The following is a 242,414-nucleotide window of genomic DNA, read 5'->3' as shown; positions in this document are numbered from 1 at the left end:
ACTCAAGAGGTGTGTGGATAACACTGGCAAAATATGGAGTCATTACAAATGGAGGTTGGAGATGTTCCAGAGAATAAAGCAGCTATATGACTCAGTCAAGGTCACTTAAATGAACACAGTGACTTGACTGGAAAACATTAAAATAGTGTAATAGAAATCTAAAAGGGTTAGCATGGTTATAATGGGAGATTTTTGCTAATCAGACATAGATTGGAGTCATTAGAGGGTAAAAAAAAAGGTACATGTATGTTTGCCAGGAACCTGGATGGCTCAAGGAGAAGGTAATGAGATTCTGAGTCTTTCACTTGTAGATGACTTGAATTGAGTCTAGGTTGGTTAGTGACTGAAAGTCAATACCATCTGAAAGCTCTTTGGTGGCCTATGTGAAATTGCTTGTCGGTTTTGTTTCCCAACTAATTAAAAGCCTGGCTCTGAAGAAACTGCAGGTTCTCAGTGCCTCTGAAGATAAGGTCTTAAGGGTCTCAAGTTGGGCACCCCCAAATCAGTGACTACTCTGGAAAAAATGGTCCAAACGTTCTATCTCTTTTAATTTGTGTTAATACACTTCAAAACATAAATCCATGTGGTTGAAAGGAACAAGTATTTGTGCTAGACTTCTACATTAGAAGGCTGTGGAGATACTTAAAAATTGCCCCCCTCCCTCCATATACAAACAATGTAAAATGACAAGTTATATTTGTTGTGTGTCTCAATATATTTATGATAACCCTCTACAAAATCAGTTGGCCAACATTGTACATAAAGGTGCAGTAATAGAGGAAAAGAATCTATTCTGTCTGAGGATCAAGGGTCATCCAAAACTGGCAACACCAGCTTTTAATGTGGACTCACAAATATTTGATAAACAGATTGATTTACAAGAGAAGAATGCACAGTGTTTGAGAGAAACAGTGACATAGACTGAATATAGTCTTAGGAAGATGAAAGAGGAAGGGTCAGCAAAAGGAAAACATTGTGGTGCTAGCGAGACAAGTGCTGAAAAGAGCTGCATTGTTTCACTTTTATTCACCTTGTATAGTACTGAACTTAAAGGGGGTTGTATCATTTCTAAGGCCTGGTCTACACTAACCCCCAAATTTGAACTAAGGTACGCAACTTCAGCTACGTGAATAACGTAGCTGAAGTCGACATACCTTAGTTTGAACTTACCGCGGTTCAGACGCGGTCCACACGCGGCAGGCAGGCTCCCCGTCGACTCCGCGGTACTCCTCTCGCCGAGCTGGAGTACCGCAGTCGACGGCGAGCGCTTCCGGGATCGATTTATCGCGTCCAGACCAGACGCGATAAATCGAACCCGGAAGTTCGATTGCCAGCTGTCGAACTACCGCGGTAGTGTAGACCTGGCCTAAGATAGCTAGCATGGCTGATGACGAAGTTTTGGCATTAAACTCTGCAGCAGAACACTGAAAACATTCAAATTTATATGCACAGATTGGGTTTATGGGCAGCTAGGTGACTCATGCAGTTCTTCCTAAAGAAGCATAAGGTAATGAATTTAAGGTAGAAAAATTAGAATAGAGACCTAGATTTTCTAAAGTGACTGGTGCTTTAGAGTGACTCCATTTGGCATGTCCAACTTGAGACAAAGTGCTGAGTATCCAGCATCCCAAAATCAGGCCCCAAATCAGTAGTCACTTTTGAAAATCTTGTTTAGAGGGACAAGCAACCTTCAAACTATAAATTAGATGTAGAAGCAGCCTGTGGAACTCTTCCTGGCTTTTTCAGCAAATGAGATACTAGGGGGCAAGGCTGAGGTGTTTGGAAGGGATGTTGTCCATTGTTTTATAATGTGGTCTGCAGAATACAAATGCTGAAGAAATTTTAAAAAATGGGAAAGGATTAGGTAGTAATTGTGTATGAAAACATAAATCAGGAATCATTACAGAACTGTTAGGGTTAGGGGCTGGGAGCCAGGAACTCTCAAATTCTCTATAAAATGCTTATCTCACTACCTCAAAGGGGTGGTAAAAATGTACAGTGATCTTGCCTTGAAATATATGTGGAATATTATATATAGCACTGTGCAAAATATTCACACAAAAACTCCAAACCACACAAAGTTCTAAACTTTTATTATGCTCACCAGAAGGTTAGCATCAGGGAAGATCTGGACTTGACCTGATGAGCAACACTGAAAGAGGAATCACACACAGGAAGTTTTCCTCTGGACTGACCTTTTAAAAGCATACTGTTTAGCAAAGAAAATAAATGTTCCCATTGTTGGACATTGAGGGAGGGCTAAATTCAACTCACAGGGCCTGATCCTTCCAAGTAAGGATTCCAGTGGGAATAGAGGGAGTTCAGCAGGATCTGGCCCGGAGATAATTCCAATGTAGCTGGCTGTAACCTAGAGCAGAATTTAGCTCCAATACTTTTCATATATTAAAAAGGCAAGATTTGTAACCATTTAGGATTTGAGCTAGTCAAAAATGGCACCTGTGGCTGCTTCTCCTCAGAAGCCCTGTGGGACTCCCTACTATATAGCCATGCGGAATACATTCTTCTGAGAGGTGGCACTTCCATTATGTGACTGTTCAAGCTTGTCTTCCCTAGGGGGATCCTGTGAATCACCCATCCCAAATGTCATAACATGGGATCACACCCAGAAAGAAAAGAAGACTATGGGACCTAATAACCCCTATATGAGCTCTGATAAGGAGCTCTGTCAGAGAGAAGAGAATGGTAAAATCTCATTGAGGTGAAGGTCCTCACTGTGAATCTTCAGAAAACACAGATCATTAGAGGGGAGGTGCGAATGGATGACAGGTTCCACCCCATCAACAATTGGGGTGGAAAGATTCTTCTCACTCTGACAATTAGATGTGGGCCATACAATGCTGGGTGAGGGCTCTCACCCCTCTCCAGAGACTCCACCAATTTCCCTAGGGTTGGAAGCGGAAGCCACCCCACAGAACAATGCTTTTTTGTTGTCTGAACCTGTTTTTCTTCTGTTCTTGGAGCTGCATAGGGGGTAAGAACAGACACGGGTATATTTTGTTTTAGGATAGTAACTGGCTTATGCATTGTCAGCAGCAGGGAGAGGACATAGCCCAGGATAGGGAGTTGCATTGCTTGAGAGCCAGAGACCTCTCAACCACACTCCCCATCTTCCCAGTAGCCCCATTCTACATTCCAAGCAGCTCTATAACTGCCCAGCATGGAAGTGTCCTGTTCATATTTATCAGCTTTATATAGCACATCCACCTTTCTCCTAGATTGGTTGGCTTGCACTTGTGGCCTGGGACCTACATGGTATGGTAGTTGTGACCGGAGTCCTAGTGGGGAGCCAGCTGTGGTCATTCAATTAGAGTGAACTGCAAAGAATGGGGCAGACAATCCCCACAAACCTGGTGGATATTCCAATACTTCAAGCCAGCATATAAGAGCTTCTTTATTACCTTACTGGTTACTCAGAAGTCCAAACAACACAGTTCCCTTAAAGTGATCCAGCCTCAGGCCTCCATCCAGGTACCCACAACAAATATGAAAATTTCTGTAAATCTTATTTCATCATATAAAAGAAAAGGTTCTACCAATCCCAAAGGATCGGACACATTACCTCCCAGGTTAATGAATGTTTCAGATCTTACCCAAATACACGCTACAGCCAATTCTTATTAACTAAACTAAAATGTATTTAAAAACAAATGAGAGCGATTATGGTTAAAAGATCAATATACAGACAGACATGAGTTCAATGCATTGAGGTTAAGATTAACAGCAGAGATGGTGAGGTTTGTAGTTGCAAAGAGTTCCTTTAGAATTCAGTTCATAGATCATAGTCCAATGTCCAAATCTCATATTCAGGGCGTACCAGCCTAACTGGGACCTCAGTCTTGCGACTCAAACTTCCCCTGATGAAGTCTAAGCAGTTCTGAGATGTCAGAATCAGACCCAAGGATCTTTTATACAATTTCATGTCTTTTGACAAGTCAGAATTCCTCAGGGAACAAAAGGTAATTAGGATGACTTTGAAGGAGGTCCATCACCAGTACTTAGCTATACAAATTAACATAAGGCCATTTGCTTGTTCCTCCTCCATTCACAGTACATTTCAAAGAGAGATGAATACTAAGATATCCCGTGTTTACAATTCATTTACATGATAGGATGTTCTTTTGACCTCTGAATTATCAGAATACAGCATAGACAGGGACTGTTGATCACATTGTCCATGTATATGTAAATACACAAAAAAACATTATCTCCCCACATGTCTTCTGTGGGTTATTTATTTTGCAGAATGTTTAACCCTTTCTAGCCATGTATCACAAGTAGGCTACATGTTATTTTGTGTGGATAGATTCCTTAAGATCTAGTTTAACAGGAGTATCAGAATTATTTTCTCTTTATTACAGTGTATTACTGGCAGTGTGTCTTTGTAGAACAGATGCATAATAGGTGAAGACTGAGTAACTGAAAAGAGCTCAGGAGTCCTGACTCCCAGTCCCCTGATCTAACCACTATTCAATACATCCTCACTGGGAATAGTCTCAATATACACAAATGTATGTAACCTGAATTCACTTTACTTATTGTAGCAGAAGACACTTCATATTAAGAGTCACTTACTGTAACTGATCATAAAAGACTAGAACTCTAGCAACACTCTTGTGAACTGTCCTTTATGTGCCTTTTATTAAATACAGATGTAGATACCATTTACAATTCAAAATACATGCAATATAGATTCATGAATTGTAAAGGAAATGCTGCGGAGTAATGAGAGACATGGCATTGTTAGTTTCTGAGGTGGTAGCTGGAGCGGAATAATAACAGAGCTTTTATTTACTATCTCAGCAGCTGTACTCCTTCTAGGTAACAGCACGTCACTTTGCTTTACTCTGCAAATTGGAATAGAAACATTTCTTCATAAGAAGGAACATATTACAAAAATAGCGTGACTCAAGAGGGCATAGGACTGAAATTCAGGAGACCTGGGTTCTGTTCCTGGCTCTGCCTCTGGCTTTCTGGGTGACCTTGGGCTTCACCTCTCTGTGCCTCAGTTTCACCATCTGTAACATGTATAATGATACATCCTTTGTAAAGCACTTGGAGATCAGCAGATGTGAAACTCTATATAAGGGGTAAGTATGAATAAGTTTAGCCTTGTTCCAGGGTATACTGGTATTTTATGGCCGAAGGGGGAAATCTAAGGGGCTAACCTCCCTTAGTCAAGGAGTTTGGGGGCAGTCAGAGACCCAGAGAATGGACAGAGACTGAGTGATAGAGTGGTGATGTGGTAGCAGTTGGGGTGGGGGAAACAAACCAGACTACTGTTCCTTTTAGGGCTTTGGATCAGGAGCCTTGTAGTGGTGGGGCCAGGCTCCCCTCTCAGTGAACCAGGGCAGGTTCTGGAAGAAGGGCAACATGTGAGCTGCTTCCCGCTTTCCCTCCCCCACCTCAGAAGACGGCTACCTGGTCAAGGGGAATGAGGGGCTATGGGGTTTTGTTTTGTATTTCTTTTTTCTCCCCCACTCTACTTCCAAGCAGTGGATGAACACTGGAAAACTGCACCCCATCAGAGATGCCTGGGGGGAAAAGGTCACTTTGTTATGAAGGTTTTGTTTCAAGTTTTGTCCATATGGGTGGCAGTAATTTAAAGAGTCAGCCAGGAGAAAGCTGGCTCAGGGTCACATAACTTAACATTTGTTTGTAAGAATGTAACAATGTCTCTCTTGCTGACTGACTGGCTCAAGTATTAGGAATAGCTCAGGATTTTAAAAAAACAAACTCACCTTTCCTAGGAAACAGCACATACATGAAAAGCATGAGCTTTTTAACACCATTGTGCATATTAACTGAAGGGTTAGGGTAGACAAGCCCTTAGCCTCCCCACCCGCTATGTCTGCCGGCTTCAAATCTGGACCAATATCATTACTGTTTTTGATGGTTATTTCATGATGTATGTGAATAGCTCTTGGTCAGTCAAGTGTTTGTGAACAGCTGTCCACATCACAAAAAATACTATCATATTTTTGCACTGCTTGGTGCCCTTTGGGGCAACTTCAGCAGTGGCTAAAACTGAATTAGCATGGAAACAGTTCTGTCTCACCTTGAGTGAAATACACAGCTGTTGCATGGGCAGCCAGCACAAGGGTCCTGCTTTAGCCTCGAGTCCCACACATACAATGTGCTAAGCCAAGAATATTAGTGGAGCATTTTTTCTCTCAAATCATAATCTTTACATTAGATTACACATTTTTCATTGATACAGTAATATAGTCAATATAGCTCACAGTCTCACAGTCATTCTTATTGCTTAGTTGTCTCAATTTATAATCCTGGACATTAGAACTTTCTGCGATAAAGCAAATAGTCTTATATCAAATTAAAGTGATTTTAACTTTAAAAAAAAAACCCTTTGCTGCAAAGCATTGGCTCTTCAGGGCCAAATTTTCCAAAACATAGTGTCCACTTATTAACTTGCCCTTTGCATGTGGAATGTTCAGTACACAAATGATCAAACATACAGATTTTAAAACTTGGTCTTGCATGTTGACCATGTGTTCAAAGCTGTGTGCCACAAATAAAGGCTATCTAGAACCACTCCTGAAAATGTGGCCCTTAAAGCTATGAAAAAATTTGAACTTTAATTTTCCGGCAATGTAGCTCCACGTGGTTAGAATTAGTGACACCAGGGTAAAAATATCTTTGCCTTGTCTACACTACAGCTTTCACCATTGCTACCACCACTGGAGCTGTACTAGTGAATTACGAGTTCCAATGTTCCCAGTGCAGACACCATTAGTGACTAAGCGTGGTCATACATTTTATGGTAGCTCTGGCTTTTTCTTTTTACAGTGGAAAATCAATATAGCAGTAAATACATTTTGGGGGAGGGGATTTGGGTAGATGTTTAGTAACTCTGCCATAAGTCAAAGAATAAGGTAGCGGTTGTGCAATTTCCCACGCTCAGTTCTGGCAGCAGACACAAATACATGATTAATTATGATTATTATAGCTAGAGCATGTGACAATCTCAGTGCTAAAGGGTCATTCTCAAACTTTCATCCTCTGAGCTGAAATTATTCAAGTCTGTTGCCTGCTCAAGGGTGATCAGCCAGTTTTGAGTATGGAAGCAGTGACAATATCTACATTTTGATCATATGCACTCATGAAATTGAGTGGAAGTTTCCATTTTTGGGAGTGCATATGAAATGCTTCATTTACTATAACCTCAGTGAGATTCCATTGGATGTGTGAAGGTGCACGTGGATTGAGGCAGGCCTCCCACTGATCAGGCAGGTAATTTTGTTGTTAATTGGATTAATGACTTCTTGAAGGTCACAAAAAGACAAAAGAGCATACCATTCCTGAGCACTCCCAACGGTTTTACATGGCCTTGGCAGCAGGAAGAGGACCTGATTCTGGACAGGAAACTGCAGTGCATAAGAGGGAGGGAGAAGTGCTGTCAGAACCCAAGCAGAAGGTTCTAGAAGAGCCGGAAAAGGGGCTGCAACCTGGCATACTTGATGTCAATGTGTGCCAGGGCTCCTTTACATCGCAAAAAGGGGCAAGAGTCAGGGATGGGGGTGAACTGCACCAAACACACACCCATGCTCACAGTCCCGTGAAGGAGCGGCTGACTGATATCCCTGACGGGCCAAGGGACCAGGGTGGAATACAGCTACTGAGGCAGAACAAGTGGCCACCTTGGAGTCTTGTTGCCTGGAACACCACAATATTTTGGCTGGAGACAGCTCTTAGGAGATCAGTGAAATGCTGTATCAGAAATATTTCATTGTTTTGTACTGCAGTTTGTAAGTGAGCGTCTTGCAAAACAGGTGTATAATAAACAAAGGTTGGTAAAGAGAACAAAGAACCCATTCTCTTGCTATAGTCACTAGCCACTACTTTCTCACTAGGCACATATTAATATGCACAACTGTATGAGATCTGTATTGACCCATGTATTTATTGTGGCAGGACCCTCTTCCTGTTAAATGTCATTTCACTGTTACAATTAAAAACTACATCACCAACAGCATTGTTAACTGCACTCTATATGATTTTTATGTACATTAAGGGCACATCTGAACAATGAAACTGACTCCTCAGTTACAGAAATGGCTGACCAAGCTGCACCTTTGTTACAACCACACAATTGACTCTAAACCCTTGGGCAGGTAGTCCTGGCAGCTGAAAGAGTCAGGAGCCCTCAGTTGTTTGCTGCTTCTCCCTTTCTTTCACACAGATGTACCCATACAAGACATCCTGCATGGCTTCCCAACTGATCCACTGACTATTCATGCCCCAATGTCTATAAGCAGTTCTTTGCTACTGCCCCCAGCAATTGGTGCCAACAGTCCTTGTCCCTAAGTGGAAGAGATGGGATCATCCTGAAAACAAACCCTCATCAGCCAATATGAGGAATTGTTATTCTGTGTGAGGAAATGTGTCCCTGTCTAGCAACAGCTGCAGTGCCAGGAGACCTGGTAGACCTATAAGATGTTGATCCCCTTTTGCCAGCACCTACCTCCACAAGATGCTGCCAGTCGTCAGATTGTCTGGCATTCTCTATCAATTTATCTGCCAACCATCCATCCATTTGGGACCAGAGATCTAGTTTAAAGATGTTTGAGAGCTTGTCTACATGGGATATTAGTGCGCGGCAAGCCAGTGTGTGAATCTGCAGCATAGTAGCTTGCCGCATAGTAACAGCCCGTGTGGACACTGCTACAGTGCACAGAAAGTTCCATAGTGCACTTTGATGTACTTCCATTTTAAACAGCAGTATGTCAGAGTGCACTAAGTAACTTTTAATACACTGTAGCAGTGTCGACACAGGATGTTACCACACTGTCGATTCACATCCTGAGAGTCAGATAGTATCAGAGTTAAACAAATTCAGGGAAGTCAGAGACCTATGGCTAATGATCAGACCTCATGGAGGAAATGAAATCTCTTCATGGCTGACCCCTCTCTTGGTTCTGACCACTGCAGTGGCCACAGCAATATTTTTGACCAAGGAAGAATGAGCTGGAAACAGATTACTGTGTTTTTTTCAGGCTATGTCTACACTACAAATTAGTTCGGTATAACTTCCACATTTAAATAGGTGAAATCATAAACTTTACTATTTTAAAAATCCTATGACCGTGAAATTGACCAGAATGGACCGTGAATTTTGTAGGGCCCTACATACAAGTTATATTTACCTAAGCACCGGAGTGGACAGCCCTATATTGGTGGGAGAACATAGCTACCATCTCTCATGTAGCCAGGAGTTATTAAGCCAATGGCAGAACTCTTCACCAGAAGCACTACAGGAGCACAACTGCAACCATGCCGCTGTAGCTGCAGTAATGTAGACATAGCCTCGGTCTGGTTTTACGTATTTTAACAAGCACGCACTGGATCAGATGACCAGGTCATTGTCCTTAAAGTGGGTGAGAACAGCATCTGCTCTATTGTTCAGTTATTTTCAGGCTGTGTTTGTGAGTGTCTCTGGTCACACCCATGTGCTGTCATCCCCAAGTCATAGGGAAAGCCAAGATGGGATCTGTGAGGGCTCAGTGGATAATGCTGAGTCCAAGGATATAGACACTGATGAGTAGGATACCTGCTGTGTTTGTATTCAGACTGACAAGACCTATGAAAGAAACAGTACATTATAGAACCTAGGGGGGTAGACCTGGGAAAGGAGTGGGAGTGTCATTCAAAGCTGTTGGGGTTTGTATTTATATTTGTGTGTGGGAAGGAGAGGGGGTTGGAGGTAAGAAAACCATGGGGGCATACTTAAAAACTGAGGTGATCCAAAGTTCATTGGCCCAACGCTTGAACTCACTAATTAGAGAGACCATCCACAGCTGTTGCCACCTAAACCTGGAATGAGTATGAATCAAGTGCACATGTGGAAGGCCAAAACCTTCCAAAGGAATCCCACAGGAGAGTCACCTGGGTCAGAAAGGAATGAAAAGCTCCCGGGAGGTGCGATCTGTTTGTGGTGGAGTGTCAAGAGACTGGGAAGTATAGGTAGTTTCACAAGACTATGACGTGATAGTTCTGTTCCTTTCAAGCAGGTTGAAGGAACAGAAGCAACTTTACCCTGCTGGAGCATGGGGGCTGGGAGGAGGCGGAGAAGTAAAGCACCAGGGCTTTGGTCCTTTAGAGTAGACTAAGGAGAGGGTCAGGGTGGCAGTGGCTTCAAGCAGCAGATCGATCCAAGCAGTATGCCTGCTACACAGAGATTGAAATAGTTGTACTAGTTGTAAGGGGAAAAGGAGAATCCCCAGCACAGCTGACCTTAGGAAAGGCTAATTGTGAGGGCAGGAGCCAACAGCTGGGCTCCTCCTGACCAAAAGAGGATTGCCATTGGCTGATGGCTACCATTTGATGTGAGGAAGGCCAGGCGACACTTTTGCTGCTCTGCAATACAGCTACACTTCAGATGCAGGTACATGTAGGGTAGAGTCATTAATTATATATGGAATGATTAAGAATATGAGAGAGATGACATCTCTAGTCTCTCATATTGTATTCAGAGCTTAATGCATAATAATGCAGCTTCTATTTATTCACTCAAAGGCTGTGCTCCTTTTAGAGAATATCGACACTTAGCTTTTTGTCTTCAAATAGGAATAAAACAGAAAACGCTAAGAAACAAGCAGAGGTAGGTTTAGAAGGAACATTTTTGTTGATGTGATTAAAGCGGAAAACGTACTTCTAAGACCAACAACATAATAGTTGTGTGATAATTCAAGGGACTGGATAAATAACTTTCTTAATAAATTATATGATGCTTTGTTTTCAGATTACTATAGAAACTAATTAGACCGTGTAACACACCTTGAAGTTCAAGCCTGACACAAAATTGATATTCTAGGAGACTGTTTTATCACCTATGGGGGAAAAAGTTATGGGTTTCTGTGCAGTTCCTCCTGTATAGGTGTCTATGTCACTAACCCACCAATATAATTGTACATTTATACCTTATAATTGGTACCTGTTTGGAAGCTTCAGCAGAGGCTAAATATGGAATCAACATGGAGACTGAACTACCATCTCATTTTTAAAAGTATTCTGTCCAAGTCAGGGCTGAGGCATGATGGAGGAAGCTTACAATGTACCTGTTCTCTGTTTAAATGTTAAATTTCAGCATGCAGTGTTATCAGATCAAAACCACTCATGAGTATTGGATTACTAGATTCATTTAACAAGTTACCTGTGCATAACCATTTCTTTAAATTAAAATTCATAATTACTAAAATCTTTATAATAAACATATATATGTAATTGTGTGGTATCAGAAGCAACATTTCTTTACCATATGAAGAAGGGACATACAATTATCATTTGTGGGAGTGTATGAGAAATACACTAATAACTGGTCTTTAACAGTAGCCCCAGTAGTCAGTGGATTTTGAGGCCTGCCACGTGGCCCTGACCTGACTCTTGAGACTGGCACCAGGAGGTAAAGTGGAATCTCTTACCACCATATGTTTATTATAACATTTTGGTTCATAGCCTCTTCACATGGTTCAATTGCTTTCATATAGCTTCCTTTTGTTAACTAGGAAAAAATGTCCCATTTAGGAGCCAATTTCTGTGACCTGGGTATGAGTGAAGGTCACCAAAGATATTTCATATTGGAGGTCCACGTGATCATCTCTGGATCATGACATGATCACTGTGTGATTCCTCTGCAATTTATTTTGTTTTAATATGGCCATTGGACTCTAACCAAGGTCTCTTATCTCTTATTTGTAATACGTATTGAAGCAATAATAAAAAAAGAATCTGTCAAGGAAAATATTCCAGGTTATACTGTTATCAAAATGGACTCTGACTTATCAGTAGTAGTTTGCCTTTATGCTTTCACCTTTTAGGGAACATTAGGAATAATTATAATTAGCAAGCTGACGTATCTTCCCCTTTATTAAATCAGTGCAATGTCTAAAGTGAATATGAAACACATTTTTTTGTAATTATATTGAAAATTTGTATTATCCTATTACACTGGACACCTTTACCATGGATACAGTTTTCCTAGAAGCTTTAATACTCAAGATTTTCAATTTTTAGTAGAGAATTTTCTCTCAGGTAATTATTTCAAACTTCAACCAAAAACCAACAAACAAAAAACTCTCCACAGAAAAGTAAATATAGTTTTGCATGAAACATTATTCCCCCCCCCAAACTGAAGTTCTAAACATTTTTTGGACAAAGTGTATGCTTTACAGTTGATTAAACACTTTACTTCAGTAACTGTCATAGACATTAATCATGAAAAGTAACTTCAGTCTTCTTTTTTTTTGGTTTGTTTTTTGTCCTTTTTACTTGGTTGAAAATGAAGGCAACTTACAAGGCTTCTCCAGCCCTATAAGGGCAATTCCATTCCACCAGTGTTGAAAAGACACTCTGTTCCAGCAGGGCAGGTGACCATTTAAGGCTGATTTTTCTGAAAATCACCTCTGTTTATGTATGTGCAGCTTTGTGAGTGCAATGCTTTGTGCTGATACCTTTGGCTCCAAAGGTAATTTACGTGTATGATAAGGTAAATAAGCGTTTCAGAATCAAACCCACAATAAATACCATGGGGTAGATTTTATCACTGTATGAGGGCAGGGCACAAACTTCCACCCCTTGGTACAAGCCTCAGGGAAGAGCCAGCCACAGTACTTGTGGGAATGCAAGGCTGCATCCTGGATGCTTATCCTTAGGAACAGCTAATGAGTGGAGTTGGGCAGAAAGTAGGCAGAACCATAGCTCTGCCTTATCTCACCAGGCCTCATCCTGTATACCTGGCTGGCTACACAGAGGAAGCATGTTGCACCATTTGTAGGAGTGTAATAAATTACTCATTCCCTTCTTTACTCACAGTACTAATGGGATCTTGGGAGGAACTTCCCAGTGTCCCCTTGGGATGGCATATCGCCATAGAGTTCCTTATTGTGGACCATCAGGATAGGTGTGGTTGAATCTCAAGCTGAAAGAGAGAATGATGAATCCATCCATCTCTTCAGCATCCACTCCCAACTCAAATCCCAGCCAGAGTGTGCCCAGCTATAAGAGTGGAGTTTGACTCTTACTGCTGGGCATGCTCTGGATCTTGGGACAGACTAAGGTTGTCATGGTAAACATGGAATTCTGAGCTTATCTAGAACTATCATCATCTATGTGGATATTGAAGACACTAAGAACTATCAACGTTGGGGGCTCCAATGCAGAGCTGCTGGGTGATACTATGAGAAAATTCCTCAGTCAGTGTGCCTCGTATAAGTTACATCACACATCCACTCTGAAATCTCAATTGGACAACTGAAGAATACACAGGTGGAGTTGCAATGATTGGATGTGACATTGTTATAGATCTGGGAGTCTTTGGCCTATTGGACAATCCAACGATTGCCACCTCATAAAGAGCTTGATCTAAAGCCCATTGAAATAATTGAAAGATTCTCATTGACTTCAATAGACATTTCCCCTGAACTGACTTCACAGATTAAGACTTTTAAAACACAGATTAAAATATAGATTGAGACTAGTCTGAAACTTTATTTTCATGTATGACACAAATTAGAATTTGAATCCTGGTCTACATCATGTGCTGAAGCTATGCATTTCTAATTTGGCTATAGAGTGGTCCCTCTTCTTTCAGTATAACTATCCTACATTTATATTAAAAGTACCTAAAAGTCCTTTATTACATTCTTCAATCTAGGAGGATTGTGTAAATTATTTTCTAATTTTTTTACAGATGTCTTGCACTTCCTCAGTGATTAATGCACTACTTTCTTTCCCTATGGCACTTTTTATTTTCTGTGTAAAATCTTTCCTTTACACACACTCTAAGTGATTTTTTGACAGCTTATTTTGAGGACTTTTTGGTTTTGCAGTTTAATGAATGTGCTGAAATTCACTAAGTGTAATGACTGTGTGATCCAGGTTCACCAACAGTTGCATCTTCTTCAGAATGCTTACTGCTATGGTGCAGAAAAGGGCAAAATACAAGGGCAAACTTTTGCCTTCACACTTATAGGAAGTAAACCACTTCTAAATTAGATTCTCTTTATTGCAAAAGGATTGTTCAGGAAGCTAAACTAAACCAAATACAATCTCCGCTTCTCTTTACCTTCTGATCACCCCTGAAGACAGAGCTAAAACTAGAGGGGAAGAAATTGTTAATGCATCTACTGCAATTGCTAAAAAAGAGGAAATGAGTTGGCTAAACTGAGTGATGTGGTTAAGACCGCACAGGCTGCTAGAGAAAAATAGGATGAGTTGCTATAGCAGAATTTTCATTCAATGGGTTACGGTAGCTGCTTTTTACCCTCTATTTCTGCTAATAGCGTGATGTAGGTAGAGAAGCATTCCCTTTTTAATGAAAAAAACCAACCTCAGTTGTTGACGGGGTCATTTTTGGTCAGTGTAGATCACGTGGAATAAAGCAATGAGAAGTAATTGCAACCAGAATAGTCTGAGTATACTCATATTGAGCCAAATCATGCTCTCCTTACTTATGTGAGTAGTTCCATTGACATCAACAGGACTGCTTGGATGAATAAGTCAAGCAGGATTTGACCCAGAGCAGGCACCAGTAGGGAAGAGGATGAAAGGCAACAAGAATGATGTTATGGATTCAGACTATGAAGATAAAAGTCGTTAGTAGATGTGCATGTACAGAAGCAGCACAGAGGTACAAAAAGGAAATAAATGTCTTTTCAGTGAAGCATATTTGAAAGGGCTGATGTCCTCAATGTAAGCCTGATTATGAATCAGTGAGGAGCTAGTGCACTGATTATATGAAGGCTTAGTTCTTTCATATCCCATATGTGAAACACCTGCAAGTCAGTCCACGATTGAAACAAAATAGAGGAATCTTTTCTTATAGCTTTTCCATATCAGTTGCTATCCTTTCAAAATGAGTGTGATGCTGATGTTGTCTGGAGCCCATTTTCTCTCCCCGTAATGTCTGCTCTAATTCCTTTCATGGTTTTTAATTTAAAGTTTTGAAATTGAACAACTGAAGTGCTGCATTAAGGGCCTGATCCAAAGCCCCCCTGATGTGCCTATTTTTACTCGAAGTCAGTGGCAAAACTACCACTGACCAAAGTGGGAGGAGGATCAGGACCCAGAGGATTAAGTTTAACTCCTTATTTTTCACACTAATAAAACTACGTTTTCAGAACACTATTTTCATCTACTGTCCAGGTGCATGTGGAGATCAGTGATCATAAGTGTGACCTGATGAGTCTCTCATCTTGCTCTGAAGCAACATAGTAAACAATAGGTTCATCCCTCCTTTCCTTTCCAACTCTAGTGGAAAAAATGTGGATGGAATCAATTTTCTGTCTTTTGCGTTATTAAAGGGAATTACTTATAATTAAAGATGCATGCTTAGTTTGTCTTATTGTAGGGCCATGGTTTATTCCTTCTCACTGTCATAATTGCAGTCAATATTTTTGTTCCTAATTCTTAGCAGCCAAGTTTTCATTTATTTCCAGTTCTCCCTTCTGGAACCCATAATGAACACCCTGTGACCTGGTGTGGCTGGGGCAGCCCTTCCTGGAAATGCCTAGATCAGGGCAGGCTGCAAAAGGGAGAGCAGATACTCCAAAGACCGGTGGGTAACACTGAAGTTAACTCCCCAACCAGTCACAAACTGTGCTTCTGATCCTCCACACTGGTTAACAAGAAGCAAAAAAGAAATCACACAGCTCCCTTTATTGCATTCCAGTTCTCTGGCTCCCAGTTGGCACATGGATTCTGTACAGTGAGAAGTATTTTAAAAAAAACTGCTCACTATACAAAATGTTCTTCTGACCCCACGGGCTCAGCCACATTACCAGGTCAGTATAGGTTTGGATTTTACTCAAAATACCAAGCTGCCAGCCAATCCTTTTGTGTCTAAAACTAAAGGTTTATTATAAAGAAACAAGAAAAAAACAAGTAGAGAGATGTTAAATGGTAAAGCAGTCACATACATACAAAGATTCAAAGTCCATGAGGTTCCTAGCAGTATTGGTGAGTTTGTTGGCTTGAAAGTCCCTCTGGAACACATCCTCAGCTTGGATGGGTCATTCAGTCCTTTGCTCAGAGCTTTCAGTTTGTAGAAAGGTTACTCAAGAGGCAAGAAGCAGGAATGAAGACAAAATGGAGAAGATTCAGCTGCCTTTTATAGTCTTTTGCCATGATGCGGCTTGTGCTTCCTTTGTTCCAAACACAAGCTGCCCAGCACATGGCTTGGAAGCCTTAGAGTTCTGTCCATAGGCATGTCCCTGCATGCCTTGCTGAGTCATAAGTAAGGCTGCAAGTTTGTCACAGAGGTCACGGATTCCGTGACTTTCCGTGACCTTTGTGATGTCTGCAGTGGCCAGTGCGCCTGGCTCAGGGGCAGCTCAGGTCCACCCCCAGCAGCAGAGTTTGGGTGTGGGAGGGGGCAGAGGGTTGGGGCAAGGGATGGGGTGAGGTGGGCTCTGGGCAGTGCTTACCTGGGGGGCCTCCCGGAAGTGGTGACATCCCCCTCGCTCAGCTGCTAGGCGGAGGAGTAGGGAGCCTGCCGGACCTGCTAAACCCTCCGCCCCAGCACCAACGGGGTCCTGGACTGCGTGCTGCTGCCTGCCCTCCCCAAGCAGCCGAGCCACCCTCTCCCATCAGCCATGGGGCCCCCAGGCAGCCCCCCCCCCCCCGAATTTTTATTCACTGGTATTTTTAGTAAAAGTCATGGCCAGGTCACGGGGCATGAATTTTTGTTTACTGCCCGTGACCTGGCCATGACTTTTACTAAAAATACCCATTACTAAAACCTAGCCTTAGTCATAAGGTGTATCCCTTTCTTTATATTATTGACCCATTGAGAGAGTTGATGGTCCTTAATGGGCCATCAAGCAGGCTAGGCAGTGCTGATGCCAACTGTCTGGGGGTGTCACCCAGAAGCATAGCAAAAGTTTTGAAATACAGAAATACATAAGTATCTATAACCAAAATACAAAGGTGATACTAACACATAAATGAGATGATCATATCTGGCAAATTATAACATTTTTGCAGATATCTTACATGGCATATCTGGCATAACTCATTGCAATTTTACAATATTGGTATTCATAATATCCTAAAGTGTCCCCCTGATTCCATACAGCATCATACACCCCATTAACTGTTTTTAAGCAAAGGACGTATTTTGACTCTGGTATGTTTTTTTCCTAAATAAATATGCCTAATTTGAATTAATTAATTTAATATAACTATGGAAACTACATACTCTGCAGATGAACTTCCAAAGGCAGATGAAATATTGGATGGGCTGTCACTGTTAAAAGTTTGTGAATTGAACAGAGAAGCATTTTGGCAATGTTTGTTTTTGATAAAGCTATGAACAGTCTAATTTACATAGTGATTTGCCCATGTTTACTTGCCATGATTTTTATTTTTTAATGTTTACTTTTTATAATCATTATAACCTGAAGGGATGCAAAGATATTTCTTGACATTCTGTCGCAAACTGATAGCAGTTCAAAGAGAATATGAAAATATAGCCACATATTTCCTGAAATACTTCCCTCAAGGAATTTAGGAAGTATTCTAGCATCGCTCCACAGAAGTGTGTCTTCTCAGATTCTTGCATTTTATTTCACTGGGAACTCTGGGATAGATTTTGTGCAAAAACAACCTTTTATAACTATCCCCAAATCCTTCTAGTCGTTCAAAAATGTTGGAAAACATTTTCTTCACAATTATCATCCAATAATGACCCATCTGGTGGGGTGGGAGGGAGGGATATTTCTAATAAGAAAAAGTGTGCAAAAGTCCTCTGCCTTGTCCTCAGCATGATGCTGCTTTATAAATGCCATCCCCCCCACACTTACACACACACCGTGCATTACAATAATCTGATGGCTGCTCTAAATAACTCAGTCCCCTAATGTCCTCAACGGGTTGAAAATGCATTGTGAACCAGGATCCCCATGGTCTAACGGTGTACTAACCACATGTTCTCTACCATAGCCCTTTTCCCCCTACCCCCATGCTGATATGTGATGTGTGAGCCTCTGCATCAGCTTTAAATCTCTGGGCAGATATATCAGGATACCTTCCTCTTCTATCTCCACCAAGGTCTTACACAGGAGTTTACTAATGCCTTCGGCATGACATTGGCTGATATAGCAATAATCTCAATTGCCATACCCCAGTTTTAGGCAAAATCATACTGATAGGGCTATGTTTTAAAATCATATTTTTAGGCTGGGACATTGTGGAGATGGATTAGTGGGTGCAGTCATTTGACCATAATGATTTTGATGGTAATGATTTGGAAGAGAGCAAAGCAGGGATCAGGGAAGACGCCGAGGATGATTATGTGGTTAGTGGGTGACCAGGACCTAAACAGCTGTCTCAGTTGTAGGGAAAGAAAACCAGACTAACATTTGGCATGTTGAGAAGGAAGAATCAACAGGTTTTGGGCTTCAGGTGCATGGGGAGGAGGCATAGCCACAGAAGAACCTTAGTAGTGTTCTTTGTGGAGAAGAAGGGTTAAGCATTTCTCCTCTCTAATAACATTATATGAAGGTGTCAGGAGATCTTATTCCTTAATATCACTCTCATGAGCCCAAGTCCCCTGTGAAAAGGGAGCCCTTTGTAGGCAGGGCTGGCTTCAGGCACCAGCGAAGAAAGCAGGTGCCTGGGGCGGCCAATAGAAAGGGGAGGCACTCCATTCGTTATTGGGGCGGCACGTCCGTGTCTTCAGCGGCAGGTCCTTCAGTCCCTCTCTTCCTCTTTGGCAGCAACACAATCACTCCACTTCAATCTTCGGCGGCACTTCAGCGGCACGTCCTTCATTCCCTCTCTTCCTCTTCGGCAGCACTTTGGTGGCAGCTCAATCGGGTTTTTCTTTTTTTTTTCTTCGCTGCTTGGGGTGGCAAAAAAGCTGGAGCCGGCCCCGTTTGTAGGCTACAAGGGGACCTCTATTGGTTAAAGAGAAACTACCCTCTCATGACTCTATAGCAGTGGTTTTCAAAGTTTTTTTTCTGGCGACCCAGTTGAAGAAAATTGTTGATGCCTGTGACCCAGTGGAGCTGGGGATGAGGAGTTTAAGGTATGGGAGGGGGCTCAGGGTTCAGGAAGAGGGTTGGGATGTGGGGGTGAGGGCTGCAGGATGGCACTGGGAATGAGCGGTTCAGGGTGTGGGAGTGGGCTCTGGGCTGGGGCAGGGGTGCAGGAGGGGGTCAGGGCTCTGGGGTGGGGGTGCAGGCTCTGGGCTGGGGCTGGGGATGAGGGGCTTGGGGTGCAGGGGGGATCAGGGCTGGGGCAGGGGGTTGGGGTGCAGGAAGGGGCTCTGGGGTTGGGGGGGCTTGGGGCAGGGGATTGAGGTGCGGGGCTGGGGCGCGGGCTTACCTCCGGTGGCTCCTGGTAAGCAGCGCAGCCAGGGAGCAGTCAGGCTTCCCTCCTGTCGTGGCACCGCAGACCGCGCTGCGCCCCGGAAGTGGCCAGCAGGTCCGGATCCTAGGCGAGAACCGGCCAATGGGAGTGTGGAGCCGGTGCTCAAGGCAGGTAGGCCCCCCTGCCTACGAGCTGGACCTGCTGCTGGCCGCTTCCGGGTAGGGACTACTAGATTTACAACTAGTTGTTTTTGCTAGCCAGCTGCCAGGGTCCCTGGTTGCTGAGCAAGGCGATCCAGTGCCTTGCATTCCACGACCCAATACTGGGTCGCGACCCAAACTTTGAAAACCACTGCTCTATAACTGCTAAAAACAGGAAACTCCTAATGTGTCTCAGAAGCAACAGCCACAGAGATAAATTTGTGCAGTGTCAGGCCTCAGATATGTTGTATATGTCACAATGCTAAACTTCAGAAGAACCATATTAGTTCTGGATATATTGTCAGCCTTGGTTGTTAATCTTGAAATTCCTTGCTTTTATCAGCTGGGATAACAACCTTATTAACATACACCAGAATGTATTTGGAGGGATCATATTCTGCTACTTTCTTTCCTCATCAGACTGGGGAAAATGTTCTCTAAAATATTTGTCCTGGGGCAGTCTCATAAATATATTGACTTAATTACCCAGCTTTTTGTGCATTTTTAAATAATATCTTTATTTATAAATCAAGCAACATTCAAATGGTAGTGGCTCATTATGGTGGCTTTCTTTTTTCTTTGGTGTCAATTTGTTACATTTTCTATCTTCCAGTTACGTATCCCAATTTCTTACGGTTTCTGCTCCTTTTTCTTGTCCATTCTTTCTTTCTCCTTCTTTTGCAAATACATGTTTCAGAAAAGTATTAGAACTGATAGAAAAAATTTTAATGGAAAATTCATTTTTGACCAAAATGAAAATTTTTACCAACCCCCCCCCCCCCCCACACACACACACATTTTGGTCAATTTTTTTTTCATATTTTCAATGACAAGATTCTTTTTGTTTTTTGTTTTTTGTTTTTAAGAAATTTAGTTTTGATTGGGGAAAAATCAGTTTCTCTCACTTTTTACCTCCCACTCCATTTTTTTAATGGCGAAAAAAAATCTCTCACTTAAACAAGCCAGAATTACTTGAAATAGTTTGGAAAAAAAACTGTTTGTTTTGATCAAAAGAAATCATAGCGAATTTTGAACTGAACAAAATGTACAGTGACAGAAGAGATTTTCAGTGCAATATATTTAGCTTTTTTTCCCCTTCCCCCTGGCCAGTTCTACACATTTAAGTAAATGTACTTACCCTATTGAACATTTGACTTTAATCAAGCTCTCTCACTGTGGCCCTGACTGTAAGATCCACTATACTGTATGTAATCAGGGTCATAAATGCTGGTCCATTAAACAATGGTGATGAATGTGACTAAATTGGGGAAATATAGCGAGCACTGGATTGGGTTTCGTAGCAACATCTCTATATTTTCCCCGCTACCTGATCATGACATAGTAGATGATATCTCCTTATTGTCAGGTGCATGGTTTGAATGTAGTTTTAATGTTCTACATGAAGTTTCAAGTGCTTCAGAATAGAAATGCTACTCCATGATTCTAAGTAGAAGGAAAAAGTACCTAGGAAGTTATTTGGAAGTAGCCCCCTCATTCTCTATAGTCTGTATTTACTCCCCTGTTATATAAAAAGGTATTGCATACGTTTGGAAGGTTGAATTCATCTTCATGCCTCTTATTTAAAAAAAAAACATGTTTGATTTCTAGATGTATTTTTTTCAACAAAAACACCTTTCCATACTTATGCAGTTATTTGTTTCCATCTTCCATAGGCCACAACAGGCATCATTAGACTGCACAGATCATATACTAGATACGACAAGATATATCCGATTTTGCAAATTCAGCTCTTGATACCCCAGTTGAGTATGCTACATCTTTGACTTAAAGACTCCACTGTGCTTTTAAACATACTATATTCAGAACAGGGGGTTGGACTAGATGACCTCCTGAGGTCCCTTCCAACCCTGATATTCTATGATTCTATGAACAGTGTTCAAGCAAGAAAACCACAGAAGGAGCACAATGACAGCTGTTTGAGAAATGAGCCATCTCAAATTGGTCCAGGTCAATGAGCCTATGGAAAGACAACATAAATATACAGGGCCTTGTGCGGAAGGGGCGGGGCTGGGGGCAGTGTCCCCCCCCAGCCAGACCGCCTGCGCTGCCTGGGGCTCCAGTGGCGATTTAAAGGGCCCAGGGCTCCGGCCGTTGATACGGTAGCAGCAGCGGCCGGAGCCCTGGGCCCTTTTAAATCACCGGCCCCAGGGCAGCAGCTCCTTTTGCCCCCCCCAATTAGTGGGCCGTGGGGGGGCAAAAGGAGCAGGGACGTTAAAGCGCTGCAGCCACGCTTTAAGCAGGGTCCTTTAAAGCGCTGCCGCAGTAGCGCTTTAAAGTCAGCAGTATGGGCCGGTACAGGCGGCGACTTTTTACCAGTATGCCGTATTGGCCCATACCGCCTTACTTTCACCCCTGCATTTGTCACAACTGCATCCCTTTCAGTAGTAGTGTTTAATCTCAGATTGTTCATTATGATAAGCAGTATATTTCTGGATGCTCCTGCAAATCATCATGGTGGCGAGGTCCTGTTGTCCGAAGGATTTCGTCATAGTTAGGTAGTCAATGACCTGCTGTCAATATTACCACAAGATGTTACTCTTTAAGACTGTTAAGCACTTTTTAACTTACAACTCATAAGAATCACGAGATATGGTGACTGAATATATAGGGTGAAATCTCCAGTTGAGATTTTCATAACCAGCCGGGGAGCTTTCGCTATACAATCCTCATTTATTTCAATAGGAGTTGGGTAGCTAAATTCCATAGGTACTGATCAAAGTCCACTGAAGTCAGTCTTCTTTTGACTTCAGCATGGCCTGGATCAGGCCCATACTTGGCTTGGAAAATCTCAACCTCTAACTAGGAAAATGTGCAGTCAACATGTATATGTGGTCTGGCTGGCTTATACAGTTTCCAAATTAACATGAAGACTGCATAGTGTATATTGATACTGAGACCCCTGATTTGAATGTCTATGTTATTAGTTACAATGAATGATAGCAATCTTTAAATGAAGTACATGCTCTCTATGGTGGTGTATATTTTTTCTTCTGCATTCTTAAACAGGTTTATTCATAGAATCATAGAAGATTGGGATTGGAAGAGACTGCAGGAGGTCATCTAGTCCAACCCCCTGCTCAAAGCAGGACTAACGCCAACAAAAGCAAGCCGGGCCTTAAAAACCTCTAAGGATGGAGATTCCACCACCTCCCTAGGTGACCCATTCCAGTGCTTCACCACCTTCCTAGTGAAATAGTGTTTCTTAATATCCAGCCTAGACCTCCCCCACTGCAACTTCAGACCATTGCTCCTTGTTCTGTCATCTGCCACCACAGAGAACAGCTGAGCTCCATCCTCTTTGGAACCCCCCTTCAGGTAGTTGAAGGCTGCTATCAAATCCCCCCTCACTCTTCTCTTCTGCACACTAAACAAGCCCAGTTCCCTCAGCCTCTCCTCATAAGTCATGTGCCCCAGCCCCCTGATCTTTTTTGTTGCCCTCCACTGGACTCTCTCCAATTTCTCCACATCCTTTCTGTAGTGGGGGCCCCAAAACTGGACACAATATTCCAGATGTGGCCTCATCAGTGCCGAACAGAGGGGAATAATCACTTCCCTCGATTTGCTAACAATGCTCCTACTAATGCAGCCCAATATGCTGTTAGCCTTCTTGGCAACAAGGGCACACTGCTGACTCATATCCAGCTTCTCATCCACTGTAATGCCCAGGTCCTTTTCTGCAGGACTGCTGCTTATCCAATCGGTCCCCAGCCTGTAGTGGTGCATGGGATTCTTCCGTCCTAAGTGCAGGACTGCACTTGTCCTTGTTGAACCTCATCAGATTTCTTTTGGCCCAATCCTTGAATTTGTCTAGGTCACTCTGGACCCTATCCCTACCCTCCAGCGTATCTACCTCTCCCCCCAGCTTAGTGTCATCTGCGAACTTGCTGAGGTTGCAATCCATCCCATCATCCAGATCATTAATAAAGCTGTTGAACAAAACTGGCCCCAGGACCTACCCCTGGGGCACTCTGCTTGATACCGGCTGCCGACTAGACATCGAACTGTTTTCTTTATTTTTCTTTGTATTAAATAAAATTATAAATAAACAAATCTAAACATTCATAAAGGGCCTGATAAATTTCTTTAGGAAAGCCATAAAATTTCAAAATAAACACATCATTATTAATTCATAATTAGTATTGCTTAATTATAACTTATGCTAACTGCCATGATTATACCATATTGCTCTTACATCTGGTTTGGTTTAGATTCAAATCAATGATCTAGAGGAAAAATACTTTTTTGTTTGTTTGTTTTTTTGGCCTGTGCCTTAGGCTATGTCTACACTGGTGCTTTTGTTGCCGTAACTTATGTCGCTCAGGGGTGTGAATAAACCATCCCCTTGGGTGACATAAGTGCCAGTGTGGACAGCACTATGTCGGTGAGAGAGCTGCTACCGCCACACATGGAGGTGGTTTTATTATGCCGATGGGAGAGCTCTCTCCCATCGGCATAGGCAGACTTCACGATACACGCTAAAGCAGCGTCGTATGTGTAGACATGCCCTTAGTCTCCCTATCTCAAGACAGACATACATTTTTATTTGTTATAAATACACTAATCAAATATGCTCTTAGCTTTATGTAAGAGTACAGGGCTCCTTTCTGAAAGTTGCATTGCTGGTACACCTAGAAGAGAAAAGAGTGAACTGTTGGGCATTTTCCATGTGCAGGACACCCAAAGAGCTCCTCTTTGGTGAATATCTGAATTTGTGTGAAGTTTTTTTTATTACAAATGTTGTAAGCTCATCAATTTTGTTTGGTCTGACCTGGGTTATGTATGTGGCCATATGGTAGGATATGGCCCACAATTGTCACCCTAACTTGTGGAGGACGGCAAGAAGATGGAGTTTTTCAAGGGGGAAACACAAATCAAGTCTTTGATGTAAGATATAGTGCAATTGGCTGTATCTAACATGTAGCAACAGTAGCTGCCCCCCACTACAACAAGGACTGTATGATGAGGAGCTGGACTGGTTTAGATCAGAAGCTCATAACTACCTTGAAAGTGAGAGCCAGACCAAGTCAGACTTTTCTACAATAGAGGAGGCAGGTTCAGCCAGACCAACTGGATAATCATGAATTTGTGGAAAAGCCTTTCCAAAGGCCAAACCTCATGGCTATTTCTGTAAAGGAGAAGAGGAATCTTGGTTATATTACATGAACGACTGTAGTAGTGAACTGACTTTAACATTTGAAGCCTGCAGGGTTAAAGGTTTATTCTGGTCCCCATCCATAATAGATCCAGTACCAAGGTACTGAGAGAGTTTTGTGGGTTTATTTCCCAGAAAACTCTTGTTTCGTTCTGAGGGTATCCATGTGTTCCTGGAGTGGCTTTAGGTTAGTGGCCATTGCTTGGAATAAGGACCACCACTCCAGCATTCTTCATTACGTTTGTAATAGCTGTGGAACAGAAATCCTTTAAACTGAAGTTAAGGGGCAATTTTTCACAGGTGGCCTGTCCATCCCTTGTTCAGAGCCAGGATTTCTGAAATCACTGACACCACACTGTCCACTCTATAGGGTTAATAATAGATCAAATCACTTCATTCAGTAAATGTTTTTAATGAAACATTACAGACTCTAAAAATAAATACTTCCCAATTTACTAGGTCCCTAGGGACCTGTTACTGTAGTCAGTTTCATACTAATTTGAGGTATATGGGAACTTCCCCAAAAACAGGGTTGCCACTTGCATACAGGTGACCACAAAAAATACTTGCCACATTGCCTTAGGTCTGGGTTAGCCTCTCCATTCTCCCACTCCTGTTTGTTCTCCTCTTTGTAGGATGACTTTTATAATTGATCAAACCCTGGTTCCTCTTAATAGAGCTTCAGCTCAGCTCCTTATTTCCTATGTGTTAAGTAAGAGAATCCAGCACCAACCCACCATATGAACAACATGCCCCCTAGATACTTTATATTGGAAAGGCTCCAGTCTTGAGCTATACAAAATATGGTGTCTAGTTTGAGTAGCCACAAACTCCTCAAACATATACTCTAAGGGAACATTTTATTATTATTATAAATAACGAGTCCATGAAAACCCCAGCAACTGTTTCAATGCCATTCATTGACACATTAGTTAACATTTTGTTCAGGTTTTCCTATTCCTGATAGGTGGCATTAACAATTTCTTCCCTGGAGTCTCTTTAGGTGGGTCTTTATAACCCTTACCCAAACACACACACAAAAGGGAAGAATTATTGATTGTTCTTCCCTAGGATTACCCCCGATAAATGAGGCTAGCAATAGTGTATATGAGAGGGGTGTGGGCGTTGCTTTCAGAAAAGTGCAAATAAACTGTTAACACAACTTTTTTATTTTAAAGTCAGTGAATTCTACAGCTAAGACCAATAACTATTTTTGCTGGTCTATGTTTTTGTTATGCAGTTTGGTGTCAAGCACAGCAAACAACTTTTGTTGGAGATATATGAAAGCAAGCTGGCTTTTAAAAGACACCTTTCCCCTCCATTTAATGTATCATAAACTCCTCTTTTTGAGGAAAGAAAAATACTAGGACAAGGTAGAAAAATGTGAAGGAAAAAAATGAAAAAGACAGACTTGACTGATGAGCACTTTTAGATACCCTCCCGCCCCCCAAAAAATATATGTACTAGGTTTCATTCTGAATACCCTGTGACATAACTGAAAAACCCATTTTTTTCTTCAGCCCCCCCTTGCATCCATTTCTGAGATCTATGTCATTTCACCTATGTTTTAGTCTCTGTTTGTATGCTTGTGTGGCATTTTCAGGCACAGTTTATAGTTTGAACTTTCATTAGTCTGCTTTTCTGGTCTGAGTTTATTTCCCTTTTCATTCTTTATCCATCTGTGTGTTATCCGGATTTTTCTGCTTCTGTTTCTGGCCCACTGCTCCAGCTCTCCACAGCCTGTGACACTCTGATCAGAGACTCAGCTGGAGCATGAAGCCACATAAGTTGCAAGACCATTTAGCTGGCATGCTGGGTTCAGAGCCTCAGTCACCCAGCAAGCATTTGATGAAGAGAATATTGTTGGCTGGTAGCTGTTGCATATTGTCCTAGGCTGACAGTCAATAGAACATTTTCCCCTCCCCAATTTGCTCATTATAGTGGCTACTGTGAGAGTCTGGGGCATTTAATGTTAAAGAGAGTTGCTGTAGTTTGAATCCAAAGTACAGCAGCTCTGGATGAGGGAGAGGGGATTGTGACAGAGAGTCTGAAAATGAAAAAGTGGGCTGATACCTCCTATAGCAAATAATTCATATAAGACTATACTTGCACTGAGAGATTCATTATATGGAAAGTATAACGCTTGAACTGCTCAAGAATGAATAAGCCAGTCTTTAAGAAGGGGGTACAGCCAATTAGTTAATTTTATTATTCATTTATCTTAGTTATGTAAGTAAAACACGGCTGAAACACAAGGCCTACACAGGCTGAGACCGGTAAGATTTTGGCTTAGCCATACTAAGCCATAGGCTTAAGAATGCTGCACATGAGTGAGTGACCTAGGAATAAGGTCACAAAGTTACAGAAAAGTAGATCACAATAGACTGTAATATATTGTCCAAGACCAAGACATGCCTGATTGTAACATCTTTGAATGTCTGTCCTGACCACAGATTACATCATGTGCATAGATGCTAAGGAGAATAAGAAGAACTATAAACTATGAAAAAAGGGCATGCCAATATTCATGGGATGTGGAAGTTCAGGTAAGGAGAAGAAGGTTCATGCATATACATAAGGTGTTATGTGTAGTCAGAATTACAATATAAAGAGAGTTCCCTGGTTGGGTACAAAATGGGAAAACCCATGGGAAACCCCAACAGGAATCATCCGTCTACTGATGATTATCTGGTGAAAGATCCATCAGACCCTAGAATATCTTTGAAGATGTGAGTATGACTACAGTTATACCTCTTGCATGGTTTTTTTGTTTTTTGTTTTTTGTAGAATTTATATATGCATGGGTAATTGTAACTTTACTACAAATAACAATTTGTGCTTTTGAGCGTGTTTGTGGTCACTGTCCTTGGTCTTTGTGTTCCTAGAGTCTAAATTGGAGACAAGGACCAGTGGTGATTTTCACTCTGTTGAGCTTGAAACTGTAGCAATTAGTGGTATAATACAATATCACTAAATTCACTTTAAACAAAATAAAAGGCTACAGGGGTTAAAAAAACAAGCTTTGTTAAAGAGCACTGAAAATCTGAATTGCCCTTGATAGCAACAAAGGAATAGGCAAAGGGAAAGGGCCACAAGATATAAGAGTTTTCTACAGAAGGAGTAACACTTTGTTACTGGTTTCAGGTTTAGAAGAAATTGCTTGATGTATGATGGATTTGGATTGTCCTGTAATAATTTATTAGTACTGTATGTTGACTGGGTTATTGTAATGTTGGCTGGGTGCGTATATGGTGTTAATTCTATTGCAGGATTGTCAGGAGAAGCACCGAGGCAGAAAGGGGAGTACAATAGCCCTGCCTCTCAGCAAACACCCAGGACTCCTGACTTGAATATCACTCCTAAATCCTTCTGAGCTGCCTGAACTGGTTTAACCTGTCTCAGAAAGCACAGGAGAACCAGGGACTTTGGCTGGATTGAGAGGTATTTCCTGAAAGATAGGGGAGAGACACAAAAGGGAATTAAGTGGTTCAGACAGAGACCCAGACCCCCAGAGGATGGGGATCTGGGATAAGATAGGCCGATTTAGGACTATAGGTAGGGTAGACATGTGTAGATCTTTGATTGTTTTAATAACTTTTTTTCTTATGTTTGGTTCCTAAATTTTGTTTGAGAAGGCTGTTGTAGGTTACTGATTTCACTGCTGACCACAAGCTTCTGAAGAACTGTAAGTGCCCAAACCCAGCTGGACCTGTTGGGGTCAGCATGGTGGATCCACAAGGTACTGTAGGCCAGGACATGGTCTAAGAGTAGGAGAATCACAGGTTAAGGACTCTACCCTAAGGAGGTAAAGGAATGAGGCCTCATACCTGAGGGGATGGGCTAAGAGGTGCAGCTAGCCCTGTAACTGTGACTCTGTAGAAAGTGAACATTGATTCAAATCCAGGACAGTTCAGAAGTTGGTACAGCTTCCTAGTGTGTATGTAAGTGTGCTGTGAACATTCTAAGTGAGGTCCTCAGCTGGTGTAAATGGGTGCAGCTCCACTGAAGTGAATGGATTTATGTGGATTGATACCAGTTGAAGATCTGGCCCTTTTTGTGCCAGGGCATAGGCAAAAAACCTTTGCACCAATAGTTCTCAAAGTCCCTGTTTAGGCCATGATATGCTGATCTTACTCAGTAACATTTGCAGTGTTACCAGCTCTGATGTTTTATTTAAACTCCCAGCTCCTGGAGATAAATGATTACATGAGAATCTCAGTGTTCATTTAATAAATTTGTGACGTTGTGCAGTCTACATGTTTTTATAAAAACATGATAATAAGTGACTGTAATGCAAATGGGATATGCTTTGTGCAAAAGGTCTCTTGTAAGGTATCATTACAAAGCTCATAAGCTACTGAGTGTGATCATCCTATTTGTAGAAATGTACCACTCTTGTATCTAAAACTAGAAATATAAAATGTAACTCTGAGGGCCTATTGTAATTATGTAAAGTGTGGGCCATTAATGATGGTTTGGAATCTTGATGACTCCCATTGTCTGCAGATGGCTGTTTACCTGTGAGTCTCCCTGTATATGTGTGTGCTGGCAAGTGAGTAATGAAGTCTTGCAGTGACATGTGATCATGTCACCTGAACTGGAATCCATCTTTAACCTGGTGCTTTTCCAGTGAGGGGACAAAGGGTTCCCGCCTTATGCAAAAGATATATAAAGGGGTGGAAGAGAACTGAGAGGGGGAGAGGAGCCATCATGGAGAATCCCCTAGATAACACCTAAGCTGGAACAAAAGCTGTACCAGGGGAAAGAATTGTGCCCAGGCCTGGAAGGTGTCCAGTCTGAGAAAAACTTACTGAAGCATCTCTGAGGGTGAGATTATCTGTATTTAGTTTGATTAGGCATAGATTTGCGCATTTTATTTTATTTTGCTTGTGTCTTACTTTGTTCTGTCTGTTACTACTTTGAACCACTTAAATCCTACTGTCTGTATTTAATAAAATCACTTTTTATTTAGTAATTTACTCAGAGTATGTATTAATACCTGGGGGAGCAAACAACTGTGCATATCTCTCTATCAGTGTTATAAAGGGCGAACAATTTATGAGTTTGCCCTGCATAAACTTTATGCAGGGTAAAACGGATTTATCTGGGTTTAGACCCCATTGGGAGTTGGGCATCTGAGTGCTAAAGACAAGCACACTCCTGTGAGCTGGTTTTCAGGTAAACTTGCAGCTTTGGGACAAGTGATTCAGACCCTGAGTCTTTGTTAGAGCAGACCGGAGTGTCTGGCTCAGCAAGACAGGGTGCTGGAGTCCTGAGCTGGCAGGGAAAACAGAAGCAGGGGTAGTCTTTGCACATTGGGTGGCAGCTCCCAAGGGGGTTTCTGTGATCCAACCCGTCACAGAGAATCTCAGTGTTCATTTAATAAATTAATAAAACAAAAGTTTCTAGCCCTCATGCTTGCAGAGACAACCTTGAAAATGTAACCTGAATAGTACCTTAAAGGATCAAAAAACAGAAGGCAAATAAAAGCACCACCCTTGATTGGCTTAGAAATCTTCAGATCATTAAAATAATCTCATGATTTTTGAACATGTGGGGTGGGCAATAATTCATGTGTACAGTCTATGCTGAAGAGAGGAACCCTGGGAGAGGTAAGTGCTACGATAGCTGTTATGAGTATAGTGGTGACCATGTCAATTAGACTGTCACTATGCGAGTGACTAATATAGGTGGTGAGCCTTTGAACATGCCCAGTCTGAACTAGAGCAGAGGTTCTCAACCTTTTTCATTCTGAGACACCTCCCCTTCCCCCCCTACACATGCTATAAAAACTCCATGGCCCACCAGTGCCACAACAACTGGTTTTCTGTATATAAAACCCAGGACCAGTGTTATGGGGTAGCAAACAGGGCAATTGCTTGGGGCCTCACACCACAGGGGCCCCCATGAAGCTCAGGCTTCAGATTCAGACTGGGTGGCAGGGCTCGGGGGCCCGGGCTTCAGCCCCCTGCGGTGGGGCTTTGGCTTTCTGCCCTGCATGGCAGCCCCCCTGAAACTTGCTTGTGCCCCCCTCCCAGGGGACCCTGGACCCCTGGTTGAGAACGACTGAACTAGAGGTTTCCAGCAACTTGATCGGTCTGGGCTTGTCTATACTTAAGGGGGCTGCAGCGGCGCTGCTGTAGCACTTCAGTGAAGACATTACCTATGCTGATGGGGCGGCTTCTCCTGTTGGCATAGGTAATCCACCTCCCCGAGAGGCAGTAGCTATGTAGACGGGAGACGCTCTCCCGTTGACATAGCACCCAGGGGGCAGGTCGGTATAACTGCGTTGCTCAGGTATGGATTTTCCACGCCCCTGAGTGATGTAATTATACCGACATAAATTACTAATGTAGACCAAGCTTAAGTGTGAGCTGACTGCTCATGTAGTTAAAATCTTTGCTGTGCCTTTTCTCCTGACCATGCTGCCTCCTGGGTGCTTCCTAAATATTATAGAGACAGGAAAAAAGACCGAGTCCTGGCACTGATGCTTAATGTCTTTCAACTGCTGTGTATTAAAAATACCATTGTTCCACTGGCTTTCCAAACATTATTTTTCATCAAATATTTGTCACTCCTGAAGAATTTTAAAGTAATGAAAATTATTATTAATGCTACTACTAATAAAAAATGGCTGAGAATCAGTTAATAAGGGTTTTGTATCTGCTTTGTTTCCTGCTCAGTAGCAGCAAACACAGGCACTGCTGGAGGACCATCTGCAGCAAGGATGAGGAAAGTCAGAGAAAAAAGTAAGCTATGGAGCTTTGAGGAAAAAATGCAAAGGGTCAGAGCAGTGACTTCACCAAAAGGATTCAGTGAGAAACGTCTTTCCCTCACTCCAAAAGTGGGGGAGGGCCTGGGACACAGCTTGTTATTTCAGGTTTGGGACAATAGTCACCAGAAAAAATACAGTAGCCTGGGTAATTATGATTCACAAAGTTCCTTGAAATTAAGATTTAATAAGACATGTGCTATTTAAGCACCAATTTTTGTTAAATCAAAGTAAGTCCTGTTACAGTTGCCAACTCTTGTGAATTTTATCTCACAAAATTTGATGCTTTTCTTGAAGTCACATCTTCTGGATGCATCTGGTGAGGCGAGACTTAGCTTTTGTTATAAAAGAATAATTAAGTATCTAACCCTTATGGTGGGGGAGAAAAGGTTAAAAACGTTGACCCAATACATCCTAAATGCTTAAAACCATTCCCCACCCCCAGATACAGCAGGATTTTTAAGCCAATCTCAGTTTATGGGGCCTGATTCACAATTTATTAATGTTGGGGGTATTGTTGTTCTGGGGGTTGGGTGAAACCTTATTGAACCTGGTGGGTGTGACATTTACCCTGAATGAAAGCCAGCTGTAAGAGGCAATTAAGCTCCTTTGTGGAATAGATAGCTGAAACAATAGGTGCCAGCCAAAACATAGGCTACATGCAAGACTTCAGGAATCTGAGCTGTGGGCAGAAGGATTTGACTGGGGACTGAATGCAAACACAGGAGCTAGATAAAGTACTGGATCAAGCTCTGTGTGAGAAAGAAGCAGATAAAACACCACAGAAGTGTGGAGTATTGAAAATGGTGTTAAAATTAAAAGCTATCACTTAAACTTGTGATGGTTTTCTTGGTTCTGCTTGCAGGCTAGGCGGCTTTATCAGGAAGTGTGTGATCAGAGTCAGACTGTGGAGTCAGCCTAGAATAAGGTGGATTGAGTTGTACCTCTCTGTTTAGGGAACAGTCTGCTTTGTCTCTCTCTCTGTTTTAGGGTTAATATGTGTTGCTGAGTTCTAAGAAATAGCATACATTGCAACCTTCCACCAAAAGTATTATATGTTTTATCTAATTTCTCACTGTGTATGCCATGAACATAGCAAGGAACCCCAGAGAAGCATTTGTTGTATGACCCTGGGAGGGAGCTTTTGGGTAGAGTGCTGCTGGAAAGCGGCTTCAGACAGTGAGCAAAGAAACTGTTTCCTGATTGATTTCTATGGTGTTCTGGGGAAAAGGACTTTATACATTCTTTGTAAATAAATAGGATTGAATTAGAGAAATACCTGACTCCAGCATCAATTGCTCCTCCTAACGGAAGCAATCTTCAAGACCCCAAATTAATTTTTGACTAATCACTCAGGCCAAACAGTATTTATGTATCTATAATTCACAACAACCATCTGTATTCCTAATAATTGCTATAATCAGCCCAGCAGCTTTAACTAAAATGAATATATTATGTTACCTACAGGTTCAGGTTGTATAGTAGTTTAAATGAACAAAGATCTATACTAATTATATTGCCTTTTACAGTAGTTTGAGCACCATGTCATTTTTAATCACTACTGAGCTCTTTGTATCTTATCCTTTAGCTCAGTCACCTGACCAGGAAGGACAGAGCAAAATAACTCGTAGCCCTGTAACCCATATTCCTCCTCCATTGTGGGGTTGCCCCCAATAAGCACACAGATCAGTACTAATTATTTAATCAAAGGTCTGTACTGGCAGAGGGGCAGGACAAGATAATCTGGTTAGGTGGCTCTCATAAAACATAGATGTCTGCTCTAATTTATGCTGATTTCGAGCCCCTAGGATTGGAGGAGCACATGGTTGGTTTGGTCAGTTTTGCCCCTCTTCTCCTACCCTACTGATTGTATCTCAGCTATAGCTGAGGATCTAGCCCTGTGTCTTTACTTTCCTCCAATGTAGTTCCATGTCCTGGTCTCTTCCTCTTGGTCCTCTGCAGTTCTCGTGACTTGAAAATTCCCTCATCTTAGCACGTTTTCAGGATGGCTGAGAACTCTAAGAGTTGCTAGTATCTATTAAATCTTCACTCTACTTGGGTAAGTCCTCACAGTTTTCTTCTTGTCCCCAAGGGTTTTCCTTAACATTGTTTTTCAAACCTTGTCTAAACAGAGCAATTTACTGGCATGATAATTACCAGTATAATTCCTCCTGTGGACACTGTCATTTGGAATAAAAGTGGCCTATTTTTTGCTTTAGCTTAATTTACTTTGGAAGTTAATTAATGAAACTGACCAAAGGCTGCTCTTATTCCAAATGACAGTGTCCACAGTGGGAATTAAACCAGTGCAACTATAGTGGTATGAATCCACATCTAACCTTATACCGATATAACTTCCCATATAGACAAGTCCTCAGTCTCTTTCTTAGGCTCTGTCTATACTACGGACCTTACAGCAGCAGAGCTGTACTGCTGCAGCTGTGCCACTCTAAGGTCTCCTAGGTAGCTGCTGTATGCCGGTGGGAGAGAGCTCTGCTGACGGCATAATTAAAGCACCTCTACCAAGCGGTGGGCGGTAGGAGAGTGTCTCCCACCGACATAGCACTGTCCACACCATAGCTTTTGTCATTCAGGTGTTTTTTTCACAGCCCTGACCGACAAAAGTTTTACCAACAAAATTTCTACTGTAGACAAAGCCTTCAAGTCATTTTTGGTCCGTGCTGCAATTCAGTGGGCTCTTTACTGGGCATCAGGAGCAATTGTAAGTGTTGCAAAGCTAAGTGATGGTTTTTCTGTACCATAAACCCTTTGTCTGTCTTTGTCACTGTATCCTCTCAATCTTTCTCTGTCTCAGAGTTCACCCATTTTATTTTCCCCTCTGCCTCCTCTGCTTCTCACTGTTTCTATTATTTCTCCTTTCTCCTGCCTTCTCCCCTCACACATCCACACCCTTTTTTGCTAAAACAAAACAAAAGTTTGGGCATCTAGAAGGGAATGAAAGTGATAAGTAGCAATCAGAGTGTTTCGGATCTAATGGTTTTCAGTTCTCCAGTGACACATTGTTGCTTCTATTGGCCTAAAGCAAGAGGGCACCTAATTACAGCTCACCAAATAAGGCACAGTACTAGCTGCACATTTAAATGTCTCTGATGTGCTGCCAAGGTGCTAACAAGGGGATCCCATAAAGAAACACTTTCCTTTAGTTTAGACTATGGTAGACCTCATGTCCAGAGGCATGTGCTCACAGCAAAGGGTGTGTGATCACTGGGGAATCTATCCCTCCTCCCGCAGCAAACAAACTCTCATAACCACAACCAAAGAGGATAGCAGCACTCCCTTTCTGGACAAAGAAGTCACGCTGCATTTTGATACTTGATACTCTGTTTTAAACGCTCTCCTGAGTGTACAGTATGAGAGTGTGGGGGACATGTTTTGAAAATACCACCCCTTTGATGCAATCTACTCATTATGAAAGGGTCATATAAACTCTTTTGGGGAAGTTCTATGGCCTGTGTTATACCGGAGGTCAGATGATCACAAGGGTCCCTTTTGGCCTTGGAATCTATCAATTTGGACTTTCAGAAGTGTTTTTTTTTAATGAAACACAGGAATAAATCCTCTCTGACAGGGATGATTGAGCAGTGGAGAGAGAGAGAGAGAGAGAGTGAGTGAGTCCATCAGAAACAGCAACATCACCTTCTCTTCAATTTGATGGTGGAATTTTATCAAGAGGCTCCCAGGAGTCCTGAACCAGTTTTCATGCATCTTCCTCATTAATTTTCCAACTTGTCATTAAACTCTTTGGGCCAAATTCATGTTCAATATAAGTCATCCTGAAGGCGGTGGAGTTACAGCAGGGATGAATCTTGTCCATTGCCAATAATGTAGTCATTCATATAACCTACATGTTGAGGTTCCAATAGCAATGTTAATTAGACTCAGTTATCCACCTGGTACATTTAGCATATCTATTTTATGTCATGTAGAGTCATTTATTAAAGAATGCTATTGGGGTTACCGGGGCCTTCAAGGCTAAGGACTAAAGGAGCTCCCATAGACATGGCACCAAGGAAGTTGCAGAGCTTCCTGGAGTTCCAGAGAGGGCAGGGGAAATGTGGTTGCTGTGCTGTACTTCACTTTGGCTAAGTTCAACATGTCCTCCCTTCACACAGAGGACCAGCTCCTCTGCCAGGTGGGGAGAGGGGCATGACCCATTATCACCAAAGCAGTTGTTTGTGCTTAAAGTTAACATGCACAATTGTTTGCAAGCTTGGGGCCTTGGATTGTGTCTCTGTCTATAGTGCATGATAGGCTTTCAAACTTGATTATGGTTTTTGGGTGCTACTGCAATAATAATAATTAGAGCTGAGCCAATAATTGACTTTTTTTTGGTTCAAGCTGAAATGATAAATCATTCTGTTTTGGATCAAAGTTTGGTTTTGATTTATTTGCTTTTTTAAAATTTCATTATGTTGTCTGGTGGGTTTTTACTCTTTTGAATTTTATTTTTAAAGAAATCTAGCTAAATTTCTAAATGAAACATCTCAAAATGAAAAGTCAAAATGTTTAATTTAGAAAATGTTTCAACAAGCTATTTTGCCCCCCCTCCCCATTTTATTTGGCTGAAACTATATGCCAAAATTGGCCTGGATTCAGGAATGGTTTTGTTTAATCAAAAAAAAATTTTTTTTTTGGTGAATAAACAAATTGCCTAAATAAATAAAAATTCAACTAGCTCTTCCACTACCACTATGAATAGTAGTAATAGCTCAAAAGTGCCTGAAATTATTTTGCAAAAATTTTCTACATTTAGTTTTTTTTTAAAAATCACCTCTTGACAGACACCAGGCATGGAATATTTATTTGTGTGTGTGCGCGCGCGAGAGAGAGAATGTGTATATCGTTGCCCCATATGTCTTCATATAGGTAAACTGGCACAGAGAGGGAAGATGTTTCAGCTTAAGTTACATCACTAGTTAATGGCAGAGCTGGGACTAGAATTCAGGTGTCCCAACTCCCTGTCCCTTGCTCCAAACACACGTATAAAATGGGTAACTAGACAAAGAAAAATCTTCTACTGATTTTGAAATGACACAGAGGACCTGACTGGTGATGCAGAAAATGGGTGGGGACTAGATTCTGCTGTTGACAACAGAGTTAATCATCACATATGCAGAACCCAGACAAAGCTTTCTCCTCTTGCCTGTGCTCCTGGGATGGGGTCACTGAGCATGGGGTTCTTCAGGACTGACTGTAGGAAAGTGGTTCGCCATCTTCCTTTCTCATGAGTCTTGACAGCACATTAACTCTCTATCTGCTGAACCAAGCTCCCAAAGTTTGTTTCAGTGTTACAGCCATTGCTACAGTGAGTAAGTTGGCAGGCACAATGTACATTAAAGAATATCAGTCATATGTACCACATTATTGATCAAAGCGGCACTCCAGTAACCATTCATCTTCATCCAAAAGTGTTGCCACACCCAAGTAGTCGCTGTTGGAGGTACTTGAGTAAATGCAACCCTAGCGTGAACCATAGCCAGCTGACAGGTTTTTAAAGGTGTTAAAGTTGTCTACACTAGCTTTTAAAAATGTATTAGTTAAAGCATGCTAGCTAATACATTTTGAAACACAGCCTATTTTCCTACTCTAAATATACTCACAAAGTTCCAACAGTTCCAGTCACTGAATGATCAACTCTTAATTCCCTAAAACCAAATTAGGGCACAGCAGAGTCCATGTTGTTCCAGTTCTCAGCTTCATTTATTTCTCAGGGTTTTTTACTGTCTCAATCTATCTCTATCTGTAATCTTCCCATTCCTGCAGCTCAACAGTGCATCTCAACCTGAAATTCTGGCTGCTGTTATACTCTGTAGATTTATGGAAATATACTCTGATGGGGATTCTGATTGGTTAGCCCTCTTTCAAGTCCTCTTTTTCAGTTCCTGCTGTGTTGCTCATGCCCTCAAATGGCTTGGAAAATGTTCTCCAGGAAATTGATCCTGCAAGGTACTAGCATTCTGTTCCAAGTCAGGAAAGCACTTAGTCATAGGCTTAAATTGACTTCAGTGGGACCACTGACATCTTTAAAGTTAAGCACATACTTGTGTGCTTTGGTGGATTGGGGCCAGAGTTCTCAGAATCTTGCAGGATCAACCCACGTTCAGCTAAAATTAAGTTATATGTCCAAACAGATATAGAGAACAAAAATCCAACTGTTATGCCCCAAAGCAGAGCAAAAGTTTGCATTTTTACTAACCCAAACAAAACTACTTTGAAATGCCATATTGTGATGTTGTTGAGAGGTGCACATTAGAACCCCCTTCACTAAACTTGTACAACTAATACACAGGAAGTGTGTTAGAATAGTACACACAAAGAGAAAGGGCAAGACAGTTGAATGGATTAAAACAGGCTGCATTTCAAAAACAGTGAATCCGTGTGAGTGCTGACACTTTTAGATTGAGATGGATGACTACTGGAGCCACCACCATGCTGTACGTGTACGATTGATTCTCTTTTCTTTAATGCTGACTAGTGAAAAAGAGAAACGTTCCATTCGGGCTCTGTGGGAATGCTTCACTTTTCAGTGGTTGCCACTAGGAGGTGGAATGTTCAATAAACTGATAAAATAACACCTTGTAATTTGCAATGTGCACTGCATTCAGTATGCACTGTAAAGTACGTTTTAACAGAATAGAACAGGCGTCTGATTTCAAAGTGAGGCTTCTGTAGAGGGGGGAAAACAAAAAACCTTCACATGTCTTCCCAGTAAGAAAAACAGGTAAAACGGTGTCCCCTACAAACATTTTAGTGCTTCCCCCCGTAAGCTTTCATCTTTTTCTCACTCTTTGGATATATATTGTGTCTTATTACTGCTATAATATTAATAGTAATGTCAATAATTAATTTACAGATGATTCCTGCAAAAGTTTTAATGGTCAAAATCTTATTAGCTTTACAGTGTTGTATGCAGCGTTGTTTAGCCATGTTTGCCTAAGGATATCAGAGAGACAAGGTAGGTGAGGTCTTATCTTTTACCAGCTTCTGTTGGTGTGAGAGACAAGCTTTGGAGTTACACAAAGCTCTTCCTCAGGCCTGGGGAAAGGTACTCAGAGTGATGCGGCTAAATACAAGATCAAACAGATAGATTCGCATAAATAGGTTAGCCTGCAGGCTAACCCGCACAACACTTTCAAAAGACGAGCCTGGGAACTTAAATTCATAATTTTGCTTGACACTAAAAATCATGGTCTTAATAAAGACACAATCTGTAACCCATTAACCTCCCCCCCTTTTTTTGTCCTATGACTAACGGGGTGTTAACGTGCCACTTCCTCTTGAACAGTTCCTTAGAATATGTGCTAACTACTTATGCTAAACTATCTGTTTGATTTTGCATTTAGCTGTGAGTCCAGTACCATCCGTAGACATGAGGAAGAGCTCTGTGTAACTGGAAAGCTTGTCTCTCTCACCAAGTTGGTCCAATAAAAGGTATGACCTCACCCACTTTTACAGTGCGATTTTCAAATAGCTTTTTTCCAATTATGGAACACTAAGTCGTTTATAATGTAATGAAGGCAGAAATAACAGATAAGAAAAATGAAGTTTAGATGAAAACGAACGGAATGGATCAGCAAAAACTGCAGGCATGTCACCTGACAATAGGTGTTGTCATCAGGTTGTTGCTACTCTTCTACTTGTGTACAGTGATGTGAGTGATATCTCAGAGAAAATGATTATTAATTAACTAGCCATTCTCTGGCTGCAATATCCATGCAATATCCATGGCAACCATTTTCAGTGCAAAGAGATTTTACAATCTGCCTGTGAGTATGTATGTACCTTCCACTGATAGACTAGTTAACAAATAATGCAATAAACTGATAGGGCTCAATATAAAGCTGGAGTTTTCAAGTTGAACCTTCAGTGCCAGAGGACCGGAACAAGAGCAATGCACAGACGGTGAAACAAAGGGGTTTTGAGGTATGTGCTTTTATTCATGGTTTTCAAGTTTCAAGAGTATATATCACACGATAGGGTTTGTACCGTAAATCCTCATTTTCCACTTCTCCGTCCCTGAGAAGTGCAGAGCTGCAAGACCGTGTTTCATTCTGTGTTCTTTGACAAAACCTTTAACCATACGGTAGATCTCAAAATGCTGAATGTTGCCTTGCAAGGTTCCTGATTGACATATGTGTGGAAAGGGTTAATTGAGAACTTCAGTCAAGAATAGCTGGATTATAATTTCTTTATTGCATAGAACAATAGGGTTTTCAATTTAGTAAAAACAATTGCAGGCTGAAAATACAATATTCCCTGGGAAGCCAACAATGTTATGGTATGGAAAATGTCTGGGAAACCTTATATGAGTGTATTGTGCAGTTTATAAAAGTATCTTTGTTTGATTATATTCTGAAAATTATATATTGAATTTTATCCTAGCTTTCACTTTCCCTTGAAGACTGCTGCTGTTTTGAGACTGGTCTTTCTAAATATAAACTACCTCTTCATTCCTATGACTGTGAGGCTATTAAGTGAGTGGGGGAAGGGCAGGGCACGTTACATGGAGGCTGCAGGGGGAAGAGCATTAAGTTTAAACTGTTCTGATGTCAAAAAGCTTCCCCCCAGTATTGCTGATTATTGGAATACCTGTCTAAGTGTTTTAAAAGATCAGTGCGATGAACAGTACTATACTATTTGTTCTTATTTTAACTAAATAAAAGAAAGTTATTTCTCTGTATTTAAGCCAATTTTGTCAGGTAAAATGCTTTTAAGCAAATGAAAAATGCAGTTACTGTTGCTGGTATATTGATCTGGAGGTTGGAGATGTTTTAATGAGTTTTATTGCTGGCATACAGTTAAACATTAATCGTACCATGTCGTTCTTCACATGAGATGGAGCAGTGGACTGTGTAGTAGCCTGAATATTTCAACAGTAAGCCCTGGTCTACACTATAGAGTTAGGTCAAAGTAAGGCATCTTACATTGACCTAACTTTGTAAATGTCTAAACTTAAATGCAGCTTCCACTGATGTAACTCACCCACTACATTGACGAGTAGCGCTTAAGTCAATGTAGTTAGGTAGACTCGGTGTCAGTGTAGATGCTACATCGACTGTTGCTGCTTTTCAGAAGCCATCCCACAAATGCCCCACACTGACCATTAAATCAGTGCAAGTGCTTCTGGTGAGGATGTGCACCACCAATACAAGCAGCATAGTGTGGACATGCAAAAGCAGTTTAACTACTGTGGTAACTGTACATCAATGTAACTTAGGTCGACTTAATTTTGTAGTATTGACTTGCCCTAACTGTTTGTCAATGATAGCACTTTTCTAACTTTACTAAGTGGGCTGTTGCTCTGGGGATCTTGTCAGAACAGCTGGTACATTTACCCTTGCAAATCACATGCTAAAAGATCAGATATGCATACCAAAATATTAATACAAATTCTACAGATAATCATTTTGAATATTGCACACATCTGTGTCAATAGGCATGCCTTGCTCTGCTAGTGTGGACTGTAGTAAAGCAAAATTTGGATATAGAAACTGAGTCACACAAGGAAATGCATGAATTTTATACAGCAATTTTGCCTATAACCCCACCCACATTATCTGCTTTAGGTATTACAAGCTCATCTCTCTGTCCTTCTCAGTATGCTACACCAATTTAAAATGACAATAGTCACTTCTGCCTTCTCAGAATTATACCACTTAAGTAATTACACCAGCTTAATTCACAATAGTTTCCCCTGACTTACTGATATGTAGCTTACACCACCATTTATGTCACTATTGATCTGTAGTATAGTTATTATTTCCACTATACAAGGCAGTATATAATAGAGCTCTTCAACATTTTTTGTCAATTTTTTTGGCAAAATACATCCTGACAACTTTTAAAGAAATCTTCAAATTTTGTGGAAATATTGGGTGTTTTTGTCCCTCCCCCCACTCCCAAAACTGAAAACCAAAATTTGGGGTGTTTTGTTCGCTGAAAACTTTAACCAAAAAAAAGTTCCTGGAAAGTTCAAGGAAAAGCTGAAAAGTTTCATGGAAAAAATTGTATAAAATTATTTTTTGGGGTTTCCTAGAAATTTGTCACAGAAAATTAAATACATTTCCCGACCAGCTTTAGTAACTTACTCTGTTTAACGGATCTGAACATCAGAATATTAGTTTGTCTGTGAGGTGTGGTTGTATTTTAACTTCTTTGATCAAAGGACACATTCTTAAAGCAAATATTTGCTAGATATTTACTAAAAAGCACATTCCTGAAACTTTTTTTGTGTTTATTTTTTACAATGGTGTTTATCTGTGGCTAGATGGGAAAGAAGAAGTTCAGCGGATTAGAAATCTCCCTGATTGTCCTATTCTGTTTGGTGGTGATTGTAGCCTGCATTCTGGTTGCACTTTTAGCAACAGGACAATCTGGACTCCAAGGTAACAGTTGTTATTTAACATGATTATTGTAGAACTCAAAGGTCAAGCCAGGAATAGTCCCTGAATTTGAATTGCTCGAAGAGGGAATGGATTAGATTTGATTAACAAAACGAACCATGGTATTAACTCTTAGAGTCTAATCAATGCCCACTGAAGTCAGTATGAGTCTTTCCAGAGGACGATGGATCAGGCTTGTAGACAAAATTCAAGCATGAGCGCATGTAACGCTCCGTGTGTTTATATGGTGTCCTTCACAAAATCAGTGCTTTTGTGTATAGAATGTAAACTCTTTGAGATACAGACTGCATCTTCCTGTGTATTGGTAGTGTCTAGCACAATGGGGCCTTGATGCTGACAAAGCACAGTGGTTGCTCCCTTTTTACAGATAATGTTAATATTTATAATGAGTAAAAAAACTAGAAAGATTAAAAATTTAAAGCAGTTAAAAATAAATGCAACTCCTCTCCTCCCAACACCAGCACTGTGTATTTCTTCAAGTTACTTTTTTAATGAGGAAAGTGGATTTTCAATATTTTGAATAACAACCAATAGCTCTCCAAAAGCGAGAGAAAATTTAAGAGCTCTTCATATGTTATGTCAGAGAACAACTCTGGACTTGCTCCAGCCCATAACTCCATGAATATGTACTGTGTAGGAATGAAACATACTTAAAAGATTTTGACCCATTCGATAACTGTATTGATAAGATACATTAATATCTTATCAGATGATTAAATATAGTTTGGTCCTTTGATGTAAGTCTCCCCATGTTTTATACTTTGAATTAATTAGTTATACCATTTAGAATGTCTTGTAAACCCTAATTTGTAACTAAATCCAAACTGATTTATTTTTTCAGTGAGATTCTGTTGAGTGTGGAAGAAAATATCATAAAAGATAAGAGTTTTCTTTTAATGAATCAATAAATTAGAAGAAAATTTTGTTTAGAGGTAGGCTAGCATACAGAGCCAAATGTGCAAGGAGACTCAGTTTTGACATGGTCACATTCTGCATGCATCCTCACTTGCATGTGAAGACTGGGTAATCAAGCCCACAGTTTGTGCATGCAAATGGCAGTGTGTATAAAAAGAAGTGATAAATGCTAACACAAAGTGAATGTGCTCAGGTATTGCTGCTCACGGAGGCAGATATTTGCATTTATTTGTATCAGCTTTTGGACCTGAACATATCTACCTGGCCTAGACGTTAAAAAAAGAAACAAGCAAAACCCCACTATATAACGCTCAAGCTGGAGTAATATTTGTAGGCCTCAGTTTGGAACCTAATTAACTAACTAACTAAATTGAAAAAAGACCACAACTTCCGATGGGCACGTGCAACACCCCTTATGGTACTATCTGGCAGTGGAGGCTCTTGGACTCCTCAAGTTCACTAGAGCCCAGGGGTGAAAGTAAGTTAAAGGACTTACTGGTACGCGGAGTCCTGAGCAGGGGCGTGGCATCAACCAGAAGGGGTGGGGGGGGGGCTTTAAATCAAGATTTAAAGGCCCCGGGGATCCAGCTGCGGCTGGGAGCCCCAGGGCCTTTAAATCATCCCCGGAGCTACCAGCTGCAGAGGCAGCTGGGAGCCCCGAGGCTCAGGGGCGATTTAAAGGGCCAGGGGCTCTGGCCGCTGCGGGGAGCCCCGGGCCCTTTAAAGCACTGCCCGAGCCCCACTTCCAGAGCCCCAGGGTAGCGGTGGCAGGGCTCAGCCAGCGCTTTAAAGGGCTGGGGCTCCCCACAGCGGCAGGAGCTCTGGACCCTTTAAATCACTGCCGGAGCCCTGCCGCCGCTACCCAGGGCTCCAGCAGCAGGGCTCGGGAGGCAATTTAAAGGGCCCTGGGCTTCAGCTGCTGCAGGGAGCCCTGGGCCCTTTAAATCATCAGCCTGGGGAAGCTGGTCTGGTCCGGCACGCCATACCGGACCATACCGGCTTACTTTCACCTCTGCTAGAGCCCCACAAATTTAATTATAAAAATCTTCATGGAACATCTTCTTATCTCTGGAATATTCGTGTTTCTGAGGATGCCCAAACTCTGGATACTGTGGAAGGAGGCATACACAGGGTAGGAAGCACATATAAGAGCAGCAGAACAATATCATGAATATGGAGCAAAAGTCCCTCCATTTTTAATACTGGGTGAATTTTAAATGAAGCGATGTGTGATGAGAGTTACAGGACTTCTTTGAAACTTTATCACATTCTGCATCTTTATTTTCAGCCGTAACATTAAAAAAAGTTGGGCATACCTAGGAAGAATTCTGTGCTATCTTGCGCCTCGTGTAGTTATATATACCTGAGAGAAGTAGGTCCCAATATGATTACATCAGAATGGCAGTGTTTTATACCTATTTTGCTTAGAGGTACATGCCTGCACAAGTTTGACGGTAATGGGGAATCAGGCCTTTAGATTTAAATTATTTAAGTATGTAATTAAGCTATTTCTATCATTAATAATCCATTCATTTTTTTTAACAGACTTTTCTCCAGACTGTCCAGCAGTAAGCTTCTCAGAGAGAATTGACTGCATTCCAGATCGAGGGGCAACAAAGGTCTGAAACATACATGAGAGGTTAATTAGAAAATGGGCCATATACAATGAAACTTGAGATTTGACTACAAAAACAACCTTGTGTACACGAGGAAAACTAAAGCCTGTAATCTGGGAGCTGTAGGATGGGATTTTCAAAAGCTCTCAGTGCTGGCTTACCTCTGCTCCCATTGGAATCTGGGAGTTTTGCTACTGATGTCAGTGAGAGCAAAGGGTAGATCCACACTGGGTGCTTTGGAAAATCTCACCCGTAATATATAATACAACCTCGCTCTGCTGAAACCATTCCTTCCTTTGTTAGCTGACATTCACATATTAACATTTATAATGGCACAGTCCCCGGATAGGCTGCCCCACCTGAAACCCTCTTCCAGTCCCCCTCTCCCTGAGTGCAACCTTTTCAAGCGGCAGGCTTGTGCCTCCATTTCTCTTTGGGGTGGGATACCACAATCACACCACTCTCGAACAGGGTGTCCAGTTTACACCCCCTGTTTGCTAATTGTGATACCTAGAAAGCCCAGTGGACTTGGCACTAGCAAGAGTTCCCCTTCAGGAGCCTGTAATCAGTAGCGTTATGCAGCGGTACAGAAGCAGCTTCTCCAAAACAAAGCATGATTTATTTTGCCAGTGCTCAGACAAAGGGTGTTAAGATAACACAGACCTACGTGCATACTGTCTTACCTGCTCTTTAGAGACTAAGGCTAGGTCTACACTACAGCGGGGGTCCGACCTAAGATACGCAACTTCAGCTACGTGAATACCGTAGCTGAAGTTGCGTATTTTAGGTCGGCTTACCTGGCGGTGAGGACGCGGGAATGTCGACCGCTGCCGCGCTGCCGCCGACTCCGCTGCCGCCTCTTGCCGAGGTGGATTTCCGGAGTCGACGGCAGAGCGATCAGGGATCGATTTTATCGCGTCTTCACTAGACGCGGTAAGTCGATCCCCGATAGACCGATTGCTACCCGCCGGATCGGCGGGTAGTGAAGACAAAGCCTAACACATTTATTTGGGCATAAGCTTTCCTGGACTAAAGCCCACCTTAATTGATGAGTCTCGTTAGAGTTGGTATGGCAACACCCATTCTTTCATGTTCTTTATGTATATATATCTTCCTACAGTATTTTCCATTGCATGCATCCAATGAAGTGGGTTTTAGCCCACGAAAGCTTATGCCCAAATAAATTTGTTAGTCTCTAAGGTGCCTGTTCTTTTTGCTGATACAGACTAACACAGCTACCACTCTGAAACCTGTTACCTACTCTTGACATTCCTCTCCAGCCCCCAGCTAGACTTGATTTAGCCTTGGTATCTCTTGTTCTCTTGGGGGCCAAGTTACAGCCTGGTTGCTGCAGACCCTGGCGCTCAGTCAGTCTGAGTCAGCTTTTGTAACAGCTGACAACTTCCCCCCACTCCCTCTGTAAGGCAGATCTTTTCACAGATCAGGCTCTTTTGATCTTCTTCTCACCCTTAGCAAAACAACCCTGTCACCTAGTTGAAACTGAGGAGTTCAGGATGATATTTCAGGGCTATAAACCAGGTTAATGTGATTTGAGGGGAAGCTCCTTATCTAGGCCATTGTTTTACCCTTCCTGCCTATCTCTTTAACAACTTTGATCTAACTGTGCATTCAAGCAGGGTAGGATCACTCAGATACACTGAGGGGCATATGAAATTTATAAAAAGTAATGCAAATATTTCCCAGTGCTCCATGAGCTACATATGAGATTTCTGAATCTGAATCCTTCCCATGTCATCAGATAACACTCAGAGCATGAACAAGACTCCTCCCTCCCTGTTTATCATGCTGCTTGCCAAAATGGTTACCTTGCTGTGTTTCTATAACTTATCTTCTTTACAAGAATAGGTTGTTGGCCTGTCACTGAACCCCCAACCTGGAGGATCAATTGACTGCTTTTCATCTAGTACCTAACCTTTGCCCTATCTGGCTTGGGCGGTCCTCCCAAGATCTAAACCTCCCACCCACCTAGCTCAGTCATTGGAACATACCAGTCTTCCTACTGTGTCAAGGTGCAGTCCCCAGGAAAGAATATTATCTTGTGTACCTGCATCTTGCTTCCATATCAAGTTTTTAGTCTCAAATCTCTCTCTCTCATTTTCAGATGAGCACAGAGACCTTCCTAGTTAAGAATCTACTGTTTGATACTTTTCTTATGCAATGGAAATATTCTCGTTACAGTTTTTCTATCTTTGCCCTTAAACTCACTTTTATTCCTCTTTAAATTATATGTTCTCTTCTGATAGAAGCTGGTGATTTGTATATTCCTTCCCCTCTCTCCCCCACATCCAGTGGGATTATTTTTGTATGTGATGGTTAATTCCAGCCATTCAAAAAATAATCAAAATATCACTAACATGGGAGAATTCCCTGACGAGTCCCAAAGATCACAGTTGCTAATGCTCTTGTCATTCAATAGCTTGTATTATGTTATATGGTTCAATAATATCCTGCAGGTAAACATATTGTACTCCCCTGTTCTTTCAGTGGGAATAAATTGGTTTCCTATCTTGCTCAAGAAGTAGTGCACAATATAGGTGCAGTCATGCAAATCACTTGAATCTTTAATTGGTACCTTTGATCTAATCTTCCCATGTTAAATGGTGCACTCATCCTTCAGTAGGAGATGAATGCATGCATGCAGCACTTTGTTTACCGTGAGTCCCATGGTAAGTCTAGGGTTGTATTTTCCCCCCCACTGTGATTAGAAGGCTCTGTTTGAAAACTAAATAGAAAGGATTTGAAAGGTGAGAACCAATGCTGAGCCAAAGATTTGGATGATTGTTGTATATGTGATCCTTAGGCTTCGCTAAGGTACAGCAATTTTTTGATCTAATATCCTTTTAAATATCCCTAAAACTGGTAATAATAATATCAGAACAATTCATTTATTTTTCTATAGTACTGTAAAATGAAGTATCAGCAATAGCGTTGATCCCATTTTTTTATATGAGAAATGTTTTATTAGGAAAGTGGTCTTAAAAGAAGGGATGTGGATTAAAAAATTTTCAATCCGCATCCTTGAGCGATGTAGTTACACCGACCAAAGTCCCTGTGCAGACAGTGCTACATTGATGGGAAAGTTTCTTCTGTCGATATAGTTACAACTCTCAGGGAGGTGGAGTACCTATGTTGATAGGAGAAGCTCTCCAATTGGCGTAGGTAGCGTCTTCACTAAGCGCTCCAGTGGCACAGCTGCACCGGTGTAAGTATAGAGAAGTTCTTAGTCAATAACTGCACTTAAGTGAAGCAAGCACAGGGAGAGTTTGAAAACCAATAGAGCAATTTAGATTCAGAGGTGAATGGGAAGCCAGCAAAAGCAATCGAGCACTTGTTGATATAAACTCTGTTATATGGAATCAGGTCTATCTACAGGTCTGTCTAGCATAACGTTGCTGAGCTCTGCAGTGACAGTTGAAAAGTATTCTAAAGGGATTTGTTAGATCTGGCTGGAAAACAGAAAAACACTTTCATAAAATTGTTTCCATTTTATTTAATTCAAATGTAATTTTTGTCAACATTTTTTCACCAGCTTTAGGATCTGTTAGGGTAGATGGGCTGTCTAATTCTGCTACTAATTTCCACTGATATTAGTTTACAATATCACTAGTGCACTATGACGCAAGTGGTCAGTTATATCCGTAATGAGAGAAAATATGTAGACATCAGAAACAATATGAAGTTACCAAAAACTGCTTTTACTTACAAATGTATAGCGCTTGGCAGACAATCTGTAAAGAAATTAATTTCTAACAGAAAAGCTATAATATTCAAGCTAACATGCACCAGGGCCGGCTCTAGGCACCAGCAAAACAAGCTGGTGCTTGGGGCGGCACATTTTTAGGGGCGGCATGGCCAGCGCCAGAATGCCGCCCCTAAAAATGTGCCCCGGCTGCCCTAGCTCACCTCCGCTGCTGCTGCCGCTCGCGCGCCGCTACTCGCCCTCCCTCCCAGGCTCTCAAGCCTGGGAGGGAGGGGGAGCAGCGGCGCGCGAATCAGCTGTTTCGCGCGCCGCGGCCGGTCGGGGTCTCCCCCTCCCTCCCAGGCTCTCAAACCTGGGAAGGAGGGGGAGATCCCGAGCGGCTGTGGCGCGCGAAATTTCGCGCGCCGCTGCTCCCCCTCCCTCAGAGCCTGGGAGGGAGGGGGAGAAGCGGCGCCCGCACCGCGGCCACTCGGGATCTCCCCCTCCCTCCCAGGTTTGAGAGCCTGGGAGGGAGGGGGAGATCCCGAGCGGCGGCGCGCGAAACAGTTATTTCGCGCGCCGCTGCTCTCCCTCCCAGGGAGGAGGCAGGGCTGGGGATTTGGGGAAGGGGTGGAGTTGAGGCGGGGCCGGGGGTGGGGGTAATTAAAAAACGGGGTGGGGGGCGGCCAAAATTGTTTTTGCCTTGGGCGGCAAAAATCCTAGAGCCGGCCCTGCATGCACACAGAGCTAGAGTATCGTTTATGCCACTGTGTTTTATTTTTAGTCAAATGAAAACATTACTTCACTGAAAAACTTATTTGTTTTTGTTTTGGGTTAACCTGAAACATTTTTTTTTAAATTCAGCCACCAAAATGAAAAATTGGTTATTCACACAACTCTATTCATGATTCAGATAAAAGAAACAGAGTTACAGACTTATTAGTTCACAATTTACTATATGATGTGGGCTGATTGCTATCCACCCACATCTTATAGTAAATTAGGAACTAATACATCTGTTCTGTTTCTTGCTATGCGTTTGCGTGTGATTGGTCCATGAACAGATGAGAAAATTGCCAATTGCCTGAATTATTTGTACATTTTATTTTAATTTTGGAAAAGACCACTACATTAATGGAAGGCAGATGAACAGTGAATTATTGTGGAGTGAGTATTTCCTCATTTACGCTGATATCACTGTATTATTTAGCATAAATTTAACAACAGAAAGTGTTATGTTTATGTGAACTCTCCATTTAAAAAGTACAAGTCTTCCATATTAAACTATCAGTGGGGAAAGGTCAAGAAGATTTGGAGTTTACTTTTGGTCCAGAAGTGCACGCAGATGTTTTGATACTTATCTGAACCATGAGTGAAACTATTGGATCTTCCTAAATGGACTAGAAATCTGATTTTAAAAAAAAGAAAAAGTTTTCTTGAAGTATTTCAGTATGTCCACTTCTGGTCCTAGCTGAAATTTGGAAATAAATACAAAAAATCATTAAAAAAAAAAATCGTAACCAAATATTTCAGAACCTTAAAAAAGACTCCCTTGCAATGTGGTTTTCAGAATGGGTGAAAAGTCAGACTTCTTAGTTTTCCTGAACTAATTCACTCATTTCTACCTTGGATCTAGAAAAACCATTCTTTGCTTCTATCATGTTCTTATACAGTCAAAGAACTATTGATTTCTCCAAAGAGGAGTGCTTGTGAATGTTATAACAAAATTTGCTGGTATTTGAAATACACATGATGCATGATTTTCCATCTAGATTGTTATTTGGTGCTAATCAGTGCTGTTAATATAATCAAGTTCTTCTTTGCCTTGAAACAGAGCTTATGTACGCTGCGTGGCTGTTGCTGGAGTCCACAAAATGAAACAAGCATACCCTGGTGCTTCTTCTCCAAGAGTCATGGGTATAAAGTAGAAGGAGGTGTAAAGCAAACAAATACAGGTAAGCAGCAAGCTGTGCTCAAGCAGTAAAGTACATCCTTGGTGCCCATTCTGCTTGTCTGCATCAGTTACCTGCGTCATGCAGAGGTTAGAAGTACCCACCAAGGCAGAATCAAGCTGGTGAAGGATACTTCCCATCTACACAGAGCAGGTGGAACTATTAAGCAAATTGTGTCCTGTTCCTGGACCACTGCGATAACACATAGCCCTATACCCAGGGTTTGTGGCAAAGCCATAATTTAGCCCTGAGTAACTGCACGACATGGTGGAAACCCTTGTCCTTTCTTGCCCAATCCCCTTTACTTGTTACTCTCACTTGTTGCATCATGGGTAAAGTTAAATAGAAAGCTCCCTGGAGGAGGGGCCATCTCTTTGCATTTGTGCTGTAATGTTCCCTACACCGTTTTGAGGTCTGTATAAATTTTTTTATATATGAACCTACCATGTAGATCTTTATAGTACATGTAATGATTTTTATAGTAAGTCTTTTCAAAGGATGCACACCAAATGCATTAATCCTTAGGGATTCTATAGTAACTGTGAGGCGTAGATCTCGTTTATAATAAAAGGTTTCGAAATCCTGACCTGAGGAAACAACAACAACAACAAAACTAGGCATGTTTAGTCTTGAGAAAAGAAGATTGGGAGGGACCTGATAAGTCTTCAAATACATTAAGAGCGGTTATAAAAGAAGACTGTGATCAATCATTCTCCATGTCCACTGAAGGTAGGACAAGAAGGATTGGGCTTAATCTGCAGCAAGAGAGATGTGGATTAAATATTGGGAAAAAACTTTCTAAATATAAGGATAGTTAAACACTGGAATAGGTTTCCAAGGGAGGTTGTGGAATCCCAGTCACATGAAGTTTTGAAGAACAGGCTAGCAAAGCACAGGAGAGTGAGGGTCTAGCTTTACATTTCTGTGATTCTGTGGTGCAATAAAGCAACATTGTAATATTATTTTTTTTCTTGTTAAGGTTTTGTAGCTAAGTTAACGAGACTGCCTTCACCTTCCCTATTTGGAAATGATATTACCACTGTCCAACTCACGGGAGAATATCAGACAACAAATCGCTTCCGGTTCAAGGTTAAATTGTTTCTTATGCTGTTTAAGATTAGTGTTTTACACTGCCTCATAACACAGGAAATGCGAATGGCAGAGGAGATTGGTAGTGGGATCATGGAGAGTTTCCTTTTCTCTCTAGTCTCAGCTTGTTCTAATTCGTCCTGAAGACGGTCCAAGTGCTTTCCAGAATCAGGATGGGTGCTCTTGCTGTTTTACAGCACACCACAACACTATAGCAATGTGGGAGAGGTAGTGAAGAACAATACCATATCCAACTGGAATCTGAATAGTCAGGATTATTATCCGTCTGTTTGACCAGGGCATTTGAGCAACCCCCACTCTCAACAGAGGCACCCGCTTCCTCATTTTCCTGGGGGTACTCGACTCCCACTGTACCCCAGGCCCAGCTGCCACGCCACCCTTCCCACAAGGCCCCTACCCTGCCTCTTCTCGCCCCCACTCCTCCCTGCCCCCTCTTCCCGCCCCGTTCTGCCCCATCCCCCCAAGTACATCCCGCCCTCTCTCTGCCCCCTCCCCCCCCAGCACCTCCTGCACGCTGCTGAACAGCTGATCGTGGCAGGTGGGAAGTGCTGGGTGGGGGGAGGTGAGGGAGGAGCTGATCTGTGGGGCTGACACCGCTGAGCACCCACTATTTTTTCCCCTGTGGGTTCTCTGACCCCGGAGCTTCCACGGAGTCAGCTCCTATGCCCTCCATTCCCCTCCCAAAACAGCCTGGGATCTATAGTCATCAGAAGTCATCTTCTGCTTGGTTTTTCCATCTAATTTGAAATGAAGAACTGGGCAGTGGCTCAAAAACAAATATCTGAGTGATACCGATATAAACTCCCCATTATTCCGAAAGCAAAAATCCAGTGTTGTTGAGATTAAATACGGTCTAAGAGTAAAAATAAACATTAACAACTGCATCATCTTCGGCTGTAGAGGGTCAAGCCTGGTTAGTAGTTAGAGGAGAGACCTCCAAAGAAAAACTGGGGAACTATAGTAAGCATTGTTTATTCAGTGCTTAGCCCCTTTTTCTGAAAGTCAATACTGAACCAATGCCCCAATCAGCCAATGAGTTTCTAGAAGTGTCATCTTTTGGATGAGATATTGAATCTAGTTCTTGACTACTTGTAGTCATTAAAGATCCCATAGCACCTTTCAAATACTAAGGAGCGCTAGCCATGTAGTCTTAGACACATTTCTGGCTAAAGTCCCCTTTGTAGTTTCAATCAAATACAAGTCATTTTTAATTTTTTGTCCTCTAACAATTGCAGACCTGCACCAACACTAGGGTTTCCAGACCATTCTATAGGTCTGCAGGGAAAATCCATCAGCCTATGTGGAAAACTGACTCTGACTGGCTGCCTTTCCCACTCCTCCCAACTCTTGGGGAAGCAATTAGGAGTGGCAGTTAGAGCTCTCCCACATCCCCTCAGGAGCTGTGAGAGGTTTGGGGGTAGCAGAGGAGAGAGAGCTGCTGATACCATTTTTACAAGAGGGGAACTGGAAACAGTAAGAGCTTAGGGCATCTCTGCTCCATCCACTCCTCCCTTCCTGTGAAAAATGGCTTGGTTCCCTTCTGCTCCTGTCTCCCCTCTCCTCTTCACTGCAACTCCAAGCCTAGGAAAAGGGTGAAGAACCCCTGGTGCTGTGCCACCCTGCTGCTTCCCATTTGGGCCTCAGAGGAAGATGAAGAGCCCCTCAAATTGCTTTCCCCCCGCAGGTTGAAAAGTGGGTTTAAGATCCCCTGGGGGGTTTCAGGGAAACACATGTGCTAGGGGGCAAGATGTGGGACTGGTGTGGAGTGGGGTTGGGAGCTGGGGCTGGGGAGCACAAACTTAATTGGTTTGGGGTTGAGGGCACACAAAAAAACTGATTTGGGGCTGATGGGACCAGAATTAATTAATATGGAGCTGGAAGGCACATAATTGATTGATTTTAAGATGTTAGGGTACATAATTAATTGATGTGGGGCTGCGGCACAGGTATATAGAGGGCTAGAGGTAGGGTGACCATACATCCCATTTGGGCCGGGGCAGTCCCCTTTTTAAGCCCTATCCCGGCCGTCCCGACTTTTTTTTCAAAAGGAGGCATTTGTCAGCTCTTGCTGACTTGATCAGTTTGCAAGAACAAACAGGACAAATGCCCACTTTTGTAAAAAAAAAAGCGGTGTGCGGTGTGGAGAGGGCAAGCGGAGATGCCAGCCCCCCATGGAGGGAGGGGGAAGCGTCTGCAGCATTCCAGCATGCAGAGGGGGAGACAGGGTTCCAGCCATGGGCGACAGCCTCCTGAGGGGGCCCCACAGGGTTCTAGCCATGCACTCTTGCGTGGCAGGGGCACCTCAGGTAAGCAGCGGGGGGTGTCCCGTGTTTTTCTTTGGGAAATATGGTCACCCTAGCAAGAGGGCCACTGAATTACTTAACTGGGGTTTGGGGAGAAGCTGGACCCCTTTGCACTACCTTACTTTATGCTAATCAGTATGATTTTTTGCAAATTTATTTAATTCTATGCAATTAAAAAAAAAAGCTGTATTATTGTCACAACATGGTGCTAAGTATGCAATTGTGCAGCACTGTTAAAATTGTTCTTTTTATTTGTATTGGGTTGTATCTCTTTCACTTGGTTTCCAAACATTAGAGGACCCACCTCTGTGGGTTATACGAGCTCAGGAGAGAATCAAGTTCAAGGTCTTTCCGGTACTGCATATTCTAGAACTGCTGCAAAATTGATTTTTGGGTATCTGCAGGAGAGTCTTAAAAGCCAAAGACCTTTTCTATTCATTAGTAAACCTTGGAGGCCCCTAGAATGATAACATGACCCTACTGTGTTAACTTCATCCCCTTTAGGATTATATGTCAGTTTGGTATCAGATTGACTAGGAACAATATGAAAAGTGGAATCATTTTAGAATGAATGCCGCGTTCAAAAATATTCTCAGGCGAATACCCTGCATATAAATTTGGATTTTATATAACAAACTGAAAAAAAAAAATCAGTGGTAGGAACTGTAGGGAGGCCCTTTACTTAAAACAGAATCCTAACTAACGTCTGCCCTCTGTTGCACTCACATGACTCCCTCTGAAGTGCATGCATGTAATCATGTGCATCCAGGGGCAGAATCTGGCCAGTAGTCCGTGGGATAAACACTTCCCTAGCTATGCAACTTTCAATCCATATAAAAACTATGGCTGAGATTTTCAGAGCTGCTATGGGGATAGAGAGGCATAATACCCATTAATTTCAATGGACTAGATCATCACTCTGCAATCTGCCTGAATGGACACATTCAGCCTCCTGGTCTCCCCAGTACTCTAGGGATTAAGTAAACTGCACTAGGCTGATATTTGGCAGAGCATAGGTCACCTGATGCACTCTTGCAACTATATTGATTGGCATTGAGGGGGCAGAGCCCAGACTCCAGCCAGGTCTTGCCCCCTCTCACCCACCTGCACCTGCACCTCTTCAGAGTCCACTTCCCCTCCCACACTGCACTGTATGGGTAGCCCATGCAAGAGAGTAATGGGAAGCTCTACGTGGTCATATAGGATAACCTAGCCCAATGGGAGTTGTGCCTCTAAGTCTTCTTGGTGTGTTTTGAAAATCTCAGCTTTTCTATCAGTGAATTATTTGTGCAAATTTTCCCTGGACAAATTTAATTATGCTGAAATGGCTGTTTAATATAACTGGGTAGGGCAAATATTTTATTTAGTTTCAATTCATAGTAATGATATAATACTGGTGAAATATGATTTTAATTATTTCAGAGAATGCTTAGAAAATCAGGAAAGATATATACATTCATGCATGACTGCTACAGAGGTTTACTAATGAATATGATGTTAAATTCAACATCAGTCTAACATAATTAATTACATTAATAAAATCTGTAACATAATAGACAGAGTTTGTAGTGTGACCTATAGTTAAGGTTGCTAGACACTTCCCATTGTAAGGTCCTGGTTACATGTGCTTATAATGTTACTTTTTTTCCAGTTGTTTCTGAGAATAAGGTTAGAGAAAAATGCATTGTTTTTCCACATTAAAAAATGTTAGACATTTTGCTGAGACACTCAAGTACATCCATGGGCTGTCTATTGCTGTTTCTGTGAAATTGGCCAAGTTCTATGCCTTTGAAAAATCTCAGTTTTGCACCTACACAATAGAGAATTGCTTAAAGTTTGGCAGCTAAATTCTCTGTAGATACCATCTGTATTTAGTATGCTCCATCCCAGGGCTCTAGGCACTGAGCAGAACTTTCCCTGCAATTGTTGCTATCCACAGCTGAGAGCCAGGTGATCATCTGTGCTGTGCTCTTAAATGTTCCCCCTGCTGGACCAACGCAGTGTGGAGGGGAGTAGCCAGATTCAAATGTAGAAGGGGAAAGAGCTGGGCTGGAGAGTGAAGGTGGGAGAGCAGCAGCAGCAGAGGCAGAGAGAGTAAACTAGGACAAGAAGCCTGGTGGTGCTGGGAATGGGACACTGGGATTGGGAGTTGGTGGGGCAAAGGACAGGAATTGCCTGTCTGGACAAGACACTGGGAGCCGGAGAGGGGGAAGAGTTGAGGGTGTGGACTGGGATGCAGTGCAGTGTGTGTGTTGGGGTTGGGTGGGAAAACAAGTAAAGGAGCTGATGGAGCAGGATAAGACTGGGACAGGCTGCACAAGGAGACTGGGACAATAAGCTACTGAATGAGAGAGTGGAATGAATAGTATGTGATCATATCATTAAAGGCTGTATCAGAATCTATTCATATGGGGTGGCAAATTAAGGTTGCACAGGCAGTCTTAGTTCTGGCATTTCTTAACTTTCGGGTGCTTGACATTTCAAAGTTAACATGCTTTTAGCATAGTTTTAGTGTTTATATATAGTTATTTCCATATATATTGTGATTGAGGAAAATGGTCTAGTAGGAAAGTAGAAGTTAATTTTTGGACCTCTAATAATTTAAATGTAACTGTTTAATCTGTGCAGATCACTGATCCTAATAAAAAAAGATTTGTAGTTCCTCATGAGAATGTAAAAGCTTTTGATGGACCTGCAGCCTCCAATTTAAAGTATAAAGTCGATATCATTCAGAACCCTTTTGGTATCACTGTGATGAGAACGAGCAGCGGCAAAACACTGTAAGTAATTTTTGTGCTTTTTATAGATAACACTACAATAGGTATTCACGCTGAACATCATGTAATAAAATCATGTAATAAAATAATACCTGTTAGAGATGGAATGAAGACTCCAATTAGGCCATCTAGTCTGTTTCTCTACCACTGTAGGTTTGTTCCTTGTTTGTAGTAGTACTTTGTCCAGTTTAGCTAAGGATCAAATGTGCAGATAAGGTGGTGTGAGGTCTTTGTTCAAAAATACCCACACAACTGCACATTGTTGACATTTGTGTGCATAATTACATTCAATTACACACACAATCTGTGTACTCAGTCTAGAGATTTGCATGGGCAAATATAATCATGTACTTTTGCATAGTGATTTCAAGCCTTTCTTTGAGATATGTGGCTATATTTTCCACATTCACCTTTTTTATGTTGTTTTTTTAATCTAGCTGAAGAATTTTCAGATTTGACTACAAGCTTGAACCAGGAAATGTAGGAACAGTTATATGCAACTTCCCAAGTTGCAGCTAGCATAACTTTATGGGCTATATTATGTGGCCAGACATTGTTGTCTCATTTTTGGAGTAACACCCGAGACAATTAAGAACAGATTCAGCAGTACAAGGAAATCGTATCTGTCTGATGGGAGGCCTTTAGAAGGGGAAGGGGACAGGTGCATCTTTTACCCCTGGTTGTTCAAAGGAAGATGGCTGGAAGACTCTTGCCTACAAATGCCAGTGTGCAGGACTGGTAATGAAATATATTAGTTCTTGAGGCAAAGCACCAGTTTTTGTTAAGTGACTGGTCAAATAATTCGGTTACAGAGCTCAGCCTGGGAGATATCCTGAGGGCTTTTCTACACTTAACACGCTGCAGTGGTGCTGCTCTAGCACCTCAGTGAAGATGCTACCTATGCCGATGGGAATGATGCTACCTATGCCGATGAGAATTCTCCCATTGACCTAATGCTGTCTACACCAAAGGTTAGGTCAGTTTAACTGTGTCGTTTGGAGTGTGGAATTTTCACACCCCAGAATGATGTAGTTTTATCGACCTAATTTTCCTAGAGGCCTGAGATCCATTTAAAATTTCTCTCCTGGCTGACCTTAAGCCAGGCAGGGAAGAAGCTTCCTGACACTTCAGGACATAGGGTTGTAATCTGAATGGATGAAGTCATAGGCGTGGGGGTAGGATTGGGTAAGCGGGTAATGCTGGTTTAAGGAAGCATCCCCTTGTTACAGGGTGTTTTCTTAGTATTGCAAGGGCTGGCAGACATGATGGCTTTTTCTGGCTAGATAAGAGTCCTAGCTTGGATACTATGGTGATGAGGGCTGTATAAGTATCTATAAAGAGTAAGGATTCCTCAAATCTCTTTTTAAAAATAGATTTAAGTTTATGGGCCAGACTGTTAAAGTCTCTTACATCTATTTGCATGCATCTGTAACCATTGTGGTCTCTGTCCTCAGGGGATTACAGATACTACTTGCTTGGGCCCCAATCACTAAGGCATGTGGTTTGGTTTAAGTATGTGAGTTATCCAGCTGGCTTCAGTGGAGACTACTCATGCTTAATTTTAAGCACAGTCTGAAGGGCTTTGCTGGATCCAGGGCCTGGTCGGACCCAAAGGAGACAAGAAAGTGTAGAGGGCCCTGCCACATTCCACATCAGCCTACAGAGCAGGCTTCCACAGTGGAGTGAGAATTTCTTTTGCACACAAAGCCGGGGGGGGGGGGGGGGGATTTAAGAAAGAAAGAAAGGAAAAAATCCGGCCTTCCCCAACATAACCTCTCTGCTGAGGGGGAGATATACAGCTGGCTAAGCCAGCCCTATGTCCATAGGTGCTGGAACTAGGAGTGCTGGGGATGCTGCCACACCCCCAGCTTGAAGTGGTTTCCATTATATACAGGGTTTACAGTTTGGTTCAATGGTTCTCAGCACCCCCCACTATAAAAATTGTTCCAGCGCCTTTGCTACCTGGGGATTCTCCCATACAGGGAACCCTCATCTGCCCATTTAGGAGAGCTTTCCAGCCATTTGTGCCACCAGTGAGAGAGGGCAACATTTAGATAAAATGTTTAAAAGTTCTTAAGCCTATAAACACATTAAATACTTCGATTCCTCATTATTTTCTGAAAATGAAATTTACTGCCTAACTCTGAAATCCAGTAGTAGTAAGTGTCATGGCTAATGTGCTTATTAAATCAATCAAAGAATGATTACCTGTCAAAAGCTGGGGTTATCATCAGTTATGAGTTGGGGTTGTTATCAACTCTTCAACTTTAATTCATTGGCAATTAATCTTAGGCTATTATTAGTATTGTTTACCCATTTGAGGTTAAAATCCTCCAAAATGATCAATTCACCACTATTAAATGCACAATAGGCAGATTTAATATTCGATGAATGGTTGATGACTGCTTGAATGGGGACATGGCGGGAGACCCTAAATCTAGTTCAAGGGAACCAGTATGGAAAAATCACAGGAATTAAACATTGCTGGAAGACTGCATAAATTTTCTTTCACTCTTTTTTTTTTTTTTTTAATACATACCACTGCATTTACCATAAATACCCACAAAAAGCAGGAAAGTCAGTTACAGCTGATTCCTGTACATGATTATATAATCACAAGCCATTGTTTAAAAAGGGGCGGCTCCTCAGCTGGTGTCAATTGGTGTAAATCCATTGAAATTCATGGAGCTCAGTTGTGTTACACCATATGAGGACCTGATTCAATAATTAAAAATAAAAATCTTCTTCCTTGGGGGAGACCAACACTTGTGACTTGTAATTTACTTTTAAAATAAAAATCATTAGAGCTAGGAACCTAATAACTTCCATCATCTTTCATTACCATAATAAGTCCCACCAATTAATAATTGAAATTTCATAGGCCAATAACTACCACTATTGTCCAAGACAAAATGCACAAATCACAGGCCTAGTTCTTTAACAGTACATATTTTGTTCCCATGGAATAATTAATATTTATAAAAATCGGTAAATATATGGACCAGATCCTTACTGAAATCATTAAAGCTATGCCAAATTCCCCCAGCTAAGGATCTGGTCCACAATGCCCTATATTACCGCACAGTATTGTTATATTTTATTATTATTATTATTATTTATTATTACTGACAAAATAGGGTAGAGGACAAAATAAAAGGATCAAAATTGAAAAGAGCCCAAACTCTGTCCATTGTACTCATTTATTTATGCGTCATTTATTCTTAATTGCTAATACAAAGTTTAATATTCTAAGGGGCTGTCTACACAAAAAGTACTGCTTTAACTATACCAGTATAATTAAAGCACTACTATCCCCCTACTGCAGGGGTAGGTAACCCACAGCCTTAGGTAAGGGCCAGTTGGCTTTTAGCTCATACAGTAGAGCAGAGGTAGGCAACCTATGGCACGCGTGCCAAAGGTGGCATGCAAGCTGATTTTCAGTGGCACTCACACTGCCTGGGTCCTGGCCACCGGTCCAGGGGGCTCTGCATTTTAATTTAATTTTAAATGAAGCTTCTTAAACATTTTAAAAACCTTATTTACTTTACATACAACAATAGTTTAGTTATATATTATAGACTTATAGAAAGACCTTCTAAAAACGTTAAAATGTATTACTGGCACGCAAAACCTTAAATTAGAGTGAATAAATGAAGATTCGGCACACCACTTCTGAAAGGTTGCCGACCCCTGCCCTAGTGTGTAAGCACTTATACTGGTATGAATTACTTGACTTGTGCCTCTTTTTATTCCATGCGGAATATAGGGCCTTCACCACTGCCTCTATCTTAAGGCGGGTCCACACTACAAACGCTGCGAGAGGCTGTCACTACATCAGCGGGAAAAGCTCTCCCACTGACGTAGTACTGGGGGGGTTAAGGTCGGTATAACTATGTTGCTCAGGGGTGTGGATTTTTCACACCCTGAGTGATGTAGTTCTACAGAAGTAAGTGTGTAGTGTAGATCTGGCCTTAGACAGTTTCTTGATGCAGTCTTACCTTCTTCCCATGTCATTTTGATAGCTGTCAGTTCTGCTTCTGTTGTGTATTTCCATGTTATGCTTGGTCTACCTCATCACCTCTTGCCCTGGGGATACCCATCCAACGCCTGCCTTGTTACCAGGGCCGGCTCTAACTTTTTTGCTGCCCCAAGCAGCAAAAAAAAGCGCCGCCCCCCGAGCCCCCCCCCCACCGAGCGCCGCGCCGCTGGAACCCCCCTGCCGACCGCCGCGCCGCTGGAGCCCGCCCCCTCCCGCGGAATGCCGCGCCGCCGGAGCGCTGCCCCCCCCCCCACCCCAAGATTGGCCGCCCCTTACCAGGTGCCACCCCAAGCACGTGCTTGGTTGCCTGGTGCCTGGAGCCAGCCCTGCTTGTTACGTTAGTCAGGTCTTTCCTCAATGTATGTCCTAGCCACCTTCGTTTGTGAGGGATTTTTGGCCTCTGATGTTGAGGATTTGTCTAAGGCAGCTGTTTATGAAAACTTAGAGTTTAATAGGTCTCCTAGTTTTTGTGCCACGCAGTAAGACAGACTTTACAAAGGTGTTAAATATTCAAAGTGGGATGAGCTGGTACCTCTCCTTTTCCCAGCGGTCTCTCATTTTGCCATCTATGTCTCAACAGCTCCCCCACAAGTACTCCTATTCTTTTTGCGGATACAGACTAACACGACTGCTACTCTGAAACCTGTCAATATTTTTAATTTTGTTTTAGAAATAAAGAGGCAAATTGAATAGCTTAGCCGCTGCTTTGGCCAAAAATTGCTAAGGGATTATGATAACAGCCTAATGGATTTGGAGCATTTAAATATCAAGGAGCAAAATTTCATTTCATAATCTGCCCTGAGTAAGGAGCACACCAGGGAGGGAATTATGACTCTCAGAGCCATAACTCTGACCCTGACCTACTCCAGATTTGTACCAGTACCGAATCATTTCCCTCTCCATGACAGTGTGGCTACGCTGGCCGGCACATCAGGGGGCAGAACCACAGCTCTGCCTATTTTATGCCCCTCCTGGCTTCTTACTCCATGCCCATCTGTGCAAGAAGGAGAATAGCAGCCCATACAGGTTGCTGTCCCTGTTCCATACTTGGACCTCCTAGGTACATAGTCCATAGAGGGGAATAGGTTCTCTGAACCTCAGCAAGTTAGTCTGTTCCTGGGGCTTGTGGCAAAGCCCCTCGTGATAGCTTATTTAAGACTGAGGTCTGTACTCTGTTAAATATTGTTTTTGTTTGTTTGTATTTACATATGTCAATTGTACTAAAAAAAAAGAGCCCCAGAGGAAAAAAACCCATAAAACTGGCAGATAATACATGTGTATTATGGAGACATAGCACGTAGCTTTGCCATAGCAGTCCTTTCATGTATCAGTAAGCTAATGTGGGGTTTTTTGTTTTGTTTATTACATTGTTTAATCAGGTTCAATACTAGCATAGGACCACTTCAGTATGCTGACCAGTATTTGCAGCTCTCAATCAAACTACCCAGCAGCAACATTTATGGAATCGGAGAACACGTCCACACACAATACCGGCATGATGTTAACTGGAGAACGTGGCCCATCTTTACCAGAGATGCTTTCCCCAATGGAGTAAGGAATGATTCATTTATTATGCTTTGGTCTTAGCAAATGGTTTCTGAGAATTAAGAGTGATTATGCATTAAACACATTTTAAAATGTTGTTAGTTTTTGCTCTCCACAATAGATTGGATATTTCTTAAAAGCCAGTCATTAGCAAGGTCTAGTTGAGTTTTTCTCTAAAGACTTGTCAGCTACACAATGCAGTTGCTAAATGCTAGATGTTACTGATTGGAAAAAAGCCTCACAAGGAACAGTTAGAAATATTTTGATTTGTTCGTTTATTTGAAATGTTGAGAATCAGTGGGTAAGTTGAGAAACATTAATATGAGTCTTCAGTTTCAACTGCTAAACTAACCAGATAACAATATGTTCAAAGAGGTGCTCCGTGCAAATAAAGATGACATGCGTTCTCAGTTTAATGCAAGGTTGGGCAAACTACGGCCCGCGGGCTGGATCGTGCCCCTCAGGGCTTTGGATCCGGCCTGTGGAATTGCCACCCCTGTGGCGCGGCGGGCCCCGTGCCGCTCCCAGAAGTGGCCAGCACCACATCCCTGTGGCCCCTCGTGCGTGTGTGGGGGGCAGAGGGCTCCGTGCGCTTCCCTCGCCTCCAGGAACCGCCCCCCACAGCACCTATTGGTCGGGAACCAGGAACTGCGGCTAATGGGAGCTTTGGGGGAGGTACCCACAGGCAAGGGCAGCACACGGAGCCTTCTACTCCCCCTCCCCCAGGGGCCACAGGGACACGGTGCTGGCCGCTTCCAGGAGCGGCGCGGGGCCAGGGCAGGCACCGCTGCCACCCCGGAGCCCAAACCCCTCCTGCACCCTGCACCCCAACTCCCTGCCCTGAGTTCCCTGCTGCACCCCGCACCCCTCTTGCACCCCAACCCCCTGCCCTGAGCCCCCTCCTGCACTCCGCACCCCTCCTCTGCCCAAACCCTTGCCCTGAGCCCCTTCCTGCACACCACACCCCCTCCCATACCCTGCACTCCCTCCCCAAACCCCTGCTCTGGCCCTACATGCAATTTTCCTACCCAGATGTGGCCCTCGGGACAAAAAGTTTGCCCACCCCTGGTTTAATGACAACAGAGTTACGCACATAATAGTAAAGTTGCATTTAGTGGCTGAATCTTTTTGCTAGGTAAGTCATGGATGTCAACAACTATTTGTTTCCAGGCCTTATTACTGTCTGTCCTGAAATATATAACAGAAGATTCTTGCTAGCAGCTTTGAAACCCTTCTAGGCTTTGTTCCAAGCTTTATTGACACTGGCACACAAAAGACGAACCGTACTGCACTTTCAGATTCCTGACCCACAATGCCTTATTAACTAAAAGACTACTGAGTATCAGTGAGATCAGCAAAGAATCCTGTGGCACCTTATAGACTAACAGACGTATAGGAGCATGAGCTTTCGTGGGTGAATACCCACTTCTTTGGCACATGCATCCCACCCACGAAAGCTCATGCTCCTATATGTCTGTTAGTCTATAAGGTGCCACAGGACTCTTTGCTGCTCTTACAGATCCAGACTAACGCGGCTACCCCTTTGATACTTGAGTATCAGTGGTGTAAAGTCAGTTGTGCCAAATACAAGGTGCTGATTTAAAAAAAATGCCATTCATTTTTTGATTGTCATTTTTTTCTGACCATATATTCCCACACTCAACCTCATCTGCTCTTCTGGGGGTGTAGATAATCACATCTCACTGTGGTGGTGGTGTTTGTTGGTGTTTGTTCTCATTACCGATGAAAGTCCAGTGTAGACAAGCCTACAAGGGGAAATGTCTGCAAAGGTTTGTAAGCACTCTAATGAACTATAGTTGCAAATAAGCAGCTAAGGATCAGATAGGTGTTGGTATGTAGACAGATTTTAGACATTATGGATCAACAAAACAATATATATTATTAATGAAGGACTGTTTACTAATAACAAACATATCACTTGCCATATATAAAATCTTTTAGGCTTTGTCTACACTGGACTTTCATCGGTAAAACGTTTGTCGTTCATGGGTGTGAAAAAAAGACCCTGCCTAAACGACAAAAGTTTTACCGATGAAAAGTGCCGGTGTGAGCAGCGCTTTGTCAGTGGGAAAGTTCTCCTGCTGACAAAGCTATTGCCGCTTGTTGGGGTTGGAGGTTTTTTGTCGGTGTGAGAGATCTCTCCCGCCGACAAAGAACGACTACACTGTGCACCTTTTAGCGGCATGACTGAAGCGGCATAGCTGTGTTGCTAAAAGATGCGTCGTGTAGACATAGCCTTATGGACCCTAAACTAGGTTATGTATAACTAATCGATGTAACTTTTAAGGAAGACCATTTATCATTTTGGCCCAGTTCAGCAAAGCTCTGAGGCAGGTGCTTAATTTTAAGCATGTGCTTTGCTGAATCAGGGCCTCTATCGAGTATTCAAACCCATCTCTTTGACCACCAGCCTTTAAGGAAAACCTTACCTGTTTGCAATTAGTTCAGATTTTGAAATCTGTGGGCCTGATCCAGCAGTTGTCATTCAGGCAGAGCTCCCAGTTGACTTCAGTGGGAGTTTTGTCTGAGCAAGGACTGGAAGATTGGGTTGCTATACAGCTAAATTATGGCTGTCCTGCATGAGTGTACTAGAGGAGGAGTCAGTGGATAGAGTCCCTTCCCCCTCATTGCACTGTATAGCTGGCAGCCATTATTTGGTCACTTAGACCTCGATCCAGAAAGGGACTTTGGTGTTGCAATGCTGAGCTTTTTAAGCACCTATACAATGCCTACGGAGAGAGAGATGCCCGAGAAGGGGATCCACAAAAGCTAGCACACTACGTGGGGAGATGCCTAAGCTATCCAATGGGAGATGCCGATGAGAAGGGTGTGTCGTAAGCTCCACCCCTCTCACAGAGTTTGCTGCCTATGTTTCCTTGCAGTCAACTGCTGGGAATCTCTCTACTGGAGTTAGGAGCTCTTGTGAGAATGGCTTAGGCACTAGAAACAGCCTCAGTGCCTGCCTAACTCCTCACAAAATAGTGTTTGTGGGGGTGTGTGTGGGGGGGTTCATGAAGGGTGAAGGAGGGAAATAGTGGCCTCCCTATAACTTTTAGATTAGTGGTTAAGGTACTCATCCAAGATATGGGAGCCCCAGTTCAATTCTCCACTGTACCAAGGGATTTGAATAGAGGTTCCCACCTCTCAGGACTGGACTGTAGAGTCACACTCACTTTTTCTCTGATAAACATTTAAATAAACATTTAAATAGTCATTTAATACAAAATGGAACAACAGAAGATTGAGAGAGGCCCACCTCAGAATATCCCACTGTCCAGGGGTTAGGGCACTCATCTGAGCGGTAAGAAACTCCTGGCAGAGTGAGGGAATTGTACCAGGGTCTCCGACATCCCAGCTCAGTGCCCTAATCACTGAACTAAAGGTTATAAATTAGGTTGTCTCTTTCTTTCCCCCTCCTCCAGCTGTTTTGTGTGTGGTTAGTTGTGCTCTGAGGATATCTACTGAATCGGGCCTCACAGGCAAGATTGGGAGGGCAAGGCCTATCTCCACCTTGTTTGTGAATCGCAATAAGGTTTAGGCATGAGAGAGGCATCTGGAAGCCCACCTGAGGCAGTAGTGCATCTGCCCACAAGCAGAAACTTAGGTATCTAGGGGATTTCTATGGTGGAAATGTAAGTGCCTGGTGAGTTTAGGCATCTAAGGGGTTAGGTGGCAGATGAGCAGGGGTTTTGTAGATCACAGTAGTACCTAAATTTGGGCCTTAGGCACCTAAATCCCTTTGTGGATCTGGGCCTAAGGGACAGATTTCAAAAGCTGTTGAGGCACCTAAAGATGCATATAGGTCCCTAGAAGTTGTTTCAAAAGCACCAGTGGAAGTTAGGGGCCTAGGTACTTTTGAAAATATCACTAGGCACCCAACTTCCATTAAAAATATCTGGTCCTAATTCTCTAGCAGAGGCAAGGGAAGGCCCGCGAGTGCTGACTTCAGCAACCAGGCCATAGAGAGGGTCTGGAGGTATGTCCATGGCCCCTCTCCCACTGTTCTGTAGGGAGTGTAGACTACATTGGTAGAACAAATATAGCAACTGCTTTTTCTAAGTATTATCTAGGACCAGCTCTGAGGCATGCCTGTTCTTCTAGTATGCTGCTTTAATTTCCCAAGGGATTTGGGTGGTGGTCTGAATTGTCCTTTATAGGAAGGGAGAAAAGGGGATTTATGACAGACTAATTATGTATTGGTAATGATATGTGTCACAGAACTTCCTGCCCTTGGAAGCTGGTCAGCCTGTGGGAATTACGTAGGAGGAGCTAATTACACACAGGCAAGGTCTAATTCAGAGGTGGGCAAACTACGGCCCGTGGGCCACATCTGGCCCACGGGACCATTAGGGTTACCATATCTATTAAATAAAAAAAGAGGACCCTCCACGGGCCCTAACTCCGCCCCTCCCCCCTCCCACTCCCAGCCACGGGGAAAGGGCTGCCCGAGCGCTACCGGCTTCACGGTTTGCCGGGCAGCACCTAGACCCTGCGCCCCCGGCCGGCGCTTGCCCAGCGCAGTTGGAGCCCGGGAGGGGAAGCGCCCAGCCGGGGGCGCAGGGTCTGGGGGCTGCCCGGCAAACCGTGAAGCCGGTAGCGCTTGGGCTTCAGGCAGCCCCCTTGCCTCCGGACCCTGCGCCCCCAGCCGGGCACTTCCCCTCCTGGGCTCCGGCGGCGCAGGGTCCGGAGGCATGGGGGCTGCCCGAGCGCTACCAGCTTCGGGCAGCCCCCATGCCCGGCTCTTAAACAGAGCCGAAGAGTCAGGGGAGGAGCAGAGCCGCGGAGGCTGTGCTCCTCCGCTGACTCTTCGGCTCTGTTTAAGAGCCGGGCTGCCCCAGCGCTACCGGCTTCGGGCAGCCCCCATGCCCGGCTCTTAAACAGAGCCGAAGAGTCAGAGGAGGAGCAGAGCCGCCGCGGCTGGAGGCTCTGCTCCTTCCCTGATTCTTCGGCTCTGTTTAAGAGCCGAGCTGCCCCAGCGCTACCGGCTTCGGGCAGCCCCCATGCCTCCGGACCCTGCGCCCCCGGCCGGGCACTTCCCCTCCCGGGCTCCGGCGGCGCAGGGTCCGGAGGTATGGGGGCTGCCCAAAGCCTGTAGCGCTCGGCTCTTAAACAGCCCCCGTGCCTCCGGACCCTGCGCCGCCGGAGCCCGGGAGGGGAAGTGCCCAGTGCTCGGGCAGCTCGGCTCTTAAACAGAGCCGAAGAGTCAGGGGAGGAGCAGAGCCGCCATTTTCCCGGACATGTTCGGCTTTTTGGCAATTCCCCCCGGACAGGGGTTTGAGTGCCGAAAAGCCGGACATGTCCGGGAAAAAGAGGACGTATGGTAACCCTAGGGGACCATTCTGTCCGGTCCCCGAGCTCCTGGCCTGGGAGGCTCGCCCCCGGCCCCTCCCCCGCTGTCCTCCCTCCCCCGCAGCCTCAGCTCACTGCATCGTGGGCGCAGTGCTCTGGGCAGAAGGGCTGCGAGTTCCTGGGGTAGCGCAGCTGCAGAGCCCGGCCTGACCCAGTGCTCTGTGCTGTGTGGTGCGTGGCTGGCTCCAGCCAGGTGGCATGGCTGTAGTGCCGCCAGCCACCGGTGTTCCAGGCAGCATGGTAAGGGGGCAGGGAGCGGGGGAGGGGGGGTTGGATAGAGGGGAGGGGAGTTCAGGGGGTGGCCAGGGGCCGAGGGTGTGGATGGGGTGGGGGTGGTCAGAGGGCGGGGAACAGGGGGGTTGAATGGGGGCAGGAGTTCCGGGGGCGGTCAGGGAGCAGGGTGGGGTGGATGGAGCAGAGGTCCGCAGGGGGCCATCAGGAATGAGAGGAGGGATTGGATGGGGCAGTAGGGGGCAGTCAGGGGTGGGGGTTCCGGGCACAGTCAGGGAACAGGGAGAAGGGGGGTGGATGGGGCAGGGGTCCCGGGGGGGCAGTCAGGAAGGAGGGAGGGTTGGATGGGGCGGTGGGGGGCAGTTAGGGGCGGGGAGTCTGGGAGTGGTCAGGGAGAAGAGGTGGTTGGATGGGGCAGGGGTCCTGGGGGGGCAGTCATGAAGGAGAGGGGGGTTGGATAGGGCTGCGGGAGGTAGTTAGGGGCGGGAGGCCTGGAGGTGGTCAGGGGACAGAGAGCAGGAGGGGTGGATGGGGCAGGGCTCCCGGGGGGGGGGTGGGCCCGTCAGGGGGCGAGAAGCGGGGGGGAGTTGGGGGCTGGGCCACGCTTGGCTGTTTGGGGAGGCACAGCCTCCCCTAACCGGCCCTCCATACAATTTCTGAAATCCGATGCGGCCCTCAGGCCAAAAAGTTTGCCCGCTCCTGGTCTAATTAATATAGAGACCCACTCTTTTTGCAAACCCACTCAGCAAAACCACTGTGGCTCAGCAAAACCGCAAGTCTTGATTTTGATTTGTAAAACCAAAATCAAGGGTAGTGCATGTCTCTGCCCCATTACAAATTTCAGTGGCAGTTGGATAAATGATTCTGGTTTTGGTCCATCTCTACTAATTCCACAGCCTGTGATTTGCTTCTCTTTGATTCTTGGTGGGTGGAGCTGTGGGGCCAGATCTTTACTTGTGTTAATCAGCATAGCTCCATTGAAATCAATGCAATCACACTGATTTGCATTTCCTGAGGATCTTATCCACAGTGCTGATCTTTCTTTTGCAGGAAAGGAGGAGGACTATGACAAAGTCTGTTATCAGTTCACAAGCTCTTTTTGTTGCTAATGATAGAAGAAACAAATATTGATAGTAATGTAATTAAAAAGAAACAAACTCTCTTATTTACATAGAATACACATGGAAATATGTATGCCCTGAATGGCATATGAAGTATATTGTCTACTTGATGTGCACATTTAGCTCACAAAAACATTATTGTGATGCATGCATACTCATCAAAAGGTCTGTCATGTCTGTCTACCTATTTTATCTGCATGTTTTAAGCAACTGTCTGTGTACTGATTTTCCATTTACTGGTGAATAGAAAACATCCCCGGCAAGGAGAAAAATGCAAGAAAATAGGAAATAAAAATATAGGAAAAATTCAGGGGTTTTGTTTGTTTCTTTATCAGGTATGTTCAGCAGTTTCAATTTGTATCTCTCCAGGAAATGTTCAAACTGTATCAGTGTGTGTGTGCTTATTGGGTTTTAATTTACTTCTTTTTCTTCTCTTTTATTTTAAGGGCACTCATAACTTATATGGAGCTCAAACTTTCTTCTTGTGCTTGGAAGATAACAGTGGAGCCTCTTTTGGTGTGTTCTTAATGAACAGTAATGCCATGGGTAAGAAAGATTTCACTATAACTATTTCCAACTGCTACAGCTTAACTTTAAAAAATATATATATATCTGCTGGATTGCTACACAGTGAACAAAAGTGAGTTAATTTAAAGGTCAGAATCAGGCATGTGTTTTAGCACAGCTACACATATAAAACTCGACAGGAAATTCTGTCTTTAAAAATATCAAGCAGCAGCTATATATATAATAAAGATAGCAATGTTAAATATATTTAAGGTGAACAATGGCTACTCTAGAACTAGCTTTAGCATCACATATAAGGCCCCAGTTCCACAATGTATTTGTCCCTGGATGGAGCCCTTGTGAAGGGTATAGTGCTCTGTGCAGCTGTAACCCACACACCTCCTGAGTGTGCTGTTCTGTCCCATCTAGTGGCATCGAGACCACTTGAGAGAGTTAAATGAGTCTGCTCTACAGCCTTAGCTAACAGCCAGTTGGCTTTTAGTTCATGCGGTAGACGCTCATGCACTAAACTCCAGAAGTCCCCAGTTTGATCCCGCTGACCGGGGCCTGTTGGCGTTACACAGGTATCTGCCCATGTGCAATGCATTGCAGGATCAAGGCCTCAATTGTAATGACAGGTCATGAAAGGATCATAGTGTTGCTTTTCATTAGAGCAACATACACAACTGTCTCTGCTTATCAGAACAGTCTAAGCCTTTTGAGACTGTGAAGATGCACTGGCTTTCTAGAGATTCCCTTTTCTTTGCAAAGGCATGTCAAATAAAATAAAATCTGAATATTTCACAACCTCCATTTGATTTCAAGGATGATTCAGGATGTCCTTGTTTTTTTCTGAACTCATTTACTTATCCTTAATGTGAACATTGCATGGATACATTGAGTGTTTAGCTTATGTTTAAACTTTCCTATATAATTCCTTTTCTGACAGAATTTGCTCTCCAGCCTGCCCCAGCAGCAACTTACAGAACAATTGGTGGAATTCTAGATTTTTATGTCTTCTTAGGAGACACTCCAGAGCAAGTTGTTCAAGAGTATGTAAAGGTATGTTTATATCAGATGAGGCAGTACTATAAATAATGTAGGTGCTGATATATTGTGATCAGGCTATTATCAGTCATTTCATATTTGTTGTGATTATACTGCAATGAAATGTTTCAATGCATGCTTAAAGACAGCATGTATCAGTCTGTAAAGAGAGTGCTGTCCTTTGTTCCCTATCCTTTTCCCCATAGTGTAGAGATTCCATTAGCAATGACAAACCGCCAGTGCTACTCTAAACCTCTCGTAATGCTAATGTATTTTTTGGTCAAACAACATTAGCCATTATTTGTATGTGGTTTCTCTTTGTTCAGGTCAACATCATTTTCAAGGAATCCTCTCACATAACATAAAATGCCTTTTGAAAACTTAGGGTAGTTGTAGCCGTGTCACTCTCAGGATATTAAAGAGGCAAGGTGGATGAAGTGGGATCACCTTGTCCTTTCTGAAAATGTACTGAGGCAGTATAGCCTAGTGCACAGAGCTCTGGAACTGGGACTCAAGAGTGCTGGGTGAGCTTGGGCAAAGCACTGGACTATAGAGTCATTCTCCCTGTTTCTGTGGCCCAATTAATATTTAGTTCAGTTATTTCAATTATTTAATTAAGATAGAGCAACTTCAATGGGAGAGATGGAGGGAGACTCACATCAGAATATTCCATAGCCCAGTGGTTACAGCACTCACCTGAGAGGTGGCAGATCCCCATTCAAATTTCTTCTTATCATCAAACAGAGGGGGGACTTGAACCCATGGTCTTCCATATCCCCGGTGTGTGGAATAAAGGTTATAAGGAAGGGCTGCCTCCTTCCTCCCCCCAGCACTCTGTTTTGTGTTGGGTTAGGTGGGCATACTATGGGATTGGGTCCTAGATGCACGTTAGGCTAAGGAGCACCTATCTTCCCCTGGTTCATGGATTGCTAGTACATATAGGCACCTCCCTGCAGCCTGGATTTAGGCAATCATCTTTGTGAGAGGGTTGGGGCTTAAGATACACCTCCCCCATGGCATCTCCCACTGGTTACTTTAGGCAGCTCCTCCCCTACTGTGCTGGCTTTGTGGATCACATTCTAATGCACCTAGGTGCCTAACAAAGGGCTGGTCTACACTACACAGTTAGGTTGACATAAGGCAGCTTATGTTGACCTAATTATGTCAGTGTCTGCACTAGAGCCTTCCCCCCACTGATGTAAGTGCCCTACTACACCGACATAATTCCACTTCCACGAGAGGTGTAAGGCTTATGTCGGTGTAGCTAGGGCAACACAGTGTCTGTGTAGATACTATGTTTCTTGCATGGGCTGTTGGCTGTCTTGTCAATTTCATGGCTCCTGGACAGCCGGGCAGCTGGACCCCACTCCCGACTGGGAGCATTGCCATGCTGAGTGTTGCAACGCCTAAGTCCTTTTGTGGCTCTGGGCCCAAGTTCTATTAATATTACTTATCCACGATAATACAGTCCTAAAATCCTGAATTCTCATATGCTCCAGGATTTTTATGTATACTTGCTGCCCTTTCCATAGTGATATTTCTTCCTTTATCATTTGTCTTTATGACTTAAGATCTGATATCCCTCTCCAATAATTGATTGGTTGCTTCTCAAATCATAGTTGTTATTGTTATAATTTGTACTGTGATAGTGCCCAAAGGCATAATTCAGGATCAAAGCTCCCACGTATTAGGTGCTGTATAAGCACATAATAAAAGACAATCTCTACCCTGTAGAGCTTACAGTGTAGTTTAAGATAGGAAACAAGAAGTGCTTGTCAAATGGAATAAGGGCCTGAGGGAGACAGAAGATGAGTAATAGGTATAAGGATTATGTCGTCTCATAGTACTAGCAATATACACAACTTCATTGATTCAAATAATTTAAGTTTGTAGTTTTTAAAAGTAAATATGGAAAAACTTTACAGTTGTAACTGCATAATATCCATTATGGTTCCAAGTGCTAGACATTGAGTAATTTATAAGCAGTTTCAGAGAAGTAAAGAACTAGGTAATCTTGCACTGACAAATGACATACAAATTGCAAATGCAACGCCCCTTTTTTTACTTAATTTTCATTTCTTAACTTTCAGCTGGTAGGAATGCCTGCAATGCCTTCATACTGGAGTCTTGGATTCCAACTTAGTCGCTGGAATTATACCTCTCTTGATGAATTGAAAGTTGTGGTAGAAAGAAACAGAGCAATTGGGATACCCTATGTAAGTAAAATATTTTTGGGGGGTGAATGGGGGTGCTTAAGCAGGTCAGGAATAAATCCTAGATTAGGATCTACTTTTACAGTCCTGGAGTAATTTATTACAAGTCAGTTCTGGTTAACATATAGAAACTGCTGTTAACAAACCTTATAGAGACTTCAGTATCTTTTAGGACTTTTGATGTTAGATTGAGAGTCAAAATTGGGGAGGTTACAGTTATTATTCTTTGTATTACTATAGCTCAAAAGGTATGTCTAAACAGCCTCCCAGACTGGGTCGTCAGACTCGGGCTCACGTTAAAAATAGCTGTGTAGACATTTCGGCTTGGAATGCTAGGAATGGAGGTGGACCTCAGAGCCTGAGCCACAACTTCAAAGCACTGTCTAAACAGCAATTTTTAGTGCAGTGACATGGGCCCCCTATGTGGACCTGGCCTGAGAGGCTCAGCTGTGTAGACATACCCTTAAAGGCCCCAGTTGAAATCAGTATCTGTTTGTGCTATTTTAACACATACTAAGAGACCGTTAGTGCCTCAAGAGTTTACAATCTCAATACATCAGATAGACAAGGAAGCACTGTTATCCCCATTATGCAGATGGGAAAGTGAGATACATGCTTACATGCTGTAGTACACCCAGAGCTAGTGCCTAGCATACTTGCCGCTCCTTTGTAGAGTGTCACTGAAGTATGTTCCACAGCACATTCCCCGTCACCACCCAGAGCTGTCCTACCCTGCAGTGTCGGAGACATACAGCCTTTACAGCTACTTACTGTTTTTGAAGGATACTATTGTAAAGAGAGATGGCAGTTAGGCACCTAGGCACATGGAAGTTGGGTGCAAAACTGCCATTTGTGCCTTTGAAAATCTCCCCAATAAATTTTATAGTTTACATGATCTCTGTGCTGCTTCACAGTTAGTGTGAAAATTATCCTAAGTTCTTACTGTCTATCCATAATAAAATAACAAAAATAAGTTTGCTCCAGAGTAAACAGAACATAATCATATCAAAATACTCAGGGCCCCAGGCTATTGTTTCTAATGTACAAAATAAACTATGCTATCTTTCAGGAAATTCAATACACTGATATTGACTATATGGAGGAGAAGAAAGACTTTACTTATGACCGAGAGAAATTTAAGGACCTTCCTAACTTTGCTGTGGACCTACATAACCATGGACAAAAATACATTATTATACTGGTAATGAACTAATTAACTATTTCACTTTACCACTGAAACAACGTTGCTATCAGAATTACTTGTATACAATAATTGTTTATTATTATATTTTGTGTAGATTGTATGTAGTGTATATATCTATTGCCTAATTCTGTCATGCTTCAGAAAAATGGAAGAGCTTACCAACTCTCTCTTGTGTTTATTTTTATTAGGACCCTGCCATTGCCATCTCCGGTCTCCTTAATAATACTCCATATTCTTCCTATGTTCGAGGAAAGAACAAGAAAGTGTGGGTAAATGAATCAGATGGAATAACAGAACTCATTGGAGAGGTAACTAGCTACTTATGGAAACTGCAACCCCCTATGTCTGTACTATGTGTTGTCACAGCAGATGAGGTTGGGTCACTGCGTTTGTTATAAACTCCATTTTTTTAAATTTTCAGTAAAATTAGCTGTTCATGGAAATTGTTTTATAAAGCTGTGTCTAAGAATGTAAGATGTATTCATTTTTATAGATTTTTTTTTTAAGACTTTTATTTACACTGTTAGGTGTGAAAAGGGAAAAAATGGGATACGGGGAGATTTTTCTGAGGCACAAAGGAAAGTTTGGAAGCCAGCTTCCAAACTGTCCTTTGTGCCTCAGAAAAATCTGTTCAATGGTATTCGGACACCTGACTTCCATTCTGTGCCTTTGAAAATCTCCCACATAATGTTTATCAATTTAAATTGCTTATTTGTATTTGTATAACTCAAAAATGACTTTGACTTAAAGATGATGAAAAGTGCTAGAAGCTGTATGAAGATTAGTATGAAGCAGGCCCTTGTTCTGAAGAGTTTACAGTCTAATGCTCCAAACTTTTATCCAATTCAAGGTTTATTTAATTCAAAGCCTGTTGAAGTCACTTTGATTCTTTCTATTCAACAGGCTGATAATCAGGTCCCATGTGTCCATATTCTCCAACAGAACCACACATGAGTAAACTTACATACATGCAGGATAGGGATGAGAGTTTAAAGCCAGACCCAACAAGTGGGTGTAACAAGGTAGGGTGGGGGTTTAGTAGTACCCGGGGTAACACTGATAGGAACGTGTTGGTACATGAGCCTCTCACCCTGCATGAGTAAACCCCCAGTTAAACTGCTTTAATCCATCTGCTTGCTTTTCTTCAGTGGTGAGGAGGTATAGGGAGGAGGTGTCAGGGTAGAAAGGGGCATCCCTGGGCTGGCAGAATGATCTCCAGGGGACCATTCCAATAAACTAGAGGTAGAAGAGCCCTGTGGCTGCTCTAATTTGTGCTATGGCGAGCCCCAGGATCAGGGAACGTGGAAAAGTCACGTAGAATCACCTTTGCCTCTTCCTCCAATTTGTCTCAAGCTCATGCTTAGGGCAACTGAAGACTGAGCCAATTGTGTGCACAACTTGATGGTTCCAACTCATTAAATTTTGTGCTTTAAGTCAATGGTAAGCAACTAAATCAACTACATATCAGGCATGTCAACATATTTTAAATAGTCTAAAGAAATAATAACACAACAAACCTTCGCAGTTGTTAGCCTCTATCACAAAAAGAATATGCATTTTTAAATTGCCTGCATAACTATTTACTTGATATATATACCATTACATTCTATCAAGTCGATAATCTGGTTTTAAAAACTCCCTAAATAGGTATTTATATTGCAGACCCTAGTAATTCTGAGAGCTGTTTGAAGCAGTTGGGCTGATGAATCACATTTAAAATACCTAACTAAGCATTTACATGAGCCCATAACAGCTATGATGTGACAACTCTCCTATATTTCTATGAAACATTTTCATTACTTTGATGAAAAGACAAATATCACTGAAAAAAAATCAAAGGAAATTAAAACGACTCCCACCCTCTAACTATTTAAAATGTAAATAATATTAATGTTGTGATATAGGCTAGTGACAAGTGTGATGCGAAATAAAGGACTGAATGTCAGATTTAACCTGAATTTCTTTGTTTTTGTTCTGATTGGGTCCCAAACCTTAAAATACAGTAACTGAAACATATTTTAGGAGAAATCCTTAATTCAGATAGTGAAATACATACGCTAAAAATATTAAGGAGAAAAAAAAATTGAAGTGCGGTTTTCTTGGTTATATAAATACAGTGTCAGACCCAATATTGTTCTCATTGGACTCTTCCCATTCATTTCAAGGGCCAGATTTCTAAATTTTGCCTAAAGGTGTAAAATTGGCTAATCATACTGGTGCCTAACTCCCATTGAAATCGATGAAAGTTAGATGCCTAACTTGCTTAGGCACTTTTGAAAATACCACTAGGTGACTATCTGCACCTTTAGAGAGATACCTTTGCAGATCTGGCCCGAAGTGCTTGGAATGTATGTTATCCTTATTCTTTCTTCTTCTTTGAGGTCAATGCAGTTACACACGCATAGAGTAAAAGTAGAATATGGCTTATTATAGTGAGGAAAAACAATTAGCTCAACTTCCACATCTAAACTGATGCAAGAACATGGATATTCTTAGATGATAACGTTCTCCCTCACCAACTTAATTCTTGATGATTGTATTTTAGGAAGCTGCTCCCAGAAATTGGCACAAAGCAGCTTCAAGTGTTTTTGCACTATTATTTAGAAGTGCACTTCAAATGGAAGTGGACTGCCAGGCAAATGAGGTTGAAAAAATGTATGCACACACAGGACATTTACTCTTGGCTTCAGTTCCGGCATCCGTTATAGCTTCTTTGAAATAAGAACTGAAAAAAAAAATACAAACTACTAATCATTGAATGTAGAGCTTGAAACAGTTTTTGAAGATTGCCGTGTAATTCCCCTCCACCTCATTTGGAGAACAAAATAATCCATTGAGTTTTCTGAGATTCTTACAGGACTAGGTGCAAACATGGTTTTTAGGGGGGAGGGATAGCTCAGTGGTTTGAGCATTGGCCTGCTTAAACCCAGGGTTGTGAGTTCAATCCTTGAGGGGGCCACTTAGGGATCTGGGGCAAAATCAGTACTTGGTCCTGCTAGTGAAGGCAGGGGACTAGACTCAATGACCTTTCAAGGTCCCTTCCAGTTCCAGGAGATATTTAAATTTATTTATTTTATGGTTCAAATTATGTCCTGGAGAGAATTATTAGAAACTAATGGAAATGTTTGAAATAAATCATAAAGCTAAATCTTTCTTAATGGAATAGCCAGTTTAACCGATTGCTCTTTACTTTCTTACACTGTAGGTGTGGCCAGGCCTGACTGTGTTCCCTGACTACACCAACCCAGAATGTACCAACTGGTGGATAGAAGAATGTAAGCTCTTTTACGATCAAGTGAAGTATGATGGGATTTGGATTGTAAGTCATTCATCCTTTTTTTTTATATGAAGCTAGTGAGAGTTTAGGATGAAACATCTTTTCAATCTCATCTTTTTGTACTGTAGGGATGTATCTTATTAAAAACTAAAATCAAAATACTACTTATTTCCTAATCTTTTAGCTGGAGAACAAAACACATTGGCTGAAATCCTGGCCTCACTAATGCCAATGGACTTTGATGGGGCCAGGATTTCATCCAATGTATTTAGTGTATTTATATTTATGATGTTGCAGTGCATCTAAAGTAACTTGACTTAGCTCATAATTGTGTAAATGGGAGAGGAAGCTTCAATGTCTGCAAAAAACAACAACAACAACAAAAATCCCTACCCTGCAAAAAAGTATTAAAATAATAAAGGAGGGAGAGTGAATGAGATTTCTTGCCCTTTTTAATAACTCTTCCAAACCGGTGTTATGAGTGTAACAATGCTAACAATATTTTCACCTTTAGTGAAAAATGTGGTAGCTGGTGAAAAACAACTTTTAACTGACCAAACTTGTTTTTTATACTCTCTCAGTCTAGGAATGAGCAAATCAAGGTTTACTGAAGTAAGTGGGAATCTTTCCATTGACTTCAATGGGCTTTGGTTTATTAGGCACCAGTTTAGCTAGAGAGAGAATTTTACTGTAACACACGCACCCTGACCCAGCAAAGCACTTCGGCATGTGCTTAACTTCAAGTTTGTGAATACTCCAACTGAAGTGGGACCCCAGCCTCCAAACTTTGGCTCGAAAATAAACCCTCACTTCATTTGAACATTCAGAAATAATATTTGTTTAATCTTTCTTTCATTATTTCACATTCCTGCATCCTGTTTTCTGGGCAGGAGTGCAAACAGAAGTTACTACTAGTTATATTACAGCATCCAAAATTATGCTAGGTACTTAGAGGAGTTTACAGTCTCATTTCATGCATGACCCAATGAAGGGGCAAAAAATAAAACATGGAAGTGAAAAGCAATCAGGCTGACTGTTAACGTGTCGGTGGGTGTAGTATAGAATAGCAACGCTAGTCAATCCACTGTTAAGAGGAAAATCCTTTTATCCATATTTGTTACTTTCAGCCGCAGGGATTACTGGGAAGTGGGTTCTTTTAAAAACATTAAGCAACAATTTTAATCTTTCTCTTCCTTGCCCATAACAAGCTAGTACCCTTCAGAGAAAAGAGTCGAAAACATATTGCAATTATGACTAACAACCTTAAACTGCTGATTTCAAATTAGAATGATTAATCAATATTTTCTAAATCAACAAGTGCTATTTCAATTTTCTTGCAAATCATTTTTTAGCCAAATTTCTACCTGGCAAATGATATAGTTGTTCAAAGTGGAATAGTGTATTTATTTGTGGAGATTCACTGAGAGTTAACACACTGCCAAGTTTATAAACCATTGACAAAGCCCAGAGCTAGTCGGGATAATCGCCTATATAAACCATGGGCAAATTCTGGAAACCTATTTATATCATGATTAATTGGACAATGTGGAGCTGTCCTGCATGGGTACTGAAGGACTAAAATTCACACACTCCAAATCCAGATAGGTCAGGGAGTTTCAACTCAGTCCTTCTGCAGTCACTATTTCAGATTAGGAGCGGCAAAAGTAGCAGAGAACCCTGGTGCTCTCTCTGGAGCGGTTCCTCCTCCACAGAATCCATGTAAGTTTAGGTCCAGTTGTCAACTTACTGAAGTCAGGTAGAGCTGAGCAAGGTTTGCCAGATTGGACCCCCCCCCCCAGATTAGTCTACTGGAGATAAATACCATAGCAAAACTTTTCAAACCTTAGGCTTCTACATCCATATTTAGGTTCGTAAACAAAAGTGACTTAATTTTAAAAAATGATGAACACCTCTAAAGCTCCCAATGAGGTCAGTGAGATTTGTGGGGTGCTCAGCAGACCTGAAAATTAGCTCCAACTTGTATTTAGGTGCCTAAATATGGATGTTGCAATCTAACTTTAGGCACTCTAGGGTTGAAAATGTTGGCCTATATGTTTAATTAAACATGGTAATGCATATGTTCTGTATACCTCCCCCCCAATTTTTATTCAGGTCTCATTCAGACAGGCTGGATGGAGTTCGACTAGATTTGGGGCCCTTAGACTTGCCAACTCTGATATACTCTCTCCTTACATTGTAGCTCAATTCATGTTAAGTTCTAAGACTCAGGAATTCACAACCTAAATTATGTTTAATAGCAAATAGATATCTGAGACCATCGTAATTCTAGTATATTGCATAATAGTTTCTGATTATCTAAGATGACTAGGAAAATTACTGTACTTTCATGACTGGAATCAAATTTGCCGGAGATCAGGCTTTGATGAATCCCTTGAATGGAAAAGAATGGGTAGAAACGGAAAAGGAAAGGATTGGACTATATTTCAGTGTGGGAAGTCAAATCCCATTTGTTTTGGGGCCAATAATATTTCAGATTCAAGGGCCATTAGGCAGAATGAAAGAGAACCACGCTGGACAGGCTTTCTTCTGAGGGATAGAAAAGAGTCTTCTTCCTGAGCGTGACAAACCCAAATAGAACATGTGGCGGAGGCAACATCAAAAGCGAATTGACTACTGTACTTCATGTGTACGAGTGCACGCACATGGGTTTCTAGTGTCTTTCAAGTTTTAATTGGATACTTTTTATTTCGAAAATTATTTTTCTCCCTTTGGCACTCTACTATCTTGCTACTTTGCATCTGATGAGGGAATGTGGAGCTGTTGGCAGCCTTTTGATAGTTCATGGCGTGCACTGGCCATGCTTCGGATAATCCACTACTAATGCTGGTGTAAGAATAGGTGTTTTTAATCTGAATGTTTGTTTCATAAACAGCTGAATTGTGATTCCTGTTCTCTGTAGCAGCATAAACGCACCCTGGCATGTTATTTAGAAATAAAAAGGGTTGCGAGACCATATTTTTTCTTTTTCTTCTTCTTCTTTTTTTTTTTTTTAATAAGCAACATTAATTTCAGAAAAAAAAAGATCCAACAAACATAAACAAATCCCCAAACTATTACAATTTTAAATTACTCGCTCTTAACCACTGAAAGAAACACCCTTTTCTGCTTCTAGGTGACAATATATTTTTCTTGTTTATTTTTGCTGACTCTGTGGTTCTGTTGCTCGTTTGGGTCAAGTTAGCAAGTATAAATTGTATTGCTCTTTTCATGAGAGCAAAAAATTTCTGTAAAGGATTTGGCCACCAGAGTAAAGTTTCTCCAGCATAAATTTGCGGTGTTCTTCCATGCGTACCTTTTACATAGTGTATTTAGGGATACATACGAAAACACAGTGCTGCGATGTCAACTAAAAATCATGTCAGTCACCAGTTGTAGGAAATATTATTGGGGACATCTTTTACAATCTCTAGCTACACTGCAGAATTTGATAGACAATCACAAAATACCCCTCCTCACCCTTCATCTCTCACAAACTGTATGGCAGGGAGCCAACACTTGTGCTGAAGGCACCATGAAGATTTATATATGGAAGCAAAAAGTTATCCTTAGACTTCGGTTATTCTTTCATTTTCCTATCTCAGGGTTCAGTTGTGCCACCTTTATTTGCCTGATGTAGTTCCCATGGCTAGATTCGGGTTGCTCTTTATGCAGGCACAGAGTGACGAGAGGAGGCAAGTAGGTGCCTATCAACACTGAAATAGGGCCAGCTAAAATTATGCCCCTTGCACATCAGTGAGCACAGGGCTGATTCTGAGATGTTCCTCCAAGGCAGGCACCCTATATGCATCCACAGATGGGTGGGGAAGGGAACTGGCTAGCCACATGGGTGGGGGAAGAATGCTGCACCCTCACAGGAGATAGCAGTTTGTGAAACACTCACAGCACACCAAGGAGGCAAACTGTGATCTGCCCCCAGTGGACCTCCTGGAGTAGTGAGACTCCATTCTGCTCGCCAGTGCAAGGCTCTGCCTTAGCTTTATGCATGTAGCTCCATTGATTTAAATGGAACTACTGAGATAGTGAAGTGATCATCAAGGGGTTACCGGGCTTTTTCAGAGTATTATGGGTCGCACCCATGCTCCACCCCTCTCTTATTTCCTGTTAGTGGGTGTACTGCTTTCCCCTCCCTGCTCTGTTAGGTAGCGGAATAAAGCCATGGGTTCCCAGCCTGCAATACTGCAAGCAGAGTGTTTCACTTATGCACTGAGCAGTCCCAGTACAAAAGCTGGCGGAGTCAAGTTCTACTCAAAATGAGAAAGAGTCAGTTGAATTTTGATTTTTGCCCTGCTTGAGCTATCACCCAGTGAGGTATGCATAAACTTCTGCCTAAGCTCATTACTGTATGATACTATATTAAAAATGAGCAAAAACCTTTTCTGATCGCACAGGAGGAGTGCTTAAAAGAGGGCAAACCAAACATTTTACAGAGGGTGCAGTGTGTGTGTCTGTGTGTGTGTAGAGGATCTGATTCTCATTCTCTAGCGTTATATTTATAGTCTCTCTGCTAAGTAGTAGTAGTTGTTGTTGGGACATTGTAGACCAGTCCTCTGATAGAGCAGAAATCTGTGAGTCTGCTATTTTCTTAGAGTAAGTGGTTTATTTAACATCATATACCACCCGTCTTTGAACAAAAATGTCCAGAAAGGGCACACAAATGCTGCCTCTTTTAGCCCAAACTTCAGTTCCTGGTTCTGAGGAAGCAACTCTGCCGCAAGAATTGACTCTATAGAAATTAAGTCAGAGACCAAACTGGCTTGTGTTTGTAGCAACTGCTCCCCACCCCACCCCCAGGAAACGACATCACAAATACTTACAACTTCACAGTATTTCTTCAAAGACTGCACACTAAGTACTTGGCACATAAGGTCAAAACAAAGCAAAACAAACCACGCCCCCAGAACAAACAAACAAACAAACAAAAACCAGAACAAAAAATAAACAAAACCCTTGTTAGACTATGTGTAACAGCACCATCTTCTGGTGACTACCACCATAATTCATTTTTAGTAAGCAGAAGGTTAATATGGTGGCAAATTGTTCCCAATATGAATTGGTCTATAATGCTTTATGCTCCTTTAGTGTTGTGAAACCAGTTCCCAATGATTCAGTGTCTGTAAAAACTTTGTATTCTGCAATCCCTTGAAACAAAGAGATGTTGTTTTTGAGCAATTGATGAAAAAGAGACACTTTTTGATAATATACTTTTAAGTGTATGTGTGAAGGTATTTAAAGTCTCACTTTAAGATTCCTTTACATTTCCAGAAAGTGGTGATGTGAATCAGACCTTATATGTTTGCAAAATTAAGCCCTTTTCTTTGAATACATCCAGGGGTGAGAAAATAAATGGAAGAAGGGTGGGCTCAATCGATAAAGCCTCACAAAATTGAACTATTCCTTTTTCAAGAGAAAGTACAAATGTAAAGGGAATTAACCTGCACACTCTGCTATTTAATGATTCACAGAAACCTTTCCTTAATATACAGCAACATGTTAATATTTGATTTGGCTACAACTTGTGTAACTCCAATTAATGTAATAAGAATAAGATAAAATTATACATGGCCTGATTTTTGACCTCACAGGCACTCATTTCACACTGGGGTTACTTTATTGACTTTAGGTTCGTTGCTTTGTATTTATACCAGCATACGTGATATCAGAGACAGGCCCACTATCTTTTGTACGTTGCAAAACAGTTGGGTTTATAAAAAAGATTGATGTGCTTTGATTCTGAATACTACTACATGAAAAAAAAAAACAATTCTTTATGAATGCCTTTAGTTCATACCTCTTAGGTAAGTTCATGCCCAATTCTTTCAAATGTCTAGTGAGAGACTGTGCATTATGAAGTGTCATTCTGGGACTGAATCTGTCACAGCTTGAAGTGAAATATAATATATACATCCCATTTATACCAGTGGTTTTTAGCCTGTGGTCTGCAGACCCAGAGGGTGCGCAGACTAAGATTTCCAAAGGGACCCTCACTTGCATTTGATTTTTTGTAGGTGTCCGCAAGTAAAAAAAAGATTGAAACCCACTGTTTTATACCGATCATGGGTGCAGTCCTGCAAATAAACAGCTGAGTACATTTGCACAAGGTACTATGAGAGGGCTCACATGAAGTCTCTGCAGCATCAGGATCTATATTATTATGTGAATAAATGCATATAATATTCTATCTATACATCTATATGTTAGGTAGTGAGACTTTAGTTAAACTTTTTTTTCCCTTTCCTAAATTATCTGATGAATAAAATATAAGGATTTCATTAGGGAAACTTTCCATGTCTTTTTTCCCCCCAGGACATGAATGAAATATCCAGCTTTATAAGAGGTTCAACACTTGGCTGTCAGCAAAATAACTTAAACTATCCTCCTTTCACTCCCAGTAAGTCTATAGTCTTTAATCATATGGCAAAAATACAAGTGTGTGTGAGATACAAGTAATCAATTATAATGGGGAAATTTTTACCATTTTTTAATGTTTTATGTTCTAAACATTCCTAATGACAGAAAAGATGAGTATATCGTACGTTATCCTCAGTGGCTTAGGTACTGTTTCCAGAACTCCTGAAGGCGAATGGCTTTTTCCAGTAAAATGTTTCACCATTCTTCAAATTATTAGCTGCATTTGCTAAAGTAAATGTTGCCATTGCTTTAATTAAGTCAAGCAATAGTATTGATTTTCCTTTATCATTAATAGCTTTAGACCCATAAACATAACTAAACTGGAATTCTAATGTTTTATCAAGCAATAACTTATGTAACCCTGTCGCAGTATCTTGCCAGATCCAATAGTTCAATAATTAAGGGTGAAGTTGTGCAATCTTTCCACATGCTTGTGAGCAGTTGCTCACAGGAGTAGTCCCATTGGCATCAGTGCATCTGCTTGTACAAAGAAGTGGTCAACAAGGTGATGAAGGGCTGCACAATCTAGTACTTAGTGCAGAATTTTAGACTCCATTGAAAGTAAAAAATATCTATTTTTTTTTCTGATCACACATAGATGTCAGGCTCTAATAAAAAGAGTGGAAAGATTTTGCTCTGTCAGAAATACAGTTGTAACCTTTTCCAGTGCAGTATTTAGGAGGTGGGAAAATGGGAAAGAAACAAGGAGCAGGGAATGTCTGTACAGAGCTGATGGGCACTTTGCACTCTAGCCGAAGCAAGGGGCAGTGCATGGCTGTGCTGCTCTGTGAGCAAGGCAGGACCCAGACTGCATCTCTGAGAGCTTACTTCTCCCTCTGTACTGAGGAGGCCACACATCTGTGCTGGAGAAAGAGTAGCAGCGCAGCAGTGGGTCTTCCCCTTTTAGCAGGATTTAGCAAAGCAAATAATCCATGCAGGGAAATAAGGAAGCTCCTTATGCCTCCTTACTCCCCTACACAGGCATGCAATCAAGGTGACAGTTAAGCCCATACTGAGCTACAGTTCTGCAAAATAAAGCAAGATTTATTAGTAAGAGAAGTGCTGGAAGGCAATGGCACTGAAGAGAGGTGGTGGTTACTATTTAATATCACCTACAGAAATATGATAAAAAATTAATAATTTTATGTCCTGGACAAACTGAATCAGATTATATATCAGGGGTCGGCAACCTTTCAGAAGTGGTGTGCCGAGTCTTCATTTATACACTCTAATTTAAGGCTTTGCATGCCGGTAATACATTTTAACGTTTTTTAGAAGTCTAAAGTCTATAAGTCTATAATATATAACCAAACTACTGTTATATGTGAAGTAAACAAGGTTTTCAAAATGTTTCAGAAGCTTTATTTAAAATTAAATTAAAATGCAGATCTTATCAGTTTAGTGTGATCCTTGCCCTTGCTTTTCCTTGCTGAGTTTTCCAATGTCTGGCACATATTTGGATACTTTAAGCTGCACACAGGCTTCTAAGTGATCAATTGTTAACTGGCTCCGAGAGGGACAGAGGACAGATTTAATGTGTGAAAATACCTGTTCACACATGTATGTGGATCCAAATGCTGAAAGCATTGCAAACGCAATTTTCTTCAAACAGTTAAATTTCACTGGCAGGGACATCCAGCAGGTCAGAATAGAGGCCCCATGATCTCTCTCGGTAGCTTCAAGTGCGCTCCGCAGATCCACAAACTTTGATGTCCACAATTCTGAGCTTTTTAACTGAATGAGTTGCATTTCGAAATCTTCAACACCCATCCACTGAAATACAGCAAATTCAAGTCGCTTTCGTTGAACTTTTCAGGTTTAATTAGAAAAGAAAACATTGGGCCAAGTCACTGGAAATCATAGAATCATAGAATATCAGGGTTGGAAGGGACCTCAGGAGGTCATCTAGTCCAACCCCTGCTCAAAGCAGGACCAATTCCCAACTAAATCATCCCAGCCAGGGCTTTGTCAAGCCTGACCTTAAAAACCTCTAAGGAAGGAGATTCTACCACCTCCCGAGGTAACCCATTCCAGTGCTTCACCACCCTCCTAGTGAAATAGTGTTTCCTAATATCCAGCCTAAACCTCCCCCACTGCAACTTGAGACCATTACTCCTTGTTCTGTCGTCAGGTACCACTGAGAACAGTCTAGAGCCATCCTCTTTGGAACCCCCTTTCAGGTAGTTGAAAGCAGCTATCAAATCCCCCCTCATTCTCCTCTTCTGCAGTCTAAACAATCCCAGTTCCCTCAGCCTTTCCTCATAAGTCATGTGCTCCAGTCCCCTAATCATTTTTGTTGCCCTCCGCTGGAGTCTTTCTAATTTTTCCACATCCTTCTTGTAGTGTGGGGCCCAAAACTGGACACAGTACTCCAGATGAGGCCTCACCAGTGTCGAATAGAGGGGAATGATCACGTCCCTCAATTTGCTGGCAATGCCCCTACTTATACAGCCCAAAATGCTGTTAGCCTTCTTGGCAACAAGGGCACACCGTTGACTCATATCCAGCTTCTCATCCACTGTAACCCCTAGGTCCTTTTCTGCAGAACTGCTGCCTAGCCATTCGGTCCCTAGTCTGTAACAGTGAACAGGATTCTTCCGTCCTAAGTGCAGGACTCTGCACTTGTCCTTGTTGAACCTCATCAGGTTTCTTTTGGCCCAATCCTCTAATTTGTCTAGGTCCCTCTGTATCCTATCCCTACCCTCCAGCATATCTACCACTCCTCCCAGTTTAGTGTCATCTGCAAACTTGCTGAGAGTGCAGTCCACGCCATCCTCCAGATCATTAATGAAGATATTGAACAAAACCGGCCCCAGGACCGACCCTTGGGGCACTCCGCTTGAAACTGGCTGCCAACTAGACATGGAGCCGTTGATCACTACCCATTGAGCCCGATGATCTAGCCAGCTTTCTATCCACCTTATAGTCCATTCATCCAGCTCATACTTCTTTAACTTGCCGTCAAGAATACTGTGGGAGACTGTATCAAAAGGTTTGCTAAAGTCAAGGAATAACACATCCACTGCTTTCCCCTCATCCACAGACCCAGTTATCTCATCATAGAAGGCACTTAGGTTGGTCAGGCATGACTTGCCCTTGGTGAATCCATGCTGACTGTTCCTGATCACTTTCCTCTTCTCTAAGTGCTTCAGAATTGATTCCTTGAGGACTGCTCCATGATTTTTCCAGGGACTGAGGTGAGGCTGACTGGCCTGTAGTTCCCCGGATCCTCCTTCTTCACTTTTTTTAAAGATGGGCACTACAGTAGCCTTTTTCCAGTCATCTGGGACCTCCCCCGATCGCCTTGAGTTTTCAAAGATAATGGCCAATCGCTCTGCAATCACATCCGCCAACTCCTTTAGCACCCTGGGATGCAGCGCATCTGGCCCCATGGACTTGTGCTCGTCCAGTTTTTCTAAATAGTCCCGAACCACTTTTTCTCCACAGAGGGCTGGTTACCTTCTCCCCATACTGTGCTGCCCAGTGCAGCAGTCTGGGAGCTGACCTTGTTTGTGAAGACAGAGGCAAACAAATCATTGAGTACATTAGCTTTTCCCACATCCTCTGTCACTAGGTTGCCTCCCTCATTCAGTAAGGGGCGCACACTTTCCTTGACTTTCTTCTTGTTGCTAACATACCTGAAGAAACCCTTCTTGTTACTCTTAACATCTCTTGCTAGCTGCAACTCCGAGTGTGATTTCACTCCTGCATGCCCGAGCAATATTTTTATACTCCTCCCTGGTCATTTGTCCAATCCTCCACTTCTTGTAAGCTTCTTTTTTGCATTTAAGATCAGCAAGGATTTCACTGTTAAGCCAAGCTGGCCGCCTGCCATATTTACTATTCTTTCTATACATCAGGATGTTTTTTTCCTGCAACCTCAATAAGGATTCTTTAAAATACAGCCAGCTCTCCTGGACTCCTTTGCCTCTCATGTTATTCTCCCAGGGGATCCTGCCCATCAGTTCCCTGAGGGAGTCAAAGTCTGCTTTTCTGAAGTCCAGGGTCCATATTCTGCTGCTCTCCTTTCTTCCGTGTGTCAGGGAAATCTGTCAGAAAATTCTGATTCCAGTTCTTGCATGTACTTTCCATTCTCATCGACATTGACAGTGCAACGTGTCGATAGCTCTTTTATGAGTTGGAAGTAGCGGAAAGTAGAAGTTTGAATATCCCTGGAAAAAACTGCTAGTTTCACAATAAATGCTTTCCAGGCTTCATACAGATCCAGAACTGTTTGCCCTGCGCCCTGGAGACAGAGGTTGAGTTCGTTTAGGTGAGCGGTGATATCAATTAGAAACATGAGCTTACACAGCCATTTGTCATCATCCAGTTTGGGGTAGTTTTGTTCTTTTTCTGACAAAAAGGCCTTGATTGCATAAAAACAGTTTACAAAGCGCACCAAAACCTTGCCACGACTTAGCCACCGAATGTTTTTTTCTGATGTCAACTCCTCATTCTTCAAAATGGTTTACAAAACTTTCCAGTATATCTTCCCCCTTTGTTGTGCCATGCAGGGGTTTTAGGCAACAAAGTTCCTCTTGGATTTCATCGGAAGCACAATATCTTGCAACAACTGCCAAACGTGGAACGTCGTTTATAGCCACGCTCTCATCAACTGCAACACTAAACACTGCTGTATCTCTCAATGCAGTCGACTCGTCTGCTTTTCCTTAATGTTTTCTGCCATTTCACTTATGCGTCTCTCAACTGCAGAGATGGGCAGTTCTTTTATTCTAGATATGATTGTATCTTTATTTGGCAAATCATTGAATAAAATCTCTGAACTGCTGAGAAAAACTTCTTTTATATATTCCCCATCTGTAAACGGCTTTCTGTTTTTTTGCAATGCCCTGTGCAATCTTGTAACTTCCTTCTGTAGCTTGATTTTTACTTACACTTAAGCTTTTAAAAACACTGCTTTGCTTCTCGTAGGCTGCTACTGCCTTTTTGATTGATTCAGTCTTGTCTGCTTCGGCAAGAAAGGTTTTCTCGTGCTTCGTTTCAAAACATCGTCAAACACTTGATGTGCAACAAACAACACTTTCATAACAGAAAGCACAAATAGCACGGTCCTTCTTTTCAATAAATCCAAATACGTCTGTCCAAGTAGGCTGAAATGATCGGACATCTAGCTTCGCTTTCTTAGGAGCTGCCATTTTGTCAAATGTTCCCTTCAACTCTCAGTGGGGGAAAAAAATGGTGGTAGAAGGCAGGCACAAGGTCAAAACGCAGCGTGGTCTGATATAAGCAATTTTATGATGGGGGTGCTGAGCTGCACCCTCTCTTGCCTCGTGTGCAACCCTCACTTTCCCAGGCTGGGGACAGTGGGCCACAGTGGGGAGGCTGCAGAGCACTGATCCAAGGCCAGGAGCAGAGCCCAGAGTAGCCTGCTGGGACTCCAGGCCAGAAAGCAGGCTGAGCAAGGCTGGAGATCCAGACCCCAGCTGGCAGGAGGGCAGCAGCTGGAACCCCAGATTGGCAGCTGAGGTGAGTGGAGCTGACGGCTGGTAGGGCTGAGCAGGGCCGGACTCTGTCTGGCAGGGGGCCTGCGCTGGAACTCCCAACCGGAAGCAAGGGGAGTGGGGCTGGGGCGGGGACCCCGTCTGGCAAGGGGCCAGCAGCTGGAACCCCAGAGCAGCAACTGAGCGGCTCAGCCCGCCACCGCTCTGGGGTTTCGGTTGCTGGCTCCTGCCAGCCGGGGTCTCAGCCCACTGCCAGCCTGGGGTTCCTTCACCCAGGCCAGCAGCGGGCACTGAGTGGGACTGGCGGTGGGACCCCAGCTGTCAAGAGCCGGCGGCGGAAACCCTAGAGTGGCGGCAGGCTGAGTGGCTCAGCCCGCGCCGCATGCCATCAAAAATCAGCTCGCGTGCCACCTTTGGCACGCGTGCCATAGGTTGCCGACCCCTGTTATATAATAATGCACTAAACTCCACTCTGATACAAAATCTGCATTTATAGAAGTATTAGAGGTAATGGGTGAATTGTTCTGGGTTCGCATATTGATTGCCATGAAGTATAGGGAGCTCCAAAGCAGAAAAGTACCACAATTTAAACACACATGAATAAAGCCAGTGTACCTCAATCTAGCTTAACCTACTGTCATATGATAAGATATTGACAAGCACCCATTGTTTCATTCTTGAAGCACTGTGGTGAATGTAAATACTAAACAAAAAGGGCCCCTGCATTTTGTTATGTATTAAGATAAAAGATAGCAAATATTCAAAACAAAGGCGTACTCCAATGTTGTCATATCATTTTCTAAAGGTATTCTCGATGGACTCATGTATTCGAAGACACTTTGCATGGATGCAGTGCAATCTTGGGGAAAACACTATGATGTTCACAGTCTATATGGATATTCCATGACTCTATCTACTGATAAGTAAGAACTGCTTTCTAATAGTTGTTACATAAAGGTACACTAGAGTATGTGGCTTAAAGTTGCAAAAGTGAAGTGATTAGTGATTTTTAGGTACCCACTTTGAAACTCTTTAAAGGAGTTTGATTTTCAGAGATTGTTGAGCATCTGCCTTCTGGGAATCAGGTCCTTCTATGGTTTCTGAAGCTGGGCATCCAACACTGAAGCACCAAAATTCACTAGCCTGTTATAAAATTTAGGACTATGTGGCCAGTTTGCTTGTAGAATCAGTTAATGGAAGGAAGACCCTGCATTACTATTTAAAGTTCAACTCAAAAAAGGTCTTAAAATTTGTGTTGTCTTTAAAAGTGCTAGTGAACTGCCAACCATGTTTGAATAATTTTCAAAGTTGGTGTAATTTCAAGACTATTTCAATCAAGTTTATTTCTGCTTGAAGAACAAATAAAGCCATGGTTCTGGTTCTGGTCCTGGCTAACACAGCCCACAGGACCACTATCCTGGTAGATAAGTGTCTTCACCTCATCCCATTTTATATCTAAAGTTTCCAGTAAGTCACACATCTCCTCCATGACAGGTTCTGAATTGTGGAGTGTTAGAATAGAGGTTTCAGAGTAGCAGCCGTGTTAGTCTGTATCCGCAAAAAGAACAGGAGTACTTGTGGCACCTTAGAGACTAACAAATTTATTAGAGCATAAGCTTTCATGGGCTACAGCCCACTTCTTCGGATGCATAGAATGGAACATATATTGAGGAGATATATATACACACATACAGAGAGCATGAACAGGTGGGAGTTATCTTACCAACTCTGAGAGGCCAATTAAGTAAGTGAAAAAAAACTTTTGAAGTGATAATCAAGCTAGCCCAGTACAGACAGTTTGATAAGAAGTGTGAGAATACTTACAAGGGGAGATAGATTCAATGTTTGTAATGGCTCAGCCATTCCCAGTCCTTATTTAATCCTAAATTGATTGATGGTATGGCTGATGTGATTAGGTCCTATGCCAACTCTGTCCACATATCTATTCAAGTGACATCATCATAGGACCTAATCACATCAGCCATACCATCAGGGGCTCATTCACCTGCACATCTACCAATGTGATATATGCCATAATGTGCCAGCAATGCCCCTCTGCCATGTACATTGGCCAAACTGGACAGTCTCTATGCAAAAGAATTAATGGACACAAATCTGACATCAGGAATCATAATACTCAAAAACCAGTGGGAGAACACTTTAACCTGTCTGGTCATTCAATGACAGACCTGCGGGTGGCTATCTTACAACAGAAAAACTTCAAAAACAGACTCCAACCAGAGACTGCTGAGCTGGAATTGATATGCAAACTAGATACAATCAATTTAGGATTAAATAAGGACTGGGAATGGCTGAGCCATTACAAACATTGAATCTATCTCCCCTTGTAAGTATTCTCACACTTCTTATCAAACTGTCTGTACTGGGCTAGCTTGATTATCACTTCAAAAGTTTTTTTTCACTTACTTAATTGGCCTCTCAGAGTTGGTAAGACAACTCCCACCTGTTCATGCTCTCTGTATATGTGTATATATATCTCCTCAATATATGTTCCATTCTATGCATCCGAAGAAGTGGGTTGTAGCCCACGAAAGCTTATGCTCTAATAAATTTGTTAGTCTCTAAGGTGCCACAAGTACTCCTGTTCTTTTTTTTAGAATAGAGGGGCTCTCTCTGTGCTTTGTTCTCTGCTTCTCTAAGCAGTGGGTTTAAAAAAATCATAGGTTTCAATATTTCCTTTCTCCCTACACTCAAACTGGTAACTAGTTAACGTATTGGACCCTCAACTGATCTAAATTGGTTTAGCTCCACTGAAGTAAAGCCAGTATATTCCAATTGAGTATCTGGCCCAAAGTTTAGTGGGCTAAACAGTTTCAGAAAGAGAACTTATTTAGAGTTAATATCAGGAGCTCAGCTAAAATACATCTGGCTAACTGGAAATGAGACAACATCCCTGGGCCTTATTATTTTTACGAATTAATGAATTTTAATTAGCAATGTGGAAAACAGATAATCTATCAGAGTTCAAGTACATTTACCATGTGGTATTAATTCCAGTTTCATTTAATTTTCAGAGCTATACAAGCTGTTTTCCCTGGAAAAAGAAGCCTTACTATTTCTAGGTCTACTTTTGCTGGATCAGGCAAATACACAGGACATTGGCTAGGGGATAATGCTGCTACATGGAATGATCTGAGATGGGCGATACCAGGAATGCTGGAATTTAACCTCTTTGGGATACCTTATGTATGTCATAGTTATTTGGGATCACCCTTCAAAGCAACAGATTAAGAATTAACAATGCAATCTTTTCATATAGTTGCTTGCTATCTAATCAAAACCAATATAAATAATGACCTTGCTCTTTAAAACATAAATAGTCATTGGCAGAAGTCCAGAAAAAACAAACAAGCAACTCTCATCCCTCATGTACAGCTTTACACAATTGGCTGGATTAATTATGGGGCTGTTGCTACTGATTTTTGACGTCCTCTGAAGTATCAGGTATAGGCCACTCCCATAGCTGGGTTTCTGACTAGATGGACTTATGGTGTGATCGAGTGTACTCTGTCCTAGTGTACTCTGTCCTATGTTTCAAGCTATCTGTCACCCTTTATTATTTTATCTTCAGTGATTAGCTCTACGAGCTGACATTATACAGTGTTTTGCCACTGCATTGGCAGTTGGATAGGATTGCTCATTTATAAATGAATTAAACGGCCAAATTCCATCTTCAGGATTTGCATTTCTGTGATTGTACTGTGCTGCCATCTTGTAGACTGCTTACTGTTATTTAATTATTTCTTAATAATTTATTTATGGTAGCACCCACTCTGTGTTTTCCAACAAAAGTACTCGAATTAATGTATTTAACACCAAGCCACTCCTTTCCCCATCATGCCACTCTCTTCCCTTTTAACTTCCCGCTAGTCCCTTCTGATGCACCTTTCACACTGAAATAGGAAAAGGAAGGTGTTTTTTTAAAATGGTGGACAAATTTCAGAGGCGATGTGCAAGTTTGAGCCCTTTACACTCAGTTGGGCTCCATCAGAGCTACTTGGAAAAATACTTCGTATTATTGCCATCAATGTGCAAAAGAATGTAAGGGTTCGTCTACATGGCCCTGCAGTGTGATCTACTGGGTGTGTGAATTGCAGTGCACACTAAAAAGTTTCACTGAAAGTGCCCCGTGTAGACTCTGAGAGAACTAAAAAGTACCCAGTTTGTGTTAACATGGTCCTGTTTGAAATGGGACTTAAGTTTCTTTATTACATTATAACATTTGGGATATAAACTTAAAATCAAGTTTAAAAGAAACTTTGAAAAATATTAGAGCATTTTAAGGAGATATACCTGACATTCCCCCCTTCAAATAATAATCTTTGATAATGGCTGTGTGTTATTCAGAACAGAAGCCATTTGACAGCTTTGGGTCTGAGTGAAATTAGATCTGAAAGAAGAAAAGTGTCAGGTGGAAATATGCTGAACAACTCTCTCAGCCTGGCTATTGTGGCAATTAAGGATATGTTGATTATTCACTGGAAATTATTCATTTCACTTTGCATATCATCTTTGTAAGATTGGTAGTATGCCAATTAAAAATATGTGTACAGGCATATGTGTAGAGATGTGGTATGCTGTATAATACATATAGGGTATATACAGCATTTTGACACACACATTATTTGTGTATAATTTTTTAGATTGGTGCAGATATTTGTGGTTTCTTTGATAATGTCACAGAAGAACTTTGCAGACGATGGATGCAAGTTGGAGCATTTTATCCATTTTGCAGAAATCACAATGCTGAAAATTACGCGGTAGGTTACAAATACTCTTAAAAAGTTCCTTAAAGATATCATTACATTACCAATTTCCTACTACTGTTGTATCAATGAACTTACAAGTAGACTACTAGCATTCTGTATCTCCACTAGCACAAAAGAACTGGAACAAATCCACTGTAATGTAATTATTTCTGTTGTCCTTAGTTAATATTTACTCAGTCATTGAAACAACTGCTGTCCTACTAGCATAGTGTAGGCATTCTGTCTCCTGCATTCTAATACTCTGTTCAATTAGGTTTTCTGGTCGAAGTGAGCTATATAGTTCACTGGATTGTAGCTGATAATTTTACATTCGTAGGCTGTCTTAATGAAATTCTAACTCCAAAAGAGTCACCTCCATTGGAAATAATTGTATGTACTGTGCCAAGTTCACCACTGGAATCAGCAGCTGCAACCTCATTGTGTCACTGTTCATGTGGACTCCAATAGAGTTGCAGCTGCTTATAGTGGATTTGGCCTACAGTGTTCTCCAAAACACGTTTCCTTCTTCATGACAACAATAACAATCCAACCTTTATTTTCAGCCTCAGGATCCGGCTGTATTTGGGGCAGATTCTGTTTTGGTGAGATCATCAAAGAACTACTTGAACATTCGATACACTTTACTGCCCTACCTCTACACCCTTTTTTACAAAGCTCATACACAAGGAGACACAGTAGTGAGACCACTTCTTCACGAGTAAGTTCACTGATCAAAATATGCATAAACAGTATTTTTTGTTGGAAAGAGGGAATTCAATAGGGCAGAGTTTGATGCTATTGTATACATCATGTTTATACACATGTATAATACAATAGCTTTTAAGAAAGATCAATCATAAATCACATCTAGCTGTCTAAATTATTATCATTTGCTCTAACACCTGCTACGAACGGTATGAAATGTCAGTGGTAAATAAGAAAATGACTTTTTGGCATGCTGCACATTCTAGAAGTTGCATTTCCTAGCTCTTAAACTCTTGAACAAACTATTTCTAAACAGGAAATATATGAAAAATATAATTATAAACTAAATAAGGAAACACGGGAATGTATTTCTTGCATTGTCTGATTTTCTTCATATCGAGATAAAAACAAGCTATAGTGTTATAAATTTCCAGTTATCAGTGTTGCCATTCTCCTGTGCTGATTCCAGGCAATGTAGTGTTACCCATGGCAATACTCAAACAAACAAAATAAATTCTGCTACGTTCTCCATCTTTTAGGTTCTATTCAGATGAAGCAACGTGGGCTATTGATCGACAGTTCTTGTGGGGCCCTGGTCTTCTTATCACTCCTGTACTGGACCCAGTATGTTTGATTATATATTAAAATCTATCTTTGAACTCTTTGTTGAGCACTGACATTCATATTATTTAGGACTCAATTTTGCCCCTAAACATCACTGTGTATCTCTAAAATTTGTAACAGCTAATACAATGGAGAGCACCCTATTGTCTTTACATTAGACCATTTGTCTCCTTGGATTCTTCTATGCTGCAAAGAATACATCTGACTTCTGGCTGTTCTCCTTGTAGCTGATAGCAGCTCTCCAAAAAGATGTTTTAACCAGAGTGGATAGGTTTACCAACATAGACATGTTGACCAGATAATTTCATCAAGTAACCAGTAAACCATGACCTAGCAGAGCGAACATCAGTTATAGCTAAACTAATGCAGAAACACTTATGAATGTGACCATTCACAAGCAGGTAGATCAGAGGGACAGGACATGATACAATTGTTTGTCAAGCCATGTTTCTAAAATTCACAAGCAGCTTCTCTTCATCTCTTTGTAATTTCACTGGAGAACACCAAGATTATGGATTATTCATGTTGCAATGATGACCCTCATTAATTCAAAATTTCCCTTTTGGCCCTCAATCTCACATATGCAATCACATTTTTCAAGCTCTATCATAATACATTTGTTAAGTGTACAAAACAAGGCATATCTGAAAAGAAATATCTGGAACAAAATAACACAAAAGGAGATTTTGGGGTAATTGTAAATATCAAATAAGACATGAGTTTGCAACATGATACGATATCAAAATGAGCCAGTGTGATTTTTGGGCTGCATATCACACAGAAGTATCATATCATGGAGCAGTGATGTAATAGTCCCTCTATGGTTCTGATGTGACTTTGCTAGGATTATTATATGCATTTATAGGTATCTCCATTCTACTAACATTTTAACAAGTTGGTGGGATTCAGAGAAAAGCAACATTGATTAGGAGCTAGAAGGACTGATTCATGAAGAAAAGTGAAAAGCAAGAGCTGTGCATAGCTTGGCTAAACAACATTTAAAAGGGGGGGGGCTATGATAACAGTCTACAAACATCTGAAGGTGTAGATACCCCAAAAGAATTATTTAGTTTGGTACAAGGGGATATGACTAGGAGAAATGGGATAAAAGAAAGGAAGAATTGAGGCTAAATATCAGGGGAAATTTCTGATTGTCCCATCTACAAGGAACGTGACAGAAGCCTCATTGCATGGCACATTTAAAATGAGACCAGATAGATCAGTAATAAGCCTACTTTAGGGCATAAATCTTCATTGCACATGGATGAACAAGGACATTTTTTTTCTATTCTAACTTCTGTGATACTGGGGAAAAAAGTCTTATACGTTGACCAGACCATTATAGAGAAAGGTCCTTCTTCGTAAACAAAAATCAGAACAAATATCATTGAAATTCTCTTGTGAGCTTGAAATTGTCACTTTGGAAATGCTGCTTTAGTTGCTATTTGATTTGTCTTCAAATATGAAAGATGTTTCTTTATTCTCATTTCAGGGGGTGGAAACAGTGACAGCATATATTCCTGATGCAGTATGGTATGACTATGAAACAGTAAGTAAATGCATATAATAATGCTGGGCTGAGTCCATGTCTGTGTGTTCTTCTCAACATTGTCCTCTACAGGATGGGTTGTGATTGTTAGACCTGGTAGAGGAGATAAACATGAAGGAAGCAGAAAGTTGAGAGAGAGAGAAGGGAGAAATGGAGGAGAAGATGGGAGAGAGATAATTAAGGGAAGGAGGAGGAATAGATAGAGAGAAAGGAGAAGAGAGAGAGTTTGTAACAAATGTTAAGCAAGATTTATGTTTCTTCTACATTCTGTACAGTGCTGTTAACACCAACATCAGTAAATAAATGGTAAAATATAATAATAATAATACTTGCAGTCTCTTCTGGGCATTCAAACACTGGCATGATATCCTTATTTCTAAAGAAATTAAGTTCACCACTTCTGTGCCAATTCTTCTGCCTGTTGGCTGGAGAACGAAGGTAAGGTTCTACCCTGTGCTTGACACAGGACAGCGTCTACTTTCAGCCTTCCAAGATGAATTGGCTTTTCTTTGTGTGTTGATCGTGCTGGAATCAAAAAGTAAATGTTTTTTGTTTGGTGTTGTAATCTAGGGTGATTTTCTGAGGTAGTAGGCAGACAGTGTCTGAATAGACATTCATGTATTATAACTGGAGGAACTGGAATGGAAGCTCAGGATGTGAGAAACCATTCTCTGTAGTGAGTAATGTAAAATACCCATTTTCTCTTCCATTCCCATAAATTAGGGTGGAAGAGTAGTATGGAGAAAACAACAAGCAGAAATGTATCTCCCAGCAGACAAACTAGGACTTCATCTGAGAGGAGGCTACATTTTTCCTATTCAGCAACCAGCTAATACAACATTGTACAGGTACGTTTTAAGGCTGAGCACTCTGATCACACTACTCTGTAATGTGATTTCAGGAGTGGGCTCAGAATTGTCAGATTTCAAACCATTGGGTGTATCATACGGGAATGTCTGAAGTCAATTGCATCCTACTCTCTTTAGTCAGGCTAAAGTCCCACTGTAGCCAGGGGTGCAGGATCAGTACTTCAGTGGTATTTGGATCAGGTCCTGAAGCTCTACAGTCAAACATATGGCCCAGTTTGCTTGTCAATTTGCACACACAGGGTTAAATTGTAGCTTTGTCACAAGTCCTGAGTAAGTGTCAACGTGCCCGAGGAACAGACTAGAAACCAGACTATGACACAGACTCTCAATCTGGTCTCTGGGTCCCCCTTTGCTCCAGAGAAGTGGGGGTAAGTAGTCTGCACCAATTTGTCCCTCTCCCTGCTAGCCCTATGTGTGATTAGCAGCACTGTGGCGAATACTGTTGTCCATCTCTACTACTGATGAAAGGGATGCTCCCTTGTTGCCCTATGTGAATATGAAGGATCAGTTGCTCAGGCTGATTATTGCCTGTGGGACAAAGTGTGGATGTTAGACCAAATTCCTTTCTCAGTGTATATCTGGAATAACAGATTGATACCCACATAATTAAGAGGAAAAAATGATCTATTGGGTTTAGTATTTAAACTTTGAGATTGGTAATAGCTGAAAGCATTGACATACTTTCATGATTAATGAAATAATACGATTACTGGTTAATTACATGTTAATTTTGTGTAATAATTTTTAGTCCTGCCACACATTTTCATCCATTTCCATGAAAATGAAAGGCAATTTTTCCAGGTGAAAAGTAGCTTAGAGAAAATCTGTTCTGTTGTGAAATTATTAAAATCTCTCAGCCAAAAAATGGTGAAAGGAAATCTGCAAAATTTTGCAAACACAAAACCTCAGTTTTTAACATGAAGATTTTGGAAATGAAAATTGGTAGAGTCAATATTTTTTCAAGATGCATCAATATAAACAACGTCTAGATATCATTTATATTCTTCAGAGAAAGTCTTTCATTTTACAGCCGCAAGAATCCGATGGGACTTATAATTGCATTAGATGACAATAAACAAGCAGCTGGAGATTTATTCTGGGATGATGGAGAATCTAGAGGTAGGCACATTAGATACACGTAACATTTGAAGTATTAGTATATTTGAAAATAATGATCTTAATTTTTTCATTGGTTTCATGGATCAAGAATTTTACATTATGCAAATTAGTGGTATACTTACAAATTATAAATGTTACAATCAAGGGGCCCAGTCTTGCAAATTCTTACTCATCTGAATAGTTCAGTGGGACATTAGTGAGGGTTTGGATATGCAACCTCAAGTGGAGGAAATGTAATGTTCTATTCACAATGAAGGGACTGAAAGGCTTGTCAGAATTGTTGTTTGCTTATTAATATGAAAAAAGGCTTATATTAACCTTTAAAAAAATCCAAAGTTGTACACCACATTACTGGCATATTTTTAATACACTAAAAGGTGAATTCTACTCTCAAATTCGCTGTTGTAAATCCAGATTAATTCCAGTGGATGCGAAGCTAGCTTCGGTATGTCTACACATGCTGCAGTCACACATCTGAATCACTGTGAACATACCCTTAGATATGGGCCTAAATACAGACAGTGATAAAGTTGGGTGCTAAAAGTGAAGCATCTAAATCCACAAACAAACAAACAAATATTTCATCACTGATTTTGTTTAATAAATTTAATCAAAATAATAATTTATACATGTATTCATTTGTATCAAATGTCCAACTTAGCCAAATAAAATATCTGAGTTTTATCCCTTTAAAATACCATAGTTATTGATGATAAGGTTGAGATTAAAGCTAATTTGGAAATTAAAGGGAGTTTGGATTTTGAATTATAAAATAACTGGCTGTGATTTCTAGAGGCGCCTAAGGAGTTATGCACCCAAATTCCATTTAAATTTACTGGGATCTGGGCACCTAAATCCTTTCTTTGACAATCCCAGCCTTTGTCCTTTTTATTATACTTTTGTTAGACAAACCAGCAAGCAGTTTAAATATTTATTCCAGAATGACTTCCTGAAGACCTTTTATTACACACTCAGGCTTTTATTAAAAAAAGATTTAAGGACCTGTATGTGATAGTTTTTATTGTTTGTTTGTAACCCATTGCAGCACCTTATTAAAAAAAAAAGCTAAGGGTTTGGTTTATGGCATATGCCCATTACAACTAATGTATTTCAAGAATACCTGGTTTTCAGGAAGTTCTGACCTTGCATTTTTAATCTAACAGTCTCATGCTATCCATAGAGAGAAGGGAATAGAAAAAGAATTTGAGCATGATTTAGCCATGCTGGATAAGTTTAAGAAGGAATTTAAGGAGAAATGTCTCAACAATAAGGGCTTATGCATAATGGAGATGGTCAAAGCACCACCATGGAGGTCAAGAATAGATTACACTATGTCATTCCACTAATGTTTCTAGTCCTGCAAAATATGGCCCTGATCCTGCAAACACTTGTGCATTTGAGTGTTTTTATACACAGTTCTCACTGAGTGAAATGGAACTTCTCTTGTGCATAAATGTTTTCAGGACTAAGATCTAAAGGTGGTGGGAAGGTTATATAGGATTACTCGTGTTAACTGTTCTGATTTCTGTCTATGATTCTGTCAGGTACTGACTGTCTAGTACTGAAATTCATTCTAACCTCTATGTTCAGATATACACTATCGTTTGATCTGTAAAACTGTTGAATAGATCATCCTTGACCTCTGTAAATGTGCTCAAGTTGGAGAACTCAGAGAAAATTTAAATATAGTCTCCCTAATAAGCCTATCTGTAAAATGATTCTGGGATTCTGCTACTGTTCCCCTGCCACCAACTCACCTGTTCACAGATCAGTTTTTCATTGAGAGGGAGATGGGAGAGGTCCCAAAATGGTCCACACTAACCCTAAACTTCTCACTAAGTGGCAGCCCTAATTGTGAGGAAAGACCAGAAGGCTGCTGCCCATCTGATTCTCCTGTTGTGGGACACCTGGCTGGCTACGTCATCCTAACTTCTCTCTCAGCCCCAATTCCAAGGTGCTGCCATCATCCTAGGAGGTCAGCCTTCATCCACGTACTTTAGCTGTGAAGGACTCGGACTCTCTTCTGGGTTTCACTGCTGTTCCTTTAAACTATAAAGTGCCCAGTCTACAATTCCCTACGATCACATTGTACTCTGTAAATCTTAACTCAGAATATTGAGTCTCTGTGTCCTGATATTGAAGAACTGGGGTTGTTAAGAGGAAGTTATTTCACTACCTCAAGTAGGAGGGCACCAAGCTAGCTGGGTGCCAGAAAGTGGGGCTGCTTGTGCTCCGAAGGATTATGGTATGATGATTTTGCTTGATATTGTTGAAAGTATATTTTTAAAGATCTATGCAATAACAGATACGTATTCTACTTATAGAATCCAGTTCTTATTGTTTTGACTCTACCAGTTCTGAGTCATGCAAAACCTTTCAAACTGTCCATGCTCTTTTAAGTCTCATGAAACTCTGGGCTGCCTTAAAGAAAAAGCGTTATGGTTTGGCTGATAATTGCTGCAATAAATATAGAATGCCCTGGGCAGTTGCTGATATTTCTACAGAGGGAACGTGTTCTTTTTCAAGATCTGAAATAACTCAGATTTTATTGTACTAATATTGAGAAACAAAATTATATGAACTGTTATGATTTTTTGATCATTTTCTAAAACAAGTCTTCCTAAAAACTTATGAGTTGCAATCTTCCTTAGAAATTGTTCACAATTTACTAGCAACCACAACCTTTTTCATGTCTGTCTTTTTTTTTTTTTTTTTTAAATCCCACACTGCAGTGTTTAGTAATCAACTCTTACATTTGCTGCCAGTGAGGTATTTTATTCCCTGTTTCATAACTACATTAGATAGAGTATAAGTATAATAGAAACTCTTTGCATAATAGATAATTGTTCAAAATATTTCAAAGAGTTAGCTTTGAAATATGGATATAAGGTTAAAAGAAAGTGTATGCAATCCTTCTGGCAAGTAGCATTTTAATTATGGTGCAGCTGAATATCAAGTTTAGGCTCTCTTTATGTCAATTGCATGGCAAAGAACTATGTTCAAGTAATGTTATTACTTTGCAAAGTCAAGCACTCAAAAGTTAGGAAATATCAGAATTGAGATTGCGTGTACACACACACACACTACACACACATACGCTGCACACACAAACACACAGGTTGCGCATGCTGCACAGGCACAGTTACATGCTGTTTTTTTCCACAGGACCCCTGCCTTGTTTCTATCCAGATTTGGTAAAGCACTTAACCACAGGAAGACAATGGGCTACTCATATACACCTCTATCTCGATATAATGCTGTCCTCGGGAGCCAAAAAATCTTACCGCGTTATGGGTGAAACTGCGTTATATCGAACTTGCTTTGATCCGCCAGAGTGCGCAGCCCCGCCCCCCTGGAGCACTGCTTTACCGCGTTATATTCGAATTCGTGTTATATTGGGTTGCGTTATATCGGGGTAGAGGTGTACTTACAGTTAAGCATGTGTGAAGTGCTTTGCCTTAGAGCATAAGGATTTTGTAGTATGTTTCCACAGATTTGCCTTTATAACAGCTTTTACTGTAGTCATTCTTTAACATTCTGCTCTTTAAAAGGAATAGAAAAAGAGCATAAGTTTAAAGCAGGTAAATATCCCCATAATGTAGGATCAGTTGCATGGACATCAGGGTGTGCAAAAGAGTTTAGTAAATCTTCATTTGTCCCTCATTGGAAGGTATGCAAGACAGGAATTATGTCTTAATATCAGTTTGCACAGCACCTAGCACAGTGGTGTCCCTATCTTGATTCAGACCTCTGGGTGTTACTATAATAATAATTTAGCAATCTAATTGTGACCCAATTCTATGCTCAACTTGTCAGTAATGCTGGGTAATTTCTGCACTGTGCTTAAAAAGTGTTAATTTCTCTCTCAATATTTTAGGTACAGTGGAAAATAAAACCTACGTTTATTACCAGTTTTCAGTTACCAATGTAAGTAATTTTTCATACTGTTATTTTCATTGTGTTCATTTTAATCTGTAATGTTTTCAGTTAATCAGAGCATCATGTTTCGTTGTTTGTTCATTCATTCTTTTACTAACTTTTAGATATCATAAAAGCACCCATATTTCCTGACAGGTAATAAAATTGACATACAACTATTTATCAAGTAGTAGAACTGCAAGGTGATGATTGCCTTCAGCTCTCATCATACCAATGGGAGTTTTGCCTGAGTAAGGGAGGAGATGCAGTTCTAATAAAAATGCAGTAGTGGACTCTATAAAATGTATTTTAATTTATTTCTGCACAAACTTTTTTGGTTTTAGACTCTAGACAGATATTCTGTCAGTAGAAATAAATGTATTTGCTAACAAATAATACTTTGATTAGGACAGCAATTCTATCATTTCTTACATATTAAAAAGCGTCATAAAGTCCACACATAAGGCTGAATATGTCCCTTCTATGGGGATGAAGAACTAGGGTAGGGAAGGAGTGTTGCATCTATTGCATCATTCACTCCTTCCTTTGACCCCACAGAAGCCCCTTCATGCGTTCTCCGTTGGACTTGGGTCTTTTAAGTGAGTGGTGGGGACAGGATCAGAACTACTGTATACAACATTGTCCCCCTCAATCCTTGGGGATTCCAAACCTAGATAATTCTGATTGGGTAAGAATTAATTTGTGTTCCTTTCTCTGCTATGCTGAAATTCACCCAGGGGAACAGCTGGTAGAGGGGAAACTCACAGGAAGCATAGGAGTGGAAGTGTGAATACCTTCATAGATCTGATTATCATTTTTCTTTTCCTTATTTTTAATCTAAAGTATTTTCCCTACATCAGTGGTGTATAGTGAAGCCAATGAGCTGGCATTTTAGAGGTGTCAATTTTTAATTTTTATTCTAAGGAGTGAATGTCAGCAATTTAATTAGGCTGTCAGTACATAGATAGTTGATAGTCTCTTTTGTCTATTTTTTCTAGATTTAAACAAGAATTTTTAGCAGCTATTTAATGGTTGCATTCAATTCCCTCAAAAAGAGCTTGAATAATGTTAAAAAATCCTAATTGTCCCACATAATAAGTCTGTGTTATTATTACAGCTACCATGACACTGACGTGTATAGAATTTAACAGTATCCTTTCCTGGTGACTGAGTGGTTGAAGGGGCTAGTACTAGGATATAGAGCCTTTTACTAGTGTGTCATCTGTTTGATCCTAGCACAGCTCCATTGTGGCAGAAAGCTACTGACTGATGGTAATGTGATAGTGTAAATAGCTTAATGTTGGTCCATGACATGAGTCGAGAAAGTTCACACCATAAAAAATCACCCCTAGTGCACTAAATGGTAGCCTTGTTTGCATTCTTAGCAGAGAGGCCAAGGACCTGATGTATGCAGAGAATAAATTTATATAACTGGTTCCTCCAGGTCATAGCTGAGATGCACTTGTTGGATGCTGTGGGGAAAATTTCTCTGTTGCTACTTGTGATGCACCTGTTCTGGGGATCGCTGCATAACCACAGGCTTATGTACTGGGCTATCAGTCTTCCATTAGCCCTGAATCCACACACAAGTATTGCTGTTTTTTGATAAGTAATCAAAAGTTTATTAGTAATTAACATAATTTGTTTCATAATCATTTACTCTTTGTGGTTACAAAGACATTGTAATCAAGGGCATATTTCCTGCTCTTATTGAAAGTCAATAAAGAAAGGTTAATTCATTGCATAAAGCTGCCATATATCAATTCAATCAATAATGGAGAACATCTATTTTTAACAAACAAATAACTGACATTTTATTAAACAGGTAAATTGCTAAGAAAATATAGTGCCCTGTTCAAGAATGGAAAAAAAAAAATATTGCATCAGCTATCTTCATTTCCCTAGTACATTTGAGCTGCGGATCATAAACTAGGGGTGAAATCCTGGTCTCACTGAAGTTAATGAGAGTTCTGCCCTTGACTTCAATGAGACCAGGGTTTTTCCCTATATAGGCAAGGTAAATACATCTGAACCAGAAATGCTCTCCTCCTCTCCACCATATGCTTTCCCAAAGCGAGCATGGAGCTTCAAGTAAATGGAGCTATGTGGGAATCTGGTCCTTTAAAATTTTAATAATTTTTTTGAAGTAATTAAAGAATAGAGAACCTCTGTTTTATTGATGGCTCTTCCCTCCCTTCTGAACAGACAGCTGGTTATATTCTGGATCTGATATGTGGGTTAGGATTGAAGCTGAGAGGGTTGGATATTATAGCCAAACCATGGACGGATCATGGTGAGGCTGGAGATGGTGAGATTTATTGTGCGTTTCAACCTTCACAAGAATGATGTTTTGGAGTGTATTTATGATTTCATGGCTGCAATCACAGCCATAGTGCTGTCCTGGTGGTGGTTCCACAGCCACCTAGATCAGAGGTGGGCAAACTACGGCCCTCGGGCCACAACTGGCCCTCGGGACCGTCCTATCCGGCCCCTGAGCTCCTGACCCAGGAGGCTAGCCCCTCCCCTGCTGACCCCCCACCCCCGCAGTCTTCACTCGCTCACTCTGCCGCCGGCACAATGCTCTGGGAGGCAGGGCTGTGAGCTCCTGGGGCAGCTCAGCTGCAGAGCCCGGCCTGACCCCCGGTGCTCTGTGCTGCATGGTGGCGGTGGCGTGGCCTGGCTCCAGCCGGGCGGCGTGGCTGTAGCACCGCCAGCCACAAGTGCTCCAGGCAGCGCGGTAAGGGGGCACAGAGCACGGGGGGTTGGATAGAGGGCAGGGGAGTTTGGGGTGGTGGTCAGGGGGTGGGGGGGTGTATAGGGGACGGGGCGGGTGGGGGGGGGGACGGGGTTGAATGGGGGCAGGGATCCCGGGGGCAGTCAGGAAGGAGAGTGGGGGTTGGATGGGGCGGCAAGGGGCAGTCAGGGGCAGAGGTTCCGGGGGCGGTCAGGGGACAGGGAGCAGAGGTGTGCGGATGGGGCAGGTGTCCAGGGGGGCCATCAGGGAACGGGGGGGTTGGATGGGGCAGGAGTCCCGGGGGGGGCAGATAGAAGATAGGGGCCGGGCCACAACCCCCTCCCCTAACCGGCGCTCCATACAATTTACGAAACCCGATGCAGCCCTCAGGCCAAAAAGTTTGCCCGCCCCTGACCTAGATGATGATTAAGCCACTAGATCTAGTGTTTGTTTTCAATTCAGTGATTCAGTCAGTGGAAGTTGAAAGCACTCGGCACCTGACAGAAGACACTTGGTACGTCTCTGATTTGGGTACCTGCTCTGACTGAATAGGGTTCAGTCTTGCTGTATCAAAGTAAATAGGATATAAGTCAGAATGCTACTTCAACGCTTCTCTGGCTCATGTCCCTCATTTGCTCTTTCATTATTTCTAAAAAAAATTTTTTTTTTAAAAAGTAAAAGATACAATTGAAGTACATTGTACGAATTACAAGAACGAAACAGTGTCCATAATGTAATATTTATTTATGTTAAACATATGTTATATTATAGATCATGGCCTTTAAGAAAGAATATTAATTATACAGTTAAAGAAACTACTAAGGGGAAGAAAAAACAAGTGTGTGTGTCATTTTATAAATTGTATTGTAAAGAATTGTTTAGAAAAACAAAAAGTGACTTTTTCCAGTAAATCATACAAGACAGTGTGTGACAATATAATCTGAATATCTTGTCTTTCAGAATAGCTTAAAAATGAATGTTTTGCACATGAACTACATTGATCCCAACAACTTAATGTTTGAGGAAATCAAAATCTTTGGATTGCCCGTTCAACCTACAATTCTTACTGTGTCTGAAAATGGTGCGGTGCAGAATTCTCCTCATAATATCAGCTATAATCCTTCAAATAAGGTAAATAATATTTTAATTCAGGGACAAAAGCTTCTGAAGAATTTTATAAACTTTCTTTCAGGTGCTTAATAGAATGGGTTCATGGATGTAATCATGTATAGTAAATCTATTTTGTTGCAGAATAAAGGCACTTAAAGCTACAATTGTGTTATGCTCAATAAAAATGTATAAAAAAATGCATGCCAGTTTTGCCCTCAGACACAGACTTACAACTCTCAGTAGCCAGTAGAAGTTGTGCATGAACCCCAGATGGCTGGATTTGACTTAAAGAGTAGAGTGTCATATTTGCACAAGGTAAACAGTATTTGACATTAACATCAATGCTCAAAGAGTCCTTTTAAAAACGAAAATGTGTGTGGCTCTGAAAGCTTCTCAGGCATCAGTGCCACAAGCACTCCTCATCAGGATGAGTTCTGAGTGGCAGCCACATGGCAGATGTATGTGCTGATTAAGCAGTCACTTTAAAACCCCATTGAGCTGCCATTCTTGACAAATCTTATGAAGGATCCTGAGAATCCTGCCACTACTGTGTATCTGGTTTCTGCATCATCTTTTAACTATTACAGGTGATTGCGTTAAATTAAAATGATAGAAATAAGACAAATAGACCCAATATTGATTACAGTAATTGTGTCTAAGGTTAGACACTTAAATCCATATTTAGGCACCTAACTAACAGTGGTCTGATTTTCATTCATTATAAACTTCAGTGGAAGCTGTCAGTACTCAGCCACTTTTATTTACTTGCTTAAGTATTAATTTAGGAGCTTGTTATAGAATTCAAGTCTGAAAATTTTAGTTTTCACGCATTTTAAAAAATATTAATAAACTAAGTATTATGGGGTAGATCCTCAGCTGGAGTATGTTGTCATACGTCAATAGAGCCATGACAATTTATACTCAGTGAGAATCTGTCCCTATATGGGTTGAAGACAACATTGGTTGAGGTCAGTTTGAATAATTGTTCTTTGTTTAATTTTTTACAGGTTACCCATGTAACTGGGCTTCAACTTGAACTAGGAAAATCATACTTACTGGAATGGGATCAAGAGTTAAATAACATTGAAAGATTTGATTGTCACCCTAGTCCCAATCCAACACAAAAGACATGTGAAGCCTTGAACTGTATCTGGAAGGTGAGCAAAAATTATTTCTCTAACAGGGAACAGGAGTCAAAAATTTAAGAAACTTTTATCTTTTTCCTTATAGTTTACTGTTGTGAAAAAGATGGATCAAGGCAATTTCAGAATGGAATTAGTCTGACAATTTTCTCCTTTTACAAGACTTCTTTTAAACAAGGGGCCATATTGTCAGCTGCTGCGTGATAGCATAGCACTGTTGACTTCAATGGAACCAGGACAGTTTGGAACAGATGAGGATCTGGCCAACATATATTAAAAATTGAAGATGATGTGGTATTCTTAAAAGACAGGGACAAATAATACTTATAATTATGCTTCCACTTACAGCTCTTCCCCTGCACATCAGCTCACAGTGCCTTTTGCAGGTCAATCTGCCTTTGTCAGCATTCCATACTCTCAATAAAACAGGTTCTAATTTAAAATTAGCTCTACTGGAACATAAAATCTGAAGAAACCCTTGAACTTTAGGGAAGTTTTCATCCAGTTTTTAACGTAATGACTTGGATCTGTCTTTGTAAAATGGATCCAGACAGGAACAGCTGATATGAAGTTCCTCAAACTTGGGTGACTTTTTTTTCTGGATCTAAATCTATGCTTTAAAACTTGGGTGCATCTCTAGCTCTGAAGTCTTAAGATTCTGTGCAGGCCACTCCTGAGAACATAACAGCCATGAGGGCTGATGTGTTTACCTCCACTCACTGTACTACAAGTATCCAGTGTATCACTATGTAAAATGCTTTGGGATGATGAACATTTGAAAAGGGCTGTCTGTCTCTGGGTAAAATGAAATTTTATTCCAGTTCTGAGCTGGGACTTTTTTAAAAATAGAGAAACTTAATCTTATCAAATTGTGCATTGTGCAGTTGATTAAATCTCCACTGGGAATTGGGATGTGCCCAGCAAACTTATTTTCACTTGAGAACAACTAGACAGAGTTTGAAGCTAGGTGAAAGCTTACTGCATTAAGCTACATCAACAGATGCAACCACAGACTGATTATTTTTGGATGTTCATTTTCAGTTAGAGCAGGAGCCTGGAAGTTATTTGCTGTCAGTTCTCAGACAAACAAGGCCTATAACCCTGGATGGGTATTTTAACCCTTATTCTAGAGAATAATAATAATAAATTAATAATAAAAGCCTTCAGGGAGCAGCCACCGTGATATGCCTCTGAAGACCTAAAGAGGATGGTGGGACACCTGTCCTCTTGAAGATATCCAATAGAAAGGATAGAGATTCCAGCACCATGAACAGCAGCTGCCCAAGACTGCATATCTTTGTGGAATTAGGCTGAAATTGAAAGGGCGAGGTAGAACCATCCCCTCTTTTTTTGAATGGATTTGGTCAATCTAAATTGTTCATACAACGTTGCCTGAACAGTATGAATACATTTTTAATAGATGCAATATGCTATAGAGTTGAAAGGATTGATAGCTTCCTCTTTGCTAAACTCTACTAACATTAACCTTTTCAAGAAGCTTGACATGAAATAGTTGCATGTTAAAAATAGGAGTCTTGTGGAATTCTCTTTTAATGAGGTTTAAAATTCAGGCTTCCAAATACTGTTTACTGATCTACAGTATATTTGAATTTGCAGCCTGTCTCCACTGGTAATGTGCCACCCTGTTACTACCCTTCTGACAATGGTTATTCTGTCAGTCAAATTACATACACCTCTTCAGGTTTATCGGTGAACCTCAACAGAAATAGTAATTATGCTAATCGTGCTGCGACTTCTACTACCCCTATCAATACACTTCGCTTGGATGTGACATATCATGACAACAATATGCTGCAATTTAAGGTAAAATCATTCTGAAATTGTTGTGAACTGAGATTGTTCCATTGGTTACATTTTTTTTCTTATATAAATTATCTTTTTTTTTAAAATCAGTTGTCTGCTTTTTGTACATTGGTTGACTACCCTGACTTTTCCACCTGATGAGGTAGATTTCTTCATTTAGCTAAATAGCTGTTATTTGGGTTTAAGCCAAATCCTCTCTTCTCACAAGAGCTTATGTCCTAGTTCTTATAACTTAATCATATGTAATAGTGTATAAACACCCAAACAACCAATCAGAATTTGGAGAATCTTGGAGTTCTTGAGGAACTTTATCATTAGGATGTAAGTATTATGCATTAACAGTAAGTATTACTGATGATAACTTTTGTGCTAATGACACTTATAAAACTATATTCTAAAAATAACATTAATAAATTATTAAAGTGATCATATTGCATACATTGAATTCACCTATTAAGACAGACTATAGAATAAAGAGAACATAGACTTGGTATGTAAGCATAGCAAAAAACATAAAACGTTAACAAAAAACTTATAAAGGTGGCTTAAAAGTATGAAAAAGTGAAAAATTCTCTTTACTATGTATAAAAATAAATTCAGGGCCACATTAACCAACAGTAATCTCTTGAGCAAAAGAAAAGATTCTTCAACCTTCATTGCTTCTTATATACCAGTCCATATATCTATTATTTTAATTATAATGATATAACTGAGAAAACTGATATTGAAAGAGAATGCCTCATCCAACACACTCACACTACAATTTTTTATCTGTTTTAGCTAAATGTTTGTTCAAGACTTGTAACTATATTGGTTGCATTTGAAAAAGTTTGTCAGAAATCTTCCTCTATTTAAGATTCTACCAGGCTGAGAGGTGTACCCTGTAATTAATATGGGGAATAGTGATTGAACTTGTAATATTTCTAAAAAGAGATTGAACTTTTAAGTGCCATCAATGTATAGATCTTTTGAATATTTTATATGCACTCAAGTGAACTGATTTCTTCTTCATAGATTTATGATTACAACAATAAAAGATATGAGGTTCCAGTACCACTAAATATTCCTAGCAGTCCTACAAGTACATATGAGAATCGACTCTATGAAGTAGCAATTCAGAACAATCCATTCGGCATCCAGATTCGACGCAAAAGCACAGGGACAATTATGTAAGTGAATCCTTTTCTTTTTTTGCTATAGGTAACATTTTTTAATTTTAGGTTGCGCCAAACCATGTTCGCTTCCACTGTATTGTGCTAGGTGGATTACCTCTTGTTTTCTCCCCCCCCAGTGGCAGCAGCCAGATAATGACAGCCCCTCCTTTTGGGATATGCCTAACCATTGACCACTTGTCTCAGTTAATAGCCTAATAAACTGATTGTTAATGGACTGAACTTCTGTAGTTAATAGCATTGAGGAACATCTCTTTTCCTCACCAAATGGCCAAGAAGTCTCCCTTATCACCTCACATCATTGGCTATTGTAAGTTTTAGATCTCGTGGTAGAGTGACTCTAATGACAGTATTTTATTTCCCTCTGCAATCCCATGTTTCAATTGGATAGAATAATTAGCAGTTTGCTTTTGTCTTTGGCATGGGTAATTGTTGGTTATGACAAAAGATGTTCAGCAAATTTTATTGCTTGCCTGGTGATGTGATTTACTTTTCCCCTTAGCATCAAGGTTGTGATTGTAAGATATTTTTACTTGCGACTTTCATCTCTTGGTATGAGTTATGATTGATGGATTTTTGTTTGTTCTGTTTCTTTTTGTAAATGGACACCCATTTGCTTACTTTTTGTATGTGCTAGGGGTTTTGTTTGTTTGGGCTTTTAAGCGACATGGTTTTTCAGTAGGTGTCCCCCCATTCCCTTTCCTCCAAGGTTGAAACTTTCAGACCAAAGGGCAAGTGGCCCTGACAGCAGTGGTTAAAATTGCCTCTTCTTCTTCCACTAAGTGCACTGTCTGCCTTTCTAGCTGTTTGTCTGCATGTTAATACCACTCAATAGAGTATTTTAACTTCTCCCAGGGAATTTAGTGTGGTCTCTCTGCACCTGCAGCAGTTGGAAAATGGGGAGATGCCTTTCTTCTGGACAGGTATCTACCTAAACATAGGCCAGTACTGATAGGGATGGGACTGTGGAAAGACCAGACTCCCATCTTTCCAAATGAGAAGGAGGTGATGACTGATGCAGGTAGCCCTGGTCAGTAGGTGTGGTTGTTTTGTGGGCAAGGTCTTCAGAAGGAATGTAGAATTTGCCTGAATTTTCCAGATGTGAAAGGAAGTTGAAGTAGCCTTTTGAGACCATCTGAGCATTCCCACTTTTTACAACTGCAGGACTTCCTGCCCTACGGTTAGGAGTTATTACTTGACCTGTAAGAGGTGATCGGATGAGCTATTCCAATATCTAGCCAGTCAGTGTCATCATTTGAGTGTGTGCTCTTTCATCATATGTGCTAGGTGGAAGTACCAAAAATGTTGGCTTATACCTGAGTAAATTGCCTTCTTCTAAAGTACCACATCTTCTGGTGAAAAGTTGTTTTTTTGTTTTGTTTTGTTTTTTGTTTTGTTATATATTGCTTTTTATGTTTGTATAAGGGGGACTATTAGTATATCTGAGAGATTATCTTCAGGCACTTCCCCAGAAATTTGTTTGCACTTTGAACGCAATTGATTCTACTGCAAAATGTCAGGCTCATTCTTCCAATCAAATTCAGAAAAAAGAGAAATTAGACTTGCATCCTGAGGGATTTTTGCTAATATCCTCTATCCTTTGAGTCTGGATTGCTTAAATCTTTTGGATTACGGATGCTGATACAACTGTTCAAAGCTGATACACATTCAAATGGAGAGACCTTACACCTGAGACTGAGAGAGCGAGACAGACCTAGATGTGTAAGAACTGAGAAGAGAGGAGAGGAGACGTTTTCTGTGCAGTGTTGCTTCTAGGGCTGTTTTCTGGAAGACGCACATAAGTGTGATAACTAAGGACTTAGTCTAATGCCGTATAAGTGTAACGGGGTACACTGGAACTCTATGGCAGGGGAGGGTAACCCTCTTGGTCCACTACCCCATTTAACAGTTTTCCCCCCCAGGGTCATACCTGGGGGATAGGGGGTTACCTTTGGTGGTCAAAGGGAAGAAAATGTCTCAGGAGGACACCAGGGATTGTGGAAAGCAACCCCAAACAGCTGCCTCTGTTCATGGTCTGAAGCTGGCGTTCCAAAATGAAGGAGTAGGTTTCTGATCCCCTCCTTAACACTGAAGAATGTCTGGGGGTTTGCTGCTTGAGACTGTAGTTCAGACTCTGGCAGGGTTCTGGGAAGAGGGTACAGTTCACATCAGATAGAGACTCTCTTTCTTGTTCCTAGCCGTTGCATTATATTAAAGACAGAGGAAAATACATTAAAATACTATTTTCATGTAAAAAATTTCCATTGTTGCTACAAGGGTGTAGTATGCTTAAAAAGGGACACAAAGAGGACCCTGGGAATATAGCCAAGTCAGCCTAACTTCAATGCCTGGAAAGATACTGGGACAAATTATTAAACAATCAGTTTGTAAGCACCTAGAGGATAATAAGTTTATAAGGAATTCTCATAAGCAAACTAGGGAAATGCAGTCTAGATGAAATTATTATCAAGTGGGGTGCACAACCAGTTGAAAGACTGTGTTCAAAGAGTAGTTATAAATGGTTTGCTGTCAAACTGGGAGGCCATATCTAGTGGGGTCTCACAGGGGTCATTCCTGGGTCTGGTGCTATTCAATATTTCCATTAATGACTTTGATAATGGAGTGGAGAATGTGCTCATAAAATTTGCAGATGACACCAAGCTGGGAGGTGTTGCAAGCGCTTTGGAGAACAGGACTAGAATTCAAAACAACCTTGACAAAATGAAGAACTAGTCTGAAATCAACAAGACAAAATTCAGTAAAGACGAGTGCAAAGTACTTCATTTAGGAAGGACAAAATCAAATGCACAACTTCTAAATGGCTAGACAGTAGTACTGCAGAAAAAATCTGGGGTTATGGTGGGCCACAAGTTGAATGTGATTCAACAATGTGATGCAGTTGCCAAAATGGCTAATATCATTCTCAGTTTATTAACAGGAGTCTGGTATTTAAGACATGGAAGATAATTGTTCTGTTGTAGTTGGCACTGGTGAGGCCTCAGATGGAGTACTGTGTCCAGTTCTGGGCTCCACACTTTAAGAAAAATATGGACAAATTGGAAAGAGACCAAAGGAGAGCAACAAAAATGATAAAAGTTTTAGAAAATCTGATCTTTGAGAAAAAGTTTTAAAAAACTGGGCATCTTTAGTCTTGAGAGAAGATATGTTAAGGTCTGTTATAAAAGAAGACTGTAATCAATTGTTTTCCATGTCCACTGAAAGTAGGATAAGAAGTAATGGGCTTAATCTGCAGCAAGATAGACTAGGTAAATAGTAGGAAAAACTCTCTAATTATAAGTACAGGCAAGCTCTGGAATAGGCTTCCAAAATGGGTTGTGGGATCCCCATCGTTAGAGGTTTTTAAGAAGAGGTTGCACAAACATTTGTTAGGGATGGTCTAGGTTTACTTCCTCAGTGCAGGTGGCTGGACATTATGAGTTCTCGAGGTCTCTTCCAGTCCTAAGTTTCTATGATTCTATGATTTGTGAGTTGGAGGGGATGTGATCTACATGATTGTGAATGGAATCAAGGTGTTCATTGGATAGCCTTCATGCCAAAATGTGGTCCACTTTATTAAAAAGTTTGAGAACTCCTATAATTTAGACAATGTGGAAGACCAGAAAGTACAAATTAGAGGAGGACGGGGAAGTGCTGGACTAGTTTGCATAGATCAGATAATAGGGTCAATTATTGTACACTTCTTAGTGAACAGGGTTTTTTGTTTCTTTGTTTTTTGGAGGGGATTAGAAATGTATATGGGAGTTTCTGAGCTAAAACCCCTGGAAATACTTTGATATAGTTTTAAGTTTGTAAGGGAATGCTTTATGAATTGAAGTGTCTATTCTGTTTATTTTATGATCAGCAAGTAATATGCTAAACTTAGCTTATTTAGGTGATCAGATACCATGATGAGAAATATATTTATAAGACAGTAGATAAATAGAAAGGTAGATAATATTTATGTTGCACCCATTGCTGTGGTTTCTAGGGTCAAACTAGTTCTTTCACCTCATTCGTTTTTAAACTTTTTGCTTATCCCTAATGAAAGAGATTATTTGCATGTAAGAGGAAATCTTAAAGAAAAAGCAGTGCAAAGCACCAGGTACTTATTGGTGATAATTGAAGACTTCAGGAAAAACCTAAGGTCCCCCCTGTGAAAATTGCCATCATGGCTAATACGTTACACATTGACCAGACAGAATGTGTATGAATGCTAAGCTTTTACTTACCAGAACATAATTTTAAACACAAAACCAAATTCATTGTGTTTTTTCTGTTACTTTGGAAGTTGTTAAAATTGCAGGTGCAGAAAAAATATGTAATGGATTTAATGCCACAATTAATTTGCAGATAGATCTCAGTAACATGACAGTAAACACATTTTGTGTGAGCTTTCCCTCTTCCCACAATGACACATTAGTGAGGGACAAAGGAGAACAACGATGCGAGCACTTATATGACTTAAAATATATTTTACTTTCTCATTTATAAAAACCTATTTTGTAATACACTTTGTTCTTTTTAGGTACTTAAAATTGAATTGTACAGTGATTGCTTGGCCAACCAGAAAAAAAATTCATATCCACAGCTCGCTCTCCTGGAACTACATAATTATTCAGAAGATCTATTATCAGATCATAATTAGATGAACAATAAAGAATGAATTGAATTGCACTTAAATTTGCAGTGGATGAGATTCAGAGGTAGATTTTCAACACGGGGCAAAAATCTGCTATAAACATAAATGACATCTCCTTTTTTACTAAATTACATGTGGCACCAGGGCTTGGACTGTAGAGGGGGCAGGCGGGGAAGGTGATCATATTGTTTCAAGCACCTCCACCAAAATAAGCTCTGCCCATACATGTTGACAAAATGCGAGGACACTCACAATAAATTGTTCAAATGCCTCACTGAAATCGATGGCCTCTCAGAGCTGTTGTTTCAGGCTTTTTGCAAACTTTCGTACACATCTCTGCATCAGTTACATTTGGGTCACATTTTTAATGTTTTCTTTGCAACTGTAACAGTAAGAAACATCCTTCTTTTTTTTTTGTAAATGAAAGGCATGTTACTGGAGGACAAGATGGAAACTTCAGTACAGTGCTAGTGCAGTATCTGGGCATGTACTGGCTGTTTCTGAGCCCTGCACAGCACTGAAAACCTCTATTCCTCAATATTCTCTGCTGCTTCTTCATTCTTTCCTCTCTTTACTGATGGATAATGGGATAATTCTCATTCTTTTTCAGTTGGGATTCTCAGGTACCTGGTTTCACCTTTAGCGACATGTTCATTCAGATTTCTACCCGTCTGCCATCACAGTATATCTATGGATTTGGTGAAAATGAACACACTACATTTCGGCGTGATATGAACTGGCATACCTGGGGAATGTTCGCCAAAGACCAGCCCCCTGGTGTAAGTAGAAACAGATTTTGTTTTTTCTCTAAGTAGTTACGCTTTCTTTGCTTTATATGCATCTGGGTCTTTGTAGCTTGCTATTCACTTAAACTGAATCAAAGCAGACACTTTTTGAGAATTTAATATACAATCCGCTGTATTCTGCCTGGCGGTGGCAGGCTCATTTTGCCTATGGCTTGTAGGACAAATCCGCAGATGTGAATGAGCTACGCTTGGTACAGAAACTGAGGAGGGGGCAAAGGTGGCATTACACTATGTTTGCATTCCCCTGGCTTGATGGGGAAGGATAAAAAGTGTGACTACATATGCAGGCAGGCCCAGCATTGAGATCCCACATAGCCCTGACAGTCCTGATTTGCAGACTTCATATCTCAGTCCTAGGCCTTTGAATTGAGAGACCAGTATTAGTGCTCATCCAAAGGTCATTGAAGTCAACGTAAGAGTCCCATTGGACACTAGATCAGGCCCAGGAAGTATTGTAATTTGTGATGTGGAAAAATGTGTTTCAGGGAATAGGCTATGGACGTCTCTAATCCTGTCTTTTTAGTTATGATCAAAGACACCGATTGGAACTCAAGTCTTGATGTAGACATGAACAGTGGCAAATGCATCATATGCAATAGTACATTGCTGCTTTTCATGCTGTTCAGCTAACTGTTTAGTTGCAAATGATAGTTTTAGAAAAGCTAAACAAGTGTGATGCCAATTTGCATATTATAAGATAGTCAAATTTCCAAACAACATAAAGGTTGCACCCACAGTAATGCTCACATACCTGTTCTGCATGTAAAATCCCATACCTGTGTGAGCAAACTAGTATCTTGTAACAGGTAAATCAGTGTTAATGGATACTTGTGTATGCATATGTTATTTTCTGCATGGTGATGTGAGGTTTGCAGCCCCTATAAAGTGAACATTGAAAGTGGTGGCATATTTCTCTTAGAGCTGTCCACACAACAGATATTTCGGTTCCTTTGCAGTTCTGAAAAATCAGAAAAAAAATTGTTTCAGGTGAAACTTAATATTTTTTTTAAATTTTCAGCAAGTCTAAAATTGTGGTTTTTTTTAATTTGGGTCAAACTAAATGTTTTGTTAGACTTGAAACAAAACTTTTCAGTTAGATGAAGATTATTTTTTACATTTTTAAAAAATAAAATGAAAGAAAATTATGAAACAAAGTTGTGTTAGACTGAAAAATCAAAAGGTTCTGTTTCAAAAATTTTGAAACACATATTTCAATTTTTTAAAATTAAAACAATTCAGTGAAACTGACATGAATCTGTGAAACTTTTTGGTTTGCCGAATCTGCATTTTTGCCAAAAAAAAAAAAAAATCAGCCAAAAATTGTAATCTAGCTTCAATTGCTCTGTACCATTTCTTTCCTGTATATGCTGCTTCTCCACAACTCCAGTCACCACAATTATAGTCTCCTGATCATTACAATTTCAGCTCTAATGCCTTTCAAATAAGAGAGTCACCAGTGTGGATACTGATTACAAAAAAACTGCTTGAAAACAGGAATGCTTTGTACTGGGAAAGGTGCTTCATGTTAGCAGGAATTTATCAATAGTTATTCAGGGATCTAAAGTAGTACAATTATATTTTTCATACTCAAATGCTCTCAAACATATTGAGTTCAGAAGCTTCAAACTGAAAATAAACTTTCTGTAGGAAACTTAAATATTTACCTCCGTCTGTTTTAGAAGTGTGTGTGTGTGTGTGTGTGTGTGTGTGCGCGCGTAGGCAAAGGAAGAGATTCTCTGATAATTCTCTTGAAGTTATTTATCCAATCATTTATTATGATCACTAAAAGTAAATGGAAAATATGTGAATATTTAGGGTATTTCTATAGCAGAAAATTCTATTTTTATTTATTTTGCAGTACAAACTGAATTCTTATGGTGTCCATCCTTTTTACATGGGCTTAGAAAATGATGGAAATGCTCATGGAGTCCTCTTGCTTAACAGCAATGCAATGGGTAAAAAAAAAAGCACTTTTTTTTTTTATTCCTGAAGTGTTTTCATATATTGTGTCCTTTTTCCTTAAGAGCAGATTATCTAAACATTCTCTTTCTGCTTTTACTTTCTGGATTTTCAGATGTCACATTCCAGCCACATCCTGCTCTGACATATCGCACTATCGGAGGAATTCTGGACTTTTACATGGTGTTGGGCCCAATGCCAGAGCTTGTTGTTCAGGAATACACTGCAGTAGGATTGATATGATGTCACAATTAATTACATTTTTTAGTCTTAGATATCTTTTTTCATCATATTTCAATACTATATTTTCCCCTATTTTGTTGTTGTTAGCTGATTGGACGACCAGTCCTGCCACCGTACTGGGCTTTGGGATTCCAGTTATGCCGTTATGGATACAAAAATGACACAGAAGTCTCTGACCTGTACGAGGCAATGAAGGCAGCTCAGATACCTTATGTATGTTGTTCCAATTAAAGTGTATGCTACTGTTTGAACTCTGATTTTTCAGACTGTCCCCTGATGAAAAGGAGAATAAAAACAACCACTGCAGAATAGAAACTACTGTATGCACTAAACAGTAATTAAATTTCTTTGTTTACTCTGAGAGAAATAACAATAGTGCTCTCTTTGCTTTTTATTAGCTGGACCTATTAGTGGAAGCTATTTTGTACTATTGTATTTCATATTTTAAAAATCTTATTAGCTTATATGTGGCATGGTTGCAATTAAGGAGCTGATGTAATTCAAATGTCTGTATATTCCTGGAATATGGACACACATTGCATCCACATTGGGATCAGTCCTACATTCCCTGTGCTCTTAAAAGTCTTACTGAGTCAGTGGGAGTAATGGAGGTGCAAGGATTGCAGGACTGGGTTCATGATGCAGACAAATTGGGGCACTGGCTAGATTTAGCCTTTTGAAGGCAGGATCGTCTTGGTCTGGGGAGTAGTGCAGCTGGAGTCCCTGTTAGGAATTTTTGTTAACTCCGTTGGCCTCCACAGATTGAGACTTTGTTGATGCCATTGTGGAAATTATTCTGTGCCTCCCACACAGACATGGCTTGTAACATTTTTTAAAAATGCTGTGAGACAAACAGCTTCGGCACATAACTTATACCCCAATACCCTAGCATTTTCTCATATAATTATCATTTGCATTACAGTAACACCTGCAGGCCCCAGTCAGAAACGGGGCCCTTGTGCCTAGGCACAATGGTATAAAGTTATAGAAACCAGTAGGAAGGCTCAGGAGATGGAGGAGGAGGAGGGAAAATGCAAAATATATTCTGTGTTACATTTTTCCATCCTGAAGTATCATTGAAGGACCATGGTTGGTCACCCACCCAAGGGAATCTTCAAAAGGACCCACCATAATGATCCATCAAGCTAAAGGTGTTCCTTCACTTTATGATGCAGATCTATACATAGAGTGACCAGATGTCCCGATTTTATAGGGACAGTCCCGATTTTTGGGTCTTTTTCTTGTATAGGCTCCTATTACCCCCTACCCCCATCCCGATTTTTCACACTTGCTGTCTGGTCACCCTATCTATACATGACATGGAAGCATCTCATGATGTGCATAGCCATTTCCCTCACTATTTCATGGCATTGACACCCACCCACCCTCAATTAAAATGGGAAATCATTCTTCTCTAGTGTATAGCAATTTTTTTCTAGTGATAGCAAACTTCAGAATGAGTTAGCTGATAAAAGGTCTAATTTCATAGTGGTCTTGATTTTGGGAGTGTGTATATTCATTTCACATCCTTTGTTTTAAGATGCCGCAGCTTCCAATTTTACTTAGAGAAAAGCAGCAGCTCTCTTAATTTAACTGCAGTGTTATAAATACACACTTAGCAAAAAGGATGATTGCTTTACATCCATTGTTTTTGTGCACTGCAGGATGTACAATACACGGATATTGATTACATGGAACGGCAATTAGACTTTACCCTCAGCCCAAACTTCACTGGACTACCAGCTCTGGTTGACAGAATGAAAAAGGAAGGAATGCGATTCATCATTATCCTGGTCAGTGTTTTTTCCCTTTTTTCCCTTGCCACAGATCAACAAGTTATATACTTCACATAATACTCTTGATGTGTATAAAACAGGGCTGTCCAGTGATTAAAATAATTAATCGAGATTAATTGCGGGATTAAAAAAATTAATTGTGATTAATCACACTGTTCAACAATAATAGAATACCATTTATGTAAATATTTTTGGATGTTTTCTACAGTTTCAAATATATTGATTTCAATTACAACACCGAATACAATTACGGTATTCACTTTACATTTATTTCTGATTACAAGTATTTGCACTGAAAATAAACAAAATAAAAAGTATTTTTCAATTCACCTAATACAAGGGGGGAGGGATAGCTCAGTGGTTTGAGTATTGGCCTGCTAAACCCAGGGTTGTGAGCTCAATCCTTGAGGGTGCCATTTAGGGATCTGGGGCAAAAAAAAATAGTTGGGGATTGGTCCTCCTTTGAGCAGGGGGTTGGACTAGATAACCTCCTGAGGTCTGTTCCAACCCTGATATTCTAAGTACTGTAGTGCAATCTCTTTATCATGAAAGTTGAATCTACAAATTTAGAATTATGTACAAAAAAAACTTGCAATCAAAAATAAAACAATGTAAAATTTTAGAGCCTACAAGTCCACTCAGTCCTACTTCTTGTTCAGCCAATCGCTCAGACAAACAAGTTTGTTCATATTTTCAGAAGATAATGCTGCCTGCTGCTTGTTTACAATGTCACCTGAAAGTAAGAACAAGTGGCACTGTTGTAAGTGGCCAGCGTTGCAAGATATTTACGTGCCAAATGTACTAAAGATTCATATGTCCCTTCATGCTTCAACCACCATTCCAGAGGACATGCGTCCATGCTGATGACAGGTTCGTCTCGATAACGATCCAAAGCAGTGCAGACCGATGCATGTTAATTTTCATCATCTGAGTCAGATGCCACCAGCAGAAGATTGATTTTCTTTTTTAGTGGGTTTTATAGTTTCTGCATCAGATTGTTGCTCTTTTAAGACTTCTGAAAGCATGCTCCATACCTTATCCCTCTCAGATTTTGGAAGGCACTTCAGATTCTTAAAGCTTGGGTTGGGTGCTGTAGCTATCTTTAGAAATTTCACATTGGTATCTTCTTTTGCATTTTGTCAAATTTGCAGTGAAAATGTTCTTAAAATGAACAACGTGTGCTGGGTCATCATCCGAAACTGCTATAACATGAAATATATGGTAGGAGTTCAGTCACACATTTAATTAACACTTTTTTTTTTAACGAGCATCATCAGCATGGAAGCATATCCTCTGGAACAATGGCCGAAGCACAAAAAGGCATATGAATCTGTAGGGCATCTGGCATGTAAATATCTTGCAATGCCAGGTACAACAGTGCCATGCAACAGCCTGTTCTCACTTTCAGGTGACATTGTAATTAAGAAGTGAGCAGCATTATCTCCCGTAAATGTAAACAAACTTGTTTCTCTTAGTGTTTGGCTGCACAAGAAATAGGACTGAGTGGAATCGTAGGCTCTAAAGTTTTACATTGCTTTGTTTTTGAGTGCAGTTATATAACAAATAAACCTATTTGTAAGTTGCACTTTCATGATAAAGAGATTGCACTACAGTACTTTTATGAGGTGAATTGAAAAATACTATTTCTTTTGTTTTTTATAGTGCAAATATTTGTAATAAAAATAATATAAAGTGAGCACTGTATACTTGTATCCTGTGTTGTAATTGAAATTGATATATTTGAAAATGTAGAAAAACATCCAAAAATGTAATACATTTCAATTGGCTTTCTATTGTTTAACAGTGCAAATAATCGCGATTCATTTTTTTAACCGTGATTAATTTTTTTGAGTTAATTGAATGAGTTAACTGTGATTAATCAACAGCCCTAGTATTAAATTGTTCTCCATACAAATGTAAAATTGTTTTATCTTTAATTTTAGGATCCAGCCATTTCAGGCAACGAAACCAATTATCTAGCCTACACAAGAGGTGTCCAGGAAGATGTTTTTATTAAATGGCCCAATAGCAGTGAAATTGTGTGGGGAAAGGTACTGTTTTTAGATTACTTGATAACACCAGAGATGTTATTTCCAAATATGAATCATATTAGCATGCTTAAGAGGTGATTTGATCATGGTTTACAAGTACCTACCTGGGGAAGAGATTTCTGATAGTAAGCAGCTTTTTAATCATCTAGAAAAAAGCATAAGATGATGCAGTAATTGGAAGCTGAAGCTAGACAAATTCAGACTAGAAGTGAGCTGCACATTTTCAACAGTGAGGATAATTAACCAGTGGAACAACTTGCCTTGGGACATGGTGGATTTTCACTTGAAGTCCTGAATTTAAGACTGGACATCTTTGTAAAAGATATGCTTAGCAGATAGAGAAGTTATGGTCTTGATTCAGAAATTTTTGTGTGAGATTCTTTTGCCTGTGTTATGTACGAAGTCAGACGAGATGATCATAATGGTCCATTTTGGCCTTAAAACTCTATTAATCTAACCTAGGAAGTAACAAACCAAAGAGAACAGTAAGCTATTCCATAAGTAGGAGAGAGATCTTATTTTCATTGGTTGCTAGAGTTTTCTTTTAATGAAAGTATTCCTCTTAAAACTTATATCCGATAGCAAATTATATAGGAATTCTCCAACAATAGCCATTTGTATGACTTTTGCATGTTCTCACCCCACAGTATACCTGCAAAAGTAAAGTCCTCTTGGGAAAATATCTACAAATATTAGCTAAGTTCAATGACTGGATTCTGCTGGTGGAAGCCAGCTGCAGGCATCCAGCAGCAGTAAGCCCACGTGTAGCAGAATTGCATTGGAACAAGCTGTCAGCACCTCCGAAGCAACTGGAGGGCCCAGAGTTGGCCAGTGTAACTTGAAAGTGGATAGGACCATCCAGTGGGAGGTTGGGGCCAGGACACCTGAGATGCATTGATTCAATCAGTAGAGTTGGGGCTGCTATTTAAAGTTGCCCTCCTGTTAGGGAGATCTTGCCCTCTGACAGGGTTAATCATCATCTGGTGCAGCTGCACACGAGAGGAGTACAAATGTCACACCCATGTATCTGTGACCCAAACTGTTCCCTCCAGCTCCGTAGATAGAGAGCATAGCAGCAGATCTCTCTGGCGGGAAACATGCAAGATCTAGGTAATCATGGGAGTCAGCATAGCAGCTGCTGAAGGGGCAGGCCGAGCATAGGAGGAAATGGCTGGGTGATGGACAGTCTTCTGTGGATATGTCCCATTCTATAGTCATGGCAATTTCTTTCCTATTTATAGCTGACTGCCACAATATCAACGTAGGCACTTTTTGCCTCCACACTGTGGAATTATCCTATTGACCAAAATTTCCAGTGCTATTGGCTTATTGAGAAGCCCTTGATCCTGTCAGGGAACTGGAGGGGCAGAGTAGGAAAGCTGGGAAGCAGTATGGAACTATATTGTTTTCATGACGATGGCCATGACCTCTAGTGATTTCCCTGAGATCTGCATGGATCTGGAGGGATCTGTGGGCTTGGATGTGTTTTGGGGAGTCTTTAGTTCTGAAGGGAGACAAAGTACTTTCCTATATCCTCTGAGATTTCCTTTGTAGGAGACACCACGGCACTCAGTATGCCTTGAATACTGGTTTTTCTATGTATTACCACAGTTGAGCCTATGCCATGCTCCATGCAGAGACATTTATATATTATAGAGCCTAAGGGCTCCTTTTAAAATTCAGTTTAAAAGTAGTCTCTAATAAACAAAATAGAAATAGCTGCATGTTGTAAGGAAGTCCAAATCTTCAGTGTTGGAAACAGAGAACAGAACACAATTCTTGTTAATTATATACAATATTATGTTTCAAGTTTGAGTTTGGCACAAATGAGGTTCATGTTTTTCTGATGAAAAATGGTGTATCATTTGCAGCAGAACAATGAAAAGGTGAATCTGGTTATCCATCAGCTTTAGGGATGATCTGCATGGAAAGGATCATGTGTGGTGGGACATGGTGGCCATGAAAGCAATTAGAGATGAAGGGAGGATCAGGAAATTTTGTAGAGAGAGTGATTAGGGTATTGCTTTTGAGAAACAGCTGCTTTGTTTTTTAGAATTCCATCATAGTGCCTAAAACATAGTGTGTGTCATAAATTTTGTACCAGCCTGTGTAATTTAGAATGATTGTTTTTTAAAATGTCCTTCCTCTTATTAGGTTTGGCCAGATTTTCCCAACGTAGTTGTTAATGAATCGCTAGACTGGGACACTCAAGTGAAGGTAAGTGTATTGCATTGCTACAATGAAATGTTTTGATTGCTTACTGACATCTATTGGCAAAAACAGAAGGGGTATCGAGTTCTTCAAAAAAAGTAGCAAAGCAGTTATCAAATGTAATCTATTTTAACAGGTGAGGTAGAGACATAGAAAATGGGTAGCCAAATCTACTATAGCATCTAAGAAAAAAAAGACAATCTGGAGCCTTTTACAAGCCCCGCAACATTTTAAAGTTAGCAATTTTTCTTGTTCTAATGACAATCTTTGTCATGTATTGTAAAAGGGATTCATGTTGTGTCACTTTATTTCTTGTTTCTTTATACTTCATTGGAAAAAATAAGTCTTTGCCTAGCAAATCTTCATGCAGTTCATAAAATTCAGTGCCCTGATGTGATGTTTGTTTCATTTAAATATTTTATAAAGCTTATCCTACCCCAGGGGTTGGCAACCTTTCAGAAGTGGTGTGCCGAGTCTTCATTTATTCACTCTAATTTAAGGTTTTGCGTGCCAGTAATACATTTTAACATTTTTAGAAGGTCTCTTTCTATAACTCTATAATATATAGCTAAACTATTGTTGTATGTAAAGTAAATAAGGTTTTTAAAATGTTTAAGAAGCTTCATTTAAAATTAAATTAAAATGTAGAGCCCCCCCCCCCCCCCCCGACCAGTGGCCAGGACCCGGGCAGTGGTGAGTGCCACTGAAAATCAGCTCGCGTTCCGCCTTCAGCACACATCCATAGGTTGCCTACCCCTGTCCTACCCCATCATGTGCTTAAGGCTCAACTCTATAACAACACCCTTAGTTGACTTCAGTAGGAGTTCAGGGCAAATAACTCCTTGTAGGTTTTGAACCCATGCAAAATTAAGATCTATACTCAGTTAAGTGTAAAATAGTGAACTAGTCAAAATATTAAAATTAATATGATAAACACATATAATTGAAAAGCTCAGACCAAGTATTTGCTATGAAATCTCCCATTTATATGGCTAGATTATAATCCTTTGTTGTCCTCACATTCATTGAGCACATCATCTTTTTCCCTATTCAAGAATAGTCTCACTGACGTTAAGTTTTGCCTCTCTAGGCAAATTATCTCTCTGGGCCCCGAGTAACTAGTATGATCAGACACAATCTGATAAAAAGTGTGTGTTATCTAGGGGTTAGAGCAGAGGGTAAGAACCTGATTTTCATTTACATTAAGTCTAGTTATGCCATTCTATTTTAGGGGGTTTATACTACTGCCCATCTCCATAATATCTGAGCCATTGGTGCTCATTTAGGCTCTGGCAACGTAAAGGGGCTTAAAGTGAGTGTACATTTCTGATCTAAGGCTAGAGCATTGTAAAGAGGTCTTTGTGTAAATGCAAATCAGACTCTAAGAGTCAGAACTGTTAGGTTAGTTTCCGGGCTCTGCACAGATTTGGAGTGGTGTTTGTCACAATTCACTCTGCCTTTCTGTGCCTCAGTTTACGCATTTAGAAATTCCAGAAGGGGTTAAAAATGGAATAATGATCCACATTTATTTTTAAAGAAAAACCTAAAATGCACATTGACATATAACCCTTCTTATTTTTTTATGTTCCTATTATAGCTCAAAAGTAACCAAACTAGAGAAATGCAGACTAGGTGAAATTATTATCAAGTGGGGTGCACAACCAGTTGAAAGACAGTGTTCAAAGAGTAGTTATAAATGGTTCGCTGTCAAACTGGGGAGCCATATCTAGTGGGGTACCACAGGGGTCAGTCCTGGGTCTGGTACGATTCAATATTTCCATTAATGACTTGGATAATGGAGTGGAGAATGTGCTCATAAAATTTGCAGATGACACCAAGCTGGGAGGGGTTGCAAGCACTTTGTGTTAAGAATTACAGAAAATGGCGTTTATAGTTAGAACTGTACAAACCATTACCTAGGAAATCAGAAACCATGCAAAATTTGCATGGTTGGAAATCCAGTTATTCCATCTCAATAATCTGTATCTTTCTCTCTATGTTGTCTGTTACTTTTACAGCTATACAGAGCTTATGCAGCTTTCCCAGATTTCTTCCGCAACACCACAGCTCAGTGGTGGCAAAGAGAAATAAGAGAATACCACACTAACCCAAATCAACCAGAGAAAAGTGTGAAGTTTGATGGCTTGTGGATTGTAAGTGTATATATTTTTTTCTGTGTTATAGTTACGTTTTTTGTTTACCTTTGGTTTTAATAATTATAGGAAAATCCTGCTGAAGTAAAAAAGTATTTTAAATTACTGAAACTGTAGGAAAATCCTGCTGAAGTAAAAAAGTATTTTAAATGACTGAAACTGTTTTTTAGCATTTGTAGGAGTTGGTTCTAAGTCTTGAAGAATGTGGAGATGTGCCTGACACTCAAAGTTCAGAGCCAGTTCTGGATCAAAACTTCCTGAAGTTTGGCCTGTCCAGATTCAGGGTTTAGGGTTTGCGCATTATAGAGATAGGGGCCAAGCACAATGTTTATACTGCAAGTCTACACTCCCTCCAATTTGGTGGGACTCATGTCCATGGTTTTAGTTTGGACCCATTGAAAAATAACATGTTGTCTTGATATAGCTGTAGCAGATTAGCTCTATAACCTCATTGGCAGAGCCCAAATTACCATGGAAACCTGCATGTTAATCCCACCTGCAAATTCAGTGGGTTCGCTTACTTGCTGCTGTGTGTTAAGGACAGTGGGGTTGGAGAGACCTCCTCAGTTTGTGATGGATCTCACAAGCTCCATTACAATGTTCTCTCGTGCCAGGGTCTGGAGTGGTTGTTGCATGCTGCATATTTTGCTCTGATATGCAGTAGAATGATCACCTCACACAATTATGAAGGTTACACTCTCCCTCAGCATAAGAAATTAAAAATATGAAAGTTTATCTGACTGACTTTTCCCATAATAACTTGTGATTCAAAGAATTCTGTGTTAAATCCAATCATGCTTAACTCCTTTTCACATCCCATTCCTCTCAGAAAGTAAGCATGGAGAAGTTGTTCAGTTGAATTTATTCGGAATATGTTACTGATGGTCAAAAATTAGCTGTTTTGTTAATACAACATTATCTGCTGAAGAGCAGGTCCTAATTCTTTTATTATTGATATATTTTAATTTCATTACCTAAATAACATTATCTCGATCCTCCCTCCCCCCCCATTTAAATATCACTTTTAGGATGATTTTTCTTGTAAATACTTGTCCACAGCACAAGTCTCCCAAACAGTTTGCTACAACTGCCATCTCTGCTGGACAACTGCAGAACGATGCTAGATGGAGTGTTTTGTTTGTTTCTAAAATGGAATAGACATGCAATAGCTGTGGGAGATATCTAATGTTAATATATTATTGTCTCAAAGAAGAGAAATACCTAGCCATCCAGTAAAATGTTTGGTATCTTTCAATAAAGCCACCCTTCTTGTATTATTTTAACCAGTGGACAACATAATGTACCAACCAAGGCCACACAAACTAGTACACATTTTGAAGGTCAGAGATGAATAACTTATCTATCTATGTACAAAATTAGCCTTTTCAGTTAATATATAAGAGTTTGTTTAAAAATTAGTCCAATACCTTCAATAATTACCATGGGCCACATCTCAAGGATCCCATCACAGAATTTGTTATTTCCCTGGAGACTTTCTAGCTATACCTGTATCTATGCTTTCATTTCTAGGAAGCAGGATATTAAGGAAGTTTCCCAGCAGAGACTCAGTTTCTTTTTCAGGTGGCCCTCTGAAAAAGAAACATTTAGGCTGTGATTTCTCAAAATACGTAAGGGGAAGGTAGTAATGGTGGTAATGGCCACCCAACTCCATTAGAGTCCTTTAAAAATCACACCCTTAACTCTAAGGGCTGGGTTCATCTTGGCTCTATACCAGTTTCTGCTGGCATAACCCTTCCACAAGATCCTGACAGTCTGTCACTGGGGAACTTGCCACAAAGAAATGTGACTGTAATCTCTGCTCTGCCAGAGTCATGCAGAAAGGGGAACACATACCAAAAAGTATGCATTACTCGATAAGAAGAGAGGTGTCTGTGTTTGGAAGATGCATTGATCCACTGTATCCGATCATCAACCTCTGCAGGCAGCACTCCTGTGTATTCCCAGTGATAAACTATTGCAGCAGTTCTGGAAAGCACTTAAGCACATATTTGAATTTAAGCCCTTTCTCACAATAGCTGAGTGGTTTAAGGCACTCACCTGGGCTGTGGCAGACCCATGTTTATTTCATCTCTGTGTCTGATGTGGAACAGGGATTTGAACCCTCAGCTCCTATGTCTCAGAAGAGGAGACCTAACCACTGGACTGTGGGTTAGGTTTGCTCAAGCTTTCCTGTTGAAACTGTTCCACAGTATATAAATAATGAAATAGGCATTGGGCCAGAGAAAGAGTCACTCTCACTTTATAGCCAGGCCTCTGGTTAGGTCATTGATCTGGAATGTGGGAGACCCCAGTTCAAACCTCTGTTCCAATAACTAAGAAGGAGCTTCCCAAAAGTGTCTGTGAGTTCAGAGGATCTGCCCTGGAGGAAACTATTCTGTCAGTATCTTCGTAGCTGGGTTTATCAGTAGATCCATTGTAACCTTGCATTTTCAGGGGGTTATAAATTGATCATAAACAAACTGTTGCAAGCTAGAGCCTTGCATATTAGATCTCAGTCAGGTGTATTGTTTTTCCTTTCCATTTCTTTTTTTACAAATATAAATTTTGATCACTATCATGTCAAGAAAATGTAAATTGGCTGAAACGCTAATGTTAAAAAATGCAACTGTAAATGCTCTTGAAGGAGTTTTATTATGCATCACTTTGCAAAATAACATTTAATATGTTGCATCATTGAAACAAACAAAATTCATTTTAAAATGTTTATTTTTTCTTTACGTTTTTAGGACATGAATGAACCAGCAAGCTTTGTTCATGGATCAGTCGAAGGCTGTAGAAACACAGATCTAAACAATCCTCCCTATATGCCCAGTAAGTATAGTAACTATCTTGTACTTCCGTAGTGACTCTGGTTATTGTATCATTCACTTAGACTTCATCTGGGCCCAAAATTGTCAAACTCCGATGCCTTATTTAGCAGCTAAATAAAAGGGGCTTGATTTTTTCAGAGATTCTGTGCATACACAACTCCTGATTGCAATGAGGAGCTGTGCTTGCTCAGGAATTCTGAAAATAAAACCACTTTTAGTTAGGTGCCTACATAACATGGGTTTAGAGGCCTAAGTCTAGGCATGTTTGAAAAAATGGCTCCAAGTATTTTACCCAAATTAGCTGTAGATTACTTTGTTTCTTCACATGAACAATGCAGTTCAGTTTCAAGTATTTAGAAAATATTTTCCCTACCTCCTACCTTTAGCAATAGATTTGATTTAAACAATTCAGTTTAAAAATCACAGAGCCTGGCTTGGGAGAAAACAGAATTCATAATCAAATAAAAATTTTCTTCATTCCACAGTTTAGAGACTTCAGGGCCATAGCTTTTACACTATTGGCTGAGTTTGTGCTAGAGCCATTATAAAATATGGGACTTTAGCAGAGAATACCTTAACAAGTAGTTATCCAGGAGGATATTTTCAAAGGCACAAAAAGGTAGTTAGGTGCCCAACTTCCTTTGAAAGTCCTTTGTGCTGTTGAAAATTTTCTTCCGAATGTTCTACTCATGTAGACTTCTCTCATGTGCTTACTTCTTCCTTCACTTCTTCCATACACAGTTTCTCAATATTAATTTGTGTAGTTGACCCTAGCTTAATACTTACATATATTTTTCCATTATTCAGGTTATATTGATGATGTGGAGAGATGCTTCTAAAGATCTGCAGCATCCTCTGAGTTAAGAGATCCTGTTCATACAGGCTGAGAACAGCATCTCCAGTGAGATTATTATAGTAATTTTGTAGTTCCAAATTAGTATACAGGATTACTGGGAACAGCCAGTATTCAAAATCTAAATTGTCAGAAAATTTAGAATGGTGTTCTTACGAAAAACAAAGCAAAACAAAACTAAACAAAAGCCCACTGCACACAGGCAGTTAAATATGGTAAACGATTTGGTATGATTTAACGATACAGATATTTAAACTTCCTTCTCATTAGGTTTGGAATCACGGTCACTTGGATTGAGTCACAAAACCTTATGCATGGAAAGCGAGCAGATCCTGCCAGATGGAACCCCTGTTAGACACTATGATGTGCATAATCTCTATGGATGGTCACAAGTAAAACCTACCTATGAGTAAGTTGTTTTCTTTCTCTCTCCTCTTGAGAAGCTAGTCTCTTTGTTCTACAATAATTCAGGCACCTCTTTACTGACAGTAATACTTGGAAACAGTTAGCAACTGGAACATTTTAAAAATACAACAAAGTATAAACACCATCTCTGTAAAATTTACAAACTTCTAATATTTTATTAGCCACGTTTTCAAGGGCATACGCTCAGTCCTGTCTATATGTACTCAATAACTTTTGAAAGCCACATCCAATCAATTCCAAAATTTCAAGGAACATTCTAGGCATCAGTGAGAAATACCTATCAATTCCGGGGAAATTGAAAAACCAAAAGAGGGAAAATGCAAGGCACATGGAGCCTCTTTCCTCTGTTTATCAGAGCCACAGCTTCAAGCACCTCTGCAAGAGTCTGTAGACCAAAGAACTGGTTGATGATACCCATTAATGCCTTCTAGCCCCTATCTCATCTCTGCCTATCCTCCCAGTAGAGATTAACTTGTTGACACCCTGAAAGAGTTCTCTCCCAGACAGAATGAAGACAAATAATTGTGTGAGGGGAAGGGGTTTTGTGGGGGGGGTGAAATGCAGGTATGTACACATGGTCTAGAGAGGGAGAATAGGGGGCCCCGGTGTCGTGTGGCGGGAAAATAGGGAGAAGGAGGGAATGGTGGGTTCATGCAAAGCCCATGCCATGTGACAGGCGATAATGGGAGAATAGGGGCACACAGCCTTGGACATGGGGGATTGAGCAAGCCTGGTATGGGGAGAAACGGAGAATAGGGGCACATGCAGAGCTGCAGGCTCTGGAGGACTCTGGTGGAAAGGGGTAGTGAGGGAACACAGAGCCCCTGCCAGAGAGGGAGGGAATGGGGGACTCAGAGCCCCAGGCATGAGGGAGGGAGCAGAGGGAGTTGCAGGGACTCCCTTCAATAGAGAGGGATGGGAAGAAGTACATAGAGAGCTTGTGGGGAGACATGGAGTGAAGCAAGGAGCCCCTAACGTGTGCAGTGAGCTTGGTCTACAGAAGCTATGAAGCATGTGACTCTCTGTTTTCTTTTTACTTTGACTTGGGCAAAATGTGCTTCAAATTAATGTTTTGTGTCCAGCTATTTATATCGGTGACCCACCATATCATTTTTAAATTATACTCTGTTTTGTCTGCTCCTCTTTGTTCCTGACATGAAAGATTAATTGTTTCAAATATAAAAGGAGCATGACTGACTGGTGGTGTTGAGTTTAGCAGTAACCTGGAGACTTCTATGGCTTTCGTTGTGTCACCAGCGTAATATTATGAGCTCAGTCTTCACAGCCACAGTGATGTTCTGACTTACTCTGCCTGGAAAGGTTTCCAATGTGTTTCAGCCCTGTCTTTAATATAGCCGTTGCCACACTGAAATACTCTCTTCCCACCCCAACTCTGCCCTGACACATAACTTGCATGTTTTCTTTTGTGTCCGGGAGGGACTGGCCCACAGGAGGGGATGGCGTAAAGCTACTATGGCAGCTTTGCCAGGAGAAACTTCAGTTGTGCAAAGCAACCGTAAATTTGACATAGCTGGTGCCTCTTTATAAGGGCATCCTCAGTGTGGCAACCTTGGCAAAGGGAAAGAGGGTGCCCATAAGCCTGGCTATCCCCAGCTGCTGTAACAGCCTTTTGGGGGCTGTTGGCAGCCAGTGTAAATTAGATCATTCCTGCTTTAATTTTAAAGTTGGGACCAGCATAGTGTTTGAAGGGGTGTAGGATCAGGGTATTGTAAATGTGAGTTAAAGCCACTTTTGCATTCCTTACTCCCACACTGGGCTGACTTTGGTATCCGCGGGAATATTAGCAGTTGAAGGTAGCTCTGTAAGGGAAGAGTGGGGAAATACCTAACAAATCACTGCTTGCATTCTGCATCCATTTTCAAGTCAACCCCATGCATGTACTGAGGATGAAGAATTCACATCCATATGACTGATTCTCTCACCACAAAAAGAAACACAGTCTAATGTGTAATGCAGCTTGCTTTGTTTTGTATTTCTCTCTTCATAGTTTCCTTTATAGTTTTTCTCATATCTTTCTGTTTCACACATCACACTTCTGAAGTTTCTTGCTTGGCAGTATGCTTTTCATCTAACATGAGGTTTACACAAAGGGCAGACTGAAAGGATCCAGAAACAGCTTGTAAGAGCACAGTTAATTGGAGTCAGAAGCTGGAAAATGTAACACATTTTTTAATGCAAGTACCATACATGTCAAGGACAAATGGACTAGGTTTATGTATTTGTCTCATGACAGTGTTTGCCTAGTGCTAATAGTTGAGAAAAGAGAAAAAAGCTGTAGGCTTTCAAGAAGTTGGGATCTCTTTCCTCTGAGCAGAATTTCAAGTGACACTGTTGTTGCTGACTTGCACTGTCTATTGGAAGAAAATAGTGTTCAGCCAAAGCAGGTATTTAAATAGAAAACCAAAACAAACCTCTTTCAGTATCTTATGTTTCTATGATCACCTGTGCCTTTAAACAAAATCTAGTCCTTTACCCCATACTGTACTTTTCTATTGTTGGGTGTTACATCAATGGGAAACAATCTTACAAGTGTATGTATGTGTGTAGGTACTGCGTGAAAGCTGTTTACTGCTGGAAGACGTAGCTGAGAGATTAGGAGCACGGTAAAGTAGCTTTGTATTTCAATATGCATAATGCATAACAGGAAGTTGAAAACAAAAGATCAGGTATCATTAATAAAAATAGGTACGTACACAAGGTTTACAGCATCTACGCTCTGGTCTATACTAGAAAAATTACCTGTATTCCCTACATCCAGATCACTCGAGTCAGTGACCAATAACTTTAGGTCTCTATTTTTTCTCCTGGCCATTTGACAGGTTGACTTCTTTCCCAGAGTTTTTTTAAAAAGCATCCAGTCATACCATTTTCTTGGACAAACCTCTCTATTGCCTTTGTGTTCTCTTTCTAATTCTGTCCAGTCCATGACAGACCTTCTCTGAAGTAACTGGAGGTTTTCCAGCAGAAACCAAGACCTCCTCAAAAATCTCGCTGAGAGATATGGATTTGCTATCTCCCTATCTTAGTCAGCCTCTCACAGCAAAGTTGATGACTCACTAGACCTCTCCATAGTAAGGTGGGGATGGTGCTATTCTTTCTTTTCTCTGCAGTGACCATACCTGAGAGACCCTGTCTCCCTGAAAAAGTTTTCTCTCCTGTCAGGTGACCTCTGAAAGGTCATCAGGAAGAGTACTGGAAGAAGTACTTTCTCTACCTGAGGGAAAGGTGCAACCAGAGCACTGCCTCTGCTCTTAGCTATAGAGGGAACCAGCTGCACCCCTAGCTTCCTCCCTATCATCCACTCACTCCTGAAACTCCTCGGACTCTCCTTCCCTTCCACCAACTCCACAACCTCCTTACCTAGGTCTTGTGTCCTGATAGACACATCTCATCTGTAAAATGGGAACAACAGCACTACTTTACCTCACAGATATGTTGTGAGAATAAATACATTAAAGATTATGAGGCATTCAGCTACTACCATGATGAAGGTCATATGAGTACCTATATAGATGGATGGTGCTCTGCCACCCACTCACAGAGGTCCATATATACCCTTCCCTGCAACAGAGGGGTGTTTTAATGGAAAAGGAGAATCAGTCCTCCATATTGCTAGGCTAGGCTACAGAGTCTTCAGGCATGGAATTATATGGTTACTTGAGAACCTCAGCATTCATTTAAAAACAAATAAGTTTATAGCACTTATGGTTGCAGAGAACATATGAAATCATTAAGACTAAAAAAAAGCAAAAGCTCAAATTTATTATTTTTTGTAGATATTGGGATTTTAAAATAATTATTACGTCTTTACAAAATATTTTTTTTAAGTGCAAGCTTTAGTCTAGCCTTGCAAGACCAGCTAAGTGGAAGATGATAGCAAGATTTTCTGTCTGTTTGTTGTAGCTCTAACTACTCTCTCTCTCTCTCTTTCACGGCCAACACAGTTTCTCCAACCAGGGGTTGCGCGTCACTAGTAATACCTACAAGAATGCCCTGCTCTTGCCTAGCCAGCTTTGAGTAGAGAACAGTAAGGAGAAGGGGGTGACAAGATGGCTGCCATAGGGCCTTGTGTAATTCATAGTCAGTGGGTATGTCTACACTGCAACATTCCCTTCCCCAACCCCGTGGGAGTGAGCTTCAAAGCCTGGGTTCCAGCCCAAACAGGAATGTCTACACTTGCTATTTTCAGCCCCATAGTGTGATCCCAAGTCAATCGACCCAGACTCTGAGATTCACTGCTGTGGGTTTTTTTTCTGCAGTGTAGACATACCTGGTGTATGTGGTGATCTCCTCTGTGCATAATCTCCAGAGGATATGGTCTGTTAGAACCTTCTGCTAGTGAGCTTGGCTCTTTATCTCAAGCTGTAGAGACGTCTGCTTTTTATTTCAGGCGATCCCTGATTCAGTCTCTGATATTGACCAAGAAGGCAGCTGTCATATTTGCTAAGAGGGAATTAAAGAGGTCAGGAGCTATAGGCGGCAATAGCTGGGGACTCAAAGGAGACAAACTGAGGAAGGGACAGTGGCAGAATGGGAGATTCTAGGTGGCAGGAGCCCGTGATCCTCTTGGAGAGGTTTGCAGATCACTCTCTTTTTCAATTTGTGTCAGTCCTTCCACACTTTGGTAAGTCGTATTCACTGAAATGTGAGACAGTGAGGCTGTTACGAGTGTGTGTACTTTAGCGTGCCAGTATTTTACTAATAGCTGATATATATCAATATTGTCACTAGCACAAGTGAAGATGGGAACTGAACTCATTTGGACTGACAAAAATGAGGCCTGATGGTAAAAAGTTTGAGAGCCACTGATGCATTCTACTTGTTGGACTCTTGATTGGTTTTATTCACTCATATTTTATTGCTCAGTTACTATGATGATTGCACCAGATAGATAATGCTGACTGTCCTTTTCTTTTGCTTGCACCAACCACTTAATCGAGATAGGGTGCCCATGAGTGTGTCTTACCAAAGAGGATTCTGCTCTGATAATTGGAATCTGAAGCAGCAAAATTGTTTTGTGTCCTTCAGAATCTTTTTTTCAATTGCTGAATTTAATTCTTCAACAGAAACTCAGTGTCTTGGTTTGAGTCCAGCAGTTTCACAATCACCCTCTCCAAGCAGATGCAATTTTCAAGTCACATTTTAAAAAAGAGTTTACCCAAGTCTGATATTACAGAAGATTATTTTCTCACCTACCTGGCCAAAATTAGTTGTACACAGATTCTAATGACTTAATCCATATAATTTTTATGTTGTGCAACCTTAATCGCTGCCTGGCTTTAGCAGAGAAGATGGTCATGTTGCTATTTCTAATATAGTTTAATTTAGATGCCATCAAATCTTTTCTTGTCCCAACACATTCAGACACAACATGCTGCATTTTCAACTGATATATCTATTATGAGACAGCTACCCAAGGCCATCTTGGGACAGTGCTCTGCATTTAAACAAGATCAGTCAATCATAAAAGCGCACACTCTGCTGCTCATTTACAAGACAGAACTATCATCAGCATTTTGATCAGCTGTTAAGAGCAGTAATTACCCAACAATAACCTAAGTAATTAAAGTAATTAAAATATGAAATACCTTTTGCTTCCAGGTATAGCTATGATGTACTGCTTTAATTATAGCACTGATATTGTTTTGATCTTATGGTATATATCAGGCTACGGTATGTGAATTTGTTATTTTAAATGCAGGGCACTGTATATGCATTCTTGAATTAACATCCTTAACAAAAAATAAGAAATAATATTAAACAGGGAAATTAGTGAACTTTTTATGTAAATGATATGCATAAGCCTTTCTCATTAACAATTTATTTTCTCAGTTCCAAGGCGAACTTTATTATATGTTAATTCCTTACTGAGTAATATCCTATCCTATTTTAGATAATGTCTGATCTAATGATAATATATCTAGGTTGTTTCATTTCCAATTCAATGAGCAAGCAAAGAACAGCATTTTTCTATGGGCCTTAATGACCTTAAAGCCCTTGGTAACTTTGATATTACCATAACGAAAGAAAATATCAAGGCCACTTGAATTTTTGACTGAGTGGATGTTATATTTGGTAGTATGCCAGTGCATCACTGTCAATCAAGGCACTCGCAGAATTGCTGACAGGACAGTAAGGAATTTCTGATTCTTTTACTGTCAGCCAAATCAAAGTAAAATTTGGAAATTGTCTGTAGACGATAACTTAACACTGATGGGAATATTATCATTGCTTCTGAGTATTAAGGATAAAATTAAATCTAGTGATTTCCCCCCGTTTTTAAAAGCTTCACCTGAACAGCAGAAATGACTAAGATAAATGATAGTTTATTCAAACACTTCTTATACTTGAAAATATGGTCAAAACCTCTATTTAAAAATCTTAAATGTTCCAAATTTATCTTCTATGCCAGCATTAAGATGGTGTAATATCATAATTAAAGAAGTTCCATAGTAGTACACATGGGAGCAATCAGAGTCAAGAAATAATGATGCAAAGTACAATTTTCTTATCAGGAGGTGCAATATAGCTTATATATATGAACCTAATGAATGTTGTTTTCTGGCCATCATTCTGGAATGGCTTCAAGTTAGACTATATTATACAGCATCTGCACAATCCAGGGGCAAAATTCTGACATTTTCTCAAAGAAAGAATGGGACAGGGGACTGGAGCTATTTCCTGAGCATTTTGCCAGCACAGATCAGACACAGGCAGGAGGACTAGGGAAGAGAGGATGCTTATTGCTGTTTCAGAAATTGAGAACATTTCCTCCCACAGGACCATCTGCTTGACCCCACCAGGTGCACAGATGTATCAGGGCCCTGGCTATCCATGACCCCTTGATATTCTAGTTGTCTCTACTCTTTCCCTAATGCTAAGGAAATGCTAGCTGCAGCATTCTTTCCTGGTCTTGTGTGATACAAGATGGGAAGGTAAAGCAGAGATGATCTTGGTGCCTTTCATACTCCATATGGCAGCAAGAAACTTCAGGATAACAAAAGCATTTCAGCAAAATGAACCTCTAAAACATATAGGCAATCAGTAATTATTTACACTAGTGTACTGTTTGGCGGTACTTTTTCAATAGTACTTCCGTAAAATGTAAGAACAAAAGTACTAACAATCACAGCCCCCCTGTTTTAAAGATACTATCTTAAAAATGGGTTCTTTTTATTTGCCTTCTGGTTTTTAAACCTTTGTGGTACACTCGGGTCACATTTTTTTAAGGTTTTCTCTGCAACCACAAGGGCTAAAAATTTACTTTATTTTTTTAACAAAAGCAGAGATTCTCAAGTAAGCACTTGTTTGTCAGAATTGGGTCTTTAAGTATAATATCAAATATTGTGAGACTGACAGTAAAATCACAAGAGTTGGCAACCTGGGTACAAATACTTATTGAATGGAGCAGCAATACTGAAGTTCATTTTATCAAAAGATAAGAAAGCTGGGGCTATAAAATCATATTCTCTGGATACCTGAGTCGTGCATTTTTAGTCACTAAGCAATAATTCCTAATATGTTACTGGTTCATGGAAGAATCTGCCGGCACATTCAGGGATTAGAAAAATAAGAGCATTATGTATATATGTATATCACCTTTTTATTCTGAAAAACCCAAAGCTCTACACCAATGAAATCCATTCACATTTGCTATGGAAAGGTGTAAGATTAATTGGTATACAGAGCAGTGCACAAAACTTCGGGGGCAACAGAGACAAAGGGCTTACCCTGATGGAAGTGCCATTGGCTTATCAATGTCTGCGAAGAGCAGTCAAGATCTCTTTCTTTAAACTCACATCTAAAAGTCCCGCATAAACTGTAAATTGCATGGAACTCAGTTTCTCTCTCTCTCACATTCATATAAATGGCTGAGCTGGCCCTTCGAGAAAGTTTAGGTGTTTCAAACCTGAGTCTTAGACCCCCTATGTCATCACCCAAAAAGGCTCTAACTCTCGGAAAAAAAAACTGAGGACAAGTGTGCCTGCCCTCCACTTCACCATTGCCTCTATCCAAACTGTAACTGTTCTATGGGTAAACAAGATACCTTAATCTCCATTCAGCAGTACTCTCTAGGCAATGGCCTCCAAAACGGAGTTTCCATTTATGATTTTGTAGCGCTCAAATTGCAACTTTTGTTTTTTGTAGTTCATAGATTCTAAGGCCAGAAGGAACTGTTGTGATCATCTAGTCTGACCTACAGTATAGCACAGGACATAGAGCTCCTCAAAAATAATTCCTGGAGCAGATGTTTTAGGGTGTCTACACTACCTGCCAGATCAGCGGGCAGCGATCGATCCAGTGGGGGTCGATTTATCGTGTCTAGTCTAGACGTGATAAATCAACCCCCAAGCTCTCTCCTGTCGATTCCTGTACTCCACTGCCACGAGAGGCGCAGGCAGAGTTGACGGGGGAGCGGCAGCGGGTGACCCACCACAGGGAAGACACCGCGGTGAGTAGGTCTAAATATGTCGACTTCAGCTACGTTATTCATGTAGCTGAAGTTGCGTAACTTAGATCAACAGCCCCACCCCCCCTCCCCCCCAGTGTAGACCAGGCCTTAGAAAAAACATCCAGTCTTGATTTAAATATTGTCAGTGATAGAGAGTCCACCACAACCCTTGATAAACTGTATCAATGGTTAATTACTCTCACCATTACAAATTTGTGCCTTATTTCCCATCTGAATTTGTTAAACTTCAACTTCTAGCCATTGGATCATGTTACACCTTTCTTTGCTAGATTGAATAGCCCATTATTACATATATGTTCCCCATTTAGGTACTTATAGATTATAGTGAAGTTACCCCTTCTCTTTGTTAAGCTAAATTGATTGAGTTCCTTGACTATCACTATAAGGCAAGTTTTCTAATCCTTTAATCTTTCTTGTGGCTCTTCTCTGAACCCTCTTATCACTATCTTTTTTGAACGGTGAACCCCAGATCTGGACACAGTATTCCAGGAGTGGTCACACCCGTGCCAAATACAGAGGTAAAACAGCCTCTTTACTCCTACTTGAGATTCCCCTGTTTATGCATCCCAGGATCGCATTTGTTCTTTTGGCCGCAGCCTCATATTGGGCGCTCGTGTTCAGCTGATTATCCACCACAGCCCCAAATCTTTTTCAGAGTTAGTGCTTCCCAGGATATAGTCCCCCGTTGTTTAAGTATGGCCTACATTCTTTGTTCCTAGATGTATACATTTATATTTAGCTGTATTAAATTCATGTGGTTTGCTTGCGCTCAGTCTACCAAGTAATCTAGATCACTCTGAATCAGCGATCTTTTCTCATCATTATTTACTACTTCCCTAATTTTTGTGTCCGCTGCAAACTTTTCCCAGGTCATTGATAAAAATGTTAAAATAGTGTAGAATCAAGAAATGATTCCTGCAGGACTTCACTGGAAATAGACTTGCTTGATGACGATTCCCAATCGACAGTTACATTTTGAGACCCATCAATTTGCCAGTTTTTAATCCATTTAATGTGTGCTATGTTAATTTTATATTTGTTCTAGTTTTTTAATCAAAATGTTATGCAGTACCAAGTTAAATGCCTTACAGAAGTCTAAGCCTATTATGTTAACACTGTTACTTTTATCAACCAAACTTGTAATCTCATCAAAAAAAGATATTACGTTGGTTTGACAGGATCTATTTTCAAAAAACCCATGTTGGTTTGCATTAATTACATTACCCTCATTTAGTTCTTCATTAATCAAGATCTGTATTAGCCACTCCATTATCTTACCTGGGACTGATGTCATTACCCAAGTCATCATGTCTACCCTTATTAAATATTAGCACAACATTCGCTTTCTTCCAGGCTTCTGGAACTTTCCCACTGCTCCAAGGCTTATTACAAATCAGCAATAATGGTCCAATGAAGTCCTCAGCCATCTTTTTTTAAACTCTTGAATGCAAGTGATCTGGACCTGCTGATTTAAAACTACCTAATTTTAGTAGCTTCTGTTTAACGTCCTCTAGAGATACTAGTGGAATGGAAAGAGTGTTATCATCACCATACGATGACACTATATCATCTGTGTTTTCACCAAATATAGAACAGATATATTATTGGATATTTCTGCCTTTTCTGCATTACTATTGATAATTCTACCATGTCTATCTAGTAATGACCAATACCACTGTCGGTTATTTTTGTTCCTAATATATTTAAAATACTCCCTATTGTCCTTAGCTTTGATGGCTATAAATTTGTCCTTGTGTCCATTGGCTTTCCTTATCAGTTTTCTACAGTTTCTAACTTCTGATTTATATTAATTATTATCAGCTTCCCCTTTCTTCCATTTATTATGTATTTCTGTGTTTTAGTCTTTTTTTTTTTTTTAACCACTGTTTTCACTTCACCTCCATTTTTTAAAACTAGCACAGCCTTATTCCTCAGGTGTGGGATTGTGGCTTTTTAAGCATCTAGTAAGGTGGTCTTAGTGATTCCCAATTATCATTTACATTTTTCTGATGAAATTCTTCCCCCCAGCTGATTTGACTCACATTTTTTCCCCAGCTTTCTGAAAATGGCACATTAAAGCACCAAGTAGATATAGTAGTAGTCTGGACTTTATTCTGCTTGCACATGATAAATGTGATCAAGTCATGATCACTTGTACCTAAACTACCATTAACTAGATCAGCCAAGGAGCAAATTCAGAAATCACAACATCCACATAGTCGCATAACCTCAACACGAACACCAACTTTTTACATTACTTGACCTCCCTAACCTGTTTTGAGAATGTTTAGATAGTGTGTTAGTCTCTTGGCTGCCCTTTATAGCCTCTATGTTGATTTACTGCAATCCTCTATTAACTAGACTTTCAGGCAGACTCAATAAACAAAGTCTTTAAAAGTAAAATGTAGCAGCCAGTCATAGACTTTCAGGTTAAATTAGATTTTTGTTACATCACATATAACTGATGTTCAGGTGTGTATCAGGGTCAATCTTGCAAAGTACTGAGGACTCTCAACCTAATCCAGCAAGGCAATTAAGCACACACTTAACTTTACACGTTTGTAGTCCCATAAAGACACTTTTCTTGACATATACTTTCTTTATGTTTACAGCACTATGTGCAATTTCCAAGTCACTCTACAAATAGAGTAATACAAGCAGAGTATGAAAGTGTTTGATAATACATGACAAAGAAGTAGAAGATACTAGAAAACTTACTGTTTATCTTGGAAGAAATAATTACAATGCATTAGTCTAGTTTAATTACTATGGTAATTTAAGTGACTTGTGTGTTTTCACTGTAATTATAATGTCACTAAAGCTGTAAATCCTGCAGAAGAAAAAAAAATAAACAGTGCCTTATTGAAGCAGCTGTTCAGGCTATTATTGTGAAGATAGCATTAGAAAGCAATGTGATTTCATCAGTGTAGCTTTTAAACTAGTACTTTATTATTATTTTTGTATAATGATTCACAGTATGTGTTCACAATGTTGCATAGGATCATAGGAATTGTCCAAGGAGGTCAGACCCGTGACCCATCTACTCTGCTATCAGAACAGAGGCTAATATCTGAGACTTCAGAGGAATACTCAAAATGGACAGTTATGCAATAACCAACCCGTAGGGGAAATTTCTTCCTAACCTTGTCAGCTAGTAATTGGTTTGCCCTAATGCATCTGTGTTTAACACTGCAGCTGCTTGGACTCTGTGATATCTTGTGGCAATGGGCATAGGTTTTTAGTGCATTGAGAGGAAGGAGGCATGATTGGACAGGCTGCCTCTGCTGAGCAAGATGCAGGTACCCTCTTAACAGCCCAGGCTGGGCAGGGTCACCTCAGCCCACCTCTCCCAGCTGGAAAGGAGGCAGGCAAGACTGGAAAAACTGCTTCCAGGGGCTAGCAGCCCTCCTTGCCCATCTGAATGAGGGGAGTTGTCTTTCAGTTTCCTTAATGAGGGATTTTGTCAAAAGCGTATTGAAAATCTAAATATTTTATATTTACCAATTCTCTTTTATCCATTTTAAATCCCATCCCCACCCCCAAAGAATTTTAGTAGAGTAGATTGCAGTGGCACAAGACTTTCTTTTACAGAAGTTTAGCCCCTTTTCAGTCTGAGTGGCTAGTCAAATTTCAGGGCCCTGGGTATATTCTAGTTGGAAGTGAAAATTGATGGAGGCTGGTATTCTCTTTGATGCAATGTTGTTTATTTTAAAAGTATGTATGAAGTTCTGCTTCTCCAAACACAGGAGGAAAAGAGCAGTTTCTTAGCATACAGCCTCAAGACTCTTTAGCCAACAAACCCAAAAGCTATCACTAGCTTTTCCAGGGTCACATTGTGCTCACAGGCTACTTCTTGGCTTTCTTGCATTTTGCCTCTGTCTCTCTGTTCTTGTCTGTTGTCAGTTTCTGTGTTTTCTCTCACCCACCTCCACACCTCACCCAGTGGAGCCCCTGCCCATGGTGCAAGTTTCTAAGGGTACGTCTACACTACCCACCGGATCGGCGGGTGGGGATTGATTTATCACGTCTAGTGTAGACACGATAAATCAATTTCCGATCCCTCTGCCATCGACTCCTGTACTCCACCGCGTCGAGAGGCGGAAGCGGAGTCGACTGGGGAGCGGCGGCAGTTGACCCCGTGTCATGAGGACGCGAGGTAAGTTGACCTAAGATGCATCGACTTCAGCTACACTATTCTCGTAGCTAAAGTTGCGTATCTTAGGTCGATTCCCCTCCCCCCCCCCCCCCAGTGTAGACCAGGCCTAAGTAGATGCTAATAGGCTTTGTTTTAGGTGTAACAGCTTAACTGTCTCTCACAGCTGTCTTAAATAAAGGGTCTGTGCACAGTGCACACATCAGTTTGAACAAGGTTTTAACTCAATCCATAACGAGGTTTCACCCAGCTCTTGTCCTGATGTCACATTTGTCTGTGTATGTTTTCAAAGTTGTCTTTAATTATTGTTTCCAGTTTGCCTAATACTAGGTCACTGATATGTATTTCTGCAGTGACCGTGCATCACCTCATGCATTCAATTTTACAGATATTCACAAGTTTTTCTTCCCTCCAATTCTCCTGAATTCTAGCTGGTTTTAGTGTGAAATTCCATATTCTAGCATCCTCTCTTTTGGCATTTATGTTTCTGACTATACCTCAGCTTTATTTGCACTTGATTTTCAGTTTTTAAATTTGTACAAGTACATCAGTCTGAACCATAGTATATTCCAGGGCAAAGGTGAATCCTTATAACTTCTGAAAACATTATTTTAATCTGGTGCTTATACTTATTAATAATACCAGTAACTACATGGTTTTAATTTAAATATCAAAATATAAGAAAATACTTTTATTTTCAAAGGAAACCTTATGTAAGGTTTTTTTACTAGAACTGTTTCTTCCACGTCTAATTTACTATTCTTTGTATTTTCATTGTTAGTGCTTTACAGAGCACCACTAATGAACGTGGAATTGTTGTCACCCGTTCAACGTATCCCTCTAGTGGAAAATGGGCTGGACACTGGCTTGGCGATAACACCGCAGCTTGGGATCAACTTTATAAATCTATAATTGGTATGTGGAAGCAATAGGATTTACAGTCAATTGATCCTATGCAGTAACTTGCTTCTGGACATGTTTGTCTTTTACTTGCTTTTACTAGGCTTAGATCAGAAGAAATTTAATTGTAGGCAATACAGGCTGCTCAGTTTAGCAATCAGCATTCGTGTTTTAATTGCTTGTTTTTTAACCTTCTCTTAATGGCTGCTAAGCAACTCTTTAGAATTGTTGTGCTTATAAAATAGACATTGGGCTTGATCCTGGGGGTTGTTGAATGCTCTCAACTCCCACTGAAGTCAACTTCCCTTTCACCCACAAAATGCCCACCCATTACTTTTAGCCTTTCCCTGTTAGCCCTGGCCCTAGCGATTTTTTCTCTCTCTCCCCCTCCCCGCCCAGCTGCCTTTCTCTGCTCCTGCAGAGCCAGCTGCCAGCATATCCTGCAGGGGGAAGAAGAACAATATATTAGAGAAACTACAGAAATATATTTATTTTCATTCCTTTCTGCGAAATGAATGCTGCTGCAGGTGGCTATTAGAATATCAAAGAAAATAGCAATCAATAAAGTCACCTTACTTTTCTTGCAGGTATGATGGAATTCAGCCTTTTTGGAATATCCTATGTAAGTTAGTGTTGTTACTATACATTTAAAACATCATTACCTAAGTGCAATAATCTACAGCATTCAAATTTATTCTTTTTTAATCTTTCAGACTGGAGCAGACATTTGTGGCTTCTTCAATGATGCAGAGTATTACATGTGTGTCCGTTGGATGCAGCTGGGAGCATTTTACCCATTTTCCAGAAATCATAATACCATAGGCACAGAGGTGGGTCATAGATTATTTTTATTATTTACTATACATCAATAATGTGCTTGGGCCCACATAAGATATGAAGAGCCCCAAACTTGAAGAGTTCACAATCTAAAGAAAACAGATACAAAGTAGAGAGGGCACACAGTGAAAAGAATGTTTGTTTTTAAATGATGTTGTCATTATTAATTCACTTATCAGACGAGAAATAATTCTAGCTAATGCTAGTATTCTGTGCTCCGGTGCATTTCATTTTCAAAATATGTTTTCTGGGAAGTTGAAGCTTGACAAATTCAAACTTGAATTAATGTAATTAACCATTGGAACAACTTACCAAGTGGTGTGGTGGATTCTCTATCACAGGCAATTTTTAAACCAAGATTAGCTTCCCCTCCCTCCCCCCTAAAAGATATGCTCTAGTTCAAAGAGGAATTAATACAAGGAAGTCCTAATGCCTGAGTTATGTAGGATGTCAGACTACATGATCACAGTAGTCCCTTTTGGCCTTGGAAGCTTGATCACAGATTCCATGTTATTCTCCAATATGACCCCTTGTCCCACTTTTGGTTCCTGTCAACTCCTGTGACCATTCATGACGCTGTTTTGGGTGTGGTTTGCATCAAGATTCAACTAGGAAAAATTAAGTCTATTTGAACACAAACCTTTTGGAAATTCATGTTTTGCAGACTGGTTCTAACACGAAATATTTGTGACCTAGCTTTCAACTAATCTTGGAAGATTTTGTGCCTCAGTTAATTTAGTTCTCGTTTTCTCCCTCCCAGTGTTGACCCATCAAAACCTAGTGACTCAGGCAACCAGTACATTGGTATTTAATGTTAGCTACACTGAGACATTGCTGTGAGGATACAGAAAGACAGACTCTTAATTACACATAGGGTGAGCAGATAGCAAGTGTGAAAAATCGGGACGGGGGTGGAGAGTAATAGGTGCCTATATAAAACAAAGCCCCAAATATTGGGACTGTCCCTATAAAATCAGGACATCTGGTCACCCTACTTTACACATGAAACTTGTTTCACTATGACTGATATAGAGTAATGTAAATGGCACTCTCATGTGTCAGCTGGGGCTACTGTGCTCATAGGGTGATTGAACCCCAGGGCTGCTATATGGTGTTTACACTGCCACCTTTCATGGGCCATTTGCCAAGAAAAGAGAGCTTTAAACTGTCCTGGGTCCCCTGGGTGGTGCCTGGGCAGTGCTGCACAGTGGATGTGCCCATCCTGGCTCCCTAGTCATGCTCTAATTTACTGCATCTGTGGGAGCCCTGTGTGCGTGGCATCACTGCCCCCTCCATGCAGGTTTTACACCATTAAAGGGCCTGCAACCTAATTTATGACAATGAAACCAGCATATTCTAGAACTGAAGCAAGCTCAGACATTTTTTTACTTACATGCCTTTTAAAAAAAAAATCTGCACCTACAATGCTCAAGTAAAGTTTTTGTTTTGTTTGTTTTTTTCCTCTCTAGAGTACACTTAATGCAGTAAGAATGACCTTCGTGTTCTCCTCCCCTAATAGTTCACAATTAGAGGACAAATCAGAAAATGGAATAGTTTAATAAGATTGTAGAGAGTGTGTACAAATTTATTCTACTTTGCATATTCTGCCTCCATCCGCTACTGTTATTAAAGAATAAAAAACAAAATAATTGTCTAACTGTAGACTGTATTAGCTAAGGAATGTATTGTTGAAAGCTGTAAAACAAGATAAGTGGGAAAACAAAAACTAGAAACAGTACTTATGTTCTAGTTAGAGCTTCAGGTCTAGCAGAGTCGAGCTATTTATATGGCATATATCTAATGGATTAAAGTCTCCTTTTTAAAAACAGTGTGCTTTATCTTGCAGCAGCACACCTTTCAATAGGCCTTTTAAAGCCTTTAAAAAAGCAGATTCAGGGTTATCATGTTGCTTCCATTCTTACCCAATTTGCCAAGGTATTGTTCAGTACATTTAATAAAGATTGAAAGTGCTCCCTGACATCACTCATTAGTGCTCTTTTTACTTTTTGAAAGTCCTGAGTGCTGCCCTGCAGGAAAGAAGGATAATAAATTATGTACAACACAATGTGTCATACATTCAGTGGAGTTTGTATTAAACTCCCCCCCACCCCTCCCATGCCCCCACTAGGTTTTTCAAGCCTTCCTTCTAAGCCCACAGTGACATCTACTGTTATTTAATACCACTTTGTCCTTAGGAGTGAAAAGCACTGCAGTTTAGGGAGAAAAAAGAGTTTACATTACATAGTCCCAGAAAGATCTTTTCAGCTAGGAATAAAATATATGGAGATATACCTATCTCATAGAACTGGAAGGGACCCCGAAAGGTCATCGAGTCCAGCCCCCTGCCTTCACTAGCAGGACCAAGTACTGATTTTGCACCAGATCCCTAAGTGGCCCCCTCAAGGATTGAACTCACAACCCTGGGTTTAGCAGGCCAATGGAATTTAAAGTAAAAGTATAATATAAAAAAATAGGAAACATGCATATTAGTCCATATATAAATATTACCAATTATCTCAACTATTTTATTACTTCAAATAAAAAAAAAATGGTAGGCTTAAGTCAGGGAAATATCTGCAAAAGGTAAGGCTGTTGAAAAATCATTTAATATTACTCTTTGGCAGAGAACTTTTCAACCAAATTTCAAGTTGGTGGCCAGTTAATAATAGTTAATTTACAGCTCCCTCCAAAAAGAGAGTTGTCAATGGAAATATTCACAGAATCAAAAATATAGCAATTCTCTCAGGTTCTAAAACAATAAAATACTGCCAATATCATTGTAAGTGGCTGTGAAAATATGCTTTTATTAATAATTGTGGTTTTGATGCAAAAGCTGGATATGAATCAATATAGATATAACCAGAGGTTATAATAATTGTAATTTAAATGTAATGAATTCAATAAAGAATCAGTTCCTCTCACTCCCTTGTGAAGGTCACTGCAATCACTTCCATCATCTAGGGCCAAACTTTCCAACTGGCAGCTGAAAAGTGTATGCCCCCCAAATGCATATACATGTGTAAAAAGGAACTTGAATGTGCAAATCAGGTAGTTAAGAATGCGTTATTTAGGATTTTCAGGAAATGCTAACGTACCTTGGAGGATCAGGTCCATAATGTGCTTCTAAAATTAAATAAATTAATAATTACAAACAAGGAAGAAAGGTGAAAAGGGGTATGAGAGAGATTCTGCAATTTGAGTAACAGTTTCTTTCCATTTTTAGAAGCAAGATCCTGTTTCCTTTGATGAACAATTTGAAAATATTTCCAGAGATGTACTCAATACAAGATACACACTGTTACCCTATCTCTACACTTTAATGTATGAAGCTCACGTTCATGGTAGCACTGTAGTGCGTCCTGTCCTCCATGAGTAAGTATGAAATGTTTCATCAGTTTGACAATAATTTGTTTTTTAACTTAAACTCATGAGTTTTCCTGAAATTAGCTCAAACTGTACTCTTCAGCTTTTTTTTTTATAAGAATGTTTATTCTAGTGTGTAGGGATATTTGGTTCCCAATTTTTTTTTCTAGAGGGCAACCTGGTGTCACGTAACCCCACATCTACAGGGGTAGCTTGAAGGTACTAAGTTCCCTCTCAGTTCCTATTGAAGGTGTCAGCAACTCATAGGATTGGGTCCATTTCTTGTTTTTACAACCCTCCCTGGATTCTAGTGTATCTCATTGACCGTTATCTATTCCTCTTCCTACTCCTTGTCATCTATAGTGATTTCCCTCTCTCTCTCTTCATACCATCTCACAACTAGGTGCTACTATAATTCTGCTACTGGCGGAGTCCTCGTCTACATATCTCCTACTACTTTTAATAGTTTTCCTGTTCCTTTCCTTCTCATGGACTCTGTCTTAATTCAAATCCTAGCTCCGTGAGGCAGGCAAGAACCCATTATTTGGCTCTATGCAAAACTCTAGATTTATGTCTCTGTGTAATATGTGTCCCAGTTTTAGGGGTCAGTCTTTACTGAGTAGATGGGAGTTCTGTCTGCTTTAGAGGGTGGACACATGTAGTCCAAAATGTCTCAAAATGGTTAGTGATTTTGGATACCTCAGTTTTGTATTTTTCTTGTTGCATTTGTTCTGAAAACACAATAGAGAAAAATTAAAAACAAAATAAAGATCACATTTTATATTGTAAATTGTCAATGGTTTATAAAGTGTTAATAGATGTTATAATATGATACAGATATGAGTTCTATATCTTATCATTTGTTATATGCACATCAATAGAAGGTGTTAATGATGATTATAAACAACCTATTGACCTGTTGGACTCTGTATATATCTATAACAATTGATTTACCATTTATTAATCATTCTTTAACCCTTTATTAACCATAATCCGTATGAATTGTGTGACCAAAAAACCTTTACATTGAAGTAAATGGTGATTGACTTAACTATTCAGCTCCAGGATTTCCTTCCTGAGGCACTGTATCTTCTGGATATTGCACTGGGGATGGTGCTGCTCTGCTCTAAAAGGTGCAATCCAGCTCAAAATACCGCAAAATATTTTTTCTGGATTCATAAATTTAGCAATTATGGACAGAGAGACATGAATTATATAATTATTGCAGTGTAATTATGTTTAAAGTATAGGACTTCCCTTGAGTTTTCAGATGTGAGTACATTTTGATTTTTGGAGGGTGGGGAAAAATAAGGAGATTGATCATTTTGTAGCTTTCAGCCTTAACTGACAGTAATATACTCTCTCCTTAATATTGGATTTTCAGCATCTATCAGAATAGATTAGTGAAGTTATCCATTCTCTTGCTTCAGCATTAATTTCTGTCAAACACTTTATTATAGTTCTGTGGAATAATCACAATGAGAAAATTGAGTCACTGTTTCTCCTGTTACCAACCTTCCAATCCCAGCATTAAAAAAAATATATTATAAGAATAATTTCCAAGTTTAGTAATAGATTTAGCTGGGTTGCTTCAGCATTTGTAGATACTTGGTTCTTACTGTTTCTTTGACCTCAAGATAAATGAATGTTTTCATTGGTGTCCTTTAGAGATGGTAAACTAGACTGAATACAATAAGAACTGACCTAAATCTTATTGTCAAAATCAAACTGCATCCTGACTTTGTAAAGGTTTAAAAATATTAGGGCTAGACTAACTCACTTGAGTAACTCGGGGCAATTTATGTAAGCAGCTATCCAACAACGTGAGGAAGAGATTCTCAGTCTGGCCCTTAGATAATATTACTATTATTGTGTTAATGAATAAGGACCTAAAAATGAAAGTGACTAGAAACTTTTTAGTTTCATGATCTAAACTACAACATATATGAATAGTGATACCTTACACTTCTATAATGTCTTTCATCTGAGAATCTCTGTAAGCCCTTGGCATACCTGAATTGATTACATGAATGAGGAAAAGTAAATTAGATGTTTAAAACTGGTCCAGTTTTAATAATCTGAGTTATTAAAAGAAGAAACATAAATAAGGTTGGGATGTGTGTGGTGGGGAAAGACGAAATTTTTAATCACCCAGTGTGCTTTAAGAAGGAAACTCTTTTGAAAAGATTGATATCATATATGTGGTAATGATTTTACTGCTTTAAGGTTTGTGGAAGACAAAGAAACATGGGATGTATACAAACAATTTCTGTGGGGACCTGCACTGCTCATTAGCCCTGTACTGGAGGTAAGAATTTAGATATTTAATTATATATGAGAGTACTTTTAGATATACTTTTTTTTTTGCTTTAAAGAAGATAACATGTATGTGTTTCAATTCCAGAATGCTACATCCGTGTTGGCTTATATACCCAATGCAAGCTGGTATGATTATTACACAGTAAGTAACATAAATGTTTTCTATTGACCATCTAACTAATAGTAAAAACTATTAGCAGAATAATCTGCCAAAGGTGGTGGTGGAATTCCTCACTTTATGTGTTTAAATACAACTTTACACTATACTTTGTTCATATTTTTCATGCAAACTACATCCCCAAGTGTTTTTTATAGACTTAAGTAATACAAGAAGGTGATAGAATTAAATGGAAGAAAAACCTCTAGCCAATGACAAAGAGAGGTGTACGAAGGCTGTGAAAGTTGGCAAGAGATATAGACCTTAACAGCAGCAGCAGAATTATAGTAGCACATAGTTGTGAGATGGTGTGGAATGATAGAGGGGAGGCCACTGATAGTTGAAGAGGAGCAGGAAGGGGAATAGATATTGACAAGGTGGTTGAGATAGGATATGGAGGCTTTTAAAACCAAGGTTTTGTTGGGAAATGACATCATTTTGGAAATGAAGCTCTAGACCTTGGATCCAATCCAGTGAGCCACTGAGCATCAATAGGAATTGAGGGTACTTATCACCGCCAAACTGCCCCTGAAGATGTCAAGATAGGGGTGGGGATTACAAGCCACCAGGTTCCCCCATAGAGAGATAAAGGCACTTGTGTGCAGAGTTAGGAAGGCTCTGGTCTGACCTGAATTTTCTCTAAGATTCTTCCAAACTATTCACCCGGGTTTGCAAACCCGGCCAATAAGTTCACACTAATATGATGTGTTAGCTTAGTGTAACTTTAACTTTGTTACAAAATTTTCACCCAACACCTACTTATTAGTGAGCTAAAAGGTCAGGTGTTTGAAAGTCACAAACATTACATTCTCAAACATCTTTAGCCCCAAAACACTTCTGTTGATTTTTAATCCCTGAAATATTCTATCTGAGGTCTTTAGCAAGAGAGCAGAAATGGGGCAGCTTTAGCTGCATCTGCCTTCTGCAGAGGCAGGGGAAAGCCTGGGAAGAAAGAAGCTGGAGAGAGAAGTAGGCAGCAAAAAAGGCACCAAAATTATAATTACATTGTGGTTTAGCTCCTTGATCTGTGCCCCACTTTGTTGCACCCGAAGTCCACAATTTTCAAAATTTTATTCCATATTTTGAAGAACATGAAAACGACAGCCCTATTTATACCTTTAAATCAATATTTCTGTGGCAAAAAGTAATTAACATATTTAGGATCTCTTTCCTTGTTTATTTACATTAGTATGAATTAGAAGTAACTCTGTTGAAATCAATTATTTTTATTTATAGGAGGAACAGATTGCATTCAGGGGACAGTTCCACAACCTATCAGCTCCTCTTGAACATATCAACCTTCATATCCGTGGAGGTTACATCATCCCATGGCAGGACCCTGCTAATAATACCTTTTACAGGTACTATGAAATTAACTGGAAAAGTTAAAACTGGTTTCTTTTATTTTTAATGGGAGCTCTTTGAAAGCTGCTTAGTGGTTTGGAATATTAAAGACCCAGTTAAAATGGCCTAGAGGACAGATTGCAGGTGAGGTATGAGATGAATTCGATTGATCATATGGTTGATGAAAATGAGAGAAACAGAGGGAGAGAGAGCCAATTTGGCCAAGGATGTTCCTATATAGCTTAAATAGTTACGACTCCGAGGAAATAGACAAATAGTAATGTGTTTGCTGACAATTTTTTTTTTTGTAGCCGACAAAACTCAATGGGACTTACAGTTGCTTTAGATGATAATGGGTTCGCTCACGGTCAGCTTTACTGGGATGATGGGAACAGCATTGGTAAGTTTTAATAGTAAATTGAAGTGAGAAGATTTACTTACATCAAGAGTAAAGTTTCCTAAATTGCATAATTTTTTTCTTCTTCTTGGTGCTGCTGATTTCTACAGTTTTTAGTTTTGAATGTATAAAATGTCATTTTAATAAAGTATTTGATATGCAAACACTTGTAGATACATGTATTTCAGCATATACAACAAAGTTGCAAACACTTACACGTGTGCATAGTACTGTTGTATTCAATGGGACTATACATGTGAATATATGTACCTATGCATGTGTTTGCAGGATCTTAGTCATAAATAAATTCTAAGAGCCTGATAATGCTGTCCTATTTACCATGTATGTGTGAATAGCTGAACCTACTCAGAGCCCCCACTGAAGTCAGGGAACTCCATATGAGCACAGGGTCCCTCCCATATGTATGCTATAAATTTCAGGATCAGGGCCCAGAGCTGGAAAGCTCTAAAGAACAGTGCTTGAAAAACAAAAAGTCAAGTTAAACCCATAGTACAGTACAATAATATTGATTTGTCTCACTGAAGTTCTATAACATTATTGCTTTCAGAATTCAGATTTTTCACACCTTAACTTATGTCATTAGACTTAGTCTAGTATGTGTAATAAGAGAGATCATGCTTTATCCTCAGAATTTTGCAAAATCTATGGTAAATATAACCATGTGAGTTAAGAATGAAGTGAGAAGTCTGAATTGATTTTTCTAGCATTAGTAAATTTAAAAATATATCCATCATATCAAGTGAGTATCACACACTATCCACAATAAGTCTCCTCTGAGCTTTCAATAGCTCCTTTGGCATCCTTAACAATCTCAGTAGAAGTGCACGGGATGCTGTCAGCGTGCTGTGAGGTGCACTGAAGTATGCCAAGCTTTGAGTGACTTGGGTTTGGAACTATTTACTATGTTCATAGAGTTTAATCATAGCTTAATTAAATTAAACTAGCTTGCAAGGCAAGGTGCACTTCAACCATGTCTCAGTGATCTATTTTTCAGAAATCAGGAAACTGCGCTGGCTCTGGTTATCAGCATTACCGCGTGGTAGTGTAGATCCCCAATCTGAGGCTTATAGAGAAAATAGACACTGATGTTTTCAAAAGAGACATTCCTATCCATCACAGTAATGTGTAAATGGATAGTGAATAAAGTAGGAGGCGGGCAATTGCTGGCGTGCCTTGTGGGAGGCTCACAAACCCTTAAATCTCTGTTTGAAGGGTTAGGAGCAATCCTCCCCTGACATTTGGGAGATGACTGAGAAATAGGAGCCTATGTACTGATTCTCAGAGAGTTGTTAGCTTTACCTTTGATTTGAGGTCTCCATCTCCACAGCGTGAGACTTACCAAAGATAACATTCAAGCTGATATGCAATAGTCTTTTACAAAATACAGGGAGAAATAAAAAGCTCAGACTGAAGTCCAGTCAAATATGAATTCCCTGACCCTGTATGTACTAAACTTCTTTCCCTCTGTCAAATGGGGTGGATAGAAATTTGGAGCTTTCAATACATAACTTCGCCCCACTCAAACATGGAATAAATAGTCTTCCCCGCAACTTTTTATTCTTCTTATTGCTGGCCCTCAAATGGATTCTTCCTTTCAGTGCCCATCCTTTAGACAGACCCTTCCCCTGGCCCCTGATAGCCTTATCCCCAGCTCTTGCTTTGTTTCTCATTGAGTCACAGCTTTGTGTGATCCCCTCCAATCACCAGGCCCAGATCCAAAGAGTCCAAGAATCCTCTTCAGGCCTTAATCCAAGAAAGTACCAGAAGCATGTACGCAGGGCCGGCTCCAGGCACCAGCCCACCAAGCATGTGCTTGGGACGGCGCCTGGAGGGGGGCGGCACCGCGGGGCGCTCCGGCCCGAGAGCGGGGGCCGCGACTGGGATCGCCGCCCTCCCCCGGTGCTCCGGCCAGTCGGGGAGAGCGGGGCCCCGGCCGGGCTCTCCGCCCTGCTCCCGGCGCTCTGGCCGCCAGGGGGAGAGCGGAGAGCCCCGGCCGGGCTTGCCGCCCTCCTCCCGGCGCTCTGGCCACCGGGGGGAGAGCGGAGAGCCCCGGCCGGGCTTGCCGCCGGGGGCTCTCCGCCCTCCCCCCGGCGCTCTGGCCGCCGGGGAGAGCGGAGAGCCCCGGCCGGGCTTGCCGCCCTCCCCCCGGCGCTCTGGCTGCCCGGGGGAGAGTGGAGAGCCCCGGCCGGGCTTGCCACCCTCCTCCCGGTGCTCTGGCCGCCAGGGGCTCTCTGGCCGCCGGGGAGAGCGGAGAGCCCAGCTGGCTCTCCGCCCTCCTCCCGGCGCTCTGGCCGCCGGGGGGCTCTCCGCCCTCCCCCCGGCGCTCTGGCCACCCGGGGGAGAGCGGAGAGCCCCGGCGGGCTTGCCGCCCTCCCCCCGGCGCTCTGGCTGCCAGGGGGAGAGCGGAGAGCCCCTGCCGCAATGGGGGGGGGGCGGCCGCTGGCTTTTTTGCCTAGAGCGGCAAAAAAGCCAGAGCCGGCCCTGCATGTACGTCACTTTAAATACATGAGTAGTCCCATTGAAGTCAGTGGAACTACCCAGGTACTTAATCCAGCCTCAGTCTGCCCTCGCCTTTACGGCTAATAATTAAGGGTAAGATTTTGTCACAGACATTTTTAGTAAAAGTTACGGACAGGTCACGGGCAAAACAGAAAAATTCACAGAAGCTGGGACCTGTCCCTAACTTTTACTAAAATATCCCTGAAAAAATGGGGATCTGCAGATCCTCACAGTACTTCAAGTGGAACAGCTACAGGGACTAGGAGCTGCCTGTAGCAGCTGGGGACTGTGGGATACCCCTGCTGCCTGCAGCTCCAGGCATCCCCTGCGGGGGCTGGGAGCTCGGGGTTCCCCGCCACCCACGGTGGTCAGGTGCTTGGGTTGCTCTGCAGCAGCCCGGAGCTACCCGCCACCCTGTGCAGCCACAGCAGCCGGGAGCTTGGGGGTTCTCCGCTGCCACCCGCCAGGAGCTGGGGCGGGGATTCCCCACTGCCCAAGCGGCAGGGAGCTGGGGGGTTCCCCTGCCACCCGTGGCGGCAGGGAGGGGACTGCCAGAGGTGGCAGGGGTATCCCACAGCTTCCTGCCCCAGCGGGTGGTGGGGGACCCTGCAGCTCCCGACCACTGCAAGCTGAAGTCTAGGCCTCCGTGACTTTCACGACCTCCGCGACTAAATCACAGTCTTACTAATAATGATGTACCCATATGTAACCTGGGACAGGCTAAAACAAACAAATTGAATTTCATTTGACACAGCTGATATTTAAAAATAGTCAGACCAGGTTTTTTCAACGTTTGTACCACTTTTTTTTTTGTTGATAAGATTTTGAATGTTGACTTTACAAACAGAAAACTTTTAGAGCTTTTTCTCTCACTTATACAACATATGTTTCTATTGAGGGTTCTAAGTGTGTTTATTATGGAAACAGTGGCATGTTTTACACAATAACACAAGAATTGTATTTAGAATAATTTTTTTAAATGGTCATAAATATTCACCAAAATAAAATTATAGTGGGATACATTTTAATCTACTGCTTTCTCGTTACAGATGCATATGAAAAGGGTGCTTATCTGTTAGAAACATTTAATGCAAGTCAGGTGGGTATCAGGTGACATCTGGTTCTTCTGTTATGTTTAGGGGTTATTAACACTTCCTTATTGATTTTCTCCACACTGTTCATGATTTTGTAGACCTCTGTCATATTCCTCTCCTTCCCCACCACCACACACCTTTAGTCATCTCTTTTTCAAGTTGAACAGCCCCGATCTTTTGAATCTCTCCTCTTATGCAAGCTGTTCCACACCCTTAATCATTTTGTTGCCCATCTCTGTACCTTTTCCAATTCTAATACATCTTTTTTGAGACTGGGCAACCAGATCACCATGCAGTGTTCAAGGTGTGGGTGTTCTATGGATTTACACAGTGGTATGATATTTAGTGTTTCGTTATCTATCTGTTTCCTAATTGTTCCTAACATTAGGATTGGTGTTCATAAGTTAGTGTTCAGCAAACTCAAATGTAAACATGATGTAATTTCCTTAACTCTGGGTGTTATAACAGAGATCTTTATATCTTCTACCTCAGTGGGTCTCAAACTAGGGCCGCTGCTTGTTCAGAGAAAGCTCCTGGCAGGCCGGGCCAGTTGTTTACCTGCCACACCTGCAGGTTCGGCTGATCGTGGTTCCCACTGGCTGCGGTTCGCTGCTCCAGGCCAATGGGGGCTGCAGATAGGGTGGCCAGCACATCCCTCGGCCCGCGCCTCTTCCTGCAGCCCCCATTGGCCTGGAGCAGCGAACCGCAGCCAGTGGGAGCCGCGATCAGCCAAACCTGCAGACGCGGCAGGTAAACAAACCGGCCAGGCCTGCCAGGGGCTTTCCCTGCATAAGCGGCGGCCCTAGTTTGAGAACCACTGTTCTACCTTACATTTAATGGTGGGCTCAAACCAGAACTGCAGATGTGATTACACTCAGACTTTCAAAGAGAAAGATTGGTTTACAATCCAAACCCAGATCTTGGGTCCTAATTTCACGGCTGGTCTCACTCTACAGTGAGCTACATCAAAATCCCAGTTCTGAACACTTGTAGTTTCCGGGGGTGGTTGTGTAGAAATGGGAGTGAGATAAGCTGTTGTATTGAGATTGTCTGTAATTGCATTTAACATGCTATATTTTATTTGAATAAATTGTAATAAATACATATTTAAGAAGTACACCTCTACCCCGATATAACACGACCTGATATAACACAAATTCAGATATAACGCGGTAAAGCAGTGCTCCGGGGGGGCTCTGCTCACTCCGGCGGATCAAAGCAAGTTCGATATAACGCGGTTTCACCTATAACACAGTAAGATTTTTTGGCTCCTGAGGACAGTGTTATATCGAGGTAGAGGTGTATTGTGAAGATATTTTAAATACCCTGTTTGATAGTGAAACTATAGTTCATAAAATGTATTTGTAAAACTTAAACATTTACATATGCAGAAATCAAAGTAACATGAGGCTAATAGTATCATTTTGTCAGCTGCACTTTCGCTGTCATTTTACCAATCTATTTAAATGAGTACATTATAGCTCGTCATCTCATGCATATTTTTAAAAGCAACATGCCATTAAACACACACATATCTATAAATTCCCTGTGGTATAGAGAAAAGCAACATGTATTATAAAGGAACTCATCCAACTTGAAATATAGTCACATTTAAAAAAAAAAAGTTATAGGTGGTTTCAGGTGCCCCTATATTCATATGCCAGTTTTTATTGTTTGCTGCTGTCTGCTGTGGTAGTTCATAATACGGGGGAGGGGGAGGGGGGGGGAAACGACTTATGGAATCTTCCCTCACATAATTTGAAGGACCAGACAAAATTGCTAACCCTGCACTTCCAGAGTACAGAGATGGCTCCTTTCTAACATCATCTGAGGCACAATTCAACCCATATGTGGTGGGGAGGGGATGTGTAGGTACATGGTTCAGACCCCCTCCACACTGGATTGGAGGGCTGAACAGCCCTGGAACAGGGATAGTGATCTGAACACACTCCTTCTGAGACAAGGGAGTTCTTTGTCACCTAACGCAGGGCTGTAATTGCACAGAGGAGCCCAGGATTTGGCCCACTGATTTCAACAAGAATTTAGCCTGATTAATGATTACATGAAAAGTGAATGAGCTATTTACATACAGGTGTCTGTGGCAGAGCAGGAAATGAACCTAGATCTCTCAGATCCCAGGCTAACCAGGCTAACTGGGTCATTCTTCCTCCTTGGAAGAAAACAAAAGAGAAGCAAACAGATCTACAGTTACACTGAAATTAATCAAGAACATGAGGTTACTGACTTTCCATGCCTTCCCTCACCTTTGGGTCTGGATTTTACCTGTTATTACAGACTGTACTAAAGGCATGTGTATACTGGAGCTGGAGGAGTAATTTCCAGCTCGGGTAGACACTTCTGTGCTAGCTCTGATCGGGTTAATACACTCTAAATAGCTGTATTAGCTGCAGCTGCCCGGGGTGTGGGAGGGGCTAGCTGCCCCGAGTACATACCTAGGTTTCATACGGGACTGTACTTGGGATAGCTAACCTGTCCTGCTGCCCATGCAGTAGCAGCAGCAACTATGCTGCTACCGTTTAACACACTAGCTCAGTCAGAGGCAGGGTGGCTATGTCTACCCAAGCTAGAAATTAAACCTCTAGCCCTACTGTAGTCTCCTTAGTAGCGTGCGTGCAATCTGACCCAGCTGGAGCAGCAGGCATCATTGTGCAATGCCTCTTGGTGCTCTGCACGTGCAGCAGAGAATGCATTTACTGCTCCACCTCTCACAAGGGTGTACCAAGTGTTCCTTTCTCATCTGGTGGGTGAGGAGGAAAGGAGAGCCCAAGACCCTGCTGCTTCCACGCTTCTTCGGGGTTGGTTTTTCAATAGGGATCCCTAGCAAGGGAGGACTGCAGTTGTGGCTGACCTCTGTGCATGTACAGAAGGGAAGAGGAAAACGCTCCTTCTGCTGTCCCCCTTAACATGCACTCCTACCTGGAGAAGCTACATTTTGATGCATATGGGTGTTATTTACAGGTACCTGTTGCATAGCCATCCAACATAAGAAACACGTAAGTGGGTCTGGAAAGAAGGAACCGCATGAATTTTAGTCTGATAATCAGGGATAAATGATCATACTATAAGACACTATGACATCTAAACATCAATTTGATGGCAAGTTGGGACAATATGAATCTAATATATTTTGTTGTCTTTTCAGAGTGTTTTAGATATTAAGGTTGTGTACAATGGATACACTGACCCAAACAATTTAAAAGTTGATGAAATTAAAATCTTGGGAGTTGCCGGAGCATCTTTAGCTGTTACAGTAAAACAAAATGGTGTGACAGTTCCATCTCTCCATAATGTCAACTATACTGCTACAAAAAAGGTAAGCAGCTAATTCAAGGGTATTAAGCCATCTGCTGAACAATGTAACCTTTCTTCCTTAAACTTGGCATTGAATCAGATCTTAGTTGCAATATTAAGTCCTATATTTTTTAATAAATACAAAAATGTACCACTAGAAATGATTGCATTGAGAAATCAAACAACCTGGAATTGTGGTACGATGTTTAGTAAATAACACAAAATGTAATCAAATGGTTTCAATTTGACAAGATCAAAAAGAAAAGAAAATATAGCAGAGCGTATGTGCAGTGTGGCTAAGTTATTGCTGCAGTAAAAACCTTAATCTTTGGAAATTCCTAACTCTGAGTGCTTGATTTTTTCCCCCAACCCTCCTAAAAGCTTATTTAAGCCCTAAGAGAACTGAGAGGGAATATAGTATCTCCAACAAGTACTTACCGAGAAGCTAGATGATTCTGTTCTTGCCACCCATTTCCTTCCTCCTCCCTTCCCCTGCCCCTGTATAATTATTTACCTTTTTTGTTGTGTTTTGTCAAATATAGGCTATATGCAGTTCAGGGCAAAGACCCTACCTCTATGGGTTAAATCTTGGCTCCACTGAAGCCATTGGCAAAACTCCCAATGGGCCATGATTTGACTCTGCATGTTTTTGTGAAATATCGAACACATTTCTTATCGTCTCATAAAATAATAAAAAGATTTCCTAGGACTAAAAAATCTCCCCTGGGGAAGAAGTTAGTATTAACTATAAATAATAATTGAGTCAAGCACTCCTAAATGCAATTGAAACAAATCCTGATTATCATGGTGGCCTTCAAGACACATTCCTCTGGACTGCCTTTCAAATATAAACATAACTCCTGTAGCTGCTTTTAGGGTTGCCACTCTTCTGAAGGAAAAATGCAAGCTTATCCCCACCCCCAGCCTTTTCCCAAGGCTTTCTACAAAACTGTATCCTTTATTAAGTCTTACGCCTTTCTGCCTTGCGCCTGAAACATACAAAAAAAAATCTATCGTATTTAGCTGTGCTATCATTCCTTGGATGGGAAAGCAGGAATTCCTGTGCACAGGTGAAATCGGAATGGACTCCAAGCTTTTAAAAAGAAAGAGCAGGATACTGATCTTTACAGGGTCCCTGGGAAGCCCATAGATTGGAATTCAAAATCTGTGCCATATTAAAATAAGTCACAGATAATTGTTTCAAATTTGAATTAGGGGAAGAAGACAAAAAGAAAACGCTATTTAATAAGTAGTGTGAGAGCTGAAAAATGCAATGGCCTCAGGTAGATTTCTTGTTGTTTTTTGTTTCCTTTCAAAGCTGCTGCATGTTACTGGTCTTCAGCTTGAACTAGGGAAACCCTACTCAGTGGCCTGGTCTTCGGTGGTTGAAGACAATGAAAAATTTAACTGTTATCCTGACTCAGGTGCATCACAAGAAAATTGTACTGCTCGTGGCTGTATCTGGCAGGTAAGCAGAAATGATTTGTGAGAAGCAAGAATAAGGACACTACTTTAACGACACTAACTGAATTTATCTAAACTAAAAGAGTTGCTGACTAGGGTTTTTAGGTATTTGATGAGCTTGCAGAATTTTTTTAGCAACACAACAAAATGTTTGAGAGATGAAAATAAGTATGACTAATAATAATAAGTATGATCAAGGTTGCCACCCATTTTGGACATTGCTTCTCAGGGGATCACTTGGCAGCTTGCTTATGCATGGCAGGCAGAATTAATCATCCTTACCACTATAACCATCACCACCACTGCTGGGACTCAGGCATTTGCCATTTTGCCATTGGGCTCTCTTTTGCCTGATCTGAAAAGACCAGACAAAAAGAGGAAATCAGCTGACATCAGCATCCCCAGAGCTGGGTCTTGAGCAACTCCTAAGATGTGAACCTAAGGTTTGTACACTTAGTACCATCTCAAGTGTCACTTCATCCCTATTCTATTTTTCTCTCTTTCCCATCCTTCTCTTTAGCTGTTTGATTCCAAGCTTGGTTAGGATAAGGAGGACAATGGTAATCTGTGTGCCAGGCAAAGATTTCAGTTGATTCTAATGGAAGTAAGATTGAGTCCTCAGTGAAAAGATCTTCTCGGTATGCTCAGTCAATGAAATTAGTAAGTAAATAGGTGAATTCTCAGCCATTTCCTCCTGAACAACAAAAGGCACTTCTCGTTATTTAGGGCTACTTGATACATGCTTCATTTCACCTCTCAAACACTGTTTGATTGTACACCTGTTCAGAGGAAGTTGCAAGGGTTTTTGTTGTCGTAATTTTTCTTTTTAATGGTGAGAAAAAGAGTATTTTTTCCCTGTCCGTGTATTCAATAAAAGGTGGGCTTGCTTATCCTCAAACTTTCAGGCAGAGAAAAACCCTCTGGGCATACACAAAGCATGAAAAAATCTCACTCTGAAAATGAAAATATCAGAAAAACACAAGGAATTTGACAGGGGGATTTAGAATAGTGACTGCTAAGCACCTGCATTAAATGCAGTGTTCCTTGCCACTGCTAATATAATATAATTTTATAAACAAGTGAAAGATGCTTCTATTAAAAATACACTTAAGAAAAGGAAAGATAAAGTTATCAAGCGCTGATGTTTTTTAAATGTAAATAAGTGATGACAAATCATAAATAAATCCCAGGAAGTTCTTTTCTTCATATTTCTAAACGTACTTAAATTCTCTGCATTGAAATTGTCAACTCAAATGCTGTATATCTGTATAATTGTAATGGGATGTCCTCCTCCAAGGGACACCACTGTAATGATGGAAAGTTTTCTCTGATATTAATTGCATAAATCATTGTGTTCTTCGTTAGGGTTCGTTTTCACACTGTTCAGCGTTGTTGCAGTAAACTTTCCAACCAATTGCTCATGTAATGAGTTACCTGTTAAAAATGGGATTTTTCTGGAATTGTCTTTTACTATTATTAAAATGAATGATCTCACATACTGTTTTCTAATCTGCAATATATTTTTCAGGTTGCCTCTAACTTCCTTGTACCATCATGTTACTACCCAAGTAATTATGGCTATTCTGTCAGTAACATTCAAAACCACGCTTCGGGTCTTACAGCTGACCTCTCCAGAAATCTTAATATCCCTGACCGCTATGGGGATCGTTCTCCCTCTATCAACACACTTCGCTTGGAAGTGAAATATCATGACAACAACATGTTGCAGTTCAAGGTAATTTCAATCTGAATCTGTTGAGACAATCTATGCTGAGATTGGTGATGGTGATACTTTTTCATTTTTACTGAGCTAAAATGTGACTAGACCGTACATGGCTACAGAGGAGAGTAGGAGAGAGTAAGAATTGACCCATCTTTTGAATGGCTTATGTAAAGGCTGCCACAGTTGAAGCCCTAGTGCTCAGGGGCTCCCCCTCAGATGCATCTGGGAGCAACTACACATCTGCCTCCTTCTAGGGAAGTGGCTCTCAACCTTTCCAGACTACTGTACCCCTTTCAGGAGTCTGATTTGTCCTGTGTAATCCCAAGTTCAAATCACTTAAAATCTACTTGCTTTCAAAATCAGAAATCCAAACACAAAAGTGTCACAGCACACTATTATTGAAAAATTGCTTACTTTCTCATTTTACTGTATAATTATAACAGTTGGAATATAAATCAGTTGGAATATAAATATTATACTTACATTTCAGTGTACAGTATATAGAGCAATATAAACATGTCATTGTCGGTATGAAATTTTAGTTTTACCGACTTGGCTAGTACTTTTTATATAGCCTGTTGTAAAACTAGGCAAAAATCTAGAAGAGTTGATGTCCCACCTGGAAGACCTCTGCGTACCCCCAGGAGTACGCTTACCTTGGTTGAGAACCACTGTTCTAGAGACTATTTCATTATATTTTGTTTTATCATTCAAAAAGAGTGATCACGTTTTCTCCAAACTGCTAATGATGGCTTGCTGTGCAAATAAGTGGATAACACTGCTTTGTTTCATACTGTTGCAGTAGCATGACGCACTGATTACTGACCAATTTGACCTATTCCATATGTAATGTCATATCACATCGTGTCCCATGTCTGACATGTTGAATATTAGAAGTGGTGTGAGGTTCCAGAGTGCTTATTCTCACCTCTTTGGGGTTTTTTCTCTGTGAGCTCTTTTACAGACAGTTCAGCGTGTCAGTTAAGCTACCTAAGTTTCAACAAACATCAATGATGAACATAGATGTGCAGGGTTTTATCAAAGCACTGAGATAATAATTGATGAGGAACCAGTTCAAGCTGTGAAAAATCAGCCTCCACAGCTATAATCCTCATAAGGTGCCTCAGAGATGGCTCCTATTTGTTTTCCTTATAAAGGACACAGGGATTGAGAGTGGACTCCTGTACATTATGTAAGGTGTACAAGAGCTTGAGCGAGGAGTCTGCAGCCACTTACTTTTTACGGTTCAACCACATGTGCGGCATCGTCTTCCTTAGCTGAACATTCTACTAGCTTAATTCTGCTGCCTTTAATCAGGCTGAGTAGTATCACGTTCTGAGAGTCCTCTCATTGGGCCAGATTCTTATTCAGGCTGAGTAGCACCTCACTCTGCAGGTCATCCAATTGAAATCCATGAGACTACTCAAGGAGTGAGATACTGCTCAACAGAATTAAGCAAGTACTGAAAATCCGTGTGCAAAATGTACTGTGTCTTTGTAGGATGTGATAAAGATCTGAATTCAGTCTTAATGAAAGCCAAGTTTCACTAGAATACTCATTAATTAATGCCCCGATTAATATAAAAATGGTATACTCAAATGCTTTCTTGTATTAGTATTAGTAACCATATCGGGACACTGGGGAGGGGAGGGGAGGAGGGAGGGAAGCCGAGTGCTGCCTTCTGCCGGCGGAGCAAAAAAAAAAAAAAAACAACACCGACCAGAGATCGGTTGGGATGTGGGACAAACAGCTAAAAATCGGGACGTCTGGTCACCCTGCCTTCAAGACTACTGCCTTTCTTTTCATAGATTTATGATGCCAACAATAAAAGATATGAAGTTCCAGTACCACTATTCCTCCCTAGTACTCCAACAAGTACAGAAGCAGGTCGACTCTATGAAGTGACTATTAAGAACAATCCATTTGGTATTGAGATTCGGCGCAAACGCACTGGAACAATTATGTAAGTGAAAACTTTGTTTGCTATAGATGACATTTTAATTTTAACCTGTATGTTTGGTGGAAATCCGTAAATACTGGCTTAGCTTTGAATAGGCTGCATTTTGCTAAGCTGCCATGGTGTTACTGCTGATGTTAAATTAACTTGATATGTTTCAGCAAAACCTATTTATTATTTTAGCGTATTTCTACACTGGAGTTGGAAATGTAAACAAAAAATAGAAGTGTATCTGTGGCACCTATAAATTTGAGATAGGCTAGCGGCCTTGAGTACAATCCCATCTGAAACACTAGGTATGTACTCGGCTAACCTGTCCTGTTGCTGGCATCGCTGTGGCTACACTTGTAGTTTTACCATGCTAGCTTGATGAGAACTAGCACAGGTATGTCTGTCTGAGCTGGAAATCACACCTCAAGCTCCAGTGTAGACATATCCTTAGAGGGAACATTATTACATCAGTGATAACATCCTCAAGAGCTTCCAGAGCAATTAATTCTCACTTAGAACTAAATCTATTGCAAATATATCAAACTAATTCTGAAAAATTCAGAACAAAAAGAATGTGGTTTACAGATGCTGATTCTGAGCTGATACCCAGCTTAAAAGAGACGCTATCCCACTGACGTTGGAGCTGTGGCTTAAACAAAATGAAGATAGCTAAACATTCTCCTTTGAGTGATTGGTTGTGCTCGTGTACATTCCACTGTAGGTGTATGTGCACCCAATGCACTTGAGTACAAGACTTCTGCCAGCAGTACCACTAGTCAGTATGTGTGCCCCTGCTCTTCTCGTGCATGGGCCTGAGGGCATAAAAGGGACATGGCTGCCACCTCCCTCTCTGTTCCTTCATACCATCTGTGGTGAGAGCTGGAGAGTTTCCTGTCGCTCTTGAGCCTCAGTTAGCCATCTGTGAAAGAGATTTTCTGATTTGTACATACTTATAGTTCACTTCGTATAGTTACAGTTTAGTTAGTTAGCTGATGGTTTAAATCCAGGGGATTTTTGCATGGCAAAAAAAGCCAAAACATCTGTGTTCCACATGCATGGCTGTTATTGAGAGTTTCAAATGTTGCCTAATTTGTTTAGGAGAGGGACAAATGGGGAACAAATGTCCTATCTGTACCTCTTTCCCCACGAGGATGAAGAAACAAAGGAATTCCTGTCTTAAAGTTAGTCTTCCTGAAAAGGCAACATGTCCCTCTTAAGAGCCCGACCCTGACCATGAGAGAGCAGAGCATTCCTCCACAAGGAGTGCCTCTCTGGGTGCCATGGCTCCAAAGCCTGTTTTGGAAGAGAAATGTAGATTCCTAGATCTAAGATCTAAGAAAGTTTAACAGATTAACCAAGAAAACGAAGAACAGAATGGTTCCCCTATCATCTGTTATCCCTTCCTTGAAGGTGGAGGATTAGTACGTTGCCCTCCAGCTGCAGGATACATACTTACTTTCTGTGGCTAGGATGTATTGCCACATGAATCTTTAATTCATGGTAGGCAATATGCACTACCAGCCTAACACATGCCCTGAGGGTGTTTACCAAATGTATGGCAGTATTGGCAGGTCATCTTCAACATTTAGGCATTCAGATATTTCCTTATTTGGATGACTGGCAGTGAGGAAAGAGTTTGCTCTCAGGATGTCCAAGCCATGTTGGTATGCAGCAGGAAGGGCACAACCAGAGCCACTTATCAATGAAATGGAAAAGGTTCCCAATCTGGACTGGGTCTCACCGGTTGTCATCAAGTAATCCAGATATTACACATATATTAGATTACCTGCTATATTTTAAATCTTATGGTTTTCCCATCAGTTTTCTAAGGGTGCATTTAGCCTCCATCTCTGTGATACATCCACTGGTAGATGGGATTTTCTGTCTTTTCGCATCTCTCGATGCCTCAGTTCTTAAAAGTCCTAATTCACATGTGCCCTCCTGTCTCTGATCCTCTAGATGAATTTAGTTTTGTCCTGTTTGATGGTTCCCCATTTTTTATCTTTTAGCAACAACATCCTTATAATTGTTGCTATCAATGAAAACAGCATTTCTGGTAGCCGTCAGGTACCATCTGCCGAAAGGGAGTCTGTGCTTCAGGCACTGTTAGCAAAGCCCCCTTTTAAGACATTTCACAAAAACAACGTTTCTTTTTGGCCACACCTTGTTTATGTCTGAAGTTCCACCTCAATCAGATCATTCATCTTCCGGTGTTTTTTTCCAAAGGCTCACTCTGGTAAAGCCAAAGAGAGGCTTCATACTTTGTACATTCTTTTAGATTATCTCCTATACACTTTGTAGGAGTACAGGGCAGCTGGTTAGAGAACTGTATATATCTCATTGGATTTCTGACTGCATCAAACTCTGCTATTATCTAGCAAAGATTGCTCCCCCTCCGAGGATAATGGCCCATTCCACAAAGGTTTATTCCACTTCCTCAGTCTTCTTGAATAACATACCAATAGTGCAGTGTTTCCCAAACTTGGGACACCGCTTGTGTAGGGAAAGCCCCTGGCGGGCCGGGCCGGTTTGTTTACCTGCCGCGTCCGCAAGTCTGGCCGATCGTGGCTCCCACTGGCCGCGGTTCGCTGCTGCAGGCCAATGGGAGCTGCTGGAAGTGATGCGGGCCAAGGGACGTACTGGCCGCCGCTTCCAGCAGCTCCCATTGGCCTGGAGCAGCGAACCGCGGCCAGTGGGAGCCGCGATCGGCCAGACTTGCGGACGCGGCAGGTAAACAAACCGGCCCGGCCCGCCAGGGGCTTTCCCTACACAAGCGGCATCCCAAGTTTGGGAACCACTGCAATAGTGGATATATGCAAGACAGCAACTTGTTCTCTAGTATATACCTCTTCCGGTCACTGGCCTATCACTCAAGCTTTCTGAGACGGTGCCAGTATTGGCAAGTCATTGCTGCAATCTCTCTTCAAGTGATCCAGAGTCCCACCATCTGTAAGGCAGCTGCTAGTGAGTCACCTGCAGTGGAATGTTTTTGTGAACAATCAAAATGGTTACTTACCTATACAGTAACTATCCTTCTTCCCGTTGTGTTGTGCACATATATGTTCCACGACCCTTCCCCGCTACTTAGTGTATTAGCTGGACAGTGGTATGAAGGAATGGAGAGGGAGGCAGTGGTCAAGCTCCTTTAAAGTCCTTGGCTCCCTGCATGAGGAAGGCAGGGGTGCATGTTCCACAAGTGGTACTGCTGGGATACATCTTTGATTTGAATGAATGCGGCGTGCATACACCTTGAGCAGAATGCGTATATTCACAACGGTATTTAACATTTTTATCAATGACCTGGAAGAAAACATAAAATCGTCACTGACAAAGTTTGCAGATGCCACAAAAATTGGGGGATTGTTAAATATTGAAGAGGACAGGTTTCTGACTCAGAGTGATCTGGTAAACTGAGCTTAAGCAAATGGACATTTTAATATGGATAAATGTAAATGTATATATCTAGGACCAAAGAACAAAGTCCATATTTACATGATAGGCGATTCTATCCTGGGAAGCAGTGACTCTGAAAAAGATTTGGGGGTCATGGTGAAAAATCAGCTGAATAGGACTTCCCAGTGTGAAGCTCTGGCTACAAGAGCTAATGCATTCCTGGGATGCATAAAGAAGAGGCTCTTGCCTAGGATTAAAGAGGTTATTTTATTTCTATATTTGTACCGGTACGACTGCTGCTGGAACACTGTGTCCAGTTCTGGTGCCCACAATTCAAGAAGGATTTTGGTAAATTGGAGAAGGTTCAGAGAAGAGCCACATGAATGATTTAAACGAATAGAGAACATACCGTATAGTGATAGACTCAAAGAGCTCAATCTGTTTAGCTTAACAAAGAGAAGGCTAGGGGGTGACTTTATTACAATCTGTACGTATCTACATGAGGAACAAATAGGTAATAATGGGCTGTTCAATCTAGAAGAGAAAGGTATAACACAATTAGTTGCTTACAGCTGAAGCTAGACAAATTCAGACTGGGAAGTAAGGCATACATTTTTGACAGTGAAGGTAAGTTAGCCATTGGGACAACTTACCAAGGGCTGTGGTGGATTCTCCATCACTGACAATTTTTAAACCAAGATTGCATGATTCTCTAAAACATATGCTCTAGGCATTATTTTGGGCAAGTTCTATGGCCTGTATTATACAGGAGGTCAGACTAGATCAAGGGTTGGCAACCTTTCAGAAGTGGTGTGCCGAGTCTTCATTTATTCACTCTAATTTAAGGTTCCGCGTGCCGGTAATACATTTTAACGTTTTTAGAAGGTCTCTTTCTATAAGTCTATAATATATAACTAAACTATTGTTGTATGTAAAGTAAATAAGGTTTTTAAAATGTTTAAGAAGCTTCATTTGAAATTAAATTAAAATGCAGCACCCCCCGGACTGGTGGCCAGGACCCAGGCAGTGTGAGTGCCACTGAAAATCAGCTTGCGTGCCTCCTTTGGCACGCATGCCATAGGTTGCCTACCCCTGGACTAGATTATCGCAATGTTTTTTTCTGGCTTTGGAATCTTCTGAATCTATGAAAACTTTTTCTCCTGAGTAGCAGCACAAATTACGCAAGAGACCCAAAATTTTCACAATTTGATTTTGGTTTGAAAGTTCAGGTGCTTATCCAAGCCAACAAAACTGTCTTCAGCCTTGACAAATCATTCAAACTTCAATCATCAGACTCTCTAACATCTCCTTTGCTTCCCCGTGTGTCATCATTACTAAGCATATAATATACTGGGTTTAAAAACATCACTAAAATTGAAATTAATATATAGATTAATTAGAGTTTCCTTCAGTTCTAAGAAACTTCTTAATATGTATTTAGTGTTCATTTTATCTAAATTCCAGAGTGTATTCAATAATACCCAACTTCCTTACAGTCTGACACAGATAGTCTTCCAGCAGATAAAACAGTCACCCTGCACTTCATTAATAAAAGCAATTACACGGCTAATACACCAAATATTCTCTGTAACTTTCAAAATTCTCAGCCACTATTATTTGTGTATCTTTCCAGCTCTTTACTTATGAAAGTTGGGTAATTCTTCTCTTTCAGTTGGGATTCTCAGGTACCTGGCTTCACCTTTAGTGACATGTTCATTCAGATTTCTACCCGTCTGCCATCACAGTATGTCTACGGATTTGGTGAAACTGAACACACTACATTTCGGCGTGATATGAACTGGAACACCTGGGGAATGTTTACGAAAGACCAGTCCCCTGGTGTAAGTAGAGATGAAGTTTGAATTAGATTCTTTCCTAAACAACAACTATTTTCTTGGTGCACATTACTTTGATTTTTTTCCAGGGTGACTATAGTATATTTGGTTTTAAAACAATGCAGGCAGTAACACTGGTGTATGATATGCCCTGTTCACAGATATCATTATCATTACAACAAACCAAAACTAAGTTTAGTAACAGTTAAGGTCCTATCAGATAACTTGGGGTTTGGAAAAAACTTCTCTTAAAACAGGTTATTACATTTGCACTTTTCTCTGAAGTATCTAATATTTACCACATCTGGAGATGGGATAGCAGGCTATATGGGCCACTGATCTTATCTGTTATGTCAATTCCTATGTTTCTATGGTGTATGTTGGTTTCTACAAGAACTGAGCAGACCTGGAGAACTATTTTTGGCCATACTTTTTGCCAGTTTTCTCTCATCCTTCCCACGTTCTGGAAATTTAACTTTTATTAACTTTTCAAGGTTTGATTATTTTGTTGAAGGCCACTTTGTGAAATCCACTTCTAGCCTGAAATATTGTGGTTGTAATATTTCATATAGACATGTCTTGGCAGCCGTTTTATCCACTTTGCAAATTTGGCTTGTGTAGAGAGGACAGGGAGAGGGAGAGCAACCCATAGACAATCACTCTCACACACACATAGTTAAAATAATATATTGGCCAGGTTTCCTGCGATGCTGGATGCTCAGAGCTCTCGTTGACTTTAATGGGAATTACGGGAGAGTGCCCAGCAATTCTGAAAGCACACACCAATCCCGCAGGTGAGGTTGGGGCAGAAATGGTGAGGAACATAAGCACAATGGTTCCACCTCCAAGAGTGAGACGGGTTAGTGCCATGTCATGCAATCCCAACATCCCCCCACTACACAGGTCACCCTGAGGCACCAAGATGTCAGCAGCAAGAAGCAGGGAGCAAGGAAAATGCAACTGTCAGATCTCCCTGTGAGCAGGGCAGGCATTAGCTCAGATGGAACCAGCCTCATATCACTTTCAGGCTGCTCCTATAAATGTGACTAAATGCTGGAGGACTTGGACATAATCCTGGGTGATCTTTTCTGGGTTAAGGGGGTACAAAAAATGTCCACTCTTCCCAGTTCATAGGGAGTGACTGAGAAGATGTAGAAGTATGCCCGGGTAGGGCTTCTGCCTGCAAACAGAAAGAGAAGGAAGTGGGTCTATCTGGGGCCTCAGATATAAATAGTAATTTCTATATATACACATATGTAAAACGACTAAGACTGATCATTGACTCATGTGTTTTTATGAAAAGTGGTTCAGTGATGAGAACTGTATGTTAATGTTACGCACATCACATTACAGTGGGAGTCATCACAACAAATATTCCAGCAAGCCACAGTATAGAGAAATTTTTGTGAAGGAATTCTGTGAAACTACAGAGATGAAAGTTCAGTGGATTAGCAAACTACATGACTTGACCCTTTAAAATGAGTGCTCCGTAATCATTGGTTTTCTAGTTGTAAACTGCTGAGCTGTCATTATTAAAAATGTGTGATAGGAAAATACATGGGTGGATCATGTTATAGACTGTTACATGTTTCTCTCCTTTATATGCTGCTTCATCAGTCTAGTCATTATATACCTTGCTGTCTTCTATCTACATAGCTGTACTCTCCTGACCTTTACAATTACACCTTTAGAACTTTTTGTATAAAACAAAAATGTCAAAAGGCCATTTGAATGTATCAGTACAATACAACAAAAGTGCCTAAAAGATGAAAATTGTGGGAAAGTTATTTTATGATAACTTTATGGATTTATCAGTAGTCATTTAGGAATATTAGACCATTTACTTGCCAGTAGAATGTTCACAAATATGTGCACCTCCAAAGTGAAACCATAACTTCTTTTTCTGTTTTTGCAGTACAAATTGAATTCCTATGGTTTCCATCCCTTTTACATGGGCCTGGAAAATGATGGAAATGCTCATGGAGTCCTCTTGCTTAACAGTAATGCAATGGGTAAAAACAAATACTTTCAGAAACAGTTTCCTCTATTGTGCACTTTCTCATAAAAATGGTTTATTGAACTACTTGATTCCTGAATGTATGCTCTGCGTTTTCAGATGTCACATTCCAGCCAACTCCTGCTCTGACGTATCGCACTATTGGCGGAATTCTGGATTTTTACATGGTGTTGGGCCCAACGCCGGAGTTGGTTGTTCAGGAATACACTGCAGTAGGATTGATTATGTTAAAAGTTATACAATTAATTGTATTTTTGTCCTATTTTCCATATTACCATGATTAAATAATGTTTTCTTCCCCTCTATTTTATTGTTGTTAGCTGATTGGACGACCGGTCATGCCACCATACTGGGCTTTGGGATTCCAGTTATGCCGTTATGGATACAAAAATGACACCGAAGTCTCTGACCTGTACGAGGAAATGAAGGCAGCTAGGATACCTTATGTATGTTGTTTGCAGTTATAATTAGTGATGTTATTTGAATTCTCTAATCACAGATTTGTTCTCTAAGGAAAAAGAAATGAGAAATAATTATAGAACCAAAACCACATACTGTACTGAAACAGTATTCTTTGTATGCTTTAAGCCCTTTTATGCCCTGTTCACAGATGATATTATCATTACACCAAACAAAAACTAAATTTAGTCCTATCAGGACCAACTCTTACTACTCAACCTGGAAAGAATGAAAGAAGTTAAGGGAAAAGTCTGTATCATTCCTTGTCACCTTCACATCACCTACAGTGTTGTCAATAGGGTTGATAAGATTGTCCAACATACCATAAGGCATTCGCTTCCATCTCCTACAGATTCTGAAGAGCAACACATTCTCTAACTTTATCCATATTGTGCCCTCATGCAGAACCTTAATAGTAGCCTCATATTCCCTGTATCCAGGCATCTGGCTGTCACAGAGTACATTCATTTGGAAAATTATTCTTCCTTAACATTGCTAAGATCACTGTTAAGGTTTTGTGTAAGAGCAGAAGTTGGATGAAGTCCACAGTAGGTCATATCCTGGTATGGGCCACCATTTGTAATGATACCCTTTTTCAAGTAGTCTGCAAGGATGGAACCCACGTCTCCTGATCTAAAAGTATGAGCCTCTACTTTTTGAATTAAAGGACCAAGCACATTATCTTAGAGAAAGTAGCAAACTCATAAACCTCTATATGTGGTCACTAGCGGATGCATCTTTTTTAAAAAACACATTGTGTGTTCTTAACTCAATTTACACTCTGTTGGTGGCCAGTGGTTTACTTCCACCTAATGTGTGGAAACTACAAACTGCCCTTTCTTCACTATGAGTTTATCTAATATTAGTTAACTTGAATTAGATAATCCGAGTTAAGAACACATCATATTCTCCAAGAGCAGACAAGGCCTACAGTCAGATAAATAGCTACTGATGTTAGCACTTCTTCTGGGCAGGGAAGTTTATCCCAGATGTCAGAGGGCTACAGCAGTTCATCTCCATTTATGTATAGCCCCCACTCGTAACAACAACCCTGGTCAGTTTATTTACAGGATTGAATTCTTGATCTCAGGAACTAACAGCATAAACTACTGCTTAAGTTAAAGGACCATAAAATTTTTCCACTATGTCTAGAATGACAATTCTGACGCTACTGTTGCACCATACCATTCTGTTTTCATGGCATTCTCCCTGCATGATATAAAGCTCCAATTTATATATCTCTTTACTTAACTTTATTAGCTGCTGTATAAGAACATTGTAAAAATATGTACATAGAAAATGGTGCTTCCTTCAAATCTTAAATTGTGCCTCTATATAAATATTTTGAGCCAACTTTTTCCTGGTGCAAATCCACTAAATTTATAATATGGATGAATATATAGCACATACTGATGAATCTAGCCCAATGTCTTTGCTTTAAAATACAGTATTTTGCCTTTTTACTTTTGTTAAAACCAGCATTCTCTTACTTTGACTGTTGTGTTTTAAATATTAGTTAGGCAAACTAATTCAGAAAAAAATAAGAACCCCAGATGATACCATTTGAAGCTAATCCAGTCTGAATCAGACTTTCTAAAGTTAATTACACCTTTGACTCCTAAAATAATTTCTAACCTTTTTTGTGTCTTGTTTTCACTTATTGCAGGATGTACAGTATACAGACATTGATTACATGGACCGGAAGTTAGACTTTACTCTCAGCCCAAACTTTTCTGGACTTCCTGCTCTGATTAATCGAATAAAAGAAGAAGGAATGAGATTCATCGCTATTCTGGTCAGTAGTTTGGTACTTTTTTCTTCACTTAGTATACTTATAGATAGTGAAATACCATAATTCACTTATTGAATTAAATAATGTACAGTTAAAATAACTGTAAAACTGGATTCTCTCTGTATTTTAGGACCCACCTATTTCGGGCAATGAGACAAATGCTTATCCAGCTTTCACAAGAGGTGTGCAGGATGATGTCTTCATCAAATGGCCTAACAGCACTGAGATTGTCTGGGCAAAGGTACTGTTGTGAGAACTACAGTTTAAAAATGAGGAGTGGATTTCAAAGGCAAAAATGACTGTTCTGAATAAATTGTGTTTTTTTTTTAATTGAGGACTTTCTTATGTGGATTCCTCAGGCTTTGCCTGCCAGCCCTCTTGTTTAGTGTGTCTGTGAGGTAATAGTGAGATGGTTTAGACTGTAGTGCTATCACTATAACAATGATATTCAGCTGTATCTCTTTTCTTAGGGGAGGGGTGCACATGTGCATAGAAGGAATTTATTTTGTACAGTGCTAAATGTACGTACACTGCAAAACATGTAATATTTTCTTTGCAGTTGTGAGTGCACTGTGACCTGCAAAGAGTACATTTTAAAAGCTGTAGTAGGTCTCAGAAACGACATAAAAATCAATTCAGTGTAGCTTAATTTCTTTTCTTCCCTCCTTTCTCTTTAGGTTTGGCCAGATTATCCTAATGTAGTAGTTAATGAGTCTGTAGATTTAGAAACACAGATCAAGGTATGTATGCTTAACTTTTCCACCAATATTCCCTTCAGTCCCCTCTCTCTCACAGTTTCTTCACCTCAGCCTACTCTACTTTCTTTCCTTCCTCTCCTTCCCCCCTCCCCCCCGATGAATACTGTGAATTCTGGTCGCCTCAAGGTATCAGTGTACGATAGATTTATTTAGTGGCATTGTATATGTATAGTTGGGATTCTTTCTTCCAATGTGCATTACTTTCCAAACTTGAATTTCATCTGCCATTTTGTTCTCCAGTCACCCAGTTTTGTGAGATCCTTTTATAACTCCTCGGTCTCCTTTGGACTTAACTATCTTGAATAATTCTATATTGTATGCAAACTTTGCCATTTCACTGTTCATCACCTTTTACAGTTCATTAATGAATTTGTTGAACAGCATAGGTCCCAGTACAGACTCTTGTGGTCTCTGCTGTTCACCTCTTTCCATTGTGAAAACTGACTTTATTCCAACCCTTTGTTTCCTATCTTTCAATCAGTTATTGGTCCATGAAAGGACCTTCTCTCTTATCCCATGACTATTTAATTTGCTTAAAAGCCTTTGGTGAGGGACCTTGTCAAAGGGTTTCTGAAAATCCAAGTACACTATATTGACTGGATCACCGTTATCCACATGCTTGTTCAGCCCCTTTAAGAATTCTAATGGAATGGTGAGGCATGGGTTACTTTTACAAAAGACTCTTCCCCCAAAAATTATCTTGATCCAGATTCGTTGCCCCAAAAGAATAGCTTTATTGTGGGTATCTCCCCCACCTCCTCTGCAGTGAAAACTGATGCAAATAGTTCATTTAGCTTCTCTGCAATGGCCTTGTCTTCCTTGACACCTTTGCGATCCAATGGCCCCACTGCCTGAATGGCAGGCTTCCTGCTTCTGATGTACTTAAAAAAATCTTATTGTTAATTGTTACATCTTGAACAAGTTGCTTCTCAAATTATTTCTTGTTTTGCCTTATGATACTCTCCCAATAAATTTGCCAGTTTGTTCTCCTTCCTATTTTCCTCACTTGAATTTGACTTTCAAATGTTAAAGGATGCCTTTTTTGCCTCTAATGGCCTCCCTTACTCGGCTGTTTAGCCACGGTGGCATTCTTTTGGTGCTCTTACTGTCTCTTTTTGATTTGGACTATACATTGAGTCTGATGCTCTATTTACCTGAGACTATTTACTTTAGTCTGAGACATGTTTACTTGAACAGTTAACAAAGAATACGTATTTTAGGATTGAGTTTCATACCACTGTAGGTACATATTAACAATAGATTTCTGTAGTTTAATTACAATCTTAGCCAGTGGTTTAATTTGTTTAGGTTGTTAAATCAGTTGAATACCTTGATATCCAATACCTGTGTCTCTTTTCATATATTGTATTTTACTATTTTAGCTGTACAGAGCTTATGCAGCTTTCCCAGATTTCTTCCGCAATTCTACAGCACAGTGGTGGCAAAGAGAAATAGTAGAATTCCACACTAATCCAGCTAATCCAGAGAAGAGTATAAAATTTGATGGCCTGTGGACTGTAAGTGCATGCTTTTCTTGTTTTGTTTCTTTGTTTAGTAATACACCTTGTCGGACATTTGTTACTGGTGTCATGAAATTCTTACTATTCTAAGAAGGCTTCAGTAACTTTTATGCTACTAAGTAGTTCATTATTTTTAATACCATGTTGACTGCTTCTTCATCTCAGTGGCTGAGCCCACAATGAGGAAACCTGAGTGTTAGCCTCAGCAAAAACTTCAAACACGATGTATATGTTTAATGCTGTTTGTTTTGGGGACTCTGTGCCTGACGGCCGCATTTCATTATGCTTTCTGTGGGAGTTCAAGGATCGGGTCTGACTTTGTGGTGAGCCAGTATGAACAACTGTGGATGAAATGCAAGTTAGCAGGAAGGGAAATCAGAGCACTAGCAAAGTATCCTAACGCCTGCCCCTGCATGGGTATTTCCCAGTTGTGAAATCTTTGTGAGTCAATTTAGTGCTCAAAACAGTTGGGGTTAAAACAAATTGACTTCAACGAGTTATTGTTTAGTTGGGCACTGTGTAAGCTTCCTCCCATCACTATCAGTACACATCCATCCCTGTGGAAAAGTTAAATTTCAGGTTATGAAATTGCTTAAAATGCAACAATGTAGACCACATAGACAAATCACGTACTATCATTAGATGTGATGAGTGTACAATGTATATCCACATACACCAAATGGGCCGTATCAGTCAGCATTGTTTTGACAAATAATGTTCTCTTAACAACTTCTCCCAAAATCACTGCAAAAGATCACCTTGCTTTTTAAATAATTGTAGCCATCCAATGTAAAATAACTGGGTTAATGTATTATGACCATGAGGGAAAACCTGCTGTTAAGAAAATCTGTGTTCCTGCAGTATGTTTTATGCAAATGGCTGATATATGAAATGTTTGGGTTGAGTTTCAAAGTAGTCTAGGGGATTATGACACACACTAGTTTTATTGGAAGATATGTCTAAATTCCCTAGACTCCTTTGAAAATCTCAACTTCAAGAGATTGCAATATGCATGGCTTTCATTTACAGAAAATGTTACTCTGTATCCATTTCCTAAAGAAATATGTCAACACAGAGATTTCTCAGCTTATTAATACAGTACAATAATGATATGCCAATTAGGATAAACACTATCAATATCATGATACTGTACTTTGACAAGCGGTGAAAAAAAATCTATTACTGTTCTATTCTGTGTTTCTGAATCCAGCACAAATGTCTGTCTGTTAGCTCGTATAAAACAAATTAAGGGGTAGCATTTTGGATGGATCGAGTAAAATATGCAAAGTGGAGCCTGTTGAATAGTAAAATGCTTGACTGGTGAAGACAAGCACAGAGTTCAGATTGCAGTGATCTGTGGGGACATTTCAATGGGCATATGGTGCTACTCAGCGTGCATATGGGTAATAGAATTGGAGCTGTGTGAGAAACATGAAACACAAGCAGCTTCTAGGCTTAAAGAGTGCACCCCTCTGCCCTGTGTAGTGATTTCCTCTCTTCCCCATGCTGATTCAGAAATGACACAGATGTACTCCATAGGGAGCTATACAGCCACGTCCATAGCTTCTCAGCCAGGAGCCTGAGAAGTAGGGGCCTTTAGTGTATGGAAATAAATTGCAAGTTTGGGGGAGCACCCTAATTAATTCAGTCAGAGCTCAGGGAGGCCAACAGCTAGTGGGGAAACAAAATAACATTCGTAACAGCACAGCATTTGTCAGCAGAAGAGTTCTGATGAATTTTCCATTTGTATTCAATTTGTGTGTATATTTGCTCCCTTGTTTATAAGTAGATGGCATATTTCCCCCTTAGAATTCAAACCGACACAGTTAGGAAACTTTAGTTCATTGAATATCTGAGTAGACATTGGTTCAGGACAAAGTTACTGAATATTTGTGTTCTTTTCTTTAAAAAAAATAAAAAATTAGGACATGAATGAACCAGCAAGCTTTATTAATGGAGCAGTTGATGGCTGCCGAGAACCACTTCTAAACAACCCACCTTATATGCCACGTAAGGAATCTTATCTGTAGTTTGCACTCTTATTATCACACACATTGTTATTAAATCATACCCTGTGTCACCCAGCAGAAAAGATTTGTAAACTAGATCCTTTATTATTAATTATTCTCTGTGGGCCAAAAGAAGAAAGTTTATTTGGTCCAACCTTGCATAAAATATTAAGCATTAATTTATTTTTTCATATTAAAATCCATGCTGCAAGGAAAGGGTTGTAAGCATCAACAATAATCTTTTATTTAAGATTACTTCGTGTGATATACCTTGGGGCTGTAGTTAAAAATCTAAGGAGAACATGCAAACTAAGGTCCTGATTCCACATAGTAAAATGGCACCTTTGTGGTGAGGACAATGATAGTCGGTACATGCTCATATCCAAATTGTAATAATATTGTGGCCATGAATTAGTATACAGGAGTGTTGGACATAGATAGTATTTGGAGACAAATTCTCAAAAAATTGGAGGGACATCATCAAGGGATACATCATGCCATCATTCCACTTGAGGAACGACTATTGTAAAATTGCTGGGAATTCATGGCCCTAAATGTTCTTGCCAAAATACATCAGGACACAGGCAGTTGAAAGAGGGCAGTAGTAAAGGAAAAATGGAGGTTTCAAGAGTGAGTGACTTACCTGGTTTCTTGTTGGCATTATGTTTAATGGTTTGACTTTTAATCTCCTCCTCATTAGCTTTGGCAGAAAAGGAAAAAGGGCTGGATCTCGTGACCTTGTGCATGGAAAGTCAACAGTTTCTGCCAGATGGGACCCCTGTGAGGCACTATGACGTACACAGTCTGTATGGATGGTCACAGGCACAATCTACCTACCAGTAAGTCATTTTCACTTTTTTCTTCTCAAAAAACTAGTGTCTTTGTAGCCAGATTGTGGCCTCAATTACTGAGGTGTAAACCCTGAGTAATTTCCATTGATATCAGTGGAAGTAGCTTCAGTGGAATAAATGAGCCTCACCCTCGATGCTCTGCAATTCCATCATTAATAGATTGTTGACTTCAATGGGCTTTGGATCAGGTCCAAAAAGCTGGTTGCCATTTTCGAATACCGCTACCTTGGACATCTGAAATGTGGTCCCAGCAAATACAGCTTTATTTACCAGGGTAAAGGGTGACCATTGAGTTTATTTTTGCAGGCCAATGATATAGCAGGTCTATAATAATTAAATTGCCTCTCTTATTTATGTGCTTGGAAAAGAGAATTGATCGGATCCATACCAAAATATGAAACTTTTGTTGAAGTTTGTATTAAAAAATAAAGCCGAGTGCTGCTGGTGGAGCAAAAAAAAAAAAAAAGAGTACCGCGAAATATCGGGACTAATTGTGGTCGGGACGCGGGACAAACGCCTAAATATAAAATCGGGACCATCCCGATTTTATCGGGACGTCTGGTCACCCTAAATACTACAGAAGTGCAAACTGGTATTATTTCATGGTGTAGTGCATAATATAACATTTAAAAAATGTTAATCTGGTGTGAAAAATATTAAGGGCCAGAGTGTGCCACATGTGGGTGTGCAAGAAATTATGCCCCTTCTTCCACTCAGTCCCAGGACAGTTTGTATCCTTGTGCTCCCAGTGCTTCATCCTGAGAGGGGCTGAGCACTTCACAGGTTTGTTCTGGAGAACTCTGATGCTGATTGCAAAGGCAGCAGGCCCAACTCTCTCCCCACTGGCAAGTAGTTCTGATCTAGGTCCTCATCCTGTAAACGTTTATGCACATAAGTAACTTTTCTCATGCGACTAATTCTTCTTAACTCCATATAACTACTCTCAGTAAAGTTAAACATGTGCATACACGGCTATCGGATCAAGGCCTCAGAAGCTAAGAACTACATTTTCCATAGAAACGTGGTCTCTCCATTGGATCAGTCTCCTAATTAGATATTTTATAGAAAGGATTTTTTTCTATGGTTGCCACATCTAATGTGCTTATGTTTGTATTTTTGATATTAGTGCTGTACGCAATGCCACAGGGGAACGTGGAATTGTTATCACCCGATCAACGTATCCCTCTAGTGGACAATGGGCAGGTCACTGGCTTGGTGATAACTATGCAAGATGGGACCAGCTTGAAAAATCTATTATTGGTATGAGGAGTAACTTATTTTAATGGCCCTCAAGCTTTAAACCATCACAAAGGAAAAAAGTCTGCTGAAGCACAATGGCTGCACTAGGAGTTAATTTTGTTTTTAGAGCTATTTCTGATATTATCACTATTTTCAATATAGGGAGTAGCCCTAAAGCCTGAATGAACTTCTTAGGATTGCCCAGTGTAGGACATCTCTCCTCATTGATGAATAAGTAACATCTGAGCAACCTTTACACATGTTAAGTTGTATCCAACCTGAGCTATTGTCTTAAACAAAATTAAACATCTTTGTCAGATAGACTAAGACAGCTAAGACTGGCTGTTCAGTTGATGCTACACGTATTTAAAAACACATTAATGAAGGTACAACGTAAGGAGCTGAAATATCAAGAATCTCCAAATTAGCATGACCAAAAGATCATAGGGCACTCAGAGAGGTGATTAATTAAGATCAACTGCATGAGCTTACCACAGATCTACAGGAAATCACATTTCCTGTGACATACAGCACACGGTTCTATGCCGTATAGTACAAAATCAACATTTGGAAAACCACTACATAACCAGTGGGATGCTGGCTAGTCTCCAGATGCTAACTGACATGGGAAAACTGCTAGGTGATTTTGTACTGGGAGATGAGAGGGTTTCAGTAAGAGAGGGACAAATCCTTGGAGCTTGAATGGGGATGCAGAACTTCTTTCATTGAGTCATCCGGACACTGGGTGATTGAACCATGCATAAAGAGGCAACAGTATTTTTGCTGAATCACTGTAAGGTTGTATCAAGTGTCTGATTAGTTGCAATGTAGGGGTGTAACTCCAATCTGTGGAGCTTTCTCAGATATATGGCTCTAGAAGCAAAGAGGGATCACACAGATAAGGAAAACCCTAGAACCATTCAAGCTATAAGGCTTAGGCTGAGGTTTATGTTGTGTTGTCATGTAAACTACTAAGAAAAGCAACTCAGTAAGTTTGGATGATATCACAGCAAGAAAGTGGAATTGTGCCATTTTACAGTTTTATATCATGGGGAAGTGGGACCAAGACAGTATCCTTGTCTGTAGGGAATCCCATCTGGCCCCACCTCCCCTGCTAAGAATCCCTCCTCATTTGGCCTGATAGAGAAAGATGCAACTGAAAAGTTTGTCTGATTTATTTTTGGATTTTTTGGCAGGTATAATGGAGTTTGGCCTCTTTGGAATTTCCTATGTAAGTTAAGTTATTAGTTTAAATTCCTATTCTAAATGTTTTTATACCATTCTAGTCATCTACAATATTCAGATCTAATTACCTTTTAAATGCTTTTAGATTGGAGCAGATATCTGTGGCTTCTTCAATGATACAACATATGAAATGTGTGCCCGCTGGATGCAGCTTGGATCATTTTACACCTATTCTAGAAATCATAATGTGATAGGAACTATGGTGAGTTGACGGTTCTCTGTAAATTATATGCCACCGAGATTAGTCAATTCAAATAGCATTAGCTGCAGTTCCTTTCCAAGGTAGTGCTCTGTAATAACAAAAGGATTATTCACCCTAAACTAGGTCCTGATTGAGCATCCATGGAAATCAATGGAAACAATTCCATTGACTTCATTGGGGCTTGGATCAGAACCTACATTTCAGTGTCCTTTACCACAGTATCATGCCTGCCGTTTGGCTGTTTGGAAAGGGAGCGGACTTCATTTCCCAGGAAGCCAGCAGAGCAGACTTCAGCTACAACCAGCGTTATTTGGACTTGATTTGGACCCACAAAGATGCATGCTTCACTTTCAGTTTATTGGAGATCTCTAAATGTGCTGGTTTCTAATTGTCTAAAACTTTTTGTTTGAACTTTAGTCAATAAAGCCAAATTCTGCTATTGGATGCCCACATGCATTTCCCGTTGGCAGAAAGGTGGACACAAGAGAGATTTTCGAATACAAATAGTAACCCTGTTTTATCTTTATTTTTAGAGGCAAGATCCTGTTTTCTTTGATGAAAAATTTCAAAATATTTCCAGGGACGTACTCAATACAAGATACACACTGTTACCTTATCTCTACACTTTAATGCATGAATCCCATGTTCTTGGTAGCACTGTAACACGTCCTCTGCTTCACGAGTAAGTATTAAGTGTTTGACAGCAACATTGATACAGAATAACTGAATCGTTATGAAGCAGGAGTTCAGTCTTTGCCCAGTCATAAACCTCACACATGCTTTTTCCCTATGACCTATATGAGGCTATGCATACACCCCTTTCCGTAGCCCTTTGTCCTTCTCTGTTCTGACTCGCCCTTCCCCACCTCTCACTAATTGGAGACACAATAGCAGACAATCTGTCCCTTCCTGTAGGGAAGTGCAATCTAGGTGGCATGAACTGAAAAAAGGGAGTTTATCCAGCTAATGATGCTCTTTCAATGGCACGTCAGTAACTTTAACCACATAGAAAAATGGTGTTTCACTTCTGTATGGGGGCCTCCTGGCAAGTGGAATTGATTGGCGGCATTAACCTGACTGTGTGCCCAGAATTAAAAATAAGACTGAAAAGATTAAGCCGTGATTGACAATGTTTTCATTCTTTTAGGTTTGTGGAAGACAAAAAGACGTGGGATATATACAAACAGTTTTTGTGGGGCCCAGCACTGCTGATTAGCCCTGTATTGGATGAAGTAAGCATTTCAATATTTATGTTCTTTATGGAATGAACATTTAAAAGGAAGTGTATAAAAACATTGATTTAAGTGTTAATTCTTATTATAAGTGTGCTTTCACATTTCAGGGAGGTACAGAAGTGAATGCTTATATACCCAATGCACGCTGGTATGATTATTACACGGTAAGCAACTTAAGAGTGTTCTCTGTATAATAGACCTTTTTAAAGAATTGGATCCTAGAAAGTTCTGAATACTTCCTTAGAAATACTGTGCACCTTTAATTCCCATCGACATCAGTGCCTCTCAGAATGCACTCAGCAGCTTGCATGGTCAGGCCCTAATATTATATTCCAGTTATTTTAAAAGATACTAAACTCTAATTGAGCACCCAAAACTTAGGAAAGGGTCAAATAATTGTGACCACCTAGGACTGGTCAAATATTATTTGTCAATAGTTGCCATTTTTAATAGAAAACTTTGATTAATCAAATACTGTTTTGTTTTCGCATGCAACCAGTTCTGCTGTCACCATTTTAAAACGCAACTGCTGAATATATGGAAATGCCAGTATACAGAAAAGCAGAGGTGTTTCAGAGTGACTGTCTGGTTCCCCCTGGATAACAAATCATTTTATTTTGAGTTTCTTCATTACTTTGCCTTGATACAATGAGATATGTGTGTATGTAGGCACATTGCATGATAACAGCTAGCTCATGCACCTGATATATCAGACACAAAGCGTAACTCCTCTTTGTCCTGTGGCTGAAGTGTCACCTCTGAAGTGTCAATATTTTGCAGTTAAAGCACCAGAAAAGTTAAAAAACAAAACAAAACAAAGAAAGCAAAACCAACTTGTAGCCAAAGTATAGTGCTCCTTATGATGTAGCACATGAATCAAATATTTACTTAAAGCTATAGCACAGTTTATTACTATTGCATCACAGATGGATTTGGAAATGGCCATATTTATGGATTTCAGTTAATGTTTCAGTGAGTTAATTGTGTAAAATGATGTGTAGGTGCATCACTACTTGACTTCTCAGGCAAAGGAAAGATGTATTGTACATTTGTGAGCAAAATTGCATTCAACACAATTTTTTATGCCTTCCTACTCAAGAAAATCCTCCTTTATAGGGAAAATATCTTGAAGTAAGAGGACAATTACAGACATTGCCAGCACCTCTTGAGCATATCAATCTTCATATCCGGGGCGGTTACATCATCCCCTGGCAAGACCCTGGTCTTAATACCAATCAAAGGTAAATGAAGTAAATTGGAGCATTTCCTTTAAAACAATTTTACAGTAATTTTTGAAAAACAATGCTAATATTTTACTCAATATTAACAATTGTCTACATGGAAATTAGAACTGATCTGTTAATTTGTACCTTGGAAAGTGAGTGACGTTTATTTACTCAGCTTTTGAGACCTCAGTGACATGGATGAGATTTGTATCCTCTGTAGGACCCTTATTAGCAATAATACAGTAAGAAAAACATATTTGTATGTTTCTTTATTTTACAGTATCTTTTTTTTTTTAAAGGCCACACTTAGCACTCCCCTGCTTCCAACCATGTAAATCCCATTGATGTGTAAGGGAGTTGTGCATGCAGAACAAAGGCTGCATGAGCTCCCAGTTTGTTTGTTCTTTGTCTTTCCCCATAATTCTGAGCTTGGAAATTATGGCCATGATCCTGCATCCCTTGAGTGAATAATGCTGAAATTCATGAGTAACCCATTGATTTTACTCACGTGTATAAGATTACTCAGATGAACAGGAGTTGACAAGAATTGGTCCTAAATAAGAATCATATTGCTATTTCTTTTTAAGTACACAATGCCTGCTCAGTCTGATGATGTAATGGAAAAGTATATTGTCACTGAGAATGGTGCATATATTTGTGAGTGTGTGTCAGGGAATCCAGAAGTCAGCTTCCAGTTGTCACAATATGTACAGCTGTGACTCCAATGAATGTTCTTTCTGGCTTCCTTTTTATTTTTGTAGCCGACAAAACTTAATGGGACTTACTGTTGCTTTGGATGATAACAAGGTCGCTCAAGGTCAGCTTTACTGGGATGATGGAATAAGCATTGGTAAGTGTGATCACTTTTGGTATAATATCAAAGATGGGCTCCACTCCTGCAAGTGACAGCATACAGGTAAAACAGGATCAGGGCCAAACTGATTTAAACAGTTAAAAAATTTTAAATTAAGATGTTTGACATATTAGGGGCCATCTCCTCAGAGGTGTCTGAAGGTGGGAGTATAGGTGGCTTTTTGCTCCCTCCTTCCAGAGGCTGATTCTTGGCTGTTCCTAACATGCACCAGTTAGAACAGCCTCCAGGCTATTTGCTGGCCCAAAATGGTCCAAGAACACAATGTGCTCAAGCCACACTCCTTTCTACTCTTTGCATTACCCAGAGTACCAACTGTTCATGGATGGGGGTGCAGGGCCAGGAGTATGTTGCTTAGATTTGGTATATAAACCTAGGGCTAGTTTGTACCCAGCTCTGCACAGATGCCTAAGGCAGGTGAGTGCAAGGAGCTATCCACCCATCTCTCAGATATTTCCTATATTTGTACATGACTCTCACATAGTGGACCATGAGGATCCTTTAATTTAATTTGAAATAATTGCCAAATATCCTTAAGGGCAGTTAGTTGTAATTATTTCCTTATTTAAAAATCTACAAACAAGTTTCTTTTGAAAATTTCTGCAGAATTCTAGGTCTGTCAGCTGAAATACTATAGTTCTTCTTCGAGTGATTGCTCCTGTGTATTCCACAGCAGGTGTGCATGCTCGCCACATGCACCGGTGCCGGAAGCTTTTCCCTTAGCAGTACCCGTACTGGGGGAGCACCGCAGCGACCCCTGGAGTGACGCCTGTATATCGCGCTATAAGGGGAGCCACGGGCTCCCCCCCCCAGTTCCTTCTTGCCGCCAGTGAAGGTAGTCGAAACTTTGTGCTCCAGCTCTGCTGTAGCCTTCTCTTCTCGACCTTAGTGGTACCATTCGTGGATTGTTCTTCAGTTGTTAGAGTGGGCTCGGGGCATGCCCCGTGCCCCAGGCTTCAAGTCGTGTGACTCCTGTCGCCGTTCTGTGCCTAGGAGTGACCCGCACACTGAGTGTCTCCGCTGCCGGGGTGAGACTCACATCAGCGACCACTGTAAGATCTGCAGGTCATTCAAACCAAGGACCAAGAAGGAGAGAGACGTTAGACTTTGAGCTCTCCTGATGGAGTTGGCGTTGGCCCCAACTCCGGCACGCCGAACGGACTCGGCGCCCAGCGCCCCATCGTCGGTGCGTAGCGAGGCTCCCTCGACCAGTCAGCGCCGCTCTCCCTCCAAAAAGCAAGGAAAGGGCCCTGCCTCGCAGCGGCGCCGAGACAAGGAAAGAGGGGAGGCTGGTCCTGCGTCGGGCAGCCTCGGTCCCCCCTGGGCTCAAGGCCTCTGACTCATATGGAGCGGAGCAGCCCGGTGCCGTCCACACACGCATCCCCACCGGTACGGATGCTGTCGACACCGGAGGCTATGCAGGCTGCGAAGGACATCAGGAGCCTGCCGGTCCCGAGCACGCAGCTCTTTATTGCCTCGGCCGAGCGGGTGAAGGGGCAGCCTATCTTCACCCAGCGGCTTTCCCACTGGATCACTTCGTGCAGACGCACGTGCTATGATCTCGCAGGGGTGCCCCCGCCACCAATCATTAGGGCACACTCAACGAGGGCTCAGGCCTCATCAGCTGCCTACGTCGCCCATGTCCGCATCCAAGACATTTGTAGGGCGGCCACTTGGGCCCCAGTTCACACATTTACTTCGCATTACGCGATCATCTCCCAGTCTAGGGATGACGCCGGGTTCGGCAGGGTGGTACTCCGTCCTGAACTATCGTGAACTCCTATCCACCTCTTACAGATATTGCTTGGAATCACCTACTGTGGAATACACATGAGCAATCACTCGAAGAAGAAAGGACAGTTACCTGTTCCGAAACTGGCGTTACATCTTGAGATGTGTTGCTCATGTCTATTCCACACCCTGCCCTCCTTCCCCTCTGTCGGAGTTGCCCGTCAAGAAGGAACCGAGGGTGGGGGGAGGGGTGGGGGGAGCCCGTGGCTCCCCTTATAGCGCAATATACAGGTGCCACTCCAGGGGTCGCCGCGGTGCTCCCCCAGTACAGGTACTGCTAAGGGGAAAACTTCCGGCACCGGTGCCCGTGGCGAGCATGCACACCTACTGTGGAATAGACATGAGCAACACATCTCGAAGAACGCCAGTTACAGAACAGGTAACTGTCCTTTCAAACTTGGAACTAATTTGTACACTAATTGCATAACACTAATTAAATATGGTATTTATAGAAATATGAGAACAGCGAACAGGTGTTATGTGATCATTTGATTGTAATGTTTAAACTGAAAACAGCAAACAAAAATTTCGGAAAGGTATTGGTTTTGTAAAAATTTAGGTGCATTTTATTTAATTTTTTGGTAATAGAATAGATTTTATTCTACTGATTTTTTTCTTCTTTTATAGACACATATGAAAATGGTAATTATTTCTTAGCAACATTTGCCGCAAGCCAGGTATGTATTTATATATATATATATATTGTCATTTTTAAGTTCTTTTTTTACCTCCCAATGAAAATTTTTCAAGACTCAATAGTTTTATTTAAAATTATATCTACAATCATTCTTTTTACAATCATTTAACTGTTTCCCATTGTACCCATACCATTCATTGCAACATTCCTGCATGTTAATTATATCATAGAAATGTAGGGCTGGAAGGGACCTCGAGAGGTCATTCAGTCCGGCCTCCCATGCTGAGGCAGGACCAAGTTTACCTAAACCATCCCTGACAGGTGTTTGTCTAACCTGTTCTTAAAAACCTCCACAAATGCAGATTCCACAACCTCCTTTGGAAGCCTATTCCAGTACTTATATTAGACTTGATTTCCTAATATCTACCCAACCTCTCTCTTGCTTGTCCTACTTTCAGTGGGCATGGAGAACACTTGATCACTGTCCTCTTTATAACAGCCTTTAACCTATTTGAAGACTGTTATCAGGCTCCCACTCCATCATCTTTTCTCAAGATTAAATAAGCCCAGGTTTTTTTTAACCTTTCCTCATACTTCAGGTTTTCTAAACCTTTTATCATTTTTGTTGCTCTCCTCTGGACTCCCTCCAATTTGTCCACATCTTAAAATGTGGCACCCAGAAACCATACACAGGTGAGGCCTCACCAGTGCCAAGTAGAGCAGTTACAGTCACCTTCTGTGTTTTACATATAACACTCCTGTTAATACGCCACAGAATGATTTAGGCTTTTTGCAACTACATCATGCTGTTGGTTCATACTCAGCTTGTGATCCACTGTTACCCCCAGATCATTTTCAGCAGTACTACTGCCTAGCTAGTTATGCCCCATTTTATATTTGTGAGATTGATTTTTCCCCCCTTCCTAAATAGAGTACTTTGCACTTGTCTTCATTGAATTTTATCCTGTTGAATTCAGACCCACTATCCAATTTGTCAAGGTCACCTTGAATCCTAATCCTGTCATCAAAAATACTTTCAACCCCTTGAAGCTTGGTGTCATCTGCAAATTTTATAAGCATACTCTCCACTACATTATCTAAGTCATTAATGAAAATGTTGAATAGCACTGGTCCCGTGTAGGACCCCACTAGATGCATCCTCCCAATTCAACAGCAAACCATTGATGACTACGCTTTGAATATGGTCTTTCAACAAGTTTTGCACCCACATTAGTGTTTTAGCTAGACCACATTTCCCTAGCTTGCTTGAGAGACTGTCATGGGGGACTGTGTCAAAAGTCTTATTAAAATCAAGCTATATTACTTCTACTGCTTCTCTCCATCCACAAGGCCAGCAATTCCATCAAAAAATGAAATTGGGTTGGTTTGGCATGATTTGTTCTTGACAGGTATTGAAGTTAGGCTGACTGGTCTATAATTCTCCAGGTCCTCCTTGTTCCCTTTTTAAAAGATAAATACTACATTTTTCCTTCTCCTGTCCTCTGGGACCTCACCCATCCTCCATGAGTTCTCAAAGATATTTGCTAAGGGTTCCAAGATTGCTTCAGTTAGTTTCTTATGTATCCTGCGGTGAATTTTCTCGGGCTGTGGTGACTTGAATACTTCAATTATCTTGTGATCTGTGCTGGGAAGTTTGGATTAGAACATTCACAAAGAGCAGCTCAGTCTTGGGAGGAACTGTCCTGTTAGGAAACAAATATTTTATGTTCAATTTGTTCAAACATGATGAAGCCCAGGTGTGGTAGGATAAATGGTCCCTAGCCCTCCATCAGACTTCTTCTGGAGTAGCCTTATGAGACTCTGAGTGATCCCAATGAGGAACTTGCACAGTATCTCCTGGTCTTGAAATTCAACCACTTAAGAATAAAGTCAAAGTCAGGTAAAGGACAACGAGAATTGCCAAGGATAATACCATGCCTGTCTCCTGTCTTAAACTTCCTTGGGGTCATGAAAAACAACAGTAATATGGTGAATGTGAAGTTTTTGCAAATTGCTTCAGAAACAATACTTTTGTTGTATGCCTGGAACAATGAACTAAAAAGGCTGCCTCTCCTATAAGGTATTTTTATCACCCGGACACAAAAAATGTTTTACATGTGATGAGCACACTTCATACAACCAGTGAACAAAAGAAGACTGGAAGGCAACCTTCCACTTTATTAAAGCAACTAGTGAAAAATTATCCAGATGGTAAGGAAAGACGAGTGAGAAGAGGATAGAATGGAGATGACTCTTATGGCTGAGATACTCAATTCCTTTTTTAATTCTGCCATTAGCCAAGAAAATAAGGAAAAATAAACATTAGGAATTAATTATGGGATTGTGAACATATCTGTCAGCTCCTGTTTTTGCAGCTTAAATAAGTGTTTGTGCTACAGAGTACTTGAGGGCCAAATCAGAAGTGACATTATTAGATCCTATTCTATTGGCAATGAAATTGCAGTAGGTGTGAATTTGGCCCATGGTCTCTGGATGCTTGGATTAAATTGCTGTACTTTACTCTATTTGGAAGATGATATGTGTTCCTGTTTTGATATTACTCCATTTTATTATTCTCCTGTATTTTTGTCAATTTTTTCAGAGTACTGTTAATATAAGTGTGGTGCACAACAACTTCCTAACTGACACAAATCCATTGAATTTTGGCTATATGAACATCTGGGGAATAGGAAACCAACAGATTACAAATGTTACTGTCACTTATGATGGACAGACACATATGATTACTAACTTCACAAGTAACCAAGAAAATCAGGTAGGTGAAAAATGTAAAGGTTTTGGTTACAATATGTTCTCAAGTACTGTTATAATAAACCCTTTCTTTTTAGTCTATACATTTCTGCATATTCTCAATTTATGCATCTTAATGTATGTTCCAATAATGTAAAGTGCTGGATATAAACCCAAGACATAAAGATACTAATTTTAGATTAAAACGGCATTGTTAAACCTCCCTGTTATGCCTAGGCAGTGCAAATAAACTCTTCCAGGCAGGGACTGTCGGTTTTCATTTTGCACACTCCTAAGCATAGCGTCAAGGCTTACGTTATGAATTACATCTCAAAAAAACGACATTAAAGGAAAGTTAACAGAAATGCCGGAATTAAGGCTGATCCCACAATCTTAATTCAACCCTATTTTTATTTGCATTATGATACAGCCTTTAATTACAGAATCACATACTGGTTTTCTACAGGACCCCTGCCTCATTCACTGAATGGTTAGTTATTCAATATTTCTCTTTAATCCTCCATATTCAGTGTGTGCCCTCAGGCCTATTTAATGCACACCAACCAAACTCTGAACTGAATGCAAGATTATTTATTTCCTCATGGCATTTCTGTGGTGCTGTCGCCATGGTATTTGAGGGCCCAGCATCACACACAAATTTGGTGGCAGAGAGGGATAGACTCCAATTCCTCAGGGAGGGAGTTGCAGTTGTGAGAGCCCAGCACTTCTCCAAATCTGGCCCCAGGTATCTCACACTGGACATCCAAAAAATGGAGGAATACACATTTAGTGGCTCGCTGAAAATGTTTGTTTAGGTGATGACCAGCATCACACAGGAATTCGGCATGTGAGAAAGGAATGGAATAGAGTTTTCCAGGATGACATGCAGCTACCTTAACCATGGAACTATCCTTTCTCTTCCTGCAGTCTCCTGCCTAAACACCTTCAAACTTCTGCAATTCTGCAACAAATGATGCAGAGAGTCTACAGACCATAGCCTCACTCACTATATAACCCTGATTAATTCCAATAGCACCGTGCATCTTGTGCACTGAATGAGGCAGAGTCCTGTGCGGGGAAAATAATGTGTGATCATATAGTCAAACTATATAATAATGCATGTGTACAAGTGGGCTGAATTAAAGCAGTCTTAATTCTGGCATTCCCTAACTTTTTAGTGCTGGACTTTGCAACCTTAAGGTTTGGGGGTGATATTATATAAAGAAAAGGTTAACATGGTTCTTTGGATATAATTTACTAATTTCAAGCAAGCAAACAAACAAATTGGAAAAACAGAAAATCCATTATGTGGAACCATATGGCCTATAATTTGGATCATCAGCAGGGCTTGGACCTTTTGATCAACAGATTATTCGAGCTGACGGAGTAATTGTAGCAGTAATAGGCTCTTGTCCTCTTTTGTCAACCAGTTACTAAGGAGGGGGTGATGCATATGCTTTGCCAGTGGATTTCACAGATATTTGCTGATAGCAAAGAAATGTAGCGACTCAAGAATCCTGGGTTCAATTCCAGATTCTGTAGGGGAGTGTGTTTTAGTGGTTATAAAGTCTGCTGCCTCTGTGCCCATAGTCTCTCTACTTCTATTCACCCCAACTCTGGACTCTATCTCCATCTCCTTCTATGGACTTCCCCATCCTGATTCCTGATTCCCTGCATCCCCACCTACTGTTCCTGCCTCTCTTCTCAGTCTGTCTCCCCTCCTTTCTGGTTTCTACCACTCTGTTCCCATCTACTCCCCCTCCAGCTCCTACAAAGGCTCAGATATTAAAACACACATTCAGGGTTGGTAACTACCCCTTATTTGGATTTATTTGTGTTCAAATGACATCCTTGATTTAAGGCCCTGATTCAGGAAAGCACTTCAATTTTTTTTTAAGCATGTGTTTAATTTTTAACACATGCTTAAGTGTTTTCCTTAAGTAGGGACAAAATAAATCAAAGCTATTTGTTTTTCCTTTTAAAAATACTTTCCCTCATATTAGAGATTAATTAAAAGAAAGTAGAATTCCATTTCATTACCCTTAGATTTATTTGTTTAGGTCCAGTATTCACCAACCCGTTTTCTATGCAGTGACTGCTAGGCAGAATGTTTTGCTGTTTATTTATACCAGGCTGCTCTTGCTTCCTCTACAAGTTTTCATTTGATTTCTTTAATCTAATACCTCTCACAACTGAGCTAAGCTCTCTTTCAGCTCCTTCTTTTCTCATTTTCACTGACAGCCTTTGCCGCCTTCTGTTCGTCCTATGCTGCTATCAGTCATGAGAAAATGCTTTTAAGGATTCTACCCTTTCCATCTCTTGAACTACCTTTAGAAAACGAAATATTTTCATGCCATCTCTATACACTGTAATTTAAAATGGATCTAATCTTTTCTGCTCTCTACTTTTTTATAACTAGAGACATTTTCAAATGAAAATTGAGATATCCTATCCTTTAGGGATAACCTAATCTCTCTCACTGTCTTCCCATATAACATTTCAAGCAATAAATAAAGTTCTCACGACTTTGAGAACTTACCACAGCGCAGAGGCAGTTTCCAAGAGTTTTAATTAAAGCTAAGCATTTATTTAGGTTACAGTGTCCTATCTTCAACTTGAATAGAATCATTTCTTTTCTTGTATTTAATCTTTGATCATCTATCTACCTTTGAACTTGGATGACTATCCTCTCCTTGTCCCATTTCTGCTGTCACTCTTGCATAACTTCAACCTTATAAGACACAATAGAATTTCTCACAGATAGGGCAATCTTTTTCAAACAGGGGTGTTTTTACTTGCTGTGTTATTAAATATAGCCAGTGGTACAGGAGCCTGGAATACAGTGGTGCACTAAATGTATACATTTTCTTATTAAAATACCTGAAGAAGAAAGATACAATTTTAGAACCTAACTGATCTTCCAAAATGCTTATTACTTAAAATGAAAAGTCAATTAGACTGCTATTGCATACCTAGTTTAATATTAAACCATAACTAATATTGTTTGCAATGTTGTTGTAGCTGTGTTGGTTCCAGGATATTAGAGAGAGAAGGTGAGTGAGGTAAGATCTTTTATTGGAACAACTGCTGTTGGTGAAAAAGACAAGCTTTCAGGCAACAAAGAGCTCTTCTTCAGGTCAAGAGAAGAGCTCTGTATAACTTGAAAGCTTGTCTCTTTCACTAATAGAGGTTGCTCCAGTAAAAGATATTACCTCACTCACCTTATAACTAATGCTGACAGTTCAATGGGAAATCTGTTTAAATGATTAGTTATCCTGTGTAATTTAGAAGTATGTAAACTTAAAAAAAATGCTTTTGAAAACTTAGCCTTTTTGGTTCATTAGAAAGCCTTTCCTAGGCTCTTCCATTATAAGTATTTTACACAACATACAGTCATGTCTTTTAGACCAAGGTCCTGCAGTGAACTCCAAATGGGCATAACCTCTGTGTAGCCCTGAGTGAAAACACATGTCAATAGACCAAGGACTAGTTCCACGAAGGGGACTGAGATTCAATGTTGCAATGCCTGCAGGCACCCTGCAGTCTAGTGGACTCTATAGCCCCAAGTTAGCTACCCATGCTCCCTATACAATGCATGGGGAGAGTTACGTGCTGAAGAACGGAATCTACAAAAGCCAGCAAATTGAATGTAGAGCCACCGAAGCTAGCCTGTAGGAAATGCTGAGGAGAAGGGTGAGCAATTAGGTTCCCCCTCCCCCCAAAAAGGGAGGTAGGTATTTAAGTCCAGGTTGGAGGGAAGTGCTGCCCTCTGCTTTGGATGCTCAGCTCTGAACTGTCTCCTGGAATTAGCTACCTTAGCCATTTCTCACCAAAAAGGAGGAGGAAGTAGTGGTGCCCCCTGTACTTTTAGCCAGTGGTTGGGCACTCACCTCGGCTGAGAGAGACTCAGGTTCAATTCCCTCCTCTGCTTTATACAGAGAAAGGAATAGACTTTTGGATCTCCACCCCCACCAGGTGAGTGCCCCAACCATTGGCCCCTGGGGGATTCTGGGATGGGTTTCTCCCAATCTCTCCTGTTAAAGTTATTCGACTGTGTATAATAGTCACTGGGATAGAGAAAGTGTGAGAATGAGGCACTCAGGTGAGACTTTGGAGACCAAGGTGCAAGTGAGCTAGGCAGGAAAATGCTTAGTTTAAGAATCCTATTGGGACTTAGACATGAGCTGGGAGCCAGGCATCTAGAGTGAGGCATCATATGCTCACTGACAGATTTTTAAATATTTAAGACACTTTACTAATGAAATTGTAGGCACTGAGGGGAGTTTACCAGTGGCAATCTAGGTGCATAAGGACTTCAGACTTAAGTGGCAGCTGAAGGGTTTTTTTGAAGAACAAAAATTTAGATTTTGGTGCCTAAAGTGGCAGTTTGGTCACTTAAATCCCTTTGTGGATCTAGTCCCAAATCCCTAAGAATGACTGGGCTGCGCTCCCCTCCATTGTGATTTGTTATTATATACTCATACCGATTTTCTTCCTGTGGCCTCTTCTCTACTTTCAGGTGCTACAAATTGATTTTATTGAGAAAATATTCAGCATTGAAAAATTTACACAACTTACATGGACAACAAGCAATTAAGCATCTGTGGACAACAGGCAGTTTTAAAGCATCTCGAGAGGCATCTTTTCATCAGCTGTTGTATTTTGTTCAGCTATACTAATAGCGAAAAAACAAAGAAATAAAAAAAGTCTATTGTGCATACTACTGCACTAAGACGTAATTTTGCCTGTGCCACTTAATTCTGACATGCTTAGTAGGGATGTTCGCTTAGCTTGCACATGGGGTAGGAGCCAATTTTGAAACATACATGTCATATTTATGAAAACATATGTTTTCTCTGAGATCTTTTGCTGAGTAATACAGAGAGCATAATTTCTGCAGGTTATTGAGGTGGAGAAAAAAGCCAGTGAAATATAATATGACACTATGAAAATGTTCTTTACCTTGCCATTTGTAACATTCAATATGCATTTTGTTTTATACAATACAGTACACTTTTAGTGTAATTTATCCTACTGTGTGCAAGAGAACTGAAGTTATGAGATTACTATGCATTGAAAATAAAAATGTATAAATTAATAATTTTGATTTATTTTGGATGTAACTTAATTTTTTAGTTGAATTGGGCTCAAACCAGAATGTGCAATCTAAATATCCCAATCCATGGGGAGGGACCTAATCTGAATGCAGTTCCTAGAGCTGATGTTATATCCTGCAGATAGATGTATTTAGTGTGGACCCTTTCAGCCAGGCTTAGCTCAATTAACTCTGCTGGTCTGACGCTTCTGCATCTGTTTGGAGGACGCAGCATATATCCTCTCTCTATAATGGTCTGAACTAATGTTGGATATCAGGTTCATCTTTAATATTACAAATATTCAGTTAAATAGGATATTGCTCTTTCTGCTGCTGTGTCCACTTTAACTAGTGGAGACAATACTGTAGTTTTCAACTTGATGCAGTAAGTCAGCAGAGATCCTGGAATAATAGTTCTGAAAGGTGGGAACTGCTACATTCAGCCAAGCCCCTTGCTGATAACTTTAAACTGTTTCATTCCTCACATAAAAAAGGAGCGGGAGGGTTTCAGAGCTTCACGGCTGTCTATGAGCGACATTTCATTTTGATGCTATACATGGATGGCATTTGGCTGAGCTCCATTGCTTCTTTGTTCCTGCCAGCTCAGGACAGAGCCAAGTGAAAGGCAATTAGCAGAGCCCCTGGGCACATTCAAAGCTGCACTAGAAATCCAAACTCGAAGAGCTCAGAGCATTTTGGCAACTCAGATGGGTGGAGCAGATCTTAGAAGAGCACCTCCATCTTTTTTTCTTCTGTTCTCCCTCCCAATGAGGAGCCAAGAAGAAAGAGGGACAGAAAGTGTTTGTGGCAGTGGTGGTGGAAAGAGAGAAGAGCACAAGATTTCATTAATGTGAGGCATAAATATTAAAGAGCAACAGGCAATCATTGATTATTAAAGACATTTCACAAAAAGATTATTATTAATAGCAGAGACAGTGCACTGTCCCACTAAAGAATTGAGAGAGAGAAAGTGTCTTTTTAAAGGCTAGGACTTAATCATTGCAATGTCTAACTTTTAGGGGCCTTGCTAGGTAGTGGAATTCATAACCCTGAATCAGCTGTGCAGGCTCCCTATATAATGCCTGGGAAGAGTTAGGTACCTACGAATAAAAATAACAGGAGTACTTGTGGCACCTTAGAGACTAACAAATTTATTAGAGCATAAGCTTTCGTGGGCTACAACCCACTTCTTCGGATGGGTTGTAGCCCACGAAAGCTTATGCTCTAATAAATTTGTTAGTCTCTAAGGTGCCACAAGTACTCCTGTTATTTTTGAGGATACAGACTAACACGGCTGCTACTCTGGTACCTATGAATGAGATTCACAGAGGCCAGCCAAAGCCTGACAGTAGGAAAGGGGTGTGAGCTAAGCCTCATTCCTCAGGGAATTAGGTGCTTATTGCCTTGTGGGATCCACCATCTCCTGGAGTTAGTTGCTAAAGGCATCACTGCAGAGCAGCCAGGGTAGGGGGAGAAAGTAGCAGCCCCTGCTTCCCTTACAACCTTTAGCACATGGTGTTAGAATACCAGTTGAATTCCCCACTCTGCCTGATCTGGAGCAGGGATTTGAATGTGGGTGGCCTACTTTTCAGGTGAATCATTGACCTAACTCATGGTTTCTATTTGTACAAGCCTGGTTCAGTGGCACCTGGACTAGCACCTAAGCTCCATAAAGATTTAAATAAATGGCCCTTGCCCCTTCCCCTGCACTCTAGGAGACTTTGTCTTGGTCAGCAGGGTAATTAAGGGGGGAATAAAGTGCTCCCCTTTGTGCGGGCTTCCATGTGGCAGGTGCGTGGGCAAGTGGCACTGAGGTAAGCCATTGGCCCCTGGTCATCTGAAAAAAGACCTATAAACCACATTCTTCCAGCCTAAGCCGCCACCCAAGCCCAAGTGAGTGTCCATTGCAGGTTCTCGGCGGCGTTGGGGGGGATGTCGGTTCCCTGATAAACCAGGATCAGATGTGGACCTCGGGGAAGGCATTTCCTAAAAGAAAGTGGAGAATCGGGTCTGGGATCCTAATGTCTGGTATAGTGAAGTGACAATCCTGTCTTTCACATCCCTTTAATCATAATGCCAACGGAGGGGGTGAGGTGGAAGGTCCGAGCAATAGGATTGGACCAGTTGTTGAGGCGTGACTTGCACTTTACTGCCTAATACTGTATTGCCTAATAGTTCTCCAATAAGTGAAAGTAATAAAGTTGTGACCTCTTTAAACTACTTCCATGCATCTTGTCTTTCTGCCCAGGGACAAAAGGAATATTTGAGCTAAACATTAAGAAAAACTTCCTAACAGTAATATCTATTAGACTGAGGAAAAGTCGCCCAAGAAAAGTGGTAGTGCTCTGGCCCATGGGAAATTTAAAACTGAACCCAAAAGAACACTAGAAAATACACAAGTAAGAAAAGGCTTCCATTAATAGATGAACAATATGCCCACCTGACTTGTATGATTTTATGTTATTGCTTGCAAGTGAAGACATTATTAAGGAGGCTCTTCTTTCCTGCTAGGCATCAGACACCTCAAAATAAAAAAAGAGAAACAGCCATAAAAAGCTTGCATGGTGACTACTTAATTAACATTTCCATTCTGGGAGTTTCCAGTGCCTATTTCTCTTCTTGAACTCCTATTGTATCACAAACTCCCCTGTGGTAATGTAGGGGGAAGAAAAATGCCAATCACAGCCTTTTGAGGTTCATCAACCTTTATTTACAGATCCAAAATATGAGCATCCTACTCACAAACAGCTGATTGAGTGTTGCTACACAAAGGCACCAAATATAAATACAGCTATCCACTTGCTGATGTTTTTAACAGATTCAATCGTTGGCATAATGGCAATACGATACACATCTCTGACAATTTACTGCCTGAAGCAATATAACTTAGGGACTGATCAAACAGTGCTTATCCAGCATGGCTATATAAGGGTCTTACTTTGGTGGGCAAGTGGAATTCACAACCCCAAGTTAGGCACCCAAGCTCCCTGTACAATGTGTAAGAAGACTTAAAAATGAAAGAGCAGTGAAGGTGCTAGTAGCTCTTATAAAGCTGAAGCTAGAAATTGTAGCAAATTGATATGGGAAGCAAAGGGACACAAGGGGAAATCTATGGCCAATAGAGTACAGACTATTGGGGTCAAGGAGAGCAAGACTGAGGCTAGTGTGTGTGTGGGGGGGGTCATGAAGGGTTCAGTGAGGGTATGTATTAAAGTTGTGGGGTCATGGAGCACAAGGCTGGCAAGAGTGTGTGTGCAGGGGTCATGCAGGAGTCACTGGATGCAGGCAGGGTCACAGAGGGAGTCAATTAGGGAATCGCTGGCAAAAGGGAGTCATACAACGTTCAGTGGGCCTGAGTATCAAGGTGGAGGGGGTGTTCAAATGCGGGCATGGCAAGCAACAGTTGAGGATCACACAGGAGTTTGGTGGCAGTCAGCATCATGTGGGGAGGGTGGCGTCGTTTAGGAACTATCTGGAAAAAGTAGGGTCATGCAGGGGCCAATGAGGCTATCATGTCAGTGAGGGCACAAAGATCATGGAAAGCACGGCTGAGAGTCATACAAGGGGTCAATGGGCCTGCATATCAAGGCAGAGAGGGTCAAACAAAGTTGCGGAGAGCAACAGTTGTGATCATGTGGCTCACTGGGGTGGGGAGGGTGGTCACCGATGGTAAGTGTTGAGGCAGTCAGGGTCACAGAGCGGGATCATGCGGGGGGGGGGGTCAATGGGTCTGCGTATCACAGCAGTGTGATCACGTGGGGCAACATTTGTGACAGTGGTCACTGATGATCCATTTGGAGGCAGATGGTGTCAGGGTGCATGTGTGTGTGGGTCAATAATGGAGAATCTGGTGGAAGCACGTAGATGCAGCGGTCAATGAGGTTGACTAGCAAGGCATTGGGGGGGTCAAACGAGGTCATGGAGAGCAACAGTTGTGAGGCTCAAACAGGGAGGTCACAAGAGCTCATGGAGCTCAAGGTTGGGGGGCATTAATGGTGGCCAGTAGCAAGTATGGGATCACAGAAGGTCATGGATAGCATGGCTGGAAGTAGTAGGGAGGTTCATGCAGGGGGGTCACTGATATGTTTGGAGGCAGTCACTCACAGAGGGGTCATTTAGGGAATGGTTGGAGAAAGTGGGATCATTCAGGGGCCAACGAGGTTATCAAGTTATGGCGGGGGGACACTGGGCCATGGAGCGCAAGACTGAATGTAGTGGGAGTGTCAGTAAGGCTGAGTATCACTGCAGTGTGGTTGCATGAGGGTAGGGCAAGAGTCGGATTACTTTTGGAGGCAGTTGGGTCGCAAAGGGGTCAGTAGGAGTGTAGTGGGGCGGCTCCACCCTCCCTCCAGCAGAAAAAGGGTTAAAGTCAGCCCTGGGAGAAGGTTGTGGCTGACAGCTGCTAAGCTAGGCTAATTGGGGAAGCGGGCCGCAACTGGGACACAGCCAATCAGGCCACAGCTGGCCTGTATAAAAAGGCTGTGAGCCAAATGCCCAGGAGGAGTCTCTCTCCAGGCTGGGAGAGAGAGCAGAGTCTGGTTCCTTTTAGAAAGGGTGCTGGGAGTGAAGCAGGGCTGGAGAGCTCCAGGTTGGCAACTCCCCAGGCTGCAGGGCCTGGTCCAAGGCCAATTGGGAGGCAGAGGAAGGTAGCAGGTCCGCACCCCCTTGCCTATGATGAGTGGCTTTTACACTGCAGTCTGCCCCAGGGAGCAGGGGCTTGGTGGTGACTGGCAGTAGCCCAGACTGAGGCAGGGTGGGGATTAGAGGGTTGCGGGTTTCCCAGAGAGGGGAGACCCACAGAGACTGGTGGGGGTATTGCACTGGGGTCCAGGAGGGACACGGGGCCAGCTACAAGCTGGACACTGGCCTGCAGAGGACACGCAGGCTGGAAAAGAGCTAATTCCCTGAGACGACGAGCAGGAGGCGTCGCAGGGGTGAGTCCTGCACATTTACAAGGAGACGGCCTGTGTGTGTGGTGGGGGGCGGTGAGCAGGGGTCACTGAGGCTGAGTATCAAGTCAGTGGGGTCATGTTGAGCAAGGCTGATTGGATCTCATGCAGGGGGTCAGTGAGGGCCAGGAAGTGTATGTGTGTGGGAGGATCACAGGAAGCAACACTTGTGGTACTCAGGACATGGGCGGGGTCACTTCTGAGACGTTGTAGGTTAATAAGGGCATTTCTAGAGTAAGAGAGGTTATGTGGGGCGGTCAGAGAGCTTGCGTATCAAGTCAATGAGGCCACACAGAGTCATGGAGCGCAAGGCTGAAGGTAGCGGGCACGGAGGCAGTCATGCATCAGTCAATGGGCCTCAGTATCAAGGCAGAGGGGGGTCAAATGAAGCCCTGGAGCACATCAGTAGTGAGAATGAGGGTCACCCAGGGGTCAGTGATGTTAAGTTTGGAGGCAGTCAGGGTCACAGGAGTCAGTTAGGGAATCGCTGGCGGAAGCAGGGTCATGCAGGAGTCAAAGAGGCTGACTAGCAAGACAGTGGGAGGGGGTCACATCAGGTCATGGAGCTCAAGGATGAAGCTGGGAGGGTTTGTGAGGACCAGTAGCAAGTAGTGGGGGGGGGGGTCACACATAGCATGGCTGGAGGTAGTAAGGGGTCATGTGGGGGAGGGGGGGTCACTGATAAGTTTTGAGGCAATTGGAGGAATGTCTGGAGGCTGTCGAGTGATGCAGGGGGCAATGAGGCTATGTCAGTGGGGTTACGTGGGTCATGGAGAGCAAGGCTAAAGGTACTGGGGGGATCATTGCATCTGAGTATCATGGCACTGTGGTGACAGAGCAACACTGGAGGCAGTGAGTCATGCAGGGGTCACTGATTATACTTTAATCGGGGTCACAGACGGGGTCAATTAGAGAAAGTTTATATCTGGAGGAAGAGGGGTCAAGAAGGATGAGTATCAAGTCAGTGAGGTCACACGGGGTCATGGAGAGCAATGCTGAATGTAGTGGGGGTCATGCAGGTGTCACTGGACCTGAATATCAAGGCAGTGTGGTCCCACGACTTCCCAGGGAGCAACATGTGGGGTAGTGAGGATCACACAGTGGTCACTGATAATACATTTGGAAGCAGACAGGTTAATAAGGGAGTGTCTGGAGGAAGAGCATTGAGGGTGAGTATCATGCCAGTGGGGTCACGCAGGGTCTTACAGAGCCAGGCTGGAGATAGTAGGCGTCACTGATAAGTTTAGAGATATTCAGGGTCACAGAGGTGTCAATTAGGAAATGTCCGGAGAAAGTGAGGTCAGTAAGGGCCATTATCAAGGTACTGGGGCTCTCACAGGGTCACAAAGAAGAAGGCTGTCAATGGGGGTCATGGCAAGCCAGGCTGAAGGTAGTAGGGGTCATGCGTCAATGTCATTGAATTCTTTCAAATTAGTCAGACGATCTCTGCCATGTTCTTGGAAATCAAGTTAATTAATTTCTTCTTTAACTAGGTTACTGGCCTGGTGGATAGGGGAATGCGCTGGACATAATATACCTAGACTTTAGCAAGGCTTTTGACACAGTTCCCACATGACATTCTGCTAAGTAAGCTGGAGAAATGATGGCTTGGCCAAACTACAGTTAAATGGATACATAATTGGCTAAACAACTGCAAACACAGTAACTATTAATGTCAGATTGGAGGGAGGTCTTGAGTGGGGTTCCACAGGCATCTGTTCTGGGTCCTGTGTTCATTAACATCTTTATTAATGACCTGGACACAGTGATCAAATTTGCAAATGAGACAAAGCTAGGGCGAGTTGGCAACACTTTGGCGGATAGAGCTAAAATTCAAAGGGATCTTGATAAATTGGAGAACTTGGCTACAAAATTAAATTCAACAAAGACAAAGTAAGGTGCTACACTTAGGGAAGAAAAACCAAATGCACAAGTACAGAATAGGGGATAACTGGCTTGGCAGCAGCACTGCTGAGAAGGATCTGGGAGTTGTGGTTGATCACTGTTGACTCATGTTGAGGCAATGTGATGCTGTTGCAAAAAAGCAAATGCAATTTTAGGTTGCATTAACTGAAGCATAGCATACTAATCACGTGAGGCAATATTACTGCTCTACTTGGGGCTGGTTAGGCTTCAGATGGAGCAGTGTGTCCAGTTTTGGTCACCAATGTGCAGAAAGGATGGAGAGAAACTGGAAAGGATTCAGAAGCAAGCAACAAAGATGATCAAAGGAATGGAATGAAACCCATCCTTCATCCACTGTTCATATGGCTATGTTTCGTATGGAAAAGAGGAGGTTAAGGGGGGGGACATGATAGCAGTCTTCAAATACTTGAAAGACTGCCATAAAAAAGATGGAAAAAAATTGTTCTCTCTTGCTGCAGAGGGCAGGACAAAAGGCAATGGTTTCAAACTACAGCACAGCGGATTTAGATTAAATCTCAGGAAAAACTTCCTAACTGTAAGAACGGTAGGACAATGGAACAGACTGCCTAGGGAGGTTGTGGTAGCTCTTTCTCTGGAGATTTTCAAAAGGAGGCTGGATAACCATCTGTCTTGGATGGTTTAGAAACAACAAATCCCTCTGCATCTTGGCAGGGGATTAGACTAGATGGTCCTTGTGGCCACTCCCAACCCTATGATTGTATGTTTCTAGCTACCAGTAAGGCTCCATACTCACCTGAGTACTCAGTTACTCAATCTGATAATATCTCTCTGCTTTCCAGATCTTCTTCACTAACAGTACTGCCCTCTGCTTCCTCACACACTTTGAATCTGCACCTCTGCTTTATCTGCAGATTGCACACTGGAGAAGAACTGTGCTAGTCTCTGCAGCTAGCAAAATCAGGAAGTAGTTTCTCAGTAGAAATCATGTGTAAATCACATGGGCACATGGCTTCAGTACCACCCAAAGGAAATGTGGTGGTTTCTAATTGTTTTTGATTTGAAATAGTGTTTTCATTTAAACTAAAACTTGAGATAACGTTTAAGAAAGTTAATAAAGAAGCAAACACACACTGATTAGAAATAGAAACCCCAGCAGAGCAAATTTATCAATTTTCCTGGTTCTAATTTTAAGCTGTAGAAATACATGTGATTTTCATAGGTTTAATAAAAATCTATGAGTATTTTCACAGAGAAAATTTTGCATTAATTTTTAGTGCTTGATTTTCTTCTCAGAATAAATCAGGAATGACTCTACTGAAGTCAATAAAATTACACAGGTAAAACCACCCTAAAATGAAACCCAGGCTGCCTATTTTCTTCCTTACTGAGAAGTATCTAAACTTTGCCCAAGAATTGGCATGATCTCATCTATATACTGATTAAACTTCTCCCTAAGGTCAATATTCCCATTACTGGAACCTATGCTATAGCATGTAAATCGATATTTGAATAGGCTGAAGCTTTTCATATTTCTTCAGCCATTTCTATGTCTCTGTAACTTTCAAAAAATAAATGCCAGCCAGATGAGCCAGTATGTTTTCAAACTTCCCTTGCTAGCAGAATCAGATGGAAAAATGGAGTGACTTCTAAATACTTTCAGAATATCTTGAAGAGAGAACTCTCAAGAGAGACTTGGATTTGATTTATTGCCCCTCACTACTGCACTGCAATTTACTTGTGATTGAGTCATTCACTGCTGTTAAATAGGGGTAGTTCCTCCTACCCCTGAGATTAAGTAGGTCCTTCCAAGACAAGAATACAACTGGAATATTACTAACTGAGTCTTATGGTTTTGATTTAATTTCAATTATTAGAATTACATATTCACTAACTACAATGTACGTGGCACGGAGTAAATATAAATAAACAAAAATTATATCAACCAAAAGGGAAGGCATCTTTGTGTGTGTGTGTGTGTGTGTGTATGTGCCCCATATATGTGAATTCTTTCCTTCTGTAACTAGGAAGAAAAAAGAGATATAACCATTTTTATACTGTGGTGAAAGTGTATGGAGGAGTTACCCTTTGCAGACAATATATTCCAACCTACTTTACTGAAAGCTCTTGGACTGCTTGGATTGTGGGTGGATTCATATCACTCTATATGTGGATTTAAATGAGTTATGATGGAGACACTCAGCAAAGGAAATAGTTTTCTTCTGCTGTATATTTATAAACTACAAATGTGGCCTTCATGGGATATACATATGTATGTAAAGGGCTAAATCATCCATACACTTCCATCACAGCATGAAAGTGTTTATATCTAGCTTCCCCCATGCTCATTACTGAAGGGAAGATCTCACTTCCCTTTTGATCCATATATACAAATGATCCATATATAATCTTTATTCCAGCAACTAGAAAGATGGGGGGGGGGAACAATCTAGTTACAAACATTTTTATGCATATGGTAAAAGAATATGGCTGTTTAACTCATTGGAGAATGTAGATATCTATATTTACAGAGAATGGTGTGTATATATTTACAAAAATACTAGATATTCATATTCACATTCACATCTTCCCAAGCATCAGTCTGAGTTTACCAAAAATGTATTTTCAGGGATAACTGAACTTTTTTGGGGTAAACTACCAAAGTTAACAATCTGTGTATCTGCAGAGTAAAGGCTCAAAACAGCACACCCTTGAAACATTTGCGATAGCTCTGACTGTTCTCAGGAAAAGATTACAAAAATATATAAAATGTAAAAATTAAAAAGTATTTTCAAAAGACATTTTGATCCATGAGGATCACAAGTATTTTTTTTAAAGTTGCTGTTATTTTCTACGGTCTTTTCCTGTCTCACCCCTCCCTCAAATTCCAATAACCCTTTGACCTTCAAAGTCGGAAGTTGCTTTGCAGTAATTTACCAAGCTAATTTTGATTGAGAATAGGTTTGGCTACATTATTTTGTTCCTCTTTCTCAACAGAGTGGACTTTAGCGAGAGAAAAAATTGTTACTCTCCAGGGCACAAAAGTCCCAGGACATAAGTCAGACTATTGTCAATGGCAAAACGTTAGAAGGAAACACAGCTCTGCACCCAGGGCCGGCTCTAGCGATTTTGCCGCCCCAAGCAGCCAAAAATAAATAAATAAATAAATAAAAAGTTTAAAGCCGCGATCGGCGGCAATTCAGTGGCAGGTCCTTCACTCCGAGAGGGAGTGACGGCCCCCCCGCCGAATTGCCGCCGGACGGGCCGCCCCCCTCTTCATTGGCCGGCCGAGGCACCTGCTTGCTACGCTGGTGCCTGGAGCCGGCCCTGTCTTCACCCAGAAGTTCCAAAGCTACTCAACAGGAAAGGGGGTAATATAAAAAACCTTCCTACATTCTGAGTTCTCCAACTCTTATCTTTCGTATCCCCCACTGAACCACTGACAGGAATTGCTACAGTCACACTGGAGGAGAGACAGAGGATTCCTAGCCAAGTCCTTTTTTTTTTTTTTTATTTCAATAAAAGATTACTTTTTTATGAGGATGAAGATAGAGGGAGGAGTTAAGTCTCAAATTACCTGGCACCCCATCCCTTATTATTGTTGTTTGGATTTCTTGCTGATTGAAGTGTGAATGCTGGAAATGAATAGGAGTTCTTTAAATTCAGAGAGAAATTCCGTGGGCAGATCTACACTACCGCTTAAGTTGATCTAACTTACATCACTCAGGGTGTGAAAAAGCCCCCCTCCCGCTTCTCGAGCGACACCAGTTTCGCACTGTCCATACCAGCGCTATGTCGGTAGGAGATGTTCTCCTGCCTACATAGCTTACGCTTCTTGCCAAGGAGTAATTATGCCAATAGTACAGCGCTGTCCCGTCGGCATAGCGCGTCTTCAGCAGACATGCTACAGCGGCACAGTTGCATCAGTGCTGATGTAGTGCTGCAGTGTAGACTGGCCCTGTGTGTTGTAAGTCATTAGCCTTATGCTATCTTATTCTTATCCCTGACTGAACTTCATTTTGAATACACTGAGCAGGGGAAATTTCCTCTTTGGAAAGGTCATGCAGACTTTCATGTTTTTTTTTTGTCCCCCTGCTGGATGTCTTGTACCAGTATGGAAAAGGTGGTCTTGGGTTTGAGACCCATGCCTGGGCGTTAGGGAAGCTTCACTCTATCCCTGGCTTTGCAACAGGCTGGTATCTGCCATTGAACAAAACAGACTGGGATCCTTAAAAGTAACTTTGCTGGGAGCAGAGTTAGGCCGATGCTGAATGCTTTTGAAAACCCCACTCTTTGCACTTCAGTTTCCTTACCCATCAAATCTGAATAGTACAATTACTGAAGTGTTTACAGACATCAGTGAATTAGTCTGCCAAGTGTATACAAAACTTCAGATGAAAGGAATTCAATAAGCGCACTGTTTCAATATTTCATACTGTACAATTTAAAAAAAATATTGTTGAATACAATAGCTGTAGCTTTTGTTTGTTTGTGTGGCTACATTGTAAGAGGAGGTAGAAATAGGGATTATTTTTAGTAATTTATAGGGGATACTCAGAGAAGGCTATATATACACTGTACAAATGTAAAGTTTTATATATACACATTACATATTATAGTATTAATTATGATTATTTTTATTAAGGACCAGAGATAGTATTCTACCACAGAGATAAAAGAAAAGCTGTTGTAAAGTAATAGAATATACTTAAAAATATATTTCGGACTTAAGAAAGCATAGTCCCTTAATCCCTTGACTAGCAGAATCCTATCTATGGTTGACTAGGTTATTTTTATTTGTTCTTGTCCAATTCAGTACTTTATAAAAATTTCACGGTTACCTCTGAAATAAAATAACATGTAAGCTTTTAGTGGTGGATGACTAACAGAGGATATTTGGTTTAACTTTCAAACACAATTAAAGTTTTTAGTGCCATCCCACAGTAAGATTAAAAATCTCTAATATATTTTGATTTCTGTAACCCAGAAAAAGAGAATTTTGTATAAAACAAAGCTGGAGGGCAAGAGGACAGCAAAGAAATTTTTAAGTATTTTTTAAAAGAAAAAGTATTCCCTATTATAACAAAAGAATTTCATGTACTCAACAGTCTTTTCTCAGTGTCAACTTTAGAAGTTTTCTAAAGCGTAACAACATTACTTCAAAGGCATTGGGTTTAAATGTATACTAGATAATGAAAGAACACCTTTTCAGACACACATAAAAAAATTACATAGCTGAAATTTTGACAAATGATGTACCAGACAATATCTGGTCATGGAAATAAAGATGCTGGAAAGAGTGACAGCTTCTCTTCAGCTAATTGTCAACATGGGAAACATACACATCAAAGGAAGTATGTTATGATATTGCTCTAGTGAATATAATCTGTCAGAAAATGTAGCCTGTTTATTAGTTAGAAATAAGCATTCTTTTTAATCTTCAGCATCATACGGGCATGCATTTGAGAAGGAAATGGAATATAGCTTTAAGTCCCAGCAGCAAGAAGTGCTTACAGAAACAATGGCACCCTTCTGAAGGGCCTTTAGACAGCAGTGATAAGATCTAAAAAGACAGCAATTTAAATATTTTTAGAGCACAGCAGCTTGCATATTTAACAGTTTAAACAGGCAAGCTTAAACAGAATATATTACAGGCAAAAGGACTATGAACATGTCTACACTACACACTTAAGTCAACATATAGCCACCACAGTAATTACGTTGGCTGTGCATGTCCACACTACGCTTCTTGTGTCAGTGGAATGAGTCCTCACTTGCAGCGGTTGCATCAGTGCAGAGAGCAGTGCACTATGGGTAGCTATCCCACAGTGCAACTCGCTGCAGGGTGTTTTGGGAAGGGTTTGCAATGTTGCCTGGAAGCAAAACATTCTCGCAGGGGTGACCAGGCACATGGCGTGGATGTCCCATGATGCAGTCTTCTCCCTGCACTGATTTCATCTGCATCCCATAATATTTCAAACCTGTTTTCAAAAGCCTAGCAAGCTCGCACCACCACCATCTCTAGAGAAGCATGGATCCCACACAGCTCTGCACTATTGTGGTGTGTGTTGCAAACACCACGTGCCTTATCCTGCAGTATTTTCAGAGCCGTGAGAGGAGCCATCGCATGGAACATAGCAATTTCCTTCCTTTGCAGCTGTGATTGTCTGGCATGGTAGCGATGGGGCACTGGCCCCTGTCACTATGTGGAATGTGGTGGGGGGGGCAGGAGGGGAGTAGAGTGGTGCTGGAATGCAGCTCTGGACGGGTGTTTCATCAGAAGGTCAACCAGACACCTCAGCATGTCTGTCTGGTCCCTCAGAATCACCAACATCTCCTGCTGTGTGTCATGCTCATTCTCCTGAGCTTTTCTCCTGTTGCTAATGTCCATTTTTCCCGAGAAAGCGATCCTCCATGCCCTCTGCTCAGTTTCTGCTGTTCCAGAGGCATGGTTTTTACAAACATGTCATTGCGCATTCTCTTTCTTCTTCTCCTTGTCTGGCTCCGACTCTCCACTGGTGTGGAGGGAGAACTGAAGGCCACATTTTTAGCTGCAAAACATACAACACACAGAGGCTATAGTGGAGACTTGCTATTTTGAAATCACTCCCCTGAACCCATGCAAGTGTAAAGCAGTACGTTTTCATTTCTGCCAGGGATTCATTGAACTGGTTGGCTGTCCCAGCCATAGTGAGTACGGCTTGGGGGCAGGGAAGAGGTGAGCTGGCACAAGTGGGAGAGTGGGGGCACACAGGTACTAGTGTTTGTGGTTCAGGCAATTGAACTGAATAAAGGCACTGTTTCCCACAGGAGATTTTAGCTGATATCTCACTCCCTGAGGATAACAGAGGCAGAAAGGGAACATCTGCTGCACACGTCCGGCTATGGACTGGGTTTGTATGCTGTGTGCTGCAATGATGCCTGCCAAATTAATACAGAAATGGTGTGGGAAAGTGTCCTTCCACAGTGGAAGAAATAAGTCAGCCCTCCCCAGAAATCTTCTGTAATGGATTGCAGACTACCTCCAGGAAAGTTTCCTTGAGACCTCGGTGGAGGGAATGCACGGGACATCCTGGTGCACATAAACAATCTGTTTTGCAGGTTCCGCTGTGCCGGGCAATGAGAAGCTATTAGCTACTGTACCTGCATTGGTTATTTCAATAAAAAATAGCAAATGAGAAGATGTGCCCCCATGATATTAATGAAACTACATATTTTCCTGAGGTTCCTTCCCTGGTAACACGCTTGCCCAGGCTGGTGTGCTGTGAATGGTTCTCCAGGACAATGGATCCTCCATTTGTCTGTCTCCCATTCTCCTCCTCCTCTCCCAGTGTTGCCCGAGGTGGCCCGTGACTCCAACTTGTCCGAGGTAGTCACCCCACTCTTCGGGGGGTGATGGTGTGGGTCTCTGCAGAGTATACCATGCCGCTCCTTGTAAAAGTGTCATGTCTGAGGCATTGTACCAGAGCAACTGCTTGCCTTCCGACATGCCTGATGCAGTTCCTTGGCTTTCACAGCTCCTTGCTGCGTGTCCTTCTGGTAACCCTTTTCCACCAGGCCCGAGAAATCTCCTTGTAGATGTCCACATTTCTACAGCTGTGCCTCAACAGCATCTTCTCCCCATTGACCCAGGAGATCCACCACCTCCTGTGTACTTCAGGCAAGAGTGCATTTGGAGTGTGGAGTCGACATGTGCAGGTGAGCTCTCCATGCTGACCAAACAGGAAATGGAAATTCAAAAATTTGCAAGGGAAGGGCTTTTTCCTGTGCAGGTCACTGCTGGCCAGTGGAGTTGAAAGCTGTAATTCCTGGTGAAGAATCATACAGGACTGTCTCACCCCTTCTTATACCCATATCTACTACCGCCCTTTGGTAACTTGCCACAAAAAGAAGAAAACTGCTTTCACCGATGTAGTCACTTTGCACCAATAAGCTCTATAGTGCAGGGGTTCTCAACCTTCCCCCCCGCACCCCCAACATGCTATAAAAACTCCATGGCCCACCTGTGCCACAACAACTGGGTTTCTGCATATAAAAGTCAGGGTCAGCATTAGGGGGTAGCAAGCAGGGCAATTGCCTGGGGCCCCCGCCAAGCTACATTGCTCAGGCTTCAGCTTCAGCCCCGGGGTGGTGGAGCTCAGGGCCCCGGGCTTCAGCCCCATGCAGTGGAGCTTCAGCTTTCTACTCTGGGCCTCAGACAGTCTAATATTGGCCCTGCTTGACAGCCCCCCCCCCAAAAAAACCCCCTGCTGTAGTGTATTAGTTGGCGTCTCAGTGAGAGGGCCTTTCCCCAGTTAGATTAAGTATATGCCTAATCTCTTCCCACCTTGTTGACATAGACCTGTCGCTGCATAACACCAGGCTTCATTTAACCCAGGGTTGGGGGGTTGCGATCAGAGTTTTCCTTTTCCTAGATAGGCTGCCCTCCCAGACAAAAGGGCTCTAAATGCACTGAGCTATTTGGTAATTTAAAAGTGCCAGATACCCACCTTTAACACCCCCACTTTTAATAAAAATGCCTCTGCCATGGTGATCATAGTTGCCAGCCTTTTACAGGTGTTGGGAGCTCATCCCCAACCCCACCCTGGCTATAACAGTCCTTTTGGGAGCTCTCGTTCTAACATCATTATGTTTTGTAGCGCAAAAAGTCCTCGGTACAGAGTGATGTTTGCACATTAAACCTTGTTTCCTGACTCTTGAATTTTAATGTATCATTTTTGGCATGGAATATAAATTGGCATACCAATTTTTGGCATGTAATTTAGCTATAATTCATTGACAAAATATTTTCAAATGGGCATGATCCTGACAAAACTCTCAGTAAATTCAGGGGGAGAAGGATGAAGACTAATATAAAATTTAGATGTGTTATAAATCTAAGTAGTGAAAAGTATTTAAATTATATATATTGTTTTCATTAGTGTTGTCATCTGCATCATTGACATATGGTGTGTGTTTGTAACCAAGGGAACGCTGTCTTCACTTATTAGAGCAAAAGTGTTAAAAGCCAGACTGGGTGAACAGCCAACTGCAAACATACCAGGTGTTGCCAACTCATTATTTTAATCTCAAAACTCTTGATATTAATATTTTTATTAAAAGCCTCAGCTTGTGGAATTAAGTGATATTTAAGAATTTCACTTTCTTTAAAAGAAAGAGTGGATGCAGGAAAAAAGCATAAAAACATGACTCCCTAAAGGCTGAAAAACCCAGTCTAATAAAAAGAACCCCACATTTATTATTTCTAAAAATGACTCATGATTTTTTTTTTAAATACTTAGAGATGACAATACTGCATAAGAGTGGGAGAGGAAATGATAGTTTGTTAACTGACTAGTTAATGGACAGTTGTTTTTTCGTAACTAAACACTCTTTTCAGCAATATTTGTACTATGGCCATAAAACCAAACAGTAATCTGCCTATGATGAAAATTTAACATACCAAGTTTTTACAAGTAGATTTTTTTTGTTTACAAGGTTAAAGACAAAGTATTTTGGCAACCTTTAAACAAAACATGAGCAGAGAGAAGAGAAGGCTTTTACTGAGTTAAAAACATCTAACTTTTTACAAATTAGAATAGCAAATTGCCTAAGCAACCTGTAACAAGGGTGTTATCTGCATGTGCAAAGTAGTTTAGACACAGAGGTATGGGGGGGTTTTCAGGGATTTTATATGACTCCCTTACTATCTGAATCTAAAAATTCTGGTTCTTTTGGTATTGAAAATATTGGTGAGATACTGTGGTTTACAAAGAAGCAATTAGGCAGGTATAAGAACTACTGTCTAAAAAGGGTTTCAACTCAGGGTACATACATCATAATGAATCCAAACTAATACTGTGATGGATTTGGAGCTGTTCTGCAATAATGTATCCATACTGTATATTAGCTGAGCTATCAGGATGTTTACTGGCTGAATATGTGAAATATGACATGCTTACAGGCCTATATGCACCTCTGTACTTTTGTGGTGTCTCTGAGTACAAACCCGCAGGCGTCAGGCTTCGTACCTTTACCCACCTGAGGTAGAATTTCAAATTTCTCCCACTACTAGACCAGGCCCTGTATATTCACAATTTTTACCCTGAAGTCTGATCTAGTTCAGGCACTTGCAATTCTTCTCTTCTGTAATCTGCGACCAGTGGTATATAATGAAAAATTAGCTTTTGTACAAAAAAAAATTGTCTATTTTAGCAGTAGGAACAAAGCTTTTATAGCATAAGGAATTTAAAACAACAATTTACACGTATGTCTATGTTATCTAAAGCTCTACTATCCTTTAAGAGGGACCTAGGCAGGCAAGTCCCTGTCTATGTCTTGTTTCCCCAAACAGCTCCCACCTCTCAGAACAGAAGCAGGGGGAAGAGAAGGATTTTACTGAGTTAAATATTTTTTACTTTTTACAAATTAGAATAATATTTTCACCTATGGGGCAAATTGCCTAAGCAACCTGTAACAAGAGTGTTATGCAAAATGTGCAGATGTGCATTGTTTCCATACAACTCTGAATTAGCTATTTTCATGTACATGTGAATAGAGGGGTCCTTTTTATCCTTGCCAAGTTACTTTGTCCTTCCGTGTTCACAGGCCTATTCCTGCCCTGGTTCAAATCAGTTTTGTATGTTAGCTGGAGAGGAGGAAAAACTGACAAGGAGAATAGGTTCTGGCATTGTCCGTTAACAATTCTTAAGTGAGATGAGAGGTGGCTATCTTGAGCCATTCTTTTCCTTCCTGCCTGTTTTTCAGGACAGCTCTCTAATGCAATCATAGAATATCAGGATTGGAAGGGACCTCAGGAGGTCATCTAGTCCAACCCCCTGCTCAAAGCAGGACCAATCCCCAACTAAATCATCCCAGCCAGGGCTTTGTCAAGCCTGACCTTAAAAACCTCAAAGGAAGGAGATTCTACCACCTCCCAAGGTAACCCCATCCAGTGCTTCACCACCCTCCTAGTGAAAAAGTTTTTCCTAATATACCACCTAAACCGCCCCCACTACAACTTGATACCATTACTCCTTGTTCTGTCAGCAGGTACCACTGAGAACAGTCTAGATCCATCCTCTTTGGAACCCCCTTTCAGGTAGCTGAAAGCAGCTATCAAATCCCCCCTCATTCTTCTCTTCTGCAGACTAAACAATCCCAGTTCCCTCAGTTTATATCATTATATTGATATACTAAACACCCCCCAAACCAATCCAACACACAGTATTCAAGCAGTATTACAAAGGAGCTCCAAATCCATCACATGTAAAAATGATTACTAGCGTTGAATACATTGGGCCAGATTCACCAGTACACTCTGGGTGCTTTTCAGGGGTGGAGCAGCCCATAAGAGACAGAGCATACTAGTGAATTTGAAATATGTGAAATAGTGGAAGTGTAAATATATAATTGGTAGCAGTTCAGCTGTGATGCCGAGGATCTTGTGCCAACCCGCTGTGACCCTTAAGCACTGCATAGGGAGTCAGCAAACTGAGCACTCTCCCGTTGTCTATTACATCATAGTTAGGTGCAAGCCTATGTAAAGCTGGCACGGAAGGCATTTGGGGGCTGGTTGGTGGTGGGCTCTAAAAGATTCCAATTTACATGAATACAATAGCCCCACATTCTTGCCCTGGATCGAGGGGTGAATTTCACCTCCCCAAGCTCTCTAGCTCGGAGTTTGAATACCTGGGCTTTACGTGGTGGGCAGTGAATGTCACCCCTAAATAACAATATACACAATACACAAAATATTTTGACTGATCCATTGACTATAAGGTCCCATCTGGAAAAAAAACAAAGAAAAATACTAACAAATAACCCCTGTGCCCCTCACACACACACACACACACACACACACACACACACACACACACACACACACACACACACACACACACACACACACACACACACACTATATGAGGCTGATTGGACAATTATTTCCTAAAAAAAATTGAGTTAAAAGACCTGAAATAATGCAGTGAAAATTACATAGCAATTACCATTTCAAAGTCCATTCCTACAGGGCATACAGATTCCTGCAGGGTAGGACAATGCTTTGCAATAGAGATTCCCTGCAGGACTGAACTGTGAACTTTTCAGTGATTGTAACTCAGTGCCATTCCTCAAAAAGTGCGGCAGACCCATGACACCCCTATGAGCCAACCCTGTGGGAGCCAAGTACAGGCTCACAGCAGGAGTGTTTGAAAAAATAGAGGTGGTGGCATCAGCAGGAATTAGAACTTTGAAAATGTTTATTTATGGAGGAACACCACCAACAAAAGCATTTTTGAGCAACTTCAGCATATAAAGGGGTTATCTGTAGATATGACTTGTAAGAGAAACTAGTCATCTTTAAGTCTCACTCCCCCCCCCCTTCTCCTAATTTTTTTTTTAAATGGAGATATCCTATCTTCTAGAACTGGAAGGGGACCTTGAAAGGTCATTGAGTCCAGCCCCCTGCCTTCACTAGCAGGACCAAGTACTGATTTTGCCCCAGATCCCTAGGTGGCCCCTTCAAGGATTGAACTCACAACCCTGGGTTTAGCAGGCCAATGCTCAAACCACTGAGCTATCCCTCCCCCCTGCTGAAAGCTATCATCCCAGAGGTGATCATTGACCATAGATCTTCACATGAACAAGAATATCCATGTCCAGATCTCAATCCTTCCAAGAGAACTAGGGATAAGCCTCCTCTGCAGTACTGTCCCCATGTCAGAGCCAATAGAACATCCACTGGGAGCAGAGCAGTGGTACAGAGAATGGCCACACCATGGGAAAGCTAGTGCATCTCCAGGTTCTTTTACCTTTTCCATAGCCCCATCTGTGCAGTTCCAGGAAGGATGGCTATTAGGGAACACAGAGGTCAGGGAGCCACTGTGAAAGCCTCCAATGTTTTTTCAGAGTCCATGTGAATTGAGGTATTTGGCAGATAGAAGCAGCAGGTCTAGCTCTTGGTTTGCCTGCTTTATCCCACGCTCATCGCCTTCAAGGGCTATTTGTCCATATACCTCAGCGCCCTACCTCCCTGAACAGTACTATAATTGTGCTGAGAGAAGAACTGTGATGTATTCTGCTCTCCTTAGACAATGGGTTTACTTGTCTTTTGAATGGGTTGGTTGATTAGATAGAAACTCAGCTTGGCCATTTAAAGCTTTCACACCTCAGAAAGATTGATTTCACACACACACACACACACACACACACACACACACACACCACACACACACACACACATTACTAATTTACTTAGCGTTCTACAGTTTAAAGATCCACAGATCTATGTGGGCTTAAAGTGTCTCCTCCATGTCATTTTGAGTATTTTCTCCATGCTGTTATACTGGATATACAGAATGACATTCAGCTGCACATAAAGCCATAATAAAAGGATTCAAAGTGAGAGGGGGGAAATGGAACACTGAATGTGATGCACCTGGAATACCTATCATCAAAGCAACTGGTGCTTATCTTCTAATTGAAGGTGATCCTTATTGATATTATGGAGAGCTCACATCCATAAAGACTATGTTTTCTCAAAGGGAAAATGAACCCTTATGAGTTAGAACTAATAAAAAAAAACAGTGCCCTACATGACTTAGACATTTTCTGTGACAGAACTAGGACTTAGATATAGAGATAATGGCACATCTGCTGTGAATGGAAGCTTGACAGAAATAAGTTCCAAGAGGTGAACAAATTAGAACTATAGACTTAAATTGTACAGCAACATCAATTGAAATATATATCCAGTGATTTTAAGAACAATTTCAATAAGAAGTACAAGCCTTTGAGACATGTATTTACTTACAGAAATATTAGATTATGCTATCCACAGATCTATGTGGGTTTAATACAATAAGTCAGTTTTCAACAGAAATAAAATCCAACTCTCTTATCACTAGGTATTGTGAAGTGTTTCCCCTCTCCTTCTCTTTTGTGAATCACTACTATTCTATATGCTGACTATAAAATGTAAAATAATTGTTCTACTATCATATATGCTTAAAGTAATCATCATAGGGAATGTGAACATCTGACAATCTACAAATCTGGTGTGGAATTATCAAAAATAGCCCCCTTTTTGCAATAATAAAATACCCCTGGGTTTCATGAAGACATTCAATTGGGGAAAGAGAAAGCATGGGTTGCAAATTAGAGGTAAATAATATGCAGAATATATAAATAAAGCCAGATATGCTTACACTATAAAGATAAAAATAGAAAAGGTAAGACCCTGATAATTCCAGAGATGAGAATGGCTTACAGGTTTCTTTCTAAGTAAATAAAAAGTTTATCAACCCTATAGATACAATGACCATTCAAGTTTCCACACCCTGCTCCAGCAGAATTCTAGGAAGGATGGCACTGTGTTTCCACGTGCAGGGCCAGTTAGACTAGCAGAACTGCAGGGTCTCAATGCATGTGTAGCGGGGTAGCTACCCCACTCCTAAAATAGCAAGGGTTAAAAGCAGCCCTGCAGAGGGCTGCAGCTCTAAAAGCTGGGCTGATTGGAGAAGCAGCTGCAGCTGGGCCAAACCCCAATCAGACCACAGCTGGCCTGTATAAAAAGACTGTGAGCCAGAGGCTGAACAGTCTCTCTTTGTGTTCAAGGAGAGAAGGGCCTGGCTGCAGGAAGCTTAACTAAGTGCCTAGAGTGGAGCAGGACTGGGGACAGGCCAAGGGAGCTGGGGAGGTTCTGGCCTCGGAAAGCTGTAGGCCTGGTAAGGCCTATTAAGTACTGGGCTGCAGAGAGCAGCCCATGGGGAGGCAGAGGCAGCAGGTCTGAACCCCTTTGCCTGTGATGAGTGGCTGATACTGCAGTCTGCCCCAGTGAATGGGGGCTAGATGGAGATGGGGCTAGATGGAGACTGGGCAGTAGCCAAGACTGAGGCAAAGTGGGGATAGTGGGTGGGGGAGTTCCCCTGGGAGGGGGAGACCCAGAACTGTGGGGTTACTGCCAGGGGGCAGCACCCAGAGAAAGGGGCACTGGGGTCCTGAGAGGGACACGGGGCCAGTGGCAAGGTGGATCACTGGCCTGCAGAGGGTGCTCCAAGGCTGGAAATGAGCTAATTCCTGGAGATGACCAGCAGGAGGCGCCCCAGGGGTGAGTCCACACTGTCACAGCGTGGATGAGACGATGGTGTAGGGAGCAGGGGTTTAGATTTATTAGGAACTGGGGAAACTTTTGGGAAAGGGAGAGCCTATACAGGAAGGATGGGTTCCACCTAAACCAAAATGAAGCCAGAATGCTGGCACTTAAAAACGTAGATCAGTTTTTAAACTAAGGGCTGAGGGAAAGCCAACAGGTGCGGAGGAGCACGTGGTTCGGACAAAGACATCCCTTAAAAGAGGCTTTATTAATGGAGATTCTTTATGTCCTAGTAAGGAGGAGAGGATGGAAGATGATAAAATACAGGTAGGATCAGATGAGATACAGTCAAAAATGAAAAAAAGTCTCATTCAGTTACATCATGTAATGGCAGATCACTAAAAAATGACAAGTTTTTAAAGTGCTTATATACCAATGCTAGAAGTCTAAATAATAAGATGGATGAACTCAAGTGCCTTGTATTAAATGAAGATATTATATAATAGGCATCACAGAAACTTGGTGGAATGAGGAAAAACAATGGGACACAGTAACACAGGGTACAAAAAGACAGAACAAGTCATGCAGGTAGGGGAGCGGCACTATATGTAGAAAAAGTATAGAATCAAATCTTAAATGAACCAAACTGTACTATAGAATCTCTATGGATAGTAATTCCATGCTTGAATAAGAAGAATATAGTAATAGGGATATATTACTGACCAGGATGGTGATAGTGACTGTGATATGCTCAGGGAAATTAGAGAGACTATTAAAATAAAAACAATAATAATGGGGAATTTCAACTAATGACTGGGTACATGTCACCTCAGGATGGGACGCAGAGATAAAGTTTCTTGACACCTTAAATGACTGCTTCTTGGAGCAGCTAGTCCTGGAACCCACAAGGGGAGAGGCAATTCTTGATTTAGTCCTAAATGGAGCACAGGATCAGGTCCAAGAGGTGAATATAGCTGGACCGCTTGGTAATCGTGACCATAATCTAATTAAATTTAACATCCCGGTGGTGGGGAAAACCCAACACTGTAGCATTAAATTTCAGAAAGGGGAACTACACAAAAATGAGGAGGTTAGTTAAACAGAAATTAAAAGGTACACCGCCAAAAGTGAAATCCCTGCAAGCTGCATGGAAACTTTTTAAAGAAACCATAATAGAGGCTCAACTTAAATGTATACATCAAATTAAAAAAATATAGACCCCCCCCCCCCCAAAAGCCACTGTAGCTAAACAACAAAGTAAAAGAAGAAGTGAGAGGCAAAAAGGCATCCTTTAAAAAGTGGAAGTTAAATCCTAGTGAGGAAAATAGAAAGGAGCATAAACTCTGGTAAATGAAATATAAAAATATAATTAGGAAGGCCAAAAAAGAATTTGAAGAACAGCTAGCCAAAGACTGAAAAAGTAATAGCAAAACTTTTTTTTTACTACATCAGAAGCAGGAAGCCTACTAAACAACCAGTGGGGCCACTGGACAATCGAGATGCTAAAGGAGCACTCAAAGATAAGGCCATTGTGGAGAAACTAAATGAATTCTTTGCATTTATGTTCAGGGTTGAGGATGTGAGGGAGATTCCCAAACCTGAGCCATTCTTTTTAGGTGACAAATCTGGGGAACTTCCCGGATTGAGGCATCAATAGAAGAGTTTTTGGAACAAATTGATAAACTAAACAGTAATAAGTCACCAGGACCAGATGGGTATTCGCCCAAGAGTTCTGAAGGAACTCAAATGTGAAATTGCAGAATTTCTAACTGTTGTCTGTAACCTATCATTTAAATCAGCTTCTGTACCAAATGACTGGAGGCTAGCTAATGTGACACCAAGATTTAAAAAGGGCTTCAGAGGTGATCCTGGAAATTACAGGCTGGTAAGCCGAACTTCAGTGCCAGGCAAACTGGTTGAAACTATAGGAAAGAACAAAATTGTCACACACATAAATGAACATAACTTGTTGGGGAAGAGTCAACATGGTTTTTGTAAAGGGAAATCATGCCTCAAAAATCTATTAGCATTCTTTGAGGGGGTCAACAAGCATGTGGACAGGGAGATCCAGTGGATATAGTGTACTTAGATTTTCAGAAAGCCTTTGACAAGGTCCCCCACGAAAGGCTCTTAAGCAAAGTAAGCTGTCATGGGATAAGAGGGAAGGTCCTCTCATGGATTGGTAACTGGTTAAAAGATAGGAAACAAAGGGTAGGAATAAATGGTCAGTTTTCAGAATGGAGAGAGGTTAATAGCGGTGTCCTCCATGGGTCTGAACTGGGACTAGTCCTATTCAACCTATTCATAAATGATCTGGAAAAAGGGGTAAACAGTGCGGTGGCAAAATTTGCAGATGATACAAAACTACTCAAGATAGTTAAGACCAAAGCAGACTGTGAAGAAACTGGCTGCCTGGGCAACAAAATGCAGATTAAATTCAATGTTGATAAATGCAAAGTAATACACATATACAATGATGGCTTCTAAATTAGCTGTTACCACTCAAGAAAGATCTTGGAGTCATTGTGGATAGTTTTCTGAAAACATCCACTCAATGTGCAGTGACAGTCAAAAAAATGAACAGAATGTTGGGAATCATTAAGAAAGGGATAGATAATAAGACAGAAAATATATTTCCTCTATATAAATCCATGGTATTCCCCACATCTTGAATACTGTGTGCAGATGTGGTCACCCCATCTCAAAAAGCATATATTGGAAAAGGTTCAGAAAAGGGCAATAAAAATGATTAGGGGTATGGAACGGCTTCCATAAGAGGAGAGATGAATAAGACTGGGACTTTTCAGCTTGGAAAAGAGATGACTAAGGGGGCGATATGATTGAGGTCTATAAAATCATCATAGGTGTGGAAAAAGTAAATAAGGAAGTTGTATTTACTCCTTCTCATAGCACACGAACTAGGGGTCACCAAATTAAATTAATAGGCAGCAGGTTTAAAACAAATAAAAGGAAGTATTTCTTCACACAACACACAGTCAATCTGTAGAACTCTTTGCCAGAGATGTCGTGAAGGCCAAGAATATAAACAGGGTTAAAAAAAGAACTAGATGAATTCATGGAGGCTAGGTCCATCAATGGCTATTAGCCAGGATGGGCAGGGATGGTCTTCCTAGCCTGTTTGCAAGAAGCTGGGAATAGGAGACAGGGAATGGATCCCTTGATGATTACCTGTTCTGTTCATTCTCTCTGGGACACCTGGCATCGGCCACTGTTGGAAGACAGGATACTGAGCTAGATGAACCTTTGGTCTGACCCAGTATGGCTATTCTTATGGTCCTCCTGTTGGCTTGTTTTTAGCGGCTGTTGAGACAAGCCCAGAAGCGGGTGAGATCATTCTCACGGTGAATTGTGTAATGTTTCTGAAACTGAGTGGAGTCAATCTGTGTATACAAAGCAATTTACAGTGCACAAAATTTCTGCAAGGCATAACATTACCGCATCTATGGCAAAAGAGAGTTAGGTTCTTTTCACTACTATCATAGCAGTGGGGTATGGTTGTAGGAGTTATTTCTGAATGAGTCCTTTTGTGAGATAAGCAGGGTGAGGAAATATCTTTTATTGGACCAGCTTTCTATTAGTGAGAGGGACAAGCTTTCAAGCTTATACAGAGCTCTTCTGCAGAACTGGGAAATGAGTCCTTGTGTATCAGACCAGACAGTGTTCTTTGACACCATCAACCAAAGTTTTCTTTCCTCAAACTTTCAATGATGTAGGCTCAGAAAATTGTATTTTACTTTGAAACATCTTTGTCTTCTACATGTACTAAAAAAGTCTTAAAAATCTGCATCCCTACAGTTTTTGTAATTTTATTACTCAAAAATGTCCCAATGATTTATCATCCTATCAAACAAACAATCACCAGGCTTCAGTGGAAAACTTTAATGCAAAATTTCAGGCTGGGATACATTTTTATTGCTATGTTATAAACCATATGAAATATCAGTTGCTATTTGAAATGCTGACATTCTTTTCAGCCTGTGTTATCTATGGATTATAGATCTCCCTAGTGGATTTGATGTTTTTTGTCTAAGGAGTTAGATGGGGATTGAAATAAAGTCCATGTGTGTATAGGAAAGAATTCCTGAGTTCAAGGCATATTTTATTCATAGATAAAGGATATAAAGTTTACAGAGTGTTTTCCTCAATCTCTATTGTATATATTATGTTCTCTAGTCACCATAGACTCAATCCAAGTCCCATTGAAGTCAATAAGAGCTGAATAAGACTTAGTTCTAGACTCTTCTGGTATATTTCCCATATAACATCATCTCACTGTAAGCAGTTCCTGCTTTTTTTTCCTCTCCACCTTTGAGTACATATTTCAACATCCATTGTACATCTGAAAGAGAAACACATGAGGAACAATTAGCTTTATTACATACAATATATGCCATATGTATTAAATATTTTATAGATTTATGCAAACTGGAAGAATTAGGGATTACAACTTGGAATTCTCTGTGCAGGCTCATCTGTTATGTACTTCATTTCTTTTGCTGAGAACTTCTGTTTAGTTTCCTGCAGGAATCATCACAAAATATTACTACCTATTCCTTATCCACAGTCATAATATGGTAAAAGTTTGAATGTTTCCCATCAACAGGCTAATTTGAAAGGAAACAATTATGAATTCTTATATGTTAAAATATTCTTATTCTCACAGTTGAGAGTCTATGACTGATGATGAAATATTAGGGCTCTCAGTGTCTTAATTTGTCCATCTTTTCATACCAGAGTGTTTCATATCCTACTATGCCTATCCTAAACCATTCAAAACCTACTTGAACTTATGTGGGTGGCAGTTAAAAATAATGAAAGCTTTCCAACCAACTTCAGGTAGTGCATTATTTTTAAATGCCTTCCACATATACTCAAATAGGTTTGGAACAGTTTAGGGTAGGCACAAATGTGGACAAGTCTTCTGTTCCAAAACGAAGACAAATGAATTACCTATGCATGCTGAGATCTTTTGCTGTATTAAAGTTTTGTGTTCTTCTGATGAAGTGGATTCTAGCCCACGAAAGCTTATGCCCAAATAAATTTGTTAGTCTCTAAGGCGCCACAAGGACTCCTCGTCATCCCCTCCCCCCTTTCTGACAATGTATCAGTTTGTTTTCACATCACACACTGTGCACAATGGTAAGAAGGGGATCACATGAAGTATAAAAAAAAAGTTAACTTTGTAGCACAGATGGGCATGAACTGAACCGCCAGATCTCAACACCTCAAACTTTGGGGATGTGCAAAATCTGAACCCCGATTGTCATGGGCTCTTACCTTTAGAATGTCCAAAATTAAAAAGAAAATCGATCCAAACACCCATCATTTCTGAAATTGATACAGCTCCAATTTCTGGTAAACATACCTGCATCTTTCTTGTGAAATGCCTAAAAACAGGGGCTGCCAATAGAAGAAAGTGACACAGCCTTTGCTGTAATAAAAGCACCATTTTTATCTCTAAACGGACACCTGAATCTTTAGTAGGTGAGGTCGTTGTAAGACACTTGTGCAGCAGCAGGAATAAGAAAACAAAGAGAAGAAAGTAAGGAACTATTCACCTATAATGATATGGCAAAGCACACTGACACTTTCTAACTGATAAATGCAACTATTAAAGTTTTAAAGAGAGAAAACATCAATTGTAATCGTTTGCTTGGCATCTTAAATAGTGAATATTGGTGTAATACGTCCGATTTAATTTACTTAGCAATACATAAATAGCTGTTGGTATTATTTATTACACTAATAACTAACCAACAGGGGACCAAATGCTGCTTCTCTTACTCACATCAGTAGCACCGTTGTATGACCTTCAGCCGATTGAAGTCAAGGCAGAATTTGAATTAGTAAGATGAGCACAGTAGGGGCTATAGTTTGAAGACTTAGGGCCATTGTGAAAAATAAATCTAAAGAAACAAAAACCACACAAGGAAATGTGCAACCTAAATCAGTGCATCAAGAGTTTAGTCAGCCCCACAGATCAAATAGCAATTGCCTAGCTCACTTGGGTCCAGGATTCTTAGTTCCACTACAAACCTCAACCACAGGTCCAATTAGACTTAGAAGTAATCAAGGGATGTCAAAGCGCTGGTGGGGTTCCCTGTCAGTCTGCTCCAGTTGGGTTAGGTCCCATTCCTGTGTGCAGTTAAATGGTCCAGTTCTGTGATATCACCTCTGCTGCCACTGGCCTTGTGGGTCAAGGTAGCACAAAGTTAATTCAGCGCTGTTGGGTTGCTGTGCAGTCAGCTGCTGGTGGAGACAGGCCTCACGGCTGCCATCACCAATCCAGCCCCACAGATTCACTCCACAGAGAATGTAGAATCTCCAGGTGGTCAACCCAGAGCATTATAGACAGAGCCTCTGCTTCTTGAACTAGACAACATGGTGTCTAGGAAATAGCCCTTTCCTACCTCATTACTCAGGTTGGATTTTGTTACCAAACCAAAGTTCCTACCTATAATGGTAACCTACTCTATCCTGGTCATAAGGGCACAATTCCTACATCCTTTCAAGAGTACAGTAATATATTAATCATTTATACGAACAGACCATCAACAAGTTCCAACCAAAACGACAACTCAGTAGGTGGAATTATGGGTAAGTAGCATAATGCAGGTAAATGAAGCTGACCAGAGCTGTCTTTTCCTCTTCTCCCCTGAAGAGAAATCTGAGCATTTCAGCACCTTAAATGTTCTGGCCCTAGGGCTTATACATATGAACAACTAATCTGAAAATATAAGCTGACTTTAAAGTGACTTTAAAGATACCTAATAATGTTTCTTTCATGCTATAAGACAGATGAAGTAGAGCTGGGCAAAAATTTTTGGAGGATTATTTTATTCACTGAAAAATGAAGTTTCAGGTCAACCAAATTTGTGTAAAATTTGCCAAATAGTTTTGTCCCCTCTCTAAAAATAAATAAATAAATAATGGGGGCAGGATTCACAAGACCACTGGAGGAGGAGATGGGGATAGTGCCATCATCCCCTCACTCCCTATATCCCTGTGGTTAGAACACTCCGCTGGTGTAGGGAAAACCTGGGTTCAAATCCCTATTTTGCTGGATTCGGTGCATGCACTGAACTTGGAGGTAAGTATCCTAACCACTGGTCAGCTATTAGGCAGGGATGTAGGGAAATGTGCTAACGTGATTTAAGTCCTTCCTGGGGGGATATATACCCAAAAACTTGTGATGGGAAACTGCACCTCTGCCACTAGGCCCCTCACTTGTGGAGTCCCCCAAAGATCAATCTTCTCCCTGGTCCTAATTCAACATCTCTACATGCTCAGCAGATTTACCACGTAACCACAGCTCAAAGAAAAAATCAATTTCTTTCTTTTACCCAAATTTCTTCTCCCATCCTAATGGAATTGCTGACAGAGTTTTCAATAAGGATGAGTGAATAAAGCTATCATAATACTCCAAACAAGAAAGGAAAAGATAAACTGTCTTCTGATGCTTGCAGTGAAGAGTTAGGCTGAAATTAAACAATGTTGTAACCAAATAGTAAGTTTTCATTAGTAATGAGGAAATCCTCCTGACAATTTAATTACAACTATCTAGATGTTATAAAATACAAGCAAGATTTTTTGTGTGTGTGTGAACAGTAATATCACAGTTTATGACATTATGTGAATCATGTTTGATGGGATTAATATTGTTTAAATAACAAGATGAGAATTATATAATGCTAGATAGAATAGCAACAGGTCCTGAGGGTGAACATACTGTTACAGGGGATGATAGATAGTTATAAAAGTTGTAATTATACTTTGATTGGGTTTTTTGTGGAAAAGAATAAAACTTAATTACCGTTTGAACATTTATATGCCATTAACAAAAAGAAAATTTTAAGTAAATAGAACATGCAATATGGCATTCTTCGGTTATAGAAAGAGCTGGCATACAGAATCCTTAAATAAGACACAGTGTTTGGAAGTATGAAAAGGTTTTATACTGTAAATTATATAATTTGCAACAGTGAAAGTGCCATCTTTTGAGGTGGTCAAAAAATGGAGTGCCAGCCAGTGAAAAATGTAAAGCTTTTTGGCATTTTGTTTGTTCCAAAGCAGACTGAAAAGCCAATTTTTCATGCAACAAAATTTAACAAAAAAAATTTGGGCCAATCATTTTAATAAATTTGGAAAGTTTCATTTTGATTCTGACCCTTTATAATTTTTTATATAAAATAAAGTTTCCCATTTAAATAGTTCTCAAACAAAAAAATTCAATCAGAAAATGTCACAATGAGATCATAACAAAATATTTATCCAATTTTTTCCCCAAAACAAAACTGTCAAAATATGATTTTGTGAACAATATTGTGTTTTGTTGAAACAGAGTTTTCCAATGGAAAACTATTTAAATGAAAATTTCCTATCCAGCTCCAGACATCACTAAAATTATGCAAATGTGTCTAAACAGATAGGAAACAATTCTATATTGGTGGTGGGATGGACATTATGCAGGACTTTTTGATCACTAATAATGATTGGTTTATTTTTTTTATAAGCAACGCGTCACTAATGTTTAGCCACTGTTTACCTAATAGAGATCAAGAAAATGTAAAGTTGTATACTGCACATCTCTCTGAGATGATCAAACCAAATTATCTAGAAGCTGCAGAACTGGAATTGCTACAGATAATATAAAATTTTGATCAAAGACTTAAAGTTAGAACAAATCCTGTTCATCTTATTCACAGTAGTTGTTGCACTTTCTTGCATTATGTTCTAAAAGTGGTCAGGTTTGGGATGCAGTGGATTTCCAGTGACAGCATATTGCAGATCCATGAACCTGCCACAGAGATGTCCCTGCCAATAGCTCCCCATGAGTTCCACCCATAGTTGTAGGTAAAAGGCACAAAGTAGAGAAGTCATTGGAGTGACAGTTTCATTCATTCCCTTTATTTCTCTCTAGTTTTATTTCATAAGGTTTTACACTGGAGAGTCCATGTCAATTTTGCTTGCAATCAAAGTGGGTTGTAGCCCACGAAAGCTTATGCTCTAATAAATTTGTTAGTCTCTAAGGTGCCACAAGTACTCCTGTTCTTTTTGTGAAATTTACTTAAAATTCATTTTGGTTTGCAAGTCAAGAAAAAGGATAGCAAAGTAGAATAGGGATTAATGGAACCTTGTAAGACATCAATGACTGCCAGCAACCCTTACTTCATTGAAGATTTGAAAGAATAGTATTTTTACATTTTCCCACATTTATGTTTGTTTTTGCCAAGGGCAAAATTAATTAAACTATAAACAAACTGGGAGAATTTTATTATTTATCGGAAGACGACCTGATAAAAAAATATTATATACAAGAAATTAAATATAGGGTACCATAAAGTTAAAAGTCTGATTTAAACCAGCAAAACCATGGAGATTACATTGTAAAATTGGTGCGCCATCTCAAGTTCATCTAGTTTAACATAGGTAATTTGAGCTCAGAACAGGGAGTTGTCTTCAAAAACCATATGTGCTACAAAATGTCTGTTCAAAATGTGAATCCCATAGAAGATTTAACTTGGGATCCCTTGTCTTTTGTCAGTTTAAATCAAGATCTTACTGTGCAGCAATGTGTGATGTGTGTGGGTGTTTATACACATACACAGAGATAGCTAGCTAGAGATATATTTTAATCACGCTGCATGGAAGGGAAAAACAGTATGGCAATTCACAATCTTCGGATGTAAACAATGACAGACTAGAAATACTGAGTGCAGTTAATGTGCAGTGAATGAAAGATGCATCTGAGTGTGAATTTTTGTCTTCCTTAATCATAAAATCCCTGTCAGTTGTCAAAATGTCAAGGTGTTTTGACTTCACAACAAATGAGGAGGTTGAAGCTTATAAAATAGCATGAGAATAGGAATACAACAAAACCCTTGATTTACTGTACATTTTTTTTATTTACTTAGAGCAGGTATCCAAAAATGCAAATGGCTGTCTTTCCCGTTAAATTATTCTCTGCCAGAGTATGATGTCAGACACTTGTATTATATAAAATCAAGCGTGTGTGTGTTTGTAGGGTGGTGGGGGGTGGAAACCAAGTACATATTAGGTTCCATTTTCATAGCCTAAGCTTCCGATAATCATATGAAATCATCCACTTTGCATGTATGTGTAAAACAGTCCACCAACCACCAATACACTGTTAACATATTTCAGCATATACCTGTATAATCATGTTGCACCGTATGCAACGATAATACACCCGCTCACCTACAACAGTGTATTTTCAAATATTGTTAGCAATAACACATTTGTGATAAACAATGCTGCACCAAGTATTATATACACACCTAAAACAAATATACATACTTTTGTAAGTATATTTACCAGTGTTGTTACCTGACAATATACCTATAGCAATAAATAACCACCTTTTAAACTATTTGGCACAGTGCAGGACCTGAGCAGGGTGGTTTTATTCTTTGCACACTTCTGACTGACAGAGCTGTATGCGTCAATTTGAACCCTCGTCTGAGAACAGTCTCAGGTCTGCACCAGCAACATCTGGTACCAACCCCACAAGGGAATTGGCAAAAAGCGGCAGGGCTTCCGCCATGCCCCTTCCCTTGACAACTGCCTTGGCTCTGTGAGGGGATTTGATAGAACCAGATGCTGAGATAACACAAAGGGGCTAGGACAGGATTGGGATATGTCATGTTAGCTACACCTACACTACATCTTTTTCTAGTCAATTCTAATATGAGAGAAACCTACTTGAAGGGTAACCTTTTTGTACGGACAACTTTTAGCAAAAAAATAAGCACAGAAATATGGTGTGTTTGTTTCAAGCTTAATGTCTTTCCTGCTCCTTGACTCATCCTTTCAAGTAAGACAACCAACTCTACAAAAATACATTTATACAGCTGCTGGCAGCTTTCAGGGTGGTTTTCATTTGCAGTCTGACGAATAGTGGCTAACACAGCAGTGAGATTGCAAGCTTTTCCATGCAAGCCTACAAGGAATTAGTCACCAGAGTTCAAGTCTTTAGTAGACATCTCACTCTAGAACATTCACATTAATCTGAATAATGATTACAACCGAAGCTATAGAGTGGCTCACAAGAAACACATCACTAGCAAAGAAAGGGATATAAAATGGCACAAAATATAAGGGAAATTATTTTTCAGGGATTGTTTGTTAGGTAAAGACTTCCTAGATGTAATAAGTAGGACATATGCACTAGAAAGCCCATGTGGACAATAGATTCAATAATGGGCTGACATGGCAACACAACAGGGGGATGAAGCATATTTACTCTGATATTAAGAAATAACCAGATCCTACACACACACACACACACACACACACACACACACACACACACACACTTACACACACACACACACACACACACACACACTTACTTCTGGGAGCTGTTAGTAAATCCTAAATTCAGGTGAACAGAGGACGAACTGTTAAAGATCCCAAGTCTCTAACAGTATATTGGAAGATTTTAAGAGTCAAATATATCCTTGCAAAACCAACAAACAGGGACCTGATCCTGTAACTCCTACTGAAGTGAGTGGTCTTACTGAAGCTTTTCTGGCATCCAAAGCTTTTCTAGCATGTCCCACTAGAAGTCAGTACACCTGCATATCTAAGGTTGTAGACAAAGCTATGGTATCATATTGTATTATTTGAGGAATAATAGGACATCATGTCGTTTTAGATGGTATTATAATGCACATACTCATGAGAACAGAGATAAAGTTGTTCATCAAGGAATACAAAGGCCTCCTCCCCCCAAATATACAGTATAATAAAAAAGTTGCAGAAGATCCCTAAAAAATGTTGGGTGCTGGATAGGATAAGTCAATGGGGAGGAGGAGCTGCCACCATGGAGCAGCTTGTGAGATCACTTCATGAATTAGGGGCTTAATTAAGACATTGAACTCTGTGTCAAAACTCGCAGGTCAAAATTTAGAAAAATAGGAGACTAAAGGTAGGGTCCTAAATAAGTGACGATTTTCAAAAGTACTGAATACCCAGCAACACTCCAAAAGGTCAGTTGGACTTCTCATGCATAAAGTCAAGCATATGCCCAAGAGTTTGCAGGATCAGGGCCTTCATTCAGTAATGGTATGGATGATGAGGTCCTAGGGAAATTAAAATTTTGCTGTTGATTATCCATTTCCTTACAGCCTTATGTTCAGTTTTGATGCAGTGAAAAACCAAATGCTTCTTCCTATTTGAGGCAGAACAATTGTTAGTAATCTTTTGTTTGCCTTAATCTATTTCATTATGAGACATGCTCTGTAGATTGTGTAGCACTACAGTACATTTCATGGAGAAGGCAACACCTGAAGAGACAGACATTGCTTTGTGCAGACACCCAATAAATCAGCATACAGATATCTGCCATTCCTCAAAAACTTACCTTTGGCTAAATAGTTGATGTGTCTCTGTTGCATGGTTCATATTGCACAGGATAAATAAGGGCAGATTTGCTGACCTCCTTTTGCTCCATTCATGCCAAACAGGCAGTAGAAAACAAGTAGTGACTGGCTGCATTCCCATAGTAGGAGGTTCTTCCAGCATGGGGTGTACCCCAGACACAATAAAAGTGGGTTTAGCACCTTTCCCACACTTAATGTAAGAGATGGGGAAGGAAGAATGGCTGGAGTATGCTGCATCTTGAGGAACATTGACAGGGGGCAAAGAATAGAGCAGACTCTAACTTGTGCCAGTGAGGGAATCAAGGAGACCTAATTGGTTCCCTGATGTGTCTGTCCATCCCCCTTCCCTCACTGTGCGAAGCATAAACTTGAAGTGGAGTATATGATCCAATGTTTGTGTGTTGTATGGCTAACACCAATGATTGCTTGCCTAATTGGGCACACGATTCTTTAACATTACATATCAGTTTTACAGATCATTAGAATTAGCGGGCATTTGAAATGCATTATTTGAAAATGTTGGCCTTAGTTTCAGAGAGTTTGATTCACAGCCAGGGATGTTTGTGTGTGCTCCCGCACATGCACATGCACACGCACACGCACATACACACAGACTCACATCCCCCTAAATTACTATGGTAACTGTCTTCTCCCACCTGTCATGATGCACTGCATATACCTTAGATATTCACAACAGCAAACATCACCTTTGTGAAAAGACAAGATGTTCCATTACATTTGTGAAGCAGCATGACAGAAACATCAGATTATATCGGGGTATGGCACATTGTCAGATTGTATCAGGATCTTTTATTGTTTTATACATATGATCCAGTATAACTTGATGTAACATGATAAAAGGTTGAAGAAGCTGATATTTTTCTACAAAACCTAAACTTAATTTCCCCAATACTAATTTCCCCCTACTGTTACTCACATCTTCTTATCAACTGTCTGTAATGGGCCACTCTCTTACCACTTCAAAAGTTATTTCTCCTCCATTGGCATCCTGCTGTTAATTGATTTATCTCATTAGACTGACTTAACACTTTGTAAAGCAACCCACATCCTTTCATGTGTGTATACCTGCTCCTGTATCTTTTACTTCATACATCTGATGAAGTGGGTTCTAGCCCACGAAAGTTTATGCCCAAATAAATTTGTTAGTCTCTAAAGTGCCACAAGGACTCCTCGTTTTTGTTTTTGTTTTGTGTTTTACTGTTTTTCAAGTGTTTCAGGAACTAGAATAATTGCTTTGTTCACAAGTTAAGAGAAAAGACTCAGTGTTCACGACTATCGAAAATCATGACTCCCTGTGAAATACCAGAAACTGTCCAAATACAGCATCTGACTTAATGCTGTGTAGAAAGTACGTGGACTACTTTCAGTAATTTCATAAGCATACTTAACTTTGCTAGGTATTTGTCCCTTAACTTTTTTTTACATTATATTACAGGACCAAGTAATAGCAAACAGATATAGGTAGGACACAGTGCAAGCTAATTAAGAAACTCTTCAAGAAGGCTTTGGCAGGTCCATGCACTTAGAACACACCCCAATTCCAATCTCCCTTTCCTCATCCCACTCCCTATTAGTGCACTCTGCAATGGACAGAAATTTCTCACTCCACCCCCAAGTAGGTTATCCTTCTTTTGCAAAACATTCCTGATACCCCTTTTCTAAGGATCCCATCCAGGAAATCCAGCTGGTCTAGCTGCCTTTTTGCAAAATTCAGGCATCTCAACTTTTAAATTGCATTCACTCAAAGGTACGTAATAATATCTTATGCTGCACAGAACATCTGTTTAGAGTTAGAAAATGGATTTTGCCCAGATTGTCCAAAAATCCTGACAATTCTCCAGGGGGAACCATTTGTATGATTGGACTCTTTCGTTTGTGTATCAGAGCCATAGTATATTGTGTTAGCAAGTGAAGCCATGAAGTTCTATTGTAGAAGAAACAAAACATTTGTAACCACGTTTCACTTGCTGCTAGACTCAATGTAAGAAAATACCAGTGAATGTCAACAATTTGCCAAACGTAATAGAGAAATGTAAATTAAATTAAAGAAAATATCATTCAGGAATCCTTACTAGTCATGCCCATGTACACTATGGGCCTGAATTTCAAAGGAATGAAGATGCAGTTAGGTATTTAATGGCATTTTTAGAAGTGCTTAATCAGATCAATTAACTCCCATCAATTTGAATCAGATTAGGTACCTAGCTGCATCTTTAGGTGCCTTAACCCTTTTGAAAATGTCACCCTATATTCAATTTTCAACTCTGAAGAAATCCTTTTGAAAATGTAAAATGGATCAACGTAAGATTATGTGAACCAAATTCATTGCTTTGTAACTCCACTGTAGTCAATGGTGTTAAAGAAGGCATTTAAGAAGATTCCCTTTGATTTCAATTAACTTGGGATCAAGCTCCATAAAGGGAAGAGTAGAGGACCTTCAAAATCCCTAGATGGGCAATCTGTAATGGTTACATGGACAGTACATACATTTATTGGGCTGGGATTATCACACATATATATATAGAAGGGATGCTACTGTTAGCATTTTTGTTATTCTCTTTTCCATTTGTAATAGCTAAATAAGCACATTTGCATAGTGGAATTAAGAATGCCTTTGTTTCAGTCAATTCTCCCCCCCCCCCTTTTGAAGTTACTCTTTTGAAGTTATATCTTGCCTCTGGGGTTCAGAACTGAGATGGTGTCCCTTTAAAGACAAGTTAATGAGATGGGAAAATACATGCAGTACTTTGTGAAATAAAAATACATTTGCAACTATGCACTTTTTTGCCACACGAAGAACAAAGTATTTGCATAGCAATGGCCAGGTTAATTTATTATTTTCATGGATAGGCTCTGATACTGCTGAAATACAACAAGAATAAAAATCTGTGTCTAATTCTATAACATCCCATAATTTCAACAGGGAGTTATTTACAGAAGATGTATACTTCTATTGGGAATACACAGCTCCACTTTTCCTTATTGTTCTGGACATTTCACCCAGTAAACCATTAGTTTCCTCTGAGGAGAGAAGTAAATAGCATAATTTGTTTTCAAAGCCGACTAGCGGTTTGTGAAATGTGAGAAAGTTCATGGTAAATGGGCAGAATGTTAGGAATATATAAGAAAAAATGGGGCAGCAGGAATAAATCTTTTATGATGACTCCTCTCATTCATTTAAATGGGAAGAGTTCCTTGCTACAGCTACAGGTGACAAGAAGAAACAAAGATTGCTGGTTCCTGAGAAAATGACTTTAGTACAGAGGTAATTTCATAGGCAGGTTTGAAATGTAATCTTGTAAACTTTAAAGAAAATGTAAAAACACGAACCTTTAAAAACAATGTACAATTTAGTGAAATTATATCAACAAGGGGAGACATGGTATTTTGTAGCCTGTTAAACAGCAAATTGCTTAAAACATGCAAGTAAATGAAAGAGGAAAATAAAACCTATATCTCAAGAAACTATCAGTCATATTGAGGCAGGTGCTTAATAGCACCTATTGTAGCTGCTGCAAAACAGTTTAGGCTATAATCCTATTTTCACAAGGATTCATAACCCCACTTTCTAAAACAAACACCTTTTCGAGGAAATATTCCACGCTTGCTTTGTCCCTGAGTTTTTCTCTTCATAGTTAGAATAAAATCTCATCTTTCAGGTGTTTGAGTTCTCAAGTTGAAAATTATAAACCATATCTAACAAATACAGGACCAGATTCCGCCAGGGCCAGATGGTATTCACCCAAGAGTTCTGAAGAAGCTGAAATGTGAAATTGCAGAACTACTAACTATAGTCTGTAACCTATCATTTAAATCAGCTTCTGTACCAAAGGACTGGAAGATAGCTAATGTGATGCCAATTTTTTAAAAGGGCTCCACAGGTGATCCCAGCAATTACAGGCCAGTAAGCCTGACTTCAGTACCGGACACACTATAGTAAAGAAAAAAATTGTCAGACACATAGATGAACATAGTTTGTTGGGGAATAGTCAACATGATTTTTGTAAAGGGAAATCATGCCTCACCAATCTACTAGAATTCTTTGAGGGGGTCAACAAGCATGTGGACAAGGGGGATCCAGTGGATATAGTGTACTTAGATTTTCAGAAAGCCTTTGACAAGGTCCCCCACCAAAGGCTCTTAAACAAAGTAAGCTGTCATGGGATAAGAGGGAAGGTCCTCTCATGGATTTGGTAAGCAGTTAAAAGATAGTAAACAAAGGTTAGGAATAAATGGTCAGTTTTCAAAATGGAGAGAGGTCCATGGGGTGTCCCCCATAGGTCTGAACTGGGACTAGCCCTATTCAACATATTCATAAATGATCTGGAAAAAGGGGTAAACAGTGCGGTGGCAAGATAATTAAGTCCCAGGCAGACTGCAAAAAGCTACAAAAGGATCTCTCAAAACAAGGTGTCTGGGAAACAAAATGCAGATGCAATTCAATGTTGATAAATGCAAAGTAATGCACATTGGAAAACATAATCCCAATTATACAGATAAAATGATGGGGTCTAAATTAGCTGCTACCACTCAAGAAAGAGATCTTGGCGTCATTGTGGATAGTTCTCTGAAAACATCCACTCAATGTGCAGCGGCAGTCAAAAAAGTGAACAGAATGTTAGGAATCATTATGAAAGGGATAGATAATAAGACAGAAAATATCATATTGCCTCTATATAAATCCACGGTATTGCCCACATCTTGAATACTGTGTGCAGATGTGGACATCCCATCTCAAAAAAGATATATTGGAATTGGAAAAGTTTCAGAAAAGGGCAACAAAAATGATTAGGGGTATGGAACGGCTTCCGTAGGAGGAGATATTAATAAGACTGGGGCTTTTCAGCTTGGAAAGAGACAACTAAGGGGGGATATGATTGAGGTCTATAAAATCATGACTGGTGTGGAAAAAGTAAATAAGGAAGTTGTATTTACTCCTTCTCATAACACACGAGATAGGGGGTCACCAAATGAAATTAATAGGCAGCAGGTTTAAAACAAACAAAGGAAGTATTCACACAATGCACAGTCCACCTGTGGAAATCTTTGCCAGAGGATGTTGTGAAGGTCAAGAATATAACAGGGTTCAAAAAAGAACTAGATAAATTCATGGAGGATAGGTCCATCAATGGCTATTAGCCAGGGTGGGCAGGGATGGTGTCCCTACCCTCTGTTTGCCAGAAACTGGGAATGAGTGACAGGGAATAGTTCATTTGATGATTACCTGATCTGTTCATTCCCTCTGGGGCACCTGACATTGGCGACTGTCGGAAGACAGGATACTGGCCTAGATGGACCTTTGGTCTGACCCAGTGTGGCAGTTCTTATGTTCTTTTTTACCGTGAGTGTTACTCCTTGAATAGGCAGTACTAGTCCGGAGGAAGGGTAGTGAAATCTGCCCCATAAGGACTTCATTGTGAGTTTGTCCAAGCAAAAACAGAGGAAAATAAACTGTTACTTAGTGGTTTAATTTTGCTTTCTTTAGAAGTGGAAAGGGACTCGATATTTTCCAGAAGGTTAATTGCAAGTATGTGTTTATCAATGCAATTCAAGAGGAAGAAGCAGCAACAAACTTTAGGGACAGTAAGAAAAGGTTATCACTACACAAATCATGCCTTTCAAGTATTGGTTGCTATCCGCTAAACAGCGGCGGCTCCAGGCACCAGCACTCCAAGAGTGTACCCGCCGCCGAATTGCCACCAAATCCGCGGGACCGGCAGACCTCCCATAGGTATGCCGCCGAAGGCTGCCTGACTGTCGTGCTTGGGCCGCCAAAAAAGCTAGAGCCACCCCTGCCGCTAAAGGGTTTTAAATGGTTTGAATAGGTCATGGCTCAGCAAGATTACAACATTCTCCACATAGTATACAGTGATTTCCCTTCTAAGATCACTAGCTCCACAATCAATTGATCACTGTTGCTATTCAGTTATTTTTCTTCTGCCTCCTTGATCAGGACTCTCAAATGAATGAGGACAGATGCGGGGATAGATTTTAAGGGACAGGCTGCAACTTTATTAAAATTTAACACCAGAAAGGGGCATTAGCTGTCCATGTCCCCATACCAGGGATGTAGATGGGTCCAGCACAGGGTTTACAAGGCATTTCTGACAGAGTCCATAACTCAGGGCAGAGTTTGCACAACTCACCCCAAGGATTCAGTGTGCTCTCCTGGATCCTCTCACTTTCCCCTTTGTGAAGGGGACAGAAGTTACCAAGAACTTCAGGTCTCCCCTTTCCCCATAGACCTGGAGTCCACCAGTGAAATCTAATGTCTCTTATTTCCTAGTTGATAGCCTTTTAGCCACAGTGGACACTAGACACAAGTTGTGATGACTTAATGGTTATACAATTCCTAAATTTTATATCTATTTAACCTGTCTCTGTGATTCTATGAGGCCTGCGACAAAAATCCTATGAGGCCACAGTCAATTTTCTGTAAGGTAAAGATACTTTAACTTTCACAACCTTTCACCTGTTAGATGCTTTTCCTGCTAGAAGTCTCTTTTAGACCCCATCACATGAATTAAACCAACTTAAATTCCTTTAGTTTCAGTGGGCAAAATTTAGAAGTGATGTATAAGTAAGTAGGAGGGGGAGTAAGTTGCATGTCGGCAAGTAGCAGCTTTCATGCCATCAGAAACTCGTTTTGAAAATACTAAAGGAAAATATTCAATCTTTTGGATGGAATATTCAGTAAGGAGATACACTCTATTGCCGGTGTATACAATCCATTATATGGCCACAAACAGGGTGCACAGACCTGGTGCTAGTTTTCCCTTTATGAATAGTATGAGTACATAATATGCTAGCATATTTTGCTTTAGTTTAGAGCACCTGTTGGAGAGAGAGAAAAAAGAGAGTTTTAAATTTCACATGCAGTGATTAGTACTGAATTTTTCTTTAGTCAAACAGTAGACCAACCTACATAATTGAAAAATTGATAGACATTTAAATCTTTTTTAATTACCTCTCTTTGCAGCCTTGAAAGAATGGGTGGTGATGAGATGAAGAAATAATCAACCAGTCAAATCACAGAATACTGGAAAGGTCAGATTCTCACAGCTTAAGCACTGTGATTTACAAGAAATACAAACACATTACAATTCAGAAACTGCTTCTTTTTGACAGAGATTTAATGAGAATGGAGAGGAGAATGTAATCTGCACTCAAAGCAAACATTACAATGAGAATATTCTGGTCCTCTTTAAATGCCCTCTGTAGCAACATATGCCTCCTACTCTGGACCATGTAGTAATTTAATTTACTTTGGCACATTCTACACTGCGAGAAATTCATCTGATGAATTGGTTTGTCTGTCAGCTCTCCATTAAGAAAACAATAGTGCTGAATCAACACCAACATGGCATTACTTCAGGTGCCTATTGCCACGGATGTGGCCTGTTGCCCATTTGGGTTGTAAAAATGGCATCCAAATACTGTAACCGGTATGAGTAATAAGACCAAAAAATGCAAAATTATGAAAAAAGATTAAAGAATTCTAAGTTTTTAAGTTCCCTGTTAAAAATAAAATAACCATCATCATCATCTGGTTCCTCCAAAGATCATATACTGTTTCAGTAATGGACATATTTTTGTTTTCTATTTAAACATTTGTTTTAAAAAACCTGAATGTTCCTGATTAAATACCCCAGGAGACTGAAGTCCTCTATTTATTCACAAAATAGACAGCACAGGCAGCATCTGGGAAAGCTTCCTAGTCTTTGTCCCACTGATGTGTCTCAACCCTGGCCTGGAGGGATCACATCTACGTGTGAAATGATGCCCTGCCCCTCCCCCCCATTCTCAACCTTTTGATTGAAAAATTGCAGAAGGAATGAAAAATTAGTGATGGTTTCTGTGATGTATGAGCACCTGTACATGAGGTAATGGACAAGACCAACCTTATTTTTTCATACACCAATCATTAGCTTTCCTACACTACTGATCAATAATGCACTTATTTGAATTCTTTCACCTTTATTAAGTTTGGGGCCCATCTTTATAGACTGAAGTGGCCTCATACTGACACCACCATGGCTACTATATGTAGGTATAGCTAAATCACCCCTTTTACTCTGGAAAATTAAGACTATTGTTGGTGTTTCACCTCTGTAACTCCTCTTCTTCTTCCTTTGTTCCTACAGCTGCCCCCATATAGGGAATAGTCATTTCTATGCAAATACTATACAGTAAAAATATAACTTCTCCATAACCAGCTGCTCCCTGGGAAAACCTATGCTGCCTATGTTTGGCTATGTATGAGATAGAGTCATTGTAGTTTGGAACCCAGGCACTGAACTACCACATTTTATGATATTAATGGCCTTCTGTATTATTTACATATTCATGTATTGTGTCCTTGGTGTGCACATTTTATTATTTTTGGAAGAGCAATAATAGATTCATTTACACAGGAGCTGGCACAGAGCAGATTGAGGGAAAAAGCCACACAATTATTAATTCATTTTATGGTAGTGTTATGAGGTAATTGGAACAAACAAAAAATAGATACAGTCTATTAGCCGAGCTATCACCTACAGTATTACCAGTTGGACGGCTTGCAAAGTTTTAAAAGGAACTGGTGGATAAGAAGGATTATGCACATTTTTTCACTTGATGGAATTGATATGAAGCAGTTTATTGTAAAATATTCCACACTGCCTTAACTAGCCCCGGCACAAATAGGGAATCTCAAGGTGCATTATGCATCTATTATGCTTATTACAGGCTGTAGCAGGAGAGGTCCTTGCACAGCTGCACAGGGCTCTATAAAAAGCTTCCCTGTTATGTAGCTTACATAGAGCTTTGTCAAAATAGCAGCACTGCTGGGCTACAGGCGCTGCTAGTTCCCTGCTCTCCAGCAAAGAAAGATGTCAAGGAGGATGGATCCAGATGGGGTTGGATCCAGATTGGGAAGGGATAGAGATATGGCACTGTCCACCTACACTACCCTCCTGCAGAGAAAGGCTGGGGCACTGGTGGGTGGGGAGCATTCTGTTGGATGAAGCAAGTAGCTCACTTCCCATGCACTACAAGCAGCGCTGGGAGAGACTATACTAGCCTAAGGCACTGACTTACCAGTGCTGTTCCTGGGCTGTGCAATTCCACACTGCCCCTACTCTATAACAGAAATGCCAAAATATCACCCTGTAAGTAAATCATTTACAGAAGTCACAGTCTATCAAAAACGTTCCCAATGTTAAATGTACTAGGGTTAAATTCTGCTCTCAATAAGACTGGGGTAACTACTGAAATTAGTATAGTGTTGTTTTTTGTTTTTTTTGAGATTTACACCTATGAAACTGAAAACACAATTTCACCTCAGATCTTTAAAATAAGAAACCATATTTTTCAAAATTCTCTGCTTTATATTTTGGGCTGATCTGGATTTTGACGTACAAAGGTAGACTAAATGAAAGAATGGAACAGAAAAAAATATACCGGTAATTAGATTTTATGTACCCCAAAATACTGGTAGTAAAGAGACTTGTGTAGGTGAACACAGCAATTGTTATGTTCTCAACCATAGCTTTAACAGAGGCGTGGGTACCAGCATCTGTTTTTATTGACAAAGAATGTTAGCCAAGGCATCAGTTAAAAGTACAATATGTAATTTCAGTTTAAATGGGTCAAAAATGTAACTATCATTGTAATAGAATTAAACAACCGGATAAAATTTATGAGCACGTGGGCAGTGACAAAAACATTTATTAATGGGACTATTCCTGTGAATGAATTGTATTAGGTACTCCATCCTAGATTGGAAGTTAGGATTATACACACAGAGGTTACACACTCATAGTGAATGAACCACAGACTAAAGCAGTGTTTCTCAGCCTTTTTAGATTGGTGGTCCCTTATTCTGAATTTAAAAATTTCCGCATCCCCTTTACATGTTACAAAAGTAAGGTAAAAATATATATATCAATGAGAATGATATGCCTGTGTAATTTATTTGTGCACCTGCTTTGAGAGGCTGACAGACTGTACTCTGTGATCTAGGGGTATGTGGGGAGTAGGAGAGCAATTTTTTCTTTGTTTTTAATTGTAACTAAGTTCAACACTTAGTGACTACTCCCTCCCTCCCTCCTTCCTCCCATTCCATTGCCTTTAGTGGAGGTCACTGATTGAGAAGCAATGGACTAAAGGACTCTACAGTGAAAAAAATGGCATTTGTTTTGCATAATACTATAATGTGGACTTTTTGTTTTGTTGTAAATTCTGTTTTCTTATAATGTATATCCATAACAGATACAAGCACATTCACAGGGCAGCAGAGCAAATGGTTTTGAAGAATCTGGGCCAAATTCAATAATACTGCAAAGAGGAATAACACCACTGATTTCAATGGTACTGTGACTGCTAATGCCAGGGTGAATTTGACCCACAGAATTTATGACCATCATGCCATGAATTCAAACAGTATAAGCTAGACAAAAATGAATCATTTCATCTATTCATGCACTATCCTCAAAAACAAATCTTCACTATCATCTACTGTCTGATGATTATGTTGGATGTTTATAAATATATAGGGACACATTTAGCCTGGAGGAACAAGTGCAGTTCTCAAGGAGGTTTCTGGGACAGGCTGAGAATGTAAATTCAGTCATTTGGTATACCCCCGACTCCTACATTCATGTAAACTCCACCACCATTTACATCTGTTTTGTGACCAGGGGGAATTAATCCCTGACCTATAGACCCTCTATGCCAGTTGCAGCAAGTAAAAAGGCCACAGGAATACCTCTGGTGCAGGATGCTGTCCATACCCGCATTCATGGAAAACCTCAGTGAACGTGGATTTTTGGAGATGAGGGCCATGGTCACGTCAAGGGCAGGAAGTGGAATCCCCTCTATCCCTGTGCTAGCACAGGGATGAACCTGGCCTATGATATCTAAGGGTACGTCTACACTACCCGCCGGATCAGCTGGTAGCGATCGATCTATCGGGGATCGATTTATCATGTGTAGTGTAGATGCGATAACTTGATCCCCGATCGCTCTCCCATCAACTGCTAAACTCCAGCTCGGCGAGAGGAGGAAGCAAAGTCGACGGGGGAGCCGCAGCTGTCGATCCCGCGCTGCGAGGACGTGAAGCAAGTGATTCTAAGTCGATTTAAGATACGTCGACTTCAGCTACGCTATTCTCATAGCTGAAGTTGCGTATCTTAGATCGATCCCCCCCACACAGTATAGACCAGGCCTTAGTTACACAATTGTTTATGTCACCACTGAATTTGACATAGAGAAATATGACATTTCAGTCAGTTTTATGTTGGAGGGTGATACCTTTTTCTGGTCATGATACCTATATACTAAGCTAGGTGGAAGCACAGAGTCTGGTTTCATCCTGTGTGAGTAGAGGAATCAAGTGCACACTATAAAGACCGAGCCAGGAATATTTGCACTCATGACTGTAGAAGGCCTTAGGCAAACCAACATGTTTCTTCACTTAGTTCAAGAGTCAGAAGTTACTTTCCTGAAAACCTAGTTCCTTACCCCAATGAATCGTCAAATGAGTAACTGAGGCTGAAGTTGAGGAGTAGGTTGATATGGCACAAGACTAGGAAGGAATAATGGAACTAGATGTCAATAGAAAAACTAAGGGAATAACCAAGGCTCAATAAAGAAAGGATGGTCTACTGGTCAGGGTGTTAGGCTTAGACTTAAGAGAACCAGGTTCAACTCCTTGCTCTTCTATGGACTTCTTATATTACCTTAGGCAAGTCACTTAGGGCCAGATTTTTAAAAGACATGTATGCTCCTCTCAGTGCTCCAATACCGAATTGACTTACAAGCCTAAGTCTTACTAACAGTCAGTGAGACTTAGGATCATAAGTTAGTTAAGGCTTAGTCGCTTTATGCCTCAGTTGCCCATCTGTAAAATGGGGGTAACAGCACTTCCTTACCTCACAGAGACATTGTGAGGAAAAATACATTTAAGATTGTGAGGTGACCAGATGCTCGGGGGGCCAAATAAGATTCTATATATATATTCTAGCCCCAGAGAATCGGACATAGACTGATAGCCAACAAGTTCTCAAATACGGTTTAGTTTTCCAAAACTATTTCTATGATCAGATATAGAGCGACTAGGACTGTAGGCTCCTTTTTTTATGAGTGAACAAATAACATTTTTAAAAAACATTTTTAAAATTTGAAATATAATTTGTTTAGACAATTAAAGATCAGCTTGCATCAAAAAATTCACATTTTTTGTATTTTCAATGCGAAAAATGATGATAGCATAGAAATTTAATAAAAAGCAAAATTTCTGAGTCAAGAAATAGCCCAGAAAGACATTACAAAAATGTTCACATTACATTTTACTGAAAAAAATTCTTCCTTTTCCCACAGCTTGAGGTCTTATTTTACCTGAACTACTTCACCTCTCTAATCCTATCCTTGGAGATGAAATTGAAGCCATCTACATTATTTATTTCTTATGAAACAAACTACTTTCATTTCCATTCATAGTTACCTTTTAACCTTCCTGGATGCACACACATTTTCCCCTGGTTACACTCTCCCATCTCTAAATGAAAACAGAAAATAAAAGGAAAAAACAACAACAGTGCAGAGTGAAATTACCTTTATCCTCACATGTGATGTTAAGAGACTACAGGAATAGTCTTTACTACCAGTAGATGAAAATGCTAGATTTACCAAAGATGGCTTATGAAAAGCTGTAAATTACTCTTCCTTATGCCAGCCTGGTTTTCCGCACCCCTGATGTTCTCAGTGTTTGTCTCTGCTACACTTTTTAGGGGTTTTCCACCTTTTAATCTATGGCCATGTAGGATTTATGCCAAAAGGGGCTGCTGAATCAGCACATACCTTTGCCATCCTAAGCATGTCCTTTCCCTGCGAGCAC

General features: G+C 40.8%; 1 protein-coding gene across 1 annotated transcript; it reads left to right on the top strand.

Annotated features, from left to right (window-relative positions):
• Nucleotides 1-41,777: 41,777 nt before the first annotated feature.
• SI (sucrase-isomaltase) lies at nt 41,778-194,687 on the top strand. The gene is made up of 70 exons (XM_065410672.1): nt 41,778-41,895; nt 44,374-44,447; nt 49,979-50,099; nt 51,076-51,185; nt 56,138-56,289; nt 61,705-61,876; nt 69,039-69,138; nt 70,049-70,161; nt 72,237-72,362; nt 73,429-73,560; nt 73,752-73,871; nt 76,769-76,882; nt 83,165-83,249; nt 89,537-89,654; nt 91,767-91,938; nt 93,396-93,512; nt 94,064-94,218; nt 94,745-94,829; nt 96,322-96,378; nt 97,102-97,226; nt 98,278-98,366; nt 102,244-102,293; nt 105,979-106,149; nt 107,136-107,285; nt 108,888-109,094; nt 110,109-110,263; nt 115,516-115,684; nt 117,570-117,666; nt 117,786-117,898; nt 118,001-118,126; nt 119,578-119,706; nt 121,653-121,760; nt 123,915-123,977; nt 125,990-126,124; nt 128,872-128,956; nt 130,079-130,217; nt 143,663-143,796; nt 144,369-144,403; nt 144,495-144,611; nt 147,842-147,990; nt 150,208-150,289; nt 150,386-150,442; nt 151,694-151,818; nt 152,113-152,201; nt 155,768-155,817; nt 158,976-159,146; nt 160,443-160,592; nt 162,117-162,323; nt 164,120-164,274; nt 169,325-169,493; nt 171,403-171,499; nt 171,604-171,716; nt 171,825-171,950; nt 173,630-173,758; nt 173,886-173,996; nt 174,433-174,495; nt 175,896-176,030; nt 177,959-178,043; nt 178,743-178,881; nt 180,020-180,153; nt 181,329-181,363; nt 181,463-181,579; nt 182,113-182,261; nt 182,727-182,811; nt 182,922-182,978; nt 183,931-184,055; nt 184,802-184,890; nt 187,330-187,379; nt 189,942-190,115; nt 194,610-194,687. The coding sequence occupies exons 1-70, from the start codon at nt 41,778-41,780 to the stop codon at nt 194,685-194,687; spliced, it is 8,133 nt and encodes a 2,710-aa protein (XP_065266744.1).
• The last annotated feature ends 47,727 nt before the right edge of the window (nt 194,688-242,414 follow it).

The sequence above is a fragment of the Emys orbicularis genome, chromosome 9 (assembly GCF_028017835.1).
Source record: "Emys orbicularis isolate rEmyOrb1 chromosome 9, rEmyOrb1.hap1, whole genome shotgun sequence".
Lineage (NCBI taxonomy): Eukaryota > Metazoa > Chordata > Testudines > Emydidae > Emys > Emys orbicularis.
The sequence above is the reverse complement of the archived record's forward strand: the minus strand, read 5'-3'. Positions and strand labels throughout refer to the sequence as shown.

Bases quoted from the DNA above. Each gene is read 5' to 3' on its own strand.
- SI (XM_065410672.1), top strand. From the start codon at position 41,778: ATGGGAAAGAAGAAGTTCAGCGGATTAGAAATCTCCCTGATTGTCCTA. The intron at 73,872-76,768 runs GTAACTAGCTAC...CTTACACTGTAG, and splicing joins TAACAGAACTCATTGGAGAG to GTGTGGCCAGGCCTGACTGT. The intron at 89,655-91,766 runs GTAAGAACTGCT...TTTAATTTTCAG, and splicing joins ATGACTCTATCTACTGATAA to AGCTATACAAGCTGTTTTCC.